This window comes from Macaca fascicularis, chromosome 7 (assembly GCF_037993035.2).
Source record: "Macaca fascicularis isolate 582-1 chromosome 7, T2T-MFA8v1.1".
Classification (NCBI taxonomy): domain Eukaryota; kingdom Metazoa; phylum Chordata; class Mammalia; order Primates; family Cercopithecidae; genus Macaca; species Macaca fascicularis.
The window spans coordinates 131368996-131657353 of NC_088381.1; the positions used below are offsets into that span (position 1 = coordinate 131368996).

The 288358-nt window shown below is 42.6% G+C and overlaps 2 protein-coding genes, 1 long non-coding RNA gene, 1 other non-coding gene and 3 pseudogenes across 32 annotated transcripts; 2 read left to right on the plus strand and 5 right to left on the minus strand.

Annotated features, from left to right (window-relative positions):
* Positions 1-2089: 2089 nt before the first annotated feature.
* On the minus strand, positions 2090-93869 carry WDR89 (WD repeat domain 89). 27 transcript variants are annotated; one of them, XR_012415854.1, is made up of 6 exons: positions 93616-93869; positions 76007-76108; positions 45987-47200; positions 26116-26249; positions 2604-2685; positions 2090-2204 (listed from the first exon to the last, which is right to left on the minus strand). XR_012415854.1 is itself a non-coding variant. In XM_073997509.1 (5 exons), exon 4 carries the CDS (start codon positions 47167-47169, stop codon positions 46006-46008), a length of 1164 nt encoding a protein of 387 aa, XP_073853610.1. In that variant the 5' UTR covers positions 47170-47200; positions 76007-76108; positions 93339-93530; positions 93843-93869; the 3' UTR covers positions 25944-26249; positions 45987-46005. The 27 variants fall into 27 exon arrangements, 22 of the variants coding, with proteins under 22 accessions (XP_073853610.1, XP_073853611.1, XP_073853609.1 ...); XR_012415853.1 differs by having other exon boundaries at positions 2090-2284; XR_012415855.1 differs by having other exon boundaries at positions 2090-2685; positions 93843-93869.
* On the minus strand, positions 41007-42647 carry LOC141407290 (2-amino-3-ketobutyrate coenzyme A ligase, mitochondrial pseudogene; annotated as a pseudogene).
* On the plus strand, positions 68500-68596 carry LOC123574778 (U6 spliceosomal RNA; annotated as a pseudogene).
* A 9402-nt stretch (positions 93870-103271) lies between the features above and the next one.
* Positions 103272-103485, minus strand: LOC123575048 (small nucleolar RNA U3). The gene has a single exon (XR_006700215.2). It is a non-coding gene; the product is annotated as a small nucleolar RNA U3 (small nucleolar RNA).
* A 40548-nt stretch (positions 103486-144033) lies between these two features.
* Positions 144034-191964, minus strand: SGPP1 (sphingosine-1-phosphate phosphatase 1). Of its 3 annotated transcripts, XM_005561455.4 has the most exons (3): positions 191170-191964; positions 158623-158712; positions 144034-146477 (listed from the first exon to the last, which is right to left on the minus strand). In XM_005561455.4, the coding sequence occupies exons 1-3, from the start codon at positions 191851-191853 to the stop codon at positions 145926-145928; spliced, it is 1326 nt and encodes a 441-aa protein (XP_005561512.1). In that variant the 5' UTR covers positions 191854-191964; the 3' UTR covers positions 144034-145925. The 3 variants fall into 3 exon arrangements, with proteins under 3 accessions (XP_005561512.1, XP_065404958.1, XP_073853614.1); XM_065548886.1 differs by lacking the exon at positions 158623-158712; XM_073997513.1 differs by lacking the exons at positions 144034-146477; positions 158623-158712 and adding an exon at positions 165099-165803.
* Positions 162882-165233, minus strand: LOC141407291 (uncharacterized). The gene is made up of 2 exons (XR_012415856.1): positions 164249-165233; positions 162882-163923 (listed from the first exon to the last, which is right to left on the minus strand). It is a non-coding gene; the product is annotated as an uncharacterized lncRNA (long non-coding RNA).
* A 6682-nt stretch (positions 191965-198646) lies between the features above and the next one.
* LOC102142664 (eukaryotic translation initiation factor 2 subunit 2 pseudogene) lies at positions 198647-200350 on the plus strand (annotated as a pseudogene).
* Positions 200351-288358: the final 88008 nt, after the last annotated feature.

The window sequence follows — 288358 nt, forward strand, 5'->3', positions numbered from 1 at the left end:
AGTTAAATTTCAGTGTGAATCCAAATCAAGCTTATTTTTTGTGTCTTAAGATTTTTTTTTAACATGCCCTAGCATTAGAAAAACTTTCTTCTTAATGATCAGAAAATGTTGTAGGAAACTTCGGTTTAAAGAGCTTTGAAAACAAGGATAGAGGCAAGTACATTTCCAGTACTTGAAAATGTTCTGTTTGATGGCATTTCTAAGTCAAGGAAGCATATATTCTGATTTGGAAGGTTGATGACCCAGTTAACAAGCCAATTGGCAAATGGAACAGAGTATTTATGAAAAAGTATTTTTGAAAAAAAAAAAACGCATTGAAAGAGACTCATTCAAAGTATATAATCACAGCTGTCTTGACCCCTAAAATGAAACAAGTTATAATTAGCTAAAAGTCACTGCCTTCATTGGCAAACTGTGGCAAACGCTCAACTTCAAGAGAACTCATCATCTCATGATGATCAGTATATTTCCATAAGCCTTTCAAACACATCATATAGAAGTTTCCTAACCAAATTTCCATTATTGTATTTAATCATTGCCTCATACATAACATTCCATATATTGAAGTACCTACTTAGCACTCTGGGGCAACTCAAATATGAAAAAGACATAAATACTATCACTCGGCTGGGCGTGGTGGCTCATGCCGGTAATCCCAGCACTTTGGAAGGCAGAGGTGGGTGGATCACGAGGTCAGGAGTTTAAGATCAGCCTAGCCAAGATGGTGAAACCCCGTCTCTACTAAAAATACAAAAAAATAAGCCGGGCATGGTGTTGGCACCAGTAATCCCAGGTATTCGGGAGGCTGAGGCAAAGAATTGCTTGAACCCAGGAGGCGGAGATTGTAGTGAGCTGAGATGGTGCCACTGCACTCTAGTCTGGGTGACAGAGCGAGATTCTGTCTCAAAAAAAAAAAAAAAACTATCACTCTACTGTAGTACAAGATAGTATGAACGAGGACTAATTACTATGAAAGCCCAGAGTTTGGAGCAATACCTTATGACCAGGAGGAAAACAAGAGAGAAAGAGAGGCAGTGATACTGGTTATACTCAGAATTCTCCTTCGTGGCCTGGCATACTTGGCCTGCTTTTTGTTTGTTTAAAGTATTGTTTACTATGAGAGGCCAGGCACGGTGGCTTGCGCCTGTAATTCCAGCACTTTGGGAGGCTGAGGCGGGTGGATCCCTTGAGGTTAGGAGTTTGAGACCAGCCTGGTCAACATGGTGAAACCCTGTCTCTACTAAAAATACAAAAAGGCCGGGCGCGGTGGCTCAAGCCTGTAATCCCAGCACTTTGGGAGGCCGAGATGGGCGAATCACGAGGTCAGGAGATCGAGACCATCCTGGCTAACACGGTGAAACCCCGTCTCTACTAAAAAAATACGAAAAACTAGCTGGGCGAGGTGGCGGGCGCCTGTAGTCCCAGCTACTCCAGAGGCTGAGGCAGGAGAATGGCGTAAACCCGAGAGGCGGAGCTTGCAGTGAGCCACGATCGCGCCACTGCACTCCAGCCTGGGTGACAGAGCAAGACTCCATCTCAAAAAAAAAAAAAAAATACAAAAAAATCAGCAAGTGTGGTAGCACACACCTGTAATCCTCAGCTCCCAGGGAAGCTGAGGCAAGAAAATTGCTTGAACCTGAGAGGCGGAGGTTGCACTGAGCCAAGATTGTGCCACTGCACTCCTGCCTGGGCAACAGAGCGAGACTCCATCTCAGAACAAAAAAAAGAAGAAGATTGTTTACTGTGGGCCAGGAACTGTCTAAAGTGGTTCATAAAGAATATTTATTTTCGCCAGGTGCAGTGGCTCATTTCTGTAATCCCAGCGCTTTGGGAGGCTGAGGTGGGTGAATCACCTGAGGTTAGGAGTTCAAGAGCAGCCTGGCCAACGTGGTGAAACCCCGTCTCTTCTAAAAATACAAAAATTAGCCGAGTGTGATGGTGGGCGCCTGTAATCCCAGCTACTCAGGAGACTGAGGCAGGAGAATCACTTGAACCCGGGAGGCGGAGGTTGCAGTGAGCCGAGATTGTGCCATTGCACTCGAGCCTGGGAGACAAGAGTGAAACTCCATCTCAAAAAAAAAAAAGAATATTTATTTTCATTTTACCAAGTGCTCCACCAGTATTAAGTTCTTCCTTCTGCTCCTCTCTTCTCCATGGTAGACCTTCAGAGTTGGAAATTAAATATTTCCCTCACTCCCTCTGTTCTGCAATATTGAGGCACTGATCAGGATCCGGGATTCTCCTGAGATGGAGCAGCAGGAGCTTTACCAGGGACTTACTGGAGCTGGCATAGGCACAGGGGGATAATTGCTATTAGGATTCTGGGCAGGGATGCACTTAGCCTCAGCAAGCAGGGACTAGCCGTAGGATGGAAAAGCACTCAGGCCTTTTTGTCTCTGTCCCTTGCTGAGATTGGGCTTCAGTCATTCTCCTCTCACTTTCTCTGAGGGGCAGGCTAGGTCGGGCAAAATGGCAGGTCAAGCTCCCATTTTTGCATTGTCTCCATTTAATAGAGCAGCCAGAACATAAGCGAGGATCCCTTAGTGTTAATTCAAAGTTCCTGGGAAAGGGACCCTAGCCCAGGTTAGCTCAGGTACCCTCACCTGGTCCAATCCGCTGTGGTCAGGATAGGAGACTCACTGCACAAAATGAGTGTTGGGAGGCTTTCTGCTGTTTCCACGTGCACTGGAGGAGAAAAAGAGAAGAAGCTTGACATTTTGGGCTGGATGATTCTTCACGTGGGGGTGGTAGGGAGAAGAGTAGGAGCAGTAGCCCTGAGATGTACCCAATAGGTGTCTACTTATGACATATTTATTTCCTCAAATTTGTGAAAGTAGAATTCATGGTTTAAGGACATGAATTATTATTATTATTTTTTTTTTTTTTTTTTGAGACGGAGTCTCGCTCTGTCACCCAGGCTGGAGTGCAGTGGCCGGATCTCAGCTCACTGCAAGCTCCGCCTCCCGGGTTCACGCCATTCTCCAGCCTCAGCCTACCGAGTAGCTGGGACTACAGGCGCCCGCCGCCTCGCCCGGCTAGTTTTTTTTTTTGTATTTCTTAATAGAGACGGGGTTTCACCGTGTTAGCCAGGATGGTCTCGATCTCCTGACCTCGTGATCCGCCCGTCTCGGCCTCCCAAAGTGCTGGGATTACAGGCTTGAGCCACCGGAATTATTATTATTATTATTTTTTGAGACGGAGTCTCACTCTGTCACCAGGCTGGAGTTCAGTGGCGTGATCTCGGCTCACTGCAACTTCCACCTCCTGGGTTCAAGCGATTCTTCTGCCTCAGCCTCCAGAGTAGCTGGAATTACAGGCACGTGCAACCACGCTTAGCTAATTTTTGTATTTTCAGTAGAGATGGGGTTTCACCATGTTGGCCAGGATGGTCTCCATCTCTTGACCTCGTGATCCACCCGCCTCTGCCTCCCAAAGTGCTGGGATTACAGGCGTGAGCCACCGTGCCCGGCCCCAGGATATGAATATTTTTAAGTTCTTTTTGTATTGTGGTTGTTTTTGAGACGGAGTCTCATTCTTGCCCAGCCTAGAGTGCAGTGATGCGATCTCAACTCACTGCAACCTCCACCTACCAAGTTCAAATGATTCTCAGACCTCAGCCTCCCAAGCAGCTGGGACTACAGGCACAGGCCACCAGGCCCGGCTATTTATTTATTTATTTTTGCTTTTTTTTTTTTTTAGTAGAAATGGGGTTTTACCATGTTGGCCAGGCTGGTTTCGAACTCCTGACCTCCAGTGATCCTCCCATTTCGGCCTCCCAAAGTGCTGGGATTACAGGCATGAGCCACCATGCCTGGTCATATTTTTAAGTTCTTGATAAAGTTCTGCCACGTTGCCGACACTGTTACTCACTTTCTCCTCTCATCTTGTTAATTACAGAGATAGAATAGACAAAATATAGAAACAGCTGGGCGCGGTGGCTCATGCCTGTAATCCCAGCACTTTGGGAGGATGAGGCAGGTGGATCACCGGAGGTCAGAAGTTCGAGACCAGCCTGACCAACATGGTGAAATTCCGTCTCTACTAAAAAGGCAAAAATTAGCTGGGCATGGTGGCGGGCACCTGTAATCCCAGCTACCTGGGAAACTAAGGCAGGAGAATTGCTTGAACCTGGGAGGTGGAGGTTGCAGTGACCTGAGATGGAGCCATTGCACTCCAGCCTGGGCGACAAGAGCGAGATTTTTCTTTTTTTTTTTTTTTTTTTTTGAGACGGAGTCTCGCTCTGTCTCCAGGGCTGGAGTGCAGTGGCCAGATCTCAGCTCACTGCAAGCTCTGCCTCCCGGGTTCATGCCATTCTCCTGCCTCAGCCTCCCGAGTAGCTGGGACTACAGGCGCCGCCACCTCGCCCGGCTAGTTTTTTTTTTTTGTATTTTTTAGTAGAGACGGGGTTTCACCATGTTAGCCAGGATGGTCTCGATCTCCGGACCTCGTGATCCACCTGTCTCGGCCTCCCAAAGCGCTGGGATTACAGGCTTGAGCCACCGCGCCCGGCCCACTAGAGCGAGATTTTTCAAGATAATTAAATTATGGCTCAGCCATACTATAAAATACTAGGCAGCCATTAGATACAAGGGAGATGTTTTAGGCCCACTCCAGAATGCCAAAAACGAAAAAAAAAGAGAGAGAGAGAGAGAGAGAGAGAAATATAAGGGACGTGTATATTATATGGAAAAGTGTGTGTGATATCACATGAAAAAAACAGGCCACCGAACTATAAATAAAGTAGTATCCTATGTATACTAGGGAAAACTATGTTATATATACACATACACATACACAAACACACACCTGTAAATACCTAGAAAAGTATTGGAAGGATATACATGGAACTGTTAGTAGTGAATATCTTTGGGCATGTACTGAGGTAGATGATAAATATTAAATTATACAATTGGGTAGTGATATGGTTTGGATCTGTGTCCCTACCCAAATCTCATGTTGAAACGTAATCCCCAGTGCTGGAGGTGGGGCCTGATGGTAGCTAATGAGATCATGGGGACAGTTTCTTTTTTAAAATTATTATTATTATTGTTATTATTTTGAGACAGAGTTTCGCTCTTGTTGCCCAGGCTAGAGCGCAGTGGCATGATCTCAGCTCACCACGACCTCCGCCTCCAGGGTTCAAGCAGTTCTCCTACCTCAGCCTCCCGAGTAGCTGGGATTATAGGCATGCGCCACCACACCAGGCTAATTTTGTATTTTTAGTAGGGACGGGGTTTCTCCATGTTGGTCAGGCTGGTCTTGAACTCCTGACCTCAGGTGATCCACCTGCCTCAGCCTCCCAAAGTGCTGGGATTACAGACGTGAGCCACTGCACCCAGCCTGATCTTAAATTTCAAAATACATACTTCCTAATCTGCTGACCACAAAGTTGTGTGGTTTTAATTCTGACACTTTACATGATAAAGAAGTGAATGGGCAGTGAAATGCACGAAACCCAGGCAGCACTAATATGCAGGAGACATAATGTATGAGTAATCTCAAAGTTAGACGATTGAGAGTTGGTTTATGGATCAGAGAGATTGATTTACCAATGGTTCAGTAATTGAAGAGTAAATTGATTCAATGTGACATTGCTGATTGCAGTGGCAGATTACACACAATTTGCCAAATGAACAACAAAAATCATCTGACACATTTTTCGGTTTCTCTATTTTTCTGGGAATGTCATTTTTTTTCTATTTGCCTGAACTATAACTAATTTTAAAGAAATCGAGCCCTTTATTTAGCAGAGGTGGGAGGGAATGAGAGGAGAGGTCAGTATTAACTAGGCACCTATCCTGTGCAGTCATGCTAGACTGTTACCGAGTTCTTCCAATAACCCCAGGAAGTAGGTGTAATATTATTTACAAATGAAAAAACTGAGATTTTGAAGGGTAAAGTTAACTTTCTAAGACATACAAGAGGATTTGAAATTAGATGTGAATCTAGAATCACTCCCCTTTCTTTCATTATCACACAACCAGATCAATTTCCCTAATGATGCAAATTTAGACAGCATGTTGGGTTTCAATTAATAAATGGAATGTATTCTAAAACTTGAAAAGCTTGTCAAATAGTAAAACTGAGATGCAGGGCTTTCCAGTGCACAATATACAGTAAGAGTAACAATACACTGGTGATATTAGAAAGATGAAACAAGTTCCATGTTCTTCTCTAGAACTGTGATGAGCCTAAAGCCATCCAAAGCATATGGAAACCACTAGGTATATCTTCCTTAGGTTCTGGAGTGTCATCAGAGGGAATGACAGAGTAAAGACTTTTGAAAAGATACTCTTTCATTAGAGCACTGAAAACACTGACAAAAATTGTCAAAATCAATTTCTTTGGAACACTGTACAATAACAAAAGTTTTGCAGCAATTCCAGGAGCATTTATTCAAGAAAAATGGCTGGATCTTGGTAAGAACAGTGAACTTTGTGACAATTTATCTTGTTCTATTCCCCTCCCCATCTCTTTGGGTCCACAGCAATCTTGAAAACCAGCTACTCTGTGTCATGGTGAACGAACAGCCTAGCAGCCACTGTAGAAAACCAAATGGGTTTAGAGCTCCCCAAAGCACCATTCACAGAGAATTCTCATCATTTGACCTGCCTGACTATTCCCTGGAAACTTCCACTCACAGGGCTTTTCTTTATTTGATCTGACTCAGAACTCAGTGCAAAAAGTCTTTTCCCTGAGGGCATTGGTCAAAAACAATCAGTAATAATTATTAACATTACAGTTGCTATGGTAATGTTAACAACTGGAGCAAACCGGAAGCTGACCAAAAAACACGAAAAGAAAATCTGGAGGCTGGGTGCGGTGGCTCACGCCTGTAATCCCAACACTTTTGGAGGCTGAGGCAGGTGGATCACCTGAGGTCAGGAGTTCAAAACCAGCTTGGCCAACATGATGAAACTCCATGTCTACTAAAAATACAAAAATTAGCCAGGCATGGTGGCACATGCCTGTAATTCCAGCTACTTGGAAGGCTGAGGCAGGAGAATCACTTGAACCAAGAGGTGGAAGTTGCAGTGAGCTGAGAGCACGCCACTGCACTCCAGCCTGGGCAAAAAAGCAAGACTCCAAAAGCTGAGGTATAAGATATCCACAGGGAGCTTTGGAAAACTCTTTAACGTATTCCTTGGAATCTACAAGTCCTTGAGCATGTGCAAGGTTGTGCACTTGCCCAGAAAATGCCTGAAAGTCCCTATATTCTCATCTCTGTCAGACCCTAAGGCCCTTCACAAGCAGAAAGTAAAGGCTAAGGCAGAGTTGTGAAAATCCTGCCTGAGCATTGAAGACAGGCCCCACACACACAATCTGTCAGGAAAGGCTGCGAGACGTATTGGTTCCTGGAATTTGAGGAACTCTGCGTCCAATAATCAGCTGACGCCTAAGCTAACTGAACAGATTTCAGTGCCATACCCTTGAAAAGGAATACTGATTTGGCTGGGTGCAGTGGTTCATACCTGTAGTCTCAGGTCTTTGGAAGGCCAGGCATTTGAGACCAGGCTGGAAAACATAGCGGGACCTATCTCTATAACAATTTAAAAAGAAAAAGGAAAGAGACTCAGCTGGGAGCGGTGGCTCACGCCTGTAATCCTAGCACTTTAGGAGACTGAGGCAGGTAGATCACCTGAGTTCAGGAGTTCGAGACCAGCCTGACCAACGTGGTGAAACCCTGTCTCCACTAAAAACACAAAAATTAGCTGGGTGTGGTGGCGGGTGCTTGTAATCCCAGCTACTTGGGAGGCTGAAACAGGAGAATCTCTTGAACCTGGGAGGCAGAGGTTGCAGTGAGACAAGCTCGCCCCATTGTACTCCAGCCTGAGCAGTAGAGCCAGACTCCATCTCTCCCACTGCCCCGCAAATAAAGAAAGAAACAAAAAGGCATAAGAATGATAAAATGGACTTTGGGGACTCAGGGGTAAGGGTGAGAGGTGGGTGAGGGATAAAAGATTGCACACTGGGTATAGTGTACACTGCTCGGGCGATGAGTCCACCAAAATCTCAGAAATCACCACTAAAGAACTTATCCATGTTACAGTCTTGCCAGTGCACCACAAGGTAGCAGTCTCTCCTTGCCTGAGGTAGTACCCGGAGTCCTTTGTCTCACGACCAAGAAAGTTAAGGAGTGCGGACATCCAGGATGAGGTTAGAGCAAAAGTTTAATAAGAGAAAGAAGAAAGCCCCCCGCTGCGGAGAGGGAACCTGAAGAGGGTTGCCGTTTTCCTACAGCTAAATGCAAAGGCTTTTATAAGAAACCAGTGAGGGCTGGGCATCTCATTTGCATAAGGCGTGAATTTCTGTTAGCTTACCCCCGTCCTCCTAGTGCGCATGCGAGCCCTTAGCTTGAGTTACTCCACAATGCTTTGTTCCCCTTACTACGCAATTGTCGGAAGACAGAATTTTCCATTGCTAGCATGTCTGGGCAAGTCACCTGTGCAACCTTTCTTATCTGTGCGACTGTGGGCGTGTCTTAGGCAAGCCCCTTTGTGCGAGTTCCCTTATCTGTGCCTGCAGGCTGTTCTTTGGTTTGAAAGGATTCCACCGAGGACCCACCCTAACTGGCTGCCGGACCGGGTTTTTTTCTCTCTCCTCTATCATAACCAAACACCATCTGTTCCCCAAAACCTTATTGAAATAAAAATCAATAATAATTTAAAGAAGAAAGTAAAAGAAAAAAAAAAAAAACTAGCTGGGTGTGGTGTTGCATGCCTATAAGTCCTAAACGCTCAGGAGGCTGAGGCAGGAGGATTGCTTGAACCCAGGAACTGAAGGCTGCAATGAGCTAGGATTGACTACGTCACTGTGCTTCAGCCTGGAAGACCAAGAAAGACCTTGTCTCTAAAAAATAAAAGGAATACAAACTTTACAACATGGGTTCAGGAAGTCACTAAACAAAGAGCAGCAGTAAAAATCCTGGGGAAAGAAGGGAATCCAATTTCAATTATTGCCATGTTATATTACGCCATGTTATATTATTTTAAATCCTCAGTTTCCAACAGAAAATTACACAACATGCAAAAAACAAGAAAGTGTGTCCCAGGCACAGGGAGAAAACAGTCAATAGAAACTCCCTGAGGAAGCCCAGACTTTGTACTTACCAAACTTTAAGTAAGATATTTAAAATATCTTTAGGCCAGGCATGGTGGCTCATGTCTGTAATCTCAGCACTTTGGGAGGCTGAGGTGGGAGGATCACTTGAGTTCACGAGTTCGAGACCAGCCTGAGCAACACAGTGAGACCTTGTCCAAAAAAAATAAATACATTGGCCAGGCACGGTGGCTCATGCCTGTAATCCCAGCACTTTGGGAGGCCAAGGTGGGTGGATCATGAGGTCAGGAGTTCAAGACCAGCCTGGCCAACATGGTAAAATCCCGTCTCTACTAAAAAGAAAACAATAATAATACAAAAATTAGCCAGGCATGGTGGCACATGCCTGTAGTCACAGCTACTTGGGAGGCTGAGGCAGGAGAATTGCTTGAACCTGGGAGGCAGAGGTTGCAGTGAGCCAAGATCGCACCACTGCACTCCAGCCTAGGTGACAGAGTGAGACTATGTCTCAAAAAAAAAAAAAAAAAAAATAGGCCAGGCGCAGTGGCTCACGCCTGTAATCCCAGCACTTTGTGAGGCGGAGGTGGGTGATCACTTGAGGTCAGGAGTTCGAGACCAGCCTGGCCAATATGGTAAAACCTAGTGTCTACTGTTTGGGTGAGGGAGAAGGGACAAAATGGAGGAAGGTGAACAAGATGGCACAGTCCCGATTGCTTCCGGGTTCTTCATCACCAACTTTCCTGCGCCCGGGAAAGTGCAGGACAACCGAGCATGCGCCAGGTGACGTCAATCCGAAGAGATCGAAACTTACCCGGCCACGCCTACGGAGACACCCTTATCACGCCCTTATCCTGCCCACTGCCCTCCCCCTTCCAGTACCAATGCATAAAAGTCTGCCACCGGCAGGAGCCGGGGTGACTTCCTCGGCCCCCGCATTCATGGAGGCCTCCACATTCGTGGACCGGAGAACCTCACCAGAGAGCACTGGGGTAACTTCCCTGGCCCCCCATACCTGAGGACCAGAGAACCTCGCCGGAGAGTGTACGCATATTTGCAATAAAAGACTGCCACTTTCTTATGTACTTTGGCCTCATGTTTAATTATTTAGCTCTCTTAAATTAAATTAAATTAAATTAAATTAAATTAAGACATCTACTAAAAATACAAAAATTAGCTGGCATGGTGGCAGGTACCTGTAGTCCCAGCTACTTGGGAGGCTGAGGCAGGAGAATTGCTTGAAGCCGGGAGGTGGAGGTTGCAGTGAGCTGAGATCACACCACTGCACGCCAGCCTGGGTGACAGAGCGAGACTCTGTCTCAATAAACAAATAAATAATAAACTACCCAGGCGTGGTGATGCACGCCTGCTGTACTCCCAGCTACTCGGGAGGCTGAGGTGGGAAGATCACTTGAGCCCAGGAGTTCAAGGCTGTAGTGAGCCATGTTCATATCACTGCTTTTCAGCCTGGGTGACAGGACAGGAGCCTGTCTCAAAAAAAAAAAAAAAAAAAGAGCTAAAGAAAAGCATGAGAAAAATGTCTCAGCAAAAAATATAGAATCTCAATGAAGACATGAAAAGCTAGAAATACATATTTCTCTATATATAACCAAATAGAAATTCTGGAGTTGAAAGTATAACTGAAATGAAAAATTCTCTAGAGGTGCTCAACAGTAACCTCTAGCTTGCTATACTAATTAATTACAAAAGCTTGAGGCTAGGTGTGGTGGCTCATTCCTGTAATCCCAGCCTTTTGGAGGCCAAAGTGGGCAGATCACTTGAGGAGTTTGAGACCAGCCTGGCCAACATGGTGAAACCCGTCTCTCCTGAAAATACAAAAATTAGCTAAGCGTGGTTGCACGTGCCTGTAATTGAAGGGGTGGCCTGCCTCTCCACACCTGTGGGCATTTCTCGTTAGGTGGAACGAGACTTGAGAAAATAAATGAGACACAGAGACAAAGTATAGAGAAAGAAAAAGTGGGCCCAGGGGACCAGTGCTCAGCATACAGAGGACCCACGCCGGCACCAGTCTCTGAGTTCCCTTAGTATTTTTATTAATAATTATCTTTACCATCTTAGAGAAAGGGAAGTGACAGGATAATAGGATCATCCTAGGGAGAAGGTACAGCAGTAAGACATATGAATAAAGATCTCTGTGACATGAATAAGTTTAAGGAAAAGTGTTGTGTCTTTTTTTTTTTTTTTTTTTTGAGAGGGAGTCTCGCTCTGTCACCCAGGCTGGGATGCAGTGGCTGGATCTCAGCTCACTGCAAGCTCCGCCTCCTGGGTTTACGCCATTCTCCTGCCTCAGCCTCCCGAGTAGCTGGGACTACAGGCGCCCGCCACCTCGCCCGGCTAGTTATTTTTTTGTATTTTTTAGTTGAGATGGGGTTTCACCTTGTTAGCCAGGATGGTCTCGATCTCCTGACCTCATGATCCGCCCGTCTCGGCCTCCCAAAGTGCTGGGATTACAGGCTTGAGCCACCGCGCCCGGCCAAGTGTTGTGTCTTGATATGCATATGCAAACATCTTCATAAACCTTTTTAGTGCATAAAGAGCAGCATTGCTAGCAAGTCCCACCTTTCGCCCTAAGGCGGTTTTCGCCTTTCTCAGTAAACAGAACATACAATCGGGTTTTACACCGAGATGTTCCATTGCCCAGGGACGGGCAGGAGACAGATGCTTTTCTCTATCTCAACCGCCAACAACCGCCAAGAGGCCTTCTTTCCTCTTGTACTGGTCCTCGGCACAGGCTCTTCACGGGTGTCAGGCTGGGGGACGATCAGGTCTTTCCCATCCCATGAGGCCATATTTCAGACTATCACATGGGGAGAAACCTTGGACAATACCTAGCTTTCCTAGGCAGAGGTCCCTGCGACCTTTGGCAGTGTACTTGTCCCTGGGTACTTGAGATTAAGAGAATGGTGATGACTTTTAACCAGCAAGCTGCCTTCAGGCACTTGTTTAACAAAGCACACCCTGCACAGCCCAAAATCCTTTAAACCTTGAGTCTCCACAGCACATGTCTCTTGCAAGGACAAGGTTGGGGGTAGGGTCACAGATTAACAGCATCTCAAATACAGAACAAAATGGAGTCTCTTATGTCTACTTCTTTCTATATAGACACAGTAACAGGCTGATCTCTCTTTCTTTTTCCCACATGTAATTCCAGCTACTTGAGAGGCTAAGGCACGAGAATTGCTTGAACCTGGGAGGTGGAGGTTTTGGTGGGCTGAGATGGTGCCACTCAGCCTGGGTGACTAAGACTCTGTCTCAACAACAACAACGAAAAAAGCTTGGGAGTGTGTTTGGGAAGAGACTGCCGTATTATCATTGACATCATTAGTTATCTCTGCCTTTTCCTTTCTGCAATGTTTGAGCAGAAAAGGCCCAGATTGGCCGGGCGCGGGGGCTCATGCCTATAATCCCAGCACTTTGGGAGGCTGAGGCAGGTGGATTACCTGAGGTTGGGAGTTTGAGACCAGCCTGACCAACATGGAGAAACCCCCATCTCTACTAAAAATACAAAATTAGCCGGGTGTGGTGACACATGACTGTGATCCCAGCTACTCTGGAGGCTGAGGTAGGAGAATCGCTTGAACCCGGGAGGCGGAGGCTATGGTGAGGCGAGATTGTACCAATGCACTCCAGCACTCCAGCCTGGACAATAAGAGCGAAACTCTGTCTCAAAAAAAAAAAAAATGTCCCTGATAACTCAGTTTGTCCTGACCTCTCATTTAATAGGTCAGAGAACCAGACAGGTTATGAGATCTTGCTAAACTCAGCTTGGCTCCCGATGTAATTTGTGATTTCTTGATGTAATGCCTTAAGACCTACAAATTAACATGATCAAGAATTTAGCTGGGCGCGGTGGCTCAAGCCTGTAATCCCAGCACTTTGGGAGGCCGAGACGGGCGGATCACGAGGTCAGGAGATCGAGACCATCCTGGCTAACACAGTGAAACCCCGTCTCTACTAAAAAATACAAAAAAATAGCCGGGCGAGGTGGCAGGCACCTGTAGTCCCAGCGACTCGGGAGGCTGAGGCAGGAGAATGGCGCAAACCCGGGAGGCGGAGCTTGCAGTGAGCTGAGATCCGGCCACTGCACTCCAGCCTGGGCGACAGCGCGACTCTCCCTCTCAAACAAAAAACAAAAAACAAAAAACAAGAATTTAAAGTAGATATGCTGCAGGGATGGGGGGAGTGGCTATAAATCTCACCTATTCCCATTTGAGCTAGCTCCATTCTCCTCCAGTGTTTCAAGAAATACCTTCAGGGAACCGCTGCTTTCTTTCTCCCACAATCTGTAGTTCTCTTGCTTTCCAGCTTGGGCCAGCAGGATGGCTCCTGCAAAGAAGGATGGCAAGAAGAAGAGCCTTTCTGCCATCAACATTCACAAGCGCATCCATAGCATGGACTTCAGGAAGTGTGCCCCTTGGGCGCTCAAAGAGATCCAAAATTTGCCATGAAGGAGATGGGCACTCCAGATGTGCACATTGATACTAGGCTCAACAAAGCTGTTTGGGCCAAAGGAATAAGGATTGTCCCATACTGTATCCCTGTGAGGTTGTCCAGAAAACGTAATGAGGATGAAGATTCAACAAACAAGCTCTATACTTTGGTTACCCACGTACGTGTTATCATTTTCAAAAATCTAGTCAATGTGGATGAGAACTAACCACTGATCGTCCAGTACATCAAATGAACTTATAAAACAAACAAACAGAAATACTTTCTATTTCTCATCCTAAGCTTTTTTTTTTTTTTTGACCGGGTCTCACTCTGTGGCTCAGGCTGGAGTGCAGTGGCACAATCTCAGCTCACTGAACCTCCGCCTCCCAGGTTCAAGAGATCCTCCCACCTCAGCCCCCAAGTAGTTGGGACTACAGGGACATGCCACCACACCTGGCTTTTTTTTTTTTTTTTTTTTTGATTTTTAGTAAGGACAGGATTTTACCATGTTGCCCAGGCTGGTCTTGAACTCCTGAGGTCAAGCAATCTGCCCACCTCAGCCTCCCAAATTGCTGAGATTACAGGTGTGAGACACTGTGCCTGGCCTAAAAACTCTTTTTTTTTTTTTTTTTTTTGAGATGGAGTCTCACTCTGTCACCCAGGTTGGAGTGCAGTGGCGTGATCTCGGCTCACTGCAACCTCCACCTCCCAGGTTCAAGAGATTCTCCTGCTTCAGCCTCCCTAGTAGCTGGGTTCACAGGCACCTGCCACCACACCCAGCTAATTTTTTGTATTTTTAGTAGAGACAGGGTTTCACCATGTTGACCAAGCTGGTCTCGAACTCCTGACCTCAGGTGATCCACCCACCTTAGCCTCCCAAAGTGTTGGGATTATAGGCATGAGCCACTGCACCCAACCGTAAAAATGCTTTCTTTACTGAAATAGTGGCATTGCTGCTTTGATAGACTATTATGATTACATGGATTGGATTTGGGCCACATACACAAATGCTTGTACTAAGCATTGGTACTAAGCAAGTGCTTAGTACAAATTTATTTCAATGCATATTGATTAAAATATTAGTAGTCCTTTCCTCAGCTTCTTTCTTGCTGCTGTTTCTTTGCATTTAAAGGGTAAGAAGTAGGAGGAACAGAGAGACAGTTCTTTCCCACAGGTAGGCAGTAACATGGCATCGTCACTGCTATCCTGGGTCTCCTTTCCATTTCAGAAAATTCAAAAACTCATTTTACCTAATTGATCAAATTATTGAGTCCTTGAGTAACTTGAATAGCACACAAGCCACACCTTAATTTTTGTTTGTTTGTTTGTTTCTTTGAGACTGAGTTCCGTTCCTGTTGCCCAGGCTGAAGTGCAATGGCGTGATTTCGGCTCACTGAAACCTCTGCCTCCAGGTTCAAGCAATTCTCCTGCCTCAGCCTCCCAAGTAGCTGGGATTACAGGCTCCCGCCACCACACCCAGCTAATTTTTTTTTTTTTTTTTTTTTTTTTTTTAAATAGAGACAGGGTTTCACCATGTTGGCCAGGCTGGTCTTAAACTCCTGACCTTAGGCGATCCACCCACTTTGGCCTCTCAAAGTGTTGGGATTACAGGCGTGAGCCACCACACTGGGTCCATCCCTTAATGTTCTGATCACTTGATTATCTTTCTAGCTCTATTACCATTCATTCTCCCTACTTTACACTTTATGCATAAGCTAAGAAAAACTACTTGAAATTTCCTGAATGCACCATGAAAATAATGCAACCACTCTGCATTGATTGTATATAAAACATGAAGATGGCCAGGTGTGGTGGCTCACGCCTGTAATCCCAGCACTTTGGGAGGCTGAGGCAGGTGGATAATTTGAGGTCAGGAGTTCAAGACCAGCTTGGTCAACATGGTGAAACCCCGTCTCTACTAAAAATACAAAAATTACCCAGGCATGGTGGCGGGTGTCTGTAATCCCAGCTACCTGGGAGGCTGAGGGAGGAGAATCTCTTGAACCTGGGAGACGGAGTTTGCAGTGAGCCGAGATTGTGCCACTGCACTCCAGCCTAGGCAACAGAGCAAGACTCAGTCTCCAAAAAAAAAAAAAAAAAAAAAAAATGGCCAGGTGCAGTGGCTCACACCTGTAATCCCAACACTTTAGGAGGCTGAGGTGGGCAGATCACTTGAGGTCATAGTTCGAGACCGGCCTGGCCAACATGATGAAACCCCATCTCTACTAAAAATACAAAAATTACACAGGTATGGTAGTGCGTGCCTGTAGTCCCAGCTACTCAGATGGCTGAGGCAGGAGAATTGCTTGAACATGGGAGGTGAAGGTTGCAGTGACCTGAGATCGTGCCACTGCACTCTAGCCTGGGCAACAGAGTGAGACGCCATCAAAAAAAAAAAAAAAAAAGTGGAGGTAAGAATATGTGACAAAAATAGCTAATTGTCCCCCATTATCTGTTCTCCCCTTTCACAGGTATAGAATGCCAAATTTTTAGGTGGAGATGTGATACCCAGAATAAATACTGTATTTCCCAGATAATTTTGCTGCTAGTTGTGGTTATGAGACAGTTATGAGACTGTGTTGGGCTAATGGGATGGATGTGGACTAAGAACCTGCATAAAATGATAGTTTTTAAGATCGTTTGTACTTCTTTCTTCTGTGCTATCTGGAATGTGGACGTGATGGCTGGAGCACTAACCAACATCTTGGACCATAAAGGATGAAGGACACACCTTGCTTTTGGAATAGTTGGATAAAGACGTCTAGATCTTTGTAGAGACAGAAATAAATTGTCTGACTGTTTAAACCACTGTTATTTTATTTTATTTTATTTTATTTATAATTATTTTTTTGAGACAGAGTCTGGCTTTGCTGCCCAGGCTGGAGTGCAGTGGCGTAATCTCACCTCACTGCAGCCCAACCTCCGCCTCCTGGGTTCAAGTGATTCTCCTGCCTCAGCCACCCAGGTAGGTGGGACTACAGTAGGTGTGCGCTACCACGCCCGGCTAATTTTTGTATTGTTAGAAGACACAGGGTTTCAGCGTGTTGGCCAGGCTGATCTCAAACTCCTGACCTCAGGTAATCCGCTTGCCTCAGCCTCCCAAGTCCTGGATTACAGGTGTGAGCCACTGTGCCCAGCCTCACTGTTATTTTAGGTCTCTGCTCCAAGCAGCGGAACCTGCTTGCTTTGTAAAGGCTGTTCCCACTGCCTGACAGTTTGCTTGATGTATTGGTCTAGGTTCTCTAGAGAAACAGAACCAATAGGATAGATGGATGGGAAAATAGATAGGTAGGTAGGTAGGTAGGTAGGTAGGTAGGTAGGTAGGCAGGTAGGTAGATTAGATAGATAGATAGATAGATAGATAGATAGATAGATAGATAGATAGATAGGGGATTTATTAGGAGAATTGACTCGTGCAATTATGGAAGCTGAGGCCTCATGACATGCTGTCGAAAGGTAGAGGACCAGGGAAGCAGGTAGTGTGGCTCAGTCCAAGTCCAGAGGCTTGAGAACCAGGGGAGTCAATGGTGTAACTCTCAGTCCAAGGCCAAAGACCTGAGAATATAGGGGTCTGCTGGTGCAAGTTCTACAGTCCAAAGACTGGACAACATGAGGTTCTGATGTGCAAGGGCAAGAAAAGATGGGTGTTTCCGTTGAAGGGGAAGAGGGGGAGTTCTTCTTTTCCCTGCCTTTTTGTTCGATCTGGGTCCTCAATTGATTGGATGGTGCGTGCGCACACTGGGTGAGGGCAGATCTTCCTTACTTGGTCCACTGATTCAAATGCCAATCTCTTCCAGAAATACCCTCAGAGACATACCTAGAAATAATGCTTTACCCGCTATGTGGGTATCCCCTTAATCCTGTCAAGCTGACACCTAAATTAACCATCATACTCAACAAACTTCTGTTTATCTTTCAAGACCGAGATCAATCCATTTCCTCCTCTGTGCAACTTCTGATTGCCACCTGGGGATTTAATTCTTCTTTAGCTTTATACCAGTTCTTAATCTTTTGCATACTTTTATAGCAAGCTGCACATTTCCATTTATAAATTTGTCTCCTTACTAAAACAATCTCTCACTTAAAAAATAATTGGAGATATCTTTTTTTTTGGAGACAGAGTTTCACTTCTGTTGCCCAGGCTGGAGGACAATGGCATGATCTCGGCTCAACCTCCACCTTCCAGGTTCAAGTGATTCTCCTGCCTCAGCCTCCCAAGTAGCTGGGATTACAGGCACCCACCACCATGCCCAGCTAATTTTTTGTATTTTTAGTAGATATGGGGTTTCACCATGTTGGCCAGGCTGGTCTTGAACTCCTGACTTCAAGTAATCCGCCCTCCTCAGCCTCTCAAAGTGCTGGGATTTCAGGCTGGGATTACACCGCGCCCGGCCTGAGATCTCTTTGAATAAACATAAAAAACCTCATGGCTCGTGCGGATTCTGAAACTGCCCACCAAATCTACTGCAATATTGAATATGCCAATCCTGCAAGCCACCACTGCCTATCCAAAGATTCTGATGTACTTTTTTTCTTTTTTTGAGACAGAGTCTTGCTCTGTTGCCCAGGCTGGAGTGCAGTGGCATGATCTTAGCTCGCTGCAACCTCCGTCTCCCAGGTTCAAGTGATTCTCCTCCCTCAGCCTAACATGTAGCTCGGACTACAGGCATGCACCACCACACCCTGCTTTTTTTTTTTTTTTTTTTTTTTTTTTTTTTTTTTTTTAGTAGAGACAGGATTTCAACACGTTGCCCAGGCTGGTCTGGAATTCCTGGGCTCAAGTGATCGACCCACCTCAGCCTCCCAAAGTGCTGGGATTACAGAACCACTACGCCCGGCACTGATGTACTTTTTTTTTTTTTTTTTGAGACGGAGTTTTGCCCTTCCCACCCAGGCTGGAGTGCAGTGGTGCGATCTTGGCTCATTGCAACCTCCACCTCCCGGATTCAAGGGATTCTCCTGCCTCAGCCTCCTGAGTAGCTGGGATTACAGGCGCTTGCCACCACGCCCAGCTAATATTTTGTATTTTTAGTAGAGAAGGGATTTTGCCATGTTGGGCAGGCTGGTCTCAAACTCCTGACCTCAGGTAATTCACCTGCCTTGGCCTCCCAAAGTGCTGGGATTACAGGTGTGAGCCACCGCACCTGGCACTGATGTACTTTTTAGGATAAGAATATGCTTCCTCCCCTCTCCTGGTCCACTCAGTTGATCCGTTGAATAGATACCTATTTGGTTGGGCACTGAGGTAGGAGATGCTGGGGAAAAGAGGTTTGGGTTCTGCCCTCGAAGAGCCTGCAATGTGCTAGGTGAGACAGATCCTCAAATGATAATATGATATATGGAGAAGAGAAAGTAGGAGGAAATAATTCATTCTGTTCTCAGGCACAGGTTATGATGATGCCTGGACTACATTCTGAAAGAATAATACTCTACCCAATGGACTGGGGAAAGGGGAGATAAGGATAACAGAATATGTAATGGGCAGAAGGAACACGTGTGAAGGCACAGAGGCTAAAATACGTTGTTAATTTTAGTCAAGAGCATTGCACTCAGGTCTTAGGAAGTTTTCCTGCAAACCCATTTGCAAAACATTTCTTAGGGTGAGTTACCTCTACAGATGGTGCATCTCGTCGATTATGTCTTGATTTATCTCTGTTTTAATTCTGAGGACAACGTTTCCCCGAGCCTGTTCCCTAGACTCAATACCACTTGGTAATGACTGAAGCTGTTAATTATACTCGTCCTGGAAAAACTTTCCCTAATGCCAGTTCAAGACCCCACCGTTGACTCATCCTGCAGTTATGTACATTCAGGAGCTCTTCCTTCTAAAGGCTTATTCTTTTTGCTGACATTCGGAACACTTGGAAGACTGTATTGTAAAAACTTCCTGGTTAGTTTTTAGCTATTTGTCTTTAGTTAACAGCAGGTTTGTCAGTTTCCTGTTGTCTGTCTTTATTTTTTGCATGTGAATATATGTTCCTTTATTTTTTAACATTGCATCATATATATATATATATATTTTTTTTTGAGTTGGAGTTTCACTCTTGTTGCCCAGGCTGGAGTGCAATGGCGCAATCTCAGCTCACCGCAACCTGTGCCTCCCAGGTTCAAGCGATTCTCCTGCCTCAGCCTCCCAAGTAGCTGAGATTACAGGCGCATGCCACCATGCCTGGCTAATTTTGTATTTTTAGTAGAGACGGGGTTTCTCCATGTTGGTCAGGCTGGTCTCGAACTCCTAACCTCAGGTGATCCGCCTGCCTTGGCCTCCCAAAGTGCTGGGATTACAGGCGGGAGCCACCGCACCCAGCCATTGCACCATATATTGTGTAGGAAATATTTAAAAGTAAAATTTGGGGGCGAGGTGCGGTGGCTCATGCCTGTAATCCCAGGACTTTGTGAGGCTAAGGTGGGTGGATCACCTGCGGTTGGGAGTTCGAGACCAGCCTGGCCAACATGGCAAAACCCCATCTCTACTAAAAATACAAAAATGAGCTGGGCATGGTGGTGCACACCTGTAATCCCAGCTACTTGGGAGGCTGAGGCATGAGAATCACTTGAACCCAGGAGGTGGAGGTTGCAGTGAGCTGAGATCATGCTTCTGCATGACTGGGAAACAGAACGAGACTCCATCTCAAAAAAATAAACAAAAATAAAAGTAAATTTTTTGGAGCAATTTCAATCTTTGGTACTGAGGTACTGAGGTTTAGGGTATGACTGAACCCATCATCCAGGTAGTGAGCATCACACCTGACAGGTAGTTTTTTAGCCCTTGCCCCACTCCTTCTCTCCCGTCTCTAGTAGTCCCCGGTGTCTACTGTTCCCATCTTCGTGTTCATGTGGACTCAGTGTTTAGCTCCCACTTATAAGAGAACAGGCAATGTTTGGTTTTCTGTTTCTGTCTTTCTTTTTGTTTTTTGTTTGTTTGTTTGTTTGTTTGTCCTTGTTTTGAGACAGAGTTTTGCTCTTGTTGGCCAGGCTGGAGTGCAATGGCATGGTCTCTGCTTACTGCAACCTCTGCCTCCTGGGTTCAAGTGATCCATCCACCTTAGCCTCCCGAAGTGCTGGGATTACAGGCGTGAGCCACCACGCCTGGCCTCTGTTTGTGTCTTAGTTGGCTTGGGATAATGGCCTCCAGTTCTATCCATGTTGCTGTAAAGGACATGATTTCATTCTTTTTCTATGGCTGCATAGTATTCCATGATGTACATGTACCACATTTTCTTTATCCAGTGCACCACTGATGGACACTTGGGTTGATTCCATGTTTTTGCTATTGTGAACAGAGCTGTAATGAACATATGAGTCCTCTTGGTAGAAAAATGTATTTTCCTCTGGGTATGTAACCAGAAGTGGTATTGCTGGGTTGAATGGTAGTTCATCACTTAGTTCTTTTTTTTTTTGAGACAGAGTCTCCCTCTGTCGCCAGGCTGGAGGGCAGTGATGCAATCTCAGCTCACTGAAACCTCCGCTTCCCGGATTCAAGTGATTCTCCTGCCTCGGCCTCCTGAGTAGCTGAGACTACAGGTGTGTGCCATCACGCCCGGCTAATTTTTGTATTTTTGGTAGAGATGGAGTTTCACCATATTGGCCAGGCTGGCCTCTATCTCCTGGCCTCATGATCCACCCGCCTTGACCTCCCAAAGTGCTGGGATTACAGGCATGAGCCACCACACCTGGCCCATAACTTAGCTCTTTCAGAAATCTTCAAACTGCTCTCCACATTGGCTGGACTAATTTATATTCCTACCAACAGTGTATAAGTGGCTGGGCAGAGCTGCAACACTCTGCCTGGTAATTCCTTTTAAAGTTGGATTGAGTTTTCTGTAAGCCTGGATGGCTATTCTGGATCTGAATGCCACCTGTAGGCACCTGGAGGTGCTGTTTTCTCTTAGTTTCCATTGTTCTTTACTCACACCTCTGCAGATACATGTACGACATGCTGTAGATTTTTACTTCCATTTCTGACGGTTCCCCAGTGCATGTAGCCATCAATCATTACCATCATTAGCACTGACCAAAGCCAAATAATTGAATTAATAACAGTAAGTGTCCCATCTTGTCAATAAGTTTTTTGTTTTTTTTTTGTAACAGGAGCCTCATTACTTGGCCATGAGTGATAAGGACAGAGTTAGAGTGCTTAACCTTCATATCAATCTGGCCATGCAAATGTATTCATTAATAGATGTTTAATTAATAGTTCCCTCTAGATTAGGATTGCTTGTTTTTTGCAGCAATGTGGTCCTTTTGCTTCTCTTTACTGCTGCATCTGTTGCAAAGCAAACAATCACTGCCAGCCGTGGTGGCTCACACCTGTAATCCCAGCATTTTGGGAGACTGAGACAGGCGGATCACCTGAGGTCAGGAGTTCGAGACCAGTCTGGCCCACATGGTGAAACTCCGTCTCTACCAAAAATACAAAAATTAGCCAGGCGTGGTGTCGGGTGCCTGTAATCCCAGCTACTTAGCAGGCTGAGGCAGGTGAATTGCTTGAACCCAGGAGGCAGAGGTTGCAGTGAGCCAAGATTGTACTATTGTACCCCAACCTGGGTGACAAGCGAGAGTGAAACTTCATTTCAAAAAAACCAAACCAAACCAAACCAAAACAAACAACAACAAAAAAACAATCACGGCCGGGCACGGTGGCTCACGCCTGTAATCCCAGCACTTTGGGAGGCCAAGGCGGGCGGATCACGAGTCAGGATTTTGAGACCAGCCTGGCCAACACAGTGACAGTGCAGTGGCACGATCTCGGCTCACTGCAACCTCCGCCTCCCAGGTTCAACCGATTCTCCTGCCTCAGCCCCTCAAGTAGCTGGGATTACAGGTGTGCACCACCACGCCCGGGTGATTTTTGTATTTTTTAGTAGAGACAGGGTTTTACCATATTGGTCAGGCTGGTCTCGAACTACTGACCTCAGGTGATCCACCCACCTCTGTGTCCCAAAGTGCTAGGATTACAGGCATGAGCCACCACATCTGGCCCATTATCACACAATTTTGTACTTACATAATGCTTTCCAGCGTTCAGAGAACTTTCATATTCATTATCTTGCATGATTCCATCACTACAACACTGTTGGCTAGTACAGTCAATTATGCCATCTCCATTTTATAAATTCATTCATTCAACATTATTTATCGAAGACTGTTATGCACCAGGCATTGCTATGTCCTGAACATTCAAAGATGGAAACTCATGGTCCCTACTCTTACATTAACAAAAGGTATCTTTGGAAGTATGTGTTGTTGTTGTTGTTGTTTGAGACGGCCAGGCTGGAGTACAGTGGTGCCATCTTGGCTCACTGCAACCTCCGCCTCCAAGATTCAAGCAATTCTCCTGCCTCAGCCTCCCCAGTAGCTGAGATTACCGGCGCCTGCCACTACGCCCGCTAATGTTTGTATTTTTGGTAGAGATGGAGTTTCACCATGTTGGTCAGGCTCCTCTCGAACTCCTGACCTCAAGTGATCCACCCACTCCACCTCCCAAAGTGCTGGGATTTCAGGCATGAGCCACCGTGCCCAGTCAGGCGTATGTTTTTAAGGGACATTTTACTTTTACTTTTTACACTTCATTTGAATTTTTTTTTTTTTTTTTTTTTTTTTTTTTGAGACGGAGTCTGGCTCTGTCGCCCAAGCTGGAGTGCAGTGGCCGGATCTCAGCTCACTGCAAGCTCCGCCTCCCGGGTTTACGCCATTCTCCTGCCTCAGCCTCCCCAGTAGCTGGGACTACAGGCGCCCACCACCGCGCCCGGCTAGTTTTTTGTATTTTTTAGTAGAGACAGGGTTTCACCGTGTTAGCCAGGCTGGTCTCAACCTCCTGACCTCGTGATCCGCCCGTCTCAGTCTTCCAAAGTGCTGGGATTACAGGCTTCAGCCTCCGCGCCCGGCCTTTTTTTTTTTTTTTTTTTTTTGAGATGGGTTTTGTTCTGTTGCCCAGGCTGGAGTATGGCGGCACAATCTCGGCTACTTGCAACCTCCACCTCCTGGGCCCAAGCGATCCTCTCACCTCAGCCTCCCAAGTAGGTGAGACTACAGGTGTGCACCACCACGCCCAGCTAGTTTTTCTGCAGTTTTTTTTTTTTTTTTTTTTTTTTTTAGACGGAGTCTCGCGCTGTCACCCAGGCTGGAGTGCAGTGGCCGGATCTCAGCTCACTGCAAGCTCCGCCTCCCGGGTTCACGCCATTCTCCTGCCTCCGCCTCCCGAGTAGCTGGGACTACAGGCGTCCGCCACCTCGCCCGGCTAGTTTTTTGTATTTTTTTTTTTTAGTAGAGACGGGGTTTCACCATGTTAACCAGGATGGTCTCGATCTCCTGACCTCGTGATCCGCCCGTCTCGGCCTCCCAAAGTGCTGGGATTACAGGCTGGAGCCACCGCGCCCGGCCGTTTTTCTGCAGTTTTTATTTATTTATTTATTTATTTTTGAGACGGAGTCTGGCTCTGTCGCCCAGGCTGGAGTGCAGTGGCTGGATCTCAGCTCACTGCAAGCTCCGCCTCCCGGGTTTGCGCCATTCTCCTGCCTCAGCCTCCCGAGTAGCTGGGACTACAGGCGCCCGCCACCTCGCCCGGCTATTTTTTTGTATTTTTTAGTAGAGACGGGGTTTCACTGTGTTAGCCAGGATGGTCTCGATCTCCTGACCTCGTGTTCCGCCCGTCTCGGCCTCCCAAAGTGCTGGGATTACAGGCTTGAGCCACCGCGCCCGGCCTTTTCTGCAGTTTTTAAAGAGACAGTCTCGCCATGCTGCCCAGACTGGTCTGAAACTCCTGAACTCAAGCGATCTGCCTGCCTTGGCCTCCCAAAGTGCTGGGGTTATAAGGTGTGAGTCACCATGCCGGTACAGAAGTGGCAGTTAAGCGGAGACAGAAAAAAAATGAGTAAAAGTTTGCCAAATGAGTGGAGAGAGAATTTCAAGCAGAGTAAGCGTGAATGAGCATGGTATATCCCGAAAGAACTACCTACTGTTCAGTGTTGCTTCACATGAAGTGAGGGGCAAATGATGTAAGTTAAGGTTGCTTAGGTAAGAAAGAGTCAAATAATGAAACAGAGATGTTCAGAATTTGCCCTATAGGTGTAAAATTATCTCCACGAAGAATTTTATGTTGGGGAGAAACATGGTCGGATTTGTCTCACACTGTTGGCAGTGTGTGTGATGGAAACTGATCATTCTCTAAAAGGCTAATGTGGTCAAGGCAATATTAATATCTGAATGCAGAACCTCTGAGCCCAGGTTTAGTGAGTTTTCTATTAAGCCATGTTGACTCCCCTATAAAGCAATAAAAGATTCCACTACTCACTGTATTGATTTGTTAGTGAAATTTAAACTCTTGACTAAGGGGATAAGAAACTATTTCATGTAATCACTAAGCAACCCAACCTTGTCTTTTATCCCTCTGGGGGGATATGCCTATTAAAAGGAACTCTTCTCTTGAATTTCGTCTCTTCATTTGAATGGAAGTGAACTTACGATTCATGAATGCTTCAGATATGTGACAGCATCATTTCCACTGAACAATTTGTTCCAGGGCTTATATACCCTTTATAAATTCATGCAATTTTTGTTCTAAGTTTAATTTCTATTGATACAGTGTAATCCCATTTTCTCCAGTTCATTTCCTAAGATTGCGTATCAAGTGCAAAGATGTGAGGACAGCAGCCTTTAGTAGGAGAGTTTGCTTCTTTCGTGAGACGATAACTCATCCTGGAGTGTTGAATCCCCTCTTTACTTCACACTCCAGTCCCCATCAGAGGGCTTCAGTTGGCCTCGTGTGCAGCAAGTCGGCCAGCACGGAATCTTCCACTTGGTGTGATAATGCTTTTGCTTCCAATGCTCCTCACCCCACCCGCCCATACCCCAGAGTCCATGCTGTGTGGCAGAAGAGAAGGGGAAGAGGGTCCTGCACTATCAGCACTCCCTTGGGTTTTAATCCCTAGAGCGCAATCCTATTAATCTGAAAGGACCTTATCATTAGCATTCCATGGGTTTCCCATCTCCTCAAACCTTCATGGCTGGTATGATCCTATGTGATCATCAGAGCTTTACTCTGAATTCATCCTAGGGATGGTGTCATCATTCTGGCAAAATTCATGTCATTAAATGTCTCTTTGCCATCTGTGTTCCACTTCCTGCTTGCTCCTCTCTCTCCTGGGGCTAAGTTCAATTTTTTTACACTATTCCTAGCAACATGGTCTTCTTATTCATGCACGCACTGGTTCATGTATCCATTCTTTTTGAGTGCTTATTCTATGCCAACTACTGTGCTAGTTACTTGGGGCACAGTATTGAACAACACAGGTCCTTCCATCAGGAATCTTCTGCTCTAGTGACCCTGATATTGGGGGAGGGCGTTGTTAAAAGTAAAGAACAGCTTGTTGACTGAGACTGGGAGGAAATGAAAGCGTCTATAGTTGCCAACAGTGTAATTGATGCATCTTAAGTAAGAAGTTTAAACATATTTTAATGGTTATATATGAGCACGATTGCTATTTTCAATTTAATTAGAGGGAAGGCAATATGCCACCTCTTCACATATTGCACTACACTCCGTGAGAATGGGGCTATTTGTTTAAAAGTTAACATGATTCTTCAAAAAACTAAAAATAGAATTACCATATGATCCAGCAATTCCACTTCTGAGTATATATCCAAAAGAACTGAAAGCAGGATCTTGACGAGATATTTGTACACCCATGTTCATTGCAGTATTACTCCCAATTGGCAAGAGGTAGAAGCAGCCCAAATGTCTGTGAACACATGAAAGCATAAAGAGAATGTGGCATATACATACAATGGAATATTATTCAGCATTAGAAACAGAAGGACATCCTGCCACATGCTACAATATGGAGGAACCTTGCGAGTATTATGCTGAATGAATAAGCCAGTTATAAAGGGACAGATTCTGTAGGATTCTACTTATGTGAAATGTCTAGAGTGGAAATCCTGGACACAGAAAGTAGAATGATGGTTCCCTGGCACTGGCAGGAAGGAGAAATAAGGAGTTGTTTGATGCGTACAGAGTTTCAGTTTTGCAGGATGAAAAAGTTCCAGAGATCTGTTACACAACAATGTGAATACAGTTAACATTACTTAGTTCTACACTTACAAAATGGTTAAGTGAGTGAATTTTATATTACATGTGTTTGCCACAATTTTTTCTTTTTCTTTTCTTTCTTTCTTTCTTTCTTTTTTTTTTTTTTTTTTGAGACAGTGTCTCACTCTGTTGCCCAGGCCTGAGTGCAGTGGTGTGATCTCGGCTCACTGCAACCTCCGCCTCCTGGGTTCAAGCCATTCTCCTGCCGCAGCCTCCCAAGTAGCTGGGATTACAGGCACGTGCCACCACATCCAAGGCTAATTTTTGTATTTTTAGTAGATAAATGTTTCACCATGTTGGTCAGGCTGGTCTCAAACGCCTGGCCTCAAGTGATCTGCCCTCCTCAGCCTCCCAAAGTGCTGGGATTATAGGCGTGAGCCACCGTGCCCGGTCCGCAATTAAAAATAAATTAAAAAAAATACTTTAACTCCAGTACAGTGGCTGGAGCCTGTTATCCCAGCTATTCAGGAAGATTACTTGAAGCCAGAAGTTCATGATCACCCTGGGCAATATAGCAAGATCTTGTCACATACACACAAATGAAAGTTAACATGCTCAGGAGACTGAGGCAAGTGGATTGCTTGAGCCCAAGAGTTCAAAGCCAGCTTGGGCAATATAACAAGACCCTGTCTCTTAAGAAAAGTCAGGCCGTGCGCAGTGGCTCACGCCTGTAATCCCAGCACTTTGGGAGGCCGAGGCAGGCGGATCACCTGAGATCAGAGTTTGAGACTAGCCTGACCAACAAGGAGAAACCCGTCTCTACTAAAAATAAAAAATTAGCTGGGCGTGGTGGCACATGCCTGTAATCCCAGCTACTTGGGAGGCTGAGGCAGGAGAATCACTTGAACTCGGGAGGCAGAGGTTGAGGTGAGCCGAGGTCACGCCCCTGCATGATGTTGTTGCCTGGGCAACAACAGCGAAACTCCGTCTCAAAAGAAAAAGAAAGAAAGAAAGAAAAGTCAACATAGTTAATACAGAAGCAGCTGTGGGTATGGTAGAAAGGGTAGTGAAGTGGAATCAATTAGAAGGTCAGGGTTGCAGACCTGGCACTGCTAATTCCTAGCTGTGTGACGTAGGGCTTACATTTAACCTCTAAGCCTCCGTGTCCTCACTGGTAAAGTGAAGATCATGCCTCCTATTGCAAAGAGCTTTGCAAGGGTTAAATACAATGATGTGTGTGCAGGATGGCCGACACTAAAGCATGATTCAAAAGGAAGGCATGGTGATAACGATGGATTTCTCTATAACTCGGCTTTCCCACTGTCATGTCTGGCCATATCTGGGCATGGTGGGGCATTGAGGGACCAGCTCCAGCTTCTTCACTTTTCCATCCATCCTACTTTCTCCACATCAGGACATCAGGTTAGTTTATCAAGTTTAACTGCTGGCTGGCGTGGTGGCTCAAGCCTGTAATCCCAGCACTTTGGGAGGCCGAGGCAGGTAAGGTCAGGAGTTCAAGACCAGCCTGGCCAATATGGTGAAAGTCCATCTCTACTAAAAATACAAAAAATTAGCTGGGTGTAGTGGCGGGTGCCTGTAATCCCAGCTACTCGGGTGGCTGAGGCAGAAGAATCACTTGAACTTGGGAGGCGGAGGTTGCGGTGAGCCGAGATCGAGCCAGTGCATTCTAGCCCAGGTGACAGAGTGAGACTCCATCTCAAAAAAAAAAAAAGTTTAACTGCTAAAACTTGACTTTGTTTCTCCTTTGGCCCCTCTCTCCAATATCATACTATTTAATATAGAGGGGCAGTTTCTTCTAGTGTACAGCAAATACAAATATACAAACTATTCTTGCTGTTCAATCTGCTAATTAACTTCAAATCTGAAAGAATAAGTTTTGTAAGATTCAGTCACCCTACAAGTATTCATTAGTGTCAAGCATTGGCTAACGAATACAGTAATGAACAGTGGACAAGATCATTGCCCTCAAGGACCCAATCATTTTAGCAAGTGAGACAGGTATTAAATAAGTAAGCAAAAGTATAGACTGTGATCATTGCTAGGAACGAAATAATCAGGGTGGTGTAATGGAGAATGACTTCAAAGGCAGGGACTCCTTAGATAATAATGCACAGGGTGTGGTGGCTCACACACCTGTAATCCTACCATTGTGGAAGCTGAGGCAGGAGGATCACTTGAGCCTAGGAGTTTGAGACCAGCCTGGACAATATAGAGAGACCTTGTCTCTACACAAAAACTAAAAATAAAAAAAAGTAGCCAACATGGTGATATGCTCCTGTAGTCCTAGCTGCTCAGGAGGCTGAGGCAGGAGGATCACTTGAGCCTAGGAATTTAAGGCTACAGTGAACTGGGATCATGCCAGTGTACTCTAGCCTGAGCGACAGATCAAGACTGTTTTAACAACCAAAAATATATATATATATAAATGTAGCTTATTTGCTAATATTGTTTAGCCTCTCAAAGAAAAATTAGGGTGGGAATGGTTACAATATGCCATCTTCCATGAATATATCCAAGTCTTTTAAATTCTACCTCAGGTTTGTATACTTGCTGTTTCCTCTGCCAAGAATGTGCTGCCTTCAACTTTTTAACTCCTTATCTTTCAGGTCTCAGTTCAAATATTGTCTCCTGAAAGCAAAGCAAAGCTTTCCAAAAAGCTAGTAAGGTTTATACATACCATGCTTCTGCAGTCATGTGCCACATAATGACATTTCAGTGACAGATCACATATATGATGGAAGTCCCATAAGATCATAATGGGTATTTTCACCGCACCTTCTCTATGTAGTGGCACGATCTCGGCGCACTACAACCTCTGCCTCCTGGGTTCAAGTGATTCTCCTGCCTCAGCCTCCCAAGTAGCTGGGATTACAGGCGCCTGCCACCATGTCCGGCTAATTTTTGTATTTTTAGTAGAGATGGGGTTTCACTATGTTGGCCAGGCTGGTCTCAAACTCCTGACCTCAGGTGATTCGCCTGCCTCGGTCTCCCAAAGTGCTGGGATTACAGGCATGAGCCACAGAGCCCGTCCCCTTCTGTATGTTTACTTACTATTGTGTTACAATTGCCTACAGTATTCAGTGCAGTAACATGCTGTGCAGGTTGGCAGCCTAGGAACAACTGGGTATACCATATAGCCTAGGTGTGCAGTAAGCTATACCATCTAGGTAGTGTAAGTATACTATCATGTTCTCACAACAAAGTTGTCTAATGATGCATTTCTCAAAATGTATTCCCATCATTAAGTGATGCATGGCTGTATTTCTTTTCTGTTGTTTGTTTGTTTTTTGAGACGGAGTCTTGCTCTGTCACCCAGGCTGCAGTACAGTGGCACCATCTCGGCTCACTGCAACCTCCGCCTCTTGGGGAGCAATTCTCCTGCCTCAGCCTCCTGAGTAGCAAGGATTACAGGCACCTGCTGCGGCACCCGGCTAATTTTTGTAGTTTTAGTAGAGACAGGGTTTCACCATCTTGGCCAGGCTGGTCTTGAACTCCTGACCTCGTGATCCACCCGCCTCAGCCTCCCAAAGTGCTGGGATTACAGACGTGAGCCACTGTGCCTGGCCTTTTCTGAATATTTGTAATTGATCTGTCTTAGTCTTCTGTTGTATCTGATTAGATGTTAAATTCATCCATTGAGTTAACTTAGTGACAGAATGTCCATTTGAATTTTTATAGATATGTTACTGTTGAAATTATCCACCTTTTCATCTTTTTAAATGTTTCCTATGTTAATCAGTAATTACTTTTAAATTTTTTTCATTCAGGAAGTTCCTAAATTATTATTTTAAGCCTTTTTCTGCAAATGCTAATCTTTGGATCTCCTTTTATTGTATGTTTTTTCCCTCTAGATTATCAGTCTATGGTTTTGTCTTTTTTTTTTTTTTGAGACGGAGTTTCACTCTTGTTGCCCAGGCTGGAGTACAATGGCGCGATCTCGGCTTACCACAACCTCCGCCTCCCGGGTTCAAGCTATTCTCCTGCCTCGGCCTCCCAAATAGCTGGGATTACACGCATGCGCCACCACGCCCGGCTAATTTTCTTTTTTTTTTTTTTTTTGAGACGGAGTCTCGGTCTGTCGCCCAGGCTGGAGTGCAGTGGCCGGATCTCAGCTCACTGCAAGCTCCGCCTCCCGGGTTCACGCCATTCTCCTGCCTCAGCCTCCCGAGTAGCTGGGACTACAGGCGCCCGCCGCCTCACCCGGCTAGTTTTTTGTATTTTTTAGTAGAGACGGGGTTTCACTGTGTTAGCCAGGATGGTCTTGATCTCCTGACCTCGTGATCCGCCGGTCTCGGCCTCCCAAAGTGCTGGGATTACAGGCTTGAGCCACCGCGCCCGGCCCTGTTAGTGTAATTCAACTGGAATACCAAATTCCAAACCAAAAAGCTGTTATTTGAATTATTATTATGAGATGGAGTCTCACTCTGTCACCCAGGCTGGAGTGCAGTGGTGCGATCTCAGCTCACTGCAACCTCCGCCTCCTGGGTTCAGGCAATTCTTCTGCCTGAGCCGCCCGAGTAGCTGGGACTACAACTGGGACTACAGGCGCGCACCACCACGCCCGGCTAATTTTTTTTTTGTACTTTTGGTAGAGACGGGGTTTCACCATATTGGCCAGGCTGGTCTCGAACTCCTGACCTCATGCTTTGCTCACCTTGGCCTTCCAAAGTGCTGGGATTACAGGCGTGAGCCACCGCGCCTGGCCTCAATTATTTTTAGTGCAATTTTCTCTTGAAATACTTAGACCTGGCGCAGTGGCTCATGCCTGTAATCCTAGTACTTTGGAAGGCCTAGGCTGGTGGATAGCTTGAGATCAGGAGTTTGAGACTAGCCTTGGCAACATGGTGAAACCGTCTCTACAAAAAACACAAAAATGATCTGGGCATGGTGCTGCCTGCCTGTAAATTGTGTCACTGCACTCCAGCCTGAATGACAGCGTGAAACTCTGTCTTAAAAAGAGGAAGGAAGGAAGGAAGGAAGGAAGGAAGGAAGGAAGGAAGGAAGGAAGGAAGGAAGGAAGGAAGGAAGGAAGGGAGGGAGGGAGGGAGGGAGGGAAATGCTTGGCTTCGGTTGAGTGTTCTTTGTAATCCAGCTGGTAAGAGGTAGTTGAAAGCAAATATATGTGTAATTTATTTCATTTTTCTTTTTTTTTTTTTTTTTTTGAGACGGAGTCTCACTCTGTTGCCCAGGCTGGAGTGCAGTGGTGCGATCTCGGCTCACTGCAAGCTCCACCTCCCAGATTCACACCATTCTCCTGCCTCAGCCTCCTGAGTACCTGGGACTACAGGTGCCTGCCACCATGCCTGGCTAATTTTTTTGTGTTTTTTTAGTAGAGACGGGGTTTCACCAAGTTAGCCAGGATGGTCTCGATCTCCTGAGCTTGTGGTCTGCCCACCTCGGCCTCCCAAAGTGCTGGGATTACAGGCGTGAGCCACCGCACCTGGCCTATTTACTTCATTTCTTATTTCTCTCTGTTTTTACGTGGACCAGTCTGCTGGTACAATAATGGTAAAATAACAGTGGACCAACTAACATTTGCTACTGTTGCTTTCAGTAACTTATTGGGGAATTCACCTAATAAAGTTGCATGAATATATTACTGCTTTAGAGCAATGGCTGAACTTCCAGACGTTGTTGCTGTTGTTTTTTTTTTTTTTTTTTTTTGGTTTTGAGACAACGTCTCTCCCTGTCACCCACGCCAGAGCGCAGTGGTGTGATCACTGTGCTCTGCAGCCTCAACCTCCAGGCCCAAGTGATCCAACCACCTCAGCCTCTTGAGTAGCTGGAACCACAGATGTACACCACCACACCTGGCTACTTTTTTTGTTTTTTTGCAGAGATGGGGTCTCACTATATTGCCCAGGCTAGTTGTCACAAACTCCTGAGCTCAAGCAATCTGCCTGCATTGGCCTTCCAAAGTGCTGGAATTACAGGTGCGAGCCACTGTGCCCAGCCTTGAACTTCAAGTTTTTTTTGGTTTTTTTTGTTTTTTTTTTTTGTTTGTTTGTTTGTTTGAGACGGAGTCTCGCTCTGTCGCCCATGCTGGAGTGCAGTGGCCGGATCTCAGCTCACTGCAAGCTCCGCCTCCTGGGTTTACGCCATTCTCCTGCCTCAGCCTCCCAAGTAGCTGGGACTACAGGCGCCCGCCACCTCGCCCGGCCAGTTTTTTGTATTTTTAGTAGAGACGGGGTTTCACCGTGTTAGCCAGGATGGTCTCGATCTCCTGACCTCGTGATCCGCCCGTCTCGGCCTCCCAAAGTGCTGGGATTACAGGCTTGAGCCACCGCGCCCGGCCTTTGTTTTTTTTTTTTGAGACGGAGTCTTGCTCTGTCGCCCAGGCTAGACTGGAGTGCAGTGGCCGGATCTCAGCTCACTGCAAGCTCCGCCTCCCGGGTTTAGGCCATTCTCCTGCCTCAGCCTCCCGAGTAGCTGGGACTACAGGCGTGGCCACCACTTCGCCCGGCTAGTTTTTTGTATTTTTTAGTAGAGACGGGGTTTCACCGTGTTAGCCAGGATGGTCTCAATCTCCTGAACTTGTGATCCTCCCGTCTCGGCCTCCCAAAGTGCTGGGATTACAGGCTTGAGCCACCGTGCCCGGCCGAACTTCAAGTTTTTTAAAGGAAGATAGGGTTTTCCAGTGATAAGTGATCAGATCTATTTTTTTTTTTTTTTTTCTGAGACAGAGTCTTGCTCTGTTGCCTAGGCTGGAGTCCAGTGGTGTGATCTCGGCTCACTGCAACCTCTGCCTCCCTGGTTCAAGTGATTCTCCTGCATCAGCCTCCCAAGTAGCTGGGACTACAGGTGCGTGCTGCCACTCCCGGCTAATTTTTGTATTTTTAGTAGAGACGGAGTTTCATCATGTTGGTCAGGCTGGTCTCCAACTCCTGACCTCGTGATAACGCCCGCCTCCACCTCCCAAAGTGCTGGGATTACAGGTGTGAGCCACTGCGCCTGGCCCTGATCAGATCTTTAAAGAGAAAACAAATTAATAGTATAGACTCATAAAAGTAGTATTGGAGAAGAGAAAAGAAGCAGACTGTAAGTAAATAGAAATAGCAACAAATACAAAAACAACAAATAATACCTAGGTGCCACTGTCCAATAGAATATGCAATCTAATAATTTCCACAGCTTAAGATCATGTTATCTTTTGTTTTTCTTTTTGGGACAGGGTCTGACTCGGTCACCCAGGCTGGAGTGCAGTGGCATGATCTCAGCTGCCTGTAACCTCTGCCTCCTGGGCTCAAGCCATCCTCCCACCTTAGTCTCCCAAGTAGCTGGGGCTACAGGTGTGCACCACCACGCCAGGCTAATTTTTGTGTGTATATATATCATATATATGTAATGTATATATTCTCATATATATATATATATATATAGAGAGAGAGAGAGAGAGAGAGAGATGGGGTTTTGCCGTTTTGCCCAGGCTGGTCTCAGACTCCTGCGGTCAAGCGATCTGCCTGCCTTCACCTCCCAAAGTGCTGGGATTACAGGCGTGAGCCACTGTGCCCCGCCAAGATAATGTTATCTACATTAGAGTTACCTTTAATTCTTGCTATTTTGTAGACCTTGTTTTCAGCTTCTTTCTGAATTTTCTCTTAGAGAGCAAGGGAGCAGTGATGCGCAGGTGTGTATACAGAAATGCAGGCTCACTAACTGGGCAAGGACATGAGCTTGTTGGGGCCACTTGAGACCAGTTGGGGAAAGAGTTTGAGGCTCAGTGGTAATTGTGGTGGTAGCTGGACTAACGCAGTGTTGAAAGTGAGTTCACAAGAGGTACAAGATTTTCTCCTGGTCGGGCACATTGGCTCACACCTGTAAACCAACACTTTGAGAGGCTGAAGCAGGAGGATCATTTGAGCCCAGGAGTTCGAGGCTGCAGTGAGCTGATTGTGCCACTGTACTCCAGCCTGGGCAACAGAATGAAACTCTGTCTTAAAAAAAAAAAAGAGAATCATAGGCAAAGAAATAGACCCTCTTCCACTGGATGTTGTTGAATGTGGATGTATCACTGGTACTGTTACAGTCATCTTATGAACTTGAAGGTAACTAGCTGACAAGCTGAAGATTTGCAGAACAAAAAAAATGGAGAGCCGGGGCAGGGGGCCGGCGGGTGGCAGTCATCTGTAGCTTCAGCTACTTGGAAAGCTGAAGTGGGAAGATTCCCTGGGCCCAGGAGTTGAAGGCCAGCCTGGGCAAGACAGTGAGACCCCATCTCCAAAAAAAGAAAAAAGGTAAGAATTTGGATTCTTGCTCACAACCAATCCTGGAAATGTCCCACTTCTGAACTTACGTGAGGTATTTTTTTTTGTTTTTTTGAGACAGAGTCTCACTCTGTTGCCCAGGCTGGAGTGCAGCGGTATCATCTTGGCTCACTGCAACCTCCACCTCCCAGGTTCAAGTGATTCTCCTGCCTCAGCCTCCTGAGTAGCTGGAATTACAGATGCCTGCCACCACACCAAACTAATTTTTGTATTTTTAGCAGAGATGGGCTTTTGCCATGTTGGGCAGGCTGGTCTCAAACTCCTGACCTCAGGTGATCCACCTGCCTCAGCTTCCCATAGTGCTGGGATTACAGGCATCAGTCACAGTGCCTCGCTGGAATTTTAAAATTTTATGTAGGAATGGGGTCTCACTATATTGCCCAGGCTGGTCGCGAACTCCTGAACTCAAGTGGTCCTCCTACTTCAGCCTCCCGAAGTGATGGGATTACAGAAGTGAGCCACTTAGTCTGGCCACATTTGTATGTTTGCTGTGTGCCTGTTACTAGCTCCCAAACACACCAATATCTATTCAAAGTGACTTTCTTTTCAAATTTATTTTATTTTATTTTATTTATTTATTTTTTTTGTTGTTGAGACAGAGTCTCGCTTTGTCGCCCAGGCTGGGGTGCAGTGGCCAGATCTCAGCTCACTGCAAGCTCCGCCTCCCGGGTTTACACCATTCTCCTGCCTCAGCCTCCCGAGTAGCTGGGACTACAGGTGCCCGCCACCTCGCCCGGCTAGTTTTTTGTATTTTTTAGTAGAGACGGGGTTTCACCATGTTAGCCAGGATGGTCTCGATCTCCTGACCTCATGATCCACCCGTCTCGGCCTCCCAAAGTGCTGGGATTACAGGCTTGAGCCACCGCGCCCGGCCAAATTTATTTTCTTTCTCCTTCTGTCTTCCTCCCTTTTTCTTTCTTTCTTTCTTTTTTTTTTTGGAGACAGAGTCTCACTACTGTGTTGCCGAAGCTGGAGTGCAATGGCACCATCTCGGCTCACTGCAACCTTCGCCTCCCAGATTCAAGAGATTCTCCTGCCTCAACCTCCCGAGTAGCTGGGATTACAGGTGTGCACCACCACGCCCAGCTAATTTTTGTATTTTGAGCAGAGATGGGGTTTCATCATGTTGGCCAGACTGGTCTTGAACTCCCAACCTCAAATGACTGGCCCACCTCCCTCCCTTTTATTTCTATACCCACTCCCATTCCTTTCTCCCCCATGCCAGGTAACCATTCTATGGTGTTGATACATAAAATCGTTACGAGTTCTTGCATAAAGTGAATTGTTGGTTATAATATTTTAATTAATATAAATGGTTTTCCCCACACATGCGTTCTTCCTGCTTTCACTGGGTACTATGTTTTATGATTGAGCCATATGGCTAAGTGTACATCTTGTCTCTGGTTTTTAACTATTGCTACTTCATTGTGTACGTTCACCACATTTTTACCTTTCTCCAGGTGTAGATATCCAGGTTGTCTCCGACCCCATGATGTCAAAAATAATTCCCAATAATGGATATTTATGAAAATATCTTTGGGATATTACACCAAGCACAGCAATTACTAGGTCAGAGGGTACATGAACACTTAGGTATGTTCTTGCTCTCCAGAATAGGTACATCCATCTACACTTTTTTTTTTTTTTGAGACGGAGTCTCACTCTGTCGCCCAGGCTGGAGTGCAATGATCTCAGCTCACTGCAAGCCTCCCGGGTTCACGGCATTCTCCTGCCTCAGCCTCCTGAGTAGCTGGGACTACAGGTGCCTGCCACCACGCCCAGCTAATTTTTGTATTTTTTAAGTAGAGACAGTGTTTCACCATATTGGCCAGGCTGGTCTCAAACTCCTGACCTTGTGATTGGCCCACCTTGGCCTCTCGAAGTGCTGGGATTACAGGCGTGAGCCACCGTGCCTGGCTGTTTACACTTTCATCAGTGGTGCAAGTTGGGTTTCTTCAGGCCCACGTGCCTCCAACATTTGGTGTCATTCAATTTTACAATTTTTGTAACTCTAAATAGTATAAAGTGGCCATTTAAAATTTTCATTTCCTTATTTTATCTTTTGGGACAGGGTCTCGCTTTATTGCCCAGTCTGGCTTGCAGTGGCTCGATCATGGCTCACCACAGCCTCAACACCCTGGAATTAAGCAATTCTCTCACCGCAGCCTCCTGAGTAGCTGGGACTACAGACACGCACCACTATGTCTGGCTAATTTTTGTATTTTTTGTAGAGATGGGGTTTTAACACGTTGCCCAGGCTGGTCTTGAACTGAAGTAATCCACCCACCTTGGCCTCCTAAAGTGAAGGAATTATAGGCATGAGCCACCACACACAGCCTTTCCAACACTTTCTTCTATTACAGTTCTAACCTTTTGCCATTTAATATATCTGGAGTATAGCTTTGTGTTATGAAGGGATCTAACTTTGGCTGGGCACAGTGGCTCATGCCTGTAATCCTAGCATTTTGGAAGGCTGAGGCAGGTGGATCACCTGAGGTCAGGAGTTCAAGACCAGCCTGACCAACATGGTAAAACCCCATCTCTACTAAAAATACAAAAATTAGCTGGGCACGGTGGTAGGCACCTGTAATCCCAGTTACTCGGGAGGCTGAGGCAGGAGAATCGCTTGAACCCAGCAGGCAGAAGTTGCAGTGAGCCGAGACTGCAACATTGCACTCCAGCCTGGGCAGCAATTGCAAATTTCTGTCTCAAAAAACAGAAACAAAAACAAGAAAAAAAAAATTAGCTGGGCGTGGTGGCAGACACCTATAAACCCAGCTATTCAGGAGGCTGAGGCAGGATAATTGCTTGAACCCAGTGGGAGTGGAGGTTGCAGTGAGGCGAGGTCACGCCACTTCACTCCAGCCTGGGTGCAAGAGCGAACCTCTGTCTCAAAAAAAAAAGAAAAGAAAAGAAAAGAAAAAAGACAAAGAAAAAGAAGAAGTGATCTAGTTTCATTTTTCTCTAGCAAGACCGTATCCTCAACTCCATCTAATAAAAACTCTTCCTTTTTCATGGTGTCATCTTTGTAAATATTAAGTTGCCATATATCCATGGGTTGTCTCTGGACTCTATTCATTTGCATTATTTTTAGGTCATGTCACAGTTTTTACTACTATGATTTCGTAGAATGTCTTAGTATCTTAGTATCTTAGTAGGGAAAATCATATCTTTTTTTCGGGGGATGGAGTTTCACTCGTCGCCCAGGCTGGAGTGCAATGGAGCAATCTTGGCTCACTGCAACCTCCACCTCCTAGGTTCAAGCAATTCTTCTGCCTCAGCCTCCCATGTAGCTGGGATTATGGGCGTGTGCCACCATGCCCAGCTAATTTTTGTATTTTTTAGTAGAAATAGGGTTTCACCATGTTGGTCAGGCTGGTCTCCACCTCCTGACCTCAGGTGATCCACCAGCCTCGGCCTACAAACTGCTGGGATTACAGGCATGAGCCACTGTGCCTGGCCCTTCCATATAAATTTTAAAGTAAGCTTGAGTTCATCAAAAGATCCAACCGGAATTTTTATTGGGATTAATGTAATCTGCTTTTTCACATTAAATTTAGAATGTTCACTTTTATAATATTGCCATCTCATTGGAAGCAAAGAATGTTCCTTAGATTATTTTCTATGTCTTCATTAGAGTTTTAAAGTTTTCTTCAAATAGACCTTGTGTAACCTTGGTTAATTCCTTGATATTTTACATTTTTATACCTATTGTGAAATGATATGCTTTGGATTTTCGTTGGCTGATCTGATTTATACTGGCGACCTTGCCGAGTCTCTTAGGAGTTAGAATAGTTTGTTGATGGTTGAATTTTTTAGGCAGATATCATTTGCAAAGGAGAGGTTTTGTTTTCGCTTCTCTTCCAGTCCTTACATGCTATAATTGTTTTTCTTTCCTTATAGTATTAATCAGGATTCATACTACTATGATAGGCCTCTCCAGTGACTCGTGGTCTCAAAAGGAATGCATTGAATCTAACATTTCTCCACTAAATGTAATGTTTACTGTAGGTTTTGGTGTTTTGTTTTTGTTTTTTTTTTTTTGAGACGGAGTCTCGCTCTGTTGCCCAGGCTGGAGTGCAGTGGCCGGATCTCAGCTCACTGCAAGCTCCGCCTCCCGGGTTCACGCCATTCTCCTGCCTCAGCCTCCCCAGTAGCTGGGACTACAGGCGCCCACCACCTCGCCCGGCTAGTTTTTTGTATTTTTTAGTAGAGACAGGGTTTCACCGTGTTCGCCAGGATGGTCTCGATCTCCTGACCTCGTGATCCGCCCGTCTTGGCCTCCCAAAGTGCTGGGATTACAGGCTTGAGCCACCCTGCCCAGCCCTTGGTTTTTGTTTTGAGACACAGTCTCACTCTGTCACCCAGGCTGGAGTGCAGTGGTGTGATCATGGCTCACTGTAGCCTCCCACCTGAGCCTCCCAAGTAACTGGGACTACAGGAACACACCACCACACCTGGCTAACTTTTTGTATATCTATTTTTAATTTTTGTAGAGATGGGATTTTGCCATGTTGCCTAGGCTGGTCTCAAATTCCTGGGCTGAAGCACTCTGCCTGCCTTGGCCTTCTGAAATGCTGGGATTACAGGTGTGAGCCAGCAGACCCAGTCCCTACTGTAGGTTTTTATTGTATAAACTTTCACCAGGTTTAAGTACCGTATTGCTAACTTAGCCAGGTGTGGTGGTGTCCCAGCTACTCAGGAGACTGAGGCAGGAGAACTGCTTGAATCCAGGAGGTAGAGGTTGCAGTGAGCCAAGATTGCACTCCAGTCTGGGCAACAGAACAAGACCCTGTCACACACACACACACACACACACACACTCTATTGCTAAGTTGATGTTTATATTTTTCATAAATAGTTGTGAAACTTTCCCATGTTTTTCTGTATCAATTAAGAAAATCTTGGCCAGGCGCAGTGGCTCACGCCTATAATCCCAGCACTTTCGGAGGCCGAGGTGGGTGGACCACCTGAGGTCAGGAGTTTAAGACCAGCCTGGCCAACATGGCGAAACCCCATCTCTACTAAAAATACAAAAAAAATTAGCTGGGTGTGGTGGTGGGTGCCTGTAATCCCAGCTACTTGGGAGGCTGAGGCAGAAGAATTGCATGAACCTGTAAGGCAGAGGTTGCAGTGAGCCCAGATTGAGCCATTGCACTCCGGCCTCAGCAAAAAGAGTGAAACTTGGTCTCAAAAACAAAAAGATAATCTTGATTTTTTTTTCCGTTTGTCCATCACTGTCATAGATTTTCCTATTTTGAGTCATGCTGGTATTCCTCAAAGTCTACTTGGTCATGTTTTTTCTTTTTAAAGATACCATTGAATTTGGTCACCAAATATTTTTAAATGTGAATACATATTGATAAGCAAAATGGAACTATTTTCATTTTTATCTGGTTTGGGATCAACATTACATTAGCCTTATAAGTTATTAAGATAGCTGCCCTGGCTTTTCTTTCCTATTTGGCATTTTTGTTTTGTTTTGTTTTTGGTAACAGCTTTTACTGAGATAGAATTCATTTATTTAAAGTGTACAATTCAATGGTTCCTAGTATATTCATAGTTGTATAACTATCACCACAGTCACTTTTAATACCCCCTCAAAGAAATCTCAAACCCTTTAGCTGTCACCCACCAATCATCCCATCCTTCCCCCTCCTCCCAGACCAAGGTAACCTCTGACACATGTTCTTTCCCTATAGATTTCACTATTTTGGCCATTTCATATAAAGGAAATGGTTCAATATATGGTCTTTTGTGGCTTTTACTTAGCATGTTTTCAGGATTCATCCAAGTTGTGGCATGTATCAATATCAGTATTTTGGGGCTGGGTGTGGTGACTCATGCCTGTAATCCCAGCACTTTGGGAGGCCGAGGCGGGTGGATAATTTGAGGTCAGGAGTTTGAGAGCAGCTTGGCCAACCCGGTGAGACCCCATCTCTACTAAAAATACAACAATTAGCCAGGCGTAGTGGTGTGCACCTATAATCCCAGCTACTTGGAGCCTGAGGTAGGAGAATCGCTTGAACCTGGGAGGCAGATGTTTCAGTGAGCTGAGATCGTGCCACTGCACTCCAGCCTGGGCGACAGAGTGAGACTCTGTCTCAAAAAAAAAAAAAAAAAAAAAAAGATTCATTCATTTTTATGGCTGAATAATATTCCACTGAATGGATATACCACACATTGTTTGTTTTGTTGTTTTGTTTTTTTCACAGCCAATTTTCATACTGTTGTTTCACATTCTCACAGCCCTCAGCACATGCCACATCCCAGCCCAGCTCTGGGACTTTGGTTCAGGGCTCAGAGCCTCTGGTCTGGGCTGATCGAAAACCTCCTTTGATTCTGTGGCAGTAGGTGGACCTTGGCTCTGCTCGTCCCTACTCAGAGCTCAGGGCAGTGCCCCATGCAGCTGCCCCACTTCCACGAAGGCCTCCACGTGGCAGTCAATGTCTTCCTTATTGTGCACTGCTGAGATCTGTACCCAGATCCGGGCCTTGCCCTTGGAGACCACGGGGTAGCTGAACCCAATGACAAAGATGCCTCTCTTCAGCATGTCATCCGCCATGCAGGAGGTCAGCTGGGCATCACCCAGCATCACAGGGCGGATAGGGTGACTGGCTCCCGAGACAGTGAATCCAGCAGCTTCCATCTTACTACAGAACCACTGGGTCTTGGCAGCTGTAGAGTGGATGATGGTGTTGCTCTCCAGGAGCAGATTTAGGGCCTTGGAAAGGCAGCCAACAACAGCAGGTGGCAGACTGTTAGAGAAGAGGTAGGGCTGGGTGGCAGCAGGGACACCAGGGGCCCATGCCCTGTCGTGTAGCCCCCTGTTGCTCTACCCAGGGCCTTCCCCTGGGAGGAGTTGATGATGATGACCTGGCCCATCACGTCCAACAGCTCATCTGTGCCCCCTCTTGTGGGTCCCTTCAGGAAGCCAGTGGCACGGCATTCATCCACAAAGACCAGGGCGCCATGTCTAGAGGCGAGGCGGCAGATCTCCTGTGGAGGTATGCTGTCGCCATCCATGAAAAAGGCCCCATCGGTGGCCACCAGGCGCAGCCGATGCTTCTGGGCCTCCTGCAGCTTCTAGGTCGGCCACGTCCAGGTGGCGATAGCGGTTACTTGTGGGCCTTGCACAGGCAGATGCCGTGGATGATGGCGGCATAGTTCATCTCGTCCGAAAGCACTGCGTCCTTAGAGGTCAGGAGGGCCTCAGAGGCCGGCATTGGCGTCACAACAACTGGAATAGAGGATGGCATCCTCCCGCTGGTGGAAGCGGGTTATTTTTGCTTCTACATTCTTGTGGATGCTTTGGGTTCCACGGACGAAGCAGACAGAGCTAAGGCCAGCTCCAAAGAGCCTTCAGACCTGCCTGAATCACCTCGGGGTGGCTGCTCAGGCCCAGGTAGTTGTTGGCACAGAAGTTGAGGATTCCTCCGGAGACGCCGTCCACGCGGATGTGCGGCCCCTGACGGGACGTGATGACCCGCTCACTCTTCCAGGTGCCAGCTCCGCAGATCCCTTCCAGCTCCCCCTCCAGAATGCCGCGCAGCTGGGCCAGCGCTGACTGCGCGCCGCCCCGCAGGGCACTCCGGAGAGCTCCGTGCGCCAGGCGTTCCCAGCCCACATTGCTCCCACCTCGCCAGAGCGCGCCTGCCTGCCCGAAAGCCGTGCGCACTGCCCACATTGTTTATCCATTCATCTACTGATGAACACTTGGATTGTTTCCACCTTTTGGCTAGTATGAATGTTACTATGAACACTCATGTCCAAGTTATTGTGTGGACATATGTTTTCAATTCTTCTGGGCATATACCCAGGAATGGAATTGCCAGGTCAAATGGCAATCGTACAATTGCTTGAGGAACTTCTAGACTATTTTCAGCTCCACCATTGTACACCAGCAGTGTATAAACGTTCTAACTTCTCCACATCTTTAGAAGACACAATTTTTATTACTATTATAGCCACCTAATGGGTGTAAAGTGTTTCGGTTTGCATTTCTCTGCTAATGATATTGAGTATCTTTGCATTTCTCTGCCAATGATATTGAGTATCTTTGCATGCGCATACTGGCCATTTGTATACCTTCTTTGGAGAAATGTCTATTCAGATCCTTTGATCAATTTTAAAATTGGGTTGTCTTTTCAATATTGAGTTTTAAGATTTCTCCATAGTTCCTTATCTATGATTTGCCAACATTTTCTCTCATTCTATGGGTATTCTATGGGTTAATATTCTATGGGTTAGTAGTCTATGGGTTGGTGCAATTACTTTTGTACCAACCTATCTTTCTGAGGGTCTCTTTTAATTGGTGAGTTAAATCCACTTATACTATTTACACTGTTCTCCACATGGTCAAATGCACTGGGTAACCTGTAAGTTGATTTTTCTCCCTGGACAGCTCCCTCCTGACATCCTCTGTCCTGCTCCAATCTGGACTGAATACTCTAGCGCTGCAAAGCTGTTATCTTGCCACAACGCTGGGTTAGTTCCCTGATTTTTGCTATCTCTGCTCTTCCTTGATTTACTTCCTTAATTTCTGTGGAGTATATCCTTCAGCAGCCTTTGAAAAAAATGGCATGGAGAGTAAAGTTTGAGATTTTGTGCCTGCAATGTTTTTAACTTCATGCGTGAAGACAGCCTGATTGGTCATAGAATTACTGTTTCCTGGGTTTAGTCAATGAGAGTTTGGTTACAAATGGATACTTTGTTAGCTATATCAATTTGGTTTCTGAGGTTCAGAAAACTAGGAAATATTTATTTGACAAGGGATATCTCAAAAAATTTATCATCTATTTACTGCATGAGTTTGGAGAGCTGGAAATTCAATAGGTAGGAATCTGTCCTCAGAACTCTGAAGGCATTGATCCACCATCTTTTGTCATCCAGATTTGCTAATGAGAAGTCTAACACAAATGTAAATCCGTTCCTAAGTGATTTTTTTTCTGGACATTTGCAGGATCTTCTATTTACTCTGGGGGTTCTGAAACTTCACAGTGCTATGCCTTGATGTGGATCTTTTTCATTCATTACACTTGACACTCTGCTATGCCTTTTAATCTAAAGACTGAAGTTCTGGAATAGCCACTGTATTAGTCCATTTTCACACTCTATAAAGAACTGCCCAAGACTGGGTAATTTATAAAGGAAAGAGGTTTAATTGACTAAGAGTTCAGCATGGCCGGGGAGGCCTCAGGAAACTTACAATCATGGAAGAAGGCAAAGGGGAAGCAAAGCACCATCTTCACAAGGCTTCAGGACAAACAGTGAGGAGTTAAGGGGGCAGAGCCCTTTATAAAACCATCAGATCCTGTGAGAACTCACCCACTATCACAAGAACAGCATAGGGGAAACCAACCCCAGGATCCAATCACCTCCCACCAGGTCTCTCCCTAGACACATGGGGATTATGGGGATTACAATTCGAAATGAGATTTGGGTGAGGATGGCCGGGGGCGGTGGCTCATGCCTGTAATCTCAGCACTTTGGGAGACTAAGGCGGGCGGATCACAAGGTCAAGAGATCGAGGCTAGCCTGGCCAACATGGTGAAAACCCGTCTCTACTCAAAATACAAAAATTAGCTGGGTGTGGTGGCACACGCCTGTAGTCCCAGCTACTCGGGACGCTGAGGCAGGAGAATCACCTGAATGCGGGAGGCAGAGGTTGCAGTGAGCCGAGATTGTGCCACTGCAGTCCAGCCTGGCGACAGAGAGACTCCATCTCAAAACAAAAACAAAAACAAATTTAGGTGAGGACACAGACAAACCATACCAGTCATTTATGTTATTTCTAATAACCCACTGCCTCCATTTCTATTTTAACTTTTTTCACTTTCTAAAACTGTTAGTCTGGTTTTAGACCCCTATATTTATCTTCTGTGGCTTTCATCTTTTCTCTTTGTCTCTTTCAGTTCCCCTTTCAGGAATATTTTCTCACCCGCATCTTCCAACACTATTAATTACTTTTGAATTTTAAATATTTTTAATTTTAAAAAGTCCTACTGTTTTGATACTGCTTCACTTCGAATTGTTTTATGAATGCGATTTCTCCAGATATCTTTCAAACTAATTCTTTCATTCACTACGTAGCACTGTCTTGTATTTTAAAGATTCTGAAAAACACAATTTTTTAACGCTTAGGTAGTGCTACATCAAAACATCAATGTACTGAAGATTTTAAGCAGCATGCGGCATCATCAGATGTTTTTGTTTCTTCCCCCTCATTTCCCCACCCCTACCAGATCTGTTTTTGATGTTTAGCCTAGAAGTAGCAAGAAGGATGAACTAAAGCAGATTAGGGATCAAGCTGGTAATCCAGGTGAGAAATAATGAGTCTTCTCTAAGGTAATAGTGGTGAGGTAAAGGCAAAAGGATAGCTGACAAACATTAGGAGGTGAAATGGCAGGACTTGGTGAAAAACTGGTTAGGAAAAGAGGGAAGAGAAAAGTCCAGGTTATCCTCAAATTTATGGTTTGGACAACAGGAAGAATAGGAATTTCTCCAAGTTGAGTCCTATTATAAACATTTTCAGTTTTGTATTTCACTTTGAGTCTCAATCTACCAAGATAACTTCCTTTCAATCAGCAAAACACCTGTTTACTACTAACAATATTAAAGATGCAAATATTTACTAAACATATTTTTCTCATTTTACATACATGGCTATCATTTTATTTCTAAAAAAGTTTAATTCTATTTACTCATTAAAATACTTACATTTAAATACTCCAACATAATACATTAGGTGTATTAAATATAGAGATGCTCCTCAAATGAAGAATATAGTCTGATCTGGTTTTATACACAATAACGACAATTTAAAATGTAAAAAACTGGGCTTAAAAAATGCAGCCAACCACCTGTTTTACTAAGTTTTACCAGGTATCTCCTTCTAAAAATTCCTTATCAGAGCTATTTCTTTAAACCCAACATTTACTACATTAACAGATGGGTTCTTTAAATGAGAAATTTTACTTTCAACTCACTGATTTTATACTTAGAGGCTTTAAAATTTTTTAGAATATGTGAAGACCGGAATTAAACCATTCTCCCCGTATTTTTCCTGGACTGTTTGCTGACTGCTTGTTTTTACATAAAGCTTTAAACATGTCTACCATGGGTAGTAAACAAAAAGGACTACTTGAAACTATAAAACCTACCAAAGTGCCAAATGCATTATCACTGCTTTTTCCTTCTTTTATAAGAATCATTACTATGAACTCGTACTCGTTGGTGCACAGAAGATGCTATTTTCATGCTCTCTTTCTTAGTAAAGGTCCTCTCTATAGCTCCAGGTTTCCAAAGTAACAACTGTGCATCTTCTCCTCCAGTCAACAAAGAATCATCTTGCACATTCCAACAGAAAGAACGGACTGTAGCAGCATGCCCTCCCTGAAGGCTAGTCACATGAGTCAGTCCTGACGTGCTGCAGTTCATCAAGTGAATCCTTCCTGTGTTTGTTCCTCCAATAACATGCAATGTGTCTGTCTTTTCATGGTACAGGCCACCAATCAAATAGTCCAAAGAATCTTCTTTCATGTTAACTGCCTCTCTGACATCCTGGATGTTCAAACGTGTAACTGGTTCATCAGTATCCAGATGATTAAGATCCCACCAATAAAATCCTTCATCATGTGTCATGCAGTAAATCTGTTTATAACCTTTCCCAGACCAACCAATACAGCTTACTGATGAAATTGAGTTACAGGTTGTAACCAGTGCATCCTCCTCATTATCAACATTAATATCAAATACATTTACCAGGCCATCAGATGAACCTGAGACTACCATGTTGGGATCGCTGGGATGGAAACGTACTTGAGTGACATCATCACTATGTGTCTCTGAATATGCACCAAGTGGGTCTTTAGTTGTAGATAAATCCTGAGAATTCATCCTTGCATCCCAAAACACCAACAATGCATCATCATCAACTTTTTCTGTACCAGCACAAATAATATGATCATTACAATTAATATCAAAACTGATAAAAATATTGGAAGGGTAACCCTTGAAGAGCTGAACAGGTTTTTCTCTGGCTACTCGAGCATCCCAACATTTCACAGTGCCATCAGTACATGCTGAATATACACTATCACAGGAATTTGCAAATCTGACTCCATTAAGAAGTCCAGGATATCCACTAAATTCTCGTAGTACATTTAACCTTTCTTTATCATATATTCTGATTGATCCATTAGAACATAAAACAGCAGCCACAGTTTCTGTTCCTGCTTGGACAGTCTTTGATGTGTCTATACCAAGAAGGTAAGTGGGCTCTTTGGTTCCTGAGGAAGATTTAACAATGTGCAGATTAGCAAACTGTTCCTCAATCTTTTCCATATCAACAGCAGCATCCAAGGGTAGTAAAACTCTGTAAAATAAATAAATAAATAAATAAAAATAAAAATTAATGCTTAACAATGGAGATACATAAAAAATTTTAACCTGAAGTTTCTCTAAAATTGCAAATAAATCAAGAACATTTTCCTCTGAGGGCTGGCATGAATCAATCAATCAATAGAAATGTATTCTAATACTATAATCGTTTCTTTACTATGATGTAACTAAAACTCAGTTGCCTTCTAATTCAATCACTCTTTTATACTGAATTTACTGCCAGGAGTGGTGGCTCACACCTGTAATTTCAGCAATTTGGGAGGCGAAGGCAGGAGGACTGCTTGAGGCCAGGCATTAGACACCAGCCTGAACAACAAGGTAAGACCCCCGTCTCTTCAAAAAATAAATTAGCAGGGCATGGTGGCCTATGCCTGTAGTCCTAGCTACTCAGGAGGCTGAGGTAGGAGGATTGCTTGAGACCAGGAAGTTGAGACTACAGTGATCCATGATCATGTCACTGTCCTCTAGCCTGGGGAATGAAGTGAGACCCTGTCTCAAAAAAGAAAAAAAAAAAAAAAATGCTGAATTTACTATATATATTTTATGCTAGTAAGAGAATAAAAAGCATGTGCAAACACCACCCAGCAGTTCTTTTTAGCTCAAACCCAATTAGTGGTTCTACTCAAGTCATCCTCGGCATTGGCAAGGATCTCCACTTTGGAATAATCTTCTCCTGGCCCCAGCTGCCTTACACAACTTTAGAATTTAAACATAGATATTTGGGGGGGGCGGGGAAAGGTTTCCCAAAAAAATTCATGCCTTAATCCCTGGAACCTGTGAATATGGTTACAAAGGAAAACTGAAGTTGCACATGGAATTAAGGTTGCTAATCAGCCTAATTTAAGGCTAACCTTAAAATAGGGAGATTATCCTAGATTATCTATTATCCCCCTGGCCCAATATGGTAACAAGTGTCTTTAAAAGTGGAAGAGGGAGGCAGAAGAGTCAGAGGAAGAGGTTCCCATAGAAGGCAAAGACACAGAGAGATACAATGTTGCTGGTTTTGAAGACAGAGGCTGAGGGTGGCCTCTAGAAACTAAAAAGCAAGAAAAGATTTTCCTCTAAGCCTCCAAATGGAAATGCAGTCCTGTTGACATCTTAATTTTAATTAAGCCCAGTGACATCCATTTTGGACTTCAGACCTCCAGAACTGTAAGATAATAAACTTATGTTATTTAAACAACTAAGTTTGCAGTAATTTGTTATAGCAGCAATAGGAAACAAATACAACAGAGGTTCCCAGTATAGAATCCCGGAGAAGTGCTTCTAAGGCAGTAGCAGCTTGCCATGGTAGAATTGGGATTTGATCCTAGGTATTCTGGCTTCAGGCTTCACACACGGTGCTCTACACCACCATACTAGACTGCCTCTCCAGGGTGGGCTGTATGTAGGACAAGTTCAAGGTCAGAAAAACATGCATGCCTAGTAACACTATCATAAATCCTTCTATTGTGCTTTCTCATCAATGAATATTCTTTCTAGCCTGTGTAACAAATTCATTTTCATTCTTAAGACGAAATGTTTTTTCTGTTGCTTTGGTGATATCTTCTTAAGCATCTGTCTTTTCATCTTTAAAAGGAGAAATGAGTACTAACTCAAGAACTGTTAGGAAGTTTAATGCATGCCATGTGTTCTGCACAACGTCTGGCATATCATAGTACATACACAATAGATGTAATAGGCCAGGCGTGGTGGCTCATGCCTGTAATCCCAACACTTCTGGAGGCCGAGGCAGGGATCACTTGAGGTCAGGAGTTCGAGACCAGTCTGTCCAACATGGTAAAATTCTGTCTCTACTAAAAATACAAAAATTAGCTGGGCGTTGTGGCACACACCTGTAATCCAGCTACTCGGGAGGCTGAGGCAGGAGAACTGCTTTAGGCAGAGGTTGCAGTGGGCCAAGGTCATACCACTGCACTCCAGCCTGAGCAACAGAGCGAGAATCTGACTAAAAAAAAGAAAAAAAAAGAAAAAAAAAGATAGCTGGACACGGTAGCTCACACCTATAATCCCAGCACTTTGGGAGGCCGACATGGGCAGATCACCTGAGGTCGGGAGTTCGAGACCAGCCTGACTAGCCAGGTGTTGTGGCACATGCTGTAATTCCAGCTACTTGGGAGGCTGAGGCAGGAGAATCACTTGAACCCAGGAGGCAGAGGTTGCAGTGATCCAAGATCGCACCATTGCACTCTAGCCTGGGCAACAAGAGTGAAACTCCATCTCAAAAAAAAAAAAAAAAAAAAAAGATGTACTTTAGTAAGTTGGATTTGGGTTTATTATTATTATTATTTTTATTTTTATATTTTTAGTGGAGATGGGTTTCATCGTATTAGCCAGGATGGTCTCGATCTCCGGACTTCGTGATCCGCCCACCTTGGCCTCCCAAAGTGAGCCACCATGCCTGGCCTGGATTTGGGTTTAAAATAGAAATAGAAATAAAATAGAAATAAGCATTCCCCCTAACTTTTAATTTTCAACATTTATTTTTACTTATTTTTTTCCTTTGGAGATGGCATCACAGCTCATTAATTTTCAACATTTATAAGTGCACACACACAAAAAGCTCCAATGCACAGACACAGTTCACCCTCTAGGTTCACTGTTAACTTCTTGCCACATTTGCTTTCTCTCTATATACATACACGCACACACACACACACACACACACACACACCCCACTGCTTTTTAAAAATGAACCCTTTGATGAGAGTTAGCTGCAGACAAAATATCACTCCATTCCTAAATACTTCACCATAACAGCATCTCTCCAACCTTCTGTTTTTCATGTCATGGAATTTTTTGAATATCCTATTCTCCAACAACTTTCATCCAAAGAGTTCAGGATCTATTGATTGTTCTTGCCTGAATCAATGATTATGCTAGAATCTGCAAAACAGTCATTTTCTAATTCTATCATTCTTTCTACCTCAGCAGGCATTCTTCTAAAAACAAGAGCTTTTTTCCTTTCTCTATTTCTCTGACTAGAAAATCATGATTCTTAAAAATTGTGTATCACAATCTATTGCTTTGTTGCTTTTTGATGCTCAAAGTGTCTGGACTTGGCCATTAAGACCCTTCAAGCCAGCTTCTGTAGCCTTTTGACAGGACCCCATCAGTCTGTAAACCCTACATGAGAAACTCCATGGAAGCATTAGGTAGCTCTAAAAATGGTGTGCTTCCCTCAACTTAAGTATTCAGACATGAAATGACCATTTTCCAGTAATGCTGGGGTAGTCACCTCCACAGCTGCTGAGGTAACTAGAACAGTTCTGTGGTTTTCCTGCCAGATGAAATGGCCTTACCTTGACCACGTCAGGTTTGCTCCTGCCTCAGGACTGCAGCAACAGCTGTTTGCCTGGAGTATTCTTTTTTTTTTTTTTTTTTTTTTTGAGGTGGAGTCTCGCTCTGTCACCCAGGCTGGAGTGCAGTGGTACGATCTCCGCTCACTGCAAGCCCCGCCTCCTGGGTTCACACCATTCTTCTGCCTCAGCCTCCTGAGTAGCTATGACTACTGGTGCCCGCCACCACACCCAACTATTTTTTTTTTTGTATTTTTAGTAGAGACGGAGTTGCCCTGTGTTAGCTAGGATGGTCTCGATCTCCTGACCTTTTGATCTGCCTGCCTCGGCTTCCAAAGTGCTAGGATTACAGGCGTGAGCCACCGCGCCCGGCCTGCCTAGAGTATTCTTTCCCTGCATGTCTGCATGAGTGACTCCTTCCTGTTATCCAGGTCTCAGCATATGTCACCTGCCCAGAGAGAGTCTCTCCCCCACCAATCAACGTGAAGAAGTCCCTGGTCATTTCCCATCACATCCTTATCCTGTTTCATTAAAAATTAAAAATGCTGGCCAGGTGCAGTGGCTCATTCCTGTAATCCCAGCACGTTGGGAAGGCAGGGCAGGCAGATTGCTTGAGCCCAGGAGTTCGAGACCAGCCTGGGCAACAAGGCTAAACCCCATCTCTACAAAAAATCCAAAAATGAGTTGGGTGTGGTAGTGTGCGCCTGTAGTCCCAGCTACTCAGGAGGATTGCTCGAGCTCGGGAGGTGGCGGTTGCAATGAGCCAAGATCATGCCACTGCACTCCAGCCAGGACAACAGGGTAAGACTCTGTCTCAAAAAAAAAAAAAAAGACAAAATTTAAAATGTTTAATTATGAAGTATTTCAAATGTACAAAGGTGTAGAAAAAAGTATAACAGACACCCAAATATGTACCACCAATACTTAACAAATATTAATACAACAAATATTAATACTTTTTACTCTATCTGCCTCAGTGTAACAAAATGGAACATTACAGACACAAGTAAAACACTTCACTCCAATAATTAAGAATTTAGAATAATGGCACATTTACGTGTATCTTTCTTGCAATTTGCTCTTTTCACTCAATATAATTTTTAAAAAGTCCTGTTTTAGTGGTGAACGTATTACCTGACTCTTTCTTGCTTATTGGTTAATAAGTGGTTGCTGAATACATTAATGCGTAATTGATTCAACTTTCACACATTAAAATCACCACGTAAGGACGCTGTGGTCAACGACAGACCACATTTATGACAGTTAAGATTATAATGGAGGCCAGGTGTGGTAACCCATGTGTGTAATCCCAGCAATTTGGGAGGCCAAGGCGGGCAGATCACTTTAGCCTAGGAGTTTGAAACCAGCCTGAGCAACACAACGAAACCCCGTCTCTACACAAAAAATACAAAAATTAGCTAGGCATGGTGGTGCATGCCTGTAGTCCCACCTACTCGGGAGGCTGAGGCAGGGGAATGCTTGAGCCCGGGAGGTTGAGGCTGCAGGGAGCTGCTGTGATTGCACCACTGCACTCCAGCCTTGGCGACAGAGCAAGACTCTCTCTCACTCTCTCTATATATATGAGCTGAGAAAGTTCCATCATCTAATTGTGGTCCCTGCAAATTCATGGCACAATGCATTACTCATGTGTCTGTGGTGATGCGGGTATAAAGAAACCTACTGCATTGCCAGTCATATAAAAGTATTGCACATACAATTATGTACAGTACATAACACTTCATAAAGACAATAAAGGACTATGTTAAGGGTTTATGTTACTGGTTTAAAAGTCCAATACTATACTTTCTTTTTTTGAGACGGAGTTTTGCTCTGTCAACCAGGTTGGAGTGCAGTGGCACTATCTTAGCTCACTGCGACCTCTGCCAAAATGCCCAGCTAATTTTTGCATTTTTAGTAGAGACAGGGTTTCACCATGTTGGCCAGGCTGATATCGAACTCCTGATCTCAGGTGATCCACCCACCTCAGTCTCCAAAAGTGCTGGGATTACAGGCGTGAGCCACCATGCCCGGCAAGCCTATACCTTCAATCGTTATTTTAGAGTGTACTTTCTCTACTTATTAAAATGAAGTTAACTGTAAAACAGCCTCAGGCAAGTCTTTCAAAGGGTATTCCAGAAGGCACTATTCTCATAGAAGATGACAACTCCATTTGTTATTGCTCCTAAAAACCTTCCAGTGGGACAAGACATGGAGCAGAAGACCACAAAATTGATGATCCTGACCCTGTGTAGGCCTAGGCTAATGTACATGTTTGTCTTTTTTTTTTTTTTTTTTTGAGGCAGGGTCTTATTCCATCACCCAGTGCAGTAGTGCCATCATGGCTCCCTGCAGCCTCAACCTCCCAGGCTCAGGCCACCACATCCAGCTAATTTTTTTGTATTTTTGGTAGAGACAGGGTCTCACTATTTTGACCAAGCTGGTCTCAAACTTCTGGGCTCAAGCAGTCTTCCTGCCTCAGCCTCCCAAAGTGGTGAGACTAGAGGCATGAGCCACTGCCCCCAGCCTGTGTCTTAATTTTTAATAAAAGAGTTTTAAAAGTAAAATTAAAAAATAAAATAAAAATTAAAGTAGAAACAGGCTTATGGAATAAGGATATATGAAGAAAATATTTTTGTACAGCTGTACCATGTGTTTGTGTTTTAAGCTAAGCATTATTACAAAAGAGGATAAAGTTAGTATCACGATGAGTGCTCTCTACAGGTATACCATTTGTTATCATTTATACCATAATTTTATTATACCTTTTTATGTTTAGATATACAAGTACTTATCATTGTGTTATAACTGTTTACAGTATTCAGTAGAGTAAAACGCTGCACAGTGTAGTACAGGTCATACTGTATAGCCCAAGTATGTAGTAGGCTACACTATCTAGGTTGGGTAAGTACAGTACACTGCATGATGTTCACAGGATGAAACTGCCTAATGACCCATTTCTCACTGTTAGGCAATGCATGACTGTAATCACAATTGGATTTCAACAAATGCTAGGCTATGTGCTCGAAACTTCTATCCAGTTTTTAAATCCTAATCATTTAACCCTATGAGGCAGATACTATTATCACTATTTTACAAAAGAAATTGAAGCTCGGAGAGACTAATCTGCCCATGCTTTCATAGCTACTAAGTGAACATATTGGAGGAATCTGGTTTGAAACTCAAGTTATAACTTCAAAACCTGTGAATCTGTGTTCATTCCAATGTTAAGCTATTGATCTTCTATGTAAGTATTAAAGTAATGCTGTCAACTTTAATCCAGGGATATGCCCAACAGGCTTTAGAGGAGGAATTACATGTAAATTATATGTATCAGAAGAGAAAGGAAGCAGTATATGATTGTAAAAACATGTAACAACCCAGAAAAGGGTTACAATAAACAATCATCCTTTACTTTTAATTTTTCATGTGATATACTTTTCTAAAATCTTTTTTTTTTTTTTTTTTGAGACGGAGTCTCACTCAGTCACCCAGGCTGGAGTGCAGTGGCACCATCTCGGCTCACTGCAAGCTCCGCCTCCCAGGTTCACGCCATTCTTCTGCCTCAGCCTCCCAAGTAGCTGGGACTACAGGCATCCGCCACCATGCCTGGTTAATTTTTTATATTTTTAGTAGAGACGGAGTTTCACCGTATTAGCCAGGATGGTCTTGATCTCCTGACCTCATGATTTGCCCACCTCGGCCTCACAAAGTGCTGGGATTACAGACATGATAAAACTTTTTCTTATGGAATTTGCATGAAGTAGAGAACAGTAAAAGAAATCCCCACATGCCCATTATCCAGCACAATTATATTTCCCAAAAGTTATCAGGGATGGAGAAGTCAGTTATACATATTTTACTGAAGGGCAATTAAGAAACCCCAGGCTGGGCCGGGCGCGGTGGCTCAAGCCTGTAATCCCAGCACTTTGGGAGGCCGAGGCGGGTGGATCACGAGGTCAGGAGATCGAGACCATCCTGGCTAACATGGTGAAACCCTGTCTCTACTAAAAATACAAAAAACTAGCCGGGCGCGGTGGCGGGCGCCTGTAGTCCCAGCTACTCGGAGGCTGAGGCGGGAGAATGGCGTGAACCCGGGAGGCGGAGCTTGCAGTGAGCCGAGATCGCGCCACTGCACTCCAGCCTGGGTGACAGAGTGAGACTCCGTCTCAAAAAAAAAAAAAAAAAAAAAGAAACCCCAGGCTGGGCATGGTGGCTCACATCTGTAATCCCAGCACTCTGGGAGGCCAAGGCAGGCAGATCACCTGAGGTTGGGAGTTTGAGACCAGCCTGACCAACATGGAGAAACCCGTCTCTACTAAAAATACAAAATTAGCCGAGCATGGTGGCACACACCTGTAATCCCAGCTACTTGGGAAGCTGAGGCAGGAGAATCGCTTGAACCCAGGAGGCGGAGGTTAGAGTGAGCCAAGATCATGCCATTTGCACTCCAGCCTGGGCAACAAGAGTCAGATTATGTCTCAAAAAAAACAAAACAAAACGAACCCCAATGGACAAAATGATGAAACTCTTCAAATTCTTCCTTCCCGACCCCCACACTCCCGCATGTGGCATCAATATAATTTCCGGACTGATCCCAGCTCCAGGAACAGATCCTGATTAGCTCAAACCAATCACAGTAACCCTACCCCCCTTACCAGTTCAGAAACCTTACATTTTGGGCAATCTGGGCATGCAGTCCCTTCCCAACTAAAAGTACCCAGACATGAAACACTAACTTTAAAGTGGACGGACCCAAGCCAACTAATGAACAGCGCTTTTACACCATATCTACGAGCTTCAACATTTTCTGATTATTTAAGTCAGTTTGCAGCAGAAATTTTTTAAGTACAGCCAGAACCACCTTAACTAACTAGAGATAATCAAATAAAGTCTTGGGTATATCACCAAGTAGACCTAAGGTAAGAGGCCCCTATAAAGAAAGATTTAAGAAACATTTTTTTTTTTTTTTTTTTTTTTGAGGCGGAGTCTTCACTCTGTCGCCCAGGCTGGAGTGCAGTGGCACCATCTCGGCTCACTGCAAGCTCCGCCTCCCGAGTAGCTGGGACTACAGGCGCCCGCCACCGCGCCCGGCTAATTTTTTTTTTTTTTTTGTATTTTAGTAGAGACGGGGTTTCACCGTGTTAGCCAGGATGGTCTCGATCTCCTGACCTCGTGATCCGCCCATCTCGGCCTCCCAAAGTGCAGGGATTACAGGCGTGAGCCACCGCGCCCGGCCTTAAGAAACATTTTTTAAAAAGTCAAATTTCTAGGGCCGGGAGTGGTGGCTTACGCCTGTAATCCCAGCACTTTGGGAGGCAAAGGTGGGTAGATCACCTGAGGTCAGGAGTTTGAGACCATCCTGGCCAACATGGTGAAACCCTGTCTCTACTAAAAGCATAAAAAATTTAACTGGGCATAGTGGTGGGTGCCTGTAATCCCAGATACTTGGGAAGCTGAGGCAAGAGAACTGCTTGAACCCTGGAGATGGAGGTTGCAGTGAGCTGACATGGTGCCACTGTACTCAAGCCTGGGCAACAGAGTGAGACTCCATCAAAAAAAAAAAAAGTCAAATTTATCCACCTGGAGCATGTGCTGGCAAGAAAAAAAAAAGAAAAAAAAAATATATATATATAAAAAATCCCAGCACTTTGGGAGGCTGAGGCAGGCGGATCACAAGGTCAGGAGTTCGAGACCAGCCTGGTCAACATGGTGAAATCCCGCCTCTATGAAAAATACAAAAATTAGCCAGGCATGGTGGCGCATGCCTGTAATCCCAGCTACTTGGGAGGCTGAGGCAGAAGAATCGCTTTAACTCCCAAGGCGAAGGTTGCAATGAGCCGAGATTGTGCCACTGCACTCCAGCCTGGGGGATAAGAGTGAGATTTCATCTCAAAAAAAAAAAAAGGTCAAATTTCATTCACATTATTTAATTAATTAATTTGGAGATAGGATCTCATCCTGTTGGCCTCGCTGGACTGGAGTGGTACAATCACAGCTCACTGCAGCCTCAGCCTTCCGGGCTCAAGTGATCCTCCTGCCTTAGCCTCCCAAGTAGCTGGGACTACAGGCACACACCACCATACCTGGCCAATTTTTAAACTTTTTCTCCAGAGACTAGGTCTCATTATGGTGCCCAGGCTGCTCTCGAACTCCTGGGCTCAAGTGATCCACCTTGGCCTCTGAAAGTGCTGGGATTACAGGTGTGAGCCACTGCATCCTGGTCTTCATTCACATTAAAAAGGGTGACTTTGGGCTGGGCATGGTGACTCATGCCTGTAATTCCAGCACTGTGAGAGGCCAAGGTGGGCGGATCACTTGAGGTCAGGAGTTTGAGACCTGTCTGGCAAACATGGTGAAACTCCATCACTATTAAAAACAGAAAAATTATGCAGGCATGGTGACACACTCCTGTACTACTTGGGAGGTTGAGGCACAAGGACTGCTTGAACCCGGGATGTGGAGGTTGCAGTGAGCTGAGATCACGCCACTGCACTCCAGCCTGGGCGACAGAGTGAAACTCTGTCTCAAAAAGAAAAAAGGGAGGGGTACTTTGATCTTTTGTTCTCCCTCGCTCCCTTACTGTTTTTGTTCAAAAATAAAAAGGAAAAATGAGGTACACAGAGGAACTCTCAGAAGACTCTCTCTAAAAATCTATGCTCAGTAATAATGGTAGGATCCCTGATTCCAAACACATCAACAAAATGCGAAATGATCTAATTTATCTTACTTTATTTTTTGAGGTGGAGTTTCACTCTGTCACCCAGGCTTGAGTGCAGTGGTGTGACCTTGGCTCACTGCAGCCTCTGCCTCCTGGGTTCAAGTGATTCTCTTGCCTCAGCCTCCCAAGTAGCTGGGATTACAAGCACCCACCACCACACCCAGCTAACATTTGTATTTTGACTAGAGACAGGATTTCACCACACTGGCCAAGCTGGTCTCAAACTCCCGACCTTACGTGATCTGCCCGCCTCGGCCTCCCAAAGTACTGGGATTACCAGGCCGGGCGCAGTGGCTCATGTCTGTAATCCCAACACTTTGGGAGGCTGAGGCGGGCAGATCACAAGGTCAGGAGTTTGAGACCAGCCTGGCCAACATGGTGAAACCCCATCTCTACTAAGATTTTATACAAAAACAAGCCAGGCGTGGTGGTGCACGCCTGTAATCCCAGCTACTCGGGAGGCTGAGGCAGAAGAATCACTTGAACCTGGGAGGCAGAGGTTGCAGTAATTGGAGATTATGCCACTGCACTCCAGCCTGAGCAAAAGAGTAAGATTCTGCCTCAAAACAACAACAACAAAAACAATTTAATGTAGAATTCCATCTGGCTGGGCATGGTGACTTACGCCTGTAATCCCAGCACTTTGGGAGACTAAGGCAGGAGGATCACTTGCAGCCAGGAGTTCAAGACAAGCCTGGGCAACAGAGTAAGTCTTTTTTCTCAAAAAATAAATAAATAAATAAATAAAAATAAAAAATAAAAAATCTGTCTAGCAAGTTTCTGTTTTAGTAACGTATTTATATTTTTGAATATATAACATAGTCACATGGTTCAAAATTAAAAAGGTCCCCAAACTATCTTAGAACATCTCTGTCCTCAAGTCCCTTTCCTGTCCCAGGAGGCAATGTTACTAGTTTCATATAAATATTAGTAATTTCAGAGGCTGTCAATTTGGAGTACAATGTAAATACTGCAGTGAGGTATCTCAACAAAAACCAGCCAGTGTGGCACATACACACACGTGCACGTGCACACACACACACATGCACACACACGCACACACACACACACAAATAGGTTTAAGAAGCAAAACCCCTAGTGCTGGCAATTTGGATGAAGACCATGCCTGCCGCCTTTAAGAAGTTGGGAGACAGAAAAGTAAACAATTACAAAATAGGACGACAGGTGGCCAGGCGTGGTGGCTTGGTGGCTCACGCCTATAATCTGCTCACTTTGGGAGGCTGAGGCGCGTGGATCATGAGGTTGGGAGATCCAGGCCATCCTGGCCAACATAGTGAAACCCCATCTCTACTAAAATACAAAAAATTAGCCGGGCGTGGTGGTGCACCTGTAGTCCCAGTTACTCGGGAGGCTGAGGCAGGGGAATCGCTTGAAGCCAGGAGGCGGAGGTTGCAGTGAGCTGAGATCGCACCACTGCACTCCAGCCTGGCACAGAGCAAAACTCCCATCTCAAAAAAAATAATTAAAAAAAAAAAAAAAGAGAGACTGGTGCTAGGACAGGGGTGATAGAAACACAAAGCAGACGTATGCAGAAGGCACAATTTTTGGCATAAAGAAAATAAACAACGAATATTAATTTCCTTTCTATTTTCATTTCATTTCATTTAGTCATTTAAATTCATTTCATATTTTATTTTATTTTATTTCTCGAGATGAAGTCTCACTCTGTCACCCAGGCTGGAGTGCAGTGGCGCGATCTCGGCTCACTGCAAGCTCTGCCTTCCGGGTTCACACCATTCTCCTGCCTCAGCCTGTGGAGTAACTGGGACTACAGGCGCCCGCCACCATGCCTGGCTAATTTTTTGTATTTTTAGTAGAGACGGGGTTTCACCGAGTTAGCCAGGATGGTCTCGATCTCCTGACCTGATCTGCCCACCGCGGCCTCCCAAAGTGCTGGGATTACAGGCGTGAGCCACCGCGCCCGGCCTTCATTTCACATTTTAAAAGCTACGATTCTTACAGCTTTTTGGAAACTTAACACAGTTTACTTTTATATTAACTATTTAAAAAAACAACATGCAATGTTCATGAACACAAAATTAAATAAACAACCCTCAAATCTGAATAACTATAGCCGTACCAAATTGAGCTGGTGCTTTCTTAGATTTTATTTTTCATTTTGTAATTAAAAATACATTTCTAAAGAGCATATGGCCGGGCGTGGTAGCTCCTGCCTGTAATTCCAGCACTTCGGGAGGCCGACTAACCAGAGCCTCAGGAGTTGGAGACCAGCCTGGCCAACATGGTAAAATCCTCTCTCTACTAAAAATATAAAAATTAGCCGAGGGTGGTGGCACCCACCTATAATCCCAGCTACATGGGAGGCTGAGGCAGGAGAACTGCTTATACCTGGGAGGTGGAGGTTACAGTGAGCCAAGACCGCGCCACTGCACTCCAGCCTGGAGACAGAGAGAAACTCTGTCTCAAAAAAAATAAAAATAAAAATAAAACAAAACTCAAAAAGCATATGAACTTCACTATGTTTCAAAAGATGACTGTGTTTCACTGCCCAAGGTTCTCAGTGAACTCTCTCAAGATTCTTATCTTTTAGTTAGATACCAATCAGAATGGTTTGAGACGTAAACTATTAAAAATGCCCTTCAGTTCCTTGGAGAAAGAAGAATTTAAAAGGAAAAACAAAAAGACATAGGAGCCAAGAACTTCACTGGCCACTCTAAAGCAATCTCAACAACAAAATAACAATACTCATCTAAGCGCAGTGGTTCACGCCTGTAATCCCAGCTGCTTGGGAGGCTGAGGCAGGAGAATCGCTTGAACCTGGGAGGTGAAGGCTGCAGTGAGCCAAAGTCATGCCACTGCACTCTGGCGGGGGCAACAGAGTAAGACTCCGACTTAAAAAAAAACAAAAAACAAAAAACAAAAACAAAAAAAACTCTTGGATTACAATCCAAAGAATAAATATCCATGAGTCCATACTGATAAAAACGAAATCAGTAAATGAGGTAGAAGGAACAAATCTGCCTTATAGAACTCAAGTAACATGTAGATATACTCCCTCTAGAAAGTAGAGTTGAATTATCCTCCCCTTGAATGTAGGCTGGACTTGGTTACTTGCATTCAAATAATAGAGTACCGAAACAGTAAAAGATAGTAACCTCACTGTGGAGAAGCTCAGATGATATCACTGTGACCAACTGATCAAGGGTAACATCATCAGCAATATGTCATGTTCCTATCATGAACCCCCTGGTATGATAAGAAAGGCATTCCATTCACCTCTGTGATATTCTTCCCCAAGTAGAAAACCCCAGTCTAATCATGAGAAAACCTCAAACTAACCCAATTTGAGGGATATTCTTTTTTTTTTTTTTTTTTTGAGAAGGAGTCTCACTCTGTCACCCAGGCTGGAGTGCAGTGGCACGATCTCGGCTCACTGCAACCTTCACCTCCTGGGTTCAATCAATTCTCTTGCCTCAGCTTCCTGAGTAGCTGGGACTACAGGCATGCACCACCATACCTGGCTAATTTTTGTATTTTTAGTAGAGATGTGGTTTCACCACATTGGTCAGGCTGGTCTCGAACTCCTGACCTTGTAATTCACCCACCTTGGCCTCCCAAAGTGCTGGGGTTACAGGCATGAGCCACTGTGCCTGGCCAATTTGAGGGATATTCTACAAATACCTGGCTAATACTCTTCAAAAGCTTCAAGATCAGACCAGGCACAGTGGCTCATGCCTGCAACCCTAGCACTTGGGGAGGCTGAGACAGGCGGATCTTGAGGCTAGGAGTTCGAGACCAGCCTGGCCAGCACGGTGAAACCCCATTTCTACTAAAAATACAAAAATTAGCCAGGAATGGTGACACACACTTGTAGTATCAGCTACTCAAGAGGCTGAGGCATGAGAATCACTTGAACCCAGGAGTCGGAGGTTGCAGCGAGACAAGATCGCGCCTGCACTCCAGCCTGGGCAACACAGCAAGACCCAGTCTCAAAAAAAAAAAAAAAGGCTTTAAGATCATGAAAACGAAAGACCAAGAGATCATCACAGATTGGGGGAGACCATGATGATGTGATGATGAAATTCAATATGGCGTCCTTGATTAGATCCTGGACTAGTAAAAGGACATTCATGGAAGACCTGGTGAAATCCAAATAAAGTCTGTCATTTAGTTAATAGTATTATCCCAATGTTACTTTCTTAGTTTTGACAAATGTTCCATGGTTATGTTAACATTAGGGAGGCTGGGTGAAGGGTATACAGGAACTCTATACTATTTTTGCAACTTTTCTGTAAATCTAACATTATCCCAAAACAATAACAAAAAAAAATTTTTTTTGAGACAGGGTCTGGCTCTGTTCCCCAGGCTAGGCTAGAGTACAGTGGCACAATCTCGGCTCACTGCAACCTCTGCCTCCTGGGTTCAAGCAACTCTCCTGACTCAGCCTCCCAAGCAGTTGGGATTACAGGTGTGTGCCACCACGTCTGGCTAATTTTTTGTATTTTTAGTAGACATGTGGTTTCACCAAGTTGCCCACGCTGGTCTCGAACTCCTAAACGCAAGTGATCTGCCCACCTCAGCCTCCCAAAGTGCTGGGATTACAGACTTGAGCCACCAGGCCTGGCCGACAAAAAATTTTTAACATATCATGGATATTTAAAGTTCTAGACAGAAAAATATTTCGGATATTAACACACTAGGAATGTCCCAATGCTGAAAAGCCCTTCAGTCAAACTCAACTCTAGACCTGAGATGGCTCTAGCAGGCCAATCAGGACTACCACCACCAATCTCTGCCCTAGTCGTGTCCCTAATCTAGCTTCATAATAAACTGGAAAATATAGCAGAGCCAACAGAATCTCCTTCCATACACCAATATCCTCTTCCCCAAAGCAGTACTAAGGAAAGGTAAAAATAAAATTTCAAGTTTTTGTTTGTTTGTTTTTTTGAGACATAATCTCCCTCTGTTGCCCACGCTGGAGTGCAATGGTGCGATCTCTGCTCACTGCAACCTCTGCCTTCCGGGTTCAAGCGATTCTCTTGCCTCAGCCTCCCGAGTAGCTGGGAATACAGGGGTGCGCCACCACACCTGGCTAATTTTTGTGGTTTTTTTGTAGAGACAGGGTTTTGCCATGTTGGCCAGGCTGGTCTCGAACTCCTGACCTCAGGTGATCCATCTGCCTTGGCCTCCCAAAGTGCCCCAAAGTACTGTAATCCCAACAAGCATGAGCCACTGTGCCTGGCCAAATTTCAAGAATTCTCACAAATACTCCCAAATTTGGAAAGAAGCAAACTGAGGGAGTTGGTAGGCAACCTCAAAAAATCTCTCGAAAGTAGTAAGTACTCCTACTTACTACTGCAGGAGCTCAGCAAAGGCATGAAGAGCTGGTAGGGCTATTTTTTAACATCTCCACGCTCAGCTTGGGAAATGAGAAGCAGCCCCTAAGAGTAGAATATACCTGGGACTTGTTGGAATGGGATTTGGTATAGGACATTCAATGGGATCTCAGATGAAAGGATAGATTCCAGGTCACCCACCAAGGACTGTCTCAGCCCCAGTATGACTAGTTTTTGCCAGTGGAAGCGATGCCTGCCGCAGTTAGGCTAGGATTAAGAGATAATGGGTCTTCTCTACCTTCTCTTTGCTCAACTGCTGGCTGGATGGAGAGGACTCCTTGGTCCGACAGGATGGTACAGCCATAAAATGAAAGGAGTCGCAGCCTACCAATCACCACATGAAAGGCTATCTGCTGACCAGGAAAACCTACATTTGGCTGCATCAGTCAATCAGCGGTGAACATATCTGAAACATGTAGTTTTAAAACTCCAAATCTGCTTGCAGAGGTGGCATCCTACAACTTCTTAGGGGACAAGTGAGAAAAAAACCCAAAAAACTCCAAAACACAATGATTCCAACTTCTTAATGTTATTCATTATTTTAAAAAACTTAAAGTGAATTTCAAGAGTCAGAAGCTCTTGTATTAAAATACATAAATTTCAGTCATTTCTTTCATACTATTTATTTTTTGGGATTCTAGCTCTTTTTAATACTGTTGAAATTTTTTTTTTTTTTTGAGACAGAGTCTCACTCTGTTGCCCAGACTGGAGTGCAGTGGCGCGATCTCGGCTCACTGCAACTTCCACCTCTAGGGGTCAAGCAATTCTCTGCCTCAGCCTCCCGAGTAGATGGGATTACAGGTGCCCGCCACCACACCCAGCTAATTTTTGTATTTTTAGTAGAGATGGGGTTTCAACATCTTGGCCAGGCTGGTCTTAAACTCATGACCTTGTGATCTACCCGCCTTGGCCTCCCAAAGTGCTGGGATTACAGGTGTGAGCCATTGCACCTGGCCACTGCTGAAATTTTTAAACTTTTTTTTTTTTTTTAAATACAAACGGGGTTTCACTATGTTGCCCCAGCTGGTCTCGAACTCCCGCATGTAAGAAATCCTCCTGCTTTGGCCTCCCAAAGTGCTGGGATTACAGGCATGAACCAATACGCCCAGCCTATTACTGAAATTTTTAATGATGATGACAACCTCATAAGAATCCCAAAAGTACTATTACATCCATTTTGCTGATGAGAAAAGCACAAGTAATATGCAGTAAAGCCGGTTTCTGAATTCAAGTTTTCTTATTCCACAGCCCATGCTCTACATGATTATGTACAGTAGAGTACATAATTCCTGTACTCTACTGTCTCTACATAAGCATGTAGCATATTAACATTTTTAAAGGGGGGGTATTAGCAGAGCACCTGGAAGCAGTAGCTGCTAGTGTCTAAAGTGGCAAGGTCAGTGGCAAACCTGAAAAATCTACTGGCAGCCACAAAAGCTTTATACGAGACATTCAAGTAGCTTAATATTTATCAGGCATATCCTTTCTTTCCTTTTCCTTTTTTTTTTTTTTGAGACAGGATCTCACTCTGTGGCCCAGGCTGGAGTACAGTGGTGCAATCACAGCTCACCGCAGCCTTGACCTCCCTGGCTCAAGCAATTCTCCCACCTACCTCAGCCTCCCAAGCAGATGGGACCACAGACATGTCACCATACCTGATTATATTATACATATCTGATGTCAGCTTATCTGAAGCAAAACTGCACAGAGGAATCTTAACAATCTGGTTATTGGCCGGGCGCGGTGGCTCAAGCCTGTAATCCCAGCACTTTGGGAGGCCGAGACGGGCGGATCACGAGGTCAGGAGATCAAGACCATCCTGGCTAACACGGTGAAACCCCGTCTCTACTAAAAAATACAAAAACTAGCCGGGCGAGGTGGCGGACGCCTGTAGTCCCAGCTACTCGGGAGGCTGAGGCAGGAGAATGGCGTGAACCCGGGAGGCAGAGCTTGCAGTGAGCTGAGATCCGGCCACTGCACTCCAGTCTGGGCGACACAGGGAGACTCTGTCTCAAAAAAAAAAAAAAAAAAAAAACCAATCTGGTTATTAACATTTCAGAGAAACAGGGAAGAGTCAAATAGGAACAATCACACATATGCATTACCAGTATGTCCCAGAGGAAACAATACTTTGGGATAAAAAGCATACATTGGTTTAATTTCAGGAAAATCATTTCCAGAAAACATTTATAATGTAGAGGAATGTATACGTATGTTTTAAACTAACACAGAATTAGCTCTAAGACAATTTGCCAAAGAGCCATTTGTTTTAAATTCAGAAGAACTGCTGAATATTTAGTGGAAGGTATGCTAAACTGACATCTGCTACAACTCTAATATAATTTTAAATTTCACATTCATTAATGACTAAGACAATGTCTCTGTAAATTAATCCTGCTTAGCTAGTCTGATTATCGTATTCTTATTCACACAAACGTTCAAGATAGTGGTTGCAGCAACATATGGCATCCCATGCATTAAATATACTAAAATTCTCAGGAAAAGCACAATGTTTAAAGTACAGGAATCTGTTACCAAGGAAAAGGGGGAGGACTGGAAGGAAATGACACATACTTTCTCATGCAGTGTGAGATTATGCTGCAGGTTCCAGATATAACATTCAAAGCATCTTTTTAAAAACAAAAATATTTTCCTCAATAACATTCTGAGATGTCCAGTTTTGCATGTACATCTTGCATCTAAACGTCACCCTTTACGGTAATTCCACAAATGCCCAGAATCTTTCAACAAGAACAATTAACTGCCTTTTTCCTTTCCAGAACAACCAGCTGGTTAACCAAACAGAGAAACCAAATTTCCCTAGTCACCAGATGTCTTAATTTGGAACAGTTAGAAGCAATTTGAAATAATCCAATTCTTGAATTGGTACTACTTGTTTACTATTTCTTCATTTTCTAATTTTGAAAAGATGCTTTTAAGAATTAAGCAAATGCTATCTTTAATAACTGCAAAAACAATGAGGAAAAACAAAAAGAACCATATCCTGTTACAGAATGATGTTTACATTATCTAAAAGCCAGCTACTTAAATATTGTACACATTATAGTTAGAAACTGATAAGCTCGAACAACATTAAATCTGCTCAAAAGTTCTAAAGAATTACCCTACTCAAGAATTCAAAAACAGCCAGGCCCAGTGGCTCACGCCTGTAATCCCAGCACTTTGGCAGGCCGAGGCAGGCAGATCACGAGGACAGGAGTTCAAGACCAGCCTGGCCGACGTGGCGAAACCCCATCTCTACTAAAAAATACAAAAATTAGCCAGGCGTGGTGGCGTGTGTCTGTACTCCCGGCTACTCAGGAGGCTGAGGCAGGAGAATCACTTGAACCTGGGAGGCAGAGGTTGCAGTGAGCTGAGATGGTGCCACTGTACTCCAGCCCTGGCAACAGAGCAAGACCCTGTCTTTAAAAAAAAAAAAAAAAAAAAAAAAAAAAAAAAAAGAATTCAAAAACAGGCCGGGCGCGGTGGCTCACGCCTGTAATCCCAGCACTTTGGAAGGCCGAGGCGGGCGGATCACAAGGTCAGGAGATCGAGACCATGGTGAAACCCCGTCTCTACTAAAAATAGAAAAAAATTAGCCGGGCGCAGTGGCGGGCGCCTGTAGTCCCAGCTACTCGGGAGGCTGAGGCCGGAGAATGGTGTGAACCCAGGAGGCGGAGCTTGCAGTGAGCCGAGATTGCGCCACTGCACTCCAGCCTGGGTGACAGAGCGAGACTCCGTCTCAAAAAAAAAAAAAAAAAAAAAAAAAGAATTCAAAAACAATTCTTGGCCAGGTGCGGTAGCTCACACCTACAATCCTAGCACTTTGGGAGCCTGAGGTGGGTGGATTGTTTGAGCCCAGGAGTTTGAGACCAGTTTGGGCAACACAGCTAAACTTCATCTCTACAAAATTTAGCTAATTTTTGTACTTTAGAGCTACATGTACAGGGCGTGGTAAAGTGGTGGTAGTCTCAGCTACTCGGTATGCTGAGGTGGGAGAAGCACCTGAGCCCAGGGAAGTTGAGGCTGTAAGTTGAGCTGTGATTGTACCACTGCACAACAGCCTGGGTGACAGAATGAGACTCTGTCTCAATACCAAAACAAACCAACAAAAAAACAGTTCTGGAAAGGTTATGACATGACAGGCCTAGAACATAACAAATTCAGCAAAGAACAGTCATGAAGTCCCTTTCTTCATGCAGGACAGGATAGAAGGAGATAGGTAGATACATAGCCCAATAACTAATTATAATAATAAAAATAGTGATGAGTGTTATAAAAAAATAACAACATAAGGTAAGGCAAGAAAAATGAGGCAGGAAAAGCCATTTCTATTCCATCATTAAAGGAAGCTTCCCCCACGAGGTGACATCTGAGCCAAGACCAGGACAAAATGAGGGAGGCAAGGGAGTGGATTACATGGAGCAAGAGCTGCCTAGGCAGAGAGAAACAGCAAGTGGGCCAGTGTAGCTAAAGTCAGAGAAAGAAAGAAGGGTGTAGAAAATGAGATTAAAGAGGTAGCCGGAGTCAGATACCATGACTCTGTCGGTCATGGTAAGAACTCTGGATTTTATTCTCAAGTGAGAAAGAAAGCCACTGTAGGTTGAGAGCAGGTAAGAGACACTGAGAATGGGTTCCTTGGGCTGCTGCCTGGAGAACAGACCAGAGGGCAAGAGAGTATAAGTAGTTTAGAGGTTTGTGCAAAATTCTGAGAAAGAGTTATGACAGAAATGGCTGGATGTACGTCACAAATATGAAAGAATTTTCTGGTAAGACTGCAAGTGGTGTGTGAGAAGAGCAGTCAAAAATGATTCTTGTCTCAAAAAAAAAATGATTCTTAGGTTTCTGGCTTAAGCAGCAAGGTAAATATGAAATATGTTGTTGGTATTATTAATACTTTAATTACAAGCTTTTTTTTTTTTTTTTGAGACAGAGTTTTGCTCTTGTTGCCCAAGCTGGAGTACAATGGCACGATCTTGGCTCACTGCAATCTTTACCTCCCAGGTACAAGCGATTCTCCTGTCTCAGCCTCCCACGTAGCTTTAATTACAGGCATGCGCCACCACGCCTGGCTTTTTCTTTTTTTGTATTTAGCAGAGACGGGGTTTCACCACGTTAGTCAGGCTGGTCGCGAACTCCTAACCTCAGTTGATCCACCCGCCTCAGCCTCCCAAAGTGCTGGGATTACGGGAATGCACCACTGTGCCTGGCCTAATTACAAGCTCTTCAGATAAGATGATTAACTGGACAATTTGATAATTATCCAGTTGTTTATACAGGCATTACTGATAAATTGTGGTATGTAAATATAATAGAATTCTCTTTTTTTGTTGTCTTTTTGAGACCAAGTCTTGCACTGTAACCCAGGCTGGAGTGCAGTGGAATGATCTCGGCTCACTGCAACCTCCCGGGTTCAAGTGATACTCCTGCCTCAGCCTCCCAAATAGCTGGAGTTACAGGCACCCACCACCACACCCAGCTAATTTTTGTAGTTTTAGTCGAGACGGGGTTTCACCATGTTGGCCAGGCTGGTCTCAAACCCTTGGCATCAAGTGATTCGCCCACCTCGGCCTCCCAAAGTGCTGGTATTGCAGGCATGAGCCACTGCGCCTGGCCTAGAATTCTACATAGCAATAAAAAACATACAACTGGTACATGCAACAATGTGGATGAATCTCAGAACTGGTTAGACGCCTGACACAAAAAGGTCCTACAGGATTTCATTTATATAAAGTTTAAAAAAAGGCAAAACAAATCTATAAAATGGCAGAAGTAAGAATATTAGTTATTTTGGGGGGAGATATAAACTGAGAAACAGAACAAGAGAATTCTGGGTGGTGATTACGCTCAGATGCATACATTTAAAAATAAAATTATGGTGCTCGCTTCAGCAGCATATGTACTAAAATTGGTACAATACAGATTAGCATGACCCCTGCACAAGAATTACAGTATGTGAAACATTCCATATTTTTAGAGGCGTGTGTGTGTGTGTGTGTGTGTGTGAGAGAGAGAGAGAGAGAGAGAGAGAGAGAGAGAGAGAGAGAGAGACAGGGTCTCACTCTCTGTCACACAGGCCGGAGTGCAATGTCACAATCTTGGCTCACTGCAACGTCAGCATCCCAGGATCAAATGATCCTCTGGCCTCAGCCTACCAAGTAGCTGAGACTACAGGCATGAGCCACCATGCCTGGCTAAGTTTTGTATTTCTGTAAGAGATGGGGTTTTGCCATGTTGCCCAGGCTGGCCTCAAACTCCTGGACTCAAGCAATCTGCCCACCTCAGCCTCCCAAAGTGCTGGAATTATAAGCAGGAGGCACTGTGCCTGGCTTTTACATGTATTTTAACAAAGAAGAACATTCAGATAACAAGAAAGAATTCTTGGAAATTAAGAATAAGATAGCAGAAATACAAAATCCACAGAAGAGCGAAAAGATATGGTTAAGGAATTCTCCCAACTAAAGTAGAAGAAGAAAAAAGAAAGAATGAAATCAGAGGATTGATCAATCAATCTAAGTCAAACATCCTAAAAACGAAAAGTCCAGAAAGAAAAATAGAAACAAACAAACAAACAAACAAACCTGAGTGTTCAGCAAAAAGGACAGCAAAAGAAAGCCATACCAAGTCACATGTATCTTGAAATTTCATAATGCTGGGGATGAAGGAAAGATTCTACAAGTGTCCATGGAGAAAAGGGGTCTCATAAAAAATCTGAAGAATAGTAACAACATCAGACTTCTCAACAGCAACCCTCAGGGAAAAAACGAATAATGGCTTGAAAATTCTGGGTCAAAATTCTCTCTAACCTGGAGTCTTTTTAGCCAGTCAAGTTAACAATGAAATGTGGGTCTAGAACAGAGATATTTTATGTGTATGTATTTTTAAAAATCATGGAGTGAATGACTCCCTACTTTTGCCAAGCCTCAAACTGTGGAAAGAGCACTGACGGTAGGCAGGTGGTGGGGAAGAGCATGGAGAGAAACCTCCTGTTGGGGCCTGCTGAGACTGAGTAGAGCGGCGACAAGGAGAAAACCCTCCAGCATCCCAGGCCTGACACTAAGCACAAGATTGTAACAGCTCATAGCTGAAGGAATTTGAAGTTTTGGGTATGTTAATGTCAACTATAGTAACACCAAAACCCAAACCAGGCTAGATTGTTCAAACCGCAACACTGAGTCTGATAGAAGCACAGGTATCCATTTCTGAGGCTAAATACTACTTACCTTAGTCTCTACTATTCTTCTACACATGATGTACAGAATTCAATTTTAAAGAGACAGAGAAATATCAACAAGTTATCAAGAAATGAGGCAATAAACAGAAAACAACCCGGAGAACACTCAGATATATACTATATACCTACTAATAGTGTAACTATACACTCTCACTGCTTCACTTGACAAGCCTTAAAAGCAAACAAAAAAACTGAAATAATTGTGAATTGGTTATTTTTAAGCACCCCCCAAAACAGAAAACAACAAGTATTGGCAAGAATGTAAAGAAACTATAGTACAGCCAAAATGGAAAAGAGTATGAAGGTTCCTAAAAAAATTAAAAATAGGCTGGGCACCGTGGCTCACAGCTGTAATCCCAGCACTCTGGGAGGCCAAGGCAGGAGGATCACCTGACGTCAGGAGTTTGAGATCAGCCTGGCCAACATGGTGAAACCCCATCTCTAGCAAAAATACAAAAATTAGTTGGGCATGGTGGCATGTGCCTCTAATCCAAGCTACCCAGGAGGCTGAGGCAGGAGAATCGCTTGAATCTGGAAGGTGGAGATTGCAGTGAGCCGAGATCATGCCATTGCAATCCAGGCTGGCTGACAGAGTGAGACTCCATCTCAAAAAAAAAAAAAAAAAAAAAAAAAAAAAAAAAAGAAATGCAATCAGTATGTCAAAGAGATATCTGTACTCCCAGGTTCACTGCAGCATTTTTTCACAACAGCCAAGATATAGAATCAACCTAAGTGTTCTTCAGTTGATGAATGGATACAGAAAATGTGGTGTAAAAATACAAAAATTAACCGAGAATGGTGGTGTGCACCTGTCGCCCCAGCTACTCAGGTATACATTTGTGTATATACACAATGGAATACTATTCAGCCTTAAAAAAGAATAAAATCCTGTCATTTGTGAAACAGATAAACCTGCAGGACATTATATTATAAACTAAAGTAAACCAGATATAGAAAGCCAAATATCACATGATCTCATCTAGATGTGTGCATGTATATAAAGTAAACCAGATATAGAAAGCCAAATATCACATGATCTCATCTAGATGTGTGCATGTATACAAACATACATATCTATATGTGAAATCTAAAACAGTCAAACCCATGGAAGCAGAGAGTAGAAAGGTGGTTAACCAGGGCTGGGAAGGAGGGAGAATTGGGGAGATGTAGATCAAAGGGTATAAAATTTCACTGGGAAAGAGGAGTAAGTTCAAGAGCTCTAATGTACAATATGGTGACTATAGTTAGTAACAACGTACTGTATACTTGAAAATTGCTAAGAGGGGGCAGGCACAGTAGCTCACGCCTGTAATCTCAGCACTTTGGGAGGCCGAGGCAGGCTGACTGCTTGAAGTCAGGAGTTTGAGACCAACCTGGCCAATATGGTAAAACCCTGTCTCTACTAAAAATACAAAAAAAAAAAAAATCAGTTGGGCATGGTAGCAAGTGCCTGTAGTCCCAGCTACTCAGGAGGCTAAGGCACGCAAATTACTTGAACCTGTGAGGTGGAGGTTGCAGTGAGCTGAGACTGTGCCACTGCACTCCAGCCTGGGTGACACAGCGAGACTCCATCTCAAAAAAAAAAAGAAACCCGCCAAGAGTTGCTAAGAGACTAGATTTTAAGTGTTCTCACCACATCCAAAAAAATGTATGTAAGGCAGTGGGTATGTTAATTGGCTAGATCTAGTCATTCTGCAATGTATACACATATCAAAACATCTAGCTGTACACCATAAATATATACAACATTTATTTGTCAATTAAAAAATATATTTTTTGCCGGGCGCGGTGGCTCACGCCTGTAATCCCAGCACTTTGGGAGGCCGAGGCGGGCGGATCACGAGGTCAGGAGATCGAGACCATCCTGGCTAACACGGTGAAACCCCGTCTCTACTAAAAATGCAAAAAATTAGCCGGGCGAGGCGGCGGGCGCCTGTAGTCCCAGCTACTCGGGAGGCTGAGGCAGGAGAATGGCGTGAACCCAGGAGGCGGAGCTTGCAGTGAGCCGAGATCGCGCCATTGCACTCCAGCCTGGGTGACTAAGCGAGACTCTGTCTCAAAAAAAAAAAAAACCAAAAAAAACATTTTTTAAAAAAGAATGTGAAGAAACTGGAACCCTTATATATTGCTGGTGGAAATGTAAAATGTAGCAGCCTCTATGGAAAACACTTTGGCAGTTTCTCATAAAGCTAAACATACGTTCATGTAAAAACTTATAAATAAATTTCATAGTAGCATTATTATTATTTGAGACAAGAGTCTCACTCTGTGGCCCAGGCTGGAGTGCAGTGGGACAATCTCGCAATCTCAGGTGACTGCAACCTCTGCCTTTTGCAGCACTTTGGGAAGCTGAGGCAGGTGGATCACCTGAGGTCAGGAGTTTGAGACCAGCCTGACCAACATGGTGAAACCCCATCTCTACTAAAAATACAAACATTAGCTGGGAGTGGTGGCGGGCACCTGTAATCCCAGCTACTCAGGAGGCTGAGGCAGGAGAATCGCCTGAACCCAGGAAGTGTAGGTTGCAGGGAGATGAGATCATGCGATTGCACTCCAGCCTGGCTGGCAGAGCAAGACTGTCTCAAAAAAAAGAATTACTTCAGTCTTCGCATCAAAAACTATGCAAGCCAGAGAAGAAAGGAATGACAATTTTAAACACCGAAAGGATAGAAAAACCTACCAACACAAAACTCTATACCCAGCAATATCTTCTGAAACAGGGTATAAAACAAAGACTATCAGTCTGGTCCAAAAGTAGTGAGTTACCCAACTGATTGCTCACAGTCAGCTACACGTCAAACTCCCTGTTCCACTCCTCCCCTCTTCTCACTACTGCACTTGATAGTCTTCAAAAAGGCAAACAAGAAATATTATCAGACAAACACAAACTGAGAAGATTCACTGCCAGCAGAACTGTTGCTGTTAAATTGTTATTCAGGCAGAAAGAGCATGATAACAAACCGAAATCCGGATTGACACAAAGAAATAAAGAACACTGGGAATGGTAAACATGAGGGTAAATACATTTTTTCCTTTTAAATTTTTCCTTAAAAGATAATTGCTGTCGAAAGTAAAAACTAGTAATAATAAACCAAGGGATTTATGACATGTCAAAGTAAAATGCATTGGCCGGGTGTGGTGGCTCACCTGAGGTCAGGAGTTCGAGAACAGCCTGGCCAACATGGTGAAACCACGTCTCTACTAAAAGTACAAAAAAAGTAGCCAGGCAGGCTGAGCGTGGTGGCTCACACCTGTAATCCCAGCACTTTGGGAAGCTGAGGCGGGTGGATCACTTGAGGTCAGGAGTTCAAGACCAGCCAGGTCAACATGGTGAAACCTCATCTATAGAAAAATACAAACAAATTAGCTGGGCGTGGTGGCACATGCCTATAACCCCAGCTACTTGGGAGGCTGAGATAGGAGAATCGCTTGAACCCAGGGGGTGGAGGTTGCAGTGAGCCGAGATTATGCCATTGCCTTCTAGCCTGGGCAACAGAGCGAGACTTCATCTCAAAAAAAAAAAAAAAAAAAAAAAAGTAGCCAGGCATGGTGGCGGGTGCCTGCAATCCCAGCTACTCGGGAGGCTGAGGCACAAGAATTGCTTGAACCTGGGAGGCAGAGGCTGCCTGAGATCAGCTCACTGCACTCCAGCCTGGGCAACAGTTCAAGACTCCATCTCTAGATAAATAAGTAAATAAATAAAATGCATGACAATAATAGTGAGAGGATGGGAGGAGGGAAGTGGAAGGATAATGTTCTAAGATTCTTATACCATAAAATGTTATCACATTATTTGAAGCTAGATTTTAACAACTCAAAGAGGATATAATGGGCTGGGCACAGTGGCTCACGCCTATAATCCCAGCACTTTGGGTGGCCAAGGTGGGTGGGTCACTTCAACCTAGGAGTTCGAGACCAGCCTGGGCAAAATGGCAAAACTCAATCTCTACAAAAAATATAAAAATTAGCCAGGCATAGTGGCAGGTGCCTGTAGTCCCAGCTACTCAGGAGGCTTAGGTGGGAGGATCACTTGAGCGGGAGACAGAGGTGGCAGTGAACCCAGATCGCACTACTGCACTCCAGTCCGGGTGACAGAGAAAAACCAGGTCTCAAAAAAAAAAAAAAAAAAAAAAAAGCATATAGTAAACCCTAGACCAACCACTTCAAACAAACACAAAAAAACTAAACAGTAAATTCACAAGCCAAAACCAATCATAGAGAAAATCCACCCAATCAAAAAGATGAAAAAAGAAATAAAGAACTGATGAGAAAAACAGAAAATACAAAAACAACTAGTAAGAAGGTAGATTTAAATCCAACTACACCTGGCCGGGCACAGTGGCTCACGCCTGTAATCCCAGCACTTTGGGAGGGTGAGGTGGGTGGATCACTTGAGATCAGGAGTCTGAGATTAGACTGGTCAACATGGTGAAACCCTGTCTCCACTAAAATTACAAAAATTAGCCAAGTGTGGTGCCATGTGCCTGTAATCTCAGCTACTCGGGAGGTTGGGGCAGAAGAATCTCTTGAACCCGGGAGGCAGAGGTTGCAGTTAGCCAAGCTCACACCACTGCACTCCAGCCTGGGAGACAGAGTGAGACTCCGTCTCGGGGGAAAAGAAAAAAAAATCCAACCATACCAACAATTACGTTAAATATAAATAATATGACACCTTATTTAAAAGACAGAGATAGTCAGGATGCGAGTGGTGGAGAGACAGAAGCAAGACCCAACTACATGCTATCTAAAAGAAACCCATTTTAAATATAAAGCCATAGATAGGTTAAAAGGAAATGGATAGAAAAAAGATATACCATGCAAACATTAATAAAGAGAAAGCTGCAATGGTTTACTAATATGAGACAAATGAGAAGTCAGAACAGAGCATATTAACTCAAAATGGATCATAGACCTAAATGTAAAAGCAAGAACTACAAAACTTTTAAGAGAAAAAAGGGAATCTATGACCTTTGGTTAGGCAAAGATCTCTTAAAATACAAAAAGTACAAACCACAAAAGAAAAGTTTGACTTAATTAAAATGTAAAACCTGCTTTGAACAGTCAAGAAAATGCAAACTACAGGCCCAGCACAGTGGCTCATGCCTACAATCCCAGCACTTTGGGAGGCCCAGGGGGGTGGATGGCTTGAGTCCAGGAGTTCAAGACCAGCCTGGGTGACATGGCAAAACCCCATCTCCATCAAAAATACAAAAATTAGCCAGGCGTGGCGGCACATGCCAATAGTCCCAGTTACTCAGGAGGCTGAGATGGAGAGATCACTTTAGCCCAGGAGGTGGAGCTTGTAGTGAGCCAAGATTGCGTCACTGCCACTTCAGCCTGGGTCACCGAGTGAGACCCTGTCTCAAAAAAACAAAACAAAACAAAAAAGCCCACAACAAAACAAACAAAAATAAATATTAAAAAAAAAAAAAACAGAAAATTAAAAAAAAGAAAATGCCAACTACAGACTGGGAGACCATATTTGCAAATCACAATCTGATAAAGTTGCTATATCCACAATACATAAAGAATTCTTGGCCGGGCGCGGTGGCTCAAGCCTGTAATCCCAGCACTTTGGGAGGCCGAGGCGGGCGGATCACAAGGTCAGGAGATCGAGACCACAGTGAAACCCCGTCTCTACTAAAAATACAAAAAATTAGCCAGGCGCGGTGGCGGGCGCCTGTAGTCCTAGCTACTCAGGAGGCTGAGGCAGGAGAATGGCGTGAACCCAGGAGGCGGAGCTTGCAGTGAGCCGAGATCGCACCACTGCACTCCAGCCTGGGCAACAGCGTGAGACTCTGTCTCAAAAAAAAAAAAAAAAAAAAAGAATTCTTGCAACCAAATTATAAGACAAATAATTCAATTAAAACATGGGAAAATATTTGAAGAGATACTTCACCAAAGAAAATAAATGAATGACGAATAAGAACGAGAAGCTCAATAATATTAGTCATCAGAGATATGCAAATTATATTAATAATTACCTATTATTACACATTTGCTAAAATGCCTACAATTAAAAAGAACTAACAATACCAAGTTCTGGCAAAAATGCAAAAGTAACAGGAACTTTCATACACTGATGGTAAAATGTTATAGCCACTTTGGAAAGTGGTTTGGCAGTTTGTTTAAAAGTTAAATACATACTTACCCAGCAATCCCACTTTTAGGTATTTACTCAAGAGAAATGACAACTTATGTCCATACAAACACCTGTACACGTGTTCATCACCATTTTATTTGTAACAAATACCTAGAAAAAAACCCAGAAATATGGGTAAGCTTAAGCACAGAAAAAATAAACAACAAAGACCCTCCCTCCCCCAGAAATAACTGTCATCTACTGAATGGAAAAACAAACTGTGGCATATACATATAATGGACTCTGACTCTGCAATAAAAAAGGAACCAGAGATACATGCAACTTAAAAGAGTATATATTGTATGATTCCATTTAAATAACATTCTGGAAAAAGCAAAATGATAGGAACTGGTTGTTAGGGGCTGAGGTTGTTGGGAGGGCATTGATGATTAAGGGGCACAAGGAAACTTTCTGCGTGATGAAAATATTCTATATCTTAATCAGGGTGCTGGTTACACAACTGTGTAGGTACACACACGTGTCAACTCATCAAACTACATACTTACAAAGTTTAAAAAGGTAAATTTTATTGAATGTAAATTATACTTCAACAAACCTGATCTCCCATGCCCAAAGGCAAACAAAACATAAAAATCATAGTCAAAACTAATATATGATGATAGAAATTAGAATGGTGGTTATCTGTAGTGGGAAAGACTGGGAAGGGTCATCCAAGAGGTTTCTTTTTTTTTTTTTTTGAGACAGAATCTCAACTCTGTCGCCCAGGCTGAAAGTGCAGTGGCACGATGGCTCACTGCAACCTCCGTGCCCCGCCTTGGTTCAAGCAATTCTCCTGCCTCAGCCTCCTGAGTAGCTGGGATCACAGGCGCCCACCGCCATGCTCAGCTAATTTTTGTATTTTTAGTAGAGAAAGGGTTTCACCACATTGGCCAGGCTGTCTCGAACTCCTGACCTCAGGTGATCCACCCACCTTGGCCTCCCAAAGTGCTCGGATCACAGGTGTGAGCCACCGCGCCCCGCCTCAAGAGGCTTCTTGGGTGCTGGTACCAATTTGAGTGTCGTTGGCACAGATATCTTCAGTTTGTAAAAGTTCACCGAGCTCTACCCCAGACTTGTAGACCTTACAGTAGTTATATTTTAATAAATAAGTACAAAAAAAAATAATTAGTGCTATTTTAACTGATCATTGTAGAAAATGTGGAAAATCACATTTTAAACACAAAGAAGCAAAACATACAATTTTGGAGTAGAAGAGTACTTTTTCTTTTTTTTTTTTTTGAGACAGAGTCTAGCTCTGTCACCAGGCTGGAGAGCAGCAGCGCGATCTCAGCTCACCGCAACCTCTGCCTCCTGGGTTCAAGCGATCCTCCTGCCTCAGCCTCCCGAGTAGCTGAGATTACAAGCATGTGCTGCCACAGCCAGCTAATTTTTGTATTTTCAGTAGAGATGGGGTTTCACCATGTTGGCCAGGATGGTCTTGATCTCCTGACCTCATGATCCATCCACCTCAGCCTCCCACAGTGCTGGGATTACAGGCGTGAGCCACCGCACCTAGCCAAAGAGGACTTTTAAAGCAAAACTGGAACCCAGATGCCATGAAGGCAAAAAGTGAGAGATCTGATTAGACAAAAACATAACTAAAATAAGGTAAAATATATTGAAAATATAGTTAAAAGAAAACTGAAATTGGAAGAAAATTTTCATAACACACAATTAAGGGTTAATACCTTTACTATGCAAGGAATTTATCTGAACATAAAATAATAGCTAAAAGAAGCAGTAAGTCATAAAAGGGAAAATTCAAATGAACAAGAAACGAAAAAAGATGTTCAATCTCGGCCAGGCGTGGTGGCTAATGCCCGTGATCCCAGCACTTTGGGAGGCCAAGGTGGGCAGAACACGATCACATGAGCTCAAGAGTTTGAGACCAGCCTGGCCAACACGGCAAAATCCCATCTCTACTAAAAATACAAAAATGAGCTGGGCGTGGTGGTGCACACCTGTAATCCCAGCTGCTTGGGAGGCTGAGGCATGAGAATGGCTTGAGCCCGGGAGGCGGAGATTGCAGAGACAAGATCACACCACTACATTCCAGTCTGGGCTACAGAGTGAGACTGTCTCAAAAAAAAAAAGAAAAAAAAAAAGTTCAATATTACTAACAGTTGAGGAAATAAGATGCCATTTTCACCTATCAGGTTGGCAAAAATTAAAAACATTGATAACATCAATGCTGATGGGGTATGGGGAAATGGGCATTTGTAAACATTCTAGGCTGGGCACGGTGGCTCACACCTGTAATCCCAGAACTTTGGGAGGCCAAGGCAGGAGGATCGCTTTGAGACCAGGAGTCTGAGACCAGCCTGGGGAATCACAAAGAGATCCCGTCATTACAAAAAATACAAAAATTAGCTGGGTGTGATGGCGTACACCTGTAGGCCCAGCCACTCAGGAAGCTGAGGTTAGAAGATCACTAGAGTTCTATGATGGATCAGGTGATGAATAATGCGATTGGAATGAATATTATGGAGAAGTAATCTAATTTGAAGCTCAGTGTTAGGTCTAGTGTTTGGGTTATTATTCAGTGTCAGCTCCAGATGGTTGTTTCTTGGTTTGAGAAGATGAATAAAGTTGTTGAGGGGAGGCTGGTGTACGGTTGTGAGGGCGATGATAATGAAGGGTAGGATAAAGTGTAAGGTGAAGAATCGTGTGAGAGTGGGGCTGTCAATGGCGTACCCTCCTCAGATTCATTGGACTAGATTGGTTCCAATATACGGGATTGCTGATAGTAGGTTTGTGATTACTGTTGCCCCCCAGAATGACATTTGGCCTCATGGGAGAACATAACCCATGAAAGCTGTTGTTATGGTTATAAGAAGGAGCATAATACCGATGTTTCAGGTTTCTAGGAGGAGATATGAGCCGTAGTAAAGGCCTCGACCGATATGTAGGAAAAGGCAGATAAAGAGCATGGAGGCACCATTGGCGTGGAGGTAGCGAGTGACTCAGCCGTACTTTACATCTCGGGTGATATGCGCAATTGAGGAGAAGGCGGAGGAGGTGTCTGGTGAGTAGTGTATTGCTAGGAGTAGGCCTGTGATGATTTGTAAGATTAGGCAGGCTGCAAGAAGTGAGCCGAAGTTTCATCATATGGAGAGGTTGGGCGGGGTGGGTAAATCAATGAAGGAGCGATTAATTATTTTTATGATTGGGTTGGATTTGCGTATTGGAGTCATTGGTGCTTTTATAGTTGAAGTACAACGATGGTTTTTCGTACCATTAGTTATGGTTGGAGTCCATGTGAAAGCGATGACGTATATTTTGTTTGCATTGAGTGTTTTGTTAGTTATGGGGTTTGTGGGGTTTTCTTCTAAGCCCTCTCCTATTTACGGGGGTCTGGCATTAATTGTTAGTGGTGTAGTTGGTTGTGTGATTGTTTTAAGTTGTGGGGGGGCTTATATGGGTTTAATGATGTTTTTAGTTTATCTGGGGGGTATGATGGTTGTTTTTGGTTATACTACCGCAATGGCTATGGCTAGGAGTTCCAGGCTGCAGTGAGCTATGACTGTGTCAATGCACTCCAGCTTAGGTGACAGAATGAGACTTTGTCTCTAACACACACACATGCACACACACACACACACACACACACTCTTTCTCTCCCTCTGTTAAAAGTTTTTGACAAGTATTCTGGTACTATATAATAAAACTAGAAATATGTGTCTCCTTGAATCCAACAATCTCCCATAAGCATCTACCCAAAATTAAATATATGTGTATGTAAGGAAGGATATTTATTATAGAATCGTAATAACAAAAAAAAGCCTAACACCCTGAATCTCCATTAATTGGGAAGTGGTCGAATTAGAGTACTGCCACATAAAACAACATTAAGTAGCTTTTATAAAAAAATTAAAGTCCATTGTTTACCTTAGGGTTCACTTTTCGTTTTGTACAGTTCTATGGGTTTTGACAAATACATGTAAGGAATACACCATTATAAAATTTTCGCCACCCTAAAAATCCTGTGTTCTGCCCATTCATCCCTCTGCTCACCCTGAACCTTTATCAGCCATTGATCTTTTTACTGTCTCTTTAGTTTTGCCTTTTCCAGAATGTCAAATAGTTAGAATCATAAGGCGAGTGGCCTTTTCTGGTTTCCTTCACAAAGATATAAACACAGAGTTCCTCTACGTCTTTTAGTGTCTTAAAAGCTCATTTCTTCTTATAACTGAGTATCACTGAATTAAATTCCACTGTATGAAAAAAAAAAAATTCAGCTGGGTATGGTGGCACATGCCTGCAGTCCCAGCTACCAGAAAGGTGAGGTAGGAGGATCACTTGAGCCCAGGAGGTCGAGTAGAGAAAGTTATTTCAATACTTGACTGGAAATTTTAATAACTTTTTTGATTAAATTTCTCTAACAGGCTGAGTACAGTGGCTCATGCCTGTAAGCCCAGCACCTTGGGAGACTCAGATGGGAGGATCCCTAGAGCCCAGGAGTTTGAGACCAGTCCAGGCAACATAGTGAGATCCCATTCTCTACAAAAAGTTTAAAAATCAGCCAGACGTGCTGGTGTGCACCTGTCATCTCAGCTACTTGGGAGCTGAGGAGGAAGGATTGCTTAAGCCTGGGAAGTTGAGGCTATGCGATCAATCAGGTGAGCCATGATCACTCCAGTCCAGGCAACAGAGCAAAATCTAGTCTCAAAAAAAAAAAAAATCTAAAATAGTTTTTTTTTTTTTTTTTGAGACGGAGTCTCGCTGTGTCTCCCAGGCTGGAGTGCAGTGGCGTGATCTCGGTTCACTGCAAGCTCCGCCTCCTGGGTTCACGCCATTCTCCCGCCTCAGCCTCCCAAGTAGCTGAGACTACAGGCGCCCGCCACCACGCCCAGCTAGTTTTTTGTATTTTTAGTAGAGACGGGGTTTCACCACGTTAGCCAGGATAGTCTCGATCTCCTGACCTCGTGATCCACCCGCCTCGGCCTCCCAAAGTGCTGGGATTACAGGCTTGAGCCACCGCGCCCAGCCCTAAAATAGTTTAAAAACTTAGTTTCTTTTTTAGAATTTATAACTTTACTCATAAAATATCTGAAGAGAATTTTTGCTGACCAAAGAAATGCTATAATTTTGTTCCAACAGTTTTACTGAGTTGACTGTTATTCTGAGGCTGCAACATTCATCATTCAACTCAGCTATAAAGAAATAAATATATAACAAGAAGAATGGCAAGCTCTATGATGAAAAATAAACGAGAGTTTAAGGTATGTAACATGATGAGAAGAGAGAAGATGAGGTCAAGATCTTTTAGATAAGATGGCTAGGACAGACCCTAGAGATGTAACATCTGGGGAGACACCCTAATTTAAAAAGTGAGCAATGCAAATCTCTGGAGAAGTAGCTGTGATCCTAGCAATTTGATGTCAACCTTAAGAAAAAAATAATAATAAAAGGCAGGCCACTGGCCGGGTGCGGTGGCTCATGTCTGTAATCCCAGCACTTTGGGAGGCAGAGGTAGGAGGACTGCCTCAGCCTAGGAGTTTGAGACCAGCCTGGGCAACATGGTAAAACCCTATCTCTACCAAAAACACAAAAAATTAGCCAGGCATGGTGAGGTGCATGCCTGTAGTCCCAGCAACTTGGGAGGCTAAGGTGGGAGGATTGCTTAAGCCTGGGAGGCTGAGGCTGCAGCGAGCCAAGATGGCGCCTACACTCTGGCCTAGGTGACAGTGTGAGACCCTGTCTCAAAAAAAAAAAAAAAAAAAAAAGGATGTCTGCCTGTAGTAAGGACTTTACACAAACTCTTACTAGTCAAAGTTTCAAATACTGCCTCTCCATCCCTGGTGATGTCCTAAATGTTCTTCCCTTTATCACTTTCTTGGGTTCCCTTCTCCTTGAATCCCACTGCAACCCAAGCTTAGCAGAATGTTTAATAATTAAACACTAGTGTTAGGCACTCTTCTAGGTGCTAGAGAGACAGTGATAACTAGAACTTGATTCTGCCCTCAAAGTGTTAGTGGATTCAGGAACATTTGTATCTTTCCATTTTGAAATGTTAATTTTGCATATACCGGATCAAAAGCCTTTAGTAATTACTTCCAGATCTTTATCTACAAATTTCATGTCTTTAATCTCTTTCTGAAGCTCTAGTATTGTTAAATGCCTGCTACATGTGCTGCCAGAACTTAAAATTCAGATTATCCAAAATTTACTTCATTAGCTTCTCTCTTCAACCCATGCTCCCAATTTCCGTGAATGATAGCAAAGTCTGACAATCAGTGGTTCTTCCTTTCTCCCTCAGGAACAGTTTACTTTCTTGGCTTGGCATTCAGGATCTTCCACAATCCACAATGTCTGTTACTCATGAGCTCTGTGGCTTTGTCAAAATGATCTGGTCACTGAACATCTGAATATGCTGAATATGAGGAAGGACAGGCCTGAAAAGTAGTGGAAGCAAGGGAAAAAGAGAAAGTTTGGTATTGCTGATCACAATGCTGGATGGGAAAGGAGATGATGTTGAAGAAAGCAGCAGGGCAGATCTTAAGAGTTTTCTATCTTGTCTATCCAACTAAAACGTCAAGCTTTCTTTTTTTATTTCTTCTCACAGAACCAATTCAGTAAGAAAGGAGTTAGAACATTCAATGGGTTATAGGGAATGACTAAAGCAGTATCTTATTTTAACCTAGGGCAGCTATGTTAAACTATTTGAATAAATAAATGAACTGGAAGGGGTCGGTAGCAAAAATATTACATACTCAGAGTCATATACACATTTTTTTTTTCTTGAGATGGAGTCTCACTTTGTCACCCGGGCTGGAGTGCAATGGCGTGATCTTGGCTCACTGTAACTGCCCAGGTTCAAGCGATTTTCCTGCCTCAACCTCCCAAGTAGCTGGGACTATAGGCATATGCCACCAAGCCCAGCTAATTTTTGTATTTTTAGTAGAGACAGGGTTTCGCCATGTTGGCCAGGCTGGTTTCAAACTCCTGACATCAGGTGGTCCACCCGCCTCGGCCTCCCAAAGTGCTGGGATTACAGGCGTGAGCCACTGCACCCAACCCAGAGTCACATACTCAATTGCTCACATTTACAATGTAGAAGATGGATTTAAATAGGGAGAGGTAAGGCTGAAGGTTGGGAGACCATAAAGGTCATTAAAAAGTCCAGACAAGAGGTGCATGCCACCATGCCTCAGCTAATTTTTTAATATTTTTTTTTTGTAGGCACAGGTCTCACTATGCTGCCAGAGCTGGTCTTAAAAATCCTCTGGCCTTAGCCTCCCAAAGTGCTGGGATTATAGGTGGGAACCACTGGGCCCAGCCTGTACGGTCTATTTCAAAACAGATAGGAGAGGACTGTTGCATGTTCTCACCACAAAGTGATCAACATGTGAGATGATGGATACACTAATTAACTTGATTTGATCATTACACAAAGTATATGTATATCAAAACATCACACTATACCCCAGAAATATGTACATTATGTGTCAACTAAAAATCAAACTAAAAGAGATAATGGAGTTCCCAACAGTAGGAATGGGAAAAAAAGGTAAATTTGAGAAACATTTTTCTTTTCTTTTTTTTGCTTCTATTCACTATCAATACTATATTATAGTTTGACAATTTATGTATTTATTTGCACAGAGTCTTACTCTGTGGCCCCGGCTGGAGTGTAGTGGTACAACTGCCACTCACTGCAGCCTCAACCTCCCAGGCTCAAGCGATTGTGCCACCTCAGCCTTCCAAATAGCTGAAAATACAGGTGCACACAACCATGCCTGGCCAATTAAAAAAAAAAGCTTTAAAAAAAAAAATTTTTAGTACAGATGAAGTCTTGCTATGTTGCTCAGGCTGTTCCTGAACTCCTGAGTTCAAGTGATTCTCCTGCCTCAACCTCCCAGCCTCTCATACCTGGGATTACAAATGTGAGCCACCACACCTGGCCAGAGAAATATTCAGGAAGTTAACATTAGTGAAGCCTGGCACTGACTCGATTTGCAGGCACCGGGGAGGAGCAGGTGGAGAAGGAATCCAGTCTGATTCTTGCATTAGATGACCAAGCGGAGCTGAGTCAGAAAGTGAATCCAGGCCAGGTGCGGTGACTCATGCCTGTAATCCCAGCACTTTGGGAGGCCTAGGCAGGCAGATCACCTGAGGCCAGGAGTTTGAGACCAACCTGGCCAACATGGCGAAAACCCATCTCTACTAAAAATAGAAAAATTAGGCGGGTGTGCTGGGACATGCCTGTAATCCCAGCTACTTGGGAGGCTAAGACAGGAGAATTGCTTGAACCTGGGAGGTGAAGGTTGTAGTGAGCCAAGATGGCACCACTGCACTCCAGCCTGGGCGATAGAGCGAGACTATGACTCAAAAAAAAAAAAAAAAAAAAAACCAAAATAAGAAAATGGGGGAAAAAATAAAGAAATGCCTTAGTTTTACTCATATAAGCTTGAGGGACTTCTGGGGATGGCCAAGGGCAAATGTGCAGCAAACATTTGTATATATCAGTCTATAACTCAGAGGGAAAGTATGGGATTCTGTTATCAGACTATGGGAAGTATCAGCAATTAAAAACTAGGAAAGTAGGCCAGGCGTGGGGGCTCATGCCCGTTATCCCAGCACCTTGGGAGGCCGAGGTGGGTGGATCACCTGAGGCCAGGAGTTCAAGACTAGGCTGGCCAACATGGTGAAACCTGTCTCTACTTTAAAAAATACAAAAATTAGCCGGGTGTGGTGGCACAAACCTGTACTCTCAGCTACCAGGGAGGCTAAGGCACGAGAATCAGTTGAACCTGGGAGGCAGAGATTGCAGTGAGCCGTGATCACACCACTGCACTCCAGCCTGGATGATAGAGCAAGACTCCGTCTCAAAACAAACAAAAAACAAAACAAACAAACAAAAATACCAAACTAGGAAACTGGATGTGCCTGCTACAGATGAATTATACCGAATGATAACAAGCAGCAGGCCAAGCATCCTATAATAGAGAAAAATGAAAGAAGAATGGGAAGAAAACCAGAAAAGTAGCCAAATGACAGCTAACTAACTGATCATTACCATTCTAGGTTACTATGTCAGCCTCTTCACATGAATTGCTTCACTGAACCCTCCCCAAAACCCTAAAAGATAGTCCTCTTATTACAATGTTTTAGATAAGGAAGCTGAGACAGGTATTGCATGATAGCTGAGAATGGGTGTAGAGTCTGACTGCCAGAGCGCAAATCCTGGCTTTACAAGCTATATGTTTCAGTTTCCTATAGTTTAAACAGGAGATAGCAATATCAAGGCCATAGGGTTTCATAAATTAATTACCACGTTAAGTGCTCAGAGTGGTACCTGGTGCAAAAGCAGCACTCAAATACCACTAGGTGGGAGTATAGAGAATGTCAAAGAAATGCAATATGTATTGTCAAATGATAACCTGCAGAATAAACTAGTATTTGACCGGATTTCTACCCCTTTTATATATAAATATGTGTGTAAGTATATATATATTTATGTACGTGTATAGACTAGATGCTTCCAAGGTGAATTCACAATACAAATGTTCCCCTAAAAATGCTACCCTAATTCATCAAGCAGAAAGACACTTCAACATATTAATGATTTTTTAAATTTCCACTGTTAATTGGTAAATGAAATAAGATTAAGCCTGAATGAGGCTTTTTCTGACAATGGATAGTTTATAATCATGTAAACATATCTCTCAAGACAATAAAGCAATATTTTAAATATTTATTGACAGCTACAGACTCTGTTTTGCATTTTGAGGCTGATTCACTATTTAATTTTCCAAATGAAGAGACCATTCAAAAGGCCTACATTGAAAAAGAAATCAAAACAAATCCCTAAACGTAAATATTTACAGCCTGTATAATACTCATGTAAAGATACAGCAGAACTAGTTCTTTTAACCACTTTGGTGTTATAATCTGGGAAGATCAGAACCTACTAAGTTCTAAACTCATTTCCTCTCTACTGAACACAGTAAAAGACCCTGATCTCAGAGAAATAACAAACAAAAGGCTTAATTATTGAACTATCCAGAAAAAAATGGACATTAAGAGGATAAAAAGTTCACATGTGCTTTACAGATCAGATTATGAAGGATAAAAAGAACTGAAAATCAGCTATAACTTACTAAACTTAAGAATTAGACTTAAGATATCAAATTGTTTTAAAGGTTGCCTTCCCGGCCCTTGGCATTGATTACCACTGCCATCTAGCAGGAGGTCCAAAAATTAAAATTATGAGAACTGTAAAAAATCATAAGGACATAATTCCAATCTCCAAATAGAAAGATGTTTAACATATTAATAATTACTTAAATTTCAGGCTGGACACAGTGACTCACACCTAAAAACCCAACACTTTGTGAAGCCGAGGCAGGTGTATCACTTCAATCCAGGAGTTTGAGACCAGCTTGGCCAACATGGCAAAACCTTGTCTCTGCTAAAAACACAAAAACTGGCCAGGGGCAGTGGCTCACACCTGTAATCCCAGCACTTTGGGAGTCCAAGGCGGGTGGATCACCTGACATCAGGAGCTCGTTACCAGCCTGACCAACACAGTGAAATCCTGTCTCTACTAAAAATACAAAAATTAGCTGGGCCTTGTGGTGGGTGCCTGTAATCCCAGCTACTCAGGGGGATGAGGCAGGGAGAACTGCTTGAACCAGGAGGCAGAGGTTGCAGAGAGCCGAGATCATGCCACTGCAATCCAGCCTAGGTGACAGAGCGAGATTCCCTCTCAAAAAGAAAAAAAAAAAAAAAAAAGAAGTGAAGGGAGAAATAATCAAGGAAATATATAGCTTAAAGAAAAAACAAGGCCAGGTGTTGTGGCTCACGCCTGTAATCCCAATACTTTCAGAGGCTAAGGGAGGCAGATTGCCTAAGATCAGGAGTTCCAGACCAGCCTGGCCAGCATGATGAAACCCCGTCTCTACTAAAAATACAAAATTAGCCAGGCATGGTCGCGCATGCCTATAATCCTAGCTACTCGGGAAGGCTGAGGCAGGAGAATTGCTTGAACCCAGGAGGCGGAGGTTGCAGTTAGCCAAGATCACACCATTGCACTGCAGCCTAGGCAACAAAAGCGAAACTCCATCTCAAAAAAAAAATAAATAAATAAAATTTAAAAATAAAAAAAAAATCAGCTGGACATGGTAGTGCACACTTGTTGTCCCAGCTACTTGGGAGGCTGAGGCAGGAGAATGCTTGAACCCAGGAGGCAGCGGTTGCAGTGAGCCAAGATTCCAGCCTGGATACAGAGCAAGACTCCGTCTCAAAAAAAAAAAAAAAAAAAAAAAAAAAAGTTCAGGACCAGATGGATTCACAGCAGAATTCTACCAGACATTCAAAGAATTGGTACCAATCCTTTTGACACTATTCTACAAGATAACGAAGGAACTCTCCCTAATTTATTCTATGAAGCCAGTATACCAAAACCAGGAAAGGACATAACCAAAAAACAAAACTACAGACCAATACCCTTGATGAACATAGATGCTAAGATCCTTAACAAAATACTAGCTAACTGAATCCAACAACATATCAAGAAGATAATCCTCCATGATCAAGTGGGTTTCATACCAGGGATGCAGGGATGGTTTAACATACACAAGTCAATAAATGTGATACATCACATAAACAGAATTAACAACAAAAATCACATGATCATCTCAATAGATGCAGAAAAAGCATTTGACAAAATCCAGCATCATTTTATGACTAAAACTGTCAGCAAAATCAGCATATAAGGGACATACCTTAATGTAATAAAAACCATCTATGACAAACCACAGCCAACATAATACTGAATGGGGAAAAGTTGAAAGCATTCCCTCTGAGAACTGGAACAAGACAAGGATGCCCACTCTCACCACTCCACCTCAACATAGCACTGGAAGTCCTAGCCAGAGCAATCAGACAACAGAAAGAAATAAAGGGCATCCAAATCAGTAAAGGAGAAGTCAAACGGTCACTGTTTGCTGAAGACATGGTCAATTACCTTGAAAACTCTAAGGACTCCTCCAGAAAGCTCCCAGAACTGATAAAAGAATTCAGCAAAACTTCTGGATACAAGATTAATGTACACAAATCAGTAGCTCTTCTATACAGTCAATAGCAACCAAGCAGAGAATCAAATCAAGAACTCCACCCCTTTCACAATAGCTGTAAAAAACCCAAAAACAAAAAACTTAGAAATACACCTAACAGGCTGGGCTGTGGCTCAAGCCTGTAATCCCAGCACTTTGGGAGGCCAGGGCACGTGGATTACTTGAGGTCAGGAGTTCGAGACCAGCCTGGTCAACATAGTGAAACCCCATCTCTATCAAAAATACAAAAAATCAGCCAAGCATGGTGGTGCACGCCTGTAGGCCCAGCTACTTGGGAGGCTCATGCAGGAGAACTGCTCAAACCCGGGAGGTGGAGGTTGCAGTGAGTCGAGATCGTGCCACTGCACTTTAGCCTGGGCAACAGAGCAAGGTTCCATCTCAAAAAAGAATGAAGAAGAAAAAAAAGAATATACTTAACAAAGGAGTTGAAAGACCTCTACAAGGAAAACTACAAAACACTGCTGAAAGAAATCATAGACGACACAAACAAATGGAAACACATCCCATGTTCATGGACGGGTGGAATTAGTATTGTGAAAAAGACCATGCTGTCAAAAGCAATGTATAAATTCAACGCAATCCCCATCAAAGTACCACCATCATTCTTCACAGAACTAGAAAAAACAATCCTAAAATTCATATGGAACCAAAAAGGAGCCTGCAAAGCCAAAGCATGACTAAGCAAAAAGAACAAATCTAGAGGCATCACACTAACTGATTTCAAACTATACTATAAGGCCACAGTCACCAAAACAGCATGGCACTGGTATAAAAATAGGCACACAGACCAATGGAAGAGAACAGAGAACCCAGAAACAAACCCAAATACTGACAGCCAACTGATCTTTGACAAAGCAAACAAAAACATAAAGTAGGGAAAGGACACCCTTTTCAACAAATGGTGCTGGGATAATTGGCTAGTGACATGTAGGAAAAATTAAAACTGGATCCTCATCTCTCACCTTATACAAAAATAAACTCAAGATAGATTAAGGACTTAAACCTAAGACCTGAAACTAAAAATTCTAGAAGATAACATTGGAAAAACCCTTCTAGACATTGGCTTAGGCAAGGATTTCATGACCAAGAACCCAAAAGCAAATGCAATAAAAACAAAGATAAATACCTGCCTGGGACCTAATTAAACTAAAGAGACTTTGCACAGCAAAAGGAACAGTGAGCAGAGTCAACAGACAACCCACAGAGTGGGAGAAAATCTTCACAATCTATACATCTGACAAAGGACTAATCCAGCATCTACAACAAACTCAAATCAGTAAGAAAAAACCAAGCCCATCACAATGTGGGTAGGCTAAGGACATGAAGAGACAATTCTCAAAAGAAGATACACAAATGGCCAACAAACCTATGAAAAAAATGCTCAGCATCACTAATCATCAGGGAAATGCAAATCGACACCACAAAGTGATACCACCACACTCCTGCAAGAATGGCCATAATTGAAGAATCAAAAAACAGTAGATGCTGGCATGGATACAGTAAACAGGGAACACTTCTGCATTACTGGTGGGAATGCAAACTAGTACAACCACTATGGAAAACAGTATGGAGATTCCTTAAAGAATTAAGAAGTAGAACTAACATTTGATCCAGCAATCCCACTACTGGGTATCTACCCAGAGGAAAAAAGTCATTATTTGAAAAAGATACTTGCACACGCATGTTTATAGCAGCACAATTCACAACTGCAAAATCATGGAACCAACCCAAATGCCCATCAATCAACAAGTGGATAAAGACACTGTGGGGTGTGTGTGTGTGTATATATAATGGAATACTACACAGCCATAAAAAGGCATGAATTAATAGCATTTGCCATGACCTGGATGAGATTGGAGACTATTATTCTAAGTGAAGTAACTCAGGAATAGAAAACCAAACATTATATGTTCTCACTGATATGTGGGAGCTAAGCTATGAGGACACAAAGGCGTAAGAATGATACAATGGACTTTGAGGACTTGGCCGGGGGTGGGGGGTCAAGGGATTAAAAGACTACAAATATGGTGCAGTGTATACTGCTCAGGTGATATGTACACCAAAATCTCACAAATCATCACTAAAGAACTTACTCATATAACCAAATACCACCTGTACCCCAATAACTTATGGAAAAATAATTTTTTTTTTTTTTAAACAGTCTCCCTCTGTTGCCCAGGCTGGAGTGCAGTGGCACGATCTCGGCTCACTGCAACCTCCACCTCCCAGGTTCAAGTGATCCTCCTGCTTCAGCCCCCCTAGTAGCTAGGACTACAGGCACGCACCATCATCCCCGGCTAACTTTTGTATTTTAAGTAGAGACAGGGTTTCGCCATGTTAGCCAGGCTGGTCTCAAACTCCTGACCTCAGGTGATCCACCTGCCTCGGCCTCCCGAAGTGCTGGGATTACAAGCGTGAGCCACTGTGCTTGGCCAAAAAATAATTTTTTTAAAAAAGTCACTGCCCCCTCCAAAAAGGAAAATTACAAGAAGCTACATTAGCTGGGCACTGTGTTGCATGCCCATAGTCCCAACTACTCAGGGGGCTTAGGTGGGAACATCACTGGAGCCCAGGAGTTTGAGTCCAGCATAGGTAACATAGTGAGACCCCCAACTCTAAAAATAAATTTAAAAGTAAAATAGTAATGAAACTACAGAATAAACAGTCTCTTCTCTAGAACAGCAATGCTTTGATATAATTCAAAACGCATCAACTATGAACATATAAAACTGAATGCAGAAGTCACAATTTTAAATTATAAGATTAGAATTCAAAGAAATTTTACTCTTCTAAAGCATTAATTTAGGCTTTGTTTCCAAATATCACAGGAATATTCATTTACCTTTGTTATTAAAGATATTCCAGTGGAAGTTGGAGAAGCTCCAACCTATGGTGACTTAGGTTATTTTCACAGGAATAAAAATGTCTAACTCAGCAACCATTTACTGTGAATTTCTTTTTCTCTTATAGTCCCTATGAAACTTTACGGCATAGGATGTTTTACTCTTCTTTATACCTTCCTGTGGTAGGTTGAACATTGGCCCTCAAAGATACATAGGTCTTAATTCCTGGAACCTATGACTGTTTCATGATATGAAAAAAGGGGCTTTACAAAAGTATCGAGATGGAAAGAGTATCCCTGATTATCTGGGGGGTCCTTAATATAAGTGTCCTCATAAGAGAGGCAGAGGGAGATGTGACTACAGATGAGAAAGTGATATGATGATAGAGTGATGTGCTGTGTGGAAAAAGAGACACAAGCCAAGGAAGACAGGCAGCCACTACAAGCTGAAAAAGGTAAGGAAATGGATCTTCCTCTCAGAGCCTCCAGAAGGAATTGGGCCTGCAACACTTTGACTTTAGCCCAGTGAAACTGATTTCATACTTCTTTTTTTTTTTTTTGAGACTGAGTCTGGCTCTGTCGCCCAGGCTGGAGTGCGGTGGCCGGATCTCAGCTCACTGCAAGCTCCGCCTCCCGGATTCACGCCATTCTCCTGCCTCAGCCTCCCGAGTAGCTGGGACCACAGGCGCCCGCCACTTCGCCCGGCTAGTTTTTTGTATTTTTTAGTAGAGACGGAGTTTCACCGTGTTAGCCAGGATGGTCTCGATCTCCTGACCTCGTGATCCGCCCGTCTCGGCCTCCCAAAGTGCTGGGATTACAGGCTTGAGCCACCGCGCCCGGCCCTGATTTCATACTTCTGACCTCCAGAACTAAAAGAGAATAAATGAGGCTGGGCATGGTGGCTCATACCAGTAATGCCAGAACTTTGGGAAGCCAAGGTGGGAGGACTGCTTGAGCCCAGGAGTTTGAGACCAGCCTAAGCAGCATAGTGAGACCTCATCTCTACAAAAAAAAAAAAAAAAAAAGGAAGAGGTGACTCTCTTGAGTACATCTGCATTCCCCTTTCTTGAGTGTGTACTTTTCACCAAAGGGAAAAAAAAAAGAAACAAAGGCAGAAAGAATAAATGTGTGTCATTTGAAGTCACTAAATTTGTTGTAATTTGTGACAGTAGCTATATGAACTAAATACAGCCTTCTGACAGTTTAGCAATATCTGTACATAATCTGCCCTAAAATACTGAACAGAATTAACATAAAGACCATTCCAGTTCAGATTTATCAAAATTCTCCTGTATTTTCTACCGAGTAAATGAAAAGATCTTAAATACACAGAAATCACTGAAAATGTAGTTCTTTAAAACACATAGGGGAAAAGCAAAAAAGCAGTAGTATCTTCAGTCGTATTTGTAGTTCATAGTGTCAGTCGCAGAAAAAGTAGTCATGACTTCAGTACAAAAACACAACTCAAAAACTTCATGGGTTTGGCACAGTGGCTCGTGTGTAATCCCTGCCACTTGGGAGGCTGAGGCAGGAGGATCACTTGAGCCCACAAGTTCGAGGCTGCAGTGAGCTAAGACTGCGCCACCGCAGTCCCGTCTGGAGAAACACCCTGCATGGATCATAATACAAAGTGAGAGAAAAGAACCCACAAAGTACTTACATGGGCTTGATTTTACTTTTGCTTTACAATAGCTACAGCAATCTAAGGTAAGAATACAAACCAGATACGTAACATAGCTGCATTTACAGGGAATACTTTCCTGAATACTCAGCAAAAAGATAAGCGGTCCATAAATGTTTCAGAGGATTTCTCACTTAAACCGTACTTGACTGCAAGTTACTACTGTTTTACTCGGCCATAGCTTTTAGTGACTTTTTAAACAATTTCAAAAAGTAAAGTCACTATTGTTTTACTCGGCCAGGCTTTTATTGACTTTTTAAGTAATTTCAAATTACTAAAGAAAACGGCCGGGCACGGTGGCTCACGCCTATAATCCCGGCACTTTGGGAGACAAAGGCGGGTGAATCTCCTGAGGTCAGGAGCCTGACCAGAATGGTGAAACCCCGACTCTACTAAAAACACAAAAATTAGCCGGTCGTGGTGCCAAAAGCCTATAAACTCGGCTACTCGGGATGCTGAGGCTGGAGAATCGCTTGAACCCGGGAGGCGGAGGTTGCAGTGAGCCGAGATCGCCCCACTGCACTCCCGCCTGCGCGACAGAGTGAAACTCCATCACGAAAAAGAAAAGAAAAGAGAGAAAAACAGGAGCAACATTTTACAAGTTATACCATCTTTTAATTTTACATCCATGGAAGCTGAAGGCTGCATTTTGGCAGAGACAAGCTAAAGAAAACACAAGAATGAGTAACGTCTAACACTGCTTCTTCCCGTGAAAATGAGAACACTCACAGTACCTACCTCTTTAGATAGCCATGTGGTTTAAACGATATAATAAACCAGTTGCTGGTATCCTACCAAATCCCATACTATGGGACGTCTCTTCCCAAGAGAAAATCTGCTTTCTGGCCTACGAAAGGATTATACTAAACTCAGAAGGTGGTGGAGAGAGTATCCGCGGAGAGTGAAGAGCAGGAGGAAACACGTCTTTCCCTGAAAATGAACAAGGGCGTTTGGCTTTTACTGAAAAATGCCCCAGAGGAAGTGCTGGGAACCGCAACGGCAACAGCAGCCTCACCCGCAGAAGGTTCTTTGGCCAGGGCCAGCAGGTTTGACCCGGTGACTCCCACTGCGAGGCGAGACCTCCAACACGTGCACACTCCGACCAGACCTCCCACGTCCCTCCTAGCTCCTGCGATAGATGTCCAGCGACTTTAGCTTTCTAGACTCAACCACGGCATCGCCGCTCGTCGAGAGGGCTGCCCATCCCGGGGACCCAGCCCAGCCTGGCCCAGCAAAATGTACCTCAGGTGCCAGCCCTCAACCTGTACCGGAGAAAACGCAGGCTGCGCGGCGGCTTAGAGCGGTCCACTGGAACCCCGCCTCGACCTCTCTGATTGGGTAATGCGCACAAGAAAATCAAGAGGATTGGTCGGCTGCAGAGAGGCGGGCCGTAACGCGACGGGAAAGCTGTGGGGCATAGAGGCCCGGGGAATTCTTGCTAGCTTCCGATTGGATGAGAGCAGAACAGCTGCCCCTTCGTAGACCCAGCGTACGTACAAGTCTCACACCACCACGCCATACATTTCGTTAGCGGAAGTGTAATGGCCCCATTGGTGGGATGCGTGGCCAATAAAGGGCAAGAATAAGGCGGTTTCCGCCTTTCCCCTGGTCGACTACATTTATCCGCTGGTACTGATGTACGTCAGTTTTAGCATTTAGACGTTCGAGTTTCCACCGAGCTAGAGTTGGGTAGAGAGTTATTAAGGTCACTAGGAGACTAATGCAGGGAGAAATAATTTAGTAGTTAGACTTAGGCCCTGAAACTGCCACTCATGTTCAGAAAGTCTACGTAATGTTAGACTACCTTAGTGTTCGCACGCCAAGAAACCAGCCCTTCTGGCCGGGCTGAATGTGGTTTAGGAATTTTCTGGCTCTCATTGGGTGAAAAAGCTATCAGTTTAAAGGTAGCTCCGCCTCGACTCTAGGGAACTCTGGGATTTGTAGTCCGGAACTTTCGCGTCCTGTCGCTTTAAATGTGGTTGTTACTAGAGTTCTTCCATATTGTTAATAACACCCGTTGACATTTATTGTGGTTTTGTTGTGTTCCGTTGGACTTTTTATCCTTTGGTTTATCAGCAGCATTAAAGACAACATTTAAGAAGTGTGTAAACACTGCATGTATGTTCGTAAACAATAAATGTTAGTGTTTCCAACAATTTACTGCTATGCCTGGCTCTATGCTGTATGTTCCTGATTACTAAGTAGATACTAAAATTATTTATTTCTAAAACTTTTGCTGTTACAACAAAACAGTCAGATTTTCATATTAGTGTCCATTTACGATTATTTGAACCCTACATTTAGGGATTATGTGTACTGCGATGGCATGGGTAGCAGCTGCTTACACGAGTCAAGTGTTGATATGACATGAAGCAGAACTGGCTGCTGTCTTCACAGGAAAATAGGGCTATGCTTAAAATGACCACCATCAGGAGGAATACACATTGTATGTTATTAAAGATTGTATTATAATGTCTATTTTCAGCCTTTATTAAAACAGTTTAGGGCAGGCTTTTCCTGACTCTATAGAATCCTGAACTCTTCTGTGAGCTAATTTAGCAGTATTTCATGTTTGTGTCTAGCAAAAGTAAAACCATTAATAAATACAAAAAACTTCCTGAGTAGACTTTTCGCTTTTGAAAAGTTTTAGTATTTTTTTCCTACTTTACATGTAATACAAACTTAAAGTAGAGACGGGTTTCACCGTGTTAGCCAGGATGGTCTCGAACTCCTGAGCTTGTGATTCACCTGCCTCGGCCTCCCAAAGTGTTGGGATTACAGGCGTGAGCCACTGCGCCCGGCCGTATTTTTTGTGTAGACAGAGATTTGCTATGTTGCCCAGGCTGGTCTCGAACTCCTGAGTTCAAACGAGGCTCCTGCCTCGGCTTCCCAAAGTGCTGGGATTACAAGCTCATGCTCCTTTTTATTCCCAATAAATGAATAGCAAAATTGGGTGTAAATCATCGATATATTTAATATGGATATTAAATATATATTAAAATATATAACATTAAATATATTAAATTTATAATATAAATCATATTTATAATTTATATTATAATATAAATTATATAAATATACAATATAATATAAATTATATTATAATTTATAACAAGTTTATAATATAATATTTAATAATTAATGAAAATAATATAATAAATATGCAATGTATATATTAATATATATAATATGTTATAATGTATAATATATGATGTGTTATATAACATAATGTATAATATATAATGTATATTATATAATATATATGTTATATAATATATAACATACAATGTATTATATGATACATAATGTATATAATATATGCAGTATATGTTATATGTATATATGATATATAATATATAATACATTATTGTATAATAAATATAATATAAAAATATAAAATAAAACAAATATGTTATATTAAATTTATAATATAAATTTATAACAAATTTATAATATATTTATACATATTAAATATATTTAATATATATTTTAATATTCTATATGATGTAGTAGGTGAAATGTATGGATGTGGTGAAGATGACTCTGTGGCAAAAATGCAGAATTATCATTTTTAATACTTTTCATTGGCTAGCATTTTAATGGTGTTTTCCTTTTGCCTCTTATTTTAAATCAGTAGTTCATTTAACATGTTAATTAAATGTCATATAACTAAGAATAAACACCATTAAAAACTGAATCAAGGCTACCGTGGTTAGCACTGTTCAGCTGAATGATAGATCAGCTGAGTGACTAAACTGTGGCCACATTTGGCTGATTTATATTCTAACTGTTCTCTCGGCACTTTTGGAAGCTTCTGAAATGTTTCATTTCTTTATTTATTTTTGAGACGGAGTCTCCCTCTGTCACCCAGGCTGGAGTACAGTGGCACAATCTCGGCTCATTGCAACCTCCACCCCTCCAGTTCAAGCAATTCTCATGCTTCAGCCTCCCAAACAGCAGGGATTACAGGTGCGTGCCACCACGCCCAGCTAATTTTTTCTATTTTCGGTAGAGACTGGATTTTGCTATGTTGGCCAGGCTGGTCTTGAGCTCCTGGCCTCAAGAGATCCACCTGCCTTGGCCTTCCAAAGTGCTGGGATTACAGGTGTGAACCACTGAGCTGGCCAAAATGTTCTATTTTAAAGAAAAAAAATTATGTTGCGAATTTAAAAAACATATTTAAACAGGCACCATTACTACCTTTAACAGTGTGAACCTGTGAATCATCTTTGTACTCTGTGGGGAAATAGTTTAAGAAGTGAATTCAGGCTGGGTATGGTAGTGCACACCTGTAATCCCAGCAGTTTGGGAGGCTGAGATGGGAGGACTGCTTCAGCCCAGGAGGCAGAGGTTACAATGAATCATCATCTTGCCCCTGCACTCCAGCCTGAATGACAGAATGAGACCCTGTCTAAAACAAAACAAAACAAAACAAAAGAACCAAGTAAACTCAAAGTGAGATGAATGAAATGGCTCTTGAGATGCAGGAAGAGAATATTACAACCCTTATTTGTATGTCCTTTTTATTCTCAACATTTTTCTTTAGATTTCTGTATTTTAAAATTTTTTGCATATAACAATATGTTTTTTTAAAAATCTTTTTTTTTTTTTTTTTTTTGAGACAGAGTTTTGCTCTTGTTGCCCAGGCTGGAGTGCAGTGGTGCGATCTCGGCTTACTGCAACCTCTGCCTCCCGGATTCAAGCGATTCTTCTGCCTCAGCCTCCCCAGTAGCTGGGACAGGCATGCGCCACCACGCCTGGCTAATTGTATTTTGAGTAGAGAGAGAGTTTCTCCATGTTGGTCAGGCTGGTCTCGAAGTCCGGATCTCAGGTGAGCCACCATGCCTAGTCCTTTTTTTTTTTTTTTTTAAATAGGGACGGGGTCTCACTATGTTGGCCAGGCCGGTCTCAAACTCCTGGCCTCAAGTGGATCCTTCCACCTCGGCCTCCCAAAGTGCCGGGATTACAGGCATGAGCCACCAAGCCTGGCCATTCTTTCAATGTATATGTAAAAATATATATGTATTGAGTAAATGGTAAAATTTTTTTGAGAAGTATGTGATCAAAACTGTATTTGGAGGTCAGTGATTTAGGACATGACAACTGCAGTTTAAAGATCTTGTGGGGGGAGAAGTCAAAGAAAAAAACACAAATGTTTTAATTAGTATCTGATATGAAAGAACGGTATTGGCCAGTTAGCTCAGGTGGTTAAAACTGTGGAAAGAAAATAATCTCAGGACCCCAAAATCACTAAGCCAAAAGGAAAAGTCAAGCTGGGAACTGTGTAGGGCAAACCTGCCTCCCATTCTATTCCTCAATGAGATAGCTGCAAGAATAAAACAACTGCTTACCTCCTTCATCACAATTTGCCACAAGGAAATTCCTTGTGGACTTCCTCCCTACTTCAACTTATTCCGCCTTTCCAGACTGAACCAATGTACATTACTTGTATTAATTGGTGTCTCGTCTCCCTAAAATGTATAAAACCAAGCTGTGCCCCGAACACCTTGGGCACATGTCCTCAGGACCTCCTGAGGCTATCATGGGCACATTCTTAACCTTCGCAAAATAAACTTCCTAAATTGATGGGGCTTGTCTCAGTTACTGCTTGGTTTGCAGAATGTATTGCTGATATGAAGGAAAACTTGAGTTCTTATAACTAAAGTAGAAAAAAACAGAGGCTGAATGCTATTCTTTAATTTGTCGCTTAAGAGCTATTTAGGAAAAAAAAAAAAAAAACTTTTTATCTGAAAAATGTAAGCCCTGGCTGGGCGCGGTGGCTCACACCTATAATCCCAGCACTTTGGGAGGCCGAGGTGGGTGGATCACAAGGTCAGCAGTTCAAGACCAGCCTGACCAACATGGTGAAAGCCCGTCTGTACTAAAAATACAAAAATTAGCCAGGTGTGGTGGTGTGTGCCTGTATTCTCAGCTACTTGGGAGGCTGAGGCAGGAGAATTGCTTGAACCCGGGAGGCAGAGATTGCAGTGAGCCAAGATTATGCCATTGCATTCCAGCCTGGGCGACAGAGCAAGACTCTGTCTCAAAAGAAAAAAAAAGAATGCAAGACCCTTTAAATTTTCAGGCCCAGGGAGGCATTTGAAATGTAACAGCATTCTTGTCTCACTCTCTGTTGAACTAAATAATTACTCTTGAAGCCATTTGTTATATAGTCTCCAGACTGACGCCAAGTAGCCATAGAATGCCATGCATCCTGTAGTTCAACAGTGTATCACTAGCCAATGTTATTTCTGTAAACCAATGAGAATACCTAATGAACAAGTTTTGTAATTGTCCCTTCTCCTGATTCATCCTATTTTCTTCAAAAACTTGAGCCTCTGTTTTGTTCTCTGGAGCACTCAAGGCAACTTGGAAGTGTTCTAAAATGCAGTCCTCAAACTTAAGCCCCTCAAAAGTTACTATTGCCTCAACTTCTTCCTTTTAGGTTGATACTATCATGAAAAAAAAAAAAGTAAGGAAATGGTTTTAAATTGCAGTGTTAAGGGTTTAAGTCATTAAGAAACTATTTACCATTAAAAATTATATATACCCACACATACACTCACATATATTGCTAAAATACGTCATAGAGTCCAAATTATACACAATACTTAAATAAATAACTAAATAAATTTAAAATGAGCAGTGGTGCACCCCTGTAATCCTAGCTACTTGGGAAGCTGAAGCAAGAGGATCGCTTGAGCCCAGAAGTTCAAGACCAGCCTGAGCAACAAAGCAAGACCCCGTCTCAAAAAAAAACCAAAAGCGAATTGTATGTCATACTACTTGCAAGTTCTCATGCTCAATCACTGTATCAGGGCTCCATCAGGAAAATAAAATCAATAGGAGACATATATTGAGGGTTTTTTGTCAAGGAGTTGACATACAGTTGTGGCAGCTCCCTAGATAAGTCTAAAATCGGTAGAGCAGGCCATCAGGAAAGGCAGGCTGGAACTCAGGCATGAGCTGAAGCTGCAGTCTAAAGCAGAATTTTGGCTGGACGCAGTTGCTCATGCCTGTAATCCCAGCACTTTGGGAGGCTGAGGCAGGAGGATTACTTCAGCCCAGGAGTTAAAGACTGCAGTGAGTTATGATCACAGCACTCCATCCTGGGCAACAGCGAGACTCCATCTCAAAAAAAAAAAAGAGAAGGAAAAGCAACTCAGAGCAGCCTAAGCTATGTGAAGTATGCAAAACTTGTTAGGCTTACAGAGACATGACTGAGACCTCAATCATCCCCCAACCCCGCCAACCCACACTAACTGCCCAGTGGATTCACCTTCCCCGCTACCTAGACAGAGCTGATTATCAACACAGGGGAATTGTGTGGAGAAAGTAATTCACGTAGAACTGGCTGTGCAGGAGACGAGTATTATTACTCAAATCACTATCCTTGAGCATTCGGCGATCAGAGTTTTTAAAGACAATTCGACAGGTGGGGCTTGGGAAGTGGGAAGTACTGATTGGTCAGGTTGGAGATGGAATCATAGGGGGTCGAAGGGAGTTTTTCTTGCTGTCTTCTGTTCCTGGGTGGGATGGCAGAACTGGTTGAGCCAGATTACTGGTCTGGGTCTGGGTGGTGTCAGCTGATCCATGGAGTGCAGCGTCTGCAAAGTATCTCAAGCAGTGATCTTAGGTTTTACAAAAGTGACGTTATCCCCAGGAGCAATTTGAGGAGGTTCAGAGGAGCCCAAGGTTGCTTGACCTGTAAACTGTGATTTCTAATTTTTTTTTGAGATGGAGTTTCGCTCTTGTTGCCCAGGCTAGAGTGCAGTGGCACGATCTCAGCTCTCCGCAACCTCTGCCTCCTGGGTTCAAGCGATTCTCCTGCCTCAGCCTCCTGAGTAGCTGGGATTACAGGTGCCCACCATCAAGCCCAGCTAATTTTGTATTTTTAGTAGAGACGGGGTTTGTCCATGCTAGTCAGGCTGGTCTGAACTCCTGACCTCAGGTGACCCGCCCGTCTCGGCGTCCCAAAGTGCTGGGATTACAGCTGTGAGCCACCCCGCCCGGCCCTGTAATTTCTAATCTCATAGCTAATTTGTTACTCCTGCAAAGGCAGACTGGTCCCCAGGCAAGAAGGGGTCTTTATAGGAAAGGGCTATCAGTTTATTTTATTTGATTTTTTGAGACAGAGTCTTGCTCTGTCACTCAGGCTGGAGTGCAGTGGTACAATCTCAGCTCACTGCAACATCCACCTCCCAGGTTCAGGCGATTCTCCTGCCTCAGCCTCCCGAGCAGCTGGCATTACAGGTGCCTGCCACCACGCCCAGCTAATTTTTATATTCTTAGTAGAGACAGGGTTTCACCATGTTGGCCAGGCTAGTCTTGAACTCCTGACCTCAAGTAATCTGCCCACCTCATCCTCCCAAAGTGCTGGGATTACAGGCGTGAGCCACCGCACCTGGCCATGTCATCAATTTTGTTTCATAGTCAAACTATGAACTGAATTCCTTCCCAAAGTTAGCTTGGCCTACGTGCAGGAATGAACAAGGACAGCTTAAAGGTTAGAAGCAAGATGGAATCGGTTAGGTCTGATTTCTTTCATTATCATAATTTCCTCAGGTATAATTTCATCAGTTGTAATTTTGCAAAGATTGTTTCAACACCCAGGGGTAACTGTTTAAAGACATTTTATTCTGTCCAGGTGTGGTGGCTCACGCCTATGATCCCAGCACTTTGGGAGGCGAGGTACGTGGATCACTTGAGGCCAGGAGTTCTGAGACCAGCCTGACCAACATGGTAAAACCCCGTCTCTACTAAAAATACAAACATTAGCCGGGCATGGTGGCGCACGCCTGTAATCCCAGCTACGCGGGCAGCTGAGACAGGAGAATCCACTTGAACCACGGAGGTGGAGGTTGCAGTGAGTCAAGATTGCACCACTGCACTCCAGCCTGGGCAACAGAGTGAGGCTCTGTCATAGTGATCTATATATACACGTGTGTATATATATATATATCATGTATATATATCGTATATATATGATAAACACATTTTATTCTTTTTTTCCCTGTAGTTGCCAGACTAGCTGACAAATTACCTAAAATGTTAAAGTTGCGGAGTAGGACCCTCACCCATTATCTTCATGTTCCTGGAATTTGTGATACAAAGAACAGTGTATCGCCAATCAATAGCTTATGTTATTTTAATGAACCAATATAGGAACTGCCCCACTTTTTAAAACCCACCTGAATATATGATGCTAATCAGAGCATATATTCAAGGCAACTTTAATCTGTGTCTCCCAGGTTGCAGTCCTCAAATTTGACCTAAATAAACTCTACTTATATTAATTTTTACCTCAATTCATTTAGTTTGACAGTCTTATATTTGTGGGAGTGGGTCAGTATAGCATACAAGATGTACACGCTAATCCTATTTTCCCCTCTTTTTATTTATTTTTTTTGTTTGTTTGTTGTTGTGGCAGGGTCTTGCTCCATAGCTCAGGCTGGAATGCAGTGGTGCAATCTTGGCTCACTAAACCCCCTCTGATAACATACATTTAACAGGAATAGCCCTAACCTCACACTCCATTCCAGCCTGGCTCTCTCCCTCTCAAACTCCATTCCAGCCTGGCTCTCTAACTTTCTGCCTCATTCCGCTGGCTAGTCCTTAAGACCCTGACCTAATAATACTCTCTTTTTGAAGTCTCTGGCTCCAATCCTAAGCACCATATTCCTTTGCCCAAATCTGGAATCCCAGGGCCTCTTGAAGGTTTCCCAGTACATGTAAGGCCCACTCCTAGGCATGCATGCATGCCTCTACTATGTAAGGAGTACTTCTGGAAGCCACCAGCTCTAGAGTTTCTGAAAACGTCAACAAGACTGCCTTTGAAACCAGAGGGTGGGTGGTGGTGAGAACATCCTGTGAAGGGTGCCAGCTGGTTTATACCAGTCAGTGTGCCAAACTGCTCCTCTAAAGATAAGAGGTGGTGCTGTTTTCATTCCTCCAGTTTTAAGATGCACTTTACTATTATTACCCTCTTTAGTTTAGAAAGATAAAAGTTGACGAAGAGGCAGGGCTAGCACTGAAACCGATAATTATGTTAATCAAAAATCCCACCCACCTCTAGAAAACCTTTTCACAGAGCTGCTGAAAGTGGTAAATTGATTGGTTTAAGCTGTATGTTCTCTTCATGCCACTTTCCTTTTTTCTTTTTTTTTTTCTCTTCCCGCCACTTTCAAGCTAAAAGAGTGAACAGATAGTAAAATAGCTACACTAAATGGAGTTAAGAGGAGAAAAAAAGGACAGACTATTTGACAAACCAGTGTCTGGGTCTTCTAGTTAAGAATTAGAGGCCAGGTGCAGCGGCTCACTCCTGCAATTCCAGCACTTTAGGAGGCTGAGGCAGGTGGATCACCTGAGGTCAGGAGTCCAAGGCCAGCCTGACCAACATGGTGAAACCCCGTCTGTACTAAAAATACAAAAATTAGCCGGGCGTGGTGGTGGGCGCCTGTAATCCTAGCTACTTGGGAGGCTGAGGCAGGAGAATCTCTTGAACCCTGAAGGCAGAGGTTGCAGTGAGCCAAGATTGTGTCATTGCACTCCAGCCTGGCAACAAGAGACAGATTCTGTCTCAAAAACAAAACAAAACAAAACAAGACAAATAAACAAAACATAAGAATTAGGACCATACTTTTATTTTATTTTATTACTTTTTAGACAGGAATCACTCAGACTGCATTCTTTCTCTCTTACTCTCCTGCAGGAAGAGAATGATCATGAATGGCAAATGGCAGGTGCAGTGAAGCAAGAAAAGCTGGCTTCAGGGTCAGAAGAGAATGCTGTGCCTCTTCCTCATGGTTTCTGGTGCCCTGCATGTTCAGAGAAACTTCTCTAGTAATGAATGAACTGTAGAAATGATCCTTGAAAATATGGTCTTGATACTTTATTTTTGTGGCGATTTTTTTTTTTTTTTTTTTTTTTTTTTGAGATGGAATTTTGCTCTTGTTGCCCAGACTGGAGTGCAATGGCGCGATCTCCACTCACCGTAACCTCCGCCTCCCGGGTTCAAGCAATTCTTCTGCCTCAGCCTCCCAAGTAGCTGGGATTACAGGCATGTGCCACCCTACCCGGCTAATTTTGTATTTTTAGTAGAGACAGGGTTTCTCCATTTTGGTCAGGCTGGTCTTGAACTCCCTACCTCAGGTGATCTGCCCACCTTGGCCTCCCAAAGTTCTGGGATTACAGGGGTGAGCCACCGCACCCGGCCAGGACCAAAAGGAGCAGCTTGGGATCCTTATACTGTGAAAACACGTTCACATCTTTCTTAATTAAGATTTTATGCTGGGCGAGGTGGCTCATGCCTTTAATCCCAACACTTTGAGAGGCCAAGGTGGGCAGATCACTTGAGGTTAGGAGTTCAAGATCAGCCTGGCCAACATGGTGAAACTCCGTCACTACTAAAAATACAACAATTCGCTGGGCATGGTGGTACATGCCTGTAGTCCCAGCCACTCAGGAGGCTGAGGCACGAAAATCCCTTGAACCCAGGAGGCAGAGATTGCAGTGAGCTGAAATTGTGCCACTGCACCCCCGCCCAGGCGACAGAGCAAGACTCCGTCTCAGACAAAAAAAAAAGATTTTAAAATACCTATTTGCCAGTTCATATGTAGTTGATATGGAGCATGTGCTACAAGATTGGTTCTAAATATACATAAACTAAGAGCTGAGAAAGTTATTGCTAAGCTAAATTCAACCCGTTATACTTTCTTTTTTTCTGCTCTCTCCTTGCACCTATATTATTCTTTTTTTTTTTTTTTTTTTTTTTTTTTTTTGAGACGGAGTCTCGCTCTGTCGCCCAGGCTGGAGTGCAGTGGCCGGATCTCCGCTCACTGCAAGCTCCGCCTCCCGGGTTTACGCCATTCTCCCGCCTCAGCCTCCCGAGTAGCTGGGACTACAGGTGCCCGCCACCTCGCCCGGCTAGTTTTTTGTACTTCTTTTTAGTAGAGACGGGGTTTCACCGTGTTAGCCAGGATGGTCTCGATCTCCTGACCTCGTGATCCGCCCGTCTCGGCCTCCCAAAGTGCTGGGATTACAGGCGTGAGCCACCGCGCCCGGCGCACCTATATTATTCTAATCCTATTTGTCAGGCTGCTTACTTTTACAATCTTTTTTAGTATAGAAAAGGTAGAAAAAAGGTAGAAAAAAATGATATCATGAACACTTTTCTTTAATTAAAAAAATTTTTTTTAAATAGAGACGAGGTCTCACTATGTTGCTCAGGTTGGTCTCAAACTCCTGAGCTCAAGCGATCCTCCCTCTTTGGCCTCCCAAAGTGGTGGGATTACAGATATGAGCCATCATAGCAGGCCCAAAGCAGATGTTTCAATAAGCACTATTACTCAAAGCCAGATATGTGATTTTGAACAAGTTACTTTATTTTCCTCAAAACTCCAAATTACTCAAGTGATAATTCCTGTTCAGGGATTTTATGAAGATTAAGTAACAATAAAATTAAGCACAAAATAAACAAAAAAATAGCACAGTGTAGGCATTCAGGAATTATTAGTTGAAGTTCCAACCCTTCCTCTATGTATACCCCTTACTTTGTGCAATTACAGGAAGGATGACAAAAAAGGATATGGTGGGGTTTTTTTTGTTTTTGTTTTTTTGAGACGGAGTTTCACTCTTGTTGCCCAGGCTGGAGTGCAATGGTGAGATCTCGGCTCACTGCAACCTCCGCCTCCCAGGTTCAAGTGATTCTCCTACCTCAGCCTCCCAAGTAGCTGGGATTACAGGTGCATGCCACCATGCCCAGCTAATTTTTGTATTTTTAGTAGAGACGGGGTTTCTTTTTTTTTTTTTTTTTTTGAGACGGAGTCTGGCTCTGTTGCCCAGGCTGGAGTGCAGTGGCCGGATCTCAGCTCACTGCAAGCCCCGCCTCCCGGGTTCACGCCATTCTCCTGCCTCAGCCTCCCGAGTAGCTGGGAGTACAGGCGCCCGCCACCTCGCCCGGCTAATTTTTTTTGTATTTTAGTAGAGACGGGGTTTCACCGTGTTAGCCAGGATGGTCTCGATCTCCTGACCTCGTGATCCGCCCGTCTCGGCCTCCCAAAGTGCTGGGATTACAGGCTTGAGCCACCGCGCCCGGCGAGACGGGGTTTCATCATATTGGTCAGACTGGTCTCGAACTCCTGACCTCAGGTGATCCACCTGCCTCAGCCTCCCAAAGTGCTGGGATTACAGGAATGAGCCACCACATCTGACCTTTGTTGTTTTTTTGAGATGGAGTCTCCCTTTGTTGCCCAGGCTGGAGTGCAGTGGCACAATCTTAGCTCACTGCAACCTCGGCCTCCCAGGTTCAAGTGATTCTCCTACCTCAGCCTCCTGAGTAGCTGGCATTACAGGTGCCTGCCACCTTGCCCAGCTAATTTTTGTATTTTTAATAGAGACGGGGTTTCACCGTGTTGGCCAGGCTGGTCTCGTACTCCTGACCTCAAGTGATCCACCCACCTCAGCCTCCCAAAGTGCTGGGATTACAGGCATGAGCCACTGTGCCCAGCCCAAAAAAGTATATGTTTGCTGAGGCCTTTAATTGTTGAAAATGATCCTTGGAAAAAAGAAAAATTAATGACAGGACTAGGAATGTACACCAGCCAGGAAGTAGAATTAAGAAAGTTTAAATGCAATGGATGAAAACTATAGGCAGGCCGGGCACAGTGGCTCACGCCTGTAATCATAACACTTAGGGTGGCCAAGGCCAATGGATCACTTGAGCTCAGGAGTTTGAGACCAGCCCGGGCAACATAGTGAAACCCCATCTCTGAAGAAAAATACAAAAATTAACAGGGCATGGTGGCTCATGCCTATATTCCTAGCTACTTGGGGGATGTGGCAAGAGGATTGCTTGAGCCCAGGAGGCAGAGGTTTTAGTGAGCCCAGATTGCTCACTGCACTCCAGCCTGGGTGACAGAGTCAGATCCTGTTTCAAAACAAAAAAGAAGAAAATTATAGGCAAAGAAATGTAGATTTCTTTTATTTAATACTTAAAAGAGAGTTATTGTGAAGTTGATATGAATTTATGTGAAATAAGACTACCAATGCCAGGCGCGGTGGCTCACACCTGTATTCCCAGCACTTTGGGAGGCTGAGGCGGGAGGATCACCTCCGGTCAGGAGTTTGAGACCAGCCTGGCCAACATGGCGAAACCTCATCTCTACTAAAAATACAAAAATAAGCTGGGTGTGGTGGTGCACCTGTAATGCCAACTACTCAAGAGGCTGAGGCAGAAGAATTGCTTGAAACTGGGTGGTAGAGGTTGCAGAAGATTGTGCCACTACACTCCATCCTGGGTGACAGAGCAAAACTCCATCTCAAAAAAAAAAAAGACTACCAGACTAATGTGGTGTTTTTAGGATTTTTTCTCTTTTCTTTTTTTTTTTTTTTTTTGAGATGGCCTGGCTTCTTCTTTTTTATCATATGATCTCTAACTGATGTATGTGACACAGTAATACAAAACTATCTGAGCTATAAAAGAAATATGAAAGGCTATGAAAGGCTTCTGTTTTCTTTTGTAGGCCTTCTGGAACTTTGCTTCAGACTCAGATACCAATGAGTCCTAATCATACCAATATCCCTACTCATTGCCTGCTTGTTTTTGGATTTACATATTTGACTCTCTCATCTTATATCCTAGAAAAGTATTTAGTAAGAGTTGGATCTGGCCAGGTGGGGTGGCTAATGCCTGTAATCCTAGCACTTTGGGAGGCTGAGGCGAGTGGGTCACCTAAGGACAGGAGTTGGAAAGCAGCCTGGCCAACATGGTGAAACCCCGTCTCTACTAAAAATACAAAGATTAGCTGGGTGTGGTGGCGGGTGCCTATAATCCCAGCTACTCGGGAGGCTGAGGCAGGAGAATCGCTTGAACCCTGGGGGCAGAGGTTGCCGTGAGCCAAGATTGTGCCACTTCCCTCCAGCCTGGGTGAAAGAGCAAAACAACAAAAGAAAAAAAGAGTTGGATTTAATTTTCTAAGCATTAGGTTAAATTTGTTATGCTAGATAACATGATATCCTAAGATAAGCCAAGCATTATAAAGATGGATCTGATGATTGCCAGGAATGTATTATCTATGCAGTAATGATAACGCATTGAAACAAAGCCATGTTTTCTCCCATTTTTAAAAACATGTTTTAGGCCGGGCGCGGTGGCTCAAGCCTGTAATCCCAGCACTTTGGGAGGCCGAGACGGGCGGATCACGAGGTCGGGAGATCGAGACCATCCTGGCTAACACGGTGAAACCCCGTCTCTACTAAAAAATACAAAAAAAAACTAGCCGGGCGAGGTGGCGGGCGCCTGTAGTCCCAGCTACTGGGGAGGCTGAGGCAGGAGAATGGCGTAAACCCGGGAGGCGGAGCTTGCAGTGAGCTGAGATCCGGCCACTGCACTCCAACCTGGGCGGCAGAGCGAGACTCCGTCTCAAAAAAAAAAAAAAAAAAAAAAAAAAAAAAAAAAAAAAAAAAAAAAAAAAAAAAACATGTTTTGATGATGAAGGATATAAAATACAGAGTCACAGTGAAAGCCTGCAGCTTGAGTACACTTATAATCAGATGATTACAGATGATTGCTATGAGGCTAATGAAGTGAAATTTACTCCTAGGTTTGAGTAGATGATAAAAGGAACATTAAGTAGATTATAGTCTCAATCATGAATATATTCATCTAATTAACATTTTCCTACCTTTGAATTTAAATATCAAAATTGATACATGAGAGTTGATTTGTAATACAAAATTTACTACTTTTGATAGTCATTTCTCACCTAAGCTTGCAGCATGTAATAATTTTTTTACCACAAATCTTTTCCTACATTAAAAAAATATATAAAAAACTTGGCCAGCCGTGGTGGCTCTCGCCTGTAATCCCCGCACTTTGGGAGGCCGAGGTGGACGAATCACCTGAGGTCAGGAGTTGGAGACTGGCCTGGCCAACATGGCTAAACCCCATCTCTATTAAAAATACAAAAATTAGCCAGGCGTGGTGCCGCGCACCTGTAGTACTAGCTACTCAGAAGGCTGAGGCAGGAGAATCGCTTGAACCTGGGAGGTGGAGGCTACAGTGAGCCAAGATCGTGCCACTGCACTCCAGCCTGGGCAACAGGGCGAGACCCCATCTTAAGAAAAAAAAAAAAAAAACTAACTTATTTGGGTTGGGCGCAGTGGCTTGCGCCTGTAATCCCAGCATATTGGGAGGCCCTGGTGGACAGATCACTTGAGGTCAGGAGTTCAAGACCATCCTCGACAAAATGGTGAAACCCAGACTCAACAAAAAATACAAAAAACTAGCTGGGTGCGGTGGCGCTTGCCTGTAGTCCCAGCTACTGGGGAAGCTGAGGCACGAACGCTTGAGCCTGGGAGGCGGAGGCTGCAGTGAGCAGATTGCAAGATTACACCACTGCACTCCAGCCTGGGCAACAGAGTGAAACTCTGTCTCTAAAACAAACAAACAAAAAAACCTTATTTGACTACTTCTTAAAGCAAAATGTGCAGGGAAAAGAAAACTGTTTCTTTCAAAAAGCAAAATCATAAATATATACCTAAGTATAAGTGGGATAAATTATATCCTTTGTCCTCAGCCCCTGCGAGAATGCTCAGGGCAGAAGATAAATCTCCCTCTCTCCCCATACAGATGCCTTAACTACCTATTTGATCAGCTAAGATAAGGAAAAGCAAGGATTGGGTCCTTGAGCATTAGATGATAGCCCTGCAGGTAGAAGACTCTGTAACATGAAACTATCATTATGGTTCTCCTTCCTTATGTACAAATAGGCCTCTGGGCGTGATTAGGTAATTGGAGGATAAAAAATGAGGAACAGAAACCACTCTGCACAAATAACATAAAGTAATACATTACATGGAATGTGTTTTATTTAGAAATATATTTCTCTTTAACGTGATTCATTCAAGAGATGTTATTCATCACCTATTATGCACCAGGTATATTCTGAGTCCTGGAGAGACAACATTTGACAAAGTCCCTGTCCTCGTGTAGTTTATTTTCTCGTGGGCAAACAGACAATATCTATTATTTTTATTAAAAACAATATAAGGTAATTTCAGCCAATGATAAGTACGCTGCCCGGGTGGGATATTCAAAATATTTAACACAGGTATGGCCAGCTTGGTATCACATCCTCATGTTCTCTCTTGTGTTTGCTTTCTTCCTTCCTGCCTCACTCCCCTTTCCTGCTCACTCCAACTTCCTTGACATTGAACTTCCCAAAAAAGTGTTAGTATATAAGCTTTAGTTTGTGATTGTGTTCCCATATACTCCCCATCTTACCCCCACATCACCCGCAATTAGAATATAGGCCAACCTTAGCCTTCTTGTGACTAGTGTTATACTTCCGGTTGCTGGATCTTGGGAAGGTCTAGGAGATGCTGGGATAGCAAGAGCAGGGGATGTCTTGGGAAACACCACACTATCCTCTAGTTCTCTTCCATCCCATTTATCTTTCAGTCCCTTTGATTCTCCTAAATGTAAGTGTCCCAAAGTCCACAAAAAAACTTCTGTGTTCCCTTTTTTAGTGGCTTCACTATCCCAGTCAACCACATTAAAAGATTTAACATCACTTTTGACCCTCAACCTAATCCTCTGCGCTTAGTCACACATTCATAGCACTGTGTGGGGAAGAAAAAGCATTTTCATGCACTCTTGCTCCCCCTCTGGATAACACCCTATTTCAGATTTGTTTGGATTTCGCAATAGCTTGAAACCAACTTTGCATGCCTCCATTTTCCACCTCTTCCAGCCCTTTGTATTAAGGCACCAATGTTTAATGCCTTAAAAGATCCAGCGGATCACTTGATGTCAGGAGTTCAAGACCAGCCTGGCCACCATGGTAAAACCCCGCCTCTACTAAAAATACAGAAAAATTAGCTGTGCGTGGTGGTGTGTGCCTGTAGTCCAAGCTACTCAGGAAGCTGAGAGAGGAGAATCACTTGAACCTGGGAGGCGGAGGTTGCAGTGAACCGAGATTGCGCTAGTGCACTCCAGTGTGGGTGACAAGAGCAAGACTCTGTCTCAAAAAAATAAAAAAATAAAAATAAATAAATAAATAAATAAATAAATAAAAATAAAGATGAAATCCTTAACTCTCCTACAATGAACTCTTGGTTTAAATAGTGGAGTACTGTAAGAGCGTCTTGCTTCTTTCTCCCATTTTATTTTTTCTTTTCTTTTCTTTTTAGACAGAGTCTCACTCGGTCACCCAGGCTGGAGTGCAGGAGCATGATCCTGGCTCACTGCAACCTCCCTCCCAGATTCAAGCGATTCTTTTACCTCAGCCTCCCGAGTAGTAGAGTCAGGGTTTCACTATGTTGGCCAGGCTGGTCTCAAACTTCTGACCTCAAGTGATTCGCCCAACTAAGCCTCCCAAAGTACTGGGATTTTAGGTGTAAGCCGCTGCTCCTGGCTTTTCTCCCATATTCTTATTTATTTATTTAATTTATTTTTTTATTTTTGTGAGATGCAGTCTCGCTCTCTCGCCAGGCTGGAGTTCAGTGGTGTGATCTCAGCTCACTGTAGCTTCCGCCTCCCGGGTTCAAGCAATTCTCCTGCCTCAGCCTCCTGAGTGGCTGGGAATACAGGCTTGTACCACCAGGCCCAGCTAATTTTGGTATTTTTAGTAGAGATGCGGTTTTACTATGTTGGCCAGGATGGTCTCGATCTCTTGACCTCGTGATCTGCCTGCCTCGGCCTCCCAAAGTGCTGGGATTACAGGTGTGAGCCATCATACCCGGACCTTTTTTTTTTTTTTTTTTGAGATGGAGTCACATTCTGTCACCCAGGCCGGAGTGTAATGGTGCGATCTTGGCTCACTGCAACCTCTGCTTCCCGGGTTCAAGCGATTCTTCTGCTTCAATCTTGCAAGTAGCTGGGATTACAGGTGTCCGCTACCATGCCACGCTAATTTTTGTACTTTTAGTAGAGATGGGGTTTCATCATGTTGGCTAGGCTGGTCTCAAACTCCTGACCTTGTGATCTGCCCACCTGGGCTTCCCAAAGTGCTGGGAACACAGGCATGAGCCACTGCACCCGGCCTTTTCTCTCATTTTCTAAGGTGACCATAAAAAATTTTCTTTTTCTTTTTTTTTTTTTTTTTGAGACAGGGTCTCGCTGTGTTGCCCAGGCTGGAGTGCAGTGGTGCAACCTGGGCTCACTGCAAACTCCACCTTCAGGGCTCAAGTGATCCTCCCACCTTACCTCTCAAGTAGCTGGGACTACAGGTGTGCACCACCACACCCAGCTGATTTTTGTATTTTTAGTAGAGATGGGGTTTTGCCATGTTACCTAGCCTTGCTTGCCTGCCTGCCTGCCTTCCTTCCTTCCTTCCCTCTTTCTCTCTTTTCCATTCCCTTTCCTTTCCCTTTCCCCTCCCCTCTCTTCCCTTTCCTTCCCCTCCCCTCCATCTCTCTCTCTCCCTCTCTCTTCTTTTCTTTTTCTTTTTTTGAGATGGGATCTTACTGTTTTGTCCAGGTTGGTCTCAAACTCCTGGGCTTAAGTCATCCGCCCACCTGGGCCTCTTCTGTACCTGGGACTGCAGGTGCACACCACCATTCCCAGCTTGGCTTTGAATTTTTAAAAGGCTAATAACCCAGAAGGACCAGGCACAGTGTTTCACACCTGTTAATCCTGACACTTTGAGAGGCCAATGTGGGAGGATCACTTGAGCCCAAGGAGTTTGAGACCAGCCTGGCAACGTGATGAGACACTATTTTTACAAAAAATTTAAAAATTAGCTAGGCATGGTGGTGCATGCCTGTAGTCCTAGCTACTCAGGAGGCTGAAGCAGGAGGATTGCTTGACCCCAGGAGGTCAAGGCTGCAGTGAGCCATGATGGCGCCACTGCACTCCAGCCTGGGCAACAGAGTGAGACTCTGTCTCAAAGGAAAAAACAAATACAAAAAACCCAGAAGCACAAAGCAAATGAGAGAAGAGATTTTAGTAGATTTATAGAAGACAGGCCGGGTGCAGTGGCTCACACCTGTAATCCTAGCACTTTGGGATACTGAGGCTGGTGGATCGATGGCGCCCAGGAGGTTGAGGTTACAGTGAACTCTGATCATGCCACTGTACTCCAGCCTGGGCAACAGAGCCAGAACCTGTCTGAAAAAATAAAAATAGAAATAAAAAAGTATGGAAAGCAGAGACATAAAATAGAAGAAAAAAATTTATTTTTTTATTTATTTTTATTTTTTTGAGACGGAGTCTCACTCTGTCCCCAGGCTGGAGTGCAGTGGTGCGATCTCGGCTCACTACAATCTCTGACTGCCTGGTTCAAGCGATTCTCCTGCCTCAGCTTCCCAAGTAACTGGGATTACAGGCACGTGCCACCATGCCCAACTAATTTTTGTATTTTTAGTAGAGACTGGGTTTCACCATGTTGGCCAGGATGGTCTTGATCTACTGACCTCGTGATCCATCTGCTTCAGCCTCCCAAAGTGCTGGGATTACAGGTGTGAGCCACTGTGCCCAGCCGAAAAAATTTTTTGAAGGATTACTTCAGGAGGTTTAATTAATGTGACATCCAGAAAGAAGAGAGAAAACAGACACATTTGTCAAAGAAACAATACCAGAACACGTCCCAGAACAGAAGCACGAGTCTCCACTGTGTGCCCACTAAGATACATAATGTGAAATACCAGTATCTTAGGCCCACAGAGAAGACAGAAAAAGGCATTCAAAATAACAGAGAGGATGGGCCATGGTAGAACAAAGTCCTCATCTGCTATGATGGGAAGTCAATATCCAAAGTTACTAAGTCAGGCCGGGCACGGTGGCTCATGCCTGTAATCCCAGCACTTTGGGAGGCCAAGGCATGCAGATCACATGAGGCCAGGAGTTTGAGACCAGCCTGCCCAACATGGTGAAACCCCATCTCTACTAAAAATATAAAAGTTAGCCAGATATGGTGGTGCATGTCTGTAATCCCAGCTATTTGGGAGGCTAAGACACAAGAATCACTTGAACCCGGGAGGCAGAGATTGCAGTGAGCTGAGATCACCCCACTGCACTCCATCCTGGGTGACACAGTGAGACTCTGTCTCAAAAAATAAACAAATATAAAATAAAATAACCCAAGTCAAAAATTCCTCTACAGAACATTGTTTAGAAATATGGCTGTTTAGGTAGGTAAAGCTAGAAAGCTTGAGGACAGCTGCCTGGTCAACAGAACTGGAGACAAGTGGAGCAGGGAAATGCGTATAAAGCCTGTTAGTATTATGTCTTTTTTGTTTGTTTGTTTTTTGAGATGAGTCTCACCTTGTCACCCAGGCCAGAGTGCAGTGGCTCAATCTCGGCTCACCACAAACTTCGCCTCCCGGGTTCAAATGATCCTTCTGCCTCAGCCTCCCGAGTAGCTGGGATTACAGGCACCCACCACCACACCCAGCTATTTTTTTGTATTTTTAGTAGAGACGGGGTTTCACCATGTTGGCCAGGCTGATCTCAATCTCCCGACCTTGTGATCCACCTGCCTCGGCCTCCCAAAGTGTTGGGATTACAGGCGTGAGCCACTGCACCTGGCCTGTATTATGTCTTTTTAAAAATGTAAACATGTATTGCCTTGGGAAAAAATTAATATTATTAAGAAACCTTTAGACTACCTTCAGGGATCATTTCTATAATTTGTTACTAGACAGGTTTCTCTGAATGTGTAGAGCAGTTATTTTTTTTAAATTTCAAATGAAATTAAAAAAGAAAAAACGGCTGGGTGTGGTGGCTCACACCTGTAATCCCAGCACTTTGGGAGGCCAAGGTGGGCGGATCATGAGGTCAAGAGATCGAGACCATCCTGGCCTACATGGTGAAACTCCGTCTCTACTAAAAATATAAAAATTAGCCGGGCATGGTGGCACACGTCTGTAGTCCCAGCTACTCAGGAGGCTGAGGCAGGAGAATTGCCTGAACCCGGGAGGTAGAGATTACAGTGAGCCGAGATCGCACCACTACACTCCAGCCTGGTGACAGAGTGAGACTCCGTCTCAAAAAAAAAAGAAAAGAAACTTTTCTAGCTTCCCTGTTTCCTTTTGCCTACATGACAAGCCTTAAATCGCCACATTGCGCTCTTTTAAATCAGGCCTCAGCCTGCCTTCTGAGCTCATCTGACAGCCTTCTCCCCAGCTTCACACATGCCAGTCTCACATTCCTTTAAGGAAATATATTGAGCACCTATGGTGTGCTAGTGGGTATAGAAACATGAATAAGACATCCTCAGTTCCTCAATGAATTGTCTAATGGCAGAAACAGATGCATAAAAAATAAATACACTTCAGTGGATTTGATGCTTAAATAAAAGCAAAGACAATGGCCTCTTCTATGGAAAGGCAAAAAGCAACACGTTGCCCCAGTTTGTCATTTATGGCTCCATGACCTTGATAATGCTGGTTTGTTTGGTTGAGGTTTTGTGTGTGGGTGGCTGTATAGAAGGACAACATGACATTTTCTCTTACCAGTCCTGCCCTCTCCCTCCCCCAAGAAACAAAGGCTTGTTTTTCTTCCTTGCTCACCAATCAGTTTGTCCATTATGCTCTGATTCTATTTCAGTCAGGAAGCATTATAAGACAGTAATTAAGAAGGCCAGGACGGGCACAGTGGCTCACGCCTGTAATCCCAGCACTCTGGGAGACTGAGGTGGGTGGATCACCTGAGGTCAGGAGTTCGAGACCAACCTGGCCAACATGGTGAAACCCTGTCTCTACTAAAAATACAAAAATTAGCCGGGCATGGTGGTGGGTGCCTGTAATCCCAGCTAGTTGGGAGGCTGAGGCAGGAAAATTGCTTGAACCTGGGAGGCAGAGGTTGCAGTGCACTGAGATTGTGCCACTGCACTCCAGCGTGGGCAATACAGTGAGACTCTGTCTCAAAAAAAAAAAAAAAAAAAAGTAATTCAAGAATACTTGATGGAGACTTTGGGACCTGAACCGGGGTTAAAGGATGGATAACAGCCAGATGGCGGGAGCGGCCAGTGCAAAAAGTTTGTCTTTGGGAAAGAGCACATGCATGGGGACTAGTGAAGCAGTCAGCCTGGCTGCAGAGAAGGTGCGTTGCTAGTTAATGGGAGATGAGACTGGTACATGGGATAAAGTTATGAGCATGAACACAGGCACCAGTGTTTATATCTGAAGTAAACAGGGACTCTGTAGGCTCTTGAGCAAAAATAACATGATAAAATCAATACTTGAGGAACCTTAGTGTGTAAGTTAGCAGGATGCAAAATGAATTCCTGGCGTGCCTCCTTCCCGAACTCTCCACACTGGATTAGCCGCCACACTTGGCATGCAGCTAAATGAAAACTATCCCTCTAAGTTTTAGCAATGAAAGGGAAAAAAGAGTCCATGGCTGCCTATAAAGAGCAGCAGGGTTAAACAAAGATAAATTTGAAAAGAAGAGCAGATCTGAAAGAAAACAGCAATATTCAGTTTTTAATTCACCAAATATTTATTGAGCCTCTAGTACATGCAAAACACTGCTAAGTACTGTGCTGAATACACAGTTCCTTTTTTCAAGGAGAGAGAATAATACAGGTACACAACTCTCTATCATGGAATGCAAGAATGCTGGGAGAATAGGAATGAAGAAGAGAGTATTCTAGACAAGTGGCTCTCAAACTTTTTGGTCTCAGGACCCGTCTAAACTCTTAAAAATTATTGAAGGCCTCAAAGAGCTTTTGTTTATGTGGGTTATGTCTATCTATCGATATGTTCAATATTAGAAATGTAAACAAAAATCTGGCCGGGCGTGGTGGCTCATGCCTGTAATCCCAGCACTTTGGGAGGCCAAGGTGGGCAGATCATGAGGTCAAGAGATCAAGACCATCTTGGCCAACATGGTGAAACCCTGTCTCTACTAAAACTACAAAAATTAGCCGGGCCTGGTGGCACGCGCCTGTAGTCCCAGCTACTTGGGAGGCTGAGGCAGGAGAATTGCTTGAACCCACGAGGTGGAGGTTGCAGTGAGCTGAGATTCTATTTCAGTCAGGAAGCGTCATAAGACTGAGATTGAGCCACTGCACTCCAGCCTGGGTGACAGACTCTGTCTCAAAAAAAAAAAAAAAAAAATCCAAAAGTCTAAAAAGATGTATTTACCCATTTTTGAGTGTCAATATTAAACCCATTACATGTTATCAGAAACATTTTAAGAAAACTATATTTTCCAAAACAAAGAAAAATAGGTACAACAAAGAGTTATTCTGTTTAATATATTTGCAGATCCCCTGTCTGGCATGTAGAAAAACCTGGATTCTCATATCTGACTCTGCCTTCAAACTATTGCGAATTTTTTTTTTTTAAGTATTTGAGGCAAACCTGTCCTCATACAGACATGGAGTAGGAAAAGGGAGAAATTTTCAGACCCCTTGAGAGAGTATTGGGGACCCCCCGGAGCCTTCGGTTCACATTTTGAGAACCCCTTTTTAAAACTGTAATTAGTTATATAATCCTCCAGTAGGATTTATTTGTCAAAAAAACTCCCTGCATTCCCAACACCAATTAGAGCTAATAGAATGGGAATGACACTTGTCAGTTTTTTTGTTTGTTTTTTTGCCCAGGCTGGAGTGCAATGGCGTGACCTCGGCTCAAGCGAATCTCCTGCCTCAGCTTCACAAGTAGTTGAGATTACAGGCGCATGCCATCACTACTGGCTAATTTTTGTATTTTTTGTAGAGATGGGGATTTCACCATGTTGCCCTGGCTAGTCTCGAACTCCTGAGCTCAAGTGATCCACCTGCCTCTACTTCCCAAAGTGCTGGGATTACAGGTGTGAACCACCGCACCTGGCCTAAATTGTTTTTTGTAATCTAAAAAGAGGAAATTAAATTTTATTAATTGTTGTGCCAAACCCCTATTAACCTCTGTAAGGAACCAGGTTCAAGAGGTCAAAGGAGAGACCCAGAGCCAGCAAATAAGACCTGGGGTTTTATTAGGGGATTACATACATGGAAGAGAATCCAGTAGCAGCAGGCTGGACAGGGGAATTGCCTTAATGATAGAAATGGCCCAGTGGCAGTGGGATGGACAAGATATCTGTCTTACCTACAATCCAATGGTGGCAGGTTGGACAACGTGTCCGCCTTCCTATAGTCCAGGGCTGGTGCACTGGACATCACAACCACATGGCCCAGTGGTGGCCGGCTGCACGGAAAAACCGCAACCATTTGCAGATAGCATGCAGTTAATATAGCATTTTCATCTAACACCTTCCCTCTAACAATCTCCACTTGGCAAGCTGCACCCAACCAAAAACTTAGGTCCTTAATCCCCTGTATGGTCCCTGTTCCACAGTGTTACGGGATCCTTGTGGGTGTTGCTTTTCCAGCCGGAAACCTCTGTGGCCAATGCTGCCTTTGCCTGAGTTTTGCTCAGGCCCATTGGGCCCAATTGGCCTGGCAGGCTATGCTCAGCTCATACTACCTGCCAAGATCCTATACCTTCTGAGGTGAGTGGAGTGGTGACAGGTGTGTGAGTGAGCGAGCATGGGGTCCAGCCACTGCAAACAGTCAGGCACATTGGCTGCAGTAGGGCAGGCAGCTCCAGGCACCACCAAGGGCACTGGCTCCCTGCAAGGCTTCAGCTGAACCAGGTATGCCACAAGTAGCTTCCACAGCTGGCACTGGGGAATGCAGTGCTGCCCAGAAGCTTGGAGATGCCAGGAAATGCAGAGTGTCAAAGAGTGTGTCACAGCCCTGGCTTAGGGAGCTTCTAGGTCTGAGCTCCTCAAAGGGCCACAGCTCTTCTCTCCTTGTCTCCTGCAATGTGGTGAGCAAGGGGTGTGTTTCAGCCCTGTTTGTGTTACAGCTCTTTTAGACCTGCCATGCAGCAGGTCCTGAGTTCTTGTCCTGTGTCCAGGAAGAATGAGGTATGTGGACAAGTGGAGGGTGAACAAGGCGAAGAGGAGCTTTACTGAGCAACAGAACAGCTCAGAGGAGACCCACAGTGGGTAGCTCCTCTTTGCAGGCAGGGTGTCCCATCGAGTGTTCAGCTCTCAGCAGAGAGGAGACCCTGGGGTGGGTAGCTCCTCTCCACAGCTAGTCATCCTGTCATCTCCCTGAGTCTGGCTGAGTCTGGGGTTTTTATCAGCAAGGAAGTGCTTGCTGATTGGTCCATGGGCAACCATGGGCAGGCCCAGAAAAAAGCACAAGTTCCCACTCTGCTCTGCAGGGTCTGGCAGCCTGGCCCCCAGCCTTCAGGCCTTCCCCAGCTTGAAGGTGGGGCTTCACCAGGGACCTTCCCCTTTCCGCCCGGAGCCTGCCTGCCTCCTACCACTGTTCATGGTGACCAGGCTGCTCTTGCAGAAGGATGCCTGCAGCCCAGCGCTGAGCTGCCCTCAGACCCCACTCAGCCTCCCTCCCATGCTTGTTCGTGCCTAAAGTCCGGAGAGGGTCAAGGCGGCAGGGGGCTGGCGTGTCAGCATTGCCCCAAGCATGAGCACACCTGGCTGGATTGCAACAGCACCTTGGCTCGGCCTCAACTTTGCCCCAAGATCTGACTGGGCACCAGGAGTAAGGAGAGGCCAGGCAGTGGGAGCAGGCATTGCCGAGCCTGTAGGGTCAGGGCTGGACTTCCCAGGCCCCTGAGAGTGCAGAGATGCCTGGGTCTGCAGCTGTAGCTTGGGCAGTGGAAGCTGCATCCAGGAGGGTGGGGATCCTGCCTGTTCCATGGAACACACAGCCCCAGCCGCGCCTCCTGGCTGCAGCCAGCATTGTTGGAGAGGCTGCTCCAGATGGGCTGCCACTGCCATGAACAGAACAGGACAGGGGCTCAGATGTTCATCATTGATAAGGAAAAAATCTCCAGGTTGGCCACTCTCAGATTCTCTAGCTCAGAACACACATTCAGATGCATCTGCCATACAGGGTCATTCTCAGGGTAGGCTTCAGTTATTGCTCTCAGGTGTGTTTACACTATTTAGTGTGCAGGTTGACATTTGCATCTTCACCAGTCTGAAGGTCTGATGGTCACATCAGGTAGGGAGTATCAGGGACAAGAACAAGAATTCCGTAAGTGTCACTCTCACTTGTTTGTTTGTTTCCAGTATGACACATTATACAATGGTTAAGTAAAAGATTTACCAATTATAATATTTAGCCTTAAGTAACTTCACAAAATGGGTGTTGCTTCCCTGCCCAGATTCTACTAACTGGTCATTGTCCCCATTCCCTACATGCTGTGACTCTTGGCTGCTAACAGCTCATACCCGTATCTTTCCATGTAGAAGAACTGACCATAAATGATGGATTCTACCTAATCAGGAGCATCACACTCTACCACCATCCTCCTGCACCAACTCCAGGTGGCCCATAGCCCATGACTGAATGATACAGGAATATTAAAGCTTGCCTCCTTGCCTCAAGACAAGACAAGTCCATGGTGCCATCCACACTCCAGAGCTGCTTGTGGGATCAGACTGAAGATAGATTTCAGCTGAACCCATGCCTGGCCTCTTCCTCTATCCTCTTCTGTTTCTCTCACTCCCTTACAGGTTTCAGCTGACATCACTCTCTCAAAAGAATCACTGGGATGAAGGAATCTTCATCTCAAGTTCTGCTTCTTGAGAACATTGCCTAAAACAAGTGTATGATTTTAAAACAATCATGCAAAGAAGACAAGGATTGAAAAGATCAACAATGAAGACAAAAGCAACAACAACAAAATGGTAGAACTAGTTCTTTTCCTACTTCTGGTATATAATCTCTTCTTAGCCAAACTAGGTGATAAAAATGACAGTTTATTAAAACCTAATAAGATGTCAGTTAAAAGAGAAAAAGAGGACTATTTGAAATATAAATTTCTTTTTTTTTCTGAGATGGAGTCTTGCTCTGTCACCCAGGCTAGTGTGCACTGGCATGATCTCGGTTCATTGCAACCTCCACCTCCCAGGTTCAAGGAATTCTCATGCCTCAGTCTCCTAAGTAGCAGGGATTACAGGCATGCACCACCATGCCCAGCTAATTTTTTGTATTTTTGGTAGAGACCGGGTTTCACTATGTTGGCCAGGCTGGTCTCGAACTTCTGGCCTTGAGTGATGTACCTGCCTTGGCCTCCCAGAGTGTTGGGATTACAGGGGTGAGCCACTGCGCTTGACCCATTTTCTTTTTTACATTTTTTCATTTTTTTAAATAAATAAAGACGGGGTCTCACAGTGTTGCCCCAGCTGCTCTCCTACTCCTGGCTCAAGTAATCCTTTTTCCTCGGCTTTTCAAAGTGTTGGGTTTACAGGCATAAGCCACCACGCCTGGCCTCTGTTTGACTTTTATTATTTTTTTTCTCCCTATCATTACCCACAATCTATCCACTTTACTAGCAAATGAATCTGTCTTAGTGTATATAAGAATTTGAGATATTAGGTCAGGCACAGTAGCTCATCCCTATAATTCTATCATGTTGGGAGGTCAAGGCAGGAGGATATTTTGAGCTCGGAGTTCGAAACTAGCCTGACCAAAATAGTGAGACCTTGTCTCTATTTATTTTTTTTAAATAAAATAGTCCAGGCACAATGACTCACACCTGTAATCCCAGCACTTTGGGAGGCTGAGGCAGGCAAATCACTTGAGGACAGGCGTTCAAGACCAGATTGGCCAACATGGCAAAACCCCATCTCTACTCAAAATACAAAGATTAGCCGGGTGTGGTGGCGTGTGCCTGTAATCCCAGCTATTTGTGAGGTTGAGACATGAGAATCACTTGAACCTGGGAGGTGGAGGCTGCCATGAGCCAAGATCACGCCACTGCACTCCAGCCTGGGCAACAGAGCAAAACTCTGTCTCAAAAAATAAATAAGTAAAAATAAAAAATTAAAAGATAGATTAGGGATAATATAAAGCATTACCATTAGCAAAGCATTTAAAATTTATGCATTCAGCATATGAAGCTAAATGTCTACAATCTTTTCAGTAATATTTCAAATTATGTGATAGGCATTGCAACACTTTATACATAGTTGCACTAAGTTAAATGGTAAATGTTTAGAAATCTGAGATATCTTACTTCTGAGGTACCTTAATGAAAAAAAAAACAGACCAGGCGTGGTGGCTCATGCCTATAATCCCAGCACTTTGGGAGGCCGAGGCGGGTGGATCACTTGCAGTCAGGAGTTCGAAACCAGCCTGGCCAACATAAAAACCCATCTCTACTAAAAATAAAAAATTTAGCTGCATATGGTGGCATGTGCCTGTAATCCCACCTACTAGGGAGGCTGAGGCACGAGAATCACTTGAACCTGGGAGACGGAGGTTGCAGTGAGCGGAGATTGTGCCACTGTACTCCAGCCTAGGTGACAGAGTGAGACTTGGTCTCAAAAAAAAAAAAAAAAAAAAAAAAATCACCATAGCCTCTTTACAAATACTTCTTAATGATCTGTAGAATGGATCTAAAATTTTTTCATACAACAGGGAATTTCACTGGTATTTTATAGCTGCCAAAGTGAAGTTACACAATTTCCTTTTACAAATTTCCTGACCTTTCCTGTGCTAACAAGTGGCTCTCAGTCATTTGCAATGTTGGTAGATATTTTGAGGAAAAGAAAAAAAGAACATTTTATTAGTTTCTTCAAGGTAGTTGTGACCTTTTAATTGCTTATTAAAAGCAAGTATAATTTGAAAACACATATTTGGAAATGTTCCTATCACTTTGTAATTTTATTGTTGAAAATGGTTATTTGTCACCTATAAAAATTCAAGTATAGTATGCTGAAATTTGGAAGCAGAATTGTCAAACCTGTTTGGAAATTTTCCTAATGAAGAGTTACAGTGGATTTTTAATCCAGTTGTTAAATATGAAAATAGATTATCAAGCCAGGTAGCAGTGGCTCACGCCCATCATAATCCCTGGGCTTTAAGAGGCTGAGATGGGAGGATTGCTTCAGTCCAGGAGATCCAGACCAGCCCTGCCCAATGTGATGAGACCTCATCTCTACTGAAAAGAAAAAAGAAAAAATTGTAATTAGCCAGGAATGGTGGTGTATGCTTGTAGTCCCAGCTACAATCTGGGTGAGAGGATCGCTGGAGCTCAGGAGCATGAGGTTGCAATGATGGCGCCACTGCACTCCGGCCTGGGCAACAGAGTGACACCTTGTCTCAAGAAAATTTTTAAAAAGGCAGTATCTTCTGATATTAAGGAAGATGGGTATTTCCAGTGGAATTTCAATAAAAATTTTTCTATAAATAGGGTATAGGACTGAAAAAGTGAGTATCCTGATTTTGTAGTACTTCTTTGAATCTTGGCATCTTTTTCAGCTATGTTTCTCATCTATGATAGACATTGAAACCAATAATTAAAATAAACTGAATGTAAACCCATACCTCCTCAGCAGATCCATAGAACTTATGTAAAAAAATAAAAATACAAAATAAATAAAACCAGACCTTCAAGTATCTTTATTTCCATGATATTAAACCAAGATTTTAAAAAAAATCTAATGATGGCCGGCCCAGTGGCTCACACCTAAAATCCCAGTGCTTGGGAGGTTGAGGCAGGAGGGTCACTTGAGGCCACTGGAGTTCAAGGTTGCAGTGAGCTATGATAATGCCACTGTATTCCAGCCTGGGTGGCAGAGTGAGACACTGTTTCTTAAGTAAATAACTTTAATGATTACTATGTATAATGGTAGCAAAATATTTGAAAGTTATTAATAAATAAAGTAGTTGGAGTCCCCCTTACTTGCTGACTATAATAGAGAGTCAAAAGAGAAGTGCCACATATGAGCCTTGGCCTTTCACATGTTAATTCCACTCGATACAGAAAGATGACTCAGTGGGCGTCATATTCTCACCATTTCACCAAACAGGTAAGTCATTAGGATCTATATCCTAGGGCAAAATAAATAAAATCAAAATCAAAATAAAAAATAAAAACAGGGAAATCACTCTTGTACTCCCAGAGCGGCGGAGAAGACAGCAGCTTCCCCTTTCGAACTTCCAAGAGGGAAGAAGTTTTGACAGATATTCCTAACTTATTAGCTGAAGCAAAAATGTAAAAGAATGAGAGAATGGGTTCCCTCAAAACCAAGAAAATCCTAAAGGTAGCTGGTTACATATATAATATATGAAAATCAATAGCTTTCCCATAAATAAAAAATGGTTAAAAATAAAATGAATACAAGAGCTCTTACATCATTACAATAAAAAAGGTTATATACTCAGGAACAAGCCAAAGAAATGTGCAGAGCCTGTATGGAGCCACCTGGAGGCTGTTTAAGATGACTTGAGTGTGTTTTCCCAGAGTCAGCTCAGTTCTTACTTCAGGGAAGACTGCCCAGACACCCCACCCCGCAGTTAGATAGAATCACTTATTATAAGCTCACCATATCACCACATATCTCTCCTTCTTAGCACTTAACAACTTTCCATTTATTTGTGCAATTATTTGCTTGATCTCTATCTCCTCTTCTGGATTTTTTTAAGATCCATGATTACAGATACATTAATTTAATTACATTTATCTCTCTAATGCTTAGCAGAGTTCCTGGTGTAATGAGTACTCGATAAATATTTGAGTGAACGAATGAGAGGAAAATACATACCTGTAATCCCAGCACTTTGGAAGGCCGAGGCAGGCGGATCACCTGAGGTCGGGAGTTCGAGACCAGCCTGACCAACATGGAGAAACCCTGTCTCTACTAAAAATACAAAATTAGCCGGGCATGGTGGTGCATACCTGTAATTCCAGCTACATGGGAGGCTGAGGCAGGAGAATCGCTTGAACCCAGGAGGTGGAGGTTGTGGTGAGCCGAGATCATTCCATTGTACTCCAGCCTGGGCAACGAGAGCAAAACTCCATCTCAAAAAAAAAAAAAAAAAAAAAAAAAAAAATATATATATATATATATATATATATATATATATATATATACTGTGCTTCATAGAAAGACAATATTGTAAAACTATTGTTAAAGTTATATCTATGTAAATTAATCTGTACACAGATTATAATGACAATCAGAATAGCAACATAGCAACAGCAGTTTGTTTTGTTTTGTTTTGTTTCTGAGACCGAATCTCGACCGAATCTTGCTCTGTGGCCCAGGCTGAAGTACAATGGCACAATCTCAGCTCACTGCAACCTCCGCCTCTTGGGTTCAAGCAATTCTCCTGCCTCAGCCTTCCACGTAGCTGGGATTGCAGGCACCCGCCACCATGCCCAGCTAATTTTTTTGTATTTTTAGTAGAGACGGGGTTTCACCATGTTAACCAGGCTGGTTTTGAACTCCTGACCTCAAATGATCCCCCTGCCTCAGTCTCCCAAAGTGCTAGGATTACAGATGTGAGTCACCGTGCCCAGCCAACAGCAGTATTTTTTGAAACTTGACAAAATGTTAGTATTAGGATTTATCTAGATTCCAGAGTTGCAAATAGTTGCACAACAATGTGAATGCACTTAATGCCACAGAACAGCATACGTAAAATAGTTAAGATGGTAATTTTTTTTTTTTTGGGACAGTTGCCCAAGCTGGAGTGCAATGTTGCGATCTCAGCTCACTGCAACCTCCACCTCCCAGGTTCAAGCGATTCTCCCTGCCTCAACCTCCCGAGTACCTGGGATTACAGGTGCCCATCACCATGCCCAGCTAATTTTGTATTTTTAGTAGAGATGGGGTTTCTCCATGTTGACCAGGCTGGTCTCAAACTCCTGACCTCAGGTGATTCACCCGCCTTGGCCTCCCAAAGTGCTGGGATTACAGGCGTGAGCCACTGCGCCTGGCCGAAGATAGTAAATTTTATGCTATATAAATTTTACCACAATAAAAATATCTGGCTGGCAAAAAAAAATTATCCAGAAATACGAGAATAACCCCAAAAGCACTTAAAGAGAAATAAAAGATGCCTTGTTAGAAATTAAAGCATATTATAAAGCTACTTGAAACACTGTAGCCAGATAATAAATCAATGAAGCTGAATAAAAAGTCCAGAAGTAGATTAATATTTATATGGGAATTTAGTATATGATAAGAATGACATTTCAATTCAATAGGTAAAAGATGGCTTATTCAACAAAAAGTTTTAGGCCGGGCGCGGTGGCTCAAGCCTGTAATCCCAGCACTTTGGGAGGCCGAGACGGGCGGATCACGAGGTCAGGAGATCGAGACCATCCTGGCTAGCACGGTGAAACCCCATCTCTACTAAAAAATACAAAAAACTAGCCGGGCGAGGTGGCGGGCGCCTGTAGTCCCAGCTACTCGGGAGGCTGAGGCAGGAGAATGGCATAAACCTGGGAGGCGAAGCTTGCAGTGAGCTGAGATCCGGCCACTGCACTCCAGCCTGGGCGACAGAGCGAGACTCCATCTCAAAAAAGCCATTTTTAAAAAGGCTGAATTTGAATGATCAATTTCTTTAGAAAAATGGAGAAACAAGTCCTCTCATATGCCATTAGTGATACTATAAATTGATACAATCTATCTAGAGGGCAATTTGACCCTATTTATCAACACAAAAAATTCACTACGCTTTGACTAATCAATTTCACTTCCCACAAATGCATAAAGATGTATATGTAAAGATGTCACTCTGTCACTGTAACTTTTATTTTTAGTGTATTTCTAGAGAGAAAAAGAGACAGGGTCTCGCTCTGTCACCCAGGCTAAAGTACACTGGTGTGATCTCAGCCCATGGCAGCCTTAACATCCTGGGATCAAGCAATCCTCCCACCTTAGCCTCCTAAGTAGCTGGGCCCACGGGGCAGCCACCATGCCTGGCTACTTTTTTGAATTTTTTGTGGAGATAGGGTTTCACCATTTTGCCCAGGCTGATCTTGAATTCCTAGGCTCAAGCAATCTGCCTGTCTCAGCCTCCCAAAGTGTTGGGATTACAGGTTTGAGACACTGAACCTGGCCCAGAATCTATATTCTTTGACACATAAGAATTGCACATATTTATGAGGTACAATGTGATGTTTTTATAGTATACAATGCATAATAATCAAGTCAGGGTAATTTTTATATGCATCACCTCAAACCTTTACCATATCTTTATGTTGAGAACATTCAAAATCCTCTTTTCTAGCTATTTGAAAATATGAATAAATTATTTTTAACTATATTCACTCTACAGGGCTACAGAACACTAGAATTTATTCCTCCTATCTAACTGTAATTTTGTATCTGTTAATCAACTTCTCCCTATTTCTCTCTTCCCCCTAATCCATCCCAGCCTCTAGTTACCACTGTTCCACTCTCTACTTCTATTTGGTCAGCTTTTTAGCTCACTGTAATTTTCAAAAACCTTGCAATATCATTAACCAAAAAAAAAAAAAAAAAAAAGAAAGAAAAAGAAAAGAGTAAAAAAAGAAAGAAAAAACCCTTGCAGTGTCCTAAATATACAAATAGAATACTAGCTAAAATGTCTAATAAGAATACTGTAATAGGCCAGGTATGGTGGCTCATGCCTGTAATCCCTGCACTTTGAGGGGGCCGAGGTGGGCGGATCACGAGGTCAAGAGATCGAGACCATCCTAGACAACATGGTGAAACCCCGTCTCTACTAAAAATACAAAAATTAGCCGGACGTGGTGGCACGTGCCTGTAATCCCAGCTACTTAGGAGGCTGAGGCAGGAGAATCACTTGAACCCAGGAGGCAGAGGCTGCAGTGAGCCGAGATTGCACCACTGCACTCTAGCCTGGCAACAGAGCGAGATGCTGTCTCAAAAAGAATATAATAAAATACAGCTATTAAAATTAGGTAGATCTTTCAGATACATTTCTAAGTGAGAAAAACTGTACAGAGCCGTATATATAGCTCACTTTTATTTAAACTAACTTTTAAAAGGACATATATGTGTGTGTATATATATATTTACATGTATGTATATATACACTAACATATATACATATATAATACATATATATGTCACTTTATGTATTTTTAAAAAGTCTATGGAAGAACTGATTAACAGTGGTTACCTGGGAGGAGTGAGATTACTTGACTCGGTGGGGGGACATTTTAGTTTTCTTTTTGTTTTAAGTTTTTATTTAACTATGAGTTTTATTAATTTATGATAAAGTTTTAAAGTATTAATACATCAAAATGGCCACATAAAACAGCTACATGAAAATGTCATGTACCCAGTCAGAAATCTTTGCTGCAGTCCCCCTTTACAAAAAAACTGCCTCTAAACTCTGAGAGCAGGGTCTCTGAACAGAATAAATACCACATAAAAACTCATTGTTTCAGATATCAACTGTAAGGAGAGATTAGACTCTCCATTGTCTAAAGAAAATTAAAGTCTAATTACTAAGTTGTGAAGTATTTATGTGTAAATTTAAAAAGACTTCCATCAAGAGGGGCTTCCTTTTTAATACTCAACTAATTAAAAAATAAATCAAATACTTCATCTCAAAGCATTTGGTTAATTTTAATTGATATTTAACTATATAGCAATACACTTGAATATGTAAATTAATTTTTCCCCCCCAGGGAAAACTACTATTCCTCTCTTTTGTGCTTACACATATTACTAATTTTTCAAAAAATAAATGTAGTTTTCATTCTACTGAGAACACTCTTTATAAAAATATCAGATTCCTATTCTAGAAATACCATATAGATAAATGGGACAATCTTTTTTAAAAAGTGCCAACCTCTAGCAACAGAATTTGTATTGAGCATTTATTTGTGAAACATTTATATATTGAGAGCTTTGAAAAAGGCAAGTTATGCAGGTTAAGATCCATGAATATTCCGGCTGGGCATGGTGGCTCACGCCTGTAATCCCAACACTTTGGGAGGCCGAGGCGGGCGGATCACAAGGTCAGGAGTTCAAGACCAGCCTGGCCAATATGGTGAAACCCCGTCTCTACTAAAAATACAAAAATTAGCTGAGGCCTGTAGTCCCAGCTACTCAGGAGGCTGACGCAGGAGAATCGCTTGAACCCAGGAGGCAGAGGTTGTAGTGAGCCGAGATCGGGCCACTGCACTCCAGCCTGGGAGACAGAGTGAGACTCCGTCTCAAAAAAAAAAAAAAAAAAAAAAAAAATCCATCAATATTCCTAGTGATGACTTGGGAGGTAATATTGGAAATACCTGTAAAGCATTAGTCACGCCCTCTTTCAAGCAAGAAGAACTGTGGAAGTCTGGCAACAAAGGTTAATTTTCAAGCTGGTAATATGTAATACATTTCAGACTGTTATAGTTTGAACCGGTAATTAATAATTAGCAACTGGAAAATCTTCATCCTCTTGCTATTTATTTTAGACCTGGAAAAACATTCTTCACCTCTGCTCAGTCATTGAGCAGATGAGATTCCTCATGGGAATCTTAAGCTCCAATAGCATGAGAGTTGTGCATTTCTTTCCAGCTGTTCACTTTTATAATTATTACGGCACAAATTAGTGGGGTTTTATTCTGCAACAGAAATATATATATATATATTTTTTGAGACAGAGTCTCGCTCTATTGCCCAGGCTGGAGTGCAGTGGTGTGATCTTGACTCACTGCAACCTCTGCCTCCTGGGTTCAAGCGATTCTCCTGCCTCAACCTCCCAAGTAGCTGGGGATACACACACGCCACCACACTCGGCTAAGTTTTGTATTTTTAGTAGAGATGGGGTTTCACCAGGTTGGCCAGGCTGGTCTTGAACTCCTGACTTCAAGTGATCCACCCGCCTCGGCCTCCCAAAGTGCCTCTCTCCTTTTAAACCAAATTATTTATAAGCATTATTTTTGAGAAAGGAGAAATTATTGTTTTATATTGGCAGTGCCTCAGTAAAACACTGTCAATTTAAATGTTGATAAACGTTTAGAAGATTATTTGAAAAGTGGTAGTTTATGCTATTGTACCATTATTAATTATCATTAGTGATGTGTGATTTTTCAGCATTAATTAAAATTTGGATTTGGGAAAGAAAAAGAATAATGTGCCTGCCTTTTATTGGTGGCAATAAATTTAAAACATATTAGAAAATTAAAAATGAATTACAAATATGTTAAAGACATGAATTTAAAACTGAATCATAAACGCCATCAACCATTTCAAAGTTACATGATAATTCTTAAGCATGGGTCATTTAGAGTCATACAGTTACAAGACAAATTAAAGACAAAGTAAATTTAGGAGGAGGAACTAAGATGTCACTCTTAAGGGTGTAAAAAATGCTTTGAAACTGATGGTGCAGATGTTTATTACACTAGTACTACGATTTTCATTATAAATAAAATGTAGATTACTAAAGAGCATTTTCAATTTTTATCTTAAAAAAAAAAGAAAAATCATGATCTTGGCCAGTTATACCAACACAAAATCACACAATTATTGATCTACATGGTGGGGTTCTGTCTTAGACCTTCCCTTGTCCATACAATGTTCAGAAATGCAAAGCTGCCACTTCCAGCTTCATGACCATAGCACAGACTGACTGGTGGAAATTACAAGGACCAAATGACAGTCAGCAGAGAAGGTAAGGGAGGGCCTTGGGTAGTGAGCACAGGTTCAGCCAAGTCAGCCCTATGACATGTAAATACTGACTAAATAGCCTGTTTTCTGACCCTGCGTTGACATTATACATTATATGAAGAGGCTAGATTTTACTTACTTTAAGACCTTAAACAGTCACAAGACTGAAAGCCAGAACTCAGCAAGAAGTAGCATGCTTTCTAGGTGAAGGGATCTTTTTAAGGGATCTGATCACTTTGAAATGCAGTGTAATATGTAATGGAGCAATGTAAGAGATGTAAAAATAAACTTATTTTAAAAAGAGAAGATTTTTATTTATTTATTTATTTTTCAGGGCAGGTGCTGCAAATGGGTAGTGAGCCGAAAATTAACAAAACTATGTTCCTCACAAACATGTCATAAATTATTGTGTGCAGTTTTGACATGTTAGGCATTGGCTCTGCATGCCTGAGACTTCTGAGTTCAAGGCATAGAGAGAGAGAGGAGGTCCTCTCACTTGTGGGGATTGCTGATTTCAAAGGGAATTTTTAGGTCCTCCATGTGAAAAGATGATATTTTTTCCAGCTCAAATGATAGATCACAGCTGGTCAGTCTGGTCCTCAATACCCTTAAAAGACTGTTAGCCCACCCTGACCACTTGAAAGGGTTTAGCATTAGAGAATCTAGGTCAGGCCAAGGAAGTGGATTAGTAACTTAATAACTATGTGGTTGATTTAATGAGAAACTGCTGTTACAAGACATTAACTTGAGTGTGCATCTGAATGAACTAGCCGGCTTGTTAAAGAAATTGCTTGGTCTTTGGCCCCCACATTTTTGATTCAGTAAGCCTGAGATGGGTCCCAGGAGTCTGCAGTTCTAATAAATTCCCAGGTGATGCTGATGATGCATATTAAGAACTACTCCTCCAGGTAGTTCAGCTAATTCCCTTGCCATGGTTCCCTAATATCTTTGTTGTTTGACAAACGTGAGATAAAAAGTAGATTAATGACTGGGTGCAGTGGCTCACGCCTGTAATCCCAGCACTTTGGGAGGCTGAGGCAGATAGGTCGCTTTAGCCCAGGAGTTCAAGAGCAGCCTGTGCAACATGGTGAAACACTGTCTCCACTAAAAATACAAAAATTAGCTGGCCGTGGTGGCATGCGCCTGTAATCCCAGCTACTTGGGAGGCTGAGATGGGAGTATGGCTTGAGGAGGAGGCTGCAGTAAGCTGAGATTGCACCACTGCATTCCAGTCTGGGCAACAGAGTGACATCCTATCTCGAATGAATGAATGAATGAATGAAAAGAAGAAAAAGTAGATTAATGGTACTAAAATTTATTACTTAAGATCAGGTGCTACAGTCATTTGGGAGTTATTGTTCACTTTAAGTTTTGCATTCTTCTTGATTCAGATAGTCTGATCTCAGATTCAATGAGAATTTAAAAAAAAACTGTGTATAATAAAATTAGTTCTAGCATGTACTATCTACCTATTTCGTAAATCTTAACCTCGGATACCTATTTACCATCTCATTCCCTAACTCCTTTTTCCCTTTATTCATTACAATCTGACTACTGCCACTACCACATATACCATTGAAATTGTTCTCTTAGAGGTAAACTAGAAACTCATACAAGATGTCTGCCTTCAGCCTGAATCTCTCCACTAGTGTTTGATATTATCTATTGATCACTTTGTTCTGAAAACTCTCTTCTCCCTACCAGTGTGGATTTTAGGGACCTTTTCATTGTCTCCATCGTCTTCTATCTCCTCTCCCCCTTTCCTTAGGCAGACATCATTAACTGATCATGGCACTCCTAGGGCTTCACAGCATAACCCAGCAGAAAAACGCTCTCAGTTGATTGGCGTTTGTCTGTGGGATGAAACATGTTGTGAAGGCTCCAAACTATCTTCAGCCCGGGCACCGTGGTTCACACCTGTAATCCCAGCACTTTGGGAGGCCAACGCGGGGAGATCACTTGAGGTCAGGAGTTTGAGACCGACCTGGCCAACATGGTGAAACCCCATCTCTACTAAAAATACAAAAATTGGCTGGGCCTGGTGGCACATGCCTGTAGTCGCAGCTACCAGGGAGGGAGGCTGAGGCACGAGAATTGCCTGAACCCGGGAGGTGGAGGTTGCAGTGAGCTGAGATTGTGCTACCACATTCCAGCCTGGGTGACAAGAGCGAGACTTCATCTCAAAAAAAAAAAAAAAAAAAAAAAAAAAAAAGAAGTAGAGGAGAACAGAGAAATGGGAGTAGAGCATGTCTGTGTGCTGTTAGGAGTGATTTAGTAGACTGGGAAAAGTTGATGTTTCACAGTAAAGATAACTTCAGGAGCCGGGCGCAGTGGCTCAAGCCTGTAATCCCAGCACTTTGGGAGGCCGAGTCGGGCGGATCACGAGGTCAGAAGATCGAGACCATCCGGCTAACACGGTGAAAACCCGTCTCTACTAAAAAATACAAAAAAAAACTAGCCGGGCGAGGTGGCGGGCGCCTGTAGTCCCAGCTACTCGGGAGGCTGAGGTCGGAGAATGGCGTAAAAACCCGGGAGGCGGAGCTTGCAGTGAGCTGAGATCCGGCCACTGCACTCCAGTCTGGGCTACGGAGCGAGACTCCGTCTCAAAAAAAAAAAAAAAAAAAAAAAAAAAAAGATAACTTCAGGAGAGAAATCCTATATGAACTCCAAGAGGTATCATTAATTTTTTTTAAAAAAGGGGAGTATGGGAGTGTGGGGAGGGGACTTGCAGTATATGGACAATATATTTTTATTTTAAAAACCTAAATTTTATATAACACAATTATATATTTCAACATACATAAATATATAAAAACGCACACACACACACACACACACATACACAGAACATATACTTCAAACTGACAACAGTAGTTACTTCTGAGAGGAGAATACAATTATTATAGTGGGCAGAGGAGGACTTTTTTCCCCAAGTATATAATATATTGCTGTTAACTATAGTCATCGTGAGTTAAAATGGATCTCTTGCACTTATTCCTCTTGTCTGAAATTTTCTTTCCACTCATTCATTGATGGACACTTAGGCTACTATAAGTAATGCTGCAATAAACTTGAGAGTGCAGATATTGCTTTGATACACTGATTTCAAATCTTTAGAATATATATTCACTAGTGAGATTACTGGATCATATGGTAGTTCTATTCTTAGTTTTTAAGTATCTCCACACTGTTTTCCATAATGGGTATACTAAAAAGAGGATTTTTGCTGTTCTTGCCATTTGAATTAAAAAAAAAAAAAGCAATGTCTATAGATATCTTGTGTAATTTTTCGTGGCAAGTAACTTCTCATTTTCATGAAATAATTTCCCTATATAAGAAAACAGCTGACTGACATTCAAAAATAACCTCATGTTTTCTAGCAGAATTTCTTATGAAATTAAAAAAAGACTTTCTGCAATAGGCACTGTTACATTCTAGAAATGTTCTAATGAAAGTACTGATTTTTTGTTCTGTTTTTTTTTGTTTTTTGTTTTTTTTTTTTTTTTGAGACAGAGTCTCGTTCTGTTGCCCAGGCTGGAATGCAGTGGTGTGATGTCGGCTCACCACAACCTCTGTCTCCCAGGTTCAAGCAATTCTCCTGCCTCAGCCTCCAGAGTAGCTGGGATTACAGGCATGCACCACCACAACCGGCTAATTTTTGTATTTTTAGTAGGGACAAGGTTTCACTATGTTGTTCAGGCTGGTCTCGAACTCCTTATCTCAGGTGATCCACCTGCCTCAGCCTCCCAATGTTCTGCTTATTTTTTAAAAACCTTTATGAATAACGTGATTTGCAATTTAAAGATTTATTTTGAGGATCTCATTTTCCAAAATAGGATTCTGTAAAGTTCATAAGAGTTTTATGAGGTAGTTTTACATTTCTTTTTTTTTTTTTTTTTTTTTTTGAGACGGAGTCTCGCTCTGTCGCCCAGCCCAGGCTGGAGTGCAGTGGCGCGATCTCGGCTCACTGCAAGCTCTGCCTCCCGGGTTCACGCCATTCTCCTGCCTCAGCCTCCCGAGTAGCTGGGACTACAGGCGCCCACAACCGCGCCCGGCTAATTTTTTATATTTTTAGTAGAGACGGGGTTTCACCGTGGTCTCGATCTCCTGACCTTGTGATCCGCCCGCCTCGGCCTCCCAAAGTGCTGGGATTACAGGCGTGAGCCACCGCGCCCGGCCTACATTTCTTTTTCCAGTTTCTCTTTTCTTAGTTCTGAATGAGATTTCTAAAGGAGAGATTTTCTTCTTTTTTTCCTTTACATATCCATCTCTGTAGCTGGCAAGATTTGAATGAATTCTAGAATTACTGAGGCCTTTGGTGTCTAATCTGTCCCTCTCCCCCTCCCCCAGTTTTTTTTTTTTTTTTTTTAAAGAAAGAACTATCTGTTTAGAGCCACTTCAGCTCAGAACTGTTTAGATAGTAGGTTGGATTAGGTTACTTCGGTAAAGTGACCTATTAGCTACTTTAAACCTTGTGATTTAACAAAAGTTATGACTCTTCTAAAGCAATTGCCTTACTGTCTTTCTTTGGTGAAACTTGTTAATTTCCTTAGAGGGGTGTATATACAAACTTTTTATAGACAGGAAAAGAGGGGAAGGTTGCTTCGGGGACAAGACATGCTCTCCCAACTCTATTCCCTCACTGAAGGTGCATTAAAATTCTTTTTGTTAAATTCCAGAATCCTAATAGAAACAAACATACTCCATTTCTTTTTGTACACTTGATCTAATAGAGTTGATTAAATTTTTTTTTTTTTTTTTTTTGAGACGGAGTCTCGCTCTGTCGCCCAGGCTGGAGTGCAGTGGCCGGATCTCAGCTCACTGCAAGCTCCGCCTTAGAGTTGATTAAATTTTAATAGTGAAAGGGCTAGAGAACATCAAGTCTTACCTCTTCATTTTATCTGTGAGGAAACCATTTATCATTCTGGTGCCAGTACCTAGTTGAAGGAACTTACAATTATAGCCCAAGACAAAACAAAGTCAAGACAAAAATCCTGGTCCTCTGACTTCAGTTAAACACTTTTTTTTTTGAGACAGTTTTTCACTTCTGTCACCCAGGCTGGAGTGCAGTGGTGTGATCTGGACTCACTGCAACTCCGCCTCCTGGGCGCAAGGGATTCTACTGCCTTAGTATCCTACGTAGCTGGGACTACAGGCATGTGCCACCGTGTCCAGCTAATTTTTGTATTTTTAGTACAGATGGATTTTCACTGTGTCACCCAGGCTGGCCTTGAACTCCTATATTCAAGCGATCCATCCTCCTTGGCCTTCCAAAGTGCTGGGATTGCAGGTATGAGCCACTGCACCCAGCCTCAATGTATTTTTTAGGGGGGGAAAAAAAAAGACACAGAATGGGAACATGAAAGTCAGTACAGGTTTGGCACTAGCATCTTCACAAACATTAGAATTCAATGCAAACATTTTCTTTTTTTCTTTTTTTTTTTTTTTTTTTTTGAGACAGAGTCTCGCTCTGTCACCCAGGCTGGAGTGCAGTGGCCGGATCTCAGCTCACTACAAGCTCTGCCTCCCAGGTTTACGCCATTCTCCTGCCTCAGCCTCCCAAATAGCTGGGACTACAGGCGTCCGCCACCTCGCCCGGCTAGTTTTTTGTATTTTTAGTAGAGACGGGGTTTCACCGTGTTAGCCAGGCTGGTCTCGATCTCCTGACCTCGTGATCCGCCCGTCTCGGCCTCCCAAAGTGCTGGGATTACAGGCTTGAGCCACCGTGCCCGGCCTCAATGCAAACATTTTCACAAGAAGTCAATAAAGTGGTATGTCAGGATTTGGGAAATGACACTGTTTGCAAGCATAAATCTGAAGTCTGTTTTATGACAGACTAGCAAGGGCAAGAATATGGTATAACATATCATGACTTGGAAAAGCTTAAAGCCTCCCAAAGACAGAAATCTGTAATCTTTCCCCCCTACTTAGGAAACTATCTCATGGAAGAGTCACCAAGGTTTCTTTGAAATGGGAGTTTCAGGTTGATACATAAGGAATGGCTATCTTTACAGATTGGCAATGGCTAGTGGCATGTTTGTGGGCCAATTATAAGGTAAATGTAAGGCAGTGTGGGCATCATGTCTTTTTTTATAGGTAATAGACAAACTAATGAGGAAGCCATGAGCCTCTCTGGAATAATACTGAATCAGGAAGAAAGTAGGTGGTTATGGGTGTATTGTGGATTACCTCATAGATGCAGAACATATTCGGGGTATCTCTGTGATTCTGTTAGAAAACATTCTTCCTACACCCATGCCACAATCTTCACTAGCAGTTGAGATTAGCCAGATGTGTGGTCAGGTGTGATCTCAATGCATAAAGGGAATGTCATGGTCTCTCAAGTATGGTGGGATAAGAAATAAGTTCAAGAATACGGTTCCACAGTGAGCAGCAGGTATATTCAAACCTACCTATAAAGCCCAAAGAATAAGGCTGACAAATCCAGTTTCTCTGAAAGAAAATATTTCACAGAGATTTGAAAACATAAGCAATGTCTCGGACAACTGCGAGATGGCGGATCCTCACACCAGTCCTCCAGAAATTATCCTTTAGAAAGCAAGCCTTGGGCCAGGCGTGGTGGCTCACGGCTGTAATCCCAGCACTTTGGGAGGCTGAGGTGGGCGGATCACTGGAGGTCAAGAGTTGGAGACCAGCCCGGCCAACATAGTGAAGCCCTGTCTGTACTAAAAATACAAAAATTAGACGGGCATGGTGGCACATGCCTGTAATCCCAGCTATTCAAGTGGGCTGAGGCATGAGAATCGCTTGAACCTGGGAGGCGGAGGTTGCAGTCAACCGAGATCATGCCACTGTATTCCACCCTTGATGACAGAGCAAGACCGTGTCTCAAAAAAAGAAAAGAAAAGAAAAAAAGCCTTTAGGATAAAGACATGTACAGCTGTAACTTTCTTGTGGAAACTTGTGACCACTGGGGAGGTCAGATAAACATCTTTATGAGGGTTGTTACACGCATTGTTTAGAGAACTTACTGCAGAACACTTTGGCATGTAGAGTCAAACATTAGTCATTATGGAGGTTTCACTTCAAGATGGTATCACTCTTGCCATGCAACAGGCTATTTTCCTACAAACACCAACTTTATTGCCAGAGCATACCTGCAAATCCTAGATGGAGTATCTTGGAAGCTCGTCTTCCTTGTAGAACACATTGTAAATTCCTGGTCTGTAATAAAAGTAGCTAGATCTGCAGACTCTTAACCTAATGACGTCAATTCTCATGGCCTGTGCGTAGGTTTCCAGGTATGTCATTAATCTGTTATACAACCTTCTTGTGAGGGCTTGGAAGGTGAGCGGAGGTTCACATCCAAAGTTCTCCTAACTTCCTGGGGACTCCTCTTCTAAATAATAGCAATTATAGCAGTCATGATACCATGTCACCAAAATTCACCGCTTTGGGATTTTTTCATATAAAATCTAGGATTAATATGTAAATTGCCTTATTTCTCCTCTTAATAAGTAAACATGTAATTGTCTTCTGTTATCACAGATTTTAAAAAAACAAAAAACCAAACACTTAATAATGAAGTATATATCAAAAAATACTTTTTTTTTTTTTTTTTTTTGAAACGGAGTCTCACTCTGTCGCCCAGGCTGGAGTGCAGTGGCGCGATCTCGGCTCACTGCAAGCTCCGCCTCCCGGGTTCACGCCATTCTCCTGCCTCAGCCTCCCGAGTAGCTGGGACTACAGGCGCCCACAACCGCGCCCGGCTAATTTTTTGTATTTTTAGTAGAGACGGGGTTTCACCGTGGTCTCGATCTCCTGACCTTGTGATCCGCCCGCCTCGGCCTCCCAAAGTGCTGGGATTACAGGCGTGAGCCACCGCGCCCGGCCAAAAAATACTTTTGATTAACTTCAAGTTAGGTGTAATTTCACTCATGAGCTAAGAGTGAGCTAAGTGAGTAATAGTGCAGCCCTTCTACTGGCAAAGAAAGACAACACTTCACCACACCCATTGTTTACTGGGTATTTTAACAAGCTTTTCAACTTTAATCTTGCTACTCCCTTGCAGGTACCCTGATGCTCCAGGCAAACTACTATTTGTTTGCCAAACATGTCTAACACATTCCCATCTCCGTGCTTTGGTTCATTCAATTTCTTTTCCTTTTTTGAGATGGAGTTTCGGTCTTGTCGCCCAGGCTGGAGTGCAATGGCGCAATCTCGGCTCACTGCAACCTCTGCCTCCTGGGTACAAGCCGTTCTCCTGCCTCAGCCTCCCAACTAGCTGGGACTACAGGCGCCTGCCACCACGACTGGCTAATTTTTGTATATTTAGTAGAGACGGGGGTTTCACCATGTTAGCTAGGCTCGTCTCGAACTCCTGACCTTGTGATCTGCCCACCTCAGCCTCCCAAAGTGCTCGGATTATAGGTGTGAGCCACCGTGCCCGGCCAAATCAATTTGTTATTTAAAAAATTTACACCCTTTGTTCATGAATACTTTAAATATGATTTTGCGAATATACTGCTGAGAAGCAAATATTTAAAAATTCTTATTTGTAAAGCTATTTAAAACATTTTATGGTGACAAATGTTGCAGGATTATTATTGTTTTTTTACTTTTAAGATTGTTATCACATATTTCAACCAGTGTATTAGTCTATTTCTGCACTGCTATTAAAAACTACTGGAGACCAGGTGCGGTGGCTCACACCTGTAATTTCAGCACTTTGGGAGGCTGAGGCAGGCAGATCATGCCACTGCACTCCAGCCTGGGTGATAGCAAGACTCCATCTCAAAAGAAAAAGAAAAAAACAAAAACAAAAACAAAAAAACTACTGGAGACTGGGTAATTTATTCAAGGAAAAAAAAAAAAAAGAGGTTTAATTGGCTCATAGTTCTACTGGTGATACAGGAAGCCTGGCTGGGAAGCTCTCAGGAAACTTACAATCATAGCAGAAGGTAAAGGGGAAGCTGGCACGTCTTACATAGCTGGAGCAGGAGGAAGAGAGGGTGAAGGGGGAGGTGCCACACGCTTTTAGACAATCAGATCTTTTTTATTTTTTCGAGACGGAGTTTCGATCTTATTGCCCAGGCTGGAGTGCAGTGGTGCAATCTTGGCTCACTGCAACCTCTACCTCCTGGGTTCGAGTGATTCGCCTGCCTCAGGCCCCTGAATAGCTGGGATTACAGGCGTGTGCCACTATGCCAGGCTAATTTTGTATTTTCAGTAGAGTCGGGGTTTCATTATGTTGGTCAGGCTGGTCTCGAACTCCTGACCTTAGGTGATCCGCCTACCTTGGCCTCCCAAAGTGCTGGGATTAGAGGCATGAGCCACCATGCCCGGCCAACAACCAGATCTTATGAAAACTCACTATCAGGAGAACAGCCAGAAAGATATCTGCTCCCATGATCCAATCACCTCCCATCAGGCTCCTCCTCCAGCACTGGGATTACAATTTGACAAGAGATTTGGATAGGGACACAAATCCAAACCATATCAACCAAAAATGAGCAAAAATATTGTGCATTAAAATGAGTTTGGTGAATGTTCCCCCTTAAATTAACCCAGATGAAATAGGAGAAAAACCCTTAAATAGTAGGAAAATTAAAATCCATCTTACTGTCACCAACCCCACTGATGCTCTGAATTTGGGCCTGGAGACCTTTGGAGACCAGGGTAGCCTTCACTTCACTGAAGTAAAAAAAAAACACTTGACATTTAAGCTCTGAATATAACCAAAATTTTAATTATAAACATCACTTAAAATGTTTAAATGTAGTTGATTATATGAAAAATTAAAGATCAATTGTACAAAATAATATTCTCAGGAACACATTTATTTATTACTAGAAACTAAAAGGTATATCCCTGTATATACAGAATATTTTCTTTTCAGATTTGATTTCAAGTTTAAAAATAAAAAAATCTTAAAACTAATTTGAATACAAATCACATTCATACAATGGGGTACTATAGTAATTACATACAAAACTTTCCTAGAATTAAATTATTAGCCCTTAAATACTGCATGAAAAGTGACAAAATCCTTACTAAATTGGAAGCATTCATTTACAACCTAAACTTTTAAAATATAGGTAGACTATTAAGCAATATTAAAATTTTTAGATCATTAATCTCTTTGAGAATCTGATGAATGTTATAAAATTTTCCCCAGAAAAATGCACATATAAAGCCTAAGGACTGAATAATCACGTAATTCATTCAACATACCCTAATTGAATGCCTATTGTGTCCCAGGGATCCAGAAGTAAAAAGATGCACAAGGTCTTTTTTCTCATGAAGCTTATATCATAGGGATAATGACAGAAAATTTAAAAAGTAAATAATACATAATTACAGATTGTGACTGATATGCTTTGCCTTTGTGTCCCCACCCAAATCTCACCTTGAATTGTAATAATCCCCACAAGTCAAGGGCAAGACTAGGTGGAGATACTTGAATCATGGGGGCAATTCCCCCATGCTCTCCTCGTGATAGTGAGTGAGATCTCATGAGATCTGATGGTTTTATAAGGGGCTTCCCACTTCGCTCGCCACTCACTCTTACTTCATCCTGCCGCCCTGTGAAGAGGTGCCTTCTGCCATGATTGTAAGTTTCCTGAGGCCTTCCCAGCCATGCAGAACTGTGGGCCAATTAAACCTCTTTCCTTTATAAATTACTCAGTCTTGGGCATTTTTTTTTGAGATGGAGTCTCACTCTATTGCCCAGGCTGGAGTGCAGTGGCCGGATCTCAGCTCACTGCAAGCTCCACCTCCCGGGTTCACGCCATTCTCCTGCCTCAGCCTCCTGAGTAGCTGGGACTACAGGTGCCCGCCACCATGCCTGGCTAGTTTTTTGTATTTTTTTTTTTTAGTAGAGACGGGGTTTCACCGTGTTAGCCAGGATGATCTCGATCTCCTGACCTTGTGATCCGCCTGTCTCAGCCTCCCAAAGTGCTGGGATTACAGGCTTGAGCCACTGCACCCGGCCAAAATCTGATTTTCATATTTATATGCAAGAGAGTTTTCACAATCACTAAGGCTTTTTAGCATGAACAGTCGGTATAATAGTTACCAAAGTATATTTTATTCTGCTCATAGATTGCTGTTATCAGACATAGAATCCCGTATTTGGGAAAGAAAGGAAGAAAGGGAAGGGCAAATTAGGAAAAGTCAGCTAGTTGAGATTTAAGAATTAACATTTTTAGCCTGGCACAGTGGCTCACACCTATAATCCCAGCACTTTGGGTGGCTGAGGTTGGAGGACTGCTTCAGCCCAGGAGTTCAAGACCAGTCTAGACAATATAGTGAGACCCCATCTCTATAAAAATAGAAAAATTAGCCAGACATGGTGGTACATGGCTGTAGTCTCAGCTACTTGGGAGGTTGAGGCAGGAGGATGGATTAAACCCAGGAGGTGGAGGCTGTAGAGAGCAGTGATCATGCCATTGCACCCCACCCTGGGTGAGAAAGCAAGACCCTACCTCTAAAAAAACAAACACACACATTTATTTCCTTAAACATTTTTATTTTCTAAAAAGTTTATTTTTCTTTGAATATTCCCTCCTGTGTATCTCACAAGGCCTGTTTCCTTATAAAGTTATCTGGTGGGCCTAAAAATGAAGAGCTCTCTAAAAGTCCTTCACAATTAGTATGTTAACATTTTTATTGTGCTATGTATAACTTACGTAACCACAATCAGAATTCAAATGTAAAAGTTCTTTCCTTTTTTTCTTTAAGATGGAGTCTTGCTTTGTCACCCAGACTGGAGTGCAGTAGTGTGATCTCAGTTCACTGCAACCTCCACCTCCTGAGTTAAAGCAATCCTCCCATCTCAGCTTCCCAAGTAGCTGAGACTACAAGCATGTGCCACCATGCCCAGCTGTTTTTGTCTTTTTCTTTTAGTAGAGACTGGGTTCACCATGTTAGCCAGGCTGGTCTCAGACTCCTGACCTTAAGTGATCTGCCCGCCTCGGCCTCCCAAAGTGTTGGATTACAGGCGTGAGCCACCACGCCTGGCCAAATTTTTTCTTTTTAACTTACATATGTATTTCAAAAGGAATGGAAGAACTTGATCAAATAACGAGAAAATACCCAGCACAGTAATATCTACTAAGTTTAATTACTTTTTCTCAAACTGCCACCTCTTCCCTTTCTTAAAAAAAGCCCTATCAAACAACAAAAACCCTCTTCAGAAAATCTAATGCAGCTATAAAGTAAAATGTTAAAAACTGATCCTTATTGATGTCCAGATTAAACATTTTAGTGGCCTGGTGCGGTGGCTCAAGCCTGTAATTCCAGGACTTTGGGAGGTGGAGGTGGGCGGATCACTTGAGGTCAGGAGTTCGAGAACAGCCTGGCCAACAGGTTGAAACCCCATTTCTACTAAAAATACAAAAAATAGCCGGGTGTGGTGACTTGCGTCTGTAGTCCCAGCTACTCAGCAGGCTGAGGCAGGAGAATCGCTTGAACCTGGGAGGCAGAGGTTGCAGAGTTGAGATGGCGCCACTGCATTCCAGCCTGGGTGACAGAGCGAGACTCTGTCTAAACCCCCCTCCTTTTTAGAGATAGGATGTCCCTCTGTTGCCCAAGCTGGAGTGCTGTGGCGTGAGCATACCTCACTGTAACCTCAAACTCCGGGGTTCAAGCATCCTCCTGTCTCAGCCTTCCAAGTAGTTAGGACTACAGGCCTATGCCACCAGGTCCAGCTAACCTTTGGTGTGTGTGTTGGCGTAGGAGGGTAGAGATGGGGTCTGGTTATGTTGCCCAGGCTGGTCTCAAACTCCTGGCCTCAAGTGATCCTCCCACCTTGGCCTCCCAAAATGCTGGGGTTACAGGCATGAACCACCAAATCTGGCCACATGTTAGGTTTTAAATCTACAAGAATAAAATAGTTTTACCAATAAAAAACCTTTGTCATATAAAATTGTGTGATTGTATCTTTCTCCACTCCCACTGCTTCACTTGAGTAGCCTTTAAAAATTTTTGTGATTATATATTTTAAAAAACCGCTTTAGTATTTACTCATCTTTACTTAATGCTCTGTTAAAATCTGCCTTTAAGGGAATGACAGGGAGGGTGAGGGAAAATTTGCTTTTAAATTCTATTCATTTCACTGAATTCATTTTTATATTGTCTTTGAAACATATATTTAATAAACACTACTTGTAAAGAAAGCTACAAAATAAAATAAAAATAATTGTGTCAATCTTGAAGTAGCATTGTTTTATATTAGGTCATATAATTAGTTTCTGGCAGACCTGGATTTTGTAGTTCATACATCATGGCATTTAAAATTATAAAGTAGGGCCGGGCGCGGTGGCTCAAGCCTGTAATCCCAGCACTTTGGGAGGCCGAGATGGGCGGATCACGAGGTCAGGAGATCGAGACCATGCTGGCTAACACGGTGAAACCCCGTCTCTACTAAAAAATACAAAAAATTAGCCGGGCGAGGTGGCGGGCGCCTGTGGTCCCAGCTACTCGGGAGGCTGAGGCGGGAGAATGGCGTGAACCCAGGAGGCGGAGCTTGCAGTGAGCTGAGATCGGGCCACTGCACTCCAGCCTGGGCGACAGAGCAAGACTCCGTCTCAAAAAAAAAAAAAAAAAATATATATATATATAAAGTAAAATGTCCATATGTTTTATTCTGCTTGAAAAAGTACCTGTTCCTAGTTTTATGATTAATCCTTGACATTCACGGAAAAGCAGTAAACTACCTACAATACTATTAGTCACATTTTACTGAAACATTTTTGTCCATAAGCTTTTTTACTTTTTATTTCCTTTTTAAATCCTTTTAAATTTTTAAAAATTTTTTGGTTTTGTGCATAAGCTTTTTAAAAGAAATATTATGAAACTTTTTACTAAAAGTACAATGTTAGAAGTAATCATAAATGGAGGCAAAGTCAGTTTGTACCTCAAAGAATTTCTTCAATGTCTTCTATTGCCAAAACAGCACTTTGATTTTGAACAAAACGCTTCAGAGGAAATATGTGCTAGAATGAAAATCTAAGACATATTTTTTAAATCTCTACCAGATAAAACAGTTTTTTTTTGCCTCCCGGAAGGCAAACAAAACAAAGCAAAACCTTCAATCTTCAATTTGGCTTTTATTTTAAAATACACTTAGCATAGAAGTGTCATAGGACAGAAAATAATAAAACACAAAGAAATGGAACATTTTCAAATACTTTTTAAGCTAGACATAAAAATCAACAGGATAGCATTGGCCCAAATTATGGAAAACAGTCCCCAAAATTCAACTCATTAAACATACATTTTGAAAGTAAAGCTCTTTTCACATTTTCCAAGGTGCCGACATTTTCCTACATGCCTTGGTTTCCTTTTAACTAATAAGTGTAAATTTAGTTGCTTTACTTAAAATTATCAGCTTCAGTTTCGATAAAAATTACCATGCCCCTAAATTCTCAATCAGAATTATAAAAATATGAGTTCAAATAGTTATGGTGCCCAAAATAGAAACATCTGAAGTGATAGTTCTGGATAATCATATAGATATTGCACTAAAATCAGTAATTTCATACCTGGTATTCATTTATATGGAAAGTTAATCCTCTTCTTTATGAAAAACTTTCTATAAATACACTTAATGCTAACATAAGTACAACCACACTTCAAAATATAAAGGCACAGACAGAAAAATGAATAGTTTAATACTATACACAAATGTTCCACTGTGAAAATAATAGAAAGTTGAAAAAATAATAGGATCTAAAATACTGATACTAATTTTAGGTTTTATAATTTACCTTAAGTAGCCAATAAATGGGTATTAAAAGTTAACAGTGCTAAATCCAATCCTTTCCAAATTATTTAGAAAAATGCTTTCTTTACATATGAAGTATGTGCATTGTCCCATCTATAAATTTCAACTACGTTTCCATTCACTGGAAATACCTACCTGCAATATAAACAATCAAGACAATGTACAAAAAATATATCCTGTTCCTATAACTTACAATGCACACAAAAATACCTACAAAAAGGGAAGTATTTATCCATTTAGCTTTATAATAAATTGGTGAGAAAGTTTAGCCCATTCCACATTTCTTTCCAAATAAAGGCTAAAGAGTTAAGGGCAATTTACTTTTATGCCTGTCGCCTTGACAACATGTTTTAAAATATTTGCTTGATTATATGTAATTTAAGATAAAGTTAATGTCTTATTTTTACATCACAGTATACATAGCATTTCTTAATTTAGCAACAGAAAGGCACAATTAGCAAGCAATAAAATTCAGTACCTGAATTATTAAACTGACGTCCAGAATAGTGGCAAATAAAGTACATTCAAAACAGTATACAGAACTTAAAAGAATCCAAAAACTTATTTTTTCAAAAATTTGGTCCATTAAAAATGCCTCCCATGTTCAACATCATGGGTAACATGAAAGGTAATGGCAGTGTAAAAACAGGCAATAAATCAACGTATAGTAGCATATGCATTCTGCTCTAGTTATTACGCAATTCAATTAGGAAACGGCTCCCACAGTAAATAAATGTTAAATATATCTGTTAATAACAACATACCTGTATTTAGTTCAAATACACAGGCACAACTGTTTGCATATTATTATCGATTTTATAATACACTCCCATAGTTTAAAAAAACACTTAGGTATATTATTTTATATATAATATACATCAGATATATAATTGCATATTATGTACCTTATATATATTATATATAAGTTGAATCCATAATACAAAACTCTCCAAACATTACATGAACATTCTAAATGGATACTTATCATTTTCTTAGTATTGAAATAGCTCAGCTCACCTAAATCAGTATCTGGATGTGCAATGATAAAATGCACTGACTCTTAAGAATTTACTTAAATAATTATTTAAGTTAAATTCCTGCAAAAGTCTAATTCTGACCTGGCTTTTACCTGGAATATATTTTTAGGTATCAGTAACTGATACCCTCCTTTCTTATCATAAACAATATTTCTCCATCAAGAGATACCAATAAAGAAAAATATGTAAGGAACAAAAAATGTGATGGAGAAACCAACCATTCCATAGGTAATATACCGATAAGGAAGTTCAACTTCCATGTGCTGTCTTGCTTTTCGAATATCATCACATGGTATATTGAAGATTTTGCAGGCTAAAGGAATGGTGATCTTTTTCATTACATCTCTGACTATTAGTACAAATACCATCCCTATGAGGATCCGCAATATGGCTTTTCCAAACAGAGTCATAGTAATGGGGGGCCCAGCTAAAGGTAATATATCTAGAGAAGGATCTAATACTAGACCCATGTTATAAGTAACATGAGATCCACATGCAATTCCAGCACCACTTCCTAGAATCTCAGCTGTGTCTCCTCGGGACGTGCTCCAGGTGTCAAGAGTGAAAGAAAAGATCCCCAAAGCTAAATGAAGCCCGATGATGATTAACGGAGCGTATTTGTGAGTTTGGTTGAAGTTGTCAATCAGGTCCACAAATGGATAGAAGACAGCTAAGATTAAAATGGTATATAGGAATCCAGCAATAATATCCTAGGAAAAGATAAAAGTATTGCTGTTTAGTATAATACTGAACATTTTTGGCATTTAAAAAATAATTTATATTTAACATTTCAAATGTTGAATATATATAAATTTTTTAAAGTTGTCAAATTCTCAAAGTAAACTTTATTAATGAACCATATAGGAGGCACCAAAAACTGCATTAATAGTAAAAAGATTTATATTTTCATAATTCTACCCTTTTATAAATTAACTACATATATAACACCCACAAATTTATATTCAAATTCTGAACAACAAACTATGCTAAAATTGTGTAGTTTTGATTTCTGGGGAAAAGTAAACTTATTATTCAAAGAAATGGTTTTCATTTTCATGTTTATATATGTAATTATCTCCATGACCACAGAGGATATACAGCCAAGGTAATTTTCTTTTCTCATTCATTCATTCATGGAACAAACATTTATGAGTACCAACCCCTATTTTAGGGGTTGAGGATACACTGCTTTAAAAAATGACAAGAATGTGGCTGGGCGCGGTAGCTCACGCCTGTAATCCCAACCCTTTGGAAGGCTGAGACGGGCGGATCACTTGAGGCCAGGAGTTCAAGACCAGCCTGGGTAACATAGTGAAACCCTGTCTCTACTAAAAATGCAAAAATTAGCCAGGTATGGTGGCTCCAGCCTGTGGTCCCAGCTACCTGGGGATGGAGGCATGAGAATCGCTTGAACCCAGAAGTGGAGGTTGCAGAGAGCCAAGATCATGCCATTGCACTCCAGCCTGAATAACAGAGCGAGACTGTCGATAACCACATAAGAAAGCAGATAAATACTACAATTTCAGATTGTTATGAATCTTATGAAGAAACTAAAACAGGACAATAGAATAGTATGATGAAGGACCCGATTAGAGTACTGATTAAGGAAGCCTGTCTGAGGGTGGTGACACTTGAGTACAGATCTAATTCTAAAGGGAGCCTATATTTAGAGGCAGAAGAAATGTGTTCCAGGTAGAGAGAATATCAAGTGCAAAGGCTTTTGTAGGCTAGGTAAGAGAGGAGATTTCATTTCAAAAGTGATAGAAGCTGGGTGCAAGGGCTCATGCCTATAATCCCAACACTTTGTCGAAACTGCTTGAGCCCAGGAGTTGGAGACCAGGCTGGGCAACATAGTGAGACTTCGTCTCTTAACAACAAAAAGTGAGGCCGGGTGCAGTGGCTCACACCTGTAATCCCAGCACTTTGGGAACCTGAGGCGGTGGACTACCTGAGGTCAAGAGTTCAAGACCAGCCTGGCCAACATGGTAAAACCCCGTCTCTACTAGAAATACAAAAGAAAATTAGCTGTGTGTGGTGGTGCACACCTATAATCCCAACTACTCGGGAGGCTGAGACAAGAGAATCGCTTGAACCCGGGAGGCGGAGGTTGTGGTGAGTCGAGATCGTGCCACTGCATTCCAGCCTGGACAAGAGCGAAACTCCATCTTGAAAATACATAAATAAATACATAACTACATACATATAAAAATTAGCTCAGCATGGTGGCACGCATTTGTAATCCCAGCTACTTGGGAGGCTGAGACAGGAGAATTGCCTGAACCCGGGAGGTAGAGGTTGCAGGGAGCCGAGATGGTGCCACTGCACTCCAGCCTGGGTGACAGAGCAAGACAATGTCTCAAAAAAACAAAACAAAACAAAACAAAAATTAAAAAAAAGAATTGACAATTGTAACTTGATGATGGATTGAATGTGAAAAAGAGCAAGAAAGAGGAATCAAAGATGGTTCCTAGTTTTAGGCAGGAGCAACTGTGTAGATTTGATAGATGGTTTACTTGAGGAAACAAAGCTATTAAATAACTTTCTGAATCATTCCTGACAACATACAAAAATGTTCCCTATTTCTACCTGATAACAAAACAAAACCCTATGATCTACTCTCTATTACTGAAAAACTTATCAATGCTTATATTCACTGTCTCTACTTCCTTGCCTCCGATTTTTCTCTAAACTCACCACTACACTGAAACCACTTTTCTCATGGATACTAGTGGTCTTCAAAAAAAATGGTCATTTTTTTTTCTTTTTTTTTCAGACACAGTCTCGCTCTGTTGCCCAGGCTGGAGTACAGTGGCGCGATCTCAGCTCACTGCAACCTCCGCCTCCCGGGTTCACGCCCTTCTCCTGCCTCAGCCTCCAATGTAGCTGGGACTACAGGTGCCCGCCTCCATGCCCGGCTGTTTTTATTGTATTTTTAGTAGAGACGGGGTTTCACCGTGTTAGCCAGGATGGTCTCGATCTCCTGACCTCGTGATCCGCCCACCTCGGCCTCCCAAAGTGCTGGGATTACAGGCCTGAGCCACTGTGCCCAGCCAGGTCATTAAGGTTATTTCTTTTTTTTTTTTTTTTTTTTCCCGCTCTGTCGCCCAGGCTGGAGTGCAGTGGCGTGATTTAGGCTCACTGCAAGCTCCGCCTCCTGGGTTCACGCCGTTCTCCTGCCTCAGCCTCCCCAGTAGCTGGGACTACAGGCGCCCGCCACCACACCTGGCTAATTTTTTGTATTTTTAGTAGAGACAGGGTTTCACCGTGTTAGCCAGGATGGTCTTGATCTCCTAATGTCGTGATCTGCCCGCCTCAGCCTCCCAAAGTGCTGGGATTACAGGTGTGAGCCACTGCGCCCGCCCACGGCCAGGTCATTTCTGGGTCATTTCTGTACAATATTCAATAAAGGTAAGCAACAGACTAGTTGCTTAATGTTTTTGTCTTAAAATGTTTTATTACATAGGATTTAATACATAGCAAAATACACATAGAATCTATATGAAACTATAAAATTCCTATCTATGAAATCACTTCCCAACAAAAGAACTATAATATTACAAGTATTGTCAAATCTACTGTGCTGTTTCTCAACCTATCACTCTGCATTCCTCCCTGGAGGCAATTTGCAAGCATGAATTTTGGCTTAATAAACACCTGGGATTTTTTGTTTATTTTGTTTTGTTTTGTGTTTGTAGATACCAGGTTTCACCAGGTTGCCAAGACAGGTCTTGAACTCCTGGGCTCAAGTGATCCACCTACCTTGGCCTCCCAAAGAGCTAGGATTACAGGTATGAGCCACTGGGCCCAGCCATAAATATCTATTTTTTAAAATAGTTTTACCACATATCTTCAAGCAAAATAGTATCTAGTTTGGTCTGGTACGGTGGCTCATGCCTGTAATCCCAGCACTTTGGGAGGCCAAGGTGGGAGGATCACCTGAGGTCAGGAGTTCGGACCAGCCTGGCCAACATAGTGAAACCCCATCTCTATTAAAAATACAAAATTAGCCGGGTGTGGCGGCACGTGCCTGTAATCCCAGCTGCTCTGGAAGCTGAGGCAGGAGAATCGCTTAGAACCCGCGAGGTGGAGTCTGCAGTGAGCTGAAATTACACCACCGCACTCCAGCCTGGGCGACAGAGCAAGATTCTGTCTCAAAAAAAAAAAAAAAAAAAAAAAAAAATTATCTAGTTTTGCTTCTTTCTGAGCTTTGCTAAAATGTATAGCAGTCTATTTTGATCTGCTTTTTACACTTAAGATTCATTCATTATATTATATGTAGCTATTGGTCATTCACTTTCACAATCATGTAATATTTTGCTGCATGATTATACAATTTATCGGTTTTCCCACTTATGGTCATTTAAGTTGTTTTCAGGTTTTAGATTAGTTAATTGATTACGGTTGAACTTGAATGCTTCTGTTTTTTGTTTTGTTTTGTTTTGTTTTTTGAGACAGGGTCTGTCGCCCAGGCTGGACTGCGGTGACACAGTCTTAGCTCACTGCAACCTCCACCTCAAGTTGTCCTCCCCACTTCAGCCTCCTGAGTAACTGGGACTACAAGCATGCATCACCATGCCCTGCTAGGCTAATTTTTGTATTTTTTGTAGACAAGGTTTTGCCATGTTGCCCAGGCTGGTTTCCAACTCCTGAGCTCAAGCAATCCACCTGCCTTGGCCTCCCACAGTGTTGGGATTACAGGTGTGAGCCACTGTGCCCAGCTGGGCTATTCCTTTTCTATGCAATAAAAACTGTGTCATGAAATGACAGGGTCCGCAGTTACAGTGCTTGAAGCCATTGTTCAAAAAGATATATAACTCCAAATCAGAATACTTTGGAATATAAGAATAGCTGGAGAGGGCTGGGTGCAGTGGCTCACGCCTGTAATCCCAGCACTTTGGGAGGCCGAGGCAGGCGGATCACCTGAGGTCAGGAGTTCAAGACTAGCCTGACCAACGTGGAGAAACTCTGTCTCTACTAAAAATACAAAAATTAGCTGGGCGTAGTGGTGCATGCCTGTAATCCCAGCTACTCAGGAGGCTGAGGCAGGAGAATCACTTGAACCTGGGAGGCGGAGGTTGCGGTGAGCCAAGATTGTGCCATTGCACTCCAGCCTGGGCAACAAGAGTGACACTCTGACTCACAAAAAAAAAAGAATAGTTGGAGAAGAAGATACAGATAATTATGAAAGAGAATACAGTTGAACATTCAACTATAAAATGTTGGGGAAATAGATTATGTTTTTTGTTCAACCTCAAATATTTTTTGGATGGACGAATGAACAAATCCTCCACATGAATTTGTTTAATCTAGCAGAATCTACCAAATTACTTGCAAATGAATATCTTTCCTCTTTTTAAATGATGTATTACATTACAGATATAAGAAAATTTTTATTTATTTATTTATTTATTTATTTATTTATTTGAGACTGAGTCTCACTCTGTCCCTCAGGCTGGAGTGCAGTGGCAGCATCTCAGCTCACTGCAACCTCTACCTCCCAGCTTCAAGCAATTCTCCTGTTTCAGCCTCCCAAGTAGCTGGGATTGTAGGTGTACGCCACCAACCACACTAAGCTAATTTTTGTATTTTTAGTAGAGAGGGGGTTTCACCACGTTGGCCAGGCTGGTCTCAAACTCCTGACCTCACGTAATCTGCCCACCTTGACCTCCCAAAGTGCTGGGGTTACAGGTGTGAGCCACTGTGTCCAGCCATGAAAAACATTTTTAAAAATTTATTTAGATATAAAACACGTTTTGGCTGATAGTCTCCTCTTCTACAATAGTAAGTAAAGTTACTTAAAATTAAAATTGTGTTCTCTTTATTTAAATAAATGATTCCTTTTATAACAGGTCAAGGAAAGATATTACACAATCAATTAACAAAATGTTTACGCTTAATCTTAGCCAAAAGGCTGAGAGGTGATCAATTAACAAAATGTTTAAGAAAGTATCGACTAAAGCAATAAATATCATGTGTGCATTCCAACTCTTAGAAGGACATATAAAGCATTTCATAACTGAATTTTGCCTATCATTAAGTTTCATTTAATGCTAGATCCCAAAATGCATTTATAGACTATTTCTTTTTGTCTTAGAATTATCTTTCCTACCTATATTTCAGGCAAACTATTATATATTCTTTGAGATTCTCCTCAGGCATCTACCTTCTCCATAAACTTTCTTTTCCTACCATGTAATAAGAAATTTTCTCTTCTTTGATTCCACTGCATCCTCCACATACCTGCCATGACAGTTTTCCATTCTTTGCTTGTCTGTTTCTCCAGGAGACCAAAAGTTCATAACCCTTGCTGTATATTAAAATCAAGTGGAGAACTTGAAAAAAATACTGATGCCTGGGACAATATTCAGAGATTACAATTGAACTGAAGTGGGGGTGGGGCATCAGTATTTCTAAAAAATCTCCCCGGTGATTCTAATATACACCCCTGGTTGAAAACAACTGCATTACGTTGTTTTATTACATATTGCATATTTAGATTGTGACTACTCAAAGGCAAAGACTTTGCCTTATTTATACCTACATTTTCAGTGCATGAAAAATAAGCAGGAAATAAATGTTTGGTTAGTTAAATTAAGACAGTTAAGGTAATTCTTTAAAAATAAAAAACAAAAAGAGGAAGAAAAAAAAAGAAGAAAGGAAGAAAGAAAAAGATAGTTAAGGTATTCTTTAGACTCATCACATTGACTACGTAATCCTGCCTGACAAGAGCTCTATAAGAGAAGCAGATGATATATAATTTATTGAACCAGGCCTAAGGCATTTTTGGAGAATAACAACCTTCTGTACTAAAAACACTGCTTCAATACTTTACAATTATTGTCACATTTAATCATAACAATCAACATGAAACAGCTTGCCTTTTAAGAGTGCCATTTTGCTCTTGTCCCCAGGACAGGTATTAAAAGCACCTTTTTCCCTTTCAAAAGTGTGCAAATATGATGGAAATTTATGGTTACCTTAATCAACCAGTTTTTAAATAATCAAAACTGGAGTAAGGTCACATACCTGCTTATTTAACCTCTTACACTGAAGGTATTTAACACAGTTGTTACAAAAATTAACATTTTGAGAATCAGAAATTAAATATTGGGAGTAAAAAGAAACTAAATGTTTTTTTTTTTTTTTTTTTTGATACAGGTCTTGCTGTGTCATTCAGCCTGTAGTGTAGTGGCATGATCATAGCTCACTATAGCCTCAACCCCCTGGGCTCAATTGATCCTCCCACCTCAGCTTCCCAAGTAGCTGGGACTACAGGTGCAAGTCACCACACTTGGCTAATATTTTGCAGTTTTTTGTATAGACAGGCTTTCCCCATGTTGCCCAGGCTGGTCTTGAACTCCTGGGCTCAAGTGATCCACCCCGCTCAGCTTCCCAAAGCTGGAATTTAGGCATTACCCACCACACCCAGCCTCGACATTTTTTTTTTGAACAGGATGTCTTCCGACAAAACTCACTGATACATACTAAAAATTACCAAAGAATTCTGATCAACTGGATTTTATTTCAGTTACTCAAAGATTCCACAAGTGACTCAAACTCTGACCACGCATTTGGATATGGAGATCTCAAATGATGTGACTGTCAAACCTCTATTCATCATATTTCTTTTTTTGAGAGAGGATCTCACTCTATGGCCATGGCCTAGATTGGAGGGGAGATCATGGCTCACCACAGCCTCGACTTCCTGGGCTCAAATGATTCTCCCACCTCCCAAGTAGCTGGGACCACAGGCGCACACCACCACACCTGGCTAACTTTTTGTATTATTATTATTTTTTTTTATAAAGACGGGGTTTTGCCATGTTGCCCAGGCTGATCCAGATATCCTGGGCTCAAGTGATCCACCTGCCTCGGCCTTCCAAAGTGTTGGGATTACAGGCGTGAGCCACTGCACCTGGCCAATTCTTCATATTCCAGAGCACAAATTGCCAAAATAATTTAATCTTATGAGGTTATATTCCCTTTCTTTGCTATCTTACCCTTACTTGTCTACCTTGTAATTAAAGGTACAAGTCTTGGGAAATACCCATAGGATTTTGGCTACAAAAATAAAAGCTGTTGCTTTACTTTTTATCTTAAATTTCATGAGTGATTTAAAATTTCATGTTATATGCTAAAGTGAAAATATTCTAAAATTTGTACTTTTCACATAGAATTTATATCAAGTCAGATGTTTTAGACAAATGACAATTGATGAGTTATTTGTATAAAGTCATACATATTTACTCTAAGGTTAAGTGAAAGGAAGGGTTAACAGTTCTACAGTTAGCTTTTTATTAATTATTTTTATTTTTAGATAGGATCTTGCTCTGTTGCCCAGGCTGGAGTACAGTGGCAAAATCACAGCTTATTGCAGCCTCAACCTTCCTGGCTCAAGCAATCCTCCCACCTTGACTTCACGAGTAGCTGGGACTACTCCTCCCGCTTTGGCCTTGCAAATTGTTGGGATTATAGGTGTGGGCTGCTGTGCCCAGCCAGGTATTTTTTTAAATTATGTATTTTTCATAATATAGATATAAGCATATGTTCAATCCTGTAAAACGTTTCTCTTATAGTACCTTAAAAAATGAAAAAATTGGCCAGGCACAGTGGCTCATGCCTATAATCCCAGCAAACTGAGAGGTCAGGGCAAGTGGATCGCTTGAGCTCAGGAGTTTGAAAGCCGCCTGGGCAATATGGCCAAACCCTGTCTCTTCCAAAAAGAAAAAATACAAAAATCAGCAGGGCATGGTGGTCCAGCTACTTGGGAGGCTGAGGTGGGAGGATTGCTTGAGCCCAGGAGGCAAAGCTTGCAGTGAGCAGAGATTATGCCACTGCACTCCAGCCTGGTTAACAGAAGAAGACCCTGTCTCAGAAAAAAAGAAAAAAAAAAGGAAAAAATTCATTAAATATCTTTAAATGGTTATGTTTGATCCCTTTAACATTAAGAATTCTTTAAAATAATAACTTCTTATGTATCAACTGACATAAAAAATCCAATATTTGCTGTCCTCTACTTTTTGTGTATAGCTCCACGAGTATTAAACTTAAGATTGTTCCACACCTCGTCTGACCAGGAAAAAAAACAAAACAAAACTTAGATTGCTACGAAACTATACAAATCTGCTTCCTTTTCTGTTCGAGTTTTAAATTGTTTATATTTCCCTAGATAGGGTATATTGAACTTCTATCCAATAGAATCAGAAAAAGAAACATTCAAATTTACGACATAATCATGTTGGCTATCAATCATATCAATATAATGGATAACATTAAAATACATAACTAAGTGGTTTTAAGTATTACAGCACAAAGTATGCAATAAAGAACAATTAATGTTAAAGGTAACAAAGAGCTCAAAGTAGCAAATTTTCTAAAAGGAAATTTAGCAAATAATTTTAGCTATTTATCATTATAAATAACTCTTATACCCTAAAAGTTGTTAATTACAGATCTAAAAGGAATACTCCAGGTTATCATCAATTTATGGTAGACAATATGGTATTTAAATGTATTAAATGCCATACATTTAATGAAGATTCATTACATATTAAATTTGAAATTTTTTTTCATTTCTAGTGATCAAACCTAGAAAGGCTAGTGATTTGCTGAGACTGAAATTCAGGTCTCCTATCTCATAATGGCTTTTTTGTTTTTATTTTAACTATAATGTATTTCAGGTGTCCTGGTTCCAGTTTAAACATGATAGTGATGACAATGGAGTTTCTGACAACAAAAAGTATTGTTATAATGCATTGTTTTTTATTATAAAAGCTATGATTAGGGATGACTTTTGAAGTATCTATCTTCTTTCTTTAAAATACACATTTAATACATGCTCACTACAGAAAAAGTAAAAATTATAGATAAACAATAACAAGCAGTTTTTAACCTAACAATAACCATTGTTAAAACTCTTAGTGTTAGGCTGGACATAGTGGCTCACATCTGTAATCTCAGCACCTTGAGAAGTTGAGGTGGAAAGATCACTTGAGACCAGGAGTTTAGTACCAGCCTGGGCAGCATAGCTAGACCCTATCTCTACAAAAAATTTAAAAATTAGCTGGGCATGGTGGTGCATATTTGTAGTCCTAGACACCCAGGAGGCTAAGGTGGGAGGATCGCTTGAGCCCAGGAGTTTGAGATTGCAGTGAGCTATGTTCGCACCATCACACTCCAGCCTGGGTGACAGAGCTGTCTGTTTTAGAGACAGACCTTGTCTCTAAAAAAGCAAGCAAACAAAAAAGAACAGATGTTGTCCATCCTGGATATTTGACTAACCCAACTAAACATTTCATTTTTAAAAAAGAACAGTATCAGCCAGGCATGGTGGCTCACACCTGTAATCCCAGCACTTTGGGAGGCTGAGGCAGGCGGATCACTTGAGGTCAGGAGTTCGAGACCAGCCTGGCCAACATGGTGAAACCCCGTTTCTACTAAAAATACAAAAATTAGCAGGGCACGGTGGCGTGCACCTGTAATCTCAGCTACTTGGAAGAATCTCTTGAACTCAAGAGATGGAAGGTGCAGTGAGCTGAGATCACACCTCTGCACTTCAGCCTGGGTGACAGAGCAAGATGCCATTTCAAAAACAAACAAACAAAACCAGTATCTTTGAGATTATATACTCAATGTAATCACATAGATTCTTGTTCTTCCTTATATGATGACAAAGAGTCAAGGGATATTATCTAATATCTTTTTCTCCAAGAAATATCAGGAAATCACTTTTTATCACTAAAGATGCATAACCATTTGGTAGTTTTTTTTAGAAGTAGTGATGCTAGCTTTAGGGGTGGAACAGAATAACTCTAACAAGACACAGAAGATAGAAAACATTTTCTTGCAACAAGTATTTGATTTTACATAAAAACATGATACTTAATCTGATTATAAAATTAGGTGAGATCAGTAAGAAAGAATTGTATGTAAATTCACAATTCATATTAAATACAAATAATTACAAAAAGTCCAACACAAATAATTTGTTTATTAAAATAGTGTTTAGAGCTGGGTGCAGTGGCTCACATCTATAATCCCAGCACTTTGGGAGGCTGAGGCGGGCGGATCACTTGAGGTCAGGAGTTCGAGACCAGCCTGGCCAACATGGTGAAACCCCATCTCTACTAAAAATACAAAAATTAGCCAGGTGTGGTGGTATATGCCTGTAATCCCAGCTACTCAGGAGGTTGAGGCACAAGAATCGCTTGAACCTGGGAGACAGCTGCAGTGAGCCGAGATTGCGTCACTGCCCTCCAGCCTGGGCGACAGAGCAAGACTCTGCTTCTAAAAGAAAAAAAAGTGTTTGGTAGGGACTCCAAAAGGAGGGAGAGCGGGAGGAAAGGGCTGAAAAACTTCCTGTTGGGTACTACGTTCACCATCTGGGTCATAGGATCAATAGAAGCCCAAATCTTGGCACCACACAATATACCTTTGCAAACAAATCTGCTTATGTACCCCTTGAATCTAAAATTAAAATTTTAAAAACCTAGAAGCAATGACCAACCGAAAAATTACAGCACACCCTGCCTCCCAACAAAATAAAAGTGTTTGAGACTTCTAGAAATTTATCTGTGAAGGAGCAGGTGCTGGAAACAAGAAATTTGAGAAACAGAAACCAACATTTCTATAGCTATGAAATAAGCAAATGAAATAATATGAGAAAAAAATTCTAAAAATCTTAAGTTGTTACAGACAAGAAAAAAACTGATATGACCCATTAAAAACTAGAATTCCATGAATTCCTCCACCTCTTTTTCTGATCCTTTATCTCCATGATAATACATAATTCATTCATAGATGCCTCATGAGACACCATGTTGGATGCTAAAGGTAGAGTTAAAACACACAGTTGCTGTTCTCAAGGAACTTGGAGTCTAGTATACTTGACAGATAAGGAAAAAAGCAATTGCAATTTAGGATAAGTGGGGAAGGGTCACCTCACAAGTCTTGAGAAAGAGAAGATGGGGAAGGTAATAAGGCTTTGAGGGGTTAAGAACATCTATAGTGAGTCTTGAAGAATGAATGGGATAGTTAAGGTAAAGAAAGTGAAAAGGACATTCCAAGTAAATGTTATAGCATTTGTAAAATTATGGAGGTAAGAAACCCTTTGCATTGGAGGAAACCTAATAATTCAGTATGGAATGATATTTGTGTTTTGGAAAGTCTATTAAACAGACTGAATACTGGTGGAGCAGTGTCAAACTGGAAGCTGGCTACTAATTAAGATGCTATCACAGTAATCTGGTCAGATATGTTGCAGGCCAGAGCTAAGGGGGTGTCAGTAGGGATAGAGAGGAAGAAAAGTGAATGGGTGTGGCTGCAAATAGTACAGGGTCCCTGTGCTGCTGCTTTGGGAACCGAATTGCATTCTCAAAACACAATGTCCACTGTGAGTCCTAACATACTGATGGGAAAGAAAAGCAGAGTTTAATATGTAAATACAAATGGCACCTGGAAAGTTTAAGTTCACATAGTTTCTAGTCACTGCTTCTTCAACAATACTTAGGAGCTCTCCTTGGTTTCTGTAGTCACATTGCTGGTTTTGACTCAGTGATAGGAGAGACACAGAAAAGACTGCGAAGGAAAATAAAAGTGAGACTGGAAGGAGGAAGAAATTTTATTTTGATTATTATACTTGGCTATTGTGATTGCTGGAAACTGTTTCTATGAAATATGTGACTACTACATTAATATTCATAAACCATCATGTTGATATTTTCACAAAACAAAGTCAGAAGACTTACAATATTTTCTCATTTAGGCTCCAGGTAAGTTTGCAAATGATTAAAAATTATAAAATTGACTGTCAATGTCATAAAAAATAAAGTATTAAGAAGACAACATTTTCCTTACCAGAATGGAGTGCATTCCCATGTAAATTCTACTTAGGCAAACTAGAGAACACCAGCAGGGAATAAGAATCAGTCCATATATAAGAGGATACTAAAGGGGAATAAAAGGAAAATCAGTTAAACAAATTTAAGTTAGATATAAACAAATAAAAGACAAATCAAATCACTATTCTGTAAACTCCACTAAAAGAAGAAATTTGTGTTTTTACTCCCCATTATATTCCCAGCACCTAACCCTGAGTATGGCACATAGCAGACATTCAAGAAATACTTTTGCACAGATGAATGAAATCTCATGTGTCTACATTCTTTATTGTGGGAACTGGCTCATTTCTGCTTCTACAATGAAGATTCAATCACTGGCATGGTATAGAAGGAGGAGGACAGGTAAGAGACATACTTTCAATATGGCCGCCAAAATGAAAGGGCCTCTGGAATAGTACCTGAATCTGGTCCATGTAAATGTCTTCAGTTGTCTGGGGAGGAGGATTGGCATTATCTCCCTCTCATTTCATCAGTGACTGCTATCTGCAATTTATATTGCTATTCCCCTACCTTGTATTCAGTATTCAACATTTTGTACTTAGCTTTTCACTTTCGCCCATCGACTAAAATTTCAAATAGTCCCCTTACTGAGAAAAATTTTTGTGGAATACTAGGAACAGAAATCATAAAAGGGAAAAAGCATAAACAGAAAGTGTAGACAATTCTTGGTATCAATGGCACTAGTGGAAGAGTTGGCTGTGAAATGTCCTGAGATTGGAGGGAAAGAGGAAAGGATGGATGGGCATGGTGGTAAGTTTGTAAAGGGAAGAAGGGAGGGCACATTTGGGGCCGTTTATGCCTGATGACTTCAAATTTCTCAGTGAAACTGAAGCCAAGGTGGTTAGGGAAGTTGGGTTGAAATAAAAGAGCAAAGGAGTTAAGTAAGCTTGTAACAAGAGTAGAAAATATTTAGTACACAATTTTTGTTGTTTGGTGGTTTGTTTTGTTTGTTTTGTTTTTTAGAGAGACAGGGTCTATGTTGCCCAGGTTGGAGTACTAAGGCTATTCCCAGGTGTGATAATAGCGTACTACCACCTTCAACTCCTGGACCTAAGTGATCCTCCTGCCTTGGCCTCCTGAGTAGCTGGAACTACAGGCAGAGTTGTTTTGTTGTTGTTGTTGTTGTTGTTGTTGTTGTTTACATATCTACTACATTTAACGTGGTCCCTCACTTTCTCCTTGAAACTCTAAATATCCTTGATAGTCATAGCTTCATACTCTCCTGGTTCCCCTTTCACCATTTTTTTGTTGCATTTCCCACACAAGAGCGTATCTTCCTCTTTTTGTTCTTTAAACATTAGTATAAAGAAAGATTCTGTCCTTAGTAGTTACTGACAGTCTTACCTTTTTCTTTCTTTCTTTTTTTTTTTTTTTTGAGACAGGGTCTTACTCTGTCACCAAGGTTGATGTTAAGCAGCACAATCATGGCTCACTGCAGCCTCAACCTCCCAGGCTTAAGCGATCTTCCTGCCTCAGGCTCCCAAGCAGCTAGGACTACAGATGGGATCTCAAACTCCTGAGTTCAAGCGATCCACACACCTTGGCCTCGCAAAGTGCTGAGATTACAGGCGCAGAGAGCCAGTGCACCTGGCCCCCCTTCTTATTTTTTAACTATTACTAGGCATGCTGAAGACCTACCCATTTCCCTGGGTTTAAGAAGCATATATCCAACTCTGCACATTATCTCCACCTTGAGGTCCCTATGGCGGTAAACCCATTTACACCTCAAACCAAACTCATGTCCTATCACCCACACTTGTTCCTCCTCTGATATTCCCTATTTCATTTGGAAACACCAAAAACCATGTAATCCAAATGAGAAACATGAATTATCCCGAATTCTTTCCTTAGCCATTGCATTCAACCAATAATCAAGTTTTGCTAATTTTACATTCTAAATATTCCTTGGGAGAATAATTATATTCTTTTCTGGGAGCGTAAGTTTTTACTCTTGCTAGAGGAGGCACTAAATAATAAACACAAAAGTATGCAAATGATATGATATGTAAATATGTATAAGTGACTTACGCCACTTTCAATCTTCCTTTGAACTCTCTCTTTCCTATAGATGTGACCCTGGGAAACCACATGTTGAGATGCATCACAAGATGGGCAAGCTTCCATCAGCCTAGGTCCTTGTGGGTCAAAGTGGACAAAGCTGTTTGCCAACTCATAATGGATTTGTAACACAAGAACCTTTTTTTTTTTTTTTCGAGACAGGGTCTCGCTCTGTTGCCCAGGCTGGAGTGCAGTGGTGTGATTTTGGCTCACTGCAACCTCCACCTCTCAGACTCAAGCGACCCTCCTACCTCAGCCTACAGAGTAGCTGGGACTAGAGGTGTGCCACCACATCCAGCTAATTTTTTTTTTTTTAATATTTTGCAGAGACAGGGTCTCACCATGTTGCCCATGACTGGTCTTAAATTCCCAGGCTCAAGCGATTCACCCGCCTTGGCCTCCCACAATGCTGAGATGAGAGGCATGAGCCACCACTCCTGGCCAAGATACAAGATTTTGTTGTGTTAAGTCATTGCAATTTGGGGATTAAGTCACTGCCACAGTATAAACAAGCCTATCTTAATTAAAACAGAAATAAAAATAGGGTCGAGTTTCAGAGTGTAAATGGGACAGGTTACAGTATTAAATAGAAGATAGTCAGCATAGGCTTTATTGAGAAGTTGAGACTGAGGCAAGACGGAATGGAGGTGACGTGAGTATACTTGCCAAGCAGATTATCTGTGGGAATAGCATATACTAGGCAGGGGCATCAGTGAACAAAGTATCTGATCACCAAGTATGACTGGCAAGGAGGCTAGCTAGCTGTGGCCATAGTAGAGAGAGCAAGTAGAAGAGGTTAGGGAGGTAATGCATGGCCAGATCAAGTAGAGCCTGGGAGGCCACCATAAGAAATCTGGCTTCTACTGTTAATCAAATGGGGAGCCACTGCAGGGTTTTGAGTAAAGCTGCTATGTAGAGATTAAATTTTAAGAGAGCAAGCTGAAAACAGGGAGACCAGTTAGGAGGCTGTTGGTATAATCTGGGTGAGAGGTAACAGTGGTGTCTGTCTCTACAGCAGGGACTTGAACCTTTAAAGTCTTTAAAAATCTTTAAAGTCTAATTTTTAAAAAGCTGTTGACAGCAAAAAAAAAAAAAAAAAAGAAAAAAATCAACTTAAAAAAAAATCTTTCTACGCTTCCTTCTCTTTTTTAACTTGGACCCTATAAGGAAGTAAAAATGTACAAAATTACTGATAAGAGTTCTTCATACACAACAGACTGAAGAAAAAATCACCTATAGAGTCTCAGAAGCTAGAGCTGAAGGTAGGGAGGGGAAAGGTAGAGCTTTTCAACAGGAGCAATGAAACCAAGTATGACTTAACCCACATTTATTCAATTTTACTATGTCCAAGGAGTTTAAAAAGGAGAGTTGGAATGTTCTCAAGCCAGATGCAGAGGCTAAAGAAGCTGAGGCTTTCTTTTCCTCTGCTCCATGGCACCTTCAGATTTCACTGGGATGAGGTGATTAAAGAAAACAAAATAAGTCATTTTTATTGATTGACTTTTTTTGGTCATTAGTCTCTACCTTTATGATAGGTTCTCTAGATTTTTTTATGGAAAAAAAATTTGGGGGCCAAGCACAGTGGCTCATGCCTATAATCTCAGCAGCACTTTGGGAGGTCGAGGCAGGCGGATCACTTGAGATCAGGAGTTCGAGACCAGCCTGGCCAACAGGGTGAAACCTCGTCTCTACTAAAAATACAAAAATTATCCAGGTGTAGTGGCACGCACCTGTAGTCCAAGCTACTTGGGAGGCTGAGGCATGAGAATCGCTTGAACCTGGGAGGTGGAGGTTACAGTGAGCTGAGATCACGCCACTGCACTCCAGTCTGGGTGATGACATGAGACTATGTCTTTAAAAAAAAAAAAATAAATAAATTTAAAAAAAAAAAACATTTTGGGGAACACTTGATCTAGTTTTGACATGATGACTTTCATATTTACTCCCCATTGAATAACAGAATTCTGAACCTTTAAGTGTCAAAGTAAAGAATTTCATCAGTAAGCAGACAAAAAAGATTACAGATCTTAATGACTAAAGAAATAATAAATTAGATAAAGTGATTTTTTTTTTTTACTATGCCTAATTTATAAATTAAACTTTACCACAGATACATATGTACAGGAAAAAAAAGTATATATAGGGTTGAGTACTATCCACAGTTTCAGGCACCTACTGGGGGTCGTGGAACATATCTTCTGCTGATGAGGGGGGCTACTACATCCCTATTCACAGATGAAGTGATCCTAAAGACAGAAAATCCAAATAATCCATAAAGAAAACATATTAGAATTAATAAATGAATTCAGCAAAGTTGCAGGGTATAAGATCAACACTCACAAATCAGCTGTGTTTCTATACACCAGCAATTAAAAAATCCTAAAATGAAAGTAAGAAAAATAATTCCACTTTCAGTAGCATCCTAAAGAATACAATACTTATACCTAGGAATAAATTTAACTAAGGAAGTGAAAGGTTTGTCCACTGAAAACTATAAAAATTACTGAAAGAAATTAAAGACCTAATTAAGGCCAGGTGCAGTGGCTCACACCTATAATCCCAGCACTTTGGGAGGCCGAGGCGGGCAGATCACAAGGTCAAGAGATCGAAACCTGGCCGGGCGCAGTGGCTCAAGCCTGTAATCCCAGCACTTTGGGAGGCCAAGACGGGCGGATCACGAGGTCAGGAGATCGAGACCATCCTGGCTAACACGGTGAAACCCTGTCTCTACTAAAAAATACAAAAAACTAGCCGGGCGAGGTGGCGGGCGCCTGTAGTCCCAGCTACTCGGGAGGCTGAGGCAGGAGAATGGCGTGAACCCGGGAGGCGGAGGTTGCAGTGAGCTGACATCCGGCCACTGCACTCCAGCCTGGGCGACAGAGCGAGACTCCGTCTCCAAAAAAAAAAAAAAAAAGAGATCAAAACCATCCTGGCCAACCTGGTGAAACCCCGTCTCTACTAAAAACACAAAAATTAGCTGGGCATGGTGGCGTGCGCCTATAATCCCAGCTACTCAGGAAGCCGAGGCAGGAGAACTGCTTGAACCCGGGAGGCTGAGATTGCAGTGAGCTGAGATTGCACCCCTGCACTCCAGCCTGGCAACAGAGCGAGAGAGAGACTGTCTCAAAATAAAAGAAAAGGACCTAATTAATGAAAAGACATCTCATGTTTATGGATTAGAAGACATAATACATTAAAACTTAATCTGTTGGCCGGGCGCGGTGGCTCAAGCCTGTAATCCCAGCACTTTGGGAGGCCGAGGCAGGCAGATCACGAGGTCAGGAGATCGAGACCATCCTGGCTAACACGGTGAAAACCCGTCTCTACTAAAAATACAAAAAGAAATTAGCCGGGCGTGGTGGCGGGCGCCTGTAGTCCCAGCTACTCGGGAGGCTGAGGCAGGAGAACGGTGTGAACCCGGGAGGCGGAGCTTGCAGTGAGCCGAGATCGCGCCACTGCACTCCAGTCTGGGCGACAGAGCGAGACTCCATCTCAAAAAAAAAAAAAAAAAAAAAAAAAAAAACCTTAATATGTTAAGATAGCACTATTATCTAAAGTGATCTATAGTCAATGTAATCCCTATTGAAGTTTTTTTTTTTTTTTTTTTTTTGGTTGGGGGTGGGGAGTGGAGTCTTGCTTTATCACCCAGGCTGAAGTATAATCTAGGAGTGGTTCACCATAGCCTCCAACTCCTGGACTCATGCGATCCTCCTGCTGCAGCCTCCCATGTAGCTGGGACTACAGGTGTGCACCACCATACCCTGCTAATTTTTTAATGTTTTATAGAGATGGGGGTCTCATTATGTTGCCTGGGCTCAACTCCTGGGCTCAAACTCCTGGGCTCAAGTGATCCTCCCATTTTAGCCTCCCAAAGCACTGGAATTACAGGCCTAAGCCACCATGCCCAGCCCTTCTGTCAAAGTTCTAATTGCATTTTTGCAGATACTGAAAAGCTGATCCTCAAATTTATATGGAATTGCAAAACATCCTGAAGAGCCAAAACAATACTAAAAAAGAACAACAACGTGGAAGGACTCATATTTTCTGATTTCAGAATTTACTACAGTATTCAAAACAGTGTGGTACTGACATAAGTTCAGACATACAGACCAGTGAAATAGAATTGTGGGCCCCAAGCTAAACCCATATACCTATGGTTAACTGATTTTTCAGTAAGAATGTCAAGACCATTAAATAGGTAAAGAAGACCGGGAGCGGTGGCTCAAGCCTGTAATCCCAGCACTTTGGGAGGCCGAGATGGGCGGATCACGAGGTCAGGAGATCGAGACCATCCTGGCTAACACGGTGAAACCCCATCTCTACTAAAAACTACAAAAAACTAGCCAGATGAGGCGCCTGTAGTCCCAGCTACTCGGGAGGCTGAGGCAGGAGAATGGCGGGAACCCGGGAGGCAGAGCTTGCAGTGAGCTGAGATCTGGCCACTGCACTCCAGCCTGGGCGACAGACCGAGACTCCGTCTCAAAAAAAAAAAAAAAAAAGAGAAAAAAAATAGGTAAAGAATAGTCTCTTTAACAAATAGTGCTAGGACTTCTGAATATCTATATGCAAAATGATGAAGCTGGACTCCTATCTCATACCATATATGCACTGAAAATGGGTCAACAACTTAAATATCAGAGCTAAAAACTTTTAGATGAAAACACAGGGGCCGGGTGTGGTGACTCACACCTGTAATTCCAGCACTTCGGGAGGCCAAGGCAGAAGGATTGCTTGAGCCCAGGTGTTCAAGACCAGCCTGGACAACCTTACTCTGCCTCAACCAGGCTGAGTAAGACCCTGACTCAATAAAGAAAGAAAATCTAAAAAAACATTTTTGAAAAGAAAACACAGGGATAAATCTTTATGACTCCGGATTAGGCAACAGATTCTTAACTATGACACCAAAAACATGTGTAACAAAATAAAAACATAGGTAAACTGGAATTTCATCAAAACTTACAACTCGGCTGGGTGTGGTGGCTCAGGCCTGTAATCTCAGCACTTTGGAAGCCTAGGCGGGAAGATCACTTGAGGTCAGGAGTTCAAGACCAGCCTGGCCAACATGGTGAAACTCTGTCTCTACGAAAAATACAAAAAATTAGCCAGGCGTGGTGATGTATGCCTATAGTCCCAGCTACTCGGGAGGCTGAGGTGGAAGACTCGTCTGAACCCGGGAGGTGGGGGTTGCAGTGAGCTGAGATCATGCTATTGAATTCTAGTCTGGGTGACAAAGTGAAACCCTGTCTCAAAAAATGGGAAATGAAAATGAAAAATGAAAATCAAAATCACAGTGAGGTACAACTTCATACTCCACTAGGATAGCTATAATAATTAACAGAAAGAAAAAAGACAGGAAAGTAACAAGTATTGGTGAGGATGTGGGGAAACTGCAAGCTTTGTACATTGCTGTTGGGATGTAAAATGATGCAGCTGCTATGAAAAGCAGTTTAGCAGTTCCTCAAAAAGTTAAACACGGAATTACCATATGACTTACACATTTCCACTTTTAACTATATCCCCCAAAGAAATGAAAACCAGTACTCAAACAGATACATTTATACCATTTATACATATGTTCATACCAGTACTATTCACAATAACCAAAAGGCAGGCATAGCCCAAGTGTTCATCAACAGATGAATGGGTAAAAAATTTGTGGTATATACAAACAATGTAGTAGTAGTCAACACAAAAGGGATGAAGTATTGATGCATGCTACAACATGGATGAACTTCAAAAACATTAAGTGAATAAAGCCAGACACCAAAGGTCACATACTATACAATTTCATTTATATGAAATATCCAAAATAGGTAAACCTATAGAGCCACAACATGGATGGCTGCCAGGAGTCAGGGGGGAGAGAGAAAGGGGGAGCAAATGCTTAATGGGTAGAGGGTTCCCTTTTGGGGTGATGAAAGTGTTTTGGAACTAGATAGAAACAACGGTTGTATGACATTGTGAATGTACTAGAGCTGAATTATTCACTTCAAAATTATTAGTTTTATGGAAGCTTTACCTCAAGTTAAAAAAACAAAAACAAAAACAAAAATAAACATATCCAGAATGTGACCACTTCTAACGCTACCATTATTACCTGCTCTAAGCCACCAGCAATTCTCTCCTGCCTGTATTACTATGTGTCTGGCACATAGTAGGCAGTCAATTAATACTTGTTGAATGAAGTAAACATAAGCCTTCAGCCACCAGTCTTACCATATTACATTCATGAAAACATGGTGTCAAAGGCCAAAGTATCATTCAGTTCCTGGCCTGAAACATGGGCTGTGTTAACCCCTAGTTCTAAGAGCATCTGTGAAACCCACCATAATAAACTGCAATCTGAAAATCCTTTTGAGTAAACTTAAGAAACAGAATCCCAGCACTTTGGGAGGCTGCGATGGGTGGATCACCTGAGGTCAGGAGTTTGAGACCAGCCTGGCCAACGTGGCAAAACCCTATCTCTATTAAAAATACAAAAATTAGCTGGGCCTGGTGGCATGCGCCTGTAGTTCCAGCTACTTGGGAGGCTGAGGTGGGAGAATGAATCACTTGAACCCGGGAGGTAGAGGTTGTAATGAATGAGATCATGCCACTGCACTCCAGCCTGGGCGACAGAGTGAGACTCCTTCTCAAAAACAAAACAAAACAAAACAAAAACAAAAAAAAAACTGATCCATATGTAATCATTTAATGTACACATTAAATGAGAAAAATATAATTTAAAACATTCTCAATCTATGGTTTTGACCTATTCACATCTGATGTCAGTGTTACTACTGTTTCTTTTTTGAACTCTTAAGTTACAAATAATCAACTTAGCAACTGAACTCACCACATACACATTATAATTAAAAACATATTTTATATCACACCTGTAATCCCAGCACTTTGGGAGGCTGAGGCGGGTGGATCATGAAGTCAGGAGATTGAGACCAACGGCTAACACAGTGAAACTCCATCTCTACTAAAAATTAAAAAAAAAAAATTAGCCGGGCGAGGTGGTGGGCGCCTGTAGTCCCAGCTACTCGGGAGGCTGAGGCAGGAGAATGGCGTGAACCTGGCAGGCGGAGCTTGCAGTGAGCTGAGATCGCGCCACTGCACGCCAGCCTGGGCGACAGAGCGAGACTGTCTCAAAATAAAATAAAAAATATATTTTATATCAAAAACCATAATAAGGGAAGTGCTATTTACTACCATACTAGTTGATATAATCTTACATTAAAAAAACAGGACCCGTGTTCCAGTTCCTATTAAGGAAAGGATCTGTGATGAAAGAGTATGGCTACACGTTATAGCTTGTAACATGTCAGAGCTACAGGCAGGCCCCAGCATTCCAGATGATGGGGAAGAAATTCCTGATTCCCTCTCCAGAAACCAATAAATATAGACTTCCAGGCAGTTTCCAAGTCATTAGTACTTCTTCATTATCTACTGATTTTTTTTTTTTTTTTTTTTTTTGAGATGGAGTTTCTCTCTTGTTGTCCAGGCTGAAGCGCAATGGCACGATCTCGGCTCATCGCAATCTCCACCTCCTGGGTTCAAGCGATTCTCCTGCTGGCCACGCTGGTCTTGAACTGCTGACCTCAGGTGATCTGTCTACCTTGGCCTCCCAAAGTGCTGGGATTACAGGCAAGAGCCACTGCACCAGGCCCTTACTGAAGTATTTTTTTATGTCTTGGATAATCCAGCCTCATCATCTTCGAGGCTCAAGAAAACTTCTCCAATGTCTTGTGTGGATTCTGTGCAGATTTTTTTTTTTTAATCCTTATTCAAACCTCCAGGGTTGAGAACAAATCTAGTCTGTGGTGACAACAGTTGTATAGCTGCCTTGGCACTCAGGAAAAAGTGAGTGTGGTAAGCTCATTAAGTACGATAATTTTCAAAATGCGAAACGCATTATAATGGCAAACTCAAATTCTGTCTTTTCCACATTAGTAAATTTAGCAATTCTATAAGAGCTTAGTTTCTATTTTATAAAAAGTCAGAACTAGGGGGACTATCTCTTCCCCCATTCCTCAGTCATAGCAATCTAACTGACCTTTCTCTAACTGACCTTTCTGATACAAATATATATCAGAAACTCTCTCCACTTCTTTTCTATTCCTACCTAACCCAATCTTTCTTTTTTTCTTGGTACTCACTGGCTATAGCAGCAATCCTTTTTTTTTTCTTTGAGACGGAGTTTCACTCTTGTCCCCCAGGCTGGAGTGCAACGGTCTCAGCTTACTGCAATCTCCGCCTCTCGGGTTCAAATGATTCTCCAGCCTTAGCCTCCCGAGTAGCTGGGATTACAGGTGCCCGCCACCACACAGGCTTTTTTTTTTTTTTTTTTTTTTGTATTTTTAGTAGAGATGGGGTTTTGCCATATTGGCCAGGCTTGTCTCGAACTCCTGACCTCAGATGATCTGCTCGCCTTGGCCTCTCAAAGTGCTGGGATTATAGGCGTGAGCCACCGCGCCCAGCCAGCAAACCTTTATTTCTGACCGTTAATTTGGCTAGACTTTTTTTTTAAGCCAAAATTCAATTCTAGGCAGACACTAGGAGAAATGAATATGGATTTATTATTTACTGAGAAGTTAATATTTTTATTTGATATACAATTTACTACATACCAGGTGCTATTCTAAAATCTTTATAAATATTAATCCATGTAATCATCAGAACAACTGTATGGGGTAGCTATTCTAATTCATCTCATTTTATAGATGAAACCGAGGCACAGAGGGGTCAAGTTTTTGCCCAAAGTCAACCAGCTATCAGGTTATGGATCTGTGATTCAAGTACAGGAAGTCTGATTCCTGAGTCTTGAGCTCTTAACTACTATACTATGCTGCCCTTCATATATAAAGTTGTTCAAAGTGTGTTATTTCATTTCTTTTATCCTTAGGATCAAGCAGAGTATCACCCAAATATTTTTTAAGTTTTTCTTAGAATGAAGGTTAAATAAAAATTTCATTTAATTAGAGGTAGAAGAGATCTTAAAGATATTAATTCCAGCTGGGCATGGTGGGTCCACACCTGTAATCCCAGCACTTTGGGAGGCCAAGGTGGGTGGATCACCTGAGGTCAGGAGTTCGTGACCAGCTTGGCCAACGTAGTAAAACTCTGTCTCTACTAAAAACACAAAAAATTAGCTGGGTGTGGTGGTGGAGGCCTGTAATCCCAGCTACTCAGGAGGCACTTGAACCCGGGAGGCAGAGGTTGCAGTGAGCTGAAACTATGCCATTGCACTCCAGCCTGGGCAACAAGAGTGAGACTCCATCTCAAAAAAAAAAAAAAAAAAGCTATTAATTCTATCCTTCTCTCTTTACAGTTAAAGAACAGACCTATGGATGCTAAGTAACATTTAGTATTATATTCTAGTGACCTATTCTAATTCTAATTCTTTTTCCAATTTATCATGCTTCTTACTTTATACTTTTATCATTACACAAATGGATAACAATTTTAAGTTTGGCAGGGGTTTCCTGGCTTCTGTTTTCATTTTCATAGAGAATGTTGAGCTGTATCTGTGGCACTTACATATTTCCTCTAATAAGAATGTTTTTGCTGAAATTAAATCTGTAGATATTATAAAGAGAGTAGAAAGTAAAAATTACAAGTCCTTCACATTATTTTCAAATACATAAAAATGTACCAAACCCAAAACAGATCACATGACATCCTAGATGTTTTAAATTTCATACCACTATCTAATCTTTTCACTGCACATCTTTCATCACAAGAAAATTTATCTAAACGTTTCCTTCAGTTATTCTACAAAAGGGCTTTTATCTTTCTGATATACTTTTCTCACTGTTATACATAATAAGAATTATTTTGTATATTTTAGCACATTCCATTTACATTCATTGAAGATAGTAAATTAAGTCAATAAAATCACTTGCAATTAAAACAATTACAAAAACTGTCTTTAATACAATTTAAAATTTTCAGAGTAACTTAAATATGGGAGGCAGGCACAGGAAAGAATTTTTGTTCAATTCTAGGAATGAATAGTACACATGTAAACAGATGACAATAATGGCACATTAAAGATAGACATGCCTTGTTCTCATACATTACTAGTGTAATGAAAACTGATACAACCTTTATGGAAAGCATTTTGTCAACACACAGAAGAGCTCTAAATGTTCATATATATTGACCCAGCAATCCTAGAATTCTACACTAAGGATATAGAAACATGGGTAAGGATTCATATTTTTAAATGTTTGTCATAAAATTATTGATAACATACGATAATTATAAATCAAATTTATTGGTTACAATGAAGTAGTTAAAATATGAGTTTATAGAACTATATAGACCTATCACCATTTACTTCATGCATTATATTGGAACTCCAAACATGTAGATAACGGAAACCAATTTAGATTATTTTAAGAAGGAAAAAAGGAGATGTATTAAAAGGATAGAGAGTGTCTCGCAGAACCCTAAGGTGGGATGAGGCTAAGCTTGGAGAAGAAACCACAACTATAAACAGAACAGTCACAGGACCATCTTTTCTTTCCGTATTTCCACTTCATTTTTCTTTTTCTGCTGACCAGCTTCTCTGCCTTTCAGTCCACATGACAAAGGCTTCTGAATTTACTTCCTCATTGAGAAAACCAGCTCAGACTCTGTACCTGTTCTCAAATCCTAAGGGACGAGATCTTGTAAAGAAAATACAGCCTCCCTATAGGTAAGGGAGCTTTTAGAGAGTTGCAAACTAGGCAGACACCCTAAAAGCTACTTCTTTAGTTGTAGGACCATGGGCTAGGGCTAGTCACATAATCTCTTTACATCTTAGTTTCCTCATCTATAAATGGGGATACTAAGACCTATAATAATCATAACCCTACAGTATAAAAACTATTTCATAGGAACATTTTAAAAATTTCATTAAGATTTTATTTCATTAAGATTTTATTATTATTATTATTATTATTATTATTATTATTATTATGAGACAGAGTTTCACTCTTGTTGCCCAGGCTTGAGTGCAATGGTGCAATCTTGGCTCACTGCAAACTCTGTCTCCCATGTTCAAGCGATTCTCCCGCCTCAGCCTCCCGAGTAGCTGGGATTACAGGTGTGTGCCACCACACCTAATTTTTTGTATTTTTAGTAGAGACAGGGTTTCACCACGTTGGCCAGGCTGGTCTTGAACTCCTGACCTCAGGTGGTCTGCCCACCTCAGTCTCCCAAAGGGCTAGGATTATAGGCATAAGCCACTGTGCCTGGCCATTAAAGATTGTTTTCTAGGAATTTATATTGGTGGGAAAATTCATTACATAATGTACCACTCGAGGTTCTCTAGAGAAACAAAACCAATAGGATATGTATATCTACATATACAAAGAAAAGTTTAAGTAATTGGTCATGCAATTGTAGAGGCTGGCAAGTCCAAAATCTGCAGGGCAGGCCAAAAGGCTGAAGACCCAGGAAAAAGTTAATGTGTAGCTCAAGTCTGAAACCATTCTGTTGGCAGAATTCACTCTTCTCTGGGGGAGGTCAGTCTTTCTTCTCTTAAGGCCATCATTTAATTGGATAAGACCTACTCACATTATGGAGGGTAATCTGCTTTACTCAAAGTCCACTGATTTAAATGTTAAACTCATCTAAAAACTACCTTCAGAAAAACATCTAGATTAGATGTTCTGATCATTTTTGATAAAAAATCTGAGTACTTTGGCTGGCCATGGTGGTCAAGGCCTGTAATCCCAGGAAGGCCAAGGCGGGCAGATCACTTGAGGTCAGGAGTTCCAGACCAGCCTGGCCAACATGGTGAAACCACACCTCTACTAAAAATACAAAACTTAGCTAGGCGTGGTGGTAGGCGCCTGTATTCCCAACTACTGGGGAGGCTGAGGCAGGAGAATCGCTTGAACCTGGCAGGCAGAGGTTGCAGTGAGCCAAGATCAGGTCACTGCACTCCAGCCTGGGCAACAGAACAAGACTCCATCTCAAAAAAAAAAAAAAAAAAAAAAAAAAAAAAAAAAAAATCTGAGTAGCTTTACCCAAATAAACTGATATATAAAATTAATAATCACGTATAATATTAAATAAAAATAAACTCCACATATAATATGGTCCCAACTATTTCCAAATTGTAAGGAAATGAAAAATTAACATTAGCTTTTTCTTTTTTTTAATTTTTAAATTTTTCTAAGTCTTCTATAAATTTCAGTACTTATCTTGCTTGTTCTCTTAGCAGAATAACAATGTTAACTTGTAGCTTCCCTCTGTACTACATTCTTTTTTTTTCCTTTCTTTTCTTTTTTTTTGAGACGGAGTCTCGCTCTGTTACCCAGGCTGGAGCTCAGTGGCGCAATCTCGGCTCACTGCAAGCTCCGCCTCCTGGGTTTACGTCATTCTCCTGCCTCCGCCTCCCGAGTAGCTGGAACTACAGGGGCCCGCCACCTCGCCCGGCTAGTGTTTTGTACTTTTTAGTAGAGACGGGGTTTCACCGTGTTAGCCAGGATGGTCTCGATCTCCTGACCTCGTGATCCGCCCGTCTCGGCCTCCCAAAGTGCTGGGATTACAGGCTTGAGCCACCGCGCCCGGCCAGTACTACATTCTTTTTATGATACTGTCCAATCTACACCCCTCTCTTCTGAAAACATCCCCCACTTGGACCCAGCAGTGTGGCCCTGTGACCCAGCAGTGTGGACCCATCCCTTGTGATCCTGTTCCCTTGACCACAGCTACTTGGATCAGGAATGGACACTTGGCCCTAGGGAAGCAAAACCACTGGCTATGCTGAGCCAATCAGATTCTTTTTTCTAAAAGTAGCTGCAAATAAAGTCAGAAAGAGAGTCTCTACTGTGTGCTTGAACTTATAAAAATAGAACTATGAGTGAGGCAGACGTGTGTATGAAAACAGAGAGAGAGAAGAAAGCAGCAGAAATAAGAGACCATGCAACCCTAAGAAACAAAGATTGAGAGTGGACCTTTAGTTCTGATAGGGGTCCAGAGTCTGGTTCCAATCCCTCAGAAGGTCCAAAAGCACTTTCTTACCCTTGGCTTCCATGAGATGCCCCTTCTAGCCTTCAAATAAATGTCCTCTTTTTGCTTAAGCTAGTCCAAATAAGTTTTTTACTAGAACCCCCAGCACATACATAGACTATCCCTAAGATATAGTCTTACCTCTCAAACTGCTATTTTTCATATTCTGTTACAGGTTTTCTTCTGTTTTCTTTTGAGACAAGGTCTCACTCTGTTGCCCAGGCTGGAGTGCTGTGGTGCCTTCAAAGCTCACTGCAGCTTTGACCTCCTGGGCTCAAGGGATTCTCCCATCTCAGCCTCCTTAGCAGCTAGGACTACAGGCATGAGCCGCAACACGTGGTTAATTTTTTTTTTTTTTTTTTCCCGTAGCACCCGGGTCTCACTATGTTGCCCAGGCTGGTCTTGAACTCCTGGCTCCAGCAATCCTCCAGCCTCGGCCTCCCAAAGTGCTAGGATTACAAGCATGAGCCACCACATCCAGACTGTTTCAGGTTCTTTTTACTCTATCCATTCTTTGAATATTGATATCTTTAAAGATTCTTTTCCTAGACCCTCTGCTATTTATTTTGAGAAAAGATCTCACTCCATCCCCCAGACTGACGTGCAGTTAGCGCGGTCATGGCTCACTGTAGTTTTAACTTCCCAGGCTTAGGTGTTTCTCCCACCTCAGCCTTCCAAGTAGTTGGGACTACAGGCACATGGCACCATGCCTAGCTATTTTTTTTTGTATTTTTCATAGAGAATGGGGTTTTGGCTGGGCACAGTGGCTCATGCCTGTAATCCCAGAACTTTGGGAGGCTGAGATGGGTGGCTCACTTCAGGTCAGGAGTTCGAGACCAGCCTGGCCAATGTGATGAAACCCCATCTCTACTAAAAATACAAAAAATTAGGCATGGTGGCAGATGCCTGTAATTCCAGTCACTCAGGAGGCTAAGGCAGAACAATCACTTGAACCCTGGAGGTGGAGGTTGCAGTCAGCCGAGATCGTGCCATTGCATTCCAGCCTGGGCAACAAGAACGAAACTGTCTCAAAAAAAAAAAAAGGGTGGGGCGGTTTCACCATGTTGCCCAACCTGGTCTTCAGCTCCTGGGCTCAAGGAATCCACCCTTCTCAGCCTCCCAAAGTGCTGGGATTACAGATGTGCGCCACTGTGCCCAGCAGACCCTCTCTTCTTCTGTGTGTACTCTTTCAGGGCAATATTATCCACTCTCACCACCTCATATTGCACCTATATGCTGATGACACGAAACCAGTCCTGATCTTTCATGTATAGAACCATCTCCTGGACAGCTCCAGATGACTTACAGACACCTCAAACTCAACATACCTAAAACTGAAGTCATCTCCATGCCCTTGCCACTTTCCCCAAATCTGAACGACTTTCAATATTTGCTATTTCTATAAACCAAACTCCTACTTCTCAGCTTGCCAAGCAGGAAACCTCAGAACAATACTTTTTTCCTTCTTACTGATATATCCAATAAGTCACCATGTTTTGTCAATTCTGCCTCTTAGTATCTATCAAATTCACCCATTTCTCTCTACTGCCATTGACACTATCTAAGTCAGGGACTTAGCAAAGCTTTTTGTAAAGAGCCTTATAGCAACTATTTAGGCTCTGTGGCCTAAACAGTCTATGTCAGAACTGGTGTCAGTCATAATCCCAAAAGACACAATCCTGAATGTTGAAATCCTGAAAGATCAAAATCTCTAAAGTCTAAAACCTCTAATATCTAAAATCCTGAAAATTACAAACCCAAAATATTAAAATCCTGGAAGTTGAAAGCCAAATTCTAGGGAAGAAATTAGCACATTTTTGATGTACATGGGGTAGCTGTATCATGTTAGGTGAAGTATTTTCTTGCTATTGTCTTTACATGGAAATTGTGTATAGTTTACACATATGGATGTGAAGTTGAAAAGGTCTGAATTTTTGGACTTAATTTTAGGTGTGAGCTTGACTGGATTAAGAAATATCTAGAAATCTGGTAAAGTATCATTTTAGGTGTGTCTGTGAGCATGTTTCCAGAGGAGATTAGTGTATGAGTCAGAGCGGACTAGATGGGAAAGATCTGCCCTCAGTGTTGGCATGCACCATCTAATCTGCAGGAGGCCCAGAGAGAACATATCCAGAAGGTGAACTGGATTCTCTGGGAGCTGGGACAGGCTTTTCTTCTGCTGCCTTGGATGTTAGAACTCCAGGCTCACCAGTCTTTGGATTCCAGCACATACTTACACCAGCAACCACCCAGATCCTGAGGCTTTCAGCCATGGACTGGGAGTTACACCATCAGCTTCCCTGGTTCTCAAGGTAAAAATGTAGAAACTTAATAAATGAAGTGATGTACATCTGCATTTGTGAAAGATAAAATTTCTTGAGATCTTGACTCTTTGGGTGACTGCACGTGTGGTAGCTGGCCCATGTGGTTTTTGATGGATCTCATCAAAAGGCTCAGGTTGTCTATCATGGTATTTCAGATGATGATCACAGTTAATAAAGTAGAGTTCACACAATTACCAGCCATAGTGATACATGTTTGTACTTCACTTTTTTTAACTCTTTATTTTTTTTTAATTTTCATTTTTTACTTACAGGGTCTCGTTCTATCTCCCAGGCTAAGACAGAGTGGCATGATCATAGTTCGCTGCAGCCTCCAACTCCTGGGCTCAAGTGATCCTCCCACCTCAGCTTCCATATCTGGGACTACAAGTACATACCACCACACCTGGCTAAGTTTTAAATTTTGTGTAAAGACAGGGTCTTGATTTTTTGCCCAGGCTGGTCTCGAACTCCTGGCTTCAAGTGATCCTCCTGCTTTGGCTTTCCAAAGTGCTGGGATTACAGGCAGGTGCCACCATGCCCAGCCTTGACCTCCTTCTATTATTATTATTTTTTTTTTGAGACAGGGTCTCACTCAGTTGCCCAAGCTAGAGTACAGTGATGTGGTTACAGCTCACTGCAGCCTCGGGTGATTTTCCCCACCTTAGCCTCCAGAGTAGCTGGGACTACAGGCACACACCACCATGCCTGGTTAACTTTCTGTATTTTTGTAGTGATGGGGTTTCACCATGTTGCCCAGGCTAGTATCCTGAGCTCAAGTTATCCTCCTGCCTCAGCCTCCCAAAGTGCTGGGATTACAGGCATGAGCTCCCGGCCGACCTCCTTTTTTTTGTTTGTTTTTTGAGACGGAGTGTCGCTCTTGTTGCTCGGGCTGGAGTGCAATGGTGTGATCTTGGCTCGCTGCAACCTCCACCTCCTGAGTTCAAGTGATTCTCCTGCCTCAGCCTCCTGAGTAGTTGGGATTACAGGCGCCTACCACCACACCCAGTTAATTTTTTATATTTTCAGTAGAGACAGGGATTCACCATGTTGGCCAGGCTGGTCTCGAACTCCTCACCTCAGGTGATCCGCCTGCCTCAGCCTCCCAAAGTGCTGGGATTACAGGCGTGAGCCACCACGCCCAGCCAATGACCTACTTTATGAATACAGTTCATCTGCTCATAACTGTTGTACCTGTGCAACTGTCATTAGTATACCTGAGTATGCTTATAAAAATGTTACTATTGCCTATTTTATTGTTTAAAGTGACTTATGGGCCGGGCGCGGTGGCTCAAGCCTGTAATCCCAGCACTTTGGGAGGCCGAGACGGGCGGATCACGAGGTCGGGAGATCGAGACCATCCTGGCTAACACGGTGAAACCCCGTCTCTACTAAAAAATACAAAAAACTAGCCGGGCGAGGTGGCGGGCGCCTGTAGTCCCAGCTACTCAGGAGGCTGAGGCAGGAGAATGGCGTAAACCCGGGAGGCGGAGCTTGCAGTGAGCTGAGATCCGGCCACTGCACTCCAGCCTGGGTGGCAGAGCGAGACTCCGTCTCCAAAAAAAAAAAAATAATAAAGAAATAAATAAATAAATAAAGTGACTTATGAAGCATTCTGTTGTGTGTTTATGTTTTTTGAATAAATCCTCCTTTTTTTTTTGAGAGTTTTTCTTGTGAAACTCATATCCATGAGAAAAGGGAAACAATGAGCCCTGTGATTGCATTATCCTGCTGCTATAGGCAGTTTCCAGGCTGTAGAGCACAGGAGGAAGAATCAAAACTGAGTCCAGCAGTTTCCCTGAGTTAAGGGGAGAAAGACTAGTATTCTCAGAGGCTGAAAAGGCTGTAATTTGCAGGACAGAGTATTGGAGAGACAAATCTCAGAGACTGAGCCCTGGAGATGTGTAGAGGGAACTCATGAAGTTGCTGGCTGAGTACTAATCTGTGCATGCATGGGGAGAAAGTCCACCAGAGTGGAGAAAAAACTACTGGAAAGGAGCAGGCCAAACAATTCCCAAAGCTCATATAAGCTTGCAATTGCTTTCCCATCAAGCAGTGAAGAGGGAATTGGGTGGAATGGTTGGAAGGTTATCATGTAAGCAGTGAGGCTAAATTAGCCTTAGCCTACGATTATTCCGGACCATCCTATCAAACCTAGAAGGATTTAAACTGACAAGTAATTTAACTGCACACCAGAACAAAGTCCAAGACTATATAAAAAAATACAACAAAATCCAAAACTCTATAAAAATTACCGAGCAAGGAGTTAGGAAAATATGATCTATAATCAGGAGAAATATTAGAAACAGAGAAAGAGGACAAATATGATGGAATTAGAAGATAAATACCTTAAGACTGCTATAAAACATCTTACAAATTGTCTGGGCAAGGTGCTGTAATCCCAGCACTTTGGGAAAACGGGGTGAGAGGACAGCATGAGCCCAGGGGTTCGAGACCAGCCTGGCCAACATGGTGAAACCCCATCTCTACTAAAAATACAAAAATTACCTGGGCGCAGTGGCAAGCACCTGTAATCCCATCTACTTCGGAGGCTGAGGCAGGAGAATCACTTGAATCCAGGGGGCGGAAGTTGCAGTGAGCCAATATCGCACCATTGCACTCTAGCCTGGGCAACAGAGCAAGACTCTGACTCAAAAAAACAAACCAAAAAATTAAAAATTAAAAAATTTTAAAAATTTTTTAAAAATTAATTTTTTAATTAATTTTTTTTTTTTAGTTAATTTTTTAAAAAAAAGTAGCTAGCACCTGCGGTCCTAGCTACTCTGGATGCTGAGGCAGGAGGTTCCCTTAAACCGAAGAGTTCGAGGCTCTTGGGTTTAAGATCTCTCAATTGAACCCCAGTCTGGGTGACAGTGAGACTCTGTACCCAATAATTTTTTTTTTTTTTTGAGACAGAGTCTCATGCTGTCACCCAGGCTGGAGTGCAGTGGCACAATCTCAGTTCACAGCAACCTCCACCTCCTGGGTTCAAGCAATTCTCCTGCCTCAGACTCCCAAGTAGCTGGGATTACAGGCACCCACCACCATGCCAGCTAATTTTTGTATTTTCAGTAGAGATGGGGTTTCTCCATGTTGGTCAGGCTGGTCTCAAACTCCTGACCTCAGGTGATCCGCCTGCTTTGGCCTCCCAAAGTGCTGGGATTACAGGTGTGAGTCACTGTGCCCAGGACCCAATTATAACTTTTAAAAATCTTCTGAACTTACTCAAGAATATAGAGGATTTTTTAAAAGACCCAAATGCAATTTTTAGATATAAACTACACAGAATCTGAAATTATACACTATCCTACTTGATAAAATTACCAGAAAATTAGAGATTGCAAAAGAACAGGTAAGTGAACTTAAAGCCACAGCAACAGAAACTGTAAAAAGGGAAGCAGGGAAAGCAAAAATGCTGGAAAAAAGAAAAAGAAAGAATACAGCTTCAGTGACCTGTGAAGGAACAGTTTAAAACACATGAAATTGTAATTTCTTCTTTTTTTTTTTTTTGAGATGGAGTATCACTCTCACCCAGGCTGGAGTGCAGTGGCATGATCTCAGCTCACTGCAAGCTCCACCTCCCGGGTTCACACCATTCTCCTGCCTCAGCCTCCCGAGTAGCTGGGACGCCTGCCACCATGCCCAGTTAATTTTTTTGTATTTTTAGTAGAGACAGGGTTTCACTGTGTTAGCCAGGATGATCTTGATCTCCTGACCTCGTGATCCGCCAGCCTCGGCCTCCCAAAGTGCTGGGGTTATAGGCGTGAGCCATCCCACCCAGCCTGAAATTGGAATTTCAAAAGAAGAGAATGGAAGTGGGAAAGGGAGAGGAAAAACATTCTAAAAATAATGCTGAAGATCTTCCAAATATAATGAAAACTACAAACCCATGGATTCAAGCTCAATGACCTCAAAGCAGAAGAAATATAAAGAAAAAAGCATGTTAAAGCATATCATTTTTAAATTGCTCAAAACTAGGGAAAAAGAGAAATTTTTAAAACCAGCCAGAATAAACAATACATATTAAGTACTGGGGATCACAAATAAGAATTTCAGCAGATTTTTGCCAAAAACTATGCAAGCCAGAAGGCAATGGTACAACATAGTACTAAAGTGCCAAAAGTGGCTGGGCACAGTGGTTTACAACCGTAATCCCAACACTTTGGGAGGCTGAGGCGGGCAGATTACTTGAGGTTCGGAGTTTGAGACCTGCCTGGCCAACATGGTGAAACCCTATGTCTACTAAAATTACAAAAAAATTAGTCTGGCATGTTGGTGCTCGCCTGTAGTCCCAGCTACTTGGGAGGCTGAGGCAGGAGAACTGCTTGAACCCAGGAGGTGGAGGTTGCAGTGAGCCAAGATCAGGCCACTGCATGCCATCCTGGGGAAGAACACAAGACTCCATCTCAAAAAAAAAAAAAAAAAAAAGGCCGGGCGCGGTGGCTCAAGCCTGTAATCCCAGCACTCTGGGAGGCCGAGGCGGGCGGATCACGAGGTCAGGAGATCGAGACCATCCTGGCTAACACGGTGAAACCCCGTCTCTACTAAAAAAAATACAAAAAACTAGCCGGGCGAGGTGGCGGGCGCCTGTAGTCCCAGCTATTCGGGAGGCTGAGGCAGGAGAATGGCGTAAACCCGGGAGGCAGAGCTTGCAGTGAGCTGAGATCCGGCCACTGCATTCCAGCCCGGGCGACAGAGCGAGACTCCGTCTCAAAAAAAAAAAAAAAAAAAAAAAAAAAGAAGTGCCAAGAGAAAACACAAAACTATCAACCTAGAATTCTGAATTCTGTATCTCTTCGTTTTTGGAATTCTGTATCTCATGAAAATATTTTTCCAAAAATTAATTCAAAATATTTTTCAAATAAAAGAGCTAAGGAAATGTTATCACCAGCAGATCTGTAGTAGAAAAAATGTGAAAAGAGGCTCTTTAGGTAGGAGAAAAATTATAAAACCATATTAGGTTTTATAATTTCAAAACCATATTAGGACATTCTATATCATATATTGGAACATTATACAAAAATAATAATGATGAATTGTGTGTCTTAGGACATATGTAGATATAAATGCATGACGAAGGCAGGGCGGGGAAAAGTGGAAACATACTGTTGCAAGGTTCTGATGCTATACTTGAACTAGTGTAGTATTATTTTAAGGTGAAGCAACCACTAAAAAAGATACAGTTTTTAAAAATCAACATGTACCCTATAAATATGCCTACTAGGTATCCATAGAAATAAAAAATTTTTTAAAGTCTGTAAAGATCAGTAAGTAAAATACCAATAATCTAACTGAAAAAAATAAGAGAAACGCTTTGAATAGACAGCTCACAGAAAAGGAAACATAAGTAGTCAATAAACCTATGGAATGTTCTTCAACTTCACTCATAAGATTAATTCAAATTAAATACAACGTTAAAATTACTTATATATAATATATATTTTATATATAATATATATTTTATATATAACATACATATTTTATATATATATATTTTTATATATATATACACATACACTTTTTTTTTTTTTTTGAGATGGAGTTTCGCTCCTGTCATCCAAGCTGGAGTGCAGTGGCATGATCTTGGCTCACTGCAACCTCCACCTCCCAGGTTCAAGCGATTCTCCTGCCTCAGCCTCCTGAGTAGCCGGGATTACAGGTGCCTGCCACCACACTGAGCTAATTTTTGTATTTTTAGTAGAGACAGGGTTTCTCCATGTCTGACCTCAGGTGATCTGCCCACCTCAGCCTCCCAAAGTGCTGTGATTACAGGCATGAGCCACCACACCCGGCCATGTAAAAATTATTTTTTAAAAATTTAAGAAAAATTATTTTGAGGAAGATCAATAAATTTGATAACATACTGCAACAGTAAGAGCATGGGAAACCAGATACTCTCATACATTTCCGGGAGGAATGTAAGTTAGTAGTCTTTATGACAGGCAATTTTACGTTATCTGTTAAAATTTAAATGCCTATATATTCTTTGACATAGTAATGTGTTCCAACAAACAGTCACTGTGTCATTATACTAGCAAACGACTGGAAAACTAAAGGTATTGGAATATTTCTTGAGGGGAGCTCTGGGAAAATAAATAAATATCTAAATATATGTATAGAAATAGTCAACTTATTAAATTATGTCATATTAATATATTGGAACAGCATGCAAATGTGACAAAAATTATATAGCATTTTCTCTCTCCTTCTCTGTTTGCCTCTCCCTCTCTCTCCATATATATATATGTGTATATATATATATATAAAAAATGTAGAATGTATTAATATGGACGCTTTAAGAGGCTAAGGTGGGCAGATCACTTGAGGTCAGGAGTTCAAGACCAGCCTGGCCAACATGGTGAAACCCCATTTCTACTAAAAATACAAAAATTAGCCAGGCATGTTGGCACGTGCCTATAATCCCAGCTACTCAGGAGGCTGAGACAGGAGAATTGCTTGAACCCGGGAGATGGAGGTTGCAGTGAGCTGAGATCGCACCACTGCACTCCAGCCTGGGTGACAAAGTGAGACTCCATCTCAAAAAACAAAAAGAAAAGAAAAAAAAAAAAAATATATATATATATATATAGAGAGAGAGAGAGAGAGAGACAGAGAGAAGCAGCAACATGATCCAGTAGTATAGCATCATTTTGCAGTCAAAGTGCCTGGGTTTGAATCCAGGCTCTGTAAGGTATGTACTTGCTGAGTAATCTTGGGCAAGTTAGTCAACCGTCCTCTGCCTCAGTTTCTTTGGCAAACTAGTGAAAATACAGGATTTCATGAGTATTAAAAGAATTAATTTAGGCCAGGTATGGTGGCTCACACCTGTAATTCCAGCACTTTGGGAGGCTGCAGCAGGTGGATCACTGAGGTCAGGAGTTCAAGACCAGCGTGGTCAATATGGCAAAACCCCGTCTCTACTAAAAATACAAAAATTAGCCGGGCGTGGTAGCATGTCTGTAATCCCAGCTACTCGGGAGGCTGAGGCAGGAGAATTGTTTGAACCTGAGAGGTGGAGGTTGCAATGAGTTGAGATCGGGCCTTTGCATTCCAGACTGGGCAACAAGAGTGAAACTCTGTCTCAAAAAGAAAAAAAACAAAAAGAAAAATTAGCTGGGCATGGTGGTGGGCGCCTGTAATCCTAGCTACTAGGGAGGCTGATGCAGGAGAATCACTTGAACCCAGGAGGTGGAGGTTGCAGTGAGCTGAGATCGCATGCCACTGCACTCCAGCCTAGGCAACAAGCATGAAACTCGGTCTCAAAAAAAAAAAAAAAAAAAAGATTTATGTAAGGCATTTTAAAATAACACAGATACATAATTAGTATTCATTAATTGTTGGAATTTAAAAAAAGGGCCAGACACGGTGGCTCACGCCTATAATCCCAGAGCTTTGGGAGGCAGAGGCGGGTGCATCATTAAAGGTCAGGAATTGGAGACCCGCCTGTCCGATACAGTGAAACCCCATCTCTACTGAAAACACGAAAAAATAAATAAATAAAATTAGCTGGGCATGGTGGTGGGTGCCTGTAATTCTAGCTATTTGGGAGGCTGGGACAGGAGAATTGCTTGAACACGGAAGGTGGAGGCTGCAGTGAGCCAAGATGGCACCACTGCACTCCATCCTGGGCGACAGAGGGAGCCTGAATCTAAAAAAAAAAAAAAAAAAGTTTGGGCATGGTGGCTCATGCCTGTAATCCCAGCACTTTGGGAGGCCGAAGCAGGGGGATCATTTGAGCCCAGGAGATTGAGATCAAACTGGGCAACATGGTGAAACCTATGTAAAAACAAAAATGGTAAGAAAAAAAGAATAGAAAGGAAGGAAGGAAGGATGGGAAGGAAAGAGAAAGAGGAAAAGAAAGATGGATGGATGGAAGGAAGAATGGGAGGGAGGGAGGGGAAAGAAGGTCTTCGCAATACATTACTAAGTGATAAAAGCAAGATCCAGAACAGTACAGTACGTCACCTTGTGTATGAATAATAAACTATATAGGCCGGGTGCGGTGGCTCATGCCTGTAATCCCAGCACTTTGGGAGGCCGAGGCGGGTGGATCACCTGAGGTCAAGAGCTCAAGACCAGCCTGGCCAACACGTTGAAAACCCATTTCTACTAAAAATTCAAAAAATTAGCTGGGCGTGGTGGTGGGCACCTGTAATCCCAGCTAGTTGGGAGGCTGAGCAGGAGAATCGCTTGAACCTGGGAGCCTAAGGTTGCAGTGAGCCAAGGTCGTGCCATTGCACTCCAGCCGGGGCAACAAAAGCAAAATTCTGTCTCAAAATAAACAAACAACTACATAAATGTATGTCTGCAAAAGTAGGGACTACCTCTGAGAAGCTAAACAAGAAATGTCTAACACTGAATCCTTTAAAAAAAAGACCCTAGAAGCTGTGGGACAAAGAAAGAAATGTACTCTCCTCTTCATATTTTTTTTGAGACGGAGTCTCACTCTGTCACCAGGGTTCAAGCAACCTCTGCCTCCCAGTTCAAGCAATTCTCCTGTCTCAGCCTCCCGAGGAGCTGGGACTTCTCTGGGAAGCTAAACAAGAAATAGTCTAATACTGAATCCTTTAGAAAAAAAGACCCTAGAAGCTGTGGGGCAGAGAAAGAAATGTTCTCTCCTCTTCATGTTTTTTTTTCTTTTCTTTTTTTTTTTTTTTTAACACGGAGTCTCACTCTGTCACCAGGGTTCAAGCAACCTCTGCCTCCCAGGTTCAAGCAATTCTCCTGTCTCAGCCTCTCGAGTAGCTGGGACTACAGGCACCCGCCACCACACCCAGCTAATTTTTGTATTTTCAGTAAAGACAGGGTTTCACCATATTGGTCAGGCTGGTCTTGAACTCCTGACCTCAGGCGATCCATGCTCCTCGGCCTCCAAAAGTGCTGGGATTACAGGCGTGAGCCACAGCACCCAGTCTAATTTCTGTATTTTTAGAAGAGATGGGTATGTGGTGGGTGAGCCAAGATCGTGCCACTGCACTCCAGGCTGGGCGACACAGCAAGACTCCATCTCAAAAAAAAAATACAAAAATTAGCCAGGTGTGGTGGTGCGCACCTGTAATCCCAGCTACACAGGAGGCTGAGGTAGAAGAATCATTTGAACATAGGAGGCAGAGGTTGTAGTTAGCCACGATCATGCCACTGCTCTCCAGCCTGGTGACAAGAAGACAACTCCGTATCCAAAAAAAAAAAAAAAAAAAAGAAAAAAGAAAAAAAGAATTAGTAATAAGCACTTATAAACTCAGGAAAATGTGAATTTCAAACACAAGTATCATGCTCAGTAAAAAAGAGGCAAACCAATTCAATTTTTTAATAAACTGTGTTTCTTTCCAGAATTACCATAGTGATCAATTTTTCTTGGATCTTGCAGCCTCCTCTGGTCTTTATTGTGACCTACTTTTGTAACTCTTACTCTTTGCCTTTCTTCCATTTATCTTTTCATGACCTCACAGATAGCTTCCTCTATTTACAGTAAACCACGTTTTGACAGAATATTCTTATGTGTCTTTCTTTTCCAAAGCTCTTACTGTGTTTATCAAATTTTTTATTTATATTAGGTGACAAATCAGCGTTTGATTTCAGTCAACATCTTAATACATGTTTAAAACACAAATATTTGCGGATGTTGCATATGCATGTATATACACAAACACAAATTATCTTCTCAAAGTATATAAAAGCTATTCTTGTATTTTAAGAACCAATCATATATTTCAAAAATAATATTACTGCAAGCATACTTAAAAATCACACACAAAGTGTGATTTAAAATGAATTTTCTATATAAGCTCCTGAGTCAGTCTGAGGCCCTGTCACTTACTGGCTATGTTACTTTGCTTAAGTTATATAATATAACCTCCCTGAACCTCAGTTTCCTCATCTGTAAACCCATGCTAATAATAGGATCAAACATTGGGATATTATTACAGAAGAGTGAATTAGGTAAAAGACATTTCAAACAATGTCAGATTCATAGTAAGTGCTTAAAAATATATATTAACAGCTAGGCACGGTGGCTCATGCCTGTAATCCCAGCACTTTGGAAGTCCGAGGTGGGCAGATCCAAGGTCAGGAGTTTGAGGTCAGCCTGACCAACATGGTGAAATACCGTCTCTACTGAGAAAAAAAAAAAAAAAAAATTAGCTGGGCATGGTGGTGGGTGCCTGTAATCCCAGCTACTCAGAAGGCTGAGGCAGGAGAATCACCTGAACTTAGGAGGCGGAGGTTGCAGTGAGCCAATATTGCACCACTGCACTCCAGCCTGGGCAACAGAGTGAGACACCGTCTCAAAATAAATAAATATTAACAATGTTATCATAACATTACTAATATAATTAATATTATAAAATATAAGTTATTAAAATACAAAGTAGTAAAAGCACATAAAGTGAAAGACTAGTTGGCAATGAGTTGTCTACAAAGTAAGTGCTATGGCTAATTTTTGGCCGGGCAAGGTTGCTGACACCTGTAATACCAGCACTTTGGGAGGCCAAGGTGGGAGGATCACTTGAGCCCAGGAGTTCAAGACCAGCCTAAGCAACATGGCAAAACCCTGTCTCTACAATAAACAAACAAACAAAATTATCTGTCCATGGCAGTGTGTGCCTGTGGTCCCAGCTACTTGGGAGTCTGAGGTGGGAGGATCACTTAAGCCTGGGAGGTTGAGGCTGCAGTGAGCCGGAACTGTGCCACTGCACTCCAGTCTGGGCGACAGAATGAGACGCTGTCTCAAAAAAAAAAAAAAAAAAAAAAGACTAATTTTTAAAAAATGAAACTAATCGGCCAGGCGCGGTGGCTCAAGCCTGTAATCCCAGCACTTTGGGAGGCCGAGACGGGCGGATCATGAGGTCAGGAGATCAAGACCATCCTGGTTAACACGGTGAAACCCCATCTCTACTAAAAAAATACAAAAAACTAGCCGGGCGTGGTGGCAGGCGCCTGTAGTCCCAGCTACCCGGGAGGCTGAGGCAGGAGAATGTTGTAAACCCGGGAGGCGGAGCTTGCAGTGAGCTGAGATCTGACCACTGCACTCCAGCCTGGGCGAAAGAGCGAGACTCCATCTCAAAAAAAAAAAGAAACTAATCTAAAACCTTATAATTAAACAAAGTATACAATTAGAACTGATTATATTCCATATTATTTTAAAATTAAATTAATTCAAGTCAGAGCTTTAAAAATTAAGAAATTTTATTTCTGAAAAGAACATGCAAACATAAATGGAAAAGGAACATCATATTGTTTATCTTATTCTTCAAAGGACTATTTATTGTCTTTATATCAGATGCTCCTTTTTTTCTTAATTTGTTTTCCAATTCGGGCTACAAAAAATTCCAATGAATAATATGAGAGCAATAATCATTATCCTACGCAATGGATCTCAAGTTATTTAATCCCTGGAAAAAGGTCATAACATTTTCTATTATCCATCACCATAAAATATATGCAGAAAACTCTTTAAGTAACTACTTGGAGCTACACTATTCCAAACTCTCCTTTGTCTTATAACGGTACCTTAAAAAAATTCAGGTGGGGCGCAATGACTCATGTCTGTAACCCCAGCACTTTGGGAGGCTGAGGGGGGTGGACCACGAGGTCAAGAGATCAAGATCATCCTGGCCAACATGGTGAAACCCCAACTCTACTAAAAATACAAAAATTAGCTGGGAGTGGTGGTGTGCTCCTGTAGTCCCAGCTACTCAGGAGGCTGAGTCAGGAGAATTGCTTGAATCCAGGAGGTAGAGTTTGCAGTGAGCTGAGATCACGACCCTGCACTCCAGCCTGGGTGACAAAGAGAGATTTCGTTTTCCAAAAAAAAAAAAAATCAAAGACTGGAATTTCAAAGAAGCTGAGACAACAATCTTGAAGAAATACAACTCCTCACTTATCTAATGGATCAGAATCACTGGGAAACTTACCCTGGGAAATGTAGAAATCTGCATTTTTAAACAACCCCCGAGTTTGTACACTTGTCTTTGTTTATCTCTGAGATAGGGTCTTGACCCATCACCCAGGCTGGAATGCAGTGGTGCAAACACAGCTCACTGCAGCCTCAGCCTCCCAGGCTCAAGTGATGCTCCCACCTCAGCCTCCCTAGTAGCTAGAACTACAGGCACATGCCACCATGCCCAGCTAATTTTAGCTAGAACTATAGGCATATGCCACCATGCCCAGCTAATTTTTGATTTTTTTTTTTTTTTTTGCAGAAACAGGGTCTCACTATATTGCCCAGGCTGGTCTCCAACTCCTGGGCTCAAGGGATCCTCCCGCCTCAGCCTCCCAAAGTGCTAGGATTACAGGGGTGAACAGGGGTGAACACCTGGCCATATACTGTCATTTCAAGTGTAAGTGAGGAATAATGAAACAGAAAGGGTTAATTTAAAATTTTCTGGGTGGTGAATCTTGAGCAAATTTCAATGAGGGGAGAAACATTAAGTAATAGGGAGGAGTGAAGCAGTAAAGCCAAGACAAAGGAATGGTATATGTAAGAGAACTCAGTTCGAAATATGTTTCAGCATCCTAGGCATATATAAGTAACCATACCTGTACCAAATAAGCAGCTGAGGCACAGGAGATAGGCAAGACTGCCAACCAAAACTTCTTAGAAAAACACCAGGCTTTCATTGTTTAATTCTTCGCCCAGTTTCTAGGGGAAAGGCTTTCTATACAAGCCTCCAATGCAGTACAATACTAATTGACAGAGCAGAGGACCCAAACAACTGAAGCAAAGGAGGGTACTTTTGTTTTCAATAGATAACAAGGATCTTAAAAAAAAAGGAAAAGGGGCTGAGCAAGGTGGCACTTTGGAACTTGAGCCCAGGAGTTCGAGACCAGCCTAGACAATATAGTGAGACCCCGAGTCTTAGGGAAAAAAAAGGAAAAAGGTTAAAAAGCCATCTTGTTTTTTGTACTGGATTATGACAAACATTTATAAACACAGAAGTTTCATATAAGGGAGGCTTAGGCCAGGTGTGGCGGCTCACACCTGTAATCCCAGCACTTTGGGAGGCCAAGGCGTGTGGATCACCTGATGTCAGGAGTACAAGACCAGCCTGGACAAGACGGTGAAACCCTGTCTCTACTAAAAATCCTAAAAAAATTAGCCAGCATGGTGGCGGGCGCCTGTAATCCCAGCTACTCCAGAGGCTGAGGCAGACAATTGCTTGAACCCGGGAGGCGGAAGTTGCAGTGAGCGGAGACTGCACCACTGCACTTCAGCCTGGGCGACAGAGCAAGACTCCGTCAGGAAGCTTTCTTTCAGAACAGCTAACCAAAAAATTATGCAAATTTAGAGTGAAAAAATGTAAAACAAGAAATTTAAAGCATTACAAGATTAATTTTAATGTAACTGGTCAGTTTGCACATCTGTAAAATGACAGTTTGAAACCAGGTGATTTCTAACATCCAGTCTGCTTCAAAGTCTAAAATTCTATGATACTCAAATTCCTAAACTTTGATTTAAATAAACTAGGTTTAAAAACTAAAATCTAAGCTTATTCTGATAATTCAAACAACTCTGAAATGTTAGGATATCAATATCCCATAAACGATTCAGCAGTACTGTTTTCAGACTTCGTTAGTATGTGTCCAGAACAAATAAAGAGCAAAAATAGCTATTTTCTCTTACTTTGACTGCTAATACTAATAGCATACAAAATAGCTACTCACTGAGAAGGCATCATAAAAGGCTCTATTGTTACAGAATCCTAAAAGTCTCATGAAAATAAGAGAAACATCATCAGCTAACATCATCAGGCCAAACACAGCTCACTGAAAATTTTAAATTCATAAATACTTAGATTAAATGAAAAATTCGAGATATTTATCTATCACGCAAAACAGGTTAGCACTGCTTCACAATCTGAACATCACCGTACAGCTCCTTTGGTTAAACAGAAAAAAACTTCCCATGGTACTCTTTCCTCCTAATTCTGCCATTCTTACTATGCACAATGCGTATTTTCCATGTACTGTGAGAGAGATGCACTACACAGAATTATCCATGGGGATAAAATTTTATCTACACTGAAATTTAATGTGGGATAAGTAAGCTTACCATAATGGAGTTTTACACAGAATGTGTATTTCTCAATGTAAAATGATTTTGTGAAGTAAAGGGGAAAAATAGAGGAAGTTTGTTTCCTTAGAGCCTCCATAATTACGCACTTTATTCTTAAAATAAGGGACTGGTCTGCAGGATTAACAAATCTTACAATTCAAAGACAGATAAACATCGGAAGGACAAAAGAAGTAAGCAAAATAAAAACGATTACCATTAAAAACTCTTCCCTTGGCAGTTTTCAGAGAGGGTTAAAAAAAAAAAAAAACTCTTCCTGATTGTCAGGCTGAACCTGCTGTCACATTTGCCATTTTTATAAACCCACTAGTCTGATCAAGAGCCCTATCTTTAAGAATAACTTCTAAACCATGCATTTTTAGAGTTAATGAGGTAATAATACTATAGTATTACAGTTGTAGCTCAACAACTGTTAAGATACTACAGATCAGTAATCCAGAAGATAATTAAACTTTATCAGCAAAGTAGCAACCACACCCCTTAAAAACAACTCACACTGTGCTCCGTTAACTTCCATAAAGGGAATTTCGCTGAAAATCGATTACTTCATTGCTTGAAACTAGCACGTTTGTTTTGGAATTACAGCAAGGTTTTGTAAACACTGTCTCACGGTAAAGCTAATGACTTTACCTCTTTCTGAAACAATCAGTTTCAGGGAAGGCACCATATATTACGGTGAAACTGGGTCTTAGTTTACATAGCGATTAATTATTTTAAAAATTAACTTCCACTGTGCATTGCAAGAATTAAAGCCGTTTTAAAAACTCAACCAAAGCCCAATGACAATATATTACTCTAGAAAAAGTGTGTCCTTTGGGTTCTAAGAAAGGCATTAAATGGGAATTTAATATTAAAATATAATTCAATGGCTAAGTCTCTAGTTTCCCCCAATCACTTAATTTTTCAAAACCCAGAAAGGGCCTGTTTGAGGGTATTGTGAAAACCTGTGGAAAGAGAGGCTTTGGAGGGGAACGGCCGAATTAAAATAAATGCAGAGAGCAAAGAGAACTCCGAGTTCTTTGAACTCCCCCAGGCTGAACAGGACGACAGGGAACCTTACCTGCCAGCGGCCATAGGTGAGGAGGACCATAGAAATGGGGATGGCGGTGCCGGACATGGCATGAGTGGAGGGCATGCTGTACTCGGAGTTGTAGAAGACCTCTAACTTGACCACGGGCGGCGAGGCGGGCCGCGGCCAGCGGATGATGTCCTTGGTGCACTGGCCCAGGTACATGACCAGCACCCAGATGACCACGAGCCTCCGGCCCACCAGAGGGTCCAGGTTCCAGATCCAGAAGGGGAAGAACAGGATGTAGAAGAGTTCGTTGCCCAGCTCCGTGCCGAAGCAGAACAGGCAGTAGAGCGGCCAGTTGCTCACGCGGGCCAGCTGGCCCTCCTCGCCCGTCAGCGAGTTGCGGCGCAGGGCGCCCGCGCGCCGCGGCGAGGCCGGGCCCAGCTCGGCCGCCAGCCCGTTCCGCACGCCGTTGGGGGAGCCGCCGCCGTCCGGCTTGGCGGGGCACTGATTGCGGTCGCTCCCGGGCGGCTGGGGTCCTCCGGGCGCCCCCGGCGGCCGCCCTCGCAGTCGAGGGTCTCCGGCGAGGGGCGCCTCCGCCTTCTCATCCTCCCTTGGATCTGCTGAGCGGCGCGGCGGCGCTTCCACCCCGCACAGCCGCTGAAAACGGGCCACTTTCTGCGGGTCCTGCAGACGGCCAACCAGCTGGGCCAGGCGCTGCCTCAGCGACATGATAACAGAACCCCCGGGAAGGCTGGCCGGCCCCCGGCACAGCCCCGAACTGTCCCCGCGCTCTCGGCCAGCAGCAGCAGTACCGGCACCGCGCTCTACCCGCCGGAGTGCGCCGGGTGACGGCGCCACAGGCCGCTGCGGCCGCCGCGCGCCCTCGCGCGCCCCTCCCTCTCCGCGCGCGCCCCGCCACCGCCCGCGGCCTCGGCGCGCGCGCCGCGCCGCGCCGCGCCCCGCCCCGCCCCGCCCCGCCCCCGCCCGGGATCCCTGAGGGGCCGGGCTGCGAGGTTCAGCCCTGAGCGCATCCGGCGGCTGCTTGGCGTTGAGGATCGGCAGGCGGCCGCTTTGAGGTCCCCGGTAATAACCACCAGCAGGCGTCGCGGCGTGTTTCCCTGCTCTACCTTCAGCCCTTCTTCCACGCGGGCTAGTGTCGCCGGATTCCCTCAGCCAGACGTTGACTTGAAGAGGCCACGATCCTGGTGCCAGCTTGTGCAATGCCTGTGACCAAGCAGCCGGACATTCTGCGGGCACAGAACCAAATGGTGAATGATCAATGAAGGCGAAGCAACCACCACGAGTCCGGAATCATTCGACTCAAGTAATTAACAAGTAATTACAGAGCTGTCCCAGGCGACTGATGTTCGGAAAACCACGTGCCAATTGACCAGTGTTGGCAAGACTACATGTAGATCCCAAGACAGAGCCAGGTGATATTAACAGGTGTGGTCTGCAAAAGAAAACCCAGCCACCTACAAATTCAAAATACTGTATCATTTATCAAATATTTTGGTATATGTTAAGGGAGCACAGGTGTTCTTGACTTAAGTGTAAAATTTCCTTTTCATAGATTCTAATACCTAGAGGGCTTGCACAGAATAAATGTAGAGGATGAATGCAGTATATAGATTTTTAAGTTTGATAACGTTAATTTAGACGCTTAACTTCCCTGTCTCACAAGTTACCAACTTGACTTCTAGCTAGAGCAGTTTATAAGGTCTCTGGATTCCTCAGGTCAGGTGAATGTCTTTTATGTATATCTGGAGAGAGAGAGATGAGACAGAGTCTCGCTATATTGCCCAGGCTGGTCTCCAACTCCTGGGCTGAAGTGATTCTCCTGCCTTGGCCTCCCAAAGTGCTGGGTTTACAGGCGTGAGCCACCACACCCGGCCATGGTCAGGTGAAGGTCTGTAATTAAAGAATGTGAACTACTTCCAAGAAACAGGCTTGAAATTGCCCCATGCCTTTAAGACACCAGAAATGTTTTCCTTCAGGCGTGGTAGTTAATGCCTGTAATCCCAACACTTTGGGAGGTCGAGGAGGGAGGATGGCTTGAGTCCAGGAGTATGACAACAGCCTGGGCAACGTAGGGAGACCCCACCTCTACAAAAAATGAACAAAATTAGCCGGGCAGGGCTGGGCGCAGTGGCTTACGCCTGTAATCCCAACACTTTGCGAGGCCTAGGCGGGCGGATCACCTGAGGTCGGGAGTTAAAGACCAGCCTGACCAACATGGAGAAACCCCCTCTCTACTGAAAATAAAAAATTAGCGGCGGGGTGGCACATGCCTGTAATCCCAGCTACTGGGGAGGCTGAGGCAGGAGAATTGCTTGAGCCCTGGAGGCGGAAGTTGTGAGCCGAGATCGCGCCATTGCACTCCAACCTAGGCAACAAGAGTGAAACTCTATCTCAAAAAAAAAAAAAAAGCCAGGCATGGTGGCCCACACCTGTAGTCCCAGATAACTGGGAGACTGAGGCAGGCGGATTGTTTGAGCCCGGGAGGTCAAGGCTGCAGTGAGCCCTGATTGTGCCATTGCATTCCAGCCTGGGTAACAGAGTGAGACCCTATCTCCAAAAAAAAAAAAAAAGAGAAAAATATTTTCATTTCCCGGGGACAGGTACTCTCCTCCTCCCACTCCACTTGCTAGGCTGTGGCCACAGAAATAGGAATAAATCATCACCCATGCTCTCAAGCTGTTCACAGTATAAAAGGGAGATAAAGACAGGACTACTTCTAGAGTACGGAGCAGATGGCAAGTGTAAAACAGAGACATAAACAGCATGCCTTGGAAAGGAGAAGGACAAGTTTGACTAGGAACGGAAGAAAGGTGTTAGGAGGTGATCCTGTTGAGCTGGATTGTTTTACAGAGCAAAATATGGATAGGTGAAGAAGCCCATTTTGGGAAGAGAAAGTGAAAGAAGATAGTGATAGGCAAAAATATATTTGGTAAACAATAGTCCATAGAGACCAGGTGCAGTGGCTCACTCCTTTGATCCCAGCACTTTGGGAAACTGAGGTGAGAGGATCACTTGAGGTCAGTGGTTTGACACCAGCCTAGGCAACATGGCAAGACCCTATTTCTACAAAAATATTTTCTAAAAAATTAATGGGGGCCTGGTGCAGTGGTTCATGCCTGTAATCCCAGCACTTTGGGAGGCCGAGGCTGGTGGATCACTTGAGGTCAGGAGTTTGAGACCAGCCTGGCCAACATGGTGAAATCCCATCTCTACTAAAAATACAAAAATTAGCCGGGCATCGTGGCAGGCGCCTGTAATCCCAGCTACACAGGAGGCTGAGGCAGGAGAATTGCTTGAACCTGGGAGGTGGCATTTGTAGTGAGCCAAGATTGTGCCACTGCACTCCAGCCTGGGCAATAGAGCTAGACTCAGTCTCAAAAATAAAGAAAAATTAAAAAATTAGCTGAGTGTGATGGCACATGCCTATAGCCCTTGCTACTCTTAAGGCTGAGGTGGAAAGATTGCTTGAGCCCAGGAGTTAGAGGTTACAGTGAGCTACGATTTGTACCACTGCACTCCAGCCTGAACAGCAGAGTAAGACCTTGTCTCAAACAGTAAAAATTTAAAAATGAAAAAAAAAAAGTAGCTTATAGCATAGAGTAGCAAGGGTGATTGGAAGTGGGATTACAAAGGGAGGATAGTATTAGGTTGTAAATCCTTGAATACCACAGGGATTTAATTTTGTAGACAGTGGGAGCCATGGAAGGCTTTTAGGCTAGGGAGTGACACCATTAGAACTGTGTTTTAGAAGGATAACTGGGAAAGAAATCAAAGACGAATTGTCAGAGGTCAGAGAGTGAAGGCTAGGTAAATAATTAGAAGATTATTGTAGTCATCAGGTGAGAAACAATGAGAGCCTGAACTAGGACCTTGGTCCTGCGGGGTTGGAAAGGAGGGGATAGATTTGAATGAGATTTTGGAACTAGGAAAAAATTAAAATGTTTCATTTGAATTCAAAGGACTACTAGTCCATTCCTGGTTGGAACAAACTTGTGTCTAATTTATTTTTTTTTTTTTTTTTGAGACAGAGTCTTGCTCTGTCACCAGGCTGGAGCACGGTGGTGCGATCTCAGCTCACTGCAACCTCTGCCTCCTGGGTTCAAGTGATTCTCCTGCCTCAGCCTCCCGAGTAGCTGGGATTACAGGCACCCGCCACTACACCCAGCTAATTTTTTGTATTTTTAGTAGAGACAGGGTTTCACTGTGTTAGCCAGGATGGTCCCAATCTCCTGACCTCGTAATCTGCCTGCCTCAGCCTCCCAAAGTGCTGTGATTACAGGCAGGAGCCACCAAGCCCGGCCAACCCTTGTATCTAATATTGAAGCATTAGCAATGTAGTGAAGGAGAGAAAACATGAGAAAAATATACAAATATATTCAAAGGAGGTGTAAAGCCAGGTATACTAAACAGCTCTGGAAAATGAGACAAAGTAATCACTCCGTGGAGTAAGCAGAGAGGTGGCATTGGATTCTCTATGAATGGTTCTGTGAAACAGATGATTCGTTGGCATTTGAAGACAAGGAGCATCTTGGTTTATAGAGAGAAGGGGAGAACAGCGTCAGGCTGAGGGATTGTGTATGTGCTTTTCTGTCAAAATAATTTGTTTACAAGGGAATTATTCAGATTCATCTGAAGAATTTCCTATTCTAGGGATTGTTTATCCCAGAGATGGCAGAGAAAGAGGAAAGTATGTAAAACAAAGTAGAGGTGATCATTATATCACATGGCTGATTTATGAGTCCTTTAGCACTGGTATATTTTGTCAGAATGCAATATTCTCTTTAACAGTAGTGGGAACAAGGCCGGGCGCGGTGGCTCAAGCCTGTAATCCCAGCACTTTGGGAGGCTGAGACGGGCGGATCACGAGGTCAGGAGATCGAGACCATCCTGGCTAACACGGTGAAACCCCGTCTCTACTAAAAAATACAAAAAACTAGCCGGGCGTGGTGGCGGGCGCCTGTAGTCCCAGCTATTTGGGAGGCTGAGGCAGGAGAATGGCGTGAACCCGGGAGGCGGAGCTTGCAGTGAGCCGAGATCCGGCCACTGCACTCCAGCCAGCCTGGGCGGCAGAGCGAGACTCCGTCTCAAAAAAAAAAAAAACAAAAAACAGTAGTGGAAACAAAGATGATAGAGAAATGGAAATTTTACCTATAACTGCACTAAACAGGAAAAATAATACAAGCTGACAGAACTTGAAGGAGCTGACACTGGTGCAATAAATCATTGTTAATGAGCGGGACATGGTCTTACCTACATACCAAAGAGCCATGGTATAAAGAATAGTAGTTTGGGTGGTTTCTATCCATATTCCCTCTGAAATTTTCCTAATAGAATACCTTAAAATTTAATTGAAGTTTAACTATAGGCCAGGCACCATGGGTCATGCCTATAATCCCAAAATTTTGGGAGGCCAAGGCAGGAGAATTGCTTGAGGCCAGGAGGTCAAGACCAGCCTGGGCAATGTAGTGAGACCCTGCCTCTAAGAAAAAGAAAAAAGTAAAAAGAAAACAAAAAAAAATTAACTATATTAAAAGATTCAAATATAAACATTCTACGGCAAGTATTTTTATCACAAAGCGTAACATTTTAATTTTTTAAATTTTTGTTTATTTTTTCCATTCTCTCAGAATCTGAATAAACATTTTTTTGAAGAAAAAATATTGCTGCCAAGTAGGGATATACTACCTGGGTGTGATTCAGTGTCTTTCCTGCAAAAGCCAAATAAAGATATCCCATGATATGAGAACTGTGTCATATCCATGCTTCATAATTAACATGTTGATTTTCTTATATCCTTCTCTGTGCTTGAGTTTATTTTTATTTTTATTTTTATTTGAGATGGAGTCTTGCTCTTTCGCCCAGGCTGGAGTGCTGTGGCGTGATCTTGGCTCACTACAACCTCCACCTCCTGGTTTCAAGCAATTCTCCTGCGTCAGCCTCCCAAGTAGCTGGGATTACAGGAATGTGCCACCACACCCAGCTAATTTTTGTATTTTTAGTGGAGACGTAGTTTCGCCATGTTGGCCAGGCTAGTCTTGAACTCCTGACCTCGTGATCCACCCGCCTCAGCCTCCCAAAGTACTGGGATTATAGGTGTGAGCCACCTCGCCTAGCCCTCAGTTTAATTTTATACATTAGTAAAATTTTTTTGACATAGATATTCTATAAAGGTAAAATGTTGCTGTCATTTCTAATGTAACTTTCATAAAAGTAGTAAGGAAACAATATGCAGTCTTAGCTAACTTGGACATTTTACCTTCCATAGGCAAATTAAATTTGTACCTTATTATGTTGGATTGAGATAAATCACTGATTCAACTACTTTTACAATGAGGTCAAAGAACTTTATCTTTAGAAATATACATTCTAAGTAATCTATGTTTACAACTATTTTACTTAACAAAATTATAATATTCATTTTAAACTGAATATTTATTGTCATTAACTTGTTTTCTTTTGCCTATCTGGAACCTAATTTAATTTTTTATTATTAAATGATAAAATGTATATATTGCAAACTATTTGCCATAAATTGTTAATATTATAGATTTTTTTTTCTTTGAGACAGTCTCACTCTGTCACCAGGTTGGAGTGCAGTGGTACAATCTTGGCTCACTGCAGTCTCCACCTCCCGGGTTCAAGCGATTCTCCTGCCTCAGCTTCCCAAGTAGCTGGGATTACAGGCTTGTGCCACCATGCCCAGCTAATTTTTGTATTTTTAGTAGAAACGGGGTTTCACTATGTTGGCCAGGATGGTCTCGATCTCCTGGCCTCATGATCCACCCACCTTGGCCTTCCAAAGTGGTGGGATTACAGGCATGAGCCACCGTGCCCAGCCCATTATAGAATTGTTTTATTTTTATTTTTTTAGGGAACAGGTCTCACTATGTTGCCCAGGCTGGTCTTGAACTCCTGGCCTTAAGCAATCCTGCCTCACCCTCCCAAGTAGCTGGGATTATAGGTTCAAGCCATAGCACTCGGCTGTTACTAGAATATTTGTGATATGTCGATATCAGTAATAGTACATTATGGGCATCAATAAATATTCATTATGAATAAGTTATTTTTGAAAAATTAAACCTATGTTAATTAAATTCTTTATATATACACCTAATGATTTTATCCTGCATCTTTGATTAGTTTTATTATATTTCTCAAAAATAGGATTTCCTCTGAATTCTCAATCTCTGTGATAGCACAAATGTAAATAAAATGTGTGATGTATATTAATAAAATTTTATCATTAATGGATAATGAGTTTTCTATCTTCTAAGGTTTTTATGCCTCAACGTTTGAATCACCTTCTCCCAAGGTAAAATTCTAAGGGAAAGTACCTTACACAGAAATGGTCTAAAAGTATCCCAGGCAAAAAGCAAAAATAGAACAAAATAAATGAATGATAATAAATGGGCCCATCACCTGCTTTATTTCTAGCCCACATAGGCTGAGCTGACCGTGGAATTCTTCCTTACCATAGAGACCATTTATACTGTTTTCCTTTACCAAAACTCTGTAATATTTTTTAAGAAAATTACTCCCTAAGACGTTTTTCCTCTTTCTTTGTTAACAATTCTCTTCTCAGTCCTATTTTTCTTGTTCTTAAAATCTGACTGGGCCGGGCATGGTGACTCACACCTGTAATTCCAGCACTTTGGGAGGCCAAGGCAGGCGGATCACCTGAGGTCAGGAGTTCGAGAGCAGCCTGACCAACATGGAGAAGCCCCCGTCTCTACTAAAAATACAAAATTAGCCGGATGTGGTGCTGTATGCCTGTAATCTCAGCTACTCGAGACTGCGGCAGGAGAATGGCTTGAACCTGGGAGACGGAGGTTTCGGTGAGCCGAGATCACTCCATTGCACTCCAGCTGACCCATCTGACTTCCGGTCCATGCTGAGCTCACTCAAACTGCAGCCATGTCTGGGGACGACATGATTTTTGATCCTACTAAGAGTAAGAAGAAAAAGAAGAAGAAGCCTTTTATGTTAGATGAGGAAGGGGATACCCAAACAGAGGAAACTCAGCCTTCAGAAATGAAAGAAGTGGAGCCAGAGCCAACTGAGGACAAAGACTTGGAGCTGATGAAGAGGACAGTAGGAAAAAATATGCTTCTGATGATCTAGATGACTTGAACTTCTTTAATCAAAAGAAAAAGAAGAAAAAAACTGAAAAGATATTTGATATTGATGAAGCTGAAGGTGTAAAGGATCTTCAGATTGAAAGTAGTGTTCAAGAATCAGCTGAACCAGAGGATGACCTTGACATTATGTTTGGCAATAAAAAGAAGAAAAAGAAGAAGGTCAAGTTCCCAGATAAGGATGAAATACTAGAGAAAGGTGAGGCTCTGGAAGATGAAGACAGCAAAAAAGATGATGGTGTGTCATTCAGTAATCAGGCCCTGCTTGGGCAGGCTCAGAAAGAGACTACACATATGAGGAGCTACTGAATCGAGTGTTCAACATCCTGAGGGAAAAGAATCTAGATATGGCTGCCAGGGAAAAAAGGAAATCTGTCATGAAACCTCCACAGGTCGTCCGAGTAGGAACCAAGAAAACTTCTTTTGTCAACTTTACAGATATCTGTTAACTATTACATCATCGGCCCAAACATCTCCTTGCATTTTCATTGGCTGAATTGGGTACAAGTGATTCTATAGATAGTAATAACCAACTTGTAATCAAAAAAAGATTCCAACAGAAATAGATAAAATGTCTTGAGAAGATATATCAAGGAATATGTCACTTGTCACACATGCCAATCACCAGACGCAATCCTGCAGAAAGACAGGCGACTCTATTTCCCACAGCGTGAAACTTGTCATTCTAGATGTTCTGTTGCCAGTATCAAAACTGGCTTCCAGGCTGTCACTGGCAAGTGAGCACAGCTCCGTGCCAAAGCTAACTAATTTGCTAATCACTGATTTTGCAAAGCGTGTTGTGGAGATGTGGCTGGACAGGTTTGCCATTACAGTGGATATACCATTGTATTAAAAACAAGATAAAAAAGCTGCCAAGTTGTTTGGTGAGTAGTTGGTTGGTCTGCAATCCTTGCAAGATGCTGATGCTCAAGCTGTTGACATACTCATTGCCTACTTAGCAACTATCAGAGAAACGTGATATGGGGTAAGGAAGTGCTTTTTTAAAATCGTTCATAGACTTCTGTAAAATGCAAGGTAAATTAAAGTTATTATAACAGTGAAAAAAAAAATCTGATTGATGCCTTTTTTCGCCCCAACAATGATTGGAAATATAGATGTCTTACTGGTTCAAAAGATTTTTTTTTTTAAGTTCAGGTCTTGAAATCTCCAGTCACATCTGCACATTCACCATTTAGACATCTTAGTAGGTGTTGATTTGCCCCTAATATTTTGATGTTTATAATAATGAATATACTGGAGAAAATTCTCAATCAGAATGGAATATTCTAAGTGTTACAACTCTTTTAGAATTTGCCCATCAGACTTTACGGTGCTTACCAGAAAGCTCCCCCGGCCACCCTGCAAAAAAAGAAAATGGAATATTCTAGTTAATTAAATTTTCTGAAGAATGTAAACTTTTAATAAACTTTAGTCCTTGGTGAAAATCATTATAAAATGTGTTTAATATATTTTTGAATACCCATTTTTGTAAGTATACTACAATTTACAGCCCTTTTGCATATTTTTTGTTTTGTTTGTTTGTTTGTTTATTTAGAGACAGGGTTTCACCATGTTGCCCAGGCTGGTCTCCAACTTCTGAGCTCAAGCCATCCACCGGCCTCTGCCTCCCAAAGTGGTGGGATTATAGGCGTGAGCCACCAAACACTACCCATCTTAACCTTTTTAACAACCTATCATTTTTGTGTGTAGATATTCGAGGACTTTCATGACTTTTAAGATCAAGATGAGAAACAGACTCAAAGATTTGTGGAGCTGGAAGGGGCTTAGAGGTCATCTTCTTAATTTTCTCATTTTATGAGAGTCACTCAGTTTATTAATGTGATATTTGCTGACTGTGCTAGGTTCTTGGAGATGCAATGTTAATAAGATATAGCTCCTGCTTTCAAGATGCTTGTGTCAAATAGTCTTTGAGAGTGCTATCCTTCTAGGTTCCAGATTAGACCACGTGTTGTCTTTTTAGCTTTCCTTCTCTGAATTCCCTCACCCATTCTTCATTCCCACTGCTACCACCCTAACCTAAGTTCAGTTAAGACAAGGAAGGAGTATTCTAGGAAGTGATTCAAGATTTCTTTGTTATAAAGTGAGATTTCAGAAGTCATAGTTGAATCTATACAAGAAACCTATAATGGCTGCTTCAAATAAAACAAATTCTATGTTTAGCTTTTTGGTCCATTATAATCACTTCCTACCCTAGCAATTCATGCTTATTTCCTATGGGAACAAGGACCCAGCCTTGTCCTCCAGTCAGACTTGTCTTTTCATTCATAGACTACCTACATCACTAACTCAAGGCTTCTTTCCCCTACCTGGAACAATGGCTTTCTATCCTACCTAACTATATCATCCCCCGTATTTAAGGTTTGTATCTTTCATATCATACCGAAGAAAATTGGCACCTGTGATGATCTTGCTAGAACTCTGTGGAATGCGTTCCTCTGGGTAACCCCAGATTGGGTTCCCACCCTCTGCTGGGCCAGGGAGTGGGTTCCCTGAGATTTTTGTACTTTCGGACTGTGAAAGATTGGGGTGGTTTCTCTCCAATGGTTAAAACTTTTAAGTCTAAACTTAGAAACATAGTAGACATATGTCCTACCTTTAGAGAAAGCTGGTTAGTGTTGAGAGAGAGTGAAACTGCCATACCAAAAGCAATAGATACAAGACTTGGAAAGACTCCTAACAAGGTTCAGGCCCCTTGTTTTATCTCTGCAGCCCCGCCTTTTGTTTGTTTGTTTGTTTGTTTGTTTTTTGAGACGGAGTCTCGCTCTGTCGCCCAGACTGGAGTGCAGTGGCGCGATCTCGGCTCACTGCAAGCTCCGCCTCCCGGGTTCACGCCATTCTCCTGCCTCAGCCTCCCGAGTAGCTGGGACTACAGGCGCCCGCCACCACGCCCGGCTAATTTCTTTTTGTATTTTTAGTAGAGACGGGGTTTCACCGTGTTAGCCAGGATGGTCTCAATCTCCTGACCTCGTGATCCGCCCGCCTCGGCCTCCCAAAGTGCTGGGATTACAGGCTTGAGCCCCCGCGCCCGGCCTGTTTTTTTTGTTTTTGAGACAGGGTCTGGCTCTGTCACCCAGGCTGGAGTGCAGTGGCTTGATCATGGCTCACTGTAGCATCAACCTTCCAGGCTCAATGGATCCTCCCATTAGGCACGCACCACCATACCCAGCTAAGTTTTGTATTTTTCATAGAGATGGGGTTTCATCATATTGCCCAAGCTGGTCTCAAACTCCTGGGCAAGCGCTGGAATTACAGCCTTCCCACCTCAGCCTCCTCAGGTGTTGGAATGACAGACGTTAGCCACCATGCCCAGGCTAGCCCTGCCTTTTTGAGACGGAGTCTGATCTGTTGCCCAGGTTGGAGTGCAGTGGTGTGATCTCAGCTCACTGCAACTTCCACCTCATGGGTTCAAGTGATTCTCCTGCCTCAGGCTCCCAAGTGACTGGGATTATAGGGGCCCATCACCATACCTGGCTAATTTTAGTGTTTTTAGTAGAGACTGGGTTTCTCCATGTTGGCCAGGCTGGTCTTGAACTCCTGACTTCAGGTGATCCACCCGCCTCGGCCTCCCAAAGTGCTGGGATTACAGGCGTGAGCCACCACACTGGCAGCTCTGCCTTTCTTGACACCTGATTGTTAAATTCCTCCTTGGATTTCATGAGCCCATAAATCCCCCTCTTGACTTAGATTTGTTTGAGTTGAGTTTCTGTTATTTTCTTTTCTTTTTTTTCTTTTTTTTTTTAGACGGAGTCTCAGTCTGTCACCCAGGCTGGAGCATGATGGCGTGATCTCGGCTCACCGCAATCTCTGCCTCCCGGGCTCAAGCAATTCTCCTGCCTCAGCCTCCCAAGTAGCTGGGATTACACAGGCACATGCCACCATGCCCAGCTAATTTTGTATTTTTAGTAGAGACGGGGTTTCTCCATGTTGGTCAGACTGGTCTTGAACTCTGACTTCTGGTGATTGGCCCGCCTTGGCCTCCCAAAGTGCTGGGAATACAAGCATGAGCCACTGTGCCGGGCTGAGTTTCTGTTATTTTCTAATAAAATATAATCACAGAAGTGGTTAGAGGCAGAATTAGAACCAGAAGCCAGATCGGATTGTCAGTGTACAGTGTTGTCAAAAACCAGTACTGCTGTGTGTGTGTGTGTGTGTGTGTGACGGGGTCTCTCTCACTCTCTCGCCCAGGCTGGAGTGCAGTGGTGCTATCTCAGTCCACTGCAACCTCCGCCTCCCAGGTTCAAGCGATTCTCCCACCTCAGCCTCCCAAGTAGCTGGGACCACAGGCACCCGCCACCACTCCTGGCGGTTTTTTTTGTGTTTTTTGGTAGAGACAGGGTTTCACCATGTTGCCTAGGCGGTCTCAAACTCTTGTCTTAGGTGATCCACTGGCCTCAGCCTCCCAAACTACTGGGATTACAGGTTTCAGCCATGGTGCCTGGCCAATACTGCTGTTTCTCAGAGGCAAGGGCCTGACCTGATCTTCTAATTTTAAAAAAGTTTTTACTAACATAGTGCTGGGAGCAAAACAGACACTGATGGGTTATACTACAAGTGTATATAGTACACTATTATGGAGCAAACACTATCTTGAATCAGAAAAGCTAGGTTTGTGGTCAGACATGGTGGCTCACACCTGTAATCCCAGCTACTCAGGAGGCTGAGGCAGGAGAATCACTTGAACCCAAGAGACAGAGGTTGCAGTGAGCTGAGAGCATGCCACTGCACCTCATTCCTCTGTGATCTTAGGCAAATAAATCATGTACAGCCTCAGAGGTATTATATAATTCCTCGCTGCAAAATGGGGAGAATAGTCCTCTCTGCCTTGTAGGATTATGGAAAAAGGCTAAAATGACATTCTTTATGTTAAAACTTCTTAGACTATAATGTGAATTAACAACCACACACATATAATCATAGCAGTTGTAGGAAATTGGACTGAGAGTATGCTAAGAACAGAATATACCTTGGAAACTGTATTTGAAGTACTGAATCTGATGTCTTACTGTGGTCTTAACATCTTAACCATTCAAATGTCCACCATTACCTCAAGCTCAGCATCTCCAGACAGAATGCATTCTCTTCTCCGTACCTCTGCCTCTGTTTGCCACCCCTCAAATCTGTTTTCCACACTGCTTTCAAAACTGCTTTCTGAAAAGTAAACGTGCTCACAGTTCTACCCTGCTTAATACCCTTCCATGTTTCCCCTTGCCTTAAGATGAAATTCTGATTTTTGTTTGGCATTCATGAAGGACTAAATTTAGGTTTCTCAAGATACCTGAGGAACAGCAGGTACTTGAGGTCTAATTTACACATAACGTTGATTTCACAGAGGCTCTTTGGCTACCCACCTGACTTTTAAATATATATGCAGGGTCTTGCCTTCTTGCCCAAGCCGGAGTGTAGTGACTATTCATAGGCCAATCACAGGGCACTGAAGCCTCAAACTCCTGGACCCAAGCAATCCTTCTGCCTAGGCCTCCTGAGTAACTGGGTGACAGGTGCACACAATGGTGCCTGGCTTTCGCCTGGCTTTCGCCTGGCTTTTTGTTTTCCTGACCAAAGCCATGAGGTATGCAAGCTGAGGGAAGCCAGGTGCTAACCAGGCCTCACATGCGAGGTCTTCATCATCCTGCTCCCACCTGTCTTTCTTACCACTGTGCTGTATTCAGTTATTCTCACCTGATGTTCAATTATTCTGAAATGAAGTTCCCTGAATATTCCATGCTCCATGTGTTCAGACTATTTCTCTGTATATATATATACACACATACGTATAATTTGGAAGGTACTTGTTCAGATTTGTTACATGGGTATACTATACTGCATGACACTGAGATTTGGGGTACAACTGATCCCATCACCCAGGTAGTGAGCATAGTACACGTTAGTTTTCAGCCCTTCCTCGTCACTTTTTGGAGTCCCCAGTGTCTGTTGTTTCCATCTTTATGTCCATGTGTACTCAAGGTTTAGCTCCTACTTACAAGTGAGAACATTATTTGTGTTTTTCTGTGTTAATTTGCTTAGGTAATGACCTCCAGCTGCATCCATGTTGCCTCAAAGGACATTATTTCATTCTTTTTTATGGTTGTGATTTCTCTGTCTTGAACTCACTTCCTTCCATTTCTCACCTAGGTGAGTCCTTCAAGACTGTCTTCTATATTAGTTCATGAGTTAGTTGAAGACAGGAACTGTGTCCTCGATTTCTGTATTTCTAACCCAGAATTTTTTTTTTTTTTTTTTTGAGACAGAGTTTCGCTCTTGTTGCCCAGGCTGGAGTGTAATGGCGCCATCTCGGCTCACCACAACGTCTGCCTCCCGGGTTCAAGAGATTCTCCTGCCTCACCCTCCCAAGTAGCTGGGATTACAGGCATGTGCTACCACACCTGGCAAATTTTGTATTTTTAGTAGAGATGGGGTTTCTCCATGTTGGTCAGGCTGATCTCGAACTCCCGACCTCAGGTGATCCGCCTGCCTCAGCCTCCCAAAGTGTTGAGATTACAGGCATGAGCCACGGCGCCCAGCCCAGTAATGTTTATTGAATAAATATCAGTGAATAAACTTTGGAAGTCCATTCTCATTCAACTCCCCTGCAAAGATATTGAAGCCTGAAGAATGATTAAAACTTGTTTGAACCTGATTATTTGACATTTGCCACAGGTTCTGGTCAAACCAGTATGTTCAGGAGCTGTTTAGTAATCAATTATTTGGAATTATTTCACTTAAATGATCACTAGAAAACAACAAGAAAGTGAAACTTTCTCTTTTTGGATAGCCAATTTTAATAATGAAGGTAACTTTATTAGTACTTATATGACAGGTACTATCTGATGTGCCTTGCAGAGAGTAACCACCTTAATCCTCACAACTATATGGTAGATATTATTTCTATCCTCATCCCACATATGAAAATTTGAGGTATGGAAACATTAAAGAATATATTCAAGGTCATCTAGTAGCTAGTAGAGCCAGAACTCAGAAACTAGAGTCCACACTCATATTTAGTAGCTATGTTACCCCCAAGAACTCTTTCTTTAAACAAACAAAAAAGAAAAAAGAAAGAAAAAAATATATATATGTAATATGTATATTCTTTCTTTCTTTTTCTTTCTTTTTTTTTTTTTTTTTTTTTTGAGGTGGAGTCTCGCTCTGTCTCCCAAGCTGGAGTGCATTGGCGCGATCTCAGCTCACAGCCACTTCCGCCTCCTGGATTCAGGTGATTCTCCTGCCTCAGCCTCCTGAGTAGCTGGGACTACAGGCACCCCCCATCACGCCTGGCTACTTTTTTGTATTTTTATTAGAGACAGGGTTTTACCGTGTTAGCCAGGATGGTGTCAATCTTCTGACCTTGTGATCCGCCTGCCTCAGCCTGCTGGGATTACAGGCTTGAGCCACCGCACGGGGCCCTTATAATTTTATAAAAATAGACAGGGTCTCACTATGCTGCCAAGGCTGGTCCCAAACCCTTGGGTTCAAGTGATCCACCAACAATTGCCTCCCAAAGTGCTGGGATTACAGGGATGAGTCACCAAGCTTAGCCAACTCCTGAGAATTCTTAAGAGTACCTGTTCAATATTTTCTATTCACTTGTAACCACTATTTTAGGAAATTCCATCTTCTGCCTTACAGCAAACAACATTCAACTGACTTCTGAGTCTTGAACTTTCACATTATATTTAGCTTAGATATAATAAACATATGTTACACAAAATGTTATGTGAGGCCAAATAGGAAATTGTTTTCCATTCATTTTAATGAAAAGAACAAATATTGAACACTTACCAAGTGCAAAGTTTAGGGTAAGGGCTAGAGAAGATACAGAGAGGAATAAGACACTGTCTTGCCCTCAAGAAGCTCTTAATCAGAAGGGCAGATTAAAAATATACACAGCATACTGTAATGAAAAACAACTGTGTTAAAACTTTAAGGGAATGGGCCAGGTGCAGTGGCTCATGCTTTTAATCCCAGCACTTTGGGAGGCTGAGGTGGGAGGATCGCTTGAGCCCAGGAGTTTGAGACCAGCCTGAGCAACATAGTGAGACCGTGTCTCAAAAAAAGAAAAAAAAAAAAAAGAAAGAAAAAAGCTTTAATGGAAGTACAGCCACAGTATCAGGGGCATAATAATAGAATAATCAAAGACATTATTTCCCAAACAGGGAAGAAATAGCATTTGTGTTGAATAGAAATTTAGAGGGGGAAATTTGGGGTTTTTGTTGTTGTTGTTGTTTTTTGAGACACAGTCCCACTCTGTCGCCCAGGCTGGAGTGCAGTGGCACGATTTCAGCTCACTGCAACTTTCACCTCCTGGGTTCAAGCAATTATCTTGCCTCAGGCTCCCTGTTAGCTGAGATTACAGGCATTCACCACCACACCCAGCTAATTTTTGTATTTTAGTAGAAACAGGGTTTCACCATGTTGGCCAGGCTGGTCTCCAACTCCTGAATTCAAGCAATCTACCCACCTCCACCTCCCAAAGTGCTGGGATTACAGGTGTGAGCCACGGTGCCCAGCCCAGAGGGGAAATTTTGGAAGCAAACCATTCAAGACATAGAAAAGGAGATTGAGTGAACACAGTGTTGAAGTTGTTAGAATCAATATGCGATCACTTGTTTTAAAAAACAAAACGGGCCAGGTGCGGTGGCTTAGACTGACCAACAGGACGAAACCCCATCTTTACTCAAAATATAAAAATTAGTCAGGTATGGTGGTGCATGCCTGTGATCCCAGCTACTTGGGAGGCTGAGGCAGGAGAATCACTTGAACCCAGGAGGCAGAGGTTGCAGTGAGCTGAGATCATGCTATTGCACTCCAGCCTGGGCGACAGAGTGAGATTGTCTCAAAATAAAATAAAATAGCCAGGCATGATGGCTCATGCCTGTAATCCCAGCACTTTGGAAGGCCAAGGCAAATGGATGGCTTGAGCTCAGGAGTTCGAGACCAGCCTGGGCAACGTGGTGAAACCCCGTCTCTACTAAAATACAAAAAAATTAGCCGGACATGGTGATGAGTGCCTGTGGTCTCAGTTACTCAGGAGGCTGAGATGGGAGAATTGCTTGAGCTCAGGAGGCAGAGGTTGCAGGGAGGTGAGATCACACCACTGAGTTCCAGCTTGGGTAACAGAGTGACACCCTGTCTCAAAATAAAATAAATTTTAAAAATTAAAAACAAAAATCTTTTCCAAGCACAGATATGTTTAAAAAAAAACAAAAACAAAAACAAAAACCTTTGTCTTCCTTTACCTCCTTGAATATACATCTATGCATCATTTACTATGGCACATTACTATGGCACATAGGGAATATGTCCTATTCCCAAATAAATATAATTTTTGTTTAGAGAACCTCTGTTAATTAGGGTAACAATGGTGAGACTAGAAATAGCTAGGTAGGTTTTTAAAACAGCTGAAAGTGTTCATGGGAGAAAGAGATGAAGTTAAACCTCATTGCAGAAAAATTTAAAATCGATGCTACAAAATTGCACTTTATTCTTTGGCAACAGAGAGCTACAAAAAGGAACAAAAAGAGGATGAAAGAATGCTGGGATTGGCATAGTAATCTTTAGGAAGACTAATTTGCTAGCAATAAGAAAAATTAGGCCAGGTGCGGTGGCTCATGCCTGTAATCCCAACACTTTGGGAGGCTGAGGAGGGAGCATCACCTGAGGTTAGGAGTTCCAGACCAGCCTGGCCAATATGGTGAAACCCCATCTCTACTAAAAATACAAAAAGTAGCCAGGCATGGTGGCAGATGCCTGTAATCTCAGCTACCTGGGAGGCTGAGGCAGGAAAATTGCTTGAACTCAGGAGGTGGAGGTTGCAGTGAGCCGAGATCACACCATTGCACTCTAGCCTGAGCAACAAGAAAAAAAAGAAAGAGAAGAGAGAGAGGAGAGAGAAAAGAGAAAGAAAGAGAGAGAAAGAGAGAGAAGAAGGAAGGAAGGAAGGAAAAAAGGAAGGAAGGAAGGAAGGAAGCAAGGAAGGAAGGAAGGAAGGAAAGAAGGAAGGAAGGAAGGAAGGAGAAATTAAGATGGGAGCTGAGGAATCTAGATAGTAATGTAATGGGGAAAGATGAGGTTAATAAGGTCCTAAACAAGAGGAGTGGCAAGGGATAGGAGAGGCAGAGGTAGGGTATTTGGAAAATATCTCCTTTTAGAATAAAATAATATACAATCAATTTTTAGAATTCTACATACAAAGAGACTATGCCAACTAAAAACCAAATCCATTAGAATTATTATGGTGGGGAGAAGACTGCTGCAGTCCTCCCTCAGTATCCATGGGGGATTGGTTCTAGTACCCCCTCCCAACTGCCCTCATACCTTGTAATCACCCACTGCACAGACACAGTCAATTCAGTGAGACTGCAGCAGTGCAGTAGAGAAAGAGTATAACTGACACGAGGCTGACCCATATGGGAAAAAACTGGAGTTGTCGCTCAAATCAGTCTCTCAGAAGGCTCAGAGGCTCTGGTTTTTATGGACAATTTGCTGGGCAATGGGGGCTAGGAAATGGGTGCTGCTGACTGGTTGGGGATGAAATCATACTTGTAAGGAACACTGTCCTCATGCACTGAGTCCACCTCTGGGTAGGGCCACAGGAGCAGTTGAGTCATGAGTCACAAGTACAGGTGGGGTCCATCTGAAAAACATCTAAAAATAAAACCAATCTGAGGTTCTACAACAGTGATGTTATCTATAGAAGCAATTGCGGAAGTCACAAATCTTGTGACCTCTGGCCAAGTGACTCCTGAGCAGTAGGGGGTTGGAAACTACGCCTACATTTTAGCAGAGTTCAAGCATAGCAGAGTTCAAGCCCCTCCCACAATCCTATTCTTGTGGTCTTTCATTAGTCTTACAAAGGTAGGTTTTAGTCCCTGAGCAAGGAGGGCATTAGTTTTAGGGAAGGACTATTACTGTCCTTGCTTTCAAGTTAAAGTATAAATTCTTCTCAGAGTTAGCTTGGCCCATGCCCAGGAGCGACCATGGTGTCAGAAGCAAGGCTGAGTGGTCTATGTCAGATTTCTCTTACTGTCATAGTTTTGAAAAAGTTGGTTTCACACCAAAATCTGCGGATGCTGAAGTCTGTGATATAAAGTGGTGTAGTATTCACATACAACTTACACACATCCTCATGTACTTTAAATCATTGCTAGTTTATTATAATGCCTAATACAATGGAAATGCTATGTAAATAGCTGTTAGTTTTTTTGTTTGTTTGTTTGTTTTTGAGATGGAGTCTTGCTTTTTTGCCCAGGCTGGAGTGCAGCGGTACGGTCTTGGCTCACTGCAACCTCTGCCTCCTGGGTTTAAGTGATTCTCCTGCCTCAGCCTCCTGAGTAGCTGGGATTACAGGCGTGCCACCACGCCTGGCTAATTTTTGTATTTTTAGTAGAGACGGGATTGTTCACCATGTTGGCCAGGCTGAAATAAACACTTTTTGTTTCTGTCGATCAGTGAGGACAAAACATTTCAGCTAGTTATTTGTGATGGAGATTTGGAGAGCCTGTGTCTGGCACTGTCATAGCTAAACAAGGCAGGCATCCCTGAGTCTTATCTAACTTATCTAACTCATATGGGGGAGTAGCTATTTTTTTAGAACACAAAAAGATGAAGGGATTTCCTAAACCTTCAGGTTGAGTTCAACATTGTCAAATAAAATGGCCTTATTTTATACTCAGATTCCCATTAGAGTAAAAGTGTTAGTATTCTTTGGGCGTCAATGGCAACACTATTTAAGTTTCATTTCAACACCCAGGTGTCATCATTCACTCTGACACACTCACATTCAGTGATAGGACAAGGACTCTAGTATTTTTACATTTATGGAACAGAAGTGGTTGCCATATTGTTGCTGAAAAGTATACCGCAAGTGGAAGAACTTAGGTTATGCAAATAGAAGATATGCTTCAAATCAGCAGTTTGGAAACTGTAGTTTTAATGTTACTAATTTAGGATAACAAGGGGAAGCAACCTTAGATGTTTCTCAACTTAAGGCTAGAAAAAGCTGTTATTTTTTTCTTCTTTTTTCTTGGGACAGAGTCTCAACTGCAGCCCCCAGCTCTTGGGCCCAAGTAATCCTCCCACCTCAGCCTCCGAAGTAATTGGAACTACAGGTGTGCACCACTGATGTAGGAGTTAAAAAGAAATTTTTTAGGCAGATAGTGAGGGTAAGGAAGTCCTCCGTAAGGTTTCCCTTTTAATGAAAAGCAGCCCTGCCGGGCGTGGTGGCTCACACCTGTAATCCCAGCACTCTGGGAGGCCCAGGTGGGTGGATCACCTGAGGTCGGGAGTTTGAGACCAGCCTGACCAACATGGAGAAACCCCGTCTCTACTAAAAATTCAAAAACTTGGCCAGGCTTGGTGGTGCATGCCTGTAATCTCAGTTACTCAGGAGGCTGAGGTAGGAGAATCGCTTGAACCCGGGAGGCGGAGGTTGCAATAAGCTGAGATTGAGTCATTGCACTCCAACCCGGGCAACAAGGGCGAAAATCCATCTCAGAAAAAAAAAAAAAGGCAGCCCCAAAATAATTTTCTTTTCTAACAAAGAGCAGCCTGTAAAATTGAGCTGCAGACATAGACAAGCAAGCTGGAAGCTTGCACAGGTGAATGCCAGCAGCTGTGCCAATAGGAAAAGGCTACCTGGGACTAGGCATGTTCAGAATGGTGGCTCCATGTTCCCTTCTCTTTGCCAGTCACGTGTACAAAAAGGAGCGGACAACAGGGCGCCGGCCAAGTGGAAAGTCAATTTGCATAATAAGATTAGGGTGCAGTGGCAAGCCTTCCCCGTGCTCTATGTAAACATTACACCTGGTATAACCAATCTGTGGGCCCTATGTAAATCGGACACTGCCTTCTCCAGCCTGCCTATAAAATTCGGTGCACTCCCATTCCAGCCCAGAATTCCCTTTCGGGGGCCCCTGTCTCTTGCAAGAGACAGAGCTGTTCTCCTTTCTCTTTCTTTGCCTATTACACCTCTGCTCCTAAACTCCTAAACTCACTCCTTGTGTGTGTCCATGTCCTTAATCTTCTTGACGCAAGACGAGTAACTGCAGGTATTTGCCCCAAATAACGATGCCACTTCACCACTACACATGGCTAATTTTATTTATTTATTTTATTGAATAAGAAACCTCACCTGGATTTTTAAAACAAAGTCTTATTTAATATCTTTTCTTTTCTTTTTTTTTTTTTTTTTTGAGACAGAGTTTTGCTCTTGTTGCCCAGGCTGGACTGCAATGGCGCCATCTCAATCTCGGTTCACTGCCACCTCCACCTCCTGGGTTCAAGCAGTTCTCCTGCCTCAGCCTCCCAAATAGCTGGGATTACAGGTGCTCGCCACCACGCCCGGCTAATTTTGTATTTTTAGTCGAGTTGGGGTTTCTCTATGCTGGTCAGGCTGGTCTCCAACTCCCGATGTCAGGTGATCTGCCCACCTCGTCCTAAAGTGCTGGGATTACAGGTGTAAGCCACCGTGCCCAGCCCTTTAATATCTTTCAGTAAGAAAACTTTTAATTTTTTTTTTGTATTTTTTACTTTTTTTTGTTTTTTTTTTTTTTTTTTGAGGGAGGGTCTTGCTCTGTTACCCAGGCTGGAGTACAATAGGAACGTTACAGCTCACTGCAGCCTCAAACTCCTGGACTCAAGTGATCCTCCTGAGTAGCTGGGACTATAGTTGTGTACCACCATGCCTGGCTAATTTTCTTTTTGTATTTTTAAATACAAAAAGAGTTTGGCCATGTTGCCCAGGCTGGTCTCAAACTCCTGAGCTCAAGGGATCCTCCCACCTCAGCCTCCCAACATGTTGGGATTACAGGCGTGAGCCACTACACCTGGCCAAAAGCTGATTATTTCAACCATCAAATCAAGAGACAGACATCATATCCACAACAAGAATATGTACATATCGAGAAGTGTGATATTACTTCAATAACAGGTTACTATTGGTTTTTTTCTTCTTTTTCACATTGTTTTGATTTGGTAAACCTGATTATTTATTTTCATGTATAAATGATGAGTGCTATAAATTCGTACCATTTCTACTTACTATCCACAATGACCAGAATAATCTCTTAACTTCATAATTCCAATTGTTGCTATCTTTTTACTTTACCACTACTTCCAGCCACTTTAGATTTTTAAAAGTAGGTGCTTTATAATACATTTGCTTCAAAAAATATATTTAACTGATAAGGAAGTTAAATGAAATACATTTATACATTGAATTACCAAGAATACCAGAATGCCAAAGAATAATGATACTTCATAGTTTATGTAATACATTTTCATAAAATCGAATACATTATTTCATTTGATCTTTACAATATTTCTGAAATAAATTATCACCATTTTATAGTTGAGGGAAGTCAGTGGCAGAACTGGAATGAGATTTAAGTACTGATTGATTTACTTACATTGCCCTATATACTGCATAATCAGAACATTTTATGTAGGATAGTAAAAAGATTAAAATATCCAATAAGAATGATAGTACAAGGCCGGTCACAGTGACTCATACCTGTAATCCCAGGGCTTTAGGGCACTGAGGCAGGAGGATCACCTGATCTCAGGAGTATGAGACAAGCCTCGGTAACACAGCAAGATCCATCTCTACAAAAAATAATGATTAGCTGGGCATGGAAGCACCTGCCTGTAGTCCCAGCTACATGGGAGGCTGAGGCAAGAGAATAGCTCGAGCCCAGAAATCTGAGGTTGCAGTGAGCTATAATTGCTCAATGGGTTCACCTTGCCCACTGCCTAGACTGACCCAATTTATCAAGACAGGGGAATTGCAATAGAGAAAGAGCAATTCACGAACAGCCAGCTGTGCAGCAGACCAGAGTTTTATTATTTACTCAAATTGTTCTCACTGAGCATTCAGCTTGGTGGATGGGGAAAAGTCAGTGAGCCAGGAGTGCCCATTTGTCAGGGATGAAGTCATAGGGAGTCGAAGGTGTCTTCTTGGGCTGAGTCAGTTCCTAGGAGGGCAACACAAGATCAGATGAGCCAGTTTATTGATCTGGGTGGTACCAGCTGACCAAGCACAGGGTCTTGCAAAATATTTCAAGCACTGATCTTAGGAGCAGTTTAGCAAGGGTGAGAATCTTGTAGGCTCCAGCTGCAAGACTCCTGAAACCATAATTTCTAATCTTGTGGCTAATGTTAGTCCTACAAAGGCAGTCTAGTCCCCAGGCAAGAAGAAGGTCTGCTTTGGGAAAGGGCTGTTATCTTTGTTTTAAACTATAAACTAGCTTTCTCCCAAAGTTAGTTAAGCCTACGCCTAGGAATGAACAGGACAACTTGGAGGTTAGAAGCAAGATGGAGTCAATTAAGTTAGATCTCTTTCACTGTCTCAGTCATAATTTTGCAAAGGCAGTTTCAGCACCGCTGCACTGCAGCTGGGGCAACAAAGCGAGACCCTGTCTCTAAAACAAAGAATAATTAGTGAAAATAGTATAAGTGAAAATCTTGGTCGGTAGTGGTGACTCATGCTTGTAATCCCAGCACTTTGGGAGGCTAAGGCGGGTGGATCACCTGAGGTCGGGAGTTCGACCAGCCTGACCAACATGGAGAAACCCCATCTCTACTAAAAATACAAAATTAGCCAGGCGTGGTGGCACATGCCTGTGATCCCAGCTACTTGGGAGGGTGAGGCAGGAGAATCACTTAAACCCGGAAGGCAGAGGTTGCGGTGAGTCAAGATCATGCCATTGCACTCCAGCCTGGGCAACAAGAGCAAAACTCTGTCTTTAAAAAAAAAAAAAAAAGAAAACCTTTACCTTAACTTTGAATATATATATATATCTGCCTTATATGAATTCTTTAACTGGTTCATCTTTGACATAATTCAAAAATCTTCATAAACAGAGAAATAATATTTGTACATAAAAATTGATAAATTTTTCTTCCATGAAGAAATAACACTCTTGAACAATTTTTAAGTTTCTTAATGGAGATAGGTTGAATTAATGTTTGGGGGGAAATACTGTAACTCGGCCTGGGGCAGTGGCACATAACCTGTAATCTCCGCACTTCCGGAGGCCGAGGTGGGCGGATCACTTGTCGCCAGAATTTTGAGACCAGCCTGGCCAACATGGCAAAAGCCCATCTCTAATAAAAATACAAAAAAATTAGCCAGGCATGGTGGTGTGCACTTCTAATTCCAGCTACTTGGGAGGCTGAGGCAGGAGAATAGCTTGAACCTGGGTGGAGGAGGTTGCAGTGAGCTGAGATCACACCACTGCTCTCTAGCCTGGGCGACAGAGTGGGACTCGGTTTCAAAAAAAAAGACAACCAATGAAATACATAGATGACCATAATTTTGAAGTTTTAGAAACTTACAACTCACAGGGACCTTAGGTTGGATTCCATAATTATTGTTGCACAGTATCTCTCATGACATTTTTATGAAAAAGAAAAAAGGTAAAAAAAAAAAAAAAAGGGATATTATGAAAGTAAAGAAAACATAAAAATTAAAAAATTTCCTTGCCACACTTAAGAATGAATACTATTTTTAGTTGGTGTGCATTGTGGTACCTGTGTGATAACATTCTGCACTAAGTTAGATAAGTGCTTTTAATTTGAGAAGTATGGCTTAAAGTCTGTATTATGTTACATTTACACATTTTTGGCCAGTAAATTTAAATAGATACACAGTTAAAGGTACCAACTTCTATTGCAATATTCTTGCCATTCTGAGTCTCTTATTAAAAGTTTTTAAAAACGTTCCTGATGCAGTTAACAAAGAACCTTGGCAAGTGAATACCTCCTTTTACTTTTATCCTTTTTGTTATATATACAGTTACATTCGAGTGAAAGTAAGCCATAATTGTAAAGATTTTCTAATAGTATTTCACATTTGCTGAACATTATAAATTGGAAAATTTTGGATATTGTTGGAATATACAAACATTGGAAATGCTGGAAATTTTATAAGGATAAAACTTTTAGTCATGTGTCTGAACAGTGAGTTTACTGCTAGTGGATTAAAAGAAACACTTTTTTAGTCATGCTTGTTCAGAGAACTTAATTTTTATTGGAGTAAGATTGTATCCTCATGCATATGAAAAATAATGAGGAGGCTGGGCACGGTGGCTCATGCCTATAATCCCAGCACTTTGGGAGGCCGAGGTGAGTGGACCACCTGAGGTCAGGAGTTTGAGATCAGCCTGGCCAACATGGTGAAACCCCATCTCTACTAAAAATACAAAAATTAGTCAGGCATGGTGGCACATTCCTGTAGTCCCGGCTACTCGGGAGGCAAGGGAATTGCTTGAATCCGGGAGGAGGAGGTTGCAGTGAGCCAAGATTGTACCACTGCATTCCAGCCTGGGCAACAGAGTGAGACTCCACCTTAAATAATAATAATAATAATAATAATAAGGCTCAGATATTAATTGAACCCTAAACCTATTCAAAGATTTGTCCACTAAATGCTGTGAAATGTACTAGCCTCCTCTTAGTTTAACCTAAATAAAGCTAAAAAGGATTAATTCATTTTAGTTAGCTGTCTCTTGTCAAGTATTTGTTTTCAGTAATTTAGGGCAAAAGAAAGGAATACATAGATTAAAGAAGGATTAGAGTAGTGAAAATAGTTGTTTCATGTTTCAAGGAATGCTTTCAGTCTCTTTTATTCTTTATAGCATAAGCTGATTATTTTGTTTGACATGTTTTTTCAGTGACTGCTATTGATAGTACCTCTTTGTTTTGGATGTTTTCTTTTATTTTCTTTTACTGACTTTGTTGGTTTAGTTTAGCTTACAATTCCACCCTTTCCTTACTCTGTACCTGTATCTGGCTTTTGATGTATCCTTCTTTCTGTTGCTTACCCAGGAAGGCTAACTTTTTTTCTATAAATGGAAATTCTAGACAACAGCTTGAGGGCACTGGTGGAAATGATATAGTTGTAGTGACTCCATGGTTTATTCATTGTGCCTTCAGACCTGGAAAGAGGATCCTTTGGCAAAAAAAAAAAAAAAAAAAAAAAAAAAAAACTGGAAGAAGATACATACAATGGTAACAGTTGTCTTGCTTTTTTTTTTTTTTTTTTTTTGAGGCAGAATCTGGCTCTGTCACCCAGGTTGCAGTACAGTGTTTTGATCACAGCCTCGACTTCCCAGGCTCAAGAGATCCTCCCACCTCAGCCCCCCGAGTAGCTGAGACCACAGGCACTTCCACCACGCCCAGCTAATTTTTTTATTTTCTCTAGAGATGGGGTTTCACCATGTTGCCCAGGCTGGTCTCGAACTCCCGAGCTCAAGTGATCCACTTGCCTCAGCCTTGCGAAGTGCTGGGATTACAAACGTGAGCCACAAGCCTGGCAGTCCCATGATATTTTGCTTTCATTTTATTTTTATGTTGTTTTCAAATTCTCTTAATTATTTTTACAAATCTATAAAAATTAAACAAGACTGTATTTTAACTTGATTTTTAGTATATAATGAGTATTGCAAAGGTCAACAGTCCGAATACAATAATTAAACAACTTATATCTAGCTGTACATTTCAGTTTATTCCCTTTGAAAGTTTATCGTACAGCCTTCTCAAAATATGAACAAAACGTATGAAATCAAAGGGTACCAACTTTAAACGAGTGGTATTCAAACTTTTTTGGCATGTTATTTATTTAGACATTGTAGATGTATATTACTGTATTAATATATAACATACATTATGCAATATATAGACATTTTAAGGATGAAATAAAAATATAAAGATAATTTTTTTTCTTTTGAGATAGAGTCTCCCTCTGTCACCCAGGCTGGAGTACAGTGGTGTGATCTTGGCATGGTGATGTGTGCCTTTATTCCCAGCTACTCAGGAGGCTGAGGTGGGAAGATCCCTTGAACCCACGAGTTCAAGGTTGCAGTGAGCTATGATTGCATCACTGCACTCCAGCCTGGATGACAGAGTGAGATCTGGCCTCCAAAAAATCTGTAGGTCTAGATTTTTTTTTTTTTTTTTTTAACATATGTGCTATTGAAGCGAGCACAGATTTTTTTTTTGCTTTTTTGTTTTTTAAAGAATATTTTAGGCCGGGCGCAGTGGCTCACGCCTGTAATCCCAGCACTTTGGGAGGCCGAGGTGGGCAAATCACGAGGTCAGGAGTTCAAGACTAGCCTGGCCAACATGGTGAAACCCCGTCTCTACTAAAAATACAAAAAATTGGCCAGGCATGGTGGCGGGTGCCTGTAATCCCAGCTACTGGGGAGGCTGAGGCAGGAGAATCACTTGAATCCAGGACACGGAGGTTGCAGTGAGCCAAGACTGTGCCACTGCACTCCAGCCTGGGCAACAGAGTGAGACTCAGTCTCAAAAAAAAAAAAAAAAAAGAATATTTTAAATTTATTTACATGCAGGCCGGGCACGGTGGCTCACTCCTGTAATCCCACCACTTTGGGAGGCTGGGGCTGGTCAGGAATTCAAGACCAGCCTGGCCAATGTGGTGAAACCCCATCTTATTAAAAATACAAAAATTAGCCAGGTATGGTTTCACACACCTGTAGTCCCAGCTACTCGGGAGGCTGAGGCAGGATAATCGCTTAAACTCAGGAGGCAGAGGTTGCAGTGAGCCGAGATCATGCCACTGCACTCCAGCCTGGACGACAGAGTAAGACTCTGTCTCAAAAGATTGCTTATACATTGTGTTTCCATTATTTAAAAACAAGATTTGAGAGTAAATAGCAGAAAAAGTAAGAAACAAAATTTTGCATGCCTTTGTGCTATACTTCGTACTCACTTTTTTGGATATATCTACTAGTCATATCTACTAGTCAGGTTCAAAATTTGGCATCCCCTGCTTGAAATCATGTTTTCTAGAATTTTATAGGAATGGTTGAAAGCAAAAATGAAACTGTCAGGCACAGTCCTTGAAGCAGAGGATGTGGGCAGAGCGAGGACAGGGCATGTCTAAGACTTACTTTACCATGTGATCTAGGAAGCTGTCACTGTGCAAAGACAAGCACTGCTGGTTTGAATTACAATAATTTTTGGCTGCTTCTCCTCACCTTCTTGGAGATCCTTCCTCAGGAATAAGGAAATAATTCAGGAAATTCACGCAGGAGCTCAGATGTATTTCCAGTCTCTGTAGTTTCCATTTTTGGCAGGCACACAGATAAGAGGATGAGAAATTAATATTGAGCCACACACAAGGGGAAGAAAATCTAGTATTCCTGAAGAAAAGGAACCTTGTTCACTGACACAAGAAAATATTAAGGAGTAAGGCTTATCAAGTATTAAATTTATATTTACTAAGCCACTCAGTGTTAGGTCAATATCCTAAGTAGAAAAGATCAAGGAGGTAATAAGTTGAAATAAAAAAAAATTTTTTAACAAAGTTCTGAATCTCCATCTGCAATAGAGATTTGTTTTTGCGTTTTGTTCCTCTTTTAGAGATTGAAAGTAAGAGATAGGATTGACACACTTCTCCTTGTTTTTTAAGACTCAGCACAAATATTACTTCTGATGTGAAACTTTTGAGGCTACCACGTAGTTTCCCTCCTATGTTTCCTCACAGCGTATTGTATTTTTTTTTTTTTTTTTGAGACAGAATCTCACTCTGTTGCCCAGGCTGGGGTGCAGTGGCATGATACCAGCTCATTGAAACCTCAGGTGATCCTCCCACCTTAACTTCCTGAGTAGCTGGGACCACACGAGTGTGCCACCATGCCCGGCTAATTTTTTGGTAATTTTTGTAGAGACTGGGTTTCGCCATGTTGCCCAGGCTGGTATCGAACTCCTCACCTCAAGCGATCCACCTGCCTTGGCCTTCTAAAGTGCTGGGATTACAAGCATGAGCCACTGCGCCAGGCCTGTACCTCTATTTTTATTTATTTATTTATTCATTTTGAGACGGAGTCTCGCTTTTCCGCCAGGCTGGAGTGCAGTGGCACAATCTCAGCTCACTGAAACCTCTGCCTTCCAGATTCAAGTGATTCTCCTGCCTCAGCCTCCTAAGTAGCTGGGACTATAGGAGTGTACCACCAAGACCAGCTAATTTTTGTATTTTTAGTAGAGACAGGGTTTCACCATGTTGACCAGGATAGTCTCAATCTCCTGACCTCGTGATCCACCCTCCTCAGACTCCCAAAGTGCTGGGATTACAGGCGTGAGCCACCAGGCCCAGCCTTGTACCTCTATTTTTGAAAAGAATTATGATATAATTGTTCCTTTCAAATAAAATGTGACTGAGGCCGGGCACCATGGCTCATGCCTGTAATCCTAGCACTTTGTGAGGCTGAGGTGGGTAGATCACCTGAGGTCAGGAGCTAGAGACCAGCCTGGCCAACATGGTGCAACGTGTCACTACTAAAAATACAAAAATTAGCCAGGCGTGGTGGTGGGCACCTGTAGTCCCAGTTACTTGGGAGGCTGAGGCAGGAGAATCGCTTGAACCTGGGAGGCGGAGGTTTCGGTGAGCCAAGATCGCCCCATTGCATTCCAGCCTGGGGGACAAGAGCAAAACTCCGTCTCAAAACAAACACACACACAAATAAAACATGACTGAGACTGCATTTTTTTTTTTTTTCTTTTTGATCCATGGTACTGCAGGGTGAAAGAACTATTTTCCTTCCCATCTGAGGTTCATGACTGAGACCCCAGAACCAAAAATAGATTAACAAGAGAAAAGCATACACATTTATTTAATGTAAGTTTTACGTGATGTGGAGCCATCATAAGGAAATGAAGAACCGAAGCAACAGTTAAACAGAAGTGTTTTTACGCTAGATCTGATGAAGAAGTGGATAGTTACGGAGAAGCACGGCAGGAAAAATGAGGTATGATCTAATGGCAAGAAGCTGAAGGGCATTTTGCAAGGCCTGTTTGTTCAGATTCTTCTGAGTTCCTGTGTCTTCATAGATAAGGATGTTCCTTTTCTTCAGGTATAGGGAGGGTACTTCTCTAGTGAGGGACTTATGACCTGCTTCAGAGAAAGGTCAGAAATGTCCTTTTCGGCTTTATGACCTGCTTCTGGAGAAAAGAGGGGAAAGGTGAGAATGACCCTCCTCCTTCTGCTGTCTTCTCAAATGCCAAGGTGTTGTATTTTGGGATAGCATGTCATGAACTCCACCAGCACCTAGTACAGTGAAAGTATTCAGGACACCGCCAAACCTCCCCCAGAGTCAGGCGTGTAAGCCAGCCTGGGCGGCGGCCACAGCTGCAGGGCTGCCGTGGAGCCCAGAGTAGCGACCCTGGGGGAGTGGCGCATGGCGACGCTGGCTGCGGGGACCTGGTGACAGCATCAGAGGTAATAGGTTTTGACAAGTTTGCATCATGTGTGAATATAAGCTAGTCGTTCTTGGCTCAGGAGGGGTTGGAAAGTCTGCTTTGACTGTGTAATTTGTTCAGTGAAATTTTGTTGAAAAACATGATCCTACGATAGAAGATTCTTATAGAAAGCAAGTTAAAGTGGCCAGGCTCACACCTGTAATCCCAGCACTTTTGGGAGGCCGAGGCGGGCGAATCACCCGAGGTTGGGAGTTTGAGACCAGCCTTGATCAATATGGAGAAACCCTGTCTCTACTAAAAACACAAAAAATTAGCCAGGCGTAGTGGTGCATTCCTGTAATCCCAGTAACTTGGGAGGCTGAGGCAGAAGAATCGCTTGAACCTGGGAGACAGAGGTTGCAGTGAGCCAAGACCGTGCCATTGCACTCCAGCCTGGGCAACAAGAGCGAAACTCCATCTCAAAAAAAAAAAAAAAAAGTTATTAGGACAAAAAGAAAAGAAAAAACTATCAAGAACTTTTTTTTTTTTTTTTTTTGGACAATTCAGGAAACTAGAATGGACTGGATCATTAAATGCCTTAGCCATAAATATGGTATTGTGGTTATATAGGGAGAATTTTTTTCTTTTTTTAACAAAATAAATTGAGACAGAGTCTTGCTATGTTTCCCAGGTTTCCCAGGCTGGTCTCAAACTCCTGGGCTCAAACAATCCACCTACCTTGGCTCCCAAAGTGCTGGGATTACAGGTGTGAGCTACCATGCATCGCCAGGAGAATGTTCTTGTTCTTAGGACATACTATTTGGTGGTGAAATGTCATGATGCCTGCAACTTACTTTCAAATGGTTCAGAAAGAGAGAGAGAAAAAAATGCAAATTTGTAGAATGCTAACAAATGGTGAATCCAGGCAAAGATTATATGGGGATGTATTATGCTATAATTTTCTTTTCTTTTTCTAATTTGAAATTAAAAGAGAACATGATTTAAAACAAGTTTTGTTTTGTTTTGTTTTGAGACAGAGTCTCGATCTGTGGCCCAGGCTGGAGTGCTGTGGCACGATCTCGGTTCACTGCAACCTCTGCCTCCCAGGTTCAAGCAGTTCTTCTGTCTCAGCCTCTCCAGTAGCTGGGACTACAGGCGCCCACCACCATCTGGCTAATTTTTGTAATATCAGTAGAGACGGGGTTTCACCATATTGGTCAGGCTGGTCTCAAACTCCTGACCTCAGGTGATCCACCCTCCTCGGCCTTCCAAAGTTCTGGGATTACAGGCGTGAGCCACCACGCCTGGCCAACAAAAAAGTTTTTAAAAGAGTTTTAAACTCCTTAAAAGAGTTTTCCTCCTTGAAGCCTACTGTGAAGAAGTAATACACATGGTTTTTAGAAGCAAAATAAAGCGCATTTTAACCCCTGAATCATATTTTACTTTATTTTGTTTGTTTATTTTTTTCAAGAGACAGAGTCTCAGCCTGGTTTGGTGGGTCAGGTTTGTAATCTCAGGATTTTGGAAAGCCAAGGCAGGAGGATTGCTTGGGGCCAGGGATTTGAGACTAGCCTGGGTAAATGGCAAGACCCTGTCTCTATAAAAAAAAAAAAAAAGGCCAGCAATCATAATGGCTAGGCTTGTAATCTCAGCACTTTGGGAGGCTGAGGCAGGAGGATTGCTTGATACCAGGAGATCAAGCCCAGCCTGGGCAACATAGCAAGACCTAACAAAAGACAAGGTCTTGCTCTGTCCCCCAAGCAGGAGTGCAATGGCATGATTATAGCTCAGTACAGCCTCAAACTCCCAGGCCCAAGTAATTTTCCCACCTCAGCCTCACGAGTGGCTGGAACGATAAGGGCACATGCCACCATGCCCAGCTAATTTATTTTTTATTTTTTGTAGAGATGGGGACTTGCCCTATGTTGCCCAGGCTGGTCTCCCGTCAAGGGTTCACCTGAAGCAATCCTCGTGCCTCTGCCTTCCAAAGTGCTAGGATTACAGGTGTAAACTACTGCACCTGGCCCTGAATCGTATTTTAATTTACAACTGAGTTCTAAACTTTTATCTTCCTAAAAAAATTTTAAAAGGAAGGCAATATAGATAACTCCAAACAAATTTGTAAAATGGAATTCATTGGCATCAGACCAGGAGAATTAAAATTTGGGGGCTAGCTGTTAGGCATAAGTAGAAAATATGACTTAATCTGGGAATGTCTGGTCACAGATAAAACTGACATACATGTGAGTCCCCAGACTGGATTAATGACATATAACTGAAAGCTTAGAAGAGTGTTTTGTAAAGAGCCCCGCTGTTTGTATCCGTGAAAGTCCAGTCAGAAAAATAGAAGCCACTGGTTGAAAGAGAGAAACTAGTTCAGGGAATTGTTTACACAGGGGATGAACAGCTGAGGCTAAGAAGTTCAAAGTGGATGGTGAGGGCCAGGTGCAATGGCTCATGCCTATAATCCCAGCACTCTGGGAAGCCATCGTGGGAGGACTGCTTGGGCCCAGGAGTTCGAGACCAGCCTGGGCAACATAGTGAGACCCCTATCTCTACCCAAAAAAAAAAAAAATTCTGTTCTTTTGACTCTTTGTAAAAATTATTTATTTTACTTTAAGCTCTGAGATACATGTGTAGAACGTGCAGGTTTGTTACATAGGTATACATGTGCCATGGTGGTTTGCTGCACCTATCAACCCGTCATCTAGGTTTTAAGCGATGCATGCATTTGTCCTAATGCTCTCCCTTCCTTTGTCCCCCACCCTACAACAGGCCCCAGTATGTGATGTTCCCCTCCCTATGTCCAAAGAATTTAAAAATTAGCTGGGCGTGGTGGCACACACCTGTGGCCCCAGCTACTTGGGAGGCTGAGGTGGGCAGATTGCTTGAGCTGGAGAGGTTGAGGTTGCAGTGAGCTGTGATTGTGCCACTGCATTCCAGAGTGGGCAACAGAGTGAGACCTTGTCTCAAAACAAAACAAAACAAAGGGGACAGTAAAGCAACTCAGAGTTAACATCAGCAGAAAGCCACGACCTGGTAGAGACGGGGTTTCACTGTATTAGCCAGGATGGTCTTGATCTCCTGCCCTCATGATCCACCCACCTTGGTCTCCCAAAGTGCTGGGATTACAGGCATGAGACACCACATCAGGCCTATATGTGATTGACTTTGAAACAACAACAGGAAATATGAAACTCTAGTAACAATGGTTGAGTTGGTTTAAGACTAATGAAAAGACAGGATTTGAAAAATAATGTCTTCTGACCATATCTGGACTTACATAGGATTGCTGCGAAACATTAAGTTTCCTTTGCATCTTCAATAAATAATCTATTTTTTTTAAAAATTATGTCTGCCCTGGCCAGGTGTGTTGGTGCATGCCTGTAGTCCCAGCTACTCGAGAGGCTAAGGCAGGAGGATTGCTTGAGCCAAGAGGTTGAAGCTGCAGTGAGCCATCATTATGCCACTGCACTGCCACCTGGGTGACAGAGCAAGACCCTGTCTCAATGAATAAGTAAACATATATATCATTGATACCAACTAACTACTCTTGCGTGGATAAAAATCTCTTAAGAGTGGATTTTTTTTTTTTTTTTTTTTTTTAGACAGAGTCTTGCTCTGTTGTCCAGGCTGGAGTACAGTGGCATGATCTCGGCTCACTGCAACCTCTGCCTCCTGGGCTCAGGCGATTATCCTGCCTCAGCCTCCCGAGTAGTTGGGATTACAGGTGCCTGCCCCCACACCTGGCTAATTTTTTGTATTTTTAGTAGAGACAGGGTTTCACCATGTTGGCCAGGCTGGTCTTGAACTCCTGACCTCAAGTGATCCACCCACCGCAGCCTCCCAAAGTGCTGGGATTACAGGCGTGAGCCACTGCTCCCAGCCAATAGAGGAATTCTTTTTCCAGGAGAATGAATAATGCTAAATTTTGAATACTTGGTTGAGTGAAGGTAAAGCATCATCCATGTGATACTAAAAAAGCTCCTGGAACAGCTGGTGTCATCTGGGGAGCAGTTTCTTTGTTGTTGTGTGGTTAAGTATTGTACCATATGCGTTATCCAGTAGCAGGGAGCTGTGCAACGTGACAAGATTGCAGAAGTGCAGGTTTAGCAGTGGCACAGAGCTCCATTAATTATTCTTCTAGGTGTACTGTTCTCCAGACAGGAAGGAAATTCTGGGACAACATTGTTTAAACTTTTCAGTCTGTAGACCACTTCAGGGGAAGAAAAGAAAACCTTGTATTTCACCTCTCCTGCCCATTCCCCTTCCCTCTGTAAAGAAAGCCTCTCTGGGGAGAGAGGGACAAAAGACCTTAGATCTACTTCTTTGTTAGCTGAATCACTTAATGATCCTGGAAGCCAGTGAATGGGGTTGAGATTGAAGGTAGGCAGTACAGAGGAGAGAGGGATGAGTAAAATACGAGAGGAAACAAGATGCAATGGGCAGAAGTCGGTGAGTCTGTAATTAGATAGTCATCATAAAATTTAGAATCTAAATTAAATATGCCTTATCAAGCAGAGTCAATAAAATAAAAAATAAAAATAAGAAAATAAATTGAATATGCCAAAATGGCAGGGGCGTTTTGTTCAGCTTACACAATCTTTTTTTTTTTTTATCTTTTTTTTTTTTTTTTTTTGAGATGGAGTCTGGCTCTGTCGCCCAGGCTGGAGTGCAGTGGCACAATCTCGGCTCACTGCAACCTCCACCTCCCGGGTTCAAGCAATTCTCTTGCCTCAGCCTCCTGAGTAGCTGGGATTTCAGGTGCTGGCCAACATGCCCAGTTAATTTTTGTTTTGTTTTGTTTTTAAGTAGAAATGGGGTTTCACCATGTTGGCTAGGCTGGTCTCGAAGTCCTGACCTCAAGTGATCTGCTCACTTTGGCCTCCCAAAGTGCTGGGATTACAGGCATGAGCCACTGTACCCAGCCGATTTTTTTTTTTTAGTTTTTCTTACTTTTTTAAAATTTTGCATGTGTCTTATCTTATGTATAATCATTTAAATTAAGTTATTTGACATTAAAAATAGAGAATTTCATATAAAAATCTAAATTCTAGCTTCTCTTATAGATTGAGATGCCGTGGCCACACTGCGCCCTGATTCCTACATGGCGGTCACTTGAACCCTCTCCAGTCCACCATGTCCCAGCCTTATCTGGTTCAGTCATGTATGTTACTTGCCTGGCCCCTGTATGCAAGTAATCCTTTTTCCTTTCTTCTCTGCATTCTAAATTGCCTAAGGGTTTGCACTATCACCCTCATATTCTGTCTTTTTGTATTGAATCAGCTTCTGTCATGATTAGTGTCCATTTGTTAAGCTACTATTTGAATTAATGAAAACTCATCTCAGAAATTCCAATGAATATCCCCCATGATACATCATTTCAATTTTTTGTGTGAAAGGACGGATATATGAAAGCCATGTGTAAGCTGGTCACAGTAGCTCACGCCCGTAATCCCACCACCTTGGGAAGTCAAGGTGGGCAGATTGCTTGAGCGTGGACGTTCAACATGGTGAAACCCCATCTCAACAAAAAATACAAAAAATCAGCTGGGCGTGGTGGCACCTCTGTAGTCCCAGTTACTTGGGAGGCTGAGGTGGGATCGCTTGAGCCAGGAGGTCGAGGCTGCAGTAGCCATGATCATGCCACTGCACTCCAGCCTGGGTGATGAAGTGAGACCATGTCTCAAAAAAAAAAAAAAAAATTGTATGATTACATGCACAGACACATCTCTGCCTACAACTGAAAGAATTTGAGATGACTTGAAGTAAAATTAGACTATAACAACAAAACAAGTGACAAACCACCCCACAATAAAAGGCAAAAATCCAGTAAAAAATGTCAATCAGCTGAAGTTAAGCCTTCATGTTGTAAGCCTCCTTTGGGTCATTCCCTTTTGTAGTACTTACCCAGTTAAAACTTCGTTTGATGCCTTAAACCCCCGCTAGACTATAAACTCTTAATGGCAGGGACTTTGTCAATCTTATATATTGCCATATTCCAAAGTGCATAGCATAGAGCCTCATTAGTTCAATAATAGATGAAAATGTATCAGGAAACTTTTTCGCTCAGTTGCTGCCAAAGAAAAGCTATAGCAATCAAACATAAAATTGTTTTTCAGACTCTTAGCAGCCGGGACAAAGAAAGAAGCAGCCAAAGGTCTTGGCCTGTAGCCTGTCAATATTGCAGGATTAGCCCCTGTCCCAGAAAGCAGTGTGGATAAAACAAACAAACTAAACCTCTAGCTAAGAAAGTTGCTCTGGATTCATACTTGTTGGTGCCTTGAGGAGTAAGGTACAAGGTGCACACCACTAGTCTGGTTTCCAGGACGGGACTTTGGTCACTTGGAGATCATAGTCATAGAGGAGCTGGTTTTCAGACAGGCACCTAGACGATGAAGAACAAAACACAGGACATATTAATTGCAATGAGGATTTAGGAGGTGGCGGAATCCTATTACTAGGTCTGGCCAATAAGATTACAAGAGGACAGGTTGAGCATGGTGGCTTACACCTTTAAACCCAGCACTTTGGGAAGCCAGGGCAGGAGGATGGCTTGAGCCCAGGAGTTTGAGACCAGCCTGGGCAATACAGTGAGACCCCATCTCTAAAAAATTGTTTTAAAAAAGGTTAGAATAGAACAAGCTTAACTTGTAGGAAGTAACCAGAGCTGAAATAAACTTCCACTTTCAGAATTGGTTCCAGCATCTAGAGATAGGTCAAGACTGTAGTGCCTAGGGAACAATCTAAGAATGGAGAATAAGGAAGGCCATTAAAAATTATAGGGGTATACCAGGCATAGTGGCTCATGCCTGTAATCCCAGCACTTTGGGAGGCCAAGGCAGGCAGATTGCTTGAGCTTAGGAGTTCAAGACCCACCTGGGCAACAAGGTAAAACCCTGTCTCTTAAAAAAAAAAAAAGGAAACGAAAAAGAAAAATTTGCTGAGTATGGTGGCATGCACCTGTGGTCCCAGCTACTCAGGAGGCTGAGGCAAGAGGATCACTTGAGCCCAGGAGGCAGGGGTTGCAGTGAGTCAAGATTGTGTCACTGCATTGTAGCCTGGGCAACAGAGCCAGATCCTGTCTCAAAAAAAAAAATTCTAGGGGCAATATATATATATTTAAGATGGGGTCTTGCTCTGTTGTCCTGACTGAACTGCAGCAGCACAATCACAGCTTACTGCAGCCTTGGCCTCCAGGCACAAGCAGTCCTCCTGCCTTAGCCTCCCAAGTAGCTGAGACCACAGGTATGTGCCATCATGCCTGGCTAATTATTTTTTATTTTTATCTTTTGTAGAGACAGGGTCTTATCATGTTGCCTAGGCTTACGTATAATATTGAACTAGTTATCTCATCTCATGATGTCTTATTTTACATAGTCATATGGAAAAACAAAATTAAAATAATGAAATACCAGCGGAAAGATGTGACATACTGCAAAAATGCATTAAAACTCCAAGATCTTGGCCGGGTGCGGTGGTTCACGCCTGTAATCCCAGCACTTTGGGAGGCCGAGGCAGGCGGATCACAAGGTCAGGAGATCGAGACCATCTTGGCTAACACGGTGAAATCCTGTCTTTACTAAAAATACAAAAAATTAGCCAGGCCTGGTGGCAGGCGCCTGTAGTCCCAGCTACTCGGGAGGCTGAGGCAGGAGAATGGTGTGAACCTGGGAGGCGGAGCTTGCAGTGAGCCGAGATCGTGCCACTGCAGTCCAGCCTGGGCAACAGAGCAAGACTCCGTCTCAAAAAAAAAAAAAAAAACTCCAAGATCTTGATGTAAGCAATAGTGAAAAATACCCATAAAAATGTTAAGTAAAGCTAAACTCCCCTATCCTGTGTGAACTTGAATGCTATTATGCCACATTCGTCAACCTCTTTGGGCTCCCTCTGGTGGCACGTTAGTCCTCAGTAATAACTGAGTATTTTCGAGAATTTCTTGTAAATTCCTGTGGATGAAAGCTTCATTGAATAGTTATTTAGCTAACCAGTCATAAATATTCAAATAAGTATAAAATGATAGCTGGGCACAGTGACTTATGCCTGTAATCCCAGCACCTTTGGAGGCTAAAGCAGGAGGATCACTTGAGCCAAGGAGTTTGGGACCAGCCTGGGCAACATAGTGAGACACTGTTTCTATGGAAATAAAAAAAAGGGGAGGCACATGCCTGTGGTCCTAGCTATTCAGGAGGCTGAGGTGGGAGGATCGTTTGAGCTCAGGAGATTGAGGCTGCAGTGAGCTCTGACTGTGCCACTGCAGTCCAGGCTGGGTAACAGAGCAAGACCTGATATCCACTGTGTGAGCCACTGTGCCCAACTAAACATTTTTAATAGAAAATTTTTTTTAATTCATCAACCCTGACCTACAGAAGTCAATTAAAAAAAAAAAAGAAAAGAGAGAGACAGGGTCTCACTATATTGCCCAGGTTGGTCTTTAACTCTTGGCCTCAAGTGTTCCTCCTGCCTGGGTCTCCCAAAGCGCTGGGATTACAGGGATAAGTCCTCATACCTGACCTAAAATCAGTCAATTTTTGATGTTGTTGAGGAAATAGAGTCACAGAAACCCTTATACTCTCTTGATGTGACTGAAAATTTGCTCATGACTTTGGATAAAAATTTAGTATTGTCTTATAAATTGAAAATGTCATTTCTAATGCAGCAATTTCACTCCTAAATATTTACCTTAGAGAAACTTTGGCACAAACACCAACAGACGTATGCGGAAATTTCTTAGCTAAAGAGTTCATAATAGCAAAACCTGGACACATCATAGAAGGATAAAACTGTGGTGTATTAAAAACACAAAACACAGGCTGGGTACAGTGGCTCATGCCTGTAATCCCAGTATTTTTGGAGGCTGAGGCGGGTGGATCACCTGAGGTCAGGAGTTCAAGACCAGCTGGCCAACAGGGTGAAACCCCATCTCTACTAAAAAAATACGAAAATTAGCTGGGCTTGGTGGTGTGTGCCTGTGATCCTAGCTACTCAGGAGGCTGAGGCATGAGAATCGCTTGAACCTGAGAGGGGGAGGTTGCAGTGAGCCGAGATCATGCCACTGCACTTCAGCCTGGGTGACAGAGTGAGACTCTCTCTCAAAAAAAAAAAAAAAAAAAAAAAAAAACCTGAAACACTATACAGCAGTGAAAATGGGTAAACTATAGCTGTAGGCATGAATATGGATGAGAACCTCAAAAATGCTAAATGGGGAAAAATGTATCACAGAAAAATATATAGAGTATGATTCCATTATGTAAAGGTCAAGGACAGGCTGGGTGCAGTGGCTCATGCCTGTAATCCCAGCACTTTGGGAGGCAAAGACGCATGTATCCCTTGAGCCCAGGCATTTGAGACCAAATGTGGGCAGCATGGCGAAACCCTGTCTCTACAAAAAATACAAAAATTAGCAGGGTGTGGTGGTGTGCACCTGTGGTACCAGCTACTTGGGGGGCTGAGGTGGGAGGATTGCTGGAGGCCAGGAGGTTGAGACTGCAGTGAGCTGTGGTCATGCCACTGTACTCCAGCCTGGGTGGCAGAGTGAGACCCCATCTCAAAAACAAACAAACAAACAAACAAACAAAAAACCTCAGCAAACAGTACTTCTTATCTCCATCAAGCTACCTATTAGCAATACATCTTTTACTTTTAAAAAATCTAAGCTATAGGTCAGGCGCAGTGACTCACACCTGTAATCACAGCATTTTGGGAGGCAAAGGTGGATGGATCACTTGAGTAGGAGTTTGAGACCAGCCTGGCCAACATGGTGAAACCCCTATCTCTACTAAAAAATGCAAAAATTAGCTGAGCGTGGTGGCATGCACCTGTAATCCCAGCTATTTGGGAGGCTGAGGGAGGAGAATTGCTTGAACCTGGGAGACAGAGGTTGCAGTGAGCCGAGACTGTTCCACTGTACTCCAACCTGGGTGGCAGAGCAAGACTCTGTCTCAAAAACAAAACAAAGCAAAAACAAATCTAAGCTATATTACTTTTTTCTTTTGGAGATGGAGTTTTGCTCTTGTTGCCCAAGCCATAGTGCAATGAAGCAATCTCGGTTCACTGCAACCTCCACCTCCCAGATTCAAGCGATCCTCCTGCCTCAGCCTCCCAAGTAGCTGGGATTACAGGCGCACATCACCACACCCAGCTAATTTTTTGTATTTTTAGTAAAACGGAGTATCACCATGTTAGCCAGGCTGGTCTCGAACTCCTGACTTCAGATGATCTGCACACCTTGGCCTCCCAAAGTGCTGGGATTATAGGCGTGAGCCACCATGCCCCGCCTATATTACATTTTAAAAGAAGTTATTTGTTATTTTATTATTGTTTATTAGTCATACAATAAATTTTATTGTTTAAACTCCATTTTGTTATTATAATTTTATTTACATGCTATTTATTTTATTGCTTAAAAAAGTTTTTTTTTTTAGACAGGGTCTCACTCTGTCACCCAGGCTGGAATGCAGTGGCTCAATCACAGCTCACTGCAGTCTCAACCACCCGGGCACAAGCAATCCTCCCACCTCAGGCCCCTAAGTAGCTGGTACCACAGGTGCACATGACCATGCCCTGAGAATTTTTGTATATTTTGTAGAGACAGAGGTCTCGCCATGTTGCCCAGGCTGGTCTCAAACTCCCGGGCTCAAGCAATCCACCCGCCTCACCCTCCTAAAGTGCTGGGATTACAGGCGTGAGCCACTGCTCCTGGCCAATACACTATATTTTTTAAAGCCTATTTTTAAAATACATTTTTTGTTTGTTTGTTTTTGCTTTTTTAGAGATGGGGATCTCACTATGCTGCCTGTGCTAGAATATAGTGTTATTTACAAGTGCAAACATACCATGTTATAGACTGAAACTCCTGGGTTCAAACAGTCTTCCTGCCTTAGCCTCCTGAATAGCTGGGACTACAGGCATGCACCAACATGCCCAGCAAAAAGAAGCTATTTTTAATATGGTTATTATGAGCAAGATTGTTATGTCTAAAGCGACAGACTTCAGTTTTACATGAAAAGTGCAGATACCAATGCATTTGCCTCTGATGATCTGTGATTATTCTTCTGACAGAATGATCTCTTGTTTGAGCTAAGCACATCTTGTTTGAAATATGATTACATATTTAGCAATCCTGACCTCTCATAGGACTTTTACACCTATAATAAAATTATTAATGCGTTGCATTTGTAAGGCATTTCATGGATTTTCTAGTGTCACTAGAAGACGTTTCCCTCATTGTACAGTTTAGAAAGCTGAAGACAAGAGTAATAAAAAGGGGCCAGGCATGGTGGCTCATGCCTGTAATCCCGGCATTTTGGGAGACCGAGGTGGGCAGATCAAGAGGTCAGGAGATCGAGACCAGCCTGGCCAACATGGTGAAACCCCATCTCTACTAAAAATACAAAAAATTGGCCAGGCGCAGTGGCTCACACCTGTAATCCCAACACTTTGGGTTCATGCAATAATTTATCTGATTTGTTGTAAGTTTCAGACTTGCCATCATCTAGACATTCCTGTTCATCAGAGTGGTGGGAATTTTCATTTTCATTGTGGCATGGAACTCACTAATCATCTGCTACCGTGGTAATCAATAGGAATAAATATTCTAATAAACATTCACTTAAAGTCTGCAGTGAATTCAGATGCTATTTAAATGAAAAACAATACACTGATATAGGTCAGTGTGTTCCCTCCTCCTTGGTGTGCTTACTAATTTACCGAATGTACTCTGAATGCTTTTAATGGTAAAGGAAAAGTACTAGGTGCTCTTTTTAATGTGTTAACTGAGAAGAAGCCTAGTTTCTCAGCCCATTAACAAAAGCTATTACAATACCTCCGCTAAAATACTGGCAGATCAGCCAGGGCAACATAGTGGGACCCCGTGTCTACAAAAAAAAAAAGATTAGCCAGGGGTGGTGGCACACATCTGTAGTCCATTTCGGAGGCTGAGGCAGGAGGATCACTTGAGGCAAGGAGGTTGAGGCTGAGTGAGCCATGGTGGCATCACTACATTCCAGCCTGTGTAACAGAGTGAGACCCTGTCTCAAAAAATAATAATAAATAAAATCAGTCTGGCATAGTGGCTTATGCCTGTAATCCCAACACTTTGGGAGACTGAGGCAGGTGGATCACCTGAGGTCAGGAGTTCAAGACCAGCCTGGCCAACATGGCAAAACCCAGTCTCTACTAAAAATACAAAAATTAGCTGGGCACTGTGGCAGGTACCTGTAATCCCAGATACTCAGGATGCTGAGGCAGGAGAATCACTTGAACCTGGGAGGCAGGGGTTGCAGTGAGCCGAGATCATACCACTGCACTCCAGCCTGGGCAACAGAGTGAGACTCTGTCTCAAAAATAAGTAAATAAAGGCCGAGCATGGTGGCTCATGTCTGTAATCCCAGCACTTTCGGAGGCCGAGGCAGGTGGATCACCTGAGGTCAGAAGTTTGAGACCAGCCAGACCAACATGGCGAAACCCCGTCTCTACTAAAAATACAAAATTAACTGGGCGTGGTGGTGGGCGCCTGTAATCCCAGCTACTTGGGAGGCTGAGGCAGGAGAATCACTTGAACCCAGGAGGTGGAGGTTGCACAGAGCCGAGATCATGCCATTGCACTCCAGCTTGGGCGAGAAGAGCAAAACTCCATCTCAAAATAAATAAATAAATAATAAATAAATAAATAAAATAAAATACTGGCAGATTGCCCTTCCTACATTGTAAGCTTCTTGGAGACACAGATCATGTCATATTATTAATGCTTGTAATTCTGTCAGTGCCTAACATGCTGCCTTGAGTTTCATTAAATGGCTTAAACAACAGTTTAAGCCATGCAATTTATGGCATTTGTTATAGCATATTAAGACAATTATTAATACAATAATTGAAACTCTACCTACCAAATTATAGCTATTTTATTTATTAAAACCTTCTCTCTTTAGCCAAGTGTAGTAATGCACACTTGTAGTCCCAGCTACTTGGGAGGCTGGGGCAGGAGGATTGCTGGATCCTGGGACATCAGGGCTGCAGTGAGCCATGATCACACCACTGCACTACATCCTGGGTGACAGAGCAAGACCCTGTCTCAAAAAAGAAAAACAAGAAAAAAACTTCTCTCTTGTCTTCAGTTTTCTCTTTTTCTTTCTTTCTTTCTTTTTCTTTTTTTTTTTTGAGACAGAGTCTTGCTCTGTCACCCAGGTTGGAGTGCAGTGGTGTGATCTCGGCTCACTGAAACCTCAGCCTCCTGGGTTCAAGCAATTCTCCTGCCTCAGCCTCCCAAGTAGCTGAGACTACAGGTGCGTGTCACCACCACCCAGCTAAGTTTTGTATTTTTCATAGATTGGGTTTCACCATCTTGGCCAGGCTGGTCTCAAACTCCTGACCTCAAGTGATCTGCCCACCTTGGCCTCCCAGAGTGCTGGGATTACAGGTGTGAGCCACCATGCTCATCCAGAACTGGGAATTTCTAAGCCAAAGATTATTTTTGTACACATTCACCATTCCTCTACAGGCAAACAAACTAAAATACATTGCTATTTAATTTTAGAGACTCCTAGAGATTTTCTAAACTAGGATTTACAATTTTTTTAAAAAAAAAAAACAGTGGCACACTACCTTTAAACAAAATCACATACAGCAGCCCAACATATAAAACTACTGTCTGGGAGGAGGTAGGAAATTCTTTATCTGACAAATGGAGAAAATCAGTAAGCTATATTTTGAGGCTTCTGATGAGTAAGATGACTCACAGCTGAAAGAATTTGCCCTTGACTGCTATGTCAGAATACTATGTCAAAACAGAGGACAGTCCTGCAATTCAGAGCAAGAATAGTGGGAAACCATATTTTCTATTCCATTCCCAGAAAATAAATTATTATGAATGGAAATATGTCCAAATATGGTTAACATCTTCTACTTATACTTCTCATACAAAGTGGTATATGGGCCAGGTGCAGTGCCTCGTGTCTGTAATCCCAGAACTTTGGGAGGCTGAGGTGGGAGGATTGCTTGTGCTCAGGAGTTCAAGGCTGCGGTGAGCAGCCTGGGTGACAGAGCAAGACCCTGTCTCAAACAAAACAAAACAAAAACAAATTGGTGTATGTAGCAGTCTGAGAATTTCAACTTTGAAGACTCAGAGAAGATAATTAGTATAATTTAAAATTTTCCATGTTACAGTTCTGTAATAGTGGAGTAGTTTGTATTGGATCAACATTCCCACATACAATAATAATATATTTTTTAAAGATAGGGTCTCCTCTGTCACATAGGCTGGAGTGCAGTGGCTCAATCATAGCTCACTATAACCTGGAACTCCTGGGCCTAAGGGATCCTCCAGCCTCAGCCTCCCAAGTAGCTAGGACAACAGGCACAGGCCATCATGCCTGGCTAGTTTTTTAATTTTTGGTAGAGGCAGGATCTTGCTATTTTGCTCAGGTTGGTCTCAAACTCCTGGACTCAACTGATTCTCCCATCTCAGCCTCCCAAATGCTGGGATTACAGGCATGAGTCACCATGCCAGACCGAGAGTAGATCTTGAATGTTCTAACTACATATGAAAAAACGGTAACTATGTGAGGCAATGGATATATGATATGATATGGTTAAGCTTTACGTCACCACCCAAATCTCATTTTGTATTGTAATCCCCAGGTGCTGAGGGAGGAGGCTGGTGGGTGGTGATTGGATTATGGGGACATTTCTCCCCATCCTGTTCTCCTGATAGTGAGTGAGTTCTCACAAGATCTGGTAAGTTTATAAGGCAATTTTCCCTGCTCTTGCTCACACTTTCTTACCTGCCCCATTGTAAGATGTGCCTGCTTCCCCTTCCTCTGCGATTGTAAGTTTCCTGAGGCCTCCCCAGCCATTCGGAACTGTGAGTCGATTAAACCTCTTTTTTTTTTTTAAATAAATGACCCAGTCTTGGGTTTGTCTTTACAGCAGCGTGAAAATGGATGAATACATGCTAATTAGCTTGATTGTGGTATTCATTTAACACTATATGCATATGTGAAAACATCATGTTGTACACCATCAATATATACAACTTTTAATTTTATTATTTTATTTATTTATTATTCTTAAAATTTTTCCTGAGACTGAGTCTTGCTCTGTCACCCAGCCTGTAGTGCAATGGCATGATTATAGCTCGCTGCAGCTTCAACCTCCTGGGTTTAAGTGATCCTCCCACATCAGACTCCTGAGTAGCTGGGACTACAGGCATCCACCACCATGCCAAGCTAATTTTTGTCATTTTTGTAGAGACAGGGTTTCACTATGTTACAGCCCAGGCTGGTCTCAAACTGCTGGCCTCAAGTAATCCACCCACATTGGCCTCCCAAAGTGCCAAAATTACAGGTTGAAGCCACTGCACCTGGCTCATTATTATTTTTTTGGAATGGGGTCTCACTATGTGGCCCAGGCTGATGTTGAACTCCTGGCCTTAGTGATCCTCCTGCCTCAGTCTCCCAAAGTGTTGGGATTACAGGCATGAGCCACTGTGCCCAGCCTATAAACACATACAATTTTAATTTGTCAATGTTACCTCTATAAAGCTGGGAGGGAAGAAAGAAAGAAATTCATCAACAGGTTGGACGCAGGGGCTCACTCCTGTAATCCTAGCACGTTGGGAGGTCGAGGTGGGTGGATCACCTGCGGTCAGGATTCGAGATCAGCCTGGCAAACATGGTGAAACTCCATTTCTAAAAATACAAAAAAAAAAAAAAAAAATAGCCTGGCTTGGTGGTATGTGCCAGTAATCCCAGCTACTCGGGAGGCTGAGGCAGGAGAATGGCTTGAACCTGGGAGGCGAAGGTTGCAGTGAGCTGAGATCATGCCATTGCATGACAGCCTGGGCAACAAGAGCGAAATTCTGTCTCAAATAAATAAATAAAATCAGTAATCTAAATTTCCACTTTAAGAAGCTAGAAAACTACTCTGTTCCCCTTCTCACTACGGTGCTTGACAGGTCTTAAAAAAAAAAGAAAGAAAAAAGCTAGAAAACGAGGATCAGCTGCAAAAACCTTAGAGCCAACCTCACACAATTAGTGAAATATTGAATTATCTTTTGTAAGATCAGGAACAAACCAAAATGTCCCCTCTCAACATTTCAACTCAACATTGTATTAGAAATCTTAGTGAATGCAAAAAAATAGATAAATAAAAGGAACTGGGCACAGTGGCCCACACATGTAATCCCAGCACTTTGGGAGGCTGAGGTGAGCGGTCACTTGAGGTCAGGAGTTTGAGACCAACCTGGCCAACATGGCAAAACCCCATCTCTATTGCAAATACAAAATTAGCCAGGTGTGGTGCCGTGTGCCTGTAATCCTAGCTACTCAAGAGGCTGAGGCAGGAGAATCGCTTGAACTGGGGCAGGGTGAAGGGGGGGCGGGGTGAGCAGGAGGGGTATGGGGGGGCAGGGGGGTGGGCAGAGTTTGCAGTAAGAGAGCAAGACTCCCTCTCAATAAATAAATAAATAAATAAATAAATGGAATACAGATGGGAAACAAATAAGTAAAACTTTCAGTGTTCACGCATATCATGATCATTAATTTTGGAAATCCAGGAATCTATAAAACAACTCTAGAACTAATAATCCCAAGATCATAGGACACATGGTCAATGTTTTAAAATCAATGACATTGGAAATACAACTGGAAAATGAAATGAAAACAATTCTATTTACAATAGCATAAAAATACTTAGGAATAAATCTCACAAAAGCTATGCAAGACTTCCACCCTGACCACTACAAAACAAACTGTACTATATTTATACAATGGAATACTACTCAGTAATAAAAAGGGGCCGGGCATGGTGGCTCATGCCTGTAATCCCAGCACTTTGGGAGGCTGAGACGGGCAGACCATTTGAGGTCAGGAGTTCAAGACCAGCCTGGCAAATATGGCAAAACCCTGTCTCTACTAAAAATACAAAACTTAGCTGGGCGTGATGGCAGGTGCCTGTAATCCCAGCTGCTTGGGAGGCTGAGGCAGGAGAATAGCTTGAACCGGGGAAGGTAGAGGTTGCGGTGAGCCGAGATCATGCCATTGTACTCCAGCCTGGGCAACAGAGCAAGACTCTGTCTCTAAACAAATAAATAAATAGGAACAAACTATACAGTTTCTACTCTCTGCAAGTGAATAGGCTGAGAACATTGTAAGCAACTCTGAATGGACGTAAAAATTCTGCTTGTTAAGAACAAGTCTGGCTCTGGTAACTGACCTTCATAACTAAAATATAAAACTGTTTGAGAAGTATTAAAAAAAATGAACAAACTACTGAAGCCTACATCAACTTGCCTGAATCTTATTATGTTGAATCAAATAAGCCAGACGAAGACAGAACACATAATGTATGCTTCATTTGCATATTGTTCTAGAACAGGGAAAACTTACCTGTAGTGAAAACATCAGGACAGAGTTTGTGGATGGCATTGGGATGGGGATCAACTGAGAAGGGAGCATGAAGGAGCTTTCTGGGGTGATGGAAATGTTTATCGGGAGGTTAAATGGGTATATTTAGTTGTTAAATGATACCCTTAAGATTTGTGGACACGGGGTACGGTGGCTCATCCCTGTAATCCCAGCACTTTGGGAGGCCGAGGTGGGTGGATCACCTGAGGTCGGGAGTTCGAGACCAGCCTGACCAACATGGAGAAACCCTGTCTCTACTGAAAATACAAAATCAGCCGGGCATGGTGGCGCATGCCTATAATCCCAGCTACTCAGGAGGCTGCGGCAGGAGAATCACTTGAACCCAGGAGACAGAGGTTGCAGTGAGCCGAGATCGTGCCATTGTACTCCAGCCTGGGCAACAAGAGTGAAACTCCATCTCAAAAAAAAAAAAAAAGATTTGTGGACATCGCTGTATGGAAATTTTACCTGAAAAAAATGGAAAAGAGGTATAAATAAATATTGAAATTCATGAGATTTGTTTTCCACAGTAGCATGAATTAGCAATCCTAAAAGTACCTCATTTGCATTCTAGGTTTGTGCAAATAAATAAGTATATAGGAGGATAATGAAAGTCACTCTTTTTTTTTTTTTGGAGACGGAGTCTCACTCTGTCACCCAGGCTGGGGTGCAGTGGCATAATCTTGGAAAGCCACTGTTTTCTCACTGTTGGAAATGGAAGTTACACATATGGAAAACAGGAGGGCTAGTATGAACCCCGGAGGTAAAGAGAGATAGATGGACCTTAGGCCTTCTATCTAGACAGATATATATGTATATATATTAAGGTATATTTATGTACATTTTTTTCTAGCATTTTCTCCAGAGAGGGACTAGAAACAGTGACACACCAATAGCAGTAAGCACACCTAGCACCCAGATTTGATTCCTTTATTTTCCTCTTGGGGTTGCAAAAGAATAAGGTGAGTATAGAATATCCTGTGTCAAATTAGAAAAGTGTTTAAAAGGCCAGGAGCAGTGGCTCATGCCTGTAATCCCAGCACTTTGAAAGGCCGAAGCAGGAGAATCACTTGAGTCCAGAAGTTGGAGACCAACCTGGGCACTAGAGCGAGACTCTGTCTAAGAAAAAAGTAGCCAGGTGTGGTGGCACGCAGCTGTAGTCCCAACTACTTGGGAGGCTGAGGTAGGAAGATGGCTTGAGGTCAGCAGTTTGAGGCTGTAGTAAGCCATGTTCATGTCACTGCACTCCAGCTTGTGCTACAGAGCAAGGCCCCATCTCAAAAAACAAAAAATGAAAGAAAAGGGCTTAAAGAATGATTGGGGGCCAGGCACGGTGGCTCATGCCTGTAATCCCAGCACTTTAGGGGGCTGAGGTGGGCGGATCACCTGAAGTCAAGAGTTCAAGACCAGCCTGGCTAAAATGGTGAAACCCTGTTAAAAATACAAAAATTAGTCTGGTGTGGTTGCATGCGCCTGTAATCCCAGCTACTCAGGAGGTTGAGGCTGGAGAATCACTTGAACCCAGGAAGCGGAGGTTGCAGTGAGCTGAGATCACGCTATTGTACACCAGCCTGCCAACAAGAGTGAAACTCTGTCTCAAAAAAAAAAAAAAAAAAAAGAGTGATTGGAACACACTAAAAGGGACAAACGGTCTAATTTGAAAGTGTCTTACCAGCCAAATTCAGGACAATTTGATCATCAAAACAAATAATGATAGAAATGGAGTATTACCCATTGAATAAAATAAGATTCCATGAGCCCATATTGATAACAATGAATGAATAAATAAATAAGAAAGAAAACTTTTACTTGTAAGAGAATGCCAACTGTAAAATGTAGAGGAAATGATAAAGTGAAATATTATTAGCTGATGCCAAAACTAGTGGGTAAAACATGACAGAATATTCACATAGTATAAAAATACTTCCCCATGAATTACTTAATACTAAACTTACAAATATATAAAATCAATTATTTTAAAATTAAGTTGAAATAATTAAATTTAGGGCCGGGCGCGGTGGCTCACGCCTGTAATCCCAGCACTTTGGGAGGCCGAGGCGGGCGGATCACAAGGTCGGGAGATCGAGACCACGGTGAAACCCCGTTTCTACTAAAAATACAAAAAATTAGCCGGGCGCGGTGGCGGGCGCCTGTAGTCCCAGCTACTCAGGAGGCTGAGGCAGGAGAATGGCGTGAACCCGGGAGGCGGAGCTTGCAGTGAGCCGAGATTGCACCACTGCACTCCAGCCTGGGCGACAGAGCGAGACTCTGTCTCAAAAAAAAAAAAAAATAAATAAATAATTAAATTTTGTTTAATTAATATCCTAGAATATTAATTAATATTATAAAATATTAATTTTAAAATGGAGAAGTCTGGTGGCCATCATCTTCACCTGGTGATTAAAGTTAACATTAACAATATTGGGACAATCTGACATATGTCTCCTGATAACAATGATCTAAGAAGGATATTGATATGGTTTGGCTGTGTCACCACTCAAAATCTCATCTTGAATTGTAATCCTCGTAATCCCCATGTGTCAAGGGAGAGACCTGGTGGAGGTAATTGAATCATGGGAGCAGTTCTCCCATGCCAGTCTCATCACAGTGAATGAGTTCTCACGAGATCTGATGGTTTTGTAAGTGTTGGGTAGTTTCTCCTGCGCTAATTCTCCTGCTTGGGGCCTTGTGAAGAGGGTATCTTGCTTTCCCTTTGCCTTCCGCCATGATTATAAGTTTCCTGAGGTCTCTCCAGCCATGGGGAACTGTGAGTCAATTAAACCTTTTCCATTTATAAATTACCCAGTCTCGGGCACTTCTTTTTTTTTTTTTTTCCCCCGAGACTGAGTCTTGCTTTGTCGCCCAGGCCAGAGTGCAGTGGCGCGATCTCGGCTCACTGCAACCTCCGCTTCCCGGGTTCAAGCAATTCTCCTGCCTCAGCGTCTTGAGTAGCTGGGACTACAGTCGTTTGCCACCACGGTCTCGGACACTTCTTTATAGCAGTGTTAAAATGGACTAAACAGATATAGTATCACTTCTGCGGTATTCCTGCCAAAAATGCATAACCTGAATGTAATTATGATGAAACATAAGACACGTCCAAATTGAATAACGTTCTACAAAATATCTGGCCTGTGCTCTTAACACTGAGGAGCAGTTCCAGACTAAAAGAGACCAAAGATTGCCTTTGTAACTGCCAGAAAAAAAAAAAAAAAAGGAGAGATCAAAGACCCATTACAACTACATATAAATATGTAATTCTGGCTTGGATCCTGGACAAGGGAAAAAGAAATAGCTGTGGAGGACTCTGTTTGAACAATTTATGAAATTTGAACAGGGACTGTAGATTCAATAGTATGGTATCGATGCTAAACTTTCTGATTTAGGTCATTGTACTGGTTATATAACATAATGTCCTTATATTTAGAAAATTCACGCAAATGTATCAAGGGCTAAAGAATACAGTTGCCCTCCATACCCTGTAACAACTTAACTTTAAGTGGTTCAAAAAATATAAATGTACATATATGTGCATGCATGCATACAAATGTGTGTCATAGAGAATGATGAAGCAAGTGGTGCAAGACAGAAACCATTTGTGGGTCTAGTGGGTAGATGGGAATTCCTTGTACTATTCTTGCAAGTTTTTTTGGTAAATTTGTAATTTTTTTGGGCCGGGTGTGGTGGCTCATGCTTGTAATACCAGCACTTTGGAAGGCTGAGGCAGGTGGATCACGAGGTCAGGAGTTTGAGACCAGCGTATCCAATATGGTGAAACCCCATCTCTACTAAAAAAATAAATACAAAAATTAGCTGGGCTTGGTGGCGCACACGTGTAGTCCTAGGTGGTCGGGAGGCTGAGGCAGGAAAATCGCTTGAACCCGGGAGGCAGAGATTGCAGTGAGCGGAGATCGTGCCACTGCACTCTAGCCTGGGCAACAGAGTGAGACTCCATCTCAAAAACAAACAAACAAATAATTTTTGTTTGTTTGTAGAGATGGGTCTATGTTGCCCAGACTGGTCTCAAAGTCCTGGGCTCAAGTGATCCGACCACCTGGGCCTTCCAAAGTGCTGGTATTACAGGCATGAGCCATGGAGCCCAGCTATACGTTTGTGATTATATAAAAATAGTTTAGGCTGAGTGAAGTGGCTCACACCTGCAATCCCAGCATTTTGGGAGGCCGAGGCGGGAGTATCACTTATACCCAGGAGTTCGAGACCAGCCTGGGAAACATAGACCCTGCCTCTATAAAAATAAAAATGTATAAATAAATAAGTATAAATAGCTTTAAGTTATTTGCACCACCTATATATCATATGTATAAGTGTGTTACATCTACACATATGTTACATATGTTTGTTTATGTGTGTACATCTAAATTCAGTGGTGGGCTGTTATATTTGTTTTTTTTCTTTGGGTGAGGGGTGTTATATTTGTGAATGTAGGATAAACATAAGGTCTTTGTGTTAAGTTTGAAGTGGTGACCCTCATTCTTAAGGAAAACAAACCCTCTTGTATTGATAAGTTCCACTATTCACTATTCCTCAAATGTTTTATTTTTGTTTTGGAAATATTGAAGAGTTGGGAAAAGATATCCCACCTTATTTTCACCCTTAATCAGAACTGGCACACTTCAGGCCAGGCATGGTGGCTCACACCTGTAATCCCAGCACTTTGGGAGGCCAAGGCGGGCAGATCACCTGAACTCAGGAGTTCGAGACCAGCCTGAGAAACATGGCAAAACCCTGTCTCTACCAAAAATACAAAAATTAGTTAGGTAGGTTGTGCACAGCTGTGGTCCTAGCTACTTGGGAGGCTGAGATGGGAGGATTGCTGGAACCTGGGAAGTTGAGGCTGCAGTAAGCCATGATTGCGCCACTGCACCCCAGCCTGGGTGACAGAGTGAGACCCCATCTCAAAAACAAAACAAAAACAAAAACAAAACACATGGCACACTTCATATCCAGAATCTATTTGGATTAATTCTGCCTGGAAATGTGAATATTCCCAGTTACAATTTCAGACCTGTTCATGAAGTGATTATGGCCTATTTACCTGCTTTTAGGGATGAATTGCTTGAAGGAATTGGCATGATCCAAAAAAGGACCATGTGTAACAAGTGTGAATATCTGTCCACAAAATGAACAAGATTCTATACTGTCTTTTGATATGTGGGTATGTCTCATAAAACCAAAGAAATATAAAGCTTTAGTGAAGCATTTTAAAAATCATTATTGACATTATACACACACTTGGTTTAAAGATTCAAGTGATTCAACAAGTTTTGTTAAGAAAAACAGCATGGGCATGGTGGCTCACGCCTGTAGGCCCAGCATTTTGGGAGGCCAAGGCAGGAGGACCAACCGAGCCCAGGAGTTCAAGACCAGCCTGGGCATCATAGCAACCAAAATTTAAAAATTAGCTGGGCGCCCAGGCGTGGTGGCTCACACCTGTAATCCCAGCACTTTGGGAGGCTGAGGTGGGTGGATCACCAGAGGTCAGGAGTTCAAGACCAGTCTGGCCAACATGGTGAAACCCGTCTCTACTAAAAATTTAAAAATTAGCTTGGCATGGTGGTGCGTGCCTGTAATCCCAGCTACTAGGGAGGCTGAGGCAGGAGAATCTCTTGAACCCAGGAGGCGGAGTTTGTAGTGAACTGAGATCACACCACTGCACTCCAGCCTGGGCAACGGAGCAAGATGTCTCAAAAAAAAAAAATTAGCTAGGCATGGAGGCATGAGCCTGTGGTCCCAGCTACTCAGGAGGCTGAGGCAAGAGGATCGCTTGAGCCCAAGAGGTCAAGGCTGCAGTCAGCAGTGATCGTACCACTGCACTCCAGTCTGGGTGATAGAGTGAAATTGTCTCAAAAAGAAAAAAGAAAACAGCACTGCTCTTCCCTTCTTCCACCCATTACCTTCCCTTATCTTCAGACATAACTACTTTCATCATTTATAACTGATTGTTTTGATGTTTACTGCCGTGTCTCTAAACAACATGCTTAATTGTTATTTCTTGGGTCTTCAGTTTTGTAAACTATCGATCGGTTTCCTACTGCAGATGAGGACCCAACTCTATTTGCTCTTCCTTCACCAATATTAAGTACATGATTATGACTATGTAAACATTATTCATAGCTGAGACAAGTAGTATGTGCTATGATTATCTTCTTATCCTGAATAAATCTTTATTTTGCCTAGATTTAATAATTGTGCTTTTTCTCTCTTTTTAAAAAATTTTTAGGGCGGGCGTGGTGGCTCACACCTGTAATCCCAGCACTTTGGGAGGCTAAGGTGGGTGGATCACAAGGTCAAGAAATTGAGACCATCCTGGCTAACACGGTGAAACCCCATCTGTACTAAAAATACAAAAAATTAGCCAGGCGTGGTGGCAGGCGCCTGTAGTCCCAGCTACTCGGGAGGCTGAGGCAGGAGAATGGCGTGAACCCGGGAGGTAGAGCTTGCAGTGAGCTGAGATCACGTCACTGCACTCCAGCCTGGGCGACAGAGCGAGATTCCATCTCAAAAAAAAAAAAAAAAATTTTTTTTAGACAGGGTCTCACTCTGTTACCCAGGCTGGAGTGCAGTGGTGCAAACATGGCTCGCTACAGTCTGCATATCCTGGGCTCAAGTGATCCTCACTCTTCAGCCTCCCGAGTAGTGGGACTTCAGGTGCTTGCCACCACGCCCGGCTAACTTTTGTATTTTTTGTAGAGACAGAGTTCCACCATGTTGCCCAACTTGGTCTTGAATTCCTGGGCTCAAGCAATCCACCTGCCTTGGCCTCCCAAAGTGCTAGGATTACAGGCATGGGCCACTGTGCCCAGCCTTCTTTTTTTCTTTCCATTATTTTTTAACCATGGTATACATACATGCATACAATTTATGATAATCAAATCTGGATAATTGGGATATCAACAGTCTCAAATATTTATCATTTCTTTGTGTTGGCAACATTCCAAATCTTCTCTTCTAGCTATTTTGAAATATATGATTAATTATTGTTAACTATAGTCACCTCATTGGGCTATTGAAAACTAGATCTTATTCCTTCTATGTAACAACATTTTTGTACCCATTAACTGACTCATCTTCTTCCCTACCTCCCCACTACTCTTCCCAGTCTCTGGTAACCCCAATAAACTCTTTACCTCCATGAGATCAATTTTTTAGTTCCCACATAGGAGTGAAAACATGTGTTGTCACTCTTGTGACCAGAAACCTCTGTGGCCAGTGGCGCCTTTGCCTGAGTTCTTATCATGCGTCCAGGAAGAATGAGGTATGGGGACAAGTGGAGGGTGAGCAAGATGAAGAGGAACTTCACTGAGTGTTAGAACAGCTCAGAGGAGACCTGCAGTGGGCAGCTCATCTCTGTAGCCTGGTTGTCTCAGCAGGCGCCGGAGTGGGTGGCTCCTCTCTGCAACTGGTAGTCCCATGGTCTCTCCATCCTCTGCCCTGCTCTGGCTGAACTGGGGGCTTTTATGGACCTCAGAGAGGATGAAGTGGTCTTGGTCCATAGGCAGCCATGGGCTGGCCGGAAAAGGCCCCGCAAGTGCCCACTCAGACCCACGGGGACTGGCACCTGACTCCCAGCCTTCAGGCCCTCCCTGCCCTGAAGGTGGGGTCTTACAGGACCGCCCCCTTTGCCCAGGAGCCTGTCTGCCTCCTGCTGTGCCACCAGCATCCATGTCACCCAGGCTGTTCTAACCAAGGGGCTCCTGCAGGCCAGCGCCAGGCTGTTCTAACCAAGGGGCTCCTGCAGGCCAGTGCCAAGCCGCCCTCAGCCCCCACTTGGCTTCCACTCTCAGCACTCCCTTGGCTTCCCCTCTCACACTCGTGGGTGCCCAAATTCCGGAGGCAGCAGAGGCAGCAGAGGCCTGGTGTATCAGCACTGCAGCGAGCTTGAGCTTGAGCACACCCGGCTGGACTGTGACGGCATCCCTGCTCATTCCCACCCCCTGCTCTGATAATTGGAGCCGTTTAGGGAAGGGAGAGAGACCAGGCAGAGGGAGAAGAAACCCCCCAGCCTGCTGGGACAGGGTTGGGGAAGGCTTCCAGGGTCCCCAAGGGTGCAGACTGCAGAGACAGCTGCCTGGGTCCTGCACCTGGGAGGGCAGCTGCAGCTGCACCGGGGAGCTCCAGCCCTGCCAACTCAGAAGGGGCAGAGCTTCTGTTTATCACCGGCTCCTTGGAGCAGGAGGCCTGGGTCTGCAGCAGTGGATCAGGCAGCTGCAGCTGCACTGGGGAGGGCAGGGATCCTGCCTGCTCCCGGCCCCCACAAGAGCACAGGGAGGCTTGGATCTGCAGCCACAACTTGGGTGGCTGCAGACTGTCCAGGAGAGCAGGGCTCCTGCCTTCTTCATGGAGCAGGAGGCCCAGGTCTACAGGCGCGGCTTGGGCGGCTGCTGCAGCGGCACCCGGGAAGCTCCCGCCTTAACTCAGAAGGAGCGGGGCTCCTGTCTGTCCCGGGGTCCCGATGGCTCCACGGAGCATGCAGCCCCAGCCGCACCTCCCCACTGCCTGGCTTATTTCTGTGCCTGGCTTATTTCACTTAACATAGCGCTCGTACACTGATGAGGAATGTAAATTAGTACAGCTACTATGTAAAACAATATGGAGTTTCCCCTAAAACTAAAAATAGAACTAGCATATGATCCAGCAGTTCCATGGCTGCGTATATACCCCAAAGAAAGGAAATCAGTGTATCACAGAGATACCTGCACTCCCATGTTTATTGCAGCACTATTCACAATAGCCAAGATGTGTAGTCAACCCAAGTGTCCATCAACAGATAAATAGATAAAGAAAATGTGGTGTATATATACACAATGGAATATTATTCAGCTATAAGAAAGAATGCATTTCTGTTATTTACATCAACATGGATAAAACTAGATAACATTAGGTTAGTTTTCTTAGTTTTCATTACCCCAAACCCTGTGCCAGTTGTCTAAATTTCCTTTCAAGAGGTTCTGATGCGTCAAGTATTTCATTGGTTTCATCATCTAAAGAAATCCCTCTTGGTGCCTATGATCTGCTCCAACTGAACGGGTTTGTTCTCAGTGCCTAGTGACAACTGACAACCTGGGGTCTCCCTTCACTATCATCCTGGTACTTATCCTAGATCTCCTGTTTCCTGTGTCCTACGTCATTTTCGTTTTTTGGTTATATTTTTGTTTCAGAGGAGCATATCTCTAGTAATTTCCTAATAAAGGTCCAAAGGAATTTTGTTTCATTTTGTTTGCTTTTTCATTCTTTGCACATCTGAAAATATTCCTATTTCCCATCTTGTATTTGATTTATCAGAAGTAGAACCTGGCCAGGCGCAGTGGCTCACACCTGCCATCCTAGCACTTTGGGAGGCTGAGGCGGGCAGAGATCTACCTGCGGTCAGGAGTTCAAGACTAGCCTTACCAACATGGCGAAACCCTGTCTCTACTAAAAATACAAAAATTAGCCACGTGTGGTGGCACGTGCCTGTAATCCCAGCTACTCGGGAAGCCGGGGCAGGAGAATCGCTTGAACTCAGGAAGTGGAGGTTGCAGTGAGCCGAGATTGTGCCACTGCACTCCAGCCTGGGCGACAGAGTGAGACTCGTCTCAAAAAAAAAAAAGAAGAAGAAAAAGTAGAACCTAAACTAAGGAGACCTCACCAAAGACAGTTAGATTGGGAATATAAAAAGTGAGTGTAGAGATGAAAAAATTGTAGGAGAGTTTGAAAATTCAGGAGTGGATCCTGGAGGACTGCCTGAATACATTCACCTGAAATGAGACGTTGAACTAGGAAGAAACTGAGATACCTTTAATTGGCAGAATTACATTCCTATTCCACTTCCACCCTCCCTCTGTAGAATGAGAACTCAAAAGGAAGTTTAAGTCAGTCGTAGAAATTAAGGGATTGGCTGGAAATTGCTTGGCAGTTTGGGAGCCCAAGGCAGGTCAATCAATTGAGCCCAGGAGTTCGAGACCAGCCTTAGGCAACATGGCAAAAACGCATCCCTACAAAAAAAATACAAAACTTAGCTGGGTATGATGGCATGCACCTGTAGTCCCAGCTACTCAGGAGGCTCAGGTGGGAGGATCACCTGAGCCTGGAGAGGAGGAGGAGGCCATAGGGAGCTGTGATTGTACCACTGCAATGCAGTCTGGGTGACAGAGCAAGACCCTGTCTCAAAAAAAGAAAAAGGAAGAAAGGAAGGAAGGAAGAAAAGAAAAAAAGGAAGGAAAGAAAAAAGGAAAGAAGAAAGAAAGAGTGCTACATGTTTTGCACATCTGAGTTTGTCGTGTGCTCAAAGTTTACCCCTCCACCATGTACATTTCTGACTTTTATTACTGTTTTTTTCATAAAGAATATCTTTTACTTTTGTAATCAGAAAAAACAATACAGTTGTCTGCATTTTGTGGCAAAGTTTGAGAGAAACTGAAGAAAACCTTGTAGAGGAACATTTCCAAGGTATACAGTAGTTTCTTATCAATGAGTGATGAGAGAGTGGTATGAATAGGAGAGCCTGTCAGATAAATAAGGTCAGTAAAAGGATCACACAGTTCTGTTGAACATTATTCAACATTTTGCAGAGGTATCTGGCTCTGTGCAGAAAGAATTGCCACAATTTTTCAAATAACAACACAAAGATATAATAACTTTATTATGCCACTTATTTTCCTCCTAATGGAAACTTCATTCTCACTGGGTTCTGTACAAACTCTCCTGTCTAGAGACAGGAGAAAATCATGTCTAGAAACATGGTACAGAACAGAAATAACAACTATCCTGATTGCTATGTTTGAAGATTATAGGTATGAGAAGAATTTTTTTTTTTTTTTTTAAGACAGCATCTGGCTCTGTCGCCCAGGCTGGAGTACAGTGGCACGATCTTGGCTCACTGCAAACTGCCCCCCAGGTTCAAGTGATTCTCATGCCTCAGCCTCCTGAGTAGCTGGGATTACAAATGCCTGCCACCACACCCAGCTAATTTTTGTATGTTTAGTAGAGTCGGGGTTTCACCATGTTGGCCAGGCTGGTCTTGAACTCCTGACCTCAGGTGATCCACCTGCCTTGGCCTCCCACAGTGTTAGGATTACAGGTGTGAGCCACAGTGCCCTGCCAGAGAGATTCTGATTGGCCCAGTCCCGCCTCCTTGAAATTGATCCTCCTTATTGCTGTTAGAGAGGTCTAACTGAAATGCAAATGTAACAATATTTCCTTATAATTTAAAATAATTTACTGTCCTGTCAACTCCCTCCTCCATTGACTTAGCATGGTATGTAAAGTCCTCTATGATCTGGTGCTTGTCTCTTCTGTCACTTCCCTATTACATTTTATGCCAATAAATATCTCAATTTGTCGCTTCATTTTAGGAGAGATGAGAAAACGGAAGTATATCATAACAAATTTGCTATATTTTTACCAGAACTACTTAGTATTAGCCTGAAGTAACTATGATAAAGAAGCATACTGCAATCCCTATAGCAATTGGTAAGAAAATTACTCAAATAAAAACTTAAGGCCGGATGCGGTGGCTCACGCCTGTAATCCCAGCACTTTGGGAGGCTGCGGTGGGTGGATCATGAGGTCAGGAGATCGAGACTATCCTGGCTAACACAGTGAAACCTCATCTCTACTAAAAAATACAAAAAAATTAGCCAGGCGTGGTGGCAGGCACCTGTAGTCCCAGCTACTAGGGAGGCTGAGGCAGGAGAATGGCATGAACATGGGAGGTGGAGCTTGCAATGAGCCGAGATTGTGCCACTGCACTCCAGCCTGGGCTATAGAGTGAGACTCTGTCTCAAACAAACAAACAAACAAACAAACAAACAAAAAACTTAGAAATGAACAAAGGAATTTAAAAAATACATTGAAAAGTATTTGTTTAATGCAAAAGAAAGCAGTAACATTGGAACAGAGGAACAAAAATAACATGAAACACAATAGAAGCAAATAGGGAAATGACAGGCATAAATCCAACCATACAAGTAATTACAGTAAATGTACATGAATTAAACACTCCAATTAAAAGCAGAGATTATCAGATAAATAAATAGGGTTCAATTACATGCTGTCCATAAAAGATACACTTTAGATTCAAAGATATAATGTAAATGTAAAATTATGGAAAAAATCATCATGAGAGCTGGAGTCACCTGTAATTCCAGCACTTTGGGATGCTGAAACCGGCGGATCACTTGGGGTCAGGAGTTTGAGACCAGCTTGGCCAACATGATGAACATGGTGAAACCCTGTCTCTACTAAAAATACAAAACATTAGGCTGGCGTGGTGGTGTGCACCTGTAGTCCCAACTGTTCAGGAGGCTGAGGTATGAGAATCACTTGAACCCAGGAGGTGGAGGTTGCAGTGAGCTGAGATTGTGCCACTGCACTCCAGCCTACAGAGCAAGACTCTGTCTCAAAAAAAAAAAAAAAAAAAAAAAAAACAAAAAACTGGAGTGACTATATTTATATCAGATAAAATAGACTTTAAGATTTTTTAGAAGTTACTATAAAAGAGATGGACATTTTATTTAATTAATTAATTTATTTATTTTTGAAACAGGGTGTTGTTCTTCTCTCGCCCAGGTTGGAATGAGTGGCACAATCACAGCTCACTGCAGGCTTAACCTCCCAGGCTCAAGTGATCATGATCACCTGATCATCCCACTTCACCCTCCCAAGTGGCTAGGACTACAAGTGTGTGCTACCATGCCCAGATAATTTTTTATTTTTTATAGAGATGGGGTCTCACTATGTTGCCCAGGCCAGTCTCGAACTCCTGGGCTCAAGAGATCCTCTCTCCTCCACCTCCCAAGTGCTGGATTACAGGCTGAGCCACTGCACCAGCCTGAAATACTATTTTTTATCAAGTTTCACGAAAATGCAGAATATTGTCATACTTTTTTTAAAGCTATGTTATTAGCACACAGAACACTTCATTGTTGTTTTTTGGAGAAAAGGCACATTGTGCCACTAATAGAATGTCCCCAAAGCTGGATTGATTGAGGAAAACAGCTTTATCTTTTAGATTTGAGAGACTTCCTCTTGGCTCCCAGGAGGAGGAATTTCCTGATGTTGACACACATAGCCACCTTGGCACGAATGTCTTGAGGTATGGAAAAACTAATTCATCTTTATGTCCACTTCTCCCTTTCCACCTCTGAACAGACTTAACTCCCTTAAACCCAGACACCTTTTGAGACCTGACCTCCAATAATTGATTACCGGTGTGTCAGGGATGCCACTGAGAAGGTGCACCTCAAAAGAGCGGCAGTTCCATTTTTACCCTATGAATCTTCACATAAATTCTGCCATTTTCAATTTACTTCGTGAAAGTCGAGTTGGCTCTCAAAAAGTTGTCAAGCAACGTACTAAACCTGAAATATCAACTCTTACTCTAAACTTTCCCTGTTCAGAGCATCAGATAAAGACGTCATTGAGTTTTTTAGGGGCTTTCTGATTTGGGTAGTCCATTGAAGAGGGAAGTTTGTAAGTTGTTGGGCTGGGCACAGTTGGCTCACGCCTATAATCCCAGGGCTTCCAGAGGCTGGAGCAGGAGGATCGTTTGAGCCCAGGAGTTCAAGATCGGCCTGGGCAACAAAATGAGGCTCCCCCTCTACTAAAAAATTAAAAAATTAGGCAGGCATGGTGGCACATGCCTGTGGTCTCAGCTACTTGAGAGGCTGAGGTTGGGAGGATCACTTGAGCCCAGGAGTTCGAAGCTGCAGTGAGCCATGATCATGCCACTGCACTCCAGCCTGGGTAACAGAATGAGACCCTGTATCTAAAAAAAAAAAAAAAAAAAAAAAAAAGAAAAAGAAAGAAAAAAAGTTGTTGCATACTGTTACTGTTAACAATTGTTTGCACATGTCCTGCCTGAAATACCATGGTACCAGGGTTGTTTATGGAAAGTATATTTAATAAAGCTGGATACAGTTTTGCTTGGAAAAAAATTATAAACATATATCCTTCTAACAACAGAGCCCCAAATATATGAAGCAAAACGACAGATCTGAAGGGAGAAATACAGTTCAACAATAACTGGAAACTTTATTTTTGTTGTTGTTGTTATGGAAACTTTATTGTTATTTTTTATTTTTATTTTTTGAGATGGAGTTTCATTCTTCTCCCCCAGGCTGGAGTGCACTGGCGCAATCTTGGCTCACTGCAACCTCCGCCTCCTGGGTTCAAGTGATTCTGCTGCCTCAGCCTCTGGAGTAGCTGGGATTACAGGCATGAACCACCATGCCCAGCTAATTTTTATATTTTCAGTAAAGACACCATGCCCCGCTACTTTTTGTATTTTTAGAAGAGACAGGGTTTCACCATGTTGGCCAGGCTGGTCTCAAACTCCTGGCCTCAAATGATCTGCCCGCCTCAGCCTCCTAAAGTGCTAGGATTACAGGCGTGAGCCACCGTGCCCAGCCATGTTATAGAAACTTTAAATATCCTATTCTCAAAAATGGAAATAACAACTACACAGAAAATCTTACAACTCATTAAAAAGAATATAAACAATCAACTATAAAGTGGATAGAATAAACATTTCACTAAATAAAGTATGTAAATGTTTAATAAATTCATGAAAATGTGCTCAATATCATGAACTATTAGAGAAATGCACATTACAACCACAATAAAAATATAACTACACACTCACTGAAATGTGCTATGATCAAAGAGACAGTGCATACCAAGTATAAGTGAACATATAAAGAAAGAGAACCCATACATTGCTGGTGGAATGTAAAATGGAACAGCCACTTTGGGAAACAATTTGGCAGTTACTTAAAAAGTTAAATGTAAGTTTATCATATGACCCAATAATTCTACTCCTAGATACTACCCAAGAGAACTGAAAACATCTGCCTACACAAAGACTTGTATGTGAACGGTTTTTATCTGTGACAGGGTCTCATTCTGCCTCCCAGGCTCAGGTGATCCTCCCACCTCAGCCTCCCGAGTAGCTGAGATCACAGCCATGTGCCACCACACCTGCCTAATTTTTTATTTTTTATTTTTTGGCAAAAATGGTATGATAGTTAATACTGAGTGTCAACTTGATTGGATCGAAGGATGCAAAGTATTGATACGGGTGTGTCTGTGAGGGTGTTGCCAGAGGAGATTAACATTTGACTCAGTGGGCTGGGAAAGGCAGACCCACTTTAATTTGGGTGGGCACCATCTAATCAGTTGCCAGCATAAGCTAGAATATAAAGCAGGCAGAAAAACTTGAAAAGCCTAGACTGGCCTAGCCTCCCAGGCTACATCTTTCTCTGTGCTGGATGCTTCCTGCCCTCAAACATCAGACTCCAGGTTCTTCAGTTTTGGGACTCAGACTGGTTCTCCTTGCTCCTCAGCTTGCAGATGGCCTATTGTGGGACCTTGTGGTCATGTGAGTTAACTTAACTCCCCTTTATATATATATATATACACACACACACACACACACACACACATATATATACACATACATACATACCCTATTAGTTCTGTCCCTCTAGAGAATCCTGACTAATACAGATGGGGGTCTCACTTTGTTGTCCAGGGTGGTCTCAAACTCCTGGGCTTAAGTAATCCTCTCACTTTGGCCTCCCAAAGTGCTAAGATTACAAGCATGAGCCACCGTGCCCAGCAATGTGAGTGTTCACAGCAGTGTGATTCATAATAGCCAAGAAGTGGAAACAACCCAAAAGTCCATCCAATGGTAAGTAGGTGATGCAATACTGCATGTCTGTAGAATACAATTAAAGAGAACAAACTATTAATACAATGTGGATGAACCTCAAACACATCGTGCTCTGTAAAAGCAATCAAACAGAAAGACTACTTATTTTATAATTCCATGTACATTAAATGTTTAGAAAAGGCAAATTTATAGAAACAGAAAGCATATCTGTGGCAGTCTAGGGTGAGGATAGGAGTGGGGATTAACCATAAATGAGTACAGAGGAAATTGTTAGAATGATGGAAATGTTCTAAACATTTTCGTAAATGTTAAAATTTGTCCAAGGTCACGCAGCTAGTAAGCAGCAAGCCAGGATTCAATTCCAGGCATTTGGTTCTAGTGGCCATTCTCTTACCTCTCTGCTAATATAAATCAAATTTTGATGATATTTGGCCGGGCACAATTGCTCACACCTGTAATCTGAGCACTTTGGGAGGCCACCACAGGCAGATCACAAGGTGGAGAGTTTGAGACCAGCCTGGTCAACATGGTGAAACCCTAAATCCACTAAACCCTAAACCCTAATCTACTAAAAATACAAAAATTAGCCAGGCGTGGTGGCACATGCCTGTAATCCCAGCTACTCAGGAGGCTGAGGCAGAAGAATCACTTGAACCCGGGAAGCAGAGGTTGCAGTGAGCCGAGATCGCGCCACTGCACTCCAGCCTGGGCGACAGAGCAAGACTCTGCCTCAAAAACCATTTTTGTTTTGACATTTTAAAAGGTTTGATAAAGAATCATTCAGAATCTCTCCTGAAGTTGAAAATATATAACGTATTAAATTAGGTCGTGCAAAGCATGGGAAGAGATATGTTATTTTCCAATTTTAAGAAAATAGTAACAATGCTTTATCAGTCTTCTAGACACAAATAAGGAAGAACAGCCTGCCCTTTTTTTTTCCTTCTAGTTGTATGGCAGGAGGCAGTATATATACAGAAAAGATAATGGGCCTTAGAATAGATGTAACTCAGAGTTCAAGGCTGCAGAGCACTATGATTACAGCTGTAAATTGGCATTACGCTCCAGCCTGGGCAACATAGCAAGACCCATTTAAAAAAAGAAATAGGCACTTTGGGAGGCCGAGGTGGGCAGATCACGAGGTCAGAAGTTTGAGACCAGCCTGGCCAATATGGTGAAACCCTGTCTCTACTAAAAATACAAAAAATTAGCCGGGCATGGTGGCGTGCACCTGTAGTCCCACCTACTCAGGAGGCTGAGGCAGAAGAATCGCTTGAACCCAGGAGGCGGAGGTTGCCGTGAGCCGAGATCGTGCCACTGCACTCCAGCCTAGGTAACAGAGTGAGACTCCATCTCAAAAAAAAAAAAAAAGAAAAAAGAAAAAAAACATAGAAAGAAAAAGAAAAAAAAGAAAAGAAAAGAAAAAGGTAAATAAATAGGCTGGACGTGGTGGCTCATGCCTATAATCCCAGCACTTTGAGAGGCTGAGGTGGGCAGATCACCTGAGGCCAGGAGTTTGAGACCAGCCTGGTCAACATGGTGAAACCCCGTCTCTACTAAAAATATAAAACATTAGCTGGGCGTGGTGGCGTGTGCCCATAATCCCAGCTACTCAGGAGGCTGAGGCAGGAGAATTGCTTGAACCCAGGAGGCGGAGGTTGCAGTGAGCCGAGATCACACCACTGCACTCCAGCTTGAGCGACAGAGTGAGACTCAGTTTCAAAAATAATAGTAATAATAATTGAGATTTTGTCTCTGACTATGCTACTTAACCATTTGATGTTGACAAGTTATTTAACTTGTTTGGAGCCTCATTTCTTATCTATAAAAATAGATGCAACCTGCTCACTGCAACCTCTGCCTCCCGGGTTCAAGCGATTCTCCTGTCTCAGCCTTCCAAGTAGCTGGGATTACAGGTGTGTGCCACCACGCCTGGCTAATTTTTGTATTTTCAGTAGAGACGGGGTTTCGCCATGGTGGCCAGGCTGGTCTCAAACTCCTGACCTCAAGTGATCCACCTGCCTTGGCCTCCCAAAGTGCTAGGGTTATAGGCATGAGCCACCACGCCCAGCCAGATGTAATAATTTCTACATATCAGGATTGTATGTGTGAAACCCAGTATGAATAAATGCATGCAAAATCTTAGCACAATACCTTGCTCATAGTAGATACTGAAGAAGTGAGAGATCTTTCTAGATATCAGGATTCTTTTAAACATTAGAACCAGTCATGTCTTCCACAGAAGGGCAGGGCAATTTGCTAGGACTTCTCAGCAAAACTAAACTTGAAAGAGAACAAAGAACAATTCAGAACTTATTCAATGGCTATATATATTCAATATATTTGTTTTATTTGATCTAGGTTAGCATATTAAACACCTCTTTTTCTTGCATATATAATATATTTTTTGAGGTAAGCTCTTGCTCTGTCACCCAGGCTAAAGTGCAGTGGTAGGATCATAGCTCACTGCAGCCTCCATCTCCTGGGCTCAAGCAGTCCTCCCATCTCAGCCTCCTAAGTATCTGTGACTATGGGTGCACACCACCACGCTAAGCTGTTTTTTTTCTTTCTTTTTAACTAGAGATGAGATCTCACTATGTTGCCCATGATTGTCTCAAACTCCTAAACTCAAACAGTCTTCCCACCCTGTTCTCCCAAAGTGCTAGAATTACAGGTGCGACCCTCTGCATCTAGCTTTCTTGCAGATGTCTTATCTAGAAATCTTAACTTTTTTTTTTTTTTTTTTTTTTTGACAGTGTTTCTCTCCTGTCTCCCAGGCTGGAGTGCAGTGGTGTGGTCTCGGCTCACTACAGCCTCCATCTCCTGGGCTCAAGCAACCCTTCTGCCTCAGCCTCTTGAGTAGCTGGGACTACAGGCATGCACCACCATATTCGGCTAATTTTTGTATTTTTAGTAGACGTGGTTTCATCATGTTGGCCAGGCTAGTCTCAAACTCCTGACCTCAAGTGATTCACCTGCCTTGGCCTCCCAAAGTGCTGATATTACAGGCATAAGCCACCGCGCCTGGCCTAAAAACCTTACTTTAATCTCCTTCTCCTATTCTCTGGACTCTACCCCTGGGTATAAGAGATATTATTTCACTATTATCTCCAAGCATCATTAAGGGGTATGAGTAGAGCAGCATCCATAGTCTGTATGGCTACTGTCAAAACAATTCATGAGAGTTCTAATGGAGGGAAAAAAGGTGGGTAGGAACAGGCCTTGTTCACTTGTCCAAATGAGTTCTGTGGATGCCAGAGATGACCCGAAATCCTACTGAACAAGCCTTCATGGGTCCCAGGGTCCTGCTCACACAAGTCACCAAGAACATTTTCTAAATATAAATGTTGGAAGCCTTTTATATCAATGGCACTGACCTGTATTTAGGAAACAAACACTTAATAAAGGACAAATATGCTTTGTTTTGTTTTGTTTTGTTTTGTTTTTATGAGACAGACTCTCTCTCTGTCATCCAGCCTGGAGTGCAGTGGCACAGTCTCCGCTCACTGCAACCTCCACCTCCCGGGTCCAAGCAATTCTTCTGCCTCAGCCTCCGGAGTAGCTGGGATTACAGGCACACGTCACCACGCCTAGCTAATTTTTGTATTTTTAGTAGAGACGGGGTTTTGCCATGTTGGCCAGGCTGATCTTGAACTCCTGACCTCAATCTGCCCACCTCTGCCTCTCAAAGTGCTGGGATTACAAGCGTGAGCCACAGCACCCCGCGGACAAATGTTTTAAAACTTTTTTTTTTTGGCCGGGGGTGGTGGCTCACGCCTGTAATCCCAGCACTTTGGGAGTCCTAGGCGAGTAGATCACGAGGTCAGGAGATCGACACCATCCTGGCTAACACGGTGAAAACCCGTCTCTACTAAAACTACAAAAAAATTAGCCGGGCGAGGTGGCGGGCGCCTGTAGTCCCAGCTACTCAGGAGGCTGAGGCAGGAGAATGGCGTGAACCCGGGAGGCGGGGCTTGCAGTGAGCCGAGATCATGCCACTGTACTCCAGCCTGGGCGACAGAGCGAGAACCCGTCTCAAACAAAAAACTTTTTATTTTCCTAATTGACAGAAACAAAAATGTTTACTTTACTTGGTAAATTACTGAAGTATTTCTTCCACTAGATGTCAGTGTCCTCCTTGAAAAATGAACTTTCACTTTTATAATATGAAAGTTAAATTCTTTTAGCCCTGGGATGGCATCTTTCTTTTGATCTAATAGAAGATACCACCAGATGATCCAGACTGATTTTATCCTCAAATAATTTCCTCCAACGGGACATCAGGAAGGAATTTGTTGTACAGAATTGAAGATTTGGCAAGAAGATCTAGCTAGAAGCATCCAAAGTCTCCTCGAGAATGACAATTTTAAAATAAGCAGTCTAGTTAAAAACAACAACAACAACAAAACTCTTAATTTTCCTGTTACCCTGTTCATTTGAGGTTCTTTTGGTGAGCCCTTTAACTCTGTGACCTGTGTTCTGTTTCCATCCTAGAACAAGCTTTCTTCTGAGGATGAAAGGCAATTAGTCTCTGATTTTCTTGCAGGAAGTATAATAATAGGGTTTTTTGTTTTGTTTTGTTTTGTTTTTTTCAAGATGGAGTCTCCCTCTGTTGCCCAGGCTGGAGTACAGTGGTGCAATCTCAGCTCACTGCAACCTCTGCCTTCCAGGTTCAAGTGATTCTTTAGCCTTAGCCTCCTGAGTAGCTGGGATTACAGGCATCTGCCACCCATAGTAGTGGGATTACAGGTGTGAGCCTCCCAAAGTGCTGGGGTTTTTTGTATTTTTAGTACAGATGGAATTTCTCTCTAATTTTGTATTTTAGTAGAGACTGGGTTATCTCTGGGTTGCCAGGCTAATCTCAAACTCCTGACCTCAAGTGATCCGCCCGCCTTGGCCTCTGAAAGTGCTGGGATTATAGGCATGAGTCACTGCACCCAGCCATAATAATATTTCAGTTCAAAAACTAGAATGTTTTGTAGCCATAAAAAAGAACAAGATCATGTATTTTGTGGGAACATGGATGGAGCTGGAGGCCATGATTCCTAGCAAACTAATGCAGGAACGGAAAACCAAATACCACATTTTCTCACCTGTAAGTGGGAGCTAAATAATGAGAACTTGTGAACACAAAGAAGGAAACAGACACTGTGGTCTACTTGAGGGTGGAATCTGGGAGAGGGAGAGGAGCAGAGAAGATAAGCACTGGGTACTGGGCTTAATACCTGAGTGATGAAACAGTCTGTACAACAAACCTCCGTGACATGAGTTTTCCTATGTAACAAACCTTCGTATGGGACCTTCAAACCTAAAAAGTTAAAAAATAAAATAAATGATAATGTTGAACACTTCTCTGTTCAAGGAATTATGAAGATAAGTAAGCATATTCTTTTTCTTTCCCTGTTGTATTTATTAACAAAATAGAAACAAAAATCTCTTCAGAAAATTGTTTTTGAGCTCTATGCCTGAAGTTATATGGAAGTATAACAGATGGGAGCACAGTGGGATTCTTGCAGAGTGCCTGCCAGATATGACACATGCTACACAGAGAGCAGAAAGGGCTTCTTAATGCAGAGTCAAAAGGCTACTCATAAAAAAGACAACAAATATGGTGCAGTGTATACTGCTCGGGTGATGGGTGCACCAGGTTCTCACAAATCTCCACTAAAGAACTTACATGTAACCAAATACCACCTGTACCCCAATAACTTATGGAGAAATAAAATTTGAAAAAACAAAACAAAAACACGATAGGCTGGGCAAAGTGGCTCACGCCTGTAATCCTAGCACTTTGGGAGGCTGAGGCAGGCGGATCACCTGAGGTCGGAAGTTCAAGACCAGTGTGACCAACATGGAGAAACCCCATCTCTACTAAAAATACAAAATTAGCTGGGCATGATGGCACATGCCTGTAATCCCAGCTACTCAGGAGGCTGAGGCAGGGGAATCACTTGAACCCAGGAGGTGGAGGTTGTGGTGAGCTGAGATCTCACCATTGCATTCCAGCCTGGGCAACAAGAGCAAAACCCCGTCTGAAAAACAAAAAAAAAAAGTATAAAGAAATAAAACCCTAGAAATAGAAGAAAAGGATAATTCCATTTTAATTTTAGGTTAACCTTAATTTATTCATCTTAAGACGGTCTTTTAAAATAATACATGAAAGACAAAAGCAATAAAAGACTGAAAAATTTTAATTCATCTAAATATAAAAACTTAAAAACATTAAGTATAAAGAAATAAAACCCTAGAAATAGTAGAAAAGGATAATTCTATGTTATTATTATTATTTGAGATAGAGTCTTGCTCTGTCACCCAGGCTGGAGTGCAGTGGCACAATCTCAGCTTACTGCAACCTCTGCCTCTCGGGTTCAAGTGAGTCTCCTGCCTCAGCCTCCCAAGTAGCTGGGATTACAGGTGCAAGCCACCACATCTGGCTAATTTTTGTATTTTTAGTAGAGACGTGGTTTCACCATGTTGGCCAGGATGGTCTTAAACTCCTGACCTCAGGTGATCCACCTGCCTCTGCCTCCCAAAGTGCTGGGATTACAGGTGTAAGGCATGGCACTCAGCCAATAATTCTATTTTAAATTTAGGTTAACCTTAATTTATTCTTCTTAAGAAGGTCTTTTTAAACAATATATGAAAGACAAAAGCAACAAAAGACTGAAAAAAATTTTAATTCATCTAAATATAAAACTTTTTTTTTTTTAATGGCTATTTGGCCAGGTGTGGTGGCTCACCCCCGTAATCCCAGCACTTTGGGAGGCCGAGGTGGGCGGATCATGAGGTCAGGAGATCGAGACCATCCTGGCCAATATGGTGAAACCCCATCTCTACTAAAAATACAAAAATTAGCCGGGTGTGGTGGCACGCACCTGTAATCCCAGCTACTTGGGAGGCTGAGGCAGGAGAATCACTTGAACCCGGGAGGCAGAGGTTGCAGTGAGCCAAGATCATGCCACTGAATTCCAGCCTGGTGACAGAGTGAGACTCCATCTAAAAAAAAAAAAAGGCTCTTCATGCTTACCAACAAACAAGGGAAAGATAATAACCACAGTTCTAATATTTGCTAACTTGCACCATGTAGATCACCAAACTGTTTCGAGGAGAAATTAGATGAATTAAAAATCCCCAAATATTTGGGAATTGAGCAAAATACATTTAAAAAACAAAACAAAACAAAACAAAAAAAACCCAGGTAGATTACAGAAGAAAACACAGTGGAAATTTTAAACTATTTTGAATGAAATATGACAAAAATATAACAAAATTTGTGAAATACAGCTAAAATAGTGCTCAGAGGGAAAATATAGCTTTCAATATAATACTAAAAATCAAAGGTTAGTCTGGGCAACATATGGGCCCTGTCTTTACAAAAAGTAATAAAATAGTTAGCCACGGTGGCATGCACCTGTAGTCCCAGCTACTCGGGTGGCTGAGGTGGGAGGGTAGCTTGAGCCCAGGAGCTCAAGGCTGCAGTAAACAGAGATCACGCCACTGCACTCCAGCCTGGCCGACCAGGTAAGACCTTGTCTCAAAAAAAAAAAAAAAAAAAAAAAAGAAAAGAAAAGAAAAGGAAAGAGAGAAAGAAAAAAAAGATTAATCGTCAGTTATCTCAGTCTCCATATCAATAGTCTATTATTTTTTAAAAGAAACTGAAGTCAAAATTAATATAACTAGAGAGTTTATTTTGGCTAAGGTTGAGGACTACAGCCAGAGAATCTGAGGTTAAAGTTCCCCTGAATATATGCTTCAATTAGCAGCAGTTAAGAGTGGGTTTATGCAGGAAAAAAGAGAAGTTAGAGGGCAGTCCCTAAAGTGTTTACCAAGAATTAACATTGGTTCCCTAAAATAAGTAAGCTGTTGATTGGCTTATGGTACATTGTTCTTGTATTGCAAAACCTAGGAACATGAAGATAATGAGTCGGGGTTACATTGTGGCATTTGTGGTAACATTTTAGGAAAATAAAACAATTACCTCCAGGCATGGCTGCAAGGGGTGTGATTGAAGCCTGGTGTTCCTGTCTCTGTGGGCCTGATACATTTTGAATATTTCACATTCCTCAGACTGTGATGAGCCACTTTTCTTTCTCAAAAGCAAAAGTTATCAATAACTGAAACAAAAAGTGAACATTGATATTGTCAACCTTAAATAACAAGGTTCAGAAAATATGATTAAATGTAGAGTTTGAGAATAGCCGTCTGGGAAACACAGATTCCAAAGAGTGGACGACAGTGTTCCAAAGTGTAGAAGTTTGGGGTTATTTATATAGACAAGGTTTAGGGAAGCTTAATATAATTTCAGCATCTTTTTATGTAAGGGTTAATGCATAGTTACAATTGTTTGATTGATCGAAGTGGTCTTTTTCTTTCAAGAATGATATGTTTAACATTACACACTGAAGATGAAACAGTCCTGGGGTCTTTTGTGCCATCTGTTCTGAATTAGGTACAGGACAATAAAGGAAGCAGTTAACTTATGATGAAGATCATTGATTCGAAGGGGAAGTTGTCTGGTCTCTGGTCTTTCCTAGTCATTTACCCAACAAGAACCATGAGAAAGAGAGTCAATCTATAATTTTATTTTATTTTATTTATTTTATTTTATTTTATTTTATTTTATTTTGAGACAGAGTGTCACTCTGTTGTCCAGACTGGAGTGCAGTGGCACAATCTCGGCTCACTGCAACCTCCACCTCCCGGGTTCAAGCAATACTCCCGCCTCAGCTTCCCGAGTAACTGGGATTACAGGTGCCCATGATCATCCCCTACTAATTTTTGTATTTTTATTAGAGATAGGGTTTCACCATGTTGGCCAGGCTAGTCTCGAACTCCTGACCTCAGGTGATCCGCCCGCCTCGGCCTCCCAAAATGCTGAGATTACAGGCGTGAGCGCTGCACCTGGCCTAATTTATAAGAGGTGGAAGTTACAACTATATGCTATGTGACTCGGATTGGCCATGTCTCTCTCAAGTCTTGAAGTGTTTTTGGAGTTCCATCATCTTTTAAATTTTATTTTCACACTATATATCCTAACTGCCTTTAAAAAATAAAATATTATGAATAACTGCATCCCAATACAATGTGACAATTTAGATCAGAAGGACAAATTACTTGATTTAAAAAATTACTAAGACTGATGAAAGAAGAAATTTAAAAGCCGAATAGTTCTAAATACATAAGTAAAACAAAATTTAACATTTGACACCTTTCCACCGTGTGTACGGCATAGACAGAGAAAATAAATATGAGCAAAGGCATTTTTGAGAGCGCTGTTTAGTCAAGCAGACAGTCAATGTACAAGAGGTCTGAAAACAGGACCTGAAATTAAGGTACTTTGAACTGTGGGAATAGTGAGAATAAAGCAGAATAACCCAAATCCTGAAAGAATAGGGCAAAGCCAGACTAGCAGCTAAAGCGTCACTTGAGCTACTGAATTATATTGCCTTCAATTCCTCACCACAAAGGACAAGATTGGTCTCTGGTCCTGATCTGGGGCTAGGTTTTTCAATGGGAGTGAATTAGCCCTAGCTGTGTGATGAATGTTACGAGAAAAACTTAAGAAAATTAAATTTAACAGAGTTTAACTGAGTGAAAAATGATTTGAGTATCGGTCAGGTCTCTAAACCAGAATAGGTTCAGGACAATTTCAGGGTTGCCACATGGCCAGATAATATTTATGGACAGAAAAAGGAAAATGAGGTACAGAAAAACATGAGGTATAGAAACAGCTGGATTGGTTACAGCTTGGTGTTTGCCTTGTTTGAACATGGTTTGAACAGTTAGCTGTCTGTGACTGGTCAAAACTCTGTGACTGGCACAAGAGTAGGTTAGTCTGTTTACACATCCAGTTCAGCTACAGTTCACTGTGTATAGAGAAACCTGTAAGCTGAGCATAAAATATGTAAGACGGCAGTTTTAGGCTAAACTTAATTTAACGTGAAGTTAGAATGAAGTGAAAAGAAAACATACTTATTTTATTGTATGTTGAGGGAGTTTCAAGGTGATGGGGTTTAGGACATGCTACCCCAACATATGTCACCTTGGCATATTGAAAAATGGCAGAAGCCTTTGGCATAAGGATTATTTTGAGCTCATTATTTTGAGAGACTGCGGCTACAGGAGAAGCTTAGAAAACAAGAGCAGAAGTCACACTTTTCTTTCTTATGTATCTATTTATTTCTCCATGAAGGCCTAGAAGTCACACTTTTCTTTCTTTTTTATTTATTTCTCCATGAAGGCCCAGAAGTCACACTTTTCTAAGAGAAATTTCCATTTATAAAGGAAATCTCCATTCACAAGCATGTCTTCATTTAAGCATGTCCCTCCTCCCACTTTATATAAGAAAGAGAAAGATGACTCTAAGTCACCACAGACTCTTATCAATGGAGAAGGCACCAATGTAAGTCTGCATGACAAACCTGACCCTGATTTACCGTGCTTTTCCTGATCACCTCCTCATAACCAGGCTTTCCCGCACCCTCTTTCTTTGTTTCCATTGAAGATTTTTTTTTTTCTTCCAAATTTTATTTTAGGTTCAAGGGGTACATGCGCAGGTTTGTTACATGGGTAAATTGCATGTCACAGGGGTTTGGTTTATAAAATTATTTCATTACCCAGGTAGTAAGCATAGTTCCTAATAGATAACTTCTCCATCCTCACCTTCCTCTGAACTTTCACCTTCAAGTAGGCCCCTTGTCTATTGTTCCCTTCTTTGTGTCCATGTGTACTCAGTGTTTAGCTCCCACTTATAAGTGAGAACTTGCAGTATTTGGTTTTCTGTTTCTGTATTACTTTGTTCAGAATAATAGCCTCCAGCTATGTCCATGTTGCTGCAAAGAACATTATTTCATTCTTTTTTATGGTTGTGTAGTATTCCATGGTGTTTATCTGCCATGTTTTCTTTATCCAGTGACCATCCATAGGCATTTAGGTTGATTTCATGTCTTCGCTATTTGCTATGATGAACATACGCATGCATGTGCCTTTAAGATAGAATAATTTACATTCCTTTGGGTATTTACGCAGTAATAGGATTGCTGGGTCAAATGGTAGTTATGGGGTTTTTTTCTTTTCTTTTCTTTTCTTTTATTTCACCGTGTTAGCCAGGATGGTCTGTATCTTCTGACCTCGTGATCCACCCACCTTGGCCTCCCAAAGTGCTGGGATTACAGGCGTGAGACACTGTGCCCAGCCTCATTTTTTTTATTGTTTTGTTTTTTGTTTTTAGAGAGACAGGGTCTTGCTCTGTTGCCCAGGCTAGAGTACTGGGGCATGATCATAGCTCACTGCAGGCTCGACCTCCCAGGCTCAAGGGATCCTCTACCTCAGCTTCCCAAACAGCTGGGACCACAGACACATGCCACATGCCTGGCTAATTTTTTATTTTCTGTAGAGATGGAGTCTTAGTATGTTACCCAGGCTTCTCTCCAACTCTTGGCCTCAAATGATCCTCCCACCTCAGCCTCCCAAAGTGATGGGATTACAGGTGTGAGCCACTGCATCCAGCTGGTAGTTCTGCTTTAAGTTCTTTGAGAAATCTCCAAACTACTTTCCACAGTGGTTGAGCTAACTTACATTCCCACTAGCAGTGAATCTGTGTTCCCTTTTCTCTGCAATCTCATCGGCATCTGTTATCTTTTGAGTTTTTTATAATAGCCATTCTGACTGGTGGTATCTCTTTGTGGTTTTGACTTGCATTTCTCATTTTTGTTTTTGTTTTTTAGAGATGGGGTCTCACTATGTTGCCCAGGCTGGTCTTGAACTCCTCGGCTCAAGTGATCCTCCCACCTCAGCCTCCCAAAGTGCTGGATTACAGGTGTGAGCCACCATGCCCAGTTGATTTGCATTTCTCTAATGATTAGTGATGATGAGCATTTTTTCATATGCTTATTGGCCATGTGTATGTCTTCTTTTGAGAAGTGTCTGGTCATGCTCTTTGCCCATTAATATGGTTTGGCTCTGTGTTCCCACCAAAATTTCATGTTGAATTGTAATCCCCTGTGTTGGAAGAAGTACCTGATAGGAGGTGATTGGATTGTAGGGGCAGATTTCCCCCTTGCCGTTCTCATGATGGTGAATGAGTTCTCACGAGATCTGGTTGTTTGAGAGTGTGTAGCACTTCCCCCTTCACTCTTTCTCTCTTGCTCCACCACGGTAAGATGTGCTTGCTTCCCCGTTGCCTTCTGCCATGATTATAAATTTCCTGAGGCCTCCCAGCCATGCTTCCATGTAGTGTTGGGCCTGTGGGTGCACAGAAGGCAAGAGTTGAGATTTGGGAGCCTTCGCCTAGATTTCAGAGAATGTATGGAAATGCCTAGATGTCCAGACAGGAGTCTGCTGGAGGGGCAGAGCCCTCATGGAGAACCTCTACTAGGGCAGTGTGGAGGGGAAAGGTGGGGTTGTGGCTCCCACAGTGTCCCCACTGAGGCATTGCCTAGTGGAGTTGTGTGAAGAGAGCCACCATCCTCTAGACCTCAAAATGGTAGATTCACTGACAGCTTGCACTGTGCACCTAGAAAAGCCACAGGCACTCAATGTTAGCCTATGAAAGCAGCTGCAGGGGCTTTACCCTGCAGAGCCACAGGGGAGGAGCTGCCCAAGGCTTTGTGAGCCCACTCTTTGCATCAACATGCCCTGGAAGTGAGTGAGTCCCTGTTTGGAGTCACAGGAGATTATTTTGGAGCTTTAAAACTTAATGAATGTCCTGCTGAGTTTCAGACTTGCATGAGGCCTGTCATGTCTTTGTTTTGGTCAATCTCTCTCTTTTGTAACAGAGGCATTTACCCAATGCCTGTACCCCCACTGCATCTAAGAAGTAACAAACTTGTTTTGTTTTGGTTTGGTTTGGTTTCTTTTATGAGATGGAGTTTTGTCCTGTGGCCCAGCCTGGAGTGCAGTGGCGCGATCTTGGCTCACTGCAACCTCTGCCTCTCGAGTTCAAGTGATTTTCCTGCCTCAGCCTCCTGAGTAGCTGGGATTACAGGCCATGTGCCACCACGCCCAGCTAATTTTTGTCTTTTTAGTAGAGACGGAGTTTCACTATGTTGGCCAGGCTGGTCTTGAACTCCTGATCTCAGGTAATCTGCTCGCCTTGGCCTCCCCAACTTCTGGGATTACAGGCATGAGCCACTGCGCCCAGCCACAAACTTGTTTTTTATTTTACAGGCTCATCGGCAGAAAGAACTTGCCTTATCTCAGTTGAGACATTGGACTTGTACTTTTGAGTTAATGATAAAATTAGCTAAGACTTTGGTTGACTGTTGGGAAGGCATGATTATGTTTTAAAATGTGAGAAGAACATGATATTTGGAAGGGGCCAGGAGTGGAATGATATGGTTTGGTTCTGTGTCCCTACAAAAATCTCATGTTGAATTGTAATCTTTTGTGTTGAGGGAGAGATCTGGTAGGAGGTAATTGGATCATCAGGGCAGATTTCCTCCTTGCTGTTTTCATGATGGTGAGTAAGTTCTCACAAGATCAAGTTGTTTGAAAATGTGTAGCACTTCTGCCTTCACTCTCTCTCTCCTGCTCTGCCATGGTAAGATGTTCTTGCTTCCCGTTCACCTTCTGCCATGATTATAAGTTTCCTGAGGCATCCCAGCCATGCTTCCTGTACAGCCTGTGGAACTGTGAGTCAATTAAACCTCTTTTCTTCATAAATTACCCAGTCTCAGGTAGTTCTTTACAACAGTGTGAGAATGAACTAATACGCCCATTTTAAAATCAGTTTAATTTGATTTTTGTTCTTTGAATTAAGTTCCCTATAGGTTCTGGATGTTAGAACTTTGTCAGATGCATGGTTTGCATTTTTTTCCCCATTCTGTAGGTTGTCCATTTACTCAGTGGATAGTTTGTTGTGCTGTGCAGAGGCTCTTTAGTTAAATTAAGTTCCATTTGTCAATTTCTGTTTCTATTGCACTTGCTTTTGGAGTCTTTGTCATGAAATCTGCCATGACCTATGTCCAGAATGGTATTTCCTAGGTTTTCTTTTCTTTTCTTTCTTTCTTTCTTTTTTTTTTTTTTTTTTTGAGACAAAAGTTTCTCTCTTGTTCCCACGCTGGAGTGCAATGGTGCAATCTTGGCTCACCACAACCTTTGCCTCCCGGGTTCAAGTGATTCTCCTGCCTCAGCCTCCTGAGTAGCTGTGATTACAGGCATATGCCACCATGTCCAGCTAACTTTGTATTTTTAGTAGAGACGGGAGTTTCTCCATGTTGATCAGGCTGATCTTGAACTCTTGACCTCAGGTGATCCGCCCGCCTTGGCCTCCCAAAATGCTGGGATTACAGGCATGAGCCACTGTGCCCGGCCTTCCTAGGCTTTCTGCTAGGGTTTTTATAGTTTTATTAGATTGGTGCAAAAGTAATTGTGGTTTTGCCACTACTTCGAATGGTTTTACATTTAAACCTTTAATCCATCTTAAGTTGATTTTTGTGTATGACAAAAGGAAAGGATCCAGTTTCAATCTTCTGTATAAAGCTAGCCAGTTATCCCTGCACCATTTATTGAATAAGGAGTCCTTTTCTTGTTGCTTGTTCTTGTCAACTTTGTCAAAGATCAGATGATTGTAGGTGTGCAGCTTTATTTCTGGGTTCTCAAACCTATTTCATTGGTCTGTGTGTCTCTTTTTGTACCAGTACCATACTAGTCTTGTAGGATACTTTGAAGTTGGATAGTGTGACGCCTCTGGCTTTGTTCTTTTTGCTTAGAATTACTTTGGCTATTTGCGTTCTTTTTGGAATTTTAGAATAGGTTTTCTAATTCTGTGAAAAATGTCATTGGTAGTTTGAAAGCAATAGCATTGAATCTGTAAATTACTTTGGGCAGTATGACCACTTTAACAATATTGATTCTTCCTATCCATGAGCATGGAATATTTTTTTCATTTGTTTGTGTCACCTCTGATTTCTTTCAGCAGTGTTTTGTAATTCTCATTGTAGAGATCTTTTACTGCCTGGTTAGCTGTATTCCTAGGTATTTTGTATGTGTGTGTGTGGCTATTGTGAATGGGATTGCATTATTGATTTGGCTCTCAGCTTGGACGTTGTTTGTATATAGAAATGCTACTGATTTTTGTACATTGATTTTGTATCCTGAAACTTTGTTGAAGTTGTCGATCAGATCTAGAAACTTTTGGGTAGAGACCACGGCGTTTTCTAAGTATAAAATCATGTCATCTGTGAAGAGAGATAGTTTGACTTCCTCTCTTCCTATTTGGATACCTTTTATTTCTTTCTCTTGTCTAATTGCTCTGTTTAGGACTTCCAGTACTATGCTGAATAGGATGATGAGAGTGGGCATCTTTTGCTTGTTCCAGTTCTCAAGGGGAATGCTTCCAGTTCAGTATGATGTTGGCTGTGGGTTTGTAATAGATGGCTCTTATTATTTTGATGTATGTTCCTCTAATGCCAAGTTTGTTGAGGGTTTTTAACATGAAGACTCGTTGAATTTTATTGAAAGCCTTTTCTGTGTCTGTTGAGATGATCGTGTGGTTTTTCTATTTAATTCTGTTTATGTCACAAATTACATTTGTTGATTTATGTATATTGAAACAACTTTGCATTCCAGGAATAAAGCCTACTTGATTATGATGGATTAACTTTTTGATGTGCTGCTGGATTCAGTTTGATAGTATTTTGTTGAGGATTTTTGCATCTATGTTCATCAGTGATTTTGGCCTAAAGTTTTCTTTTTTTGCTGTGTCTCTGCCAAGTTTTGGTATCAGAATGATGCTGGTCTCAAAGAATGAGTTGGAGAGGAGTCCCTCCTCCTCTGTTTTTTGGAGTAGTTTCAGTAGGATTGGTACTGGCTCTTCTTTATACGTCTGGTAGAATTCAGCTGTGAATCTATCTGGTCCAAGGCTTTTTCTGATTAGTAGGCTTTTTATTATTGATTCAACTTCAGAAGTCATTATTGGTTTGGTAAGGGTTTCTGTTTCTTTCTAGTTCAATCTTGGGAAATTGTATGTTTCAAGGAATGCATCGATTTCTTCTAGGTTTTCTAGTTTGTGTGCAAAGTTGTTCGTAATAGTTTCTGAAGGCTTTTTGTATTTCTTTCTTTTTTTTTTTTTTTAATTTAACAAATCTGACTGCTCCTGAAAGTTTTTTTGTTTTTCGTGGGGTAAATGGTAATGTCTCCATTGTCATTTCTGTGTTTATTTGGATCTTCTCTCTTTTTTTTTTTTTATTAGTCTAACTAGTGACCTATCAATCCTATTTTTTCTTTTTAAACTTAAAAAATTATTTTTCAAAAAAGAATAGAGAGAACATATCGCTATGTTGCCCAGGCTGGTTCCAAACTCCTGGCCTCAGGTGATCCTCTTGCCTTGGCCTCCCTAAGTGCTGGGATTACAGGTGTGAACCACTGATGCCCGTCCACATTTTTCTTTTTAATGTAACTCTGCGCCAGGCACGGTGGCTCATGCCTATAATCCCAGCACTTTGGGAGTCCAAGGTGGGCAATTGCTTGAGCCCAGGGTCCAAGACCAGCCTGGGCAACGTGGTGAAATGCAGTCTCTACAAAAAATTCCAAAAAATAAAAAATTAAAGATTAGCTGGGCATGGTGGCATTTGCCTGTAGTCCCAGCTAGCTACTCAGAAGGCTGAGGCAGGTAGACACATTGAGCACAGGAAGTCAAGGTTGCGGTGAGCTGATTGTGCCACTTCATTTCAGCCTGGATGACAGAACAAGACCCTGTCTCAAAAAAAAAAAAAAAAAAGTAGGTCTGTACTAACGTAGAATGACAGATTGTTTCAGAATGAAAAAGGAGAGTAAAGGACAAAAACTGAATACATTATAAAAATTATGTAAGGTTTGCAGAAAAGGAATCTTGGAGAAGGATATCTTGTGTGGTCAAAGCTGTCTAAGATTAGATGGATTTATTTATAAGGATTTATTAAAATCAGCTTTGTTATTAATAGTACACTTGTACAAAACTAGAAATTAGTTTTCTCTCTCTGTACAATGACAAAGTTTTCTTAGAGAGTTGGTCAGCTCTTGGTAAGCGATCGTGAAAAGTTTTTCCATACCTTTTTTTTTTGGAACAAGGTCTCACTCTGTTTCCCAGGCTGAAATGCAGTGGCAGGATCATGGCCTCCACTTCAATGGATCCACCAGCCTCAGCTTTCTGAGTAGCTAGGACTACAGGCATGAACTGCTATTCCAGGCTATTTTTTTTTTTTTAATTTCAATAGTTTTTGGGAACAGGTGGTGTTTGGTTACATGGATAAGTTCTTCTGTGGTGATTTCTGAGATTTTGGTGTACCCATTACCTGAACAGTGTACCATGCCCATGTGTAGTTTTATTATCCCTCACCCCCATCCCACCCTCCCACCCTTCCTCCTAGTCCCCGAAGTCCATTACATCATTCTTATGCCTTTGCCTTCTCATAGCTTACCTTCCACAGGCTAATTTTTCAAATTTTTATAGAGATGAGGTTTTGCTATGTTGCCCAGACTGGTCTCAAAGTCCTGGGCTCAAGCGATTCCCCGGCCTTGGCCTCCTAAAGTGTTGAGATTACAGACATGAGCCACTGCACCCAGCTAATTTTTCCTTACCTTTAAGAAATCTGCCTCGGATGGATCACCTGAGGTCAGGAGTTCGAGATCAGCCTGACCAACATGGTGAAACCCTGTCTCTACTAAAAATACAAAAATTTGCTGAGTGAGTTGGCAGGTGCCTGTAGTCCCAGCTACTCCAGAGGCTAAGGCAGGAGAATCGCTTGAATCCAGGAGGCAGAGGTTGCAGTGAGCTGAGATCATGCCACTGCACTCCGGGCTGGGTGACAGAGTGAGACTCCGTCTCAAAAACAAACAAAAAGAAATCTGCCTCCACCCATCCCCTGCTGCGCTGCCATCATGGACACTAGCCGTGTGCGGCGTTTCGAGCGAGCCTGGGGCACCATGGTACTGGGATGACCGGCTCTCAGGGACAGTGTATGGGGATGGACGTGGAATTTGTGGACAACAGGAGCCACTCCATTATCCACTGTGTCAAAGGCCCCGTCTGCAAGGATGACATGCTCACCCTGTTGGAGTCAAAGTGAAGAGGTGGCTGGGCGCGGTGGCTTATGCCTGTAATGCCAGCATTTGGGGAGGCCGAGGTGGGTGGATCACCTGAGGTTAGGAGTGCGGGAGTTTGAGACACGCCTGGTCAACATGGTGAAATCCCATCTCTACTAAAAATACAAAAATTAGCCGGGTGTGGTGGCACATGCCTGTAATCCCAGCTTCTCGGAAGGCTGAGGCAGGAGAATTGCTTGAACCTAGGAGGCGGAAGTTGCAGTGAACTGAGATCACACCACTGCACTCCAGCCTGGATGACAACAGTGAGACTCTGTCTCAAAAACAAACAAACAAACAAAGACAAAGCGGAGAGGCCCGGAGGTTGCACTGAGCTTGGCTGCTTGCCGGGTCTTGGATGTTCGGGTTGACCACTTGGCCCACAGGAATGATGTGCCACGATCTGCTCCTTTATTTTATTTTATTCTTTTGCTTACCACAGAGGAATTAAGATGCATCTTTAAATAAAGGGTTTGTGTTCCATGTTTGTTTGTTTTTTTTTTTTAAAGTAAATTTGCCTAGGAAACAGCCTGTATTTTATCAAAATAATGCCGTGTGCCTCATGTTGTTTTTCTGAGGTCTTTGATTACTTAAGAAAACTGAATTTTCTCAATATTAAAAGAGTTATATTTTGTTCACAAGTATCTAAGCTTCTGTATTTGCCTTGAAAATCTTTTATTGTTGTTTTGGTTAAATAGATAACCAGGTACTGCCTCATTGTGGTCTGTGATCCTATAATCAAGTTGGTTTTTTGTTTGTTTGTTTAAAGAGACAGGGTCTCTCCCTGTTATCAAGGCTGCTGGAGTGTGGGGGCATGATCATAGCTCTCTGCACCCTCCACTCCTGGGCTCCAGGCCCAGTGCTCCAGGCTCCAGCGGTGCTCCTGCCTCAGTCTCCAAAGTAGCTGGGACTATAGGCACATGTGACCATGATTGGCTAATTTTTTTATTTTTTGGACAGACAGGGTTTCTCTATGATGTCCAGGCTGGTCTTGAACTCTGGGCCTCAAGTGATCCTCTTCCCTCAGACTCTCAAAGTGTTGGGATTACAGACATGAACCACCATGCCTGGCTAATTAAGTATTTTAAAACTTATTGATAATTTCCTGAAATCAAATGGCGGTCTTTTGACTTCAAACTAACTTTGAGGATTCCCAGAGGGCTCCTAAAAAATCTCAAAAAAATCCACTCTCTCTCCTTATCAAAGGCAGGAAGGCTAGGTCTGGTGGCTCATGCCTATAATCCCAGCACTTTGGGAGGCCAAGGCAGGAGGATCTCTTAAGGCCAGGATTCAAAACCAGCCTGGGCGACTTAGCCAAATGCTGTCTCTACAAAAAATTATTTTACAAGTAGCAAGGTGTGATGGTACATGCTTTTAGTTCCAGCTACTAGGAGGGTGAGCTATGATTGCACAATGCACTCCAGCCTGTGCAACAGAGTAAGACTCTTTCAAAAAAAAAAAAAAAGAGAGAGAGAGAGCGAGAAAGTAAAAAGAAAGATGTTTAACTGATTAGCAGTATTTGATATGTTAAATTGCATGGAAACATGTTGAATAAGTGATGATAAACCCATATATATAGTAAATGTGTCAAAAATGTATAAAGCTTGGTTACTGTTTTACTCTGATGCTTTCCTGGAAGCTTTTGTAAGGAGCTAAGATATAATGAGATTGCTTCATCTTCAAAGATAATTTATGAAAAAGACTCTGGGAAGTGCTCTGAAATACAAACAAACTTTTGAAAACTTGGGATCATACCATTGGCCTGGGTAAGAATTTCTGTAACACTAATGAAGAAACTGATGGCTTCATGAAACTGTTAACCCAAGATCAAGCAGAACAAGAGTTAATTACATGGCACTGAAAAAACTGATAAGGATGATTATAATTTTTTTAAATTTTCTACTTGAAACATTGCCAGTTCTTTAATCTTTTGTTTTCCCGATTTAAGGAAGCCCTTTTCTCTTAACCTGTCTATAGCTTATAGCAATTTAGTAAAGTACTTTTGTAAACAGAATTGAAATACTTGCTTTTCTCTCTGACTGATCCCCCCAGAATTCAGAAAGTATTAGTGAATATTCTTTTTTTTAATTTAAGACACAGTCTTGCTCTGTCGCCCATGCTGGAGTGCAGTGGTGCAATCTCAGCTCACTGCAACCTCTGCCTCCCGGGTTCAAGCGATTCTCCTGCCTCAGCCTCCTGAGTAGCTGGGACTACAGGTTCCTGCCACCATGCCCAGCTAATTTTTTGGTGTTTTTAGTAGAGATGGGGTTTCACTGTGTTAGCCAGGATGGTCTTGGTCTCCTGACCTTGTGATCTGCCCACCTTGGCCTCCCAAAGTGCTGGGATCACAGTTGTCAGCCACCATGCCCATAGTGAATACTCTTATTTTCATGCAATATACTTATTTGCATGTGTTTAATAAGAATCTGTTCTCCTTGTAACAAGGCAAAATTGGAAACATCAGTTATCTTACCAAGGCTTTGACTGTATTATTATTATTATTATTATTATTATTGTTTTTGATTCAGGGTCTTGCTCTGCTCTGTCACCCAGGCTGGAGTGCAGTGGCATGATCTTTGCTCACTACAGCCTTGACCACCCAGGCTCAAGTGATCCCCCTGCCTAAGCCTCCTGAGTAGCTGGACCACAGGTACGCATCACCATGCCCGGCTAAATTTTTTTTGTATTTTTCTTTTGTAGAGATGCTGTTTTGCCATGTTGCCCAGGCTGTTCTCAAATTCCTAGGCTCAAGGAATCCTCCAGCCTTGGCCTCCCAGAGTGCTGGAATTACAGGCATGAGCCACTGCACCCGGCCGTGACTGGAATATTATATTTTCAGATATGACCAGTTTTAAAGAACTAAGGTTGACTATCAGGAGAATCCACCCCCAATATTTCAGCGTAGGTTCTTTCTATTTTCCCTAAGTGTTGGCCGGCTGAGAAATAAAGAGAAAGAGTACAAAGTGAGGAATTTTACAGCTGGACCTCCGGGGGTAACATCACATATCAGTAGGACCATGATACCCCCGAGCTGCAAAACCAGTAAGTTTTATTAAGGATTTTAAAAGGGGAGGGGGTGTGTGAACAGCGAGTAGATCACAAAGATCACATGCTTCAAAGGGCAAAAAGGAGAACAAAGATCATATGCTTCTGAGGGCAATAAAGATCACAAGGCAAAGGGCAAAGCAAGATCACAAGGCAAAGGGCGAAATCAAAAACTCCTGATAAGGGTCTGTGTTCAGCTGTGCACGTATTGTCTTGATAAACATCTTAAACAACAGAAAACGGGGTTTGAGAGCAGAGAACCGGTCTGACCTCAAATTTACCAGGGTGGGGTTTCTTCCCCACCCTAATAAGCCTGAGGGTACTGCAGGAGACCAGGGTGTATTTCAGTCCTTAACCTCGTAAGACAGACACTCCCAGAGTGACTGTTTATAGACCTTCCCCGAGGAATGCATTCCTTTCCCAGGGTCTTAATTATTAATATTCCTTGCTAGGAAAAGGATTCAGCAATATCTTTCCTACTTGCATGTCCGTTTATAGGCTCTCTGCAAGAAGAAAAATAATGGCTCTATTCTGCCCGACCCTGCAGGCAGTCATACCTTATGGTTGTCTTCCCTTGTTCCCTGAAAATCGCTGTTATTCTGTTCTTTTTAAAGGTGCACTGATTTCATATTGTTCAAACACACATGTTTTACAATCAATTTGTACAGTTTAACACAATAGTGGTCCTGAGGTGACATACATTCTCAGTTTACGAAGGTAACAGGATTAAGAGATTAAAGACAGGCGTAAGAAATTATAAAAGTATTAATTTTGGGAACTGATAAATGTCCATATTAAAATGAAATCTTCACAATTTATGTTCAGAGATTGCAGTAAAGACAGGAGTAAGAAATTATAAAAGCATTAATTTTGGGAACTGACAAATGTCGATGAAATCTTCACAATTTATATTCCTCTACCGTGACTCCAGCTGGTCCCTCCATTCGGGGTCCCTGACTTCCCACAATAGTTGACTTTAAGGAACTAATGCTTATAAAGTCCCTTAGAAAAACCAGCCTCTAGGTGCAGCAAACCACCATGGCACATGTATACCTATGTAACAAACCTGCACATTCTGCACATGTATCCTGAAACTTAAAGTAAAATTAAAAAAATTAAAAAGAGAAAAACCAGCCTGATACATGGCTTTAAATGGTTTCTGGCCTTACATGTGAGTAGAAGTGGTCACTTCCTGGTAGGCCCAGGAAACTGGAGATACTTTGGGGACCTCAAGAAGAGAGGAATTCACCCAAATGTTTGACTACCGTAGTCAAATTCTGATGGCCAGTCATTTGCTTGGCTTCCTAGCCTCCAGAGGTTTTTAAAAGTGTAAAATTTTTAGAGTTTCAACAAAGCAGACTTAAGTAAAGCCTATATAATCAATCACTATTCTTGCTGCACTTATGTAAACAATCAATCAATTTTAATGAGACTAGACTTATTTTGGAAATAAATTAGTCTTATTGTGATTGTCTTTGGCAGAAACGAGAGTGAATGTAGAGAGAAAGATTGTGTTTCAAAAAAAACTATAGTGCGTGTGGATATTAGATACTAGCCCTGTTCATTGTCTTTGAGGTTTTATTGTCTACTTGTAAACTGGACGTGTAAATCTGAATTAGTCTGCTTTCCTCCTATGTCTAGCTATGATTCCTCAAACAAATATGTCCAATTTTCCACTCTTGTGACTTGAAATCACTAAGAACAATAATTGCCTGTATTGGCCAGGTGCGGTGGCTCATGCCTGTAATCCCAACACTTTGGGAGGCCCAGGGGGGTGGATCACGAGGTCAGGAGTTCAAGACCAGCATGGACAACATGGTGAAACCCTGTCTCTACTAAAAAAATACTGGACCAGGTGTGGTGGCTCACACCTGTAATCCCAGCACTTTGGGAGGCCAAGGCGGGTGGATCATGAGGTCAGGAGTTTGAGACCAGCCTGGCCAATATGGTGAAACCCTGCCTGTACTAAAAATACAAAAAATATTAGCCAGGTGTGGTGGCATGAACCTGTAGTCCCAGCTACTTGGGAGGCTGAGGCAGAAGAATTGCCTGAACTCAGAAGGCAGAGGTTGCAGTAAGTCAAGATCACACCACTGCACTCCAGCCTGGACGACAGAGCAAGACTGTCTCAAAAAAAAAAAAAAACCTAAAAAATTAGCCAGGCACAGTGGCAGGCACCTGTAATCCCAGCTACTCAGGAGGCTGCGGCAGGCGAATTGCTTGAACCCAGACAGCAGAGGTTGCAGTGAGCCAAGATCATGCCACTGCACTCCAGCCTGGGTGACAGAGTGAGACACCGTCTCAAAAACAAAACAAAGCAAAACAGAACAAAACAAAACAAAAAACTGCCTGTATTAGTCAGAGTTATCTAGAGGGAAAGAACTAATAGGATATATATGAGTTTATTAAGGTGTATTAAACTCACATGATCATAAGGTCCCGTAATAGGCTGTCTATAAGCTGAGGAGCAAGGAAGCCAGTCCAAGTTCCAAAGCTGAAGACCTTGAGGTCCAATGTTTGAGGGCAGGAAGCATCCAGCATAAGAGAAAGATATAGGCTGGGAAGGGAGGCCAGTCTAGTGTTTTCATGTTTTCCTGCCTGCTGTATATGCTAGTTGTGTTGCCAGCTGATTCGATGGTGCCCACCCAGATGAAGGGTGGGTCTGCCTTTCTCAGCCCACTGACTCAAATGTTAATCTCCTTTGTCAGCACCCTCACAGACACACCCAGGATCAATTCTTTGCATTCTTCAATCCAATCAAGGTGACACTCGGTATTAACCATCACACTGCCCTTTTCCCAAAGCTCTGCAAGCTGAAGGTAGAAAACTTGATATAAACTTTAGAGACATCACCATAACAACTCAGGTATGGACAACCTTCATGCCTGATGCTGTATGGGCCACTCAGAAAATTCACTATGATACCACCACAACACTCAAATTACAAGATACGCTTCAAACCTCAAATCTATAAATCTCCACTGGCTGCTCTCCAGACTCAGAAACTGAGTTTATAATTTGCTCCAACCATTAACCTTTGTTTTTCTTTTGTTTCCATAGAAATGTTCTTATTAAGTTGTTATTTTTATTTATTTATTTTTTTTGAGATGGAGTCTCACTCTGTCGCCAGGCTGGAGTGCAGTGGCATAATCTCGGCTCACTGCAACCTCTGCCTCCTAGGTTCAAGCGATTCTCCTGCCTCAGACTCCCAAGTAGCTGGGATTACAGGCATGTGCCACCATGCCCAGTTAATTTTTGTATTTTTAGTACATATGGTGTTTCACCATGTTGGCCAGGATAATCTCAGTCTCCTGACCTCGTGATCCACCTGCCTTGGCCTCCCAAAGTTTTGGGATTACAGATGTGAGCCACCGCACCCAGCCTAAATTATTATTATTACCATATGGAGGCCTAATTTTGGTGGGAGCCCACCTGCCACATTGAAATGGACAGAGTCATTTAAATGAACTGAACTATTCCCCAAGCTGAAAGACTAGTTCAATGGATTATGGAATAACCTATCAACTCAGCTTTTGGATTGTGAAATTTCTTGGGGAAGTGTCATAAGAGGGAATGCTGGTGTTCAAGACATGCTACCCAAAATATGCTACCTTGGTATACTGAATAACAGCAGGAGCAGAAAGGTCACTCTCACTCTCCTCCTACCCTTCTTCCCTGGAGCAGGTTGTACAATCTAGGAAGAAATCCCTGACTTCCCCTGACGCTGGTCATAAGACCGTCACATAAGAGGTGTCTTTTCTGTAGCTTCAGGGAAAGAATATTCTCTCTCTGAAGATGAAGGGTGACAGAGAAAAATCTGAAAATGTCTTTTTTATTTTTATTTTTAAAGATGAGATCTTGCTATATCACTCAGGCTAGAGTACAGTGGCATGATCATAGCTCACTGCAGCCACTCCTGGCCTCAAGTGATCCTCCTGGGTAGCTGAGACCACAGGTGACTCATTACCATGCCTGGCTATTCTTTATTATTAAGAAACAGGGTCTTGCTTTGTTGGCCAGGGTAATCACAGGCATGATCACAGTGTACTTCAGCCTTGAACTCCTGACCTAAAGCAACCCTCCTGCCTCAGCCTCCTGAATAGCTGGGACTACAAGTGCACACCACCATGCTTGACTTGATGATTCTTTATTTCAGATCCTGCCTTTTCTTTCTGCCCTTGGATTCGACAATTCCAGACTATCCCAGTTCTCTTGCAAAGCTTTAGACTTTGGTTCCTGATTGTTCCTATGTACATACAACACAGGTCAGCTGGGTGAGGTGACTCATGCTTATAATCCCAGCACTTTAGGAGTCTGAGGCAGGTGGATTGCTTGAGCTCAGGAGTTTGGAGACCAACCTGGGCAACATGGAAAAATCCTGTCTCTGCAAAAAACACACACAAAAAATTAGCTGGGCATGGTGGCATGTGCCTGTAGTCCTGGCTACTCAGGAGGCTGTGATGAGAGGATAGCTTGAGCCCAGGACGCAGAGGTTGCAGTAACCTGTGATCACTCCACTGAAATCTGGCCTGGGTGACAGAGCCAGACCCTGTCTCAAAAACCATAAAAAACAAAAACAAACAAACAAAGACATAGGTCATCATTCTCCACCCACTTCTTTTTCCAGCCTCATCTCTCATGAGATACTGAGCACTTAAAATGAAGCTAGTTCAAGTTGAGATATCCTTTAAATTATAATCAATAAACCAATGTAACATATTAACAAGACTAAAAAGGAAAAACTGTATGGTAATCTCTCAATACATGCAGAAAAAGCATATAACAAAGTCCAATATCCATTTCAGACCTAAAACAAATGTCAGGCCAGGCGTGGTGGCTCATGACTATAATCCCAGCACTTTGGGAGGCCAAGGCAGGAGGATTGCTGGAGCCCAGGAATTCAAGACCAGCTTGGGCAACATAGGGAGACCCTGTCTTTAGAAACAAATTAAAACATTAGTTGAGCATGGTGGTGCATACCTGTGGTCCCAGCTATTTGGGAGGCTAAGGTGGGAGGATCACTAGAGCCTAGAAGTCTGAGGCTACAGTGAGCCATGATAGAACCACTGCACTGCAGCCTGAGCTACCAAGTGAGTCCCTTTCTCAAAAAAATAAATAAGTAAATAAATAAATAAATAAATAAAAATTAGGCCAGGCGAAGTGGTTCACGCCTGTAATCCCAGTACTTTGGGAGGCTGAGGTGGGCACATCACAAGGTCAGGAGATCAAGACCATCCTGGTCAACATGGTGAAACCCTGTCTCCACTAAAAATACAAAAATTAGCTGGGCATGGTGGCACATGCCTGTAGTCCTAGCTACTTGGGAGTCTGAGGCAGGAGAATCATTTGAACCTGGGAGGCGGAGGTTGCAATGAGCTGAGATTGCACCACTGCACTCCAGCCTGGTGACAGAGTGAGACTCCGTTGAGACTCTGTCTAAAAAAAAAACAAAAATAGTTGGGCATGGTGACATGTGTCTGTAGTCCTAGCTACTTGGGAGTCTGAGGCAGGAGAATCATTTGAACCTGGGAGGCGGAGGTTGCAATGAGCTGAGATTGCACCACTGCACTCCAGCCTGGTGACAGAGTGAGACTCCGTTGAGACTCTGTCTAAAAAAAAAACAAAAATAGTTGGGCATGGTGACATGTGTCTGTAGTCCCAGCTACTCGAGAAGCTGAGGTGGGAGGATCCTTTGAGGCCAGGAATTAAAGGGTGCAGTGAGCTATGATTGCTCCCCTGCGCTCCAGCTGGGCAACAGAGTGAGACCCTGTTTCGAAATAAATAAATAAATAAGTAAATGTATGTGGGTGAATTAGAAATAAAATGGATTTTCTCAATGTGATATAAAGCATCTACATAAAACATACAGATAATATCATGAATGGTAAAAGATTAAATGTTTTTCCCTAAGTATGGGAACAAGGCAAAGATATCTATTCTCATAAATTATTTTTCAATATTGTACTAGGAGTTTTAGCCAGTGCAATAAGGCAAGAAAAAAAAAACTAGAAAGATTCAAATTGTAAAGGAAGTGGTAAAACCGCTTATATGTGATTGCTCAAACAGAAAATCCTTTGAAATTAAAAAAAAAAAAAACTACGGCCAGGCACGGTGGCTCAAGCCTGTAATCCCAGCACTTTGGGAGGCCGAGATGGGCGGATCACGATGTCAGGAGATCGAGACCATCCTGGCTAATATGGTGAAACCCTGTCTCTACTAAAAAAATACAAAAAACTAGCCAGGCGAGGTGACGGGCGCCTGTAGTCCCAGCTACTCGGGAGGCTGAGGCAGGAGAATGGCATAAACCCAGGAGGCGGAGCTTGTGGTGAGCAGAGATCCGGCCACCGCACTCCAGCCTAGGTGACAGAGCGAGACTCCATCTCAAAAAAAAAAAAAAAAAAAAAAAAAATTACTAGAACTGGAAAATACATTTGGTAAGTCACCAGGATACAAGATTAACATACAAAAATCAATTTCTTTCTTTTCTTTTCTTTCTTTCTTTTTTTTTCCTGGAGACGGAGTTTTGCCCTTGTTGGCCAGGCTGCAGTACAATGGCACAATCTTGGCTCACTGCAGCCTCTGCCTCTTGGGTTCAAGCAATTCTCCTGCCTCAGCCTCCTGAGTAGCTGGGATTACAGGTGTCCATCACTATGCCTGGCTAATTTTTGAATTTTTAGTAGAGATGGGGTTTCACCATGTTGGCCAGGTTGGTTTCGAACTCCTGACCTCAGGTGATCTACCTGTCTTGGCTTCCCAAAGTGCTGGGATTACAGGTGTGAGCCACTGTGCCTGGCCAATTTTATTTCTTTATACTAGTAATAAACAATCAAAAACTGAAATTAGAAATCCAATTACAATAATATATTTTAAAAATACATCAAAAAATATAAAATACTTAGGGAATATTCTGGCAAAAGATTTGCAAGACATATCTAGTAAAACACTACAAAACATTGATAAAAGGAATTAAAAGTCTTTTTTTAATTTATTTTTTCATTGTGAAATCATGAGTCAAAAAATAAATCTAAATAACTGAAGACCATAACATTTTTATGGAAATACAAATGACCTAGATTAGCAAAAATGACTCTGAAAAAGAGCAAAGTTGGAGAACTGATACTATCTGACTTAAGATTTATTATAAATTCATGGAAGTCAAGATAATGTGATTATAGATAGGATCAATATAGGCAAATAGGGCAAGTAGAAATAAACCCATACATAGATGGTCACTTGATTGTGAACAAAAGGTCAAGTACAAGTCAGTGTCTTTTTAACAAATGGAACTAGAAAAATTGAATATCCATGTGCAAAAAAAAAAGTTTCAATACATACTTGGTGCTATGTACAAAAATTAATTAAGAATGGATCAGAGACATAAATTTAAATCTAAAACTATAAACATTTAGAAGAAAACATAGGAAAAACCTTGTAGTCTTGGATTAGGCATAGTTCTTACATACAGTATAAACAATTCATAAAGATAATTTTAAAAATTTGATTTTTTCAAAAAATTTAGAACTCTTTCTCTTCAGAAAACACTGCTATGGAATGAAGACTAGCTAGACACTGGGAAATGGACTTGCTAATCACATATCTGTTAAAGCACTTATATCCAGAAAGGAAATTATTTCAGAAAAGAAATCAGTGCTTGTTTTGGGATGGATGAGCTAGCGGGGGAATTGCAAAGGAGCACGGAAGAACCTTTTTTTTTTTTTTTGAGATGGAGTCTCACTGTGTTGCCCAGGCTGTAGTGCAGCAGAATAATCTCCTCTTACTGCAACCTCTGCCTCCTGGGTTCAAGTGATTCTCATGCCTCAGTCTCCTGAGTAGCTGGCATTACAGGTGAGCGCCACCACACCCAGCTAATTTTTTGTATTTTTATTAGAAACAGGGTTTCACCATGTTGGCCAGGCTGGTCTTGAACTTCTAACCTCAAGTGATCCACCCCCCTTGGCCTCCCAACATGCTGGGATTACAGGCACGAGCCACTGCACCCAGCCAGGAGAACTTTTGAGGTAATAAAGGATATTTTCATTACTTGATTGTACTGATGCAGTTTCATGGATATATAAAACTTATTAAATTGTATACTTTATATTATATGCAGCCTATTGTATACCAGGTAAACTCAGTAAACCATAAAAATATAAAAACTTACTACATTTCAAAGACAATATTATAAAAATCTTCCCAATAATTTTTATACCGATTACAGCCTGAAATTACATTTTGGATCTATTAAAGTTAATTTAACCTGCTGCTTTTCAACTTACTAATCTAGCTTCTACGATTTAAAATTTGGTACATAAGAAAACTGCAATTAAGTGAGAAATCAAAAATAAAATATAGCACTCCAGACGTCCTATATAAATAAGGAAACTTCAAAATGTACTTGTGTAGAAGCACTTCTAGAATAATGGAGTAACTGAGGCTGGGCACAGTGGCTCATGCCGGTAATCCTGGCACTTTGGGAGGTTGAGGTGGATGGATCACTTGAGGTTAGGAGTTTGAGACCAGCTTGGCCAACATGGTGAAATCCCATCTCTACTTAAAAAAAAAAAAAAAAAAAAAATTCTCTGGGCATGGTGGTGCACACCTGTAGTCCCAACTACTCAGGAGGCTGAGGCAGGAGACTCACTTGAACCTGGGAGGCAGAGGTTGCAGTGAGTTGACATTGTGCCACTGCACTCCAGCCTGGGAGTCTCCAGAGCTAGATTCCATCTTGAAAAAAAAAAAAAAAAAAAGAATAATGGAGTAAGGACCTATGAAAATCTGTTCATTCATAAAAGGAACAGAACACTAACAAAAATTGTCCAAATCAAATTGTTCAAAACATTAGAAATTAACCAAAAGGTTGCACCATCTTAGGAGCATTTATTCAAGAAAAACTGCTGGACTGGGCACGGTGGCTCATGCCTGTAATCCCAGCACTTTGGGAGGCTGAGGCAGGCAGATCACTTGAGGTCAGGAGCTCAAGACCAGCCTGACTAACATGGCGAAACCTCGTCTTTACTAAAAGTACAAAAATTAACTGGGCATTGTGGCATGTGCCTGTGTTCCCAGCTACTTGGGAGGCCAAGGCAGGAGAATTGCTTGAACCTGGGAGGCAGAGGTTGCAGTGAGCTGAGATCACACCACTTCACTCTGGCCCAGGTGACAGAGGGAGACTCTGCCTCAAAAAAAACAAAACAAAACAAAAGCAAAAAACAAACAAACAAACAAAAAAAACCCTGCTGGATATCAGAAAGAACAGTGAGTTTTGTAGGTTTTAACTTACACTGTTTCCATCCTATGCTCCTTAATTTCAGGGTAGGCTTAAGTTTTATCCCCAGAGAATTGTCACTATTTAACCTGTCTTGCAGCTCCCTGAAAATCTCCATTCCCAAGGACTGTCTTTATATGACCTGAGTAGGTTCACTATGTATGACTAGCTTTATCCCTAGGGCATTTGTTGAAAACAATCAGTGGCCATCATTTAACACTGCAGATGCCCGATGAAGTGATACCAGTTAGAGCTAACAAGGTGACCCACCTTGTTACCCACCAAAAAACAATTAAAAAGGAAAACTGTGGAACGAGATGTTCATATGAAACTTTGCTAAGGTTAAACATATTACTGGAAGCCTAAAAGACCATGTGCAAGTGCAATGCTCTGCTCATGTCTAGAATGAACCTTGAGGGTTCTGCATAAGCAGGAAGTGAAGGCTAAGGCACAGGGTTGGAGCTTTGAAAACATTCCAACACATATGCTTAATTTGAAATTTATAACAGTAGACACCTATATTTAAAAAGAAGAAAGGGCTGGGTATAGTGGCTCACAACTATAATCCTAGAACATTGAGAGGCCAAGGCAGAAGGATCACTTGATGCCAGGAGTTTGAGACCAGCCTGGGCAACATCGTGAGACCCCATCTCTATAAAATTTTTGAAAATTAGCTGGATGTGGTGGCATGCACCTGTAGTCTCAGCTACTTAGGAGGCTGAGGCAGGAAGATCCCTTGGGCCTAGGAGTTCAAGGTTGCAGTGAACTATGGTCATACTACTGCATACTACTGTACTCCAGCCAGGGAGACAGAGTGAAATCTGTCTCTGCAAAAAAAAAAAAAAAAAGAAAAGAAATCTTCCCATAGTTGAAAATCCAGGCCCACTTGACTTCTCAGCTGAAGTCTATCAAATCTCTGTTGTTTTTTTTGAGACGGAGTTCATTTGTTGTCCAGGTTGGAGTGCAGTGGTGCAATCTCGGCTACTGCAACCTCCACCTCTCAGGTTCAAGTGATTCTCCTGTCTCAGCCTCCCAAGTAGCTGGGACTACAGTCATGTGCCATCATGCCCGGCACATTTGTATTTTTAGTAGAGACAGGGTTTCATCGTTTTGGCCAGGCTGGTCTTGAACTCCTGACCTCAGGTGATTCACCCGCCTCAGCCTCCCAAAGTGCTGGGGTTACAAGTGTGAGCCACCACGCCCAGCCCAAGTCTACCAAATCTTTAAAGAAGAATTAACACCTATACTTCACAAACTCTCAGAAAATAGGAGGGAACACTCCCTAAAACATTCCTTGCCAGTATTACACTGTTATTAAGACCAGACAAAAACACCACAAGGAAAGAACTTTTTTTTTTTTCTCCTGAGACAGGTTCTCACTTTGTCACCCAGGCTAGAGTGCAATGACCCTATCTCAACTCAGTGCAGCCTCAACATACCAGACTCAAGCAATCCTCCCACCTCAGCCTTCCCAGTAGCTTGGACTACAGGTACTTGTCACCATGGCCAGCTAATATTTTTTATTCTTTGTAGAAACAGTCTCCCTATGTTGTCCAGGCTGGTCTCAAATTCCCGGGCTCAAGCAATACTCCCTCCTTGGCTTCCCAAAGTGCTGAGATTATAGGCATGAGCCACCACACCTGGCCCAGGTTAATGGTTAGTGGATGCAAAAAAATAGTTAGAAAGAGTAAATAAGATCTACTATTTGCTAGCACAACAGCGTGATTACAGTAAGAAATTAATTTACTTGTCCATTTAAAAATAACTAAAAGAGAGAAGAGTGCAGTGACTCATGTCTGTAATCCTAGCACTTTGTGAGGCCAAGGCAGGCAGATCACTTGAGCTCAGGAGTTAGAGATCAGCCTGGGTAACATGATCAAACCCCATCTCTACAAAAAATGTAAAAGTTAGCTGGGCATGGTAGTGTGCACCTGTAGTCCCAGCTACTTGGGAGGCTGAGGCAGGAGGCTCAAGCTCTATTTGAGCTCCAGGGGTCAAGGCTACAGTGAGTTGTGACTGTGCCATTGCACTCTAGCCTGGGCAACAGAGTGAGATTTTTAAAAATGCTTAAATAGGCCGGGTGAGGTGACTCATGCCTGTAATACCAGCACTTTGGGAGGCCGAGGTGGGTGGATCACCTAAGGTCAGGAGTTCGAGACCAGCCTGGTCAAAATGGCAAAACCCTGTCTCTACTAAAAACACAAAAATTAGCTGGGTGTGGTGGCAGGTGCCTGTAATTCCAGCTAGTTGGGAGACTGAGGCAGAAGAATTGCTTGAACCTGGGAGGCAGAGGTTGCAGTGAGCTGAGATGGTGCCACTGCACTCCAATCTGGGTAACAGAGGGAGAATCTGTCTCAAAAAAAAAAAAGCATAATTAAAATAGTGCAATTGGATTGTTTGAAACACAAAGGATAAATGCTGGAGTTGATGCATACCCCATTTACCCCTATTACTTGATGTGATTATTACATGTTGCATGCCTGTATCAACATATCTCATGTAAGCCATAAATATACACACCTACTATGCACCCACAAAAATTAAAAATTAATTTTTTTTAAGAGTTAGGGACAGATGCCCAGGCTCAGTGGCTCACGCTTGTAATCCCAGCACTTTGGGAGGCCAAAGCAGGCAGATTGCGAGGTCAGGAGTTTGAGACCAGCCTGCCCAATGCAGTGAAACCCCAGCTCTACTAAAAATACAAAAATTAGCTGGGCATGGTGGCAGGAGCCTGTAATCCCAGCTACTTGGGAGGCTGAGGCAGGAGAATTGCTTGAGCCTGGGAGGTGGAGGTTGCAGTGAGCTGAGATCATGCCACTGCATGGGCGACAGACCTAGACTCCATCTCAAAAAAAAGTTAGGGACAGACAAAAACTTTATTAACCTGATAAAGGACATTGATGAAGAAAATTACACTAACATACTGTATAGTGAAAAACAGATGCTTTTTTTGAGTATCAGGAACAAAGCAAGGATGTATATTTTCATCACTTCCACTCAACATAGCACTGGAGTAAGATCAAAAAAATTACCAAGGTTGGAAGGAAAGAAGTTAAATTGTCTTTAATGGTAATAACATAAACTTTTATGTAAAAAATCTTATTGTATCTGAAAAAAAAAAAAAAACCACCAAAACTAATGTGTTTACCAAGGTTGCAAGATATAAGAGCAACACACAAAAATCAATTGTATTTCTATATACTGTCAATGAAAAAAATCAAGAAATTACAATTGGAAAATATCATTCACAACAGCATCAAACAGAAGAAACTACTTACCAATAGATTTACCAAAAGAAGTGCAAGACTTATTCAATGGAAACTACAAAACATTGTTGAAAGAAATGTAGCCAGGTGCGGTGGCTCACGTCTGTAATCCCAGCACTTTGGGAGGCCGAGGCAGGTGGATCACCTGA

Excerpts from the sequence above, each read along its gene's own strand:
- WDR89 (XM_073997510.1), bottom strand. The coding sequence starts at position 47,169 with ATGGAAAAGATTGAGGAACAGTTTGCTAATCTGCACATTGTTAAATCT.
- SGPP1 (XM_005561455.4), bottom strand. The coding sequence starts at position 191,853 with ATGTCGCTGAGGCAGCGCCTGGCCCAGCTGGTTGGCCGTCTGCAGGAC. Across the intron at positions 158,713-191,169 it reads TCACCTATGGCCGCTGGCAG|TATCCTCTTATATATGGACT; the intron begins GTAAGGTTCCCT and ends ATTCCCCTTTAG. Across the intron at positions 146,478-158,622 it reads TGGGAATGCACTCCATTCTG|GATATTATTGCTGGATTCCT; the intron begins GTAAGGAAAATG and ends ATCTTTTCCTAG.